The 288,358-nt window shown below is 37.9% G+C and overlaps 1 protein-coding gene across 6 annotated transcripts; it reads left to right on the plus strand.

Annotated features, from left to right (window-relative positions):
• The first annotated feature begins 49,508 nt into the window (after positions 1-49,508).
• Positions 49,509-220,753, plus strand: LOC131064629 (uncharacterized). 6 transcript variants are annotated; one of them, XM_057998825.2, is made up of 9 exons: positions 49,509-49,742; positions 49,827-49,935; positions 50,505-50,630; positions 57,318-57,521; positions 115,185-115,303; positions 153,540-153,731; positions 153,899-153,989; positions 181,115-181,232; positions 220,478-220,753. In XM_057998825.2, exons 1-8 carry the CDS (start codon positions 49,666-49,668, stop codon positions 181,196-181,198), a joined length of 1,002 nt encoding a protein of 333 aa, XP_057854808.1. In that variant the 5' UTR covers positions 49,509-49,665; the 3' UTR covers positions 181,199-181,232; positions 220,478-220,753. The 6 variants fall into 6 exon arrangements, with proteins under 6 accessions (XP_057854808.1, XP_057854817.1, XP_057854836.1 ...); XM_057998834.2 differs by having other exon boundaries at positions 181,115-181,201; XM_057998853.2 differs by having other exon boundaries at positions 57,318-57,476.
• The last annotated feature ends 67,605 nt before the right edge of the window (positions 220,754-288,358 follow it).

Genomic DNA, 288,358 nt, shown 5'->3' on the forward strand with positions numbered 1-288,358 from the left:
TTAGCATATTTATAAAAAAAATTAAAATTATGTAATATAGAGATATCAAATTTTAAACTATATAATATTCATAATATAAAATAAATTAAGAAGAGTTATTAAATATATATGTAAAAATTACTTATCATAAAAATAATTTAAATCTAAATTGAAAAATAACTTTTAAAATTTGAAATTCATTACAAAGATTAATTATTTTTTTCTCTATTTTCATAATGATTATCTTCTTATTAAATATATATGTAAAAATTACTTATCATAAAAAAAATTTAAATCTAAATTGAAAAATAACTTTTAAAATTTGAAATTAATTACAAAGATTAATTATTTTTTTCTCTATTTTCATAATGATTAAAAATAATACATTTTTTGTGATAGTTTAAAGCTTTTCTTACTAAATTGATTGATAAATTCATAGTCTTACGAGCAATTAAAGCAAATGACAATCATACCATATGGTCTTGGGAAAACATATATTTACTTCTTTTTAGAGTAACGTTTATAGTTGTAAAGGCAACTTGATATATTAATGAAAAACATTATTTTTTGATTGAGATAAATGGGTTTTACAGGGACCCGAAACCCAAATTCAACAAAAAAGGAACCAGTAGCATACCAGAGTCTAAACAACTACTAAACAATAACAAAAACAGGGGAAACGCCCCACCGAACCAAACAAAAAGAAACTAGCCTACAACAAAAAAAGACATAAACCACTAACTAAGAGCTTTCATGGGCTCTGCATTTTTCTGAATCATACTATTGTTAATCTTTTCGAGTTCCTCTATAATAAATCTAGAATGACCTTTATCCTATTTTTCACTTCTGGTCCTAGTAGAGGGCCTCGTGGAGGTCTGCATTGCATTGTGTTTCTTGTCCAAAGAAAAGCATTAGTTATTAAGAAAAAATGTAAGAATTTTGGGAAACAAAAAAAATCAAGCTTTTAAAGAGAGAAAACTAGAGTTTTCATTTTTCAATCTATATTTTCAAGCATATTTACTTGAAGGTCTATGAGAGTGAGGAGTGAGCAAAAGGAACAACTTTATCAGCTTTGATTATCATCAAAAGAAAATTGCAAATCTCCTAAAAAAATTCTATTTTCGAATTTGCAATGAAAAAAAATGTATTTGTAGGTTTATGAGTTCAGTTTTGCAAGGGATTTTAGCAAATGTGTTATATGTAAGAACTAAATCATAAACATTGAAATGTGCTATAACATAATTAAACCAATTGATAAACCAACAAGATTTTGGCATTAACTTTTAGGCATAAATTGCAAAGTAATGCTTAGAAATTACAAAGAATTTATAGCAGATGCAATTTATAAATAACCTTACATAGTGCAGTTCAAGAATAATAATTCAAACACATACTTTTGATGTTTTTTTGGAATATCATTGGTGGCTAGGATGTACCAAGTTTGAACACTCCATTAATAATAAAAGTGAAGGCGTTAAGGATGCCTAAATCACGGGGGCTTCACTGGCTAGGCAATATTATACCACGTGCATTCATATTGGGGGGTTTGATATCTCAAAAAATAAGCTCAATATATTGCCTATTTGGTGAAAATAGGGGGTTTTTTAATTTGGGCTATGAAAAATGCAATATATGGTCAAAATAGGGGGTTTTTTAATTTGGGTTGTGTATTGGGAGGGGGTGACAAAGAAGGATTTTAGGGCAATATTTTTTTTTAAATAGATGGATTATTTAGTATGTCATGAATGCACATGCTATAACTCAGGTTCACCAAGTGAAGCCCCATGGCCTAAATCAAGGATATTAAACGCTCATTGACCCCATTTGTCTTTGAATTTCTTCTACCCTGAAACCTCCAATATGTATGTTAAAAAAATGGAATATTTATCTTTAGAATCACCTAGAATTCCTTGTCAATAATGAACCAAAACCTAGGCACCCAAATCAACACTTATCAACCTGAAGATCAACTCAAATTAATCTGCCATTTGATCCAGGTCTCATGGCAGAGGGAGTCATATCCGACAGCCAACAATTAGGAAAACCCTGCGATTAAAATCATCCCAAACTACATGCAATTTTCTTTTTGAAACCCTCATCCACCACATGGAAATTCAATTTAATTCAATGTAATTCAATTTAAGGCAACCATTTGCAGTTATAGAAGAGATATAATGGTAGTGATTGGAAATGATATAATGGAAGTGTTTAGAAACTAGCTGACTTTCAAAATTATAATGCAAAACTTGTATTAATAAAACTAAAAAATTAAAAGGAAAAATAATATTAATTATAAATAGGCATCAATTTTAATCCAGGGAGTTTTTATTGACAAACATTCTTCAATCCATTATGTGAGTATAATATGCCACTCGACATAAACAATATGTTGATAAACAAACTGCAATACCATGGCAAGTCACTTACCTCAATATTTTGTATAACTTTATATCATCCTGTGAGTGTAATATCAAGAATGTTTTAGCTGCCTAAATGATAACAATGATAAAACAAATATGTCAAAGAAATAAAATATTACATGATAATAACAAACATATAGAACTAATGAACATCTCCAAAGTTTGAAATGAGTTGGGCAGGAGAGACTGCGGGAGCGAGGGTGGGAGCAACGAATGCAGGGGAGGCCGAACGAGGTGGAGACAATACAGATTAGGACGATGACTATGGTGCTACTTCTCCCTGCCAATGCATGTGTTGTGTATGGTGCGTTTGGCCAAAGGGAGTGTTGAGTTCGAGGCTTCTTGGGTGGCTTGTTGCCTATGTTGGGTGCTTTCTCTCTTGTTCTCGGCATGAGCAGTGTGTTTGGGAGGTGTGCAGGGTTTATCTTGCTTGCTTTGGATTTGGTGTGGGAGGTGTTGGTGTCCCAGATGGGTTGTGGCCCATGGTCGTGATTGATTATTTGGGACCCTGTCTTTAGGATAGGGTTTGGTGCTCTATGTGACTTCTGGGTTTGCTTCTTTCCATGGAGATGGAGGCTATGTTTTTGTCGTTCGGCCTTCCCTTGGTGATGTTCTTGTTTCTTTTTGAAGTAGTGACTAGTCAGTTGGAGTTGTTGTGCCTTGGTGTGTTGGGTTTGCCAATGCTCTCTAGGTTTGTGGTTCCCTCTTTCTTATCTCAGAGGCCACTCTTGTGGGGGCTTTTTTGGAGATTGGCATTCTTGGTTTTGTTTCCACTGATTTTGTTCTGTTCAAGTAGGATGTAGTATGTTCTTGTATCGTGGTCATCTTCACTGCTCCTTGCAGATGGCTCTATTTGAGGGGATGGTTGACTAGTTTGTGTTGGCATATGCACACTCCAATGAGACATTGTAGGTGATTGAAGGTTTTGTCATTGATGGAAACCTTACAATCCTATGACACTAGCAAGGCATTCCATCAACACTAGCAAGATCAAACTCTACACCGACACTCAGATCACCGGCACCGACAGTGAAAGGAAGCATACTGGCACAGAGGCGAACAGGATTTTTGTTGTAATATATTTTATTTATTATTGTAAAATCATTGTAATTCAACTTGGCAAGTTGTAAAATGACTTATATAAGAGAGATCATTGTAGAACATTTTGTGTAAGTAAGAGGAAGGTAATTAGGCGAAATAAGGAAGACCTATTATGCGAATTATAGGTTAAGGGTTTATGTAAGAAGCAGAGCAGAAACCGGTACTGGATCTGGCATTATAGATGCTACTTTGAAGCAGTACAAGACACTAGATTTATATAATCCATTTTGTAAGTCAGTGAGACTTCCTATTTTGTATTTGAGCAGTGAGCTCTAGGCTCTTGGCCTTCCTGCATGTGCAAGCCCCTCTTGTAGTAGTAATATTCTCTTATTGGCCAGTAAGTGAATATTGTGGGTCACAAATCCCACCAAGGTTTTTCCCACACTGGGTTTTCTTGTTAAATCCTTGTGTTATGGTGTGTTTTTCATGTGGTTGTTTTTATCTCTTTTTATTGCATTACTTCTTTCTTACCGGTACACAGTATTAATATGCTCTACATGTTTTAAGTTAAGAAAATCATTTTACCAGTTAGATACTGATTCACCCCCCCTCTTAGTATCTGTGGGAATCCTAACAATTGGTATCAGAGCTTGGTCCTCCATTTTCAAAAGCCTAATAGCTTGAGGAAGATCTTGACACCGGTAGAGATGGAAAACTTGATGAAGCAACTTGAAGGAGCTCTCTTAGACTATGATGCAGAAAAATTGAAAAATATCAAACTTGAAGATGATCTAAAGGTTGCTCAGGATATTATTCAAGGACTTCAAGAAAATCTTACTATTTCAAGAAAAAAGAGAAGAGAACTTTGTGAAAAGATGCAAAATGAGAATGATGAAAAAGAAACTCTTGATGATATGATAAACAAGCTGAAACAAGAGAACATGACAACAAAGAATGAGATGTTGCAAATGAAAACACAAGACTCAATTATGAAAATGATTTGTTGAAGACAGATCTGATGCACACTCAGAATGACTCAAATGAACTGATGAGATAGAAAGAAGTCTTAGAAAGAGAACTAGATACTGCAAATCAACATAAAGAGAAATTCAAGAAAAGCTCAGAAGAACTTGGTAACTTACTGAAAAATCAAAAACCTAAAGGTGACACTTGTGGAATTGGCTTTGAAGTTGGTGAAAGCTCCGGTACTGCAAACACACAGGATCATAGCAAACTGGTAAGACAACCCACTGCTTATAAATTCAGTGGCAAATGCTTTAACTGTAACAAGTATGGTCATAGAGCAAATCAATGTAGATCTAGAAATTATCAGAATACCAATGCACCCACCGGTCAATGTTCAAAATGCAACAAAGTTGGTCATAATTCTGAGAATTGCAGAATGAATGTAAGATGTTATGTTTGTGGAAGATTTGGACACTTATCTAATCAATGCAAAACAGAAACCAGCATAGGTTATGGAAAGGCTATTCAGAAAAATAATGTGACTTGTTATGCTTGTAACAAGATTGGACATATTGCAAAATTCTGCAGAAGTAAGGCACCACCGGTAGACAACAAAGGTTCTAGTTTGAAAGGTAAAGAAAAAGTTGAAGAGGTTAAGCAAGAATTTTCAAAACAATGGATCAGGAAATCAGAACTGAATGTGGATAGGAATACTCCTCCACCAGTAGAACCAAGCAACACTCCACCGACTGGAGTCTCTTCATCAAATTGAAGAAATTTCCTTGAGGGTTTGGCAATCAATGAGACATATGAGCTATTATTCCCTCGGTTGATGGTAAGAAGTTGAATTTACTTCCATACCGGTAGATATGTTAAGTGATTACTTAACCGGCATGCATTAAATGTGGTAGTTGACGGTTTGACATTATAAATTAATGTTTTTGGCTCCATTTCACTTCACCGAGCATTCAAGCATTCGAAGAGCATGAAATTTCCAGAGCTAAGGCATTTCGAGCAAAGAGGCAAAGCATTTCAACAATCAATCTTTCCAAAGGCAGAAAAAGGTATTTATAATCATGGCATCCTCTTCTGTACCTGAATTCATAGCAAACCCTACTGTAGTCGAGGTAATCAAACGCCCTAGGCCCGTATTTCAGCTAGTTCCCAAGATAGCCAAGAAGGATGATAATGTAGGTGCATTTTCCCAAATCCCAAAAGGAGTTGTTTTTGCAGAAGACCCTATAATTTATATCCATTGCCATATAGAAGAATTAGGAGATGAAGAAATCAAAAACATGTACAAGACTGTCATATGTGATGACTTCGAAAATGTAAAACTTGAACACAAAATTATTGAAACCCTAGGATTCACTGAGATCCTCTGCATTCCAGACTTTCCTAAGGAAGTTATTAGGATAGTATTGAGCAGGGTACATGGTGCATTCTTTTGGTTAGATTCAATTCATAAAATTACTAAGGAAGTTGTGAAAGTTGTAACAAGGTTACCTTCCACTGGTAACAAACCAGACAAAACAAAGAAGGTCTCAAATAACCTGGTAATGAACCTAACAGGTGCAACATTCGACAAATTAAGGGTTAATGATGTAACCGACATAAATGTAAAATTCATTAGCATGATTCTAGGTTACAAAGCAACACATGCAAACCGACTTAACTCAGTTTCCAGTTTATTTATTAAAAGTGCACATGCTATGGTAAAAGAGAATGTGAAAATTGATGTATGTGAATGGTTAAAGGATGAATTGATTGATGATTTAGGGAAGATCAAGAAGGATAAGAAAGGAACATTTAGATTTGGCAACTTACTTGTATGCTTAATGCTACATATAACCAAATAGGTGCTCGGTATAGGTATCAAGAACCTTGGATTTGACATACCGGTAGGGAAACAGTTATCAAACTTGTTCAACAACATCGGTGAAAGCAAACAAAAGAATATTGATGAGTATTTTCAAGCACTAAAGGCCAGAATGAACAAAAGAGTCAGACTGTCACAGGAAATTGTTAACAAATACAAAGATGATATATGTTTTGTGATTAAAAAGGATGAGATTTGGATGGAAGTAGTTATCCCAAGAACAATTTGGGTTACTAAGATGGGTTATGAGACCAATGATTACATCATTGAAACATATGCAAAAGCCCTTCTGGAAGCACCCAATGAACCTAAGGAAGAGGTATTTGGTAGTGCTGAGACCATTGAAAGTCAAATTCAATCTAAGAAGAGAGTAAAGAAAGTTGAAGCAACTGTGAGAAGAGGTTCAAGGCAGGCTAAGGCTATAAAAGAAGATGTACTAAAACAAACCAGTATCACTGAAGATGAGTTACAGGCACAACAACCAGAAACTCACCTGTCACCGGTAGCAACTTCTTCAGAGAGTGACATGCCAGATGAATTTAAAAGAGTTGTAAGGAAAAGACAACCTTCACCAGTATCCATACCTTCACCTAGAAGAACCAGGCAAAAACAATAGGCAATGAGGCCCCCGGTCAAGAAGTCTACTCCTAAGAAGAAAAAGTTGACACCAAAGAAAAGGACTCAACAAAATATTTCTGCGATTGACAAACTGTTGGATGAAATCACAGAAGAAGGAAAACTTAAAAACATCAACAAACTATATGACTCACTATCAGTTGATGATAAAGAAAAGGTTGAAAATAGCGTTATTTTACAATTGGATATCTACAAGAAGTTCTTGATGCAAGTTGTAGATGAACTACCAGATGAACTATTCAAGAGACTGGAAGCAAGAAGACAATCTGTTGTAGAACTTGACAAGAAAATAAAAATTGAAAAATTTCTTGTTGTTTACCCAGTTAACTCTCCAAAGGAAATAGATGATCTAATTGCAAAAGCCAACCGGTTAGTATTCTCTACTGTACACCGGCATATTGCACTAATGGTTGGAAGAGTAAATGAGGTTGCAGAAGAAACTGAAAATGCATGGGATATATTCCTTGTTGAGAAGGAAAAACAGGAAGAGTATAGAAACCCTAAACCAATCAAGGTATATCAGAAAGACAAGGATAAGGGTAAAGGAAAGGTTGGTGGTCCTCCAAGCATCAAAATAAGAGATAACTTATCCCCACCACCTCTGATTACTCCATTGGTAACAACAACTGAAAATCAACCGGCTAATGAGAGTATGGATGTATCACAAGAGGATACAAATCCTAATCCTGAGGTCTTATACACAGTTGATGTTGATACTCAAAAGGTCAACATTATGATAGACAAGGACACAACCGGTAAGACAGATATGGCTAGTGAGCCACCGGTAGCTGACAACATTGATAACACCGAAGGAAAAGAGGCAAATGATAGCACAGATCAACAAACAGAGAGACAAGAAGAGCAACAGGCTTCGGAATTACAACAGGTTCATGTGGAAACAGTGCCACCAAGAAAACAACAAAATCCTTTGCTTAAGGAAATGGAAACACAGACTGACCTACCAGAGGTCACTACAAGCAAGGATATTGCTCCCATCGGCGGAATTCAGAGAGTTGACTCTTCAACTGTAGGATCTAAGTCAACAAATGTAATTGAAGTTCTTTTAGATTCTTTAAAGAAAATAACTGATTGTAGTTCACAGGCATATAAAGCTATAGATGATACAATTCCAATTTTGAGGATGATAGCTCCAAAATGCAATATAGATAATAAGGATTCTTTGAGTCAACTTGACACTTTGTCTAAGTATATTACTGACAACACAGTGACAGTTGAACAAATAAAGGAAGAGGCATTCAAAGACAGGTTGGAAATTGAAAAACAAAAATTCTTTGAGGATCAAATAAAGAAGTGTACTAGGGAATTTGACACACTTCTACCAGAACTATGTAACACATTGAAGGAATTTAAAACTTTGTACAAAGATATTTGCAAGACAAACTTTTTAACAGTTGACATAGATAAGAAAATGAGCAAGGCACAAGAAGAAATAAATAAACTTGCTGACAATTTTGTTAATTCACCTGATACATTATCAATTTTTGAGCAAAAGATAACTAGTTTTGAGGAAGAATTACTGAATCTAGAGAGAGAAAAGGAGAGAATAATAAACAAGGCTAAGAATCTGAGATTAAGACTAAGTCCAAGACTGGACTATCTAACATCCCTGAGGAAGGAAATATTTGAGGCACTAGTACAAGGACAGAAAACACCGGCAAAGTATATGCAACACCTCACCGGTACAGTTCAAAGAACCAAGGTAGCAATAAAAGACTGTAAGAAGTTTTTGGAAAGCATAAATTTGGTTTTGGCGGATCTTTTTCAAATTGTAACCATCCAGTTACAAGGTTGAGACAGAAAACTACAACTCTATTGACACTTTGACAACCTTTGTCATTGATGCCAAAGGGGGAGTAGTAGTATGAGAAAATAATCAAAAAAAAGACTTATCTGCTTAGGGGGAGCTCACATATTTTTGGTACACATTTTTTTTTGGATTACAAGTTCTGGATACACTTTTTGAATTTTCTCATGAGTGTTGCCATCAATGCCAAAGGGGGAGATTGTTGGCATATGCACACTCCAATGAGACATTGTAGGTGATTGAAGGTTTTGTCATTAATGGCAACCTTACAATCCTATGACATCGACAAGGCATTCCACTAGCACTAGCAAGATCAGACTCTACACCAGCACTCAGATCACCGGCACCGGCAGTGAAAGGAAGCATACCGACATAGAGGCCGACAGAATTTTTGTTGTAATATATTTTGTTTATTATTGTAAAATCATTGTAAGCCGACTTGGCAAGTTATAAAATGACTCTTATATAAGAGAGATCATTGTAGAACATTTTGTGTAAGTAAGAGGAAGGTAATTAGGCGAAATAAGGCAGACCTATTATGCGAATTATAGGTTAAGGGTTTATGTAAGAAGCAAAGCAGAAACTGGTACTCGATCTGGCATTATAGATGCTACTTTGAAGCAGTACAAGACACTGGATTTATATAATCCATTTTGTAAGTCAGTGAGACTTCCTATTTTGTATTTGAGCAATGAGCTCTAGGCACTTGGCCTTCCTGCGTGTGCAGGCCCCTCTTGTATCAGTAATATTCTCTTATTGGCCAGTAAGTGAATATTGTGGGTCACAAATCCCACCGAGGTTTTTCCCACACCGGGTTTCCTCGTTAAATCCTTGTTTTATGGTGTGTTTTTCATGTGGTTGTTTTTATCTCTATTTATTGCATTACTTCTTGTTTACTGGTACATAGTATTAATATGCTCTGCATGTTTTAAGTTAAGAAAATCATGTTTTATCGGTTAGATACTGATTCACCCCCCCCCCTCTTAGTATCTATGGGAATCCTAACAGTTTGGCCCCCCTGTTGTGGCTGGATGATCTTTCTCTATGGGTTGTTTTGTATGTTCCTATCTTCTTTGGCCCATTGGTTGGCTTCTTGTTTATTTTTTGGCCTCCTCCTTAGCATATTTGATTTGCTCTAGCTTTTCATGTAGAGGTGGCTCTATCTTCTTTAGAGGTGAAGATGGACGGTGCTGGAAATGACCTATCTTGTATTGAGGTGAAGATGTTTGCTACGGTTGATGCTGGGAAATGTTGTTGGGGAGCAGATGGTGTGTCATCTCTTGGCTATTTAGGGGTCTTTCTATGGTTTTTTCTCCTTTCTCTTCCATTGAGGTGGAGAGAGTGGAGGTTATGTTTTTCTCAATGCTACTCAAAGAAGTTGATGGTACCTTGTTTCTTGGTTATATGGGAACAAAGTTTTGTCTTTTATCTAGTGTCTTCCATTTATCTCCTATAGAGGAGGAGATTCTAGAGGCTATTTATGCTTTGCTCTGTTCTGTTTCAAGTTCAAGGTTATGGGAGCCTTTCAAAAACCCATTGTTTCTGGTTGTGGGAGCCTTGTAAAACCCATTCTCAAGGTTAAGGGAGCCCGAAAAAACCCTATGTTTCTTGCTTCTCTTAGGGATAGGTTGGATGCTAGTAGTTTCAAGGGACCAGTCTGGCTAGTGTTTGTTTTTGGTTAGGGTTTGACTTTGGGGCCTTTTGTGGTCCGAAGATTCTCTTATAGGTTATGGGAGCTTGGGAAAATCCTTCTTATTGGCTGAGGGTGCCTGAAAATTCTCAAGGACTTTTGTCTGTTGACTTTTGCCTATTTTGTAATGCCTCTCACCTGATTTATCGCTGGATTCTGGTTGGTGGTGGCTACTTGGATTTAGTGTTTAAAATTTGTGCAGTGTTTAGTTTTTGGGCTCTGGATGCCCATAAGTCCAGAAGGTTTCAGGTCCTTTCTAAAACCTGTGGTTTGCTGCCAGGTAGTCTATTTTATTTTATGATGGCAACTCTTTAGTTGTAAGGGTTTCAGGGCCCCTTCAAAAACTGTTTTATCCTAATAAAAACATACTACATTAATTTCATGAATTTAATAAATATGGATTCATAACTCACCGACCAAGAGAAAAATATTCACCACACAAACCATGCACAAGAAAATACAATTTTCAATATGCAGTTGAAGATCCTGCATGACTATTTACTAAAACCGAGCTCAATATTGTTCACCTTGTAAGCAGTGTATATATAAAAAATAATAAAAAGACTTTGTTGTTCTAAATAAAGCATAAACAAATTGTTCTAAACATACAATGAATTTATGCATTCAAATGCATGGAGAAGTCTTATTATAACTACAAGCTTACTAAAATTATTTTTAAATATATTGGACTTTGTGCCCATATGCTTCAATAATAGTGACCTATATCAAGCATGCATAGTTTGCATCCAATTCTCTTCAAAATTGTTTTTAAATATATTGAAGTTTGTACCGATACGCTTCAATAACAGTGACCTATATCAAGCATGTATAGTTTGCATCCAATTCTCTTCATCTTGGTGTTGCATTTCAATGCAATTGCTATTTTGTTTCATATTTATCTTTGCATTTCTCTCCCATCAACCATATGGGGTGGGAAGCAATAATTTAAATTTTTTTTTTGAAACTTTAGTCCAACTCATACAACTGGCCCATAAAATTGCACCATCAAAAATAAAAGTACTACATCAAGGCCCTTACACAAGTAGTTTAAATAGTAAATAAGTTGCAAACTACTAATGTATGGTGAGGAAATTGAGAAATAAAATGAAATTTTTTTATATTAAAAATATTTTATTTATTTAATTTTGACTATTTAATTTAATTCATTTAAGTTATTAATTTACTTTAAAATTTAAGCTATTTAATTTAATTTTTTAATTTTTAAATTTTATTAGCTTAATTTAATTTGTTTTAAGTTATTTAATTTAATTTAATTTAATTTAATTGACACTCAAGTAACATAATATAATTAAAAATAATTAATTTCATTTAATTTAATTTATTTAATTGAATTGAATTTTTTAATTCTTAATCGATTCCTAATTTTATTTTTTGGTCTGTAAATATTTAGTATTATTATTATTAAATAAAAATTTGCATCATACATTCATGTTCAACATAATGTCTCAAATGGAAACGGACAAAACCCTACCCTTCCATTCCTAATTTCCTCCATACGGGCATTCAAAAATTCCCAGGAATTCTACCCCAAAATGTGCCCCATTACAAAAATTCTCAGATTTACTACACAAAACATAGTATTTCAAAAGCAACGATTATTCAATCAAAAAAGAGAAATTCTCCCAAACCATCACCCCTGTGCTTCCCCTTACCTATCATCATCTACCTGCGCCACCTTGCCTCGCCTTCAGTTCCTCCTGGAACTTGGACTAATAAAAAGCAAAATCATTAAAAAATGTGGATCTTTGAACAAATCAATCCATGAATAATAACAAACCCAATTCACAATCATTCAAACCACTCAATGAAGCTTAAAGTAAATGCATGAATCTATAAATCAATCCAATATCTTCACACAATCACCTTTCCTAGCTCCATTTCTCTTCAATTGCATAGGTTGAAAAACGTTAGTATACTTGCTCTAAACATTTAGCACAAAGCACTTATGATTGCAATAGTTACATTTAAGCATAAAATATTTCTTGAGATTGAATGAGATGGATGAATGTTGTATTTATAGATGGTGCCTGATATCCATCAACATTTGAGATTGATTAGAAGAATTAATGGATAAGAATTGTCGAGAGGAGTGAATGACTTTATTTAGAGAATTGACTGGTTGCATGATTAATTGAACTAGTTGAGAAGATAAGTGAAGTGGAATTCATTGATCAAAGAAGTGAGAGTGACTATGAGTAGATTAATTATATTGGAGAGAAGATTAATTTGATTAAAGAGTGGACTAGATGTGAATGGGAGTTAAGTGATGAGGTGAAAAATGCATAAGAAATTAATAAAAGAATAAAATATTTAATTCATTTGTACATATTTTATTTATTTTTATCTAAGAAATATATCTAAAAAAGTGGAATTAAATAAATAACAATAATTTATTTAGTTCTCAAGGAATAATTAACTAATTAAATAATTTGAAATAATTATTTAATTGTTGTGAACTGGAAGAAATTAATGAAATTGAATTAATTAAATAATTAAAAAATATTGAATCAATATACAAGGGAAGAATTATAGGAAACAACTCACCATAAAAAAGGATGGAAGGATGTTTTTGATAAAGATAAACGGGTTTTACAAGGACCCGAAACCTAAAGTTTTACAACAGTTGACCAACAGCCAAACTGACAAGAAACAACAACAAAACAAGGGAGCAACCCCGAGCAGTAACAAAATCAAAGAAAACACAAACAAACAAGCCAAAACAAAAAAAGCTCTCAGTTAAGCGAGAGCACCAGATCCTTGTTCTTTTTGATGGAAATCCTGTTGATTTCCTCAAGCTCCTCCATGATAAATCTAGAGGTACCCTTGTTCCTGCTTCTGCTCCTGGTTTTGGAACTAGGTCCAGTGGTTTTGTTGTCTCTAGTAGCCATATCATCTCCTCCAAGATCTTTCACCAAATCACTGTGATAGCATCTATAATCAACAAACATGGCATTAATCTTTTCAAGCCCCTGAATGTTGTTGTTCATGGATTCTTTACTAATGTCGACCAGGTTCTTGAGATTTTTCTTAATCTCAGTCATGGATTGCTCCACCTTATCAATCCTTTGTTCGTGATTGCATTTCACCACCTCAACATTCTGGGAGAGTTTTTGTGTCATAATCATGAGTTTCTCCGGTTTGTTGCGCTCAGGGGAAGTAGTGAAAATATCAGTTATTTCCTTAACCCCCATTTTGACGGTGTCAATTCCGCGCTCAACCCACTTCCAATAGCTCTCCTGGCTTCTGGTAGCTTCTATGACCAGATTCATCAGACTACTAGCCTTCTGATTTCTACAACTCTCTTCATTGGCTATGGTCCCCTTTTTTTCTTTCTAAACATTGATAGGGATGTCCAGTTTAATCCCTTGGTCCGTAATCTTCGGGTTGTGATCCATAGCTGCTAGCTTTTTCTTTTTGGTGAGGGGTTCGGCCTTGGAGATCAGTTTGTTGTTGGTTTTGTATTTGCTAGCCGCCCATCTGGGGGGATTCTTGCTGCCGAGCATCCCAGGAGTGACCATCATCTCCCCTTCATCCACAAGTTCGTATTTAGGGTCATCAACAGGAACCCCACTTTCATCCAGGTCCATTTCCAAGTCAGAGACATCTTGGACCCCGTCTACAAGCCAATCTTAGAAAGCGGGGGCACAATTTCAAGGGATTTAGTGTGCTCCATGATAAGGACAATAAGTCCATCATGGAGAACAGGGTTGTTAGGGCTCTCCAGATGCTTTTCCAGGCTATTCTCAAGGGAGGAGGCTACATAGTAGGGAACAGAGATAATTTTACCGTGCCGAAAATGATTTAAGGTAGTGAAATGGTAGGAAAAGATGCTTGCATACCTGCCATCAAGGGTGATATACCTCATTATAAACTCAGCCATGTCAGCCCATGGGGCCATGAGGTCATTCCTATTATAGCCGCCATCAACCATCTTGGTGACTCTTGAGCATTCCTTGTCTTTGTCAAAGAAACTCGACAAGTCCTCCTCCCTTGTTTTTCTATCCCTGTAAAATCTTCTTCCAGTCTTAGTCAAACCAGTGACCATCGCCACCACAGTTTCATCAATCTAGTAATCAGCACCATAAGCCCTGAGACTCCCTTTTTTCCATCCATTAACAAAGGCCTCCATAATCAAAGGAGAGGGGCCGTGAAGTCGGTCCAAGTAGGGGACGAGACCACCATCAACGACTTCCTGCCAGACATCTTTATTCCTCTTCCAATGCTTGCAAATAGAGGGCTCTTGTTTGTTCTTATCCCCTCCCATTATGCTCCTAGTCACCAAATAGTAGGAGAAGGGGCTCACAAACACCAACCAGTCGCAAAAAATGGGCGACACCCAAAGGATATCCAAATAGTAGCAGAAAAACCACACAATGAGATAGGAAATCTAGTCGCTGAGGAGGTTTCTAGATTTTTTATTAGGGAAAACCAAAAAGAGTCGTTTCCCCATCAACTCAGTCATGTCATGATGAGGGGTCATTGATTAACGCAGTAATCATTACGTGCCAGATCGCACAGATTTTCGGGGAAAGCATCCCTGCTACTCCACCAGTTGGTTGCCACATATCCCATGGCCAGATTGGCCAGTAGATCTGCTGCCTTATTGCCTTCCCGATATATGTGCGAGATTTTGAAATCTGTCAACTCATTAATTATATTTCGGCAGTCCTTGATCAGGCTGGAAATCGTCCAGCTAGGATATGTGCGTCCACTTAGGCAGTTGATAGTGCTTAGCGAGTTGGACTCCAACCACACTTTAGTAAACCCTCTCTTTTAGCCATGTGTAACCCAATGTGGGCAGCACTGGCTTCCACTTAGTGGTTATAGAAGGATGTTGACATTGTCGATCCCTAGGGTTTGTGCACAAATTCACAAAAATTGGTAGATAGTTTTGAAAATCATTTGGGAGTTTTTGGGTGTTATTTAGGATACTTTTGGATGGCAAAGTTTGGTCTGGTCAATTGGCACATGACCATAGAAATGGTTATAGCGACAACAACAGTAATAATTAAAGGATTGAAAAATATGGTTGGGAAAGAAAGAAAGGGTGTTGGATGCATAAGAGGCAGATGAAAAATAGGTTGGGAGCAAGGCAACTTGCAAGGGATGATAGGATCACTAATACATTTGGCCTAAAATTCGGACGGAGAAGGTATATTGTGAACAAATTTGATTTTTTTTTGAAAAATTGCCTGCATTCATCAGAATTCCGACTATAATTCAATATCTGTTTTCGACAGAGAAGGAATTGGCAATTAAATTTGTGTTTTTTTACAAAAAGTGCCTGTGTTCGTCGAAATTCCGACGACCGCGGGCAATACTTAAAAAAAAAAGAAAAAAGACCAAGACATTTCAAATCATTTTCGTGGCCCCTTCCCATTCTCACGTTGCCTCCCCAGTAGCGTACTCCCGCCTAGAGTAAGCGTACTCTAGGTTTTGGATGAGGCACGTGAACCGTTTTGACCGATTAATGCCAGCTCCAAGCATTGTCGGCTCATGGAATAGGGTTTGCGAAAATGGGAGCAATGTCGGCTCATGGAATAGGGCATGCTCCCAGGGGCTAAAGACCAATAGGCTTCATTCCCCTTCTTTCATTCATTAGTATCGGTCACCCATCTATTTTGCACCTGCAGATAGTGATGTTTTTGATTCTCCGTTGGCCTGGGCATAGGTGTAAAGCTCTGTCAACATCCCCCAGCCTGTGCGAAAATGGGAGCTTTGAAATGGCATGTCGACTATTTGATAGACTACCTCACAGAAATTGGAAGTTTTGGAACAAGGTATGAACATCTGTCATAGGATATATAATAGAGGAATTTTGTCACATGTTGTAGTTGCAATTGCCAGGGTACATGTTTTAAAGATGTTTTATATCATAGAATCAACATTCTAATGTCTATTTATTTTTTAAAATTTGGATATTGTATTCCCAACTAATGTCTATTTTCATGTAACTATTCCTTTAGGCAAGCAAAAAAAGCCTGAAAAAACTACACAAGGCTTAAACCATTATTCATAGCCCTTAGAAAATCTCTTCATTACCAAAAAAACCTATTCATACTTGGAAAAATTATTCACACCTAAGACATTGTCCATTCCTAAGACATTAATCACAACATCAAATAATATTCATAGTGTAAATAAACACTATTCATGTTTAAACTATTGTTCATAGATTCATTTAACTGCAAAAATTACTCTAGAAGCTCTTGAGTCCAAATTTGTTGTTCTCTATACGAATTATGGGGTTTTAAATCTATTTAGAATGATTGTGTAATATCCCTTGTCCAATGATGACTGAAAAACAAGGAATATTCGTTGTCAAATCTGTGTGTTATGTTGTTCGCTACGGTTGCGTGTTATGCGGACTACTGTCTGAGAAGTTTTCAGTTTGGTATAGAGGTGAACCATCACATATTTCTCATAAATGTACAACTACAATTGAATGCAAATGAAAGAATGATAGCCAAGAATGCATATACAATCAAATTATGATGATCTAACACCAAATTAGACTGAAAATCAGAATGTTTAGCTTGCTGACATTATGTCAAAAAATTGGCAAGAGTCCTCAGAAAATGGGTGTATGATGATGCAACCTCAAATTCCTCTTATTTAATATCTAAATTAAAAAAATGCCTCATTGACAGTCATAAATACATGTTATAGGCAGCTAATGTAAAATTACATGGATTGTCACAATAATGTATCAAAATTAGACTTCACTAGATTATTGACATTTTGTCAAACATGTCATGCAACCTCTGAAAACATATTACAGCTACAAGCCCATTCAAATATTACTATAAACCAGTTCCAATGCAATCATAGGATCTTTACATAGGCTGACTACCAAGAGATATGCTACTGATTTTCTGAAGACACTAGATAGTCACTAACTGAAGCATATATCTCAAAATTACAATGAAACAAGAGGTCTGAAGAACCTGATTAAGCTATGCCCAGGTCTAGCAATGTAAACACCAACATTACTCATCTAAAATAAATCCATGTTAGAGTTATGATCTTCAATACTTTCTCTTAGACAAGAGATAAAATTAAAAAACCACATGATTACTACAATAAATTTATTTTCTTATTAAAAATATAAATAATTACATTAGATATATATTCCACATAAAGAAAAGAAATGATGAAAATCATTTGTGTCTTAAATAATGAGATCAACAACTAAAAATAGGAAAATAATATCCTAATTACGACTCCCTAATTAGTATAAGATACTATTTCCAATATTATACTAAAGATAAATATTCAAAAAGTATAATAATTACACTAATACATATATCACTCCCATGCCTTCCTTAATTTGATATAAGGTCCCTCTATCCAAATATGAAGTCTCAAGGGAGTTGTATGTGTCAATTATTCAAGCTTCTTCTAAATCTATTCCAACCTCTTCTTCCAACACATGTCTTGATGATGGTTGAGGATCTTTAAACTTTGAAAATATGAATGAACACACTCCTCTAGACATGATTTAAATACCACATATAATTATACACATCGATGCAATGGACATGATTTAGGATGTGTGAAATGAAGTGTGGGGGTTCATGAGAAATATACATTACATTTTTCTGAAGAAGATTTAGGTTTCTATCCTCCTCCTTTGTTGACATCCCCTCCTCCATTGTCTAATATATCTATGACTTTTCCAGCAACTTTTAATCACAACAAGAGATAATTTTGTATGAGTTTCTTAAAGCCAACTTTATTACTCCCCCCTTGAAAAATTGAAGAAAAAACCATAAACAAAATTAGGAAAATCCTTTTTTCAAGTGTCATCAACTATTCCACTAATGAATGTCATGATTTGGAGATTAAAATTCAACAACTTATTGTAGTTCTAGTAACATTTAAATAATAGGTGACAATGAGTTATACACTCATCATATCCCTTCTAAATGACATTTATAACCTATTATGTTTTTATCTTGCTATATGACATCGGTAGCTTAATTACCTATTAGGGGCTCATTGTCATTCATGGTACTATGATTTCATGTGCAATCATACTTGGGAGGAAACGCAATAGCCTAGTTCTTCTTGTCTCTACATTGTGGAGCAAGAATAATAGTTGTCAAGTGTTCCTCTTTTTTAAGGATCCACTTTACCTTTGTTGATTTTTATCTTTTATAACTTGATATCCTTTCTTGCATAGAATTGTCCTCAATCCAAATTCTCTCCTTTCTTGGACGTGTGTGTTCCTTGATTAGGACCTCTTTCTTTCTTGAAACGGTATGTACTTTATGAACTATCTCTCCTTAGTGATATAAAGTGTGCAATCCTTCATCAAGGATACCATTTCCTAGCAATATGGAAGGTTTGTATTCTTAATCTCCTGCCCATTTCTTAATTTAAAAGATGATATCTTTATTAAATATCTCCTCTATTTTTGGAGGTAGACATCTTTAGGAAAATATCTCTTCCTCCCTCTTTAAAATGATCCCTTTACACTTGTTGAAAAATATCTCTTTTACAACTATCTCTTCCTTTCTTATAGCAATGAGGCATGTACAAGGATCTTTCTTCCTAGCTTGGAATGCATGTATGTTTATTAAGGGTATCTTCTTGGTGTTGAAGGTGCTTATCCTTGATCGCTATCTACCTTAAGATATCAACCTAGAGGTGTATTGACATCTTAAGGGGAGGCATATGAGCTCTCCTTTTTTCTCGTGTTAATTCATTTATGTTATATCCTCAAACTAGAAGTGTTGTGTTACATAGCGCCCCATAGGGCATGGTTATTATTTTTTTGAGATTCGTTACTTGGAATAGCATGGATTAATGCTAGTGTGATCATTGTTGTTGTTTACAACTTTGCAAGTGCTGGTTATTATTGTTGTTTGTGTTTTGTGTCACTACAACAACCATTATGTAGTAGAGTTTTTCGATTGCCTTGTGAACAAATGGTTTTTGTTTGTTAATCTTCTCTATCATGGATCACCTAGCATAACACAACTTGCTAGCCAATGAAATCCATCATGTAGCATGAATCACCCAACATTACACAACTTGTTAGCTAGTAGTATTCACGTTTCTTCTCTTTTCTCTTATCATATGACTAATAGTAAGCATCTCCTTAGTAGACCTAGAAGTCATATCTCTTCTCCTGTGACAGAGTGTTCAACTAGAATTGTTGGGACTAGGAGGTGCAGATCGGCCAGATCCTCCACCTGTCGGATGTAGACAAAATGAATGCTTTTTGGATTAAGATGGTACACAGAATCTACTATCAAAAGGTTGTCAAAAATTCTTGGGACTAGGAGGTGTGAACTGGCCTACTCTTCTTCTTTTCATGCCATCAAAATTTGAGTTTGATTGTCATCATTTACTTTGCCAAACTCTTCACACGTAACTCCTGAATCAATTTCCTACACACAAAATGATGAAAATAGGTTTGTTGATGGGGGCTTTCCTAGGTCAAACCTCGGGTTGTGAATTAACCTTGAAGTATAATGTTTTGAGGGAAAGGATAGATCTAATCTAAAAATGCTTAAAATTGAACATGATACCTTGATGAATCTTTCTTGAATCCTCGCACAAGGTTTTAGGATGTCATGCAAACTGTTGATCATGAATGCTTTGCTTTAACTTGAATTCTCCTTCAATGCTTGATGAATGCTTGATTTCTTATTCGCTTGGAATTGAATTGATTTTATAATTAAGAGATCACTTGAATTGTAGGTAGACCCCTTCAAATGACAAGGTAGGCTTCCTTTTATACCTAATCATACAAATGTGTTTGAATTTTTGGAGTCGACTGACATGAAGCTAATTTTTTTTTCTCACACATGAGGCAAGAAATGAGGGGTCATATTTTGGGTCCCAATCACAAGTACCAGGGCACCTAAGGCATCCTAGTCTTGTCAATGAGGACTTAAAATTGAACAGAGGTTGAGGAAGGAGTTGAAAATGCAGATTTCAAGACGATGTGAGTAGAATCAAAGTGGGCACGAAGCAAAACATGCCTAGGGGATATTTAGGATGGGACATGCTAAAGTGGGCATCAATGTCTCAATATTAGATGGACCTTAAGTGATTGTCTCCCTTGCATATGATTTTTTTGGATGATATACTTCACCATTCTACTCACAAGAATTTTATTGTCTCAAATATAGGACAACAAAATTAAGAAATGGTTTGATCATCTGAGAAATGTTGTAGACTTGCAACTCACCAGCATGGTGAGACTGTTTGAAGACTCTTAGAAGCTTGATTTGGTGGTGAAGGTTTCGGATAACTGTAGGGAGGCAGAGGATATTCTTTTGAATATTTAAAGTCAATACAATATTTTGGCCTATACGTAAGAAGATTGGAAGACCTCTTGGTATCAACTCACGTTCATTCACAAGGGCATCATGCCCCCTGCCATGCAAGCTACTTAGTTTTTGCGGGTAAGAATTTTTTTTTGTTTTGGTTATGGTTGTGATGTTTGTAGGGAGACATTTACAAATTTATATCTATTTTCACTATTTAATGGTTTATGGGTTTGTAATGGTAATTTAATGTTCTTTCATATTTTTGTATAGATACTTTATAATAGCCTGTTATGGTGATTTGTTCTATTATGGATAATGCTATGGGTCAAATGACTTGGCTATCGGTGCATGACACCATTAATTGAGTTCTACTTTTAAAAAATACATGAAACATTTTTAATTTATTTGATTCAGTGTTATTTGAAAAAAAAATTATCAATGATGTTTCCTTTCTCCAAGAATTGGATCTAGGATCTTTCCGTCAGATAATATGTAACATCCAATGACTAAATATTTTCTTTACAAATGCTTATTTTATTTAACTATCATCTAAGCATGAATTATAATTTATATATGTGTGGAAGCAGAAGATACAAGCTAAAGACTCGTGTGCAAGTAAATTTCGTAAAAGAAAGCAAGCAAGCATTATCTTTAATGACATGGAAACAAGCTCATCAACTGCCTAGAAGAGAGCAATTGGACAAAAGAAGAGGAAAGTGTTAAAGGGTGATAAATACATAGAGAGTATGCAATACAAACAGACAACGTCTGGAGTGTGTGATGTGACGTCTCTAATTTATGTCCGGAGGGACTAACTGGTTTTGGAATTCTTGGGAAACCTATTGGGCCATGCTTGGAGGAAATCAATGTGTTCATGCAAGTGCCACCTTTTTTCTATTATGAGAATGATGCTTTTGCACCGAAGGATATTTGGAAGACAATATCCAAAAATTTGTATAGTGTGGAACCAGAGTTGGTGGATTCAAAGTACTTTTCGGCTTCCAGAAGACCAAGAGGTTATGTACACAATCTCCCTATAGAAGGGTGATTTCAAGCATTACCTCTCCCCCCCCCCCCCATGACTATTGAGGAAGCACTTCCTCAGACAAAGGATGGCCTCCATGGGATCAAAGAAAAAAAATGAATTGCATAGACTCTAGACGATGTGGTGGTGTCCTTCGTGAAGAACTCTGCACTATAATTGAAAATTCATGAGGGAAATTGCAAGATAGTGAACATAAATACATTCTTGAAAAGTGCGAAGAATGGAACTTGGTTTGGTTGGGGCCAGGTCAGGTGGCTCCTCTAGAGGTTGACGAGATAGAAATTATATTAGGATTTGAAAAAGATCACACTCGTGGAACTTTGTGTGCGACTGATTGATTGTGTTGTTTGGGTAATGCATTCCAAATAGATACAGTTGCATGCCATTTATATGTCTTGAAAGCATTTTATCCTTATGGCATTAAATTAAAGTAATTTCTCTATTATCTGGTATTGGTGGAGTAGAGATTGCATTGCATCGACCTAGGATACATATTTCCGCAGATACAACACAAGTTAAATGTATCCCAGGTCGATGAAAAGCAACCTCTGCTCCAGAGATCACCAGAAAATAGAGAAAGAACTTTAATTTAATGCCATCGGGATAAAAGGCTTTCAAGATAGATAAATGGTATGCAACTATATCTATTTGGAATGCATTAGCCAAACAACACAATCGGTCAGTCGCATAGGAAGTTCCACGAGTGTGATATTTTTCAATTCCTAATATGATTTCTATCTCGTCAACCTCTAGAGGAGCCACCTGACTTGGCCCCACCCAAACCAAGTTCCATTCTTCACACTTTTCAAGAATGTATTTATGTTCACTATCTTGCAGTTTTGCTCATGAATTTTCAATTATAGTGTAGAGTTCTTCACGAAGGACACCAACACATCGTCTAGAGTCTATGCTTCAATTTTTTTCTTTGATCCCATGGAGGCCAATAGTCCTTTGTCTGAGAAAGTGCTTCCTGAATAGTCATGGGGGGGAGAGGTAATGCTTGAAATCGCCCTTCTATTGGGAGATTGTGTACATAACCTCTTGGTCTTCTGGAAGCTGAAAAGTACTTCGAGTCCACCAACTCTGGTTCCACACTATAGAAATTTTTGGATATTTCCTTCCAAATATCCTTCGGTGCAAAACCATCATTCTCATAATAGAAAAAAGGTGGTCCTTGCATGAACACATTGATTTCCTCCAAGCCTGGCCCAATAGGTTTCCCAGGAACTCCAAAACTAGTTAGTCCCTCCAGACATAAATTAGAGACGTCACATCACACACTCCAGACATTGTCTGTTTGTATTGCATACTCTCTATGTATTTATCACCCTTTAACACTTTCCTCTTCTTTTCTCCAATTGCTCTCTTCTAGGCAGCCGATGAGCTTTTTTCCATGTCATTCAAGATAATGCTTGCTTGCTTTCTCTTACGAAATTTACTAGCACACAAGTCTTCAGCTTGTATCTTCTGCTTCCGCACAGATATAAATTATAATTCACACTCTGATGATAATTAAATAAAATAAGCATTTGTGAAGAAAAGATTGAAAGATCCCTGATGGATCTTTTAAGCTGACAGGCTGTAATTTTTAATTATTTGTTTTAAAATAAATTCTTCCTATTTATTAAATGATCTTTCTGAGAGAGACAGAAGTTGCAGAAAGGTTGTGTCTTTTGTTTTTTTTTGTATTTTTCTAGATATAGGTAAACAATGAATAACAACAGCAGCAAATATGAAATAGGCTGGAAAATAATGTGCAATAATATAATATTCAGCCAATCCATAATAGTTACAAATCGTACCAGGCAAAATACATAAATGATATGCTAGCAAAGTATCTACCAACCAAAACAATGTTGTCGGCTGCAAGAAAGACCATCCACGCACAATGAAAAGAGATGGTTGATGAATACCAATCAGCAACCCACGTGCCAGCTGGAAGGATGTTGTACGGCTGCTGCAGTCACGTCCAAGCAGCCAAGGAACTCCCACATGCCAAGCAATATACCCAACGTCCAAAGCCAAAGCTCTTCCAATGCTGAACTTGCACTCCAATCAAAGTCTGAAACCAAATGAAGCTACTGAAACCTTCTATTGAGATTTGCGTCCCAATATCCAAGCCCTGGGGTTTGCGTCCCAGTTCTCCAGAAATCAATCCTCAGAGAAAATTCACAAATTCCAAGTTTGAAGATGTAAAAAGATAATAAAATAATGAGCCAACATCTCCTTTTATCTCCCTCTCAAAGCTACTCGAACCCTAAAGGGAGAATATGCTTTTACCTTTATTAAATAATGGCATATTCTTAATTAAAAGGCCTTTATGTATAGGAAAAACACCCCTTTCATCAAATAACAAAACTCAAGGTGCCAGAAGGTCTCCAGATGATGAAAATAAGTTATAATAATTCAAGACCTTTCCAACGAGCTATAACACATATGTCTACCTGACCAGAAGAAGCCAAAATCCCCTTATTACTCCAATTAGCTATATAAATAGCTTTATTTAATTAATAAGACGCTAACTTAGGAAATATTAAAAATATATCCCAAATAGCCGTATAATGCTCATCTGACTCCACAAGTATGAAACGGAGCCTGCCACCTATCTGTGACTGTTGTCGGAAATCATGGATCCTTGAGCAATCTTGTCCCTGAAATCTAGGGATGCTCCTAGAAGCTAGAAAAAATACCCAAATCTCCTGAAACTGAACCCAAGGAATAGTCTCATGGTAACCCAACCCTGGGTACTGTCAAATCCTCCTAAATAGTAGGAATAGCCTCCACAAAAGAAGGAAATGCCTCCTAAAATTAAGGAATTGCTCCAAACTGGTCCACTACTGCCAGAATACCAAATCCCAAACACTGAATATCCTCTCTGAGTCTCTATCCACCACTGTCAGCCTACAAGACCCCAAAATAAGTTGACTCACATGTCTCTGCTAGACAGAGCTAAAGAGGGGACATGACAGTCCTCCCCTCTCGGAGATGCTTGCCCACAAGCAACTGCAAAGCTGGATGCTGCAAAATAGACTCACCCTCCCAAGTGGCATCCTCTATGGGAAGACCTCTCCAGCGTACCAAATACTCCTGAATTGCCCTGTTTCTTAGCCGTCGTTCCCTCACCTCAAGAATCTCCTCAGGAACCAAAGTCAATTTACCTTCCTCATCCATGGGAGGCAAATCGGGTGATGCTGTAATATGTTGTCCCAGGGCCTTCTTCAGGCATGACACGTGAAACACATTATGAATTTTACTCCCAGGTGGTAACTCAACCTCATAAGCAACCACTCCAACTCACCTGAATACTCTATATGGTCTGTAAAAATGAGGTTTGAGCTTCTCAGCTCCCCATAAGCTATTGTTATAACTTAGACTAGCATCATGAATGAGGTTGTAAATGTTATTATAACAATGCCAACCAAGGATATCGATCCCGATCTTAATGTCCATCAAGTAGTCATATCTCTTCACACTCCCATGCAACTCAAGAGCTGATGTAGACCATGATAAATCTGCAAGTGCATGGGAAATCGCAGTAGGATAGCCACTAACTACCGGAGAGTCAAGGAAGATTGAATCACCAACCAACAAACACATAGCTGCCATATCACATGAAATTTGTGACACATCCAAAGAAGAATTGTAGATGCCCTTATCACCAAACAAAATTGTTTCTTGGGTGGTTGTTCCACTACGAATGATATCCATAAAGTCACTATGCTCATCCATGATTGCATATCCTTCAAATTTGTGATCATCATGAAAATCCAATGATGCAATATGTGACTCCTCTAAAATTGGTTTGCAATCAAAATACTTACTTTGCTTATGCTCAATCTCTAAGTCTTCTTCTCTTGGAAGAAAGTGTGATCGAAGATATGCAACTCTTTGTTGTCTTGCCTGATTTAAACGTTTGTGGCACTCCTTGATTTGTTGTAAGTGTTGCCTTGTCTGGACAAAAAACAACTTAACATGTCGTGCTCTTTCTGGACCCCCTTCATTCAACCTTCCAGACTGTTCTATCTGAGCTGCTCCAAAGCACATAAAATCAGTCCCATGGTGAGATGCATCATCAAGCTTATCGCACAACATGATTGCACCTTATGTAACACCCATGGTAGAATCTCTAGAACTCATCTCTTCATGCTTAGAATTTGCATTAACTTGAAAAAGAAAAGGTATTTTACTGCTGTTATAAAAATCAGAATGACTATCATGCATTTGTGTCATGTCATCAACTCTTACAAGTACCTCTTTATTGAAAATAACACAAGCATTTTGAGTGCTATCACTTATAGAATATCCTTCATTTGTTATTCCATGTATCATGGTGGCAAACTCTCGAGAATGAGAATGTACACAACTGTTGTCTCCAATCAGAATTTTGGGCTCCTCCTTTATACTTTCTTTCGAATCATCAAACATCACCAACTCTTGACTTGTCCCATGTCTATCTTCCCAAAATTGAATGCAAACATTAGATGACTCGATAACATTGTCTTCTACATGAGTATGGGCTGCTAGCTCACTGTTATTACCTTTCATTGTGTTTCCTTTGAAGTCTTCAACACTGAATTGTACCTACACACTCTTGGCTGCCACATCTTCAACAATAACCATTAGCTTCCTTGGCTCTTTGTTCACTGCTGATATGCCTATTGTCGGTGTGTTATTGATTTTTCTTGTCTCAGCTGAAGTATTGCTGTCAACATCAACTACAAACTCAACATAAGATAAGTCTTGCTCCTCATTATGTATGGAGTAGTGTACATCACAAACTTCTTCAGACTGATTTAATACTGTTGTTTTGATATAAACAAATCCAGTCCTCTTGGAAGAGACATCATCAAAATAACCATGCTTAACCAATGTATCATGTATACCAACATTTGCAAATTCAATTTCACTACTTGCTACATGAATAGGAGCTGCAAATTCATGTAATTGAAAGAGGATGATGCTGTTGTCCTTGATCATAGACTTAGGAATGATTGTAGCCTTTCTTCCATTACCTTGGAAAACTTCAATGCAAGAGTACACTTGCATACACTTGGCAACCCAATCAAGTAACATATCAAGACTTGAGACTAGGACATCCTTACACTCAAGCAAAGTGTCAACATCATAAAGGTGAGACATCAACATACAAATTGATTTGTGTTCTTCTCTAACTGCTATTATAAAATCAGATTGTGGGCAAATAGAAGTTCCCACCACAATCTCATGCTTATTTATCTTTCATAGATGTCAACCATGCCATAGTTGTCTTCACTATCCTTCTTGGATTTGTGCCCATATGATATCAAAATATTTATGTCCCAATTTAAAAAATAAGAATTATGTTCAAACCTTCCCAAGGTGTCTTCATTGCCATTCCTTGTATTGTTCTTGAGGGTAGGGTCTCCTTTCATGAATATTGACCTATGAAGTGTACCCTGCTACAAGTAACATGGATTTATAGCTTCCATAGCTGCCTTTAATCTAATCCATACCTTCACCTCCATGATTTCTATGCTTTTCCTTACCAATTGTCTCCAAGGTGTAGTATGCAAAACAAACCAAACATTATCAAAATGCAAGATCTTCTTAGTAGACAATCTCTTGGACTCCATAATAAGCTCTTTAAGATAAAATGCCTCATGTGACCTTAACAACTATCCTTTCATTGTAGATGATGCATGATTAGCCTATTTGAAATGAAATATGTTCCATTCCACACAAATGGATATGTCACTTGTGGCTAGTCCATCAAGTGTGTAAATATCAGCATTAATGTTTTGAGTCTTCAAGGGGCTCTCTAAAAGAGGGAAGTCATAGACTTCATAAGGCAAACTAGACCAAACTGAATTTCTTGAATCACACCTCCTTTCTTCTTCACACAATCTAACATGCTCTTCTTGTGGGCTTACCTCAAGAAGATTTTCCCTTGTAAGCTCTTCATCTACACATTCTTCCCTTGGAAGAAATAACTATCTAATGTATGACTCTCTTTGTCTTCTTGCATTATCAAGTTGATTGCATCTTTCCTTGAACTCTTGCAAGTGATGTCTTACTTGGGTAGCAAGCATCTTTGCTTGCATAGCTCTATCTAACCAATCTCCATTCAACCTTTGGCAATGCTCTATATCTGCTGCCCCAAAGTACACAAAATTTGATTTATGATGGGTTGTTTCATTCATGCTAACCTCTGATTTTTCTTCATGTATGGAATTGGTCTCAACAATAGAGTCAACTAATTCACTATAGAATGCATCTGTTTCGTGTAACTCAACATTCATTCCTTCAGAGCTATTTCTATTGTCATACTCTCCAATGGAATCCACCTGTAAGACACCTTGCAAGGTTGTAGAAGTCTCATATGAATTATTCCCTAATGCTGAGATTTTTTTTTCACCAATCAAATCTGCCTGGCTATCAAAGTCATCAACTAATTTTCTGCCAATCCCATTTGTAGACATCATTTCCTTTGCTCCTCCACTGCTTCCCTGGTTCTCAAATGACTCATGTTGCCTCCTTGGTCGATGACGTGGACTCGAAAGCATCAAATCATCTTCATCGGGTATTCCCATGAATTGTGTGAAGGAAAAATAGTCACGTATCTTTTTTCGGAAGGGAACAATACTTGTCATAGTTGTTCATAATTGTATCATTCAATGTCTTTGCAAGAGACCTCCTCTTTGTACTAGCTGATGAAGTCGTACCCTTAGAGTGTCTGGAACTGCCTGAAGGTGTTTGTTCAAAATTTTTCCCTGTTTGTTTATTCTTAGACAACCCTGTCATGATGACCAATTTGGTTTGCAACCAAGCTTCAATATAAAATCAAACTACTGATATTCACCCAACAGGCTGGCAAGATCAAGGCTCTGATACCACTGAAAGATCCGTGATGGATCTTTTAAGCTGACAGGCTGTAATTTTTAATTATTTGTTTTAAAATAAATTCTTCTTGTTTATTAAATGATCTTTCAGAGAGAGAAAGAAGTTACAGAAAGGTTGTGTCTTTTGTTTTTGTTTGTATTTTTCTAGATATAGGTAAACAATGAATAACAACAGCAGCAAATATGAAATAGGCTGGAAAATAATGTGCAATAATATAATATTCAACCAATCCAGAATAGCTACAAATCATACCAGGCAAAATACATAAATGATATGCCAGCAAAGTATCTACCAACCAAAACAATGTTGTCGACTACAAGAAAGACCATCCACACACAATGAAAAGAGATGGCTGATGAATACCAATTAGCAACCCACGTGCCAGCTGGAAGGAGGCCGTATGGCTATTGCAGTCACATCTAGGCAACCAAGGAACTCCCACGTGCCAAGCAATATACCCAATGTCCAAAGCCAAAGCTCTTCCAATGCTGAACTTGCACTCCAATCAAAGTTTGAAACCAAATGAAGTTGTTGAAACCTTCTATTGGGGTTTGCGTCCCAATATCCAAGCCCTGGGGTTTGCATCCCAGTTCTCCAGAAATCACTCCTCGGAGAAAATTCACAAATGCCAAGTTTGAAGATGTAAAAAGATAATAAAATAATGAGCCAACATCTCCTTTTATCTCCCTCTCAAAGCTACTCGAACCCTAAAGGGATAATATGCTTTTACCTTTATTAAATAATGGCATATTCTTAATTAAAAGGCCTTTATGTATAGGAAAAACACCCCTTTTGTCAAATAACAAAACTCAAGGTGCCAGAAGGTCTCCGGATGATGAAAATAAGTTATTATAATTCAAGACCTTTCCAACGAGCTATAACACATATGCCTACCTGACCAGAAGAAGCCAAAATCCCCTTATTACTCCAATTAGCTATATAAATAGCTTTATTTAATTAATAAGACGTTAACTTAGGAAATATTAAAAATATATCCCAAATAGTCGTATAATGCTCATCTGACTCCACAAGTTTGAAACGGAGCCTGCCACCTGTCTGTGACTGTTGTCGGAAATCATGGATCCTCGAGCAATCTTGTCCCTAAAATCTAGGGATGCTCCTAGAAGCTAGGAAACATACCCAAATCTCCTGAAATTGAACCCAGGGAATAGTCTCATGGTAACCCAACCCTGGGTACTGTCAAATCCTCCTAATTAGTAGGAATAGCCTCCACAAAAGAAGGAAATGCCTCCTAAAATTAAGGAACTACTCCAAACTGGTCAACTACTGCCATAATACCAAATCCCAAACACTTAATATCCTCTCTGAGTCTCTATCCACCACTGTCAGCCTACAAGACCCCAAAATAAGTTGTCTCGCATGTCTCTACTAGACAGAGCTAAAGAGGGGACATGACAAAGATTTAGTCATTGGATGTTACATATTATCTGACGGAAAGATCCTAGACAATTCTTGGAGAAAGGAAACATCATTGATAGTCTTTTTTTGCAAATAACATTCAATCAAATAAATTAAAAATGTTTTGTGCAATTTTAAAAGTAGAACTCATTCAATGCTTTCATGCACCGACGGCAAAGCCGTTTGACCCACATCATCTGTCGTCGTCGGAATTCTGAAGACAACTAAAGAAACATCCGACAAGGATGCTATATATCTGACGTCACTTCCTTGTCAAACAGTCGTCGAGGAGCAAACATAGCAGCCGTCGGAATTCTGATCGTAATCCATCAACATTTTTGGCCGAAGGAGCAAATATAGCAGTCATCGAAAGAGTTCATAACATCGTCGGACTGCCGACACAAATGGCATCGTCGGGAAGACCGACGATGAGTTTTCGACGATTACATTTGTCGGAAGTCCGACGTGGTGTCGTCGGACTTCCAACAATCAGCCGTTGGAAATTAGGCCCAAATGTACTAGTGGACTGAGAGGAACAATAAAGTAGTGGCTACAAACTGAGCTATTACAAGGAATACAATTTGCTTGGATGAGGGTATAACAAATGAAGTATGAAAAATGAGAAAAAAATTTTGTTGACGGGGGTTTGATTGACAAATTCAAAGGTTATTAGTCATGTCTAGGTGATTTGTGCAAATGGATAACAAATTTTTGGAATACCATTCTAGAACAAGGGATGTGCAGATTTATCCTAGTGCCCAATGGTTTTTCATGGTAGTGTTTGAAATTGTTTAGGACAATAATTTTTTTTTGTGAATATCAATGGAATTGGGAGGAGAAGCACCTACTATTTTTGAAACCGTAGTATCTAGCTTTCAACCTTACCACTAAATCTTTTGACAAGATTCCAGTATGGGTAAGGCTTCCAAATCTTCTGCTTCATTTGGTTTGAATATTGCTTTGAAGCTATTGGAAATTCTTTGGGTAAATTCTTAGATGTAGATGAGGGTTCCTTATATTTTCAACATACTACCTATGCTTGGATTCTAGTTGAGATGGATGTGGCTAAGGTGCTTCCTGCAGAACTAGATTTAATATCTACTAGTGGGAGCTAGTTGCAACTAGTGGATTATGAGGGTGTCTTGTTTAGATGTAGAAGATACTTTCAAATGAGACACATTGCAGCCAAATGTGATAAGCAAAAATCAAGCAAAATGACAAAATGGTGGAGGGAGGTTTCCCCCCATCACTATACAATGAATAAAGATAACATTGACACCCTTAAGGGCTAACATGATTAGGGAAATGCTGAGGAGATGCTAGTGAGCCCTGCTCATTCACACAAAGAGGAGGATGGGGTGAGTAGGTCCACTGGTTCATCCCTGAAAGTATTGCAGGTAGTTGCAAAGTAAGAGAAGGGTAGGAACAATGTGAAGGGAAAGAGTTCATAGAGTTCAGATGAGGGGGTGCGGCATTCCTATGGTGACACTATTGCAGATATGAAATATGCTAGTGAGCAAGAGGATGGATGACAAAAAGTGAAAGGAAAGAAAGATAAATGATCAAAGAAGGAAGGACCCTACAATATGCTTCTTTAATCTCATACAAAAGATAATGAAAATACGAAGATGTAATGAGTCGAGATGATAATGGGTCTTTGCATTTTGTTTCTTTGTGTTTTTTGGGAGGTAGCTCCCTATTTGTAGCCCCACCTAGTTCAGGCCAAGCTAAAAAACTCGATCTATTAATAAAAACCCCATTACCGATCAAAACAAATATACAAGTGAAGTATTTAAAAGATTTAATTAACATGGGGAACATGATAAGTTAGTGAATTAATTAAATAATAAAATATTATTTAACGCATAAGTGCACAAAGATGTGACATAATTAAGATGCCAATTTTTGTTTTTGTCCCAAAATAAGAATTATTTAATGTGTAAGTGTACAAAGATGTGACATATTTAAGATACCATTTTTTGTTTTTGTCTCAAAATGAGCATTAAATGGCAAGGGCTAAATGCTTTGCATTGGAAAATTATCTCTCTCTCCCACTTTGATTAAATATTTTGAACCCAATTCAAACCCAATTTCGCAACAAAAATATATACATGATTTATATAACTTAAAGTATAAATTACATTTCAATATACATGCAAGGCTCAAATTTTATAATTAGTCCTACTTATTAAGCAATTATTTTGTGATGATTATCTATTCAAAATTACCTTCAAAGAGTAAAACATAACAATGATATGGATAAAGATGTCCTTCCAAAAAATATAAAATTTTCTTTAAAATAATAAATTGTAATTCAATAGATAAGGATATCCGTGCAATTTAAATTGATGTTTGTCTAATTTTTTTAATATAAATAATTTTAATCATCCATTTCTTTAAAATTAAACTTCTAATTTTTAAATTGTAAATATTTTTTCAATATTAAAAAATTATGTTATATTTTTATCAATATTATGAAACTATGTTATTCCAAAAAGAAAATAGAATTAAATCTTTAAAATGTTAAATAATGTACATCCATTTTTTGTTGCTAGTGCCCCTCAATGTAATTAAAGTAAGTTTCTAAATTCATATTTAAAAACATATTTATGAGAATTTTCTCAAAATATCTAAAAAATGAAAAAAATATTTATTTCTATCTTTCATCCTTTTTTGTTGTCTTTTGTTAGACTTGCACATTTTTTTGCTTTATTTCTTATAATGCATTGATTTATGATATTAAAGTGCCTTTGAGACATGCACTTAACGCTTGCCAATGTGAAAATTTTCTTTAGTGAGGCCTTGAGCATGTTTTGCTATGAATGACTATGGTTGTGGTCCATTTAAGACACATATGGTTGGGTGATTTCATTGATATGACAAGGCATGATATTGAAAGCCTATTGTATAATCCCATATTCTTGATATACACGTTAAGGCAAGGTAGACAATTCTTAAATCAAAGGCTTTCATACAAGATAACTACTTTAATTCTCTTTTGTTGAGACATTTCTACAATATTTTGCATATATATATGGTAGATTGCTTGTAGCAATGACAAAGCCCCCTTTCAGAAAACCCTCTCTACAAATCTTGAATTATTATATCTTGAACTTATTATTCGTAAATTTCATGGCTCCTGAGAATTTAAAGAGGTCAACGAATTAGATATAACTTATTATTTAAGCTTTATCCTGATCAACTTGCATGGTTGTGCCATTTTTACTCTATGGTTTCAAATTGTTTAAAAATCCTTTGAACACCCATACTAAAAAAATGAGTATACTTTTTATGTGGTTTGTTAACCATGTTTTTTAGTTGAATGGTTGTTAGTTTTGATATCCTTCTATAAAATTAGTAATGAATATATAGATATATTTGTAAGATAAGATTTGTAAATATATCTTTTCTGACCTAGAGATCAAACTACTAAAATGATATTTGTAAGCAAGAACGTGACCTCATGGGGAGTTTCATGTGGTTGCTTGAGTTTTAAACTTCATGTATGTAAGTTTACATTTTATTTTTATTTTTAAATTTCATACGCCCTGTTTTTTGATGCATTATACATTCCCTTTTATATTTTAAGTATACTATCCATCATACAAATAAGAGAAAATGCATGGTTTCCAAAATCATGGATTCCAATATAATCAAGTGAGATTTTTAGTTGTTGTTTCAAATCTTCTACCACTTTGGCTTTTAATGATTATGTTAAAAAGATTTTTTTTATATCAAATAAATGTTGGGAACAAATCTTATTAGCTTGACACATCTCTCAAGCATCTTTTCTTGATATTTAGATCATTTGAGTTTGGAGAGTTTTTCATTTCCATGTGTAAGATACAATCTACCAGAAGTAAGTTTTAATAGCTAACCCTCCCTATCAGGTAGACTTCTCATGACAGTTTATCTTCTTAGCATTGTTCTTCAAATAGTGCATGGTAAATAAAGGAAATTAAACATTCATTTAATTATTATTATGTTTGCTTTGATTTTTTTATTATCTGCCCAAACTTTCACATTTGTACCATGAGATATTGAATTGTTTCCTTGTATATTACAATAAAAAAAGGTGCAAATATAACTATATGGTCATCAAATTGAGTCTTTGTCAGGAGCTCATAAGTTAAAGTCAACATTACAATGTTGTAAATTTTCTGGTGGAAGACACTGTGTAGATTTGTATCATGAAGATTGATTGATTTTTGATGAATTTGAATAGACATAACATTTTGATTCTTCTTTGTTAGTTTTTATTGAACAATGCACATCCTCAATATACTTTTATGTATAAATTTATGCATATTTCTTTTGATATATTTCTTAAGATTTAAAATGGATTAACGTGAATAGTGAATTATTGCTTATTTTTTAGACTTTCAGTAACCATTAATCATTTAGAATCGAAGATGAAATGCATACACAAAGCTTTTAGAGAGAAAAAAAAATGTTTTTTATTAGCCATTCAATTGGAGGTCTGAATGTAAAATTCTTTGTCGTTTTACAATGATGTACGATTGTATATGACATTTGTTATTTGCTTCTCTTCCCAATTGTATTGGAAAAAGATCGTACAAAAAGAATGCATGTATGCAATTTGTTGCAACATGAATCTATTTTAACAATTCTATAGATCATATGAAAGGATTGTATGCATGTTATTTGTTGCATCATGAATTTATTTTACAAATTCTATATATTTGGTAACACAAAAATGACTGCCAAAGAACACTAATACTAATTTAATATGAATATCTCTTGACATTATTTACATTATTTTTTTGAATTTATAAAAAAATAAAATATAAATTAAGTATATATGTAAAAATAATACAAAATAATATTCTAAATGAGTATAGCAGGCCGAAAGATTTTTGAAAGACGGGGTTAGGGTTTTGGGCAGAATTGAGTGTAAGGCGGCAGGAAAAGGGGAGGAGCAGATGCGAGCATCTGGGGATGCAGATCTGTGAGTATGACATAGAGACTCAAGCTTCAAACATAGTCTTCCATGCAGCGCGCAGAAGAAGCAGATCGAGACTATAAAAAACTCTGTGGCCGACTGAGCGAAGACTTTGAAGAGATTCAGGCAACCTTCACGGAGATAATTGCTGAAGCGCAATCGTCCGATTCTCGCCTTTGCAAAACTTCATTTCTGGAGATACTGAATTCAACGGAGAAGAGTTTGGAGGGCCTTTGCTCCCGTTACGCCCATCAGTTCTAAACTGTAACAAAACATATCGATATTAGTGCAATAAATAACAGTATTATCTTCATTCCTAAGGTTTTCACCAGCAGATCTGGGTGAATTTGAAAGGCAGACTTGCGGATTAGATTAAGGATTAGAGAGGAGCAAACTATTCATCTCAATCATCAAGCCATTCACAGCGAATCTAGAACAAGCTTACAGAACATAGGAGCAGACCAGCATACCCAAGCAAAGAGAACAAATTAATCAGGCCTTGGAGGAGATAAATCAGGCCTAGAAGCAAAATTCAAAACTCAAGGCAAGTAAAATCAGTCAAAATCTGGAATTAGAAAAACAAAAGGAGGTTTTCAGTTACTCCAGGCTATTCCAAGGAGTTCAACGGAGTGAATATTTGACAGTTAGGGTTTGTTGCAACAATAACAGATTTTTAGGGTTACAAATTTCGGTAAATGAATACAGTCATGGCCGATAGAAGGCATTTGGGTTCATGGGCGGATGTGGGTTGGGAAGACCCACCTCATGTTTTGCAGTGGGTCTACACGAATGGCAGATGGAAGGACATGGCGATACAGGTAAATCGGAGTGGAAATAACAAGGTTTTTCGGCCAGTTTCAAAATACTTTCAAGGCTTCTTTCGGAACAGACGTAGTGTGGCATGGAGGCAGAATAACAATGGAAGGAGATTCACTCGAGGGCGTTTTAATAATGGTGAGAATTAAGGGAATTCTGAGAAGTAATTGAAAGGTTTTTCGGGGAAATGGTCTTTGGATATGGGAAATCAGCGAACGTTTGCTAGGGTCGTTGGCTTGGCAAATAAGGAGACTGCAGCTAGGGTTTTTGTTTCTTCACAACAGGTGGGAAATAAGGTAAATGTGAACCTCAAGGAAGCTAGTCTAGAAAAGGTAAGTAAGATACCTACTGATCCTATTCTGTCGGGGGTTTCTTCATCACAGGTTTGGGCTCCTATCCCTTGTATTGATATTCTGGGTTCCTATGTTGATCAAAAAGCGAATTGCTTGCATTTGAATGCTATTTCTGGGGAAATTTGGGGTGATCAAATTAGTTTGTTAAAGCTTTATCATAAGTTGCAGAAAAGATGGGGGGATATGCATTATTTTCAATTATTGTCTGCGAATGCTTTTATTATTGTCTTTGATTCTCCTTCTTTTAGAGATGAGGTATTAAGAACTTCGCATCATTGGTTTGGAAAACATTTAATTTCAGTTGCGACTTGGAAACCTTTTTTTGTTCCTGCTTGGTCTAGTTCGAAACTTATTCCTTTCTGGTTTGGTTTACCAAAAATTCCTTTTGAATTTATGGATCCGGATGTTCTTGAGAAAATTGGAAATACTATTGGAACTTTTTTAACATCTAAAAAGGACTTTGTGGAGGGGAAGGTTCTGGTAAAAAGTTGTGTTCTTATTAACCCTAACAATGTTTTCCCCCATACTTGTAATATCAAGTCTCGTGATGGTATTTGGTGCCAGTCAATTAAGAAATTAGATACAGAGCTTCTTATGTCTCCTTTACTTTTGGATGCTCCGTTACTTATGGATTTTAAGAAAAACCAGCAGGTTGTTGGCTCTGTCCCTAAATCCCTTAATAAAGATAGTTTGTTGGCGGGACCTTCGGTTGAAGGATGTGGAAATGTCTCTTCGCATAAATTGGTAGAAACAGGTCACATTAATCTTGAAAATAATCCATTGTGTCGTAGTTTTGGGAAACCAAATGATCACACTTCGGGTTCGGTCTCACTTTCGTCTTTTTCTGAAGACATTTTATAATAACGGGGGTATAGTGATGGATGGTAATCCCCTGATAAGTGAAGTAGATCATTCATTGACAATAGATTGCCCTAAGATGCCAAATAATCACATAAAAGGTAAGGATGACAATTTGCCTTCATGCACTCATAAAGAGGTTTTTGATTCTTCAAAGAATGTGAATTTAGATAAAAATGTAGTACTTGATATGGAAACTATTAAACAGGTACCTGCCATAGGTCTTCCTAATGATGCTTCTTTAGTTCAGGAAATTAAGAATTTGGTGTCTAATAATTCCCCTCTGAATGTTGAAATTAATATGGCTAATGAATCTTCCTTAGGGAATAGTAATCCGTCAAAGGTTATCCCAGTTATTATGCCAGATGAGAATCTGGTTTAGCAAGTAAATGATATTTTTAACAATCATGCACATCAGAAGGATGAGGGTATTACTGATAGAGTTGTTTGTTCAATTGAGAATGATTTGGGGGGATAAACTCGACCCTTCCAATTTCGGAATCTGCTAATCCTTTTGCGGTTTTGGCTGCAACAGAATTGGGTTTGAAGATAATCCAATTATCCTGGCTTCTCCAAAGTCATGCAAGAGTTTACCAATTGTCCAAACAACTCTAGTTTTTTCACCATCAGTGGTTTCTCCTGGGAGAGGTAGGCCTCCAAATAATCTTAAGACTCAAATGGAAATTGATGCTGGAATTCAAAAGACTTTGTCCCTTTCTCCTGCTAGTGGACAAGGAAGGCATTCGGTCTCTCTTGGTAGGCCTAAGAAAACATGCATAACTCCTGTAAGTGTAAAAAGAAAGAGGAGTAAAAGATCTATGACTAATCCTCCTGTGACAAGGTTAGGGGTTGTGAAACGTAATTTGCAAGGTTGCTTTGGGGAAAATAAAAATTCTCCAACTAATGGAAAGAGGGGAGCTTCGGCCTCCCCTCGAGGACAATGAGAATTATTTCTTGGAATGTTAGGGGCTTAAATGCCCCTAACAAGAGACGCTTAATTAAGTCCCAGATGGACTTATTTAAGTGTGATATTTTTATGTTGCAAGAAACAAAGTTATCAAAGGAGTCTGCTGATTCGGTTTTTTCATCTTGGAGAAGGTGGAAGTTTCTTTCTTCTCCTTCTTGTGGTGCTTCAGGAGGTTTGGCACTGCTTTTGAATAATTATAATATTGAGGTACAGCTAGTGGCATTTGCTACAAATTGGATGTTGACTTTAGTTATAAGCAAGATTTCGAAGGTTAAATTCTGGCTTTTTAATATTTATGCCCCATCAGGAATTCAAGGGAAGAGTAAGTTATGGGGTGAATTAAAGAGGATTTCTTCTCCCTTAAGACATGGTTCCTTTATTATCTTTGGGGGTGATTTTAATGCTATCACTAATTTAGATGAGAAAAGAGGAGGTGTTTTCCCTAATAAAAATATTATGGATGACTTTGGGATTTCATTTCTGATATGAGCCTTTTTTATTGTAAGTCTCAGAATGGGGTTTTCACATGGACACATATGAGAAGGGATTTTTCTCAGATTGCTGAGAGATTAGATCGGTTTTTCTTATCTGAGAATTGGATTGATTCAGATTTTGAATTCTTTTCCTCTATTCTACTGGTCTCAGGTTCTGATCACTTTCCAATTTCCCTATCAGTTATTGAGGATAGGGCTTCTTTTAAGTCTTCATTTAAATTTGAGCCCATGTGGTTTAGGGATTCTTCCTTTTGCCTCTACTTATGAAATGGTGAAATTCTACTCCTTTCTATTTTGGGTCTCGTATGTTTCAGATTTCTAAGAAGTTAAGCTATTTGAAATTGAATATTAGGGAATGGAATATCTCACATTTTAAGAACATTTTTAAGGAGAAACAAAGGATTCAAGATATGATTGAGTGTCTTAATACTCATGTGCTTCAACATGGTATGGTGCCACAAGTTTTTGATGAATTGAAGTCACTAAACTTGCAGCTTGAGGAGGTGTTAGATAGAGAGGAAATCTATTGGAGGCAAAAATCTAGAGAGTTATGGCTTTCAGATGGTGATAAGAACACAAATTTTTTTCATTCTTCAACTAAGATTAAAAAATGTAAGAATAGGATATCTTGTATTCAGTGTCAGAATGGGAATTTATTGACAGAGCCAGAGGATATTGCTTCAGAGACAATTAGGTTTTTTAAGTCATTATTATCTTCGAAAAATGGAAATCTCAGCAATGATATTATATCTAATATTCCTCCTTTAGTATCTTTGGAAGACAATAAGATGTTGATGTCTCCCTTTTCCTTAGAAGAAGTTAAGAGTGTTGTCTTTGCCATGAATTCGAATAAAGCTCCGGGACCAGATGGTTTTACTCCTTTATTTTTTCAGAAATGTTGGGATTTTGTGGAAAATGATGTTTTATTGGCTCTTGAGGAAGCTAGGAGAAATAGGTCTATTTTAAAAGAACTTAATACTACAATGATTGCAATTATTCCTAAAAAAGAGGATACTAAGACTTTTGCTAACTTCCGCCCCATTGCTTTATGTAACAATTTGTACAAGATATTTACGAAGGCAATTTCCCTTAGGTTGACAAAAATTCTACCTAGGATCATTTCATTGGAGCAAGGTGGTTTTGTTCCTAGAAGGGAGACGACAGAGGGTGCAATTGTAGGACATGAGGTGCTTCATTCTATTTCCACCCAAAGAACACCGGCCATGATACTTAAACTATACATGATGAAGGCTTATGATAGAGTAGAGTGGGGGGCTTTATGTGTTGTTCTTGAGAAGTTAGGTTTTTCCAAAGCCTGGGTCAAATGGATTCGTGCATGTATTTCTTCTACAAGATTCTCAGTTTTAATTAATGGTTCTCCTTGTGGTTTTTTCTCTTCCACCAGGGGTTTGAGACAGGGAGATCCCCTTTCTCCCTTTTTGTTTATTCTCCTAGCTGAAACCTTTAGTTGGGCTATTAGGGCTACTAAAGTGGGGGGGCTTTGGAAAGGTATAAGGATTCATAATATTCCCCAAAGTATTTCTCATTGTCTCTTTGCAAATGATACTCTATTATTTGGACATGCTTCGTTAGTTGAGGCAAAAGTGATTAAAGGAATAATACAAAATTCTGCATCATTTTCTGGTCAGAAAGTGAATGGTGATAAATCAAAGTTTTTCTTCCTTAATACATCACAACTGGTTCAACATAGGTTGCAATCCTTTTGGGGATTTGAGACTGGAAATCTTCCATGTCCTTACCTTGGGATTCCTTTCTTTGTTAAACATGATAAGATTGGTTTTTGGGATAAGATTATTTCGGTCATTTCTAAAAGAATTCTCTCATGGAACCATAGATGGTTAACTTTGGCGGGTAAAATTGTTCTCATCAAGTTTGTTTTGAATGTTGTTCCCATATATCTCATGTCTATTTTGAAGTCTCCAAAAGCAGTTATTGTTAGTTTACAGGATACCCTTAGAGATTTTCTTTGGAACAATAATAAAGATGGCAAGAAAAAATTCCCTTTAGTTGCGTGGGATAAGGTATGTTTGCCTAAGGAACTTGGGGGAATAGAAATTCAGAGTCTAGAGAATCAAAATTTAGCCTTAGGTGCTCAGTTGGTTTGGAATTTATATGACAAGCCTAGCTCCTTATGGGCATAGATTATGTTTGCTAAATATTTAAATAATGGACCGAGAGAGTACTTTTTTTAAAGTCTCAAATTTGCCTTCGGGTTTTGCCATTTGGAATTTCCTTTGTAAATGTAGATCAATTATTTTGCCTCATCTCTCATGAATTGTTCACAATGGTAGAAAGGTCAGATTTTGGGATGAAGTATGGAATGGATACACACCTTTGGTGAATATTAGGGATTGGTCTCCTCTAATCACTATTCTTTCCTCCCTTTGGGGTATTTTTGTAGCAGATTATTTTGAAATTGTGACTAGTGGACCCCTTAAGCTAGCTAGATGGAAGTCGATTGATTTCTTAGATGTTGATCAAAGTATGAAATTAGATTTTGAGAAGATTTTGGGGGATAGAATTGTATTTCTTTCTAATTTTGAGGATGAACTTATTTGGACAAAGAATATTTTTGGCAAGTACACTGTTAAAGATGGTTACAACTCTCTTATGGTTGCTAAAGATTTGTCATCTTGGCCGTATAAGTTGTTTTGGCATTCGGCTTGTCTTCCTAAAGCTGGAGCCTTTGCTTGGTTGGTAGTTCAAGATAGAGTCCTTACAGGTATGCGACTTGATGGGCTTGGTATTACTACTGTTTTCCCTTGTGTCTTTTGTAACAAAAATTTGGAATCTTCTTCACACTTGTTCCTACATTGTGATTATGCTTGTGAATGTTGGCAGTGGTTGTTTGAGAAGTTAAATATATCCTTTGTTATTGGTAAGGATCTCATTTCCCATTTTAGATCTTGGCCCTTTATGTTTGCCTCATCTTTTTATGCACGCCTTTGGACCATATCTCCATCTATTGTGATTTGGAATATTTGGCTAGAGTGAAACAATAGGATATTTAAAAAAACAAGTTCTCATGTGTTTGAGGTTCTATTAAAAATTGAGTCTTCAATCTCTGAGGTTGCTTTGTCATTTATTTATAAGAATTTGGACAATCTTACTTCTTTTTCGCACTGGGATAGTAGTGTTGGTGTAAATAAATATTCATTTTGGATATTATTACACTTTACTTAAGTTAACTCAGGATAATGCATCTCTTCGTAGTTTGGATTTGAGACACTTAGGGAAGTGTGCACATAGGGATAGAGCTTGTAGGAGAAATTCCACCTTTTGTGGTCTTATTTTGCTGTTACACTCCACATTCAGTGGGTCATCCACCTCTTGTCGAATATTATATTATTTCTCCTACCTACCCCTAGTATTTCTTACCTACCCTTGTTTCTCATTGAGCCACATGTCATAATTGTGTGCTCGTACATTCATATGGCCTTGCCTATATAAGCAGGCCTATATTCATTGTATTGGTTAATCCAGTTGATCATTTGCATATTGATGAGAATACAGTTTGTTCTTGTCATTCTATTGTCTCTCTTTTTATGCTTTTCATTGTGCCCTTGATCTTGGCAAAATCCTACATGGTATCAGATCCATTGGGGCTTCATTGATTGGTTTTTGGAGACATCGTGGAAGGCTTCTATTTTCGGATTTGGGGATCTTCATTTTTTGGGGGCGTCATACAACGATTTGGACATCACCGTTGAATCCGGGAGGCCGTTTCCATGAATTTCGACTATAAAGTCGACCTATTTTGGTGAGAATTTTTTTTTTCCATTTTGGCTATTATTGTACGGATTTCAAATTTTTTTTATTTTCTGAAGAAAAATAAATTCGAAAAAAAATAAATAGAAAAAGGGTGATCAAAGGAAAAAAAATAAAAATAAAAATATTTTTTTTGTTATTTTAGGGGGTCCATAGACCCCCAACCCATACCTGCGTGTTGCAGGCGCTGCAGACAGTATTGCAGCCGTGTACCTTCCGTCGCTGCCACAGCCAGAGCCTCCCGCCGCCGCTGGCCGCCCAGACCACTCGCCGGCAGCCCAGACCTCCCGCCGACCGCCTCGCTCCCGCCGCCGGCCCCCCTCGGCTCCCGGCCCGCTGGTATCTCCACTCGTCGGCGACACCTCCCTCCCATCAGCAGGAAAACCAATGGAACCCACGCTCGCCACGTGGCAGGCGGCCACTGGCCCGCCATCATCTGTCCATACGCCCAGTCAGTTGCACAGTCATCGCACCCAGTCATCAGTCTGTACGGTACAGACGCCCAGTCAGCAGGTAGGTGAAGTTTTCGCGATGGTCATATGACCGTCAAATTTAAGCTCGTAAATTGCTGACGTCAGCGCCACATTAGCAACTTTTTGAAATTTTTTGACCCCCTCTCCATTGAGCTTTTCAGTTTTGCAGTCCAACTTTGAAAGGCCATATCTTGCTCATTTTTGCTCCTTTTTTGGTGCAATTTTTTTGAAATGGGCTAAAATTTCATGATCTTCGTAGTGGTGTGGTTATTTTCTGATTTTGGTGCACAGGTTTTTCAGAATTTTCGGATTCTCTCAGCTGTACTTGTCCAATCCTCAATTCTACAACTTCAAAGGCCTCGTTTGAGCTCATACGACTTCCTTTTCAGGTGCCGTTTTTTTTTAAAGTACATGTTTTTTCATCTACTTTCATAATCTATGATCAGATTTCAGAGATTTTGAGTGGAAATTGTACTTTCAAATATTGGTCTTTTGGCCTATTAGGTACTTGTAATGTGCTTGGATCTTAGTTTAGATCTCTTGCATTATCAGTTTGAGTCTCTTTTGGCCTTATTGAGGTAGTTGTAAATTGTAATCAGAAGTCCACTTTGCCATTTTTTGCAAGTGGCCCATTGTATACGCACTAATTATAAAGTGCCAAATCATCACTTTTGGGGGGGTTCTTTGATTGAGTGAATTTGGAGGGGTGTCTTGTTTGATTGTGCCTCTCTTTGTGCTCTTTCCATTTTTGTTGCAATGAGTCCTCATAAATTTCCACCTTTAACTCCACATAATTATGCATCATGGAAAATTAAAGTATGGAGTAAATTAATGGAAAAGGGTCTCACGCGTTACATAGATGGAACAATAATAACACCACCTGATCCTAAGGCTGATCCTAATGCTCAATTAGAATGGCTCACTAAGAATTGCATGGCTCTTGGAACTTTGCGCAAGTATGTATTAGATGATCTCATCTTTCACATTGAGAAGTGTACAACAATCAAAGAGGCTTGGGATATGTTTCATAAATTATATGGTCAAGTTGATGAAATCAAAGGTTATAAGATTGACAATGAGCTCACCAACTTGGATCCCAAGAGTTTTGATACAATCCAAGATTATGTCACCAAAGTAAATGAGCTAAGAGCAAAGCTTAAGGATTGTGGAATTGACAAAAATGATGCTCAGTTGATATTCAACTTGTTGGACAAGCTTGCACCAGAATATGCAGCATTTGTGTCTAGCTTCCAAACTCATCGTTTGACAGTGGGGAGTTCCTATGTTATGCCTTCATTTGATGCTTTCACAGAAATGTTAATATTGGAACAATCCAAGTTGTTGAACATGGGACTTCTCAAGTCTTCAAAGTCCAAGACTTTGGTGGCTAATCAAGGGAATCAAGGAAGTCAAGGCAAAGATTCCAACAAGAAGAAGAAGCACTCTAAGTCTAAGCCACACCAGGAAAAAGGACAATCATCCTCTCCATCACAAGGCAATTTTTCATCCTTTTCCAAGAAGGGGACACCACCTAAGAAGGATAAACCAACTTGTGCATATTGTAAGAAGTATGGTCATGATGAGCATCGATGCCACGCAAAGCAAGTTGATGAGTTAACTAATCTTCTTAAGAAAATCAACATCAACTTGCCATCTGCCTACACAAAGAAGGATTCATCTCCTTCCTCTTCCTCACAGTCTAAGGGAAAAGGGCAAGCATTTGTGGCTACAACAAGTTCTTCACAGCAATGGATACTTGACTCGGGTGCCTCATATCACATGGGTTCTACAAAGGAACAGTTTTCTTCATTGGAGCCATCTACGGTACCTCACATTTACATAGGTGATGATACACAAGTAGAGGTTGAAGGGAAAGGTTCAGTTGACATGGATGATGGAACATTTGAGAATGTTCTCTGTGTTCCTAACTTGTCTACCAACCTTCTCTCTATCTACCAAATCACTCACTATGGGAATGGGAAAAAGGTTGAGTTTACACCAGATTCAGTTGTGGTAAAGGAACTTGATGATGATGCCTTGGTAGTAGTGGGACAAGTCAATGACAACTCAAGGCTTTATTGATTCTCCCACTTCGTGCCAAGTTCACCTTCTAGGGCCTTGCTTACTCATTCAAATTCGGAAAGTAAGCTATGGCATGAGCGGTTTGGTCACCTCAACTACCGGTATCTTTAGCAGCTCAGCACTAAAGACATGGTCATAGGTCTACCTTGAATCAGTTTTTCAGAGGGTGTATGTTCAGGTTGTTCCATGGGCAAGCATCCTGAGGAGAAGTTTGATAAGGGGAAAGCTTGGAGAGCTTTGGAAGTTCTTCAACTTGTTCACAGCGATGTAGCAGGTCCATTTCCAGCACCTTCATTTAGTAAGGCCCGCTATGTCCTCACCTTCATTGATGACTACTCCCGCTTCACTTGGGTCTACTTTCTTATTCATAAGAGTGAAGTATTTGACAGATTTAAGGACTTCAAGACTCGTGTGGAGAAGCAATCAGGGAAAGTGGTCAAGATTCTTCGCACAGATAATGGAAGGGAATATGTGAACAAAAGACTTGAGGATTTTTCTACATTTGAGGGGATTGATCTTCAGCACTCTGTCGCATACACTCCACAGCAGAACGGGGTTACAGAACGCAAGAATATAACTCTCAAAGAAATGGCTAGCTGTATGATACATGCACGTTCTCTTGATCCTGCCTTTTGGGCAGAGGCTATCAGTTGTGCCACACACATCCAGAATCCGGTTCCTCACAAAGCTTTGCAAGGTATTACTCCTTTTGACGCTTGTGCTGGTAGGAAACCGATTGTGAAACATTTCAGAGTCTTTGGGTGTCCAGCATGGGCTCGCATACTTCCGCAGAAACGCAAGGCATTGGAACCTTAGAGTCAGCCTTGCATATTTGTTGGATATCCTGAGGGTGTTAAGGCATATAGATTGATGGATCCTGAGACACATGAGGTGTTCATTGAGAGGAGTGTTCACTTTGAGGAAAGCTCTCCTAGCTTAGCCTCTCTACCTCCTCCACCTTCCTCCATTGTGGATAGTGATGTTAGTGATTCAGATGATGAGACTCCTACAACTCCGACTCGCAGGGTTACACCTCCGCAGGTCCACTTGCAGTTGAGGAGCCTCGTTCTCCACCTCCACCTCGACCTTGTTGGGCTCGACAGACACTTGAGTCCACGAGTTCTCTTGTTGGGGATCCTTCAGATACACAGAGAACTCGATCACAACATCAGGATCTTCCACATGCATTCATTGCTACCGCTTCTGATCCACAGACATTTAGGGACGCATCAGGGGTTCCTGAGTGGGACCAAGCTATGGAGGAAGAGTATAGTTCCTTGATGAGGAACAACACATGAGATTTAGTCCATCTCCCTAAGGGGAGAAAGATGGTTCGATGTAAGTGGATCTATTGGACCAAGTTTGCAGCAGATGGTAGTGTGGATAAGTATAAGGCTCGTCTTGTTGCAAAAGGTTTCTCTCAGGTTGTAGGTGTTGACTATACTGAGACCTTTGCACTCGTAGCCAAGATGAACTCCATTCATTTGACACTTGCTATTGCTGCAGCTCATGGTTGGGTTGTACATTAGATGGATGTGAAGAGTGTTTTTCTTCATGGTGATCTTGATGAGGAGATTTATATGGAGCAGCCACAGGGTTTCATCCAGGATACTTCCATGGTTTGCAGACTAAGGAAATCTCTCTATGGCCTTAAGCAGGCCCCCAGGGCTTGGTACGCCAAGATGGATTCCTTTCTTCTCTCCGCAGGGTTCACCAGGTGTCATTTCGATCCGAATGTCTACATTTTGCAACAGGTTGACTCTCACTTGATACTTGTGCTCTATGTTGATGACTTGATCATTACAGGGAGTACCACATCCATCATTAGCAGGGTCAAATCTGCTTTGCATGACAGATTTGCTATGACTGACTTGGGTCTTTTGCACTACTTTCTCGGGATAGAGATTTCACAGTCACCTTTCGAGATTACACTATCGCAGCCCAAGTATGCTCTTGATCTACTTGCACGCTTTCATATGGTTGATTGTAAGCCTGCCCCGACTCCCTTTCTTTCAAGAGTCAAGCTTGAGGCTCAATGTTCTTCTCCACCAGCTGATGCCACTTTGTATCGTCAGCTTGTGGGTAGTCTCATCTACTTGACCCATACACGCTCTGATATTTCATTTGCAGTTGGCATGGTTTCCCGCTTCATGCAGGACCCACATGAGCTTCATTGGAAAGCCGCCAAATGCATCCTTCATTACATCTAGGGTACACATCACTATGGGATTCACTATGCAGCAGGCACAGGACTTCGCTTGGTTGGTTACACAGACTTCGATTGGGCTGGCGATCTTGATGATCGTAAGTCTACTTCTGGTTACAGTTTTCACCTTGGTTCAGGCCCCATTTGTTGGCAAAGCAAGAAACAACATGCTATTGCTCTCTCTTCGACTGAGGCTGAGTATTGAGGCGCTGTTAACGCAACGACTGAGACCATTTGGCTCCAGCAGATCCTCACAGAGTTTGGATTCACCACTCCATGACCGATAGTTCTACATTGTGACAATCAGAGTGCTATTGTAATCTCGAAGAACCTGGTCTAGCACCAGCGGACCAAACACATCGAGATTCATATGCACTATATCCGAGAGGTCATCCAGGAGCAGGTCATTGATTTGCAGTATTGTCCTACAACAGAACAGGTTGCTGACATATTCACCAAATCTTTCACCGAGAGTAAGTTCCAGCAATTGCGAGCTCTCTTGGGGGTGCGGGATGTGTCATTAGGGGGGGTCAGCTGACTTCTCCTTCCTCTCTTATGGGGGGGGACTTTTTCCTCTTTGAGGTTTTGTCCTTCTTCTTTGAGAGTCTTTTGTACATTCATCTCTCTTTTGGGGGGGAGTTTTTTCCCACTGGGTTTTCTCCCTTTCTCCGTTTGTGAGAGATTGCTTTGCATGGTTTTGACTTGCATTTACATATTGTACATGGGTACCTATCATGGCCTAGTAGCCGGGACCCATCTTGCATTGTTGACTTGAGTCTTTATTCCCCTAAGTTGCACTTAAGGGGCGGTGTCGGTGTAAATAAATATTCATTTTGGATATTATTACACTTTACTTAAGTTAACTTAGGATAATGCATCTCTTCGTAGTTTGGATTTGAGACACTTAGGGAAGTGTGCACATAGGGATAGAGCTTGTAGGATAAATTCCACCTTTTGTGGTCTTATTTTGCGGTTACACTCCACATTCGGTGGGTCATTCACCTCTTGTGGAATATTATATTATTTCTCCTACCTACCCCTAGTATTTCTTACCTACCCTTGTTTCTCATTGAGCCACATGCCATAATTGTGTGTTCGTACATCCATATGGCCTTGCCTATATAAGCAGGCCTATATTCATTATATTGGTTAATCTAGTTGATCATTTGCATATTGATGAGAATACAGTTTGTTCTTGTCATTCTATTGTCTCTCTTTTTATGCTTTTCATTGTGCCCTTGATCTTGGCAAAATCCTACAAGTAGAGTTACTAGAGCTTGGAAGATTTTGTCAGTTTTACCCCCTCATGGTTCAATTTTGAAAAAGAATGATGCAATAGGTAAGAGATGCTCTGCTAGATGGAAACCTCCTCCGAAGGGGCACTTTAAACTGAATTTTGATGGGGCCTCTCGTGGCAACCCTGGGTCGGCTGGGGTAGGCATGGTAATTTATGATCACAATGCAAATTTTATTCGAGCTAAGTGTCATGCTATTGGTTTTAAAACTAACAATTATGCGGAATTTCATGCTTTGTCTTTTGGATTGGATATGACAATCTCTCTGGGAATTAAGGACTTAATAATTGAAGGTGATTCTATGGTGATTATTCAACGTGTTATGAAAAAAAATCAAATTGTTGGAATTTGCGGTATATACTTGATCTAATTTTATAAAAAATAGAATTGTTTGAATCTGTTTTGTTATCTCATTGTTACAGAGAAGTTAATAAGATTGCAGATTATTTGGCAAATTTAGCCATTGATAGCAATGCTAATCAACGACAGGTGGGTTTTGAGGAAATTCCTTCTAGGGTATGGGAAGGCTTGCAGTAATAGTTATGTGATTTTCTTGAGTAATGTTGATGTAAAATTTTATGATGATAATTATTCCCGCTTTCCCCTTACATTTCAAGTATTCATGTTCGTTGTCTGGAGGAGTGTTCGAGCTCATGGTACTTGATACAATAGTGTTTTTCCAAATGTTTTTTAATACTTTCTTTTTTGGCAGGAAGGTTTTTGGCTCATGTGATTTGACACAGGGCTTTGAAAATTTTTGTCTTCTTCCATTGAAAGAAACTGTGGAGTCTACATTTGAAAATTATATGGGCTCTATGTAAAACTGATTGTTGTGACCGCATTTTGTATGTGGTTTTGCACGAGGTGTATAAACTGATCTGCTAGATACTAAGGTTTATTTTATGAGTTGTGACCAGAGGTTTTCTTCCCAGAGTTCTTTCATCTGGTATGCTCTTTGAATCCTGTGTAAAAAAATAAAATAAAAAAATATTAATAAAAAAGTTTAGTGGAATAATCCACTTTTATTGAAAAATAAAATAAAATAACTGTATATTATCTTATGCTTAAATGCAGCCACACAGCCCTAAAATATAAACCCAAAACTTGTGGAAAATCCTTTTACTTTATTCTATTCAAACATAAAAATAAATAAACTGACTTTTTCTGCCGCGTACCTACTTGAAAAGCTCACCCAAAAAGGCGGACGATAAATGTACACGTAAATGCCCGAGACTACACCTACTTTGATCTGTGAATAAGAAGAGCGTGGTTTGGAACGAGCTATGGCTGTTACGTCTACAGTTGCTCGATCCCCTGCGTTTCATGCACCGACTTTCCATACAAACCAATATTCACACAGGTCTCCATTTCCTCAATTTAAATTATCTATTGGCGAATTTATTAAAGTTGTATATAAATTTTGTTTTTGTGTTGACTGTTAAAGATGCAGATGCAGAGGAAGTGTCTCTAGGAGGATGAGGCTTAAGATGAGTGCAGCTGCCAGTGGGGTCACTTCAGTTCAAACAAAACCCCTTACACTTACTTACCTCGAGGTCACCATTCCTTCTCTAATCCCCCATTTAGATTCATGATATTCATTTGCCTTCTAACTAAGATAACAAGCAAAGATAGATTGCCGGGATTTTAATTTCACATCATTCAATCTCCAAACAAGCAGACAAGTTATGTTATGATTTATTAAAATTTAATTGTATAATTTTAAGTTAGTTTTTCATGAATAGTGGCTTATCAAAATCTGCTTAATTTATTGCATCCGATGATGCTCACAGAAATAAAGCAGAAAACTCTTCAAGAAATCATCCATCCCGATGCACAGGAAACAAGTTTTAATGCAATGCTAGCTTTAAGTATGTTGAAATTTGTCAGTTAGTTGAACAGTTGCTCATTTTTCAGTGTTCGAGGCCAACAAAATCTTACCGGAAGAGTTAACTTTTCTTATACTGTACCTGCAAACACTTCATCGCCATTTCCCCCCACAAAAATTAAGCAATGCATCTTTAATAGCATATGGAATCAGATTTATATTTGCTGCAATTTGGGCAACACTACAGTGCAGTACAAAATAATCGAAGGCATTGATTGAATGATAGAAATGGTGCAGGCGAATGGCTGGTTGTGGGAAGTAAATGGAGTAAGGATAATTGTTGATCCCATTTTGGTGGGAAACCTCGACTTCGGTGTGCCGTGGCTGTTTGATGGTGCTAAAAAGACCCTCAAGAATTTCCGGGTAATAATTTCATTTTGTACTTTCTCTACTTTACTTCCAGATGGATGTTCTCCACACTTGAAATAAGGTGCATTCCTTCAAATACAAAAGAAAAACCAAATATACCAAGAGTTTGTTTAGTTTTGTACAATGGTATATTGGAGAACAGTTTAAAGAATTGAATGAGTTAGAAATTAAATAAGTCCTGCTGTGTAAGATGTTCTAATTTCTCTTTTAGCAAATGCACATAAATTGGATGCAATACACATCTAAGAAATATATTTTTTGAGGATCCCTTTAGACGTTTGATACACCCAAGTATGACCATAGAAATAATTCCTTTAGCAAATGCATATAAAATGGATGCAATCTACATTCAAGAAATATATTATTTTTATAAGTATACTATTAGATGTTGGATACACCTGCAATTCATAATGCTTCAGTCTTTTTTTGAACACATAATCTACGGTATAGAGACAATTGATCAGATTTCGTATAACCATGGAAATTCGGTGTAGACATCAGTCCCAACATCCAAAATATGAGCCATCGAAATTCAGCGTAGATATGAGTCCTAACATTCAAAATACGAGCTCTTGTCAAGTGGGCCATGGTTCACTCGAGAAGGTGCTTGCCAATTATATAGTTTTCTAGGGTTGCATATTTGTAAACTCATTGAGGCCCCGACAAGAATTTCCCTAAGGAAATGAGGGATGAGGATGGATGCAACTCCTAGGGGGATTTGGGCAGAAAAGTTAGCCCCAGACCCTGGCAGCTTAGTTGAGGAGACACAGTTATTCACATGTCCGAAAGCTTGAAAGTTGTGTGATTATTTCTCACCTCCAACATAATAAGTATGAACTCTTGAAGCAGTAAGTGACCGATAAATTTTCTAAAGAAAAAGCACAATAAATTCTTGGATTCCAAAGAGGGAACGTCTTGGAGGCACAAATAAGAGAACACAAAAAAATGGAGAGTTGTAAAGTTTGTAAACAATATACTATATTAAGAAAAGCTCTTTCTTTCTCTTTCTTCTCTTTACAAACAAAGTAGACTTCTTCACATGCTAGTTCAACTAGGCATCTAATACAAAATTGTGTTGTAAAGCAATCATTCACATCAATTAAATTCTAGACAATGTAGAAATCTTCAAGGAGGAAATGCATCATGGGGGTCTTCCTAGACCAATCTGGGCTGCCATGGACAGCTGATGTGAATGGAGCTAGGAGAGTGGGTTTCCAAGGAAGGAGTTAAAGGTCACAATATAGTTATAAGATTATCACCCAACTGTCCTACTTAGTTTAATGTCTATTATGCTAAGTTGGCTAAGTTTACATCAATTTGGATAGGTTGCTATGATATCTGAACTAATCCATTTGCAATGGTATGATGAGGACATTATTCACAATCTTTTGCGTCTCACAAAACTATAACTACAGTTCATCTGCTTGAACTTTTTCACATCAAAGTTTTTGATTAGAAATTTAAAATGGGTTTTGAAGGGGCTTCAAAACCTTTACAAACAGCTAAAGATAATCAAAACAACAGTGTAACTACATCAAAACATTTGTATGCAGCAAACCCTAACACAAACAATAAGAGAAAATAGAAAATAGGAAAAAACAACAACAGACATAGAGCACTCTAGCTTACATCTGTTTAATAATTTTAGCCACCTCCATTTCCTGCTGTAGAAACTTTCATGGAGTTTTACAAAGTCTTGCAATTTCTTTTTCTCTTCCTCAAGCATTTTCTTTTTGCTGCTCCTTGTCCTCACACTTGGGCCAGCCCTAATACTCTTGTCAGCACAGATGGTCGTGTCTTCAATACACTGTATCTCAAGGCTTTTAGCCAACTCCATAAGTTTTTCATTTAGGATCTTGATACCAGTGGCACTGTTCTGGACAGACCTTGTTGAGACTATCCTTTATATTTACTAACTCTTTCTCTCTCGAGTGACCAATCTTCAATTGTGATCATCCTTCTTGTCTTTCAGATCCCCATTCATGGTAACAGGTTTATCTTTAATGTCAACTATGTCCTTCTCCAACCTATTAACCTTTTGAATTGCCTCCCAACCTTGCAGCATTCTACTTTCAACCTTCCTCTAAGCTCGAATTTGACCACCCATCCTTTTTTCCATAATGGCCATTTTCACATTTAACCGGTTAATTTTTGTTAAAAACCAATTAGTCACTGCATGTTGAGTGTCCACTACCTCCTGAAACTTCCCCAGCATGTTATATATCTCCTATCTTGAAGAGGAAGGGAGGGGATCTGGAATCCTTGGAGAGGGAACCCCCTTCAAAGTAGGGAGACTAGCATTTCCTTTCCTCACAACCGTGACCTCCTGCAGCAGGGAATTTGCAAGAGTGACTTTCTTGTCATTTTTCTCAGTCGAAGCTTCAACCTCCATAGAGTCCTTAGTGACTGCACAGGAGGGGGCTTAGTCTTGGATTTTTTCAGTACCCTCTTTGTCTTAATCTCCCTAGGGATCTCATACTCCTCCAATTCCTACCATTCCAAATCCTTTGAAGAAGCTAGAGAGCTCTTATTGGGATAAGTGAACCTTGATGTGCTTTTGTCCTAGCATGGAACTTTGAATTCTTTGTGAATGTGATTCCATTACATTTCATTATGATGGATTGTCATGGGAAATCTATGCACCCTCTAGTAACCACCCTATCAAATGACTTGTTTGTGGCCTGTAATGCTCCTATATGTTTTGTTTCAGTTGTTGATATAGAAATAGTTAGTTGTTTCTTGCTTTCCTATGAAACAAAGTCTTTATACGATACAAGTCAATGTCTAGAGGTCATGTGGCCAAGTGTCAAGTGTAACTTCCTAGTGCTCCATGTAGAGGCACTAATTACACTTACACACCTTTTACTAGAGACTATGCTTAGCCAGTCAAAGATTCCTTTCCTAGTCCAATACAAACCCCCCTTGTCAATGACTTCTCACAATTATAATAAGACACATGAAGCGGCGTTGTGTGCCAATTGAGGAATCTTGAGATCCCTCCATGTGTGGCATCTCATTCCATGAAGGTCGAATATTTACAACACATTATATAATTTTATGAGGATTGTAAAGCGTACAACACCTAGTCCTAGCTCATAATATACTTCATATCTACAAGTATCATCTATAGTTAAATTACAATGAATCATTAAAATTTAAAACACTACCAAAGACTTAACGATTCTTCTTTAATGTATTTTGTAAGGACCTTGGACAACCACATGCATATCAGGAATTTATAGCAGGTGAGGGCAATGATTCCAAAATGGGTAGAGTGGTTTACATAGTTTCCTATCTTAAAGTATATAAGGGCTTTTGGTTTCTCTTCTTACCCCTATATTCTTTCGAGGTACCTTAGTTATTAGGTCATCTGATGGAGTATTGTCAATAGTTGCCTAAGGTTCATTTCTTATGGGAGGGAAGACAAGATGTGTTTGCTTTACCATTTAGATTGGTATATACAGGTGCCTTACTATTATCGATACCAAATATATGGGTGTAGAAATTGCTTGATTCAACTCCAATCTTTTCTATGATAAGCTTATCTATGATATTGCAGGCCTCATGGTGGAACGAATAGGAAGTAGATACTATCACATGCCAAAAATAGAAGACTATTGGGCAAATTGTGATGATGAATTTCAAGTTAGGAGACTCTAGCATATTCATATGACTCTACGATAATTGAGTCAAGGTGGCAAGCCAAGGGATAAGTTGTAGGCTTTAAATTCTAATGTAAAGTATGGACTAATATAAACCAATGATTAGGTGAGCATTGTCCAGATCACTATAAATAGAAGCCTTTTCCCTTGAGTCTAGATCTCTTGCTTCTTTTTCTTTTTGGTGCCTAGGAATAGTCTATGGTGTCAATTGGAGTATGTCTTAAGTTGGAAATGTAGGAAGTTGGTGTCGGTTAGTCTTTGTGAAGGGTGACATAAGGGAAGGTCATCTTATAAGAATGAGTTATCTCGAAGTAGCATAGTTTTTGTAGGGCTATTTGTATTTAGGCCTTGGGTCACATTTGCTGACTTTGTTTTTTTTTGACCAGTGGTTTGGTTATGTGTTTCTTGGAGAAGCTGCTTCCAAATGCATATGTAAAATTATTTATTATATATATATATATATATATATATATATAAAGATTACTTTGGATGGTTAAAAGATAATGAATCAATCTGTCTTTATGTGATAACCTCAGTTCTATGAATAAATTATTGTCTAAAATGAAATTAGAGCTTCATTGCCTGGATTTCTGAATAAATTCTAGTTCATTGGTCAAATCTTACATACATTTTTTGCATGCTTTGCTAATTTTGACTTTGATTTTCAATGGGTAAGGCATCAATCATTGGGCAATTGATCATTTTACATTTCTTGGTGTCTATTAGGTTGTAAGGTAATTTGTTTTGTGTTGGTCAACATAAAAGATTGTAAGAGTTTAAAGTTGATTAATTTAATGAGAAATTCATGGAGTATGTGCCCTTTGCCAAGTTTAGTTGTATCAAGTTTTTGTATTCTATGTTTAAGAGATCGTGATTTGCAAAACCCCACAGATGATTGGGTTATTGCCATGCATAGGGTATGGTTTATTTTCTGCAATCAAAATCTTAATTACCTTTAATTGTCCTATTGGATCTTATAGGATCATCCTCCTTGGCCTAGCAGAGCCTAGGGTATAGAAGGTTCACTCACCCTTCTCAAGTTGCCTAGATCCAGTTGTATTATGACCATGAGAAGTAATTTGATTTTAGCTTAAAAACTATCCTTGGGAGCTCTATCTGGTCTATTTCTCTAGAATTATAGGAAGTGAGCCTGGAGCACCAAGACAACCAGTATCTCTTCTTTAAACAACTATTATTCATTGTTTATAAGCTCATGTATAACTATACATTACAAGTATGAAATCAATCATGCCTTCCATACTGAAATGCGTTAAGGTCTATCACATGCAATAATACAATACATCTTCCAAAATGTCTTATAAACAATCAACTACAAGAAGTATACAAGTAACCTCTGTTCTCATCCATATTACAAAAGGGTCTCATGTCATGGTCAACAGATGATCAAAACAAAATATTTGTCTACATGTGTAAAATGTGATGTCCCCAAACAAGACACCATCCAGTATTGTTAATATTAAGAAAGCTCCTTGTATTATCTTTATAGATGATAATATTCAAAGCTAAATCTCTCGATATATGAGAGGAGGTATGCCATTATTGATCAGTGATTCATATACCTTATCAATAATTGTTTAAGTGGCAGACTAGGACTTGTGTTACGATAATGATCCAAACTCAGAAGACCACTGTATCCGGGTTATGGGAAGGTCCAAGTTACCTCGTTCCCATTCACCATGACTCAAGCAGTCAAGGGTATGATATCAAAGAGATGCAGCGACTAAGCGATTGTAAAAGATGGCTGATTTCAATAATTGAGGGACAGTCTATTAAGAAGACAAGCAAGGAATTCCTTACGTAATGTACATCAACCATAGTATGGAGAACAAAAGAAAAGTGCTTTGAATAATATAGTGAATGACAAAGATCAACATTAGTGAGCAAGCGACCAAGTATGAAACAGCGAACTCTTCATGGTCAAGTAACTTATTCATATGTGCAGTGATCCATTATGTAAGCAGTCCATAAATCCATTACACAAGCAGTCCATAAGCAATCTAATTTGAACATGGTACGCTCTGATTAGAAGCAGCGATTTCAATGCTGGCAATGATTAAGAGCCACGTATTATGGTGTGATTTGGTTGTTAATTCTACCACTAACCAATCGTTATTAAAGGCTAAAGAATGCGATCTATGTGTTGATCAACTCATAAAAGAAAACTTAAATGATGTGATTAGTAATTGAAAAGACACATCTCTTCTAAAGTCTACGTCTCTAAGAGATAAAAAGCTACATAAAGGGAATTTATCATTATGGAGTGGAAAAAAAGAATATCAGGTGTGGAAGACAGAGAATCGTGGGAAGGAAATAATATACATGGGGGAGGTATTTGGTGGATAAAATAAAAAATTGAGTGTGCTGAATGTAAAATTATTCAGTCAGCAACATAGCAGTAGAATATAAAGGAAGTGTAGAGTGGGCTGTGTAAAATAAGAAATATTATCAATTATTGATTTCCAGATTTGAATTGCTCTAGTAGAGAAGAAGTTTACCATATGGAAATACATATTTCAATTATATAAATCAGAGAAGGTTTCATGGATGTTGCATATTCATAAGGATTCTAATCAGAGAAAGCAGCCAGATTGAGGACATTTGAATCTACTACATAAAGGCGGATATATACTTAATTATTTTGCATGAATTTTAGAGTCATAAAAGCAGGAACAGCAAACCACCATATAGGCAGATGTTTTAGTTGATATATTTGAGTGTTCCTAAAAGGGGACATTACATAAAACAAAGTGATAGTTTTGATGGTGTCCATTTGATTTCCTGTTAGTCATTATTGAATTATTTACTACCACAAAACGTTATTTGAGTCTTTAAACAGTTTTCTCATCCTTAATAGCATGCTATAGAATATGAGATGGCAAATATAGTGGTCATTATTAAAAAAATGTAGTATTTTTTTAACTTCCGTTGATGTGGGTCAAATTCAGAACCATTTTACTTTATTTTGTAAATGCTCATTTCATTTGTTTTTATTTGGCAGCTGGAGAATCTAGAAGAACTTGACTGCTTACTAATAACACAGAGCCTTGATGATCATTGCCACAAGAAGACATTAGATGCACTATCAAACATATATCAGGACTTGCATGTGGTTTCTACCCCAAATGCAAAGCCAATTTTGGAAACACTTTTCAAAGAAGTATGGTTTTGCCTCTCTGGTGAGATAGGAATTTCAAATTTAATGGTACTTGCTTTTCTGTTTCCTGTTTCAAGTGAGCTTGGGTCGAACATTTGATATTGCCACTTTTACATTTGCTCCAAGCTCATATTTGTGCCTTGCTTCGATCTCCTTTCCTTACATAAAGAAGCACATGGATGTGGTTCGGAGATGGTGTAATTCAATTTTATTTACATATTGTGTTGTATTTTATAAAGCAATTATTGGTAATCTAAACCAAGTATTGCAGTAGAACACTATTGAAAATAAAGAGGTCTACATTTGTCTACGTGAAACTGGGATGATGACTGTCAATGGTCACATTGTGGAGATGGGGTGGCTGAAATGCTTATTTTGTCTCATTTCTACAAATTTAGCAAACAACTTCAAAATTGTTTAGAATTTGAGAATAACGTAAGCTACAAAATGTAGTTTTTTGAGTCAGAAATCAAATAGTAATTTTTTGGTTAGACAGAATAATTTTCTTGCATTTGAAAGTGTTTTTAAAAAGTTGTCGTTTCTCTGGTTAAAACTGTTTATTGAGTGGCATTTTTGGATCAATTTGGTGTCTAAATGATGCATATTTTTTTCTTGTTTATTATTTTAACATGTTCTAAAGATGTTAAAGTTTGCCAAGTATAAAGTTGAAGCCAACTGGACCAAAATCCAATCTTTTATAAATTTTTTGAAAATGAAGCATCAAAATTTAGTTATAAATTTGTTTGCCCAAAAAATATGATTTCACATTGGTTTTTTATTCTTATCATGTTCAAGAAATGATTAGCATGTGAGAAAATAGTTTTACTAATTGTTGTCCTCATTTTTGTTTCCAAAAATGAAGGACCACTATAATAAAATTTTTGTGAAAAAATGAAATTTTTTACTCTATGGCACGCTTCCCGAGGCAGAATTTTGACGAATCCTTGGACTGGCTTAATCATCAGTCTATCTTCGAACTACGTTTTGAATTTCGTCAAATTCTGGGTTCGTTTGCTATGCCTTTCCTTCAAAATCGGGTTTTAAAACCCCGACTGCAGGTGGAGAATTTTCTTCAAATTGCAAGTTTTAATGATATTCATTGTTTTGGTTATTGTAGGGGAATTTTTAGCTTATTGCATGTGCATCTTTATTAAAAGATGTTACTTGCAATTTGTTTTAAATTTCCCTTTCTTGTTTTTGTCTTTTTTATTGTTTTTTGGTCTTTTTTAGTTAAAATAGGGATTTTTTGACTCAATTACAAGTAAACTTGCAGTTTGGTCAAAAAACCCCTACTTTAATGGTTTTTTGCATGTAATAGGGATTTTAAATCCCCATTACATATGTGCAAGTATTTCTAACTTGTTGTAGGGATTTTATTTCCCTTTTACAAGTAATTAAAACTTGCAGTTTGCTCCAAAAAACCCGATTTTGCCTTGCAAGTGCATTTTTGACAATTTTAAACTTGTCATTTTTCCAAAAAAACCCGATTTTGGCTTGGCAAGTGAAAAAGTAAAAAATAAAACTTGTCATTTGTCTAAAAAATCCCGATTTTGCCTTGTAAGTGGAAAAAGTGAATTTCGAACTTGTTATTTCCTCCCCAAAACCCGATTTTCATTGTTTCATGGCAATTCGAACTTCTTGTTTGTCTCCCAAAACCCGATTTGCAAGAAAAACGGATTTGTTGAAGATGTCAAAGCGATTTTTTTGTGGAGATTTGTTGGAGATGCAAGGCGTTTAGGATTCTATCCTATTCTCATGCATTTACAAACACATTTTTAGCCATTTAGGGTTTATTGTTACTGGTTTTTTGAGCTAAATCAGCTAACACGTGGTTCCTTCAATCCACATTTTGGGCATTTTTTACTCCACAAATCTGCATTCTCCTAAATCGTTTTCCCTTCTCTCACCTAGGCGTGGAGTTTGGGATAAGATTTAAACTATTTAATGATCCATCAATGATGCATTGAGTACCACGTTTTTGCAAAAACGTGATTCCTTTGGCTGTAAATTGGAAGGGTTTAATGCCACGAATCTTTGACAAGATGAATCGTTTTTGCTTTCCATTCTAAGGCGTTGGGATTTGAGGAAGATTTGACCTCTTCTTGTGCCTCCAAGTTTGCATTTTGCTACCACGTTTTTCATATAAGACATTCTTGCAAAAACGTGTAAAGGGTTTGGCATTACGGTTTGGGTTTATTGATTGATTTTGCTTCTTCATTCCAAGGATTGTTGCATTATTGGAGAAGCATTTGCATTTTCAAGAAAGTTATGTTCTCTTTCCTTTCTTTCCTTCATTTTATTATTTTCTTGTTTTCTTTATTTTCGTTCTTAGTTGCATTTTTGGCATGTGTTGTTCTTCCCCCAAAAAATCGGTTTTTGTGAGAGAAATTTTCCCCTTGGTATGCAATTTTTGAATTGCATTGTTCTTCCCAAAATTCCCTCTTTACTTGTATTCGGGATTTTTAATCTCGATTACAAGTTCGCTGGAAATTCAAGTTCGCTGGAAATTCTTGTTCTTCCCCTACGTTTAAGGAATTTAACCATTTTTTGGTTAAAATTCCAATTTAAAAAGTGTGAAATACCCCTCCCTTGCAAATTCGGGTTTTGAAAACCGGATTACATGTCGAAGAGTTCTTCCCATTTTCATGAAAATGACTTTCCCGGATTTTCCCATTTCTATCCATTCATGTTCCCCATATTTGTACTTTCCATTTCCATCATTTCCCGCAAGTCAAAATCTCATTTGTCGTCCATTTCTCCATTTTCGAATTTACAAGTGTACTTGTATTCGGGTTTTAAAACCCCGATTGCATGTATGTCCTTTCCAACTTGTATACTTGCGAAAATTCTCCCAAGATCCGAAATTGGTCAAAGTCAAGATTTTCCCATTTCTACATATTTCCCCTCTTCCTCTCACAAAATCGTGAAATTCAAGAATCAAAGTTTTACCCATTTGAAGAAGGAAGAATGATATTTGCAGCTAACTATGATGTTGCCTTAATTCTTTTAAGTCTTCATCACAGCATTCCAGGTTCACAATCAATGTCAGATTTGCCGGCATCTTCAACTCCAAAGAAAATGAAATACAAATATGACAAATATCAGAATGAGGTTGCACCTTCCCAGGTTTCTTCTCCTTTGGATCGCATCAGGGACACAGAGATAGGGCAGAATTCATCAACAGGGTAGAAGATCCACAGGATAACAACTTGTAGCGGCTGTTGGACAGCCATATCCATCATGCATCTTTCTTCCCAGTGGCTGCCCTAGAACCTGAGTTCGTTCTTGCATGCGCCCATCATTTTGACAAGGAATCAAGAGTCATAAAAAATGATGATGGTGAAGCTATAATTTGTCTTGATGCGGATACAATCGAGAAGGTCTTCAGAATACCTCTTGCACCTGTTTATATGGAAATCACCAAAGAAAGTGTAGCAGAGTATTATGTGAAAAGGGAAAAAGATTGCAAGCGACACATCAATAGGTGGATCCAAGAGCCACGACCTTCCTTCTCAAGGTGGGCAAAGTTGTACCGTTGTGATTTCAAATGGGAGATAGGAGACACCATCACTCTTCTCAGCAGGATGATGGGCCTTGAGCATTCCAATGTCTTTGAGCCATGGATGTATCAGTTCATTATGTTCATACGGCAGTCACATCACATTTCATGGGGGGAAGTCATCAACGATGCCTTGTGCGAACAACTTGCAGCAGTTCCTACCACCATGACCTTCTTCATGAATTCTTATTTGGTATATTTAGCAGCATCACTTAGACACTTTCCAGGTCTTTCTACCAAGGGTGATCGCTCGCTTATACCAGTTTGGGAATATTATGACCAGTTGTCGTTGAAACCCAGCAGACTGCATTTTAGAAGGGTCCAAGATGCATTCTTCGGATATTTCATGTGTCAGTTTGACATGGATCTCAGGAACAAAAGAGTATCAGATGAGGCATGGGTCAAGGTGTCTGAGTATGGGTGTTTGTTTCTGCAATTTCCCACCTTCACCTATATGAGGATAGGATGCTATGATGGTCAGCCATACATGCTTCCAAGATACCCAACCGATAAGATAATTCTTATGGAGTTAGGTAGACAGATCATGGCTGTTCACACTTTTCAGTCTGCCAAGCACAAGGTTGGAATGGGGATCTCTACCACAAACCCATTGAAAATTGGTCGATACTCCCTTGTCACATCTGTGAAGGCTAAGGCCATGGAGGCTGAATTGTAGGAAATCAAGCTTAAAAGGTTCAAACCTAGAGCTGATTTTGATTATAGAGGTATGAAGGAGAAGATCAAGAAATCCTTTGTGCATGTTCATCGCATTGAAGACATCTGGGTAGATCTCCGCACAGAAGCTGAAGTCCTCAAGATGGATTACTGCAGGCTCACTGTTGAGCAAATTGTTGACTTGAACTTGGCGGATATCCCACAAGGGATGATTGATGACGGGCATATACTTGATCCTGAATACACTTCACGGAGGGTTGAGGAAGCTCCACTTCCTTTGGTCCAATGGTCACACAAGAAGTGCATATCCATCCTCGACAGATTTCAGCCTATTTTGGCCAACACCAATGCATGGCTGAAAAGTAATGCTGTTAGACTTATCAAAATCAAGGTTGGTAAAGAAGATGATTCTACGAGGCCTCTTGGACGGAAATCTGAGATTCAGATTGACAACAAGGAGGGTGCTTCATCTTCGGGCACAAGGATCAAGTTACGAGTCAGTCGTGCAGGAGTGCTCCCTCCTGAGGAGACGACTATTTGTGGGAAGGAAAAATCACGATTCCATGTTCAGGTGATCGATCTGGATAATCCAGAAGAGGGGCAGCAATCTGATGACGCTCCTAAGTCTCCAGTTTCAGACCCGCCTCATGAGGCCATTCCTCCAATTTCCATTGAGACGCCTCTTTCTCCTCTTGATTTGCTCGTGGATGAGTCTCCTCAGAATGCAATCTTCATTTCAGCATACGAGCCATCTCCTGATCATCAACAAGAAAGTGTGTTGAAAGTTCCTGAAGATATTCCTACTTGCATTCAGTTATCAGAAATTGATACTTCCACTTCTGGTTTTGAAGAATTCATGAGGCAATCTTCATGCCCATTGGTAACTGAGCAAACCGTGGTCGCTGTCCCAACTGATATTCCTCCCAGGGTGACCACGGTAATTCAAATAGAAACTGCTTCTCCTTTGCCTACGGCTGCTACTAGAAGTGAGTTGATGACTTTGCCTCCATGGCTTAGTTCTTTCACCCCGAAAAGGAAGAAGCAAGAGATCTCACCTGATGCCTTTGACTACCAGCAACTCAAACAGTCCAGATCCAAAGTTGCTAAGAAGGCCAAGACTATCTCTAGGGTAACTGTTGATAGCAACAAGATGAAAGTAGCTGAAATTGTGGAACCTATTGTAGATAAGCCACTTGATGAAATGTCAGCTGCTGATTATAAGGTTACAAGGATAGAGTTGGGCAAGCAAATGCATGAGGTCATTAAACATGATGCTCAGTTTTCTATTGCGTCATTGGTGTAAAGGTGTGATGATCTTCTAGCGAAGAAAGACAAGCTAGAAGAGGAAAACCGACAGCTTATGGCAGCCATTCATAAAATCACAAAACCTGCTACTGAAGGGAGTAACTCCATAGGTTCTTCTGGTTCCCAAGAATCAATTCGTGGAGTGGAAAGGGCTGCTCAGAAAGTACAAGCATTGGATTCCTGGGTTGATCAGCTTCATGATCAATGTGTACAAGTAATGAAAGACATTTTTCAAATAATGTCTAAGTTGGAAACCATTGAGGAGAAATTGGATCAAACTTCTAACACTTTCAAAAAGAATCTGGAAAGTGTTGAGAAAAGTCTGACAATCTGGCGTACCATGCCCCAACAACAGCTGAGTATTTTGCAGGAGCATGCCATCATCTCTTCCAGGGTCATGTACTTGGAATTTGAAGAACTCATGGAAAACAAGACCCTTGTTCTTAAATCCCTCATTGAGGAGGTCGGTGGTGGAAGGAGATTCCGGGGTGAAGTTTACCGAGATATTGTCTCACATTGTGAAAGGGCCTCTTGCAACATAGTAAGTCAGGATGGAGAGCTGATTCCAAAAGAAGAAGTTCTTGCTGATTTACAGATGAGGATTCATAATGAATGGAGCAGCGAACAATTCTCGGCAGCTTCGATTCAAGCATTGATGAAACACCAAGCCTTTCTGCATGAAATCCAGTCTATCCTGGATAAAAACAATTTTGCGCTCCTCCTCTGTCACGACACTATTGTGAAGACTATGGTTGTTGCCAAGAACACCCATGAACCGAATCCTGAGGAACTACAAGCGAGCATCCGGAAATTTCAAGGATTTGTGTCTTCACAAAATGCAACTTAAGTGTTTTTCAACACTTAGTTGAATTTTCCCTTTTTTGTAATTTTTAGTTGTAATTTAGTTTTGACAAGTTGCATGTAAAAGTATTTTTTGTAAAAAGCAAGTTACACATTACTTGCACTTTTGTAATTACATGTAAGGCAACTGCAAGTTGTGTCCGATTAGGACTGTAATTGGAATAAGTCTTAGTTAGTTGGAGTAACTCTTAGTTAGTTAATGAAGTCTCAGTTATTTATTGAATGAGTCTTGGTGGTTGAGAGAATCTCTCAAGTTAGTTAGGATCCTCCCACCTTTTTCTCAAGGCTCCTCTTCTATAAATACTTGAGGAGTCCATTGTAATTATCATCTTTTGGAAAGCAAGCAAAAACTCTGCCAAATTTACAGCAAGAAGTCTTTGAGCTTATGTATGTGGATTGAAAGTTTTCAAAGAATAATAAAGAAGGATTACTCAAGTTTTGAGTCTTTGAGCTACATGGTTGAGTTTGAATCTTTTATTTCTTCTATGCCAAGTGTTTCTAAAAGAGCTTAGTCCAATTTGATTTGAAGTCTTTGAGCTGCAAGTAGAGAAGATTAATTAAAATAGGAAACTCTCTTGAAGGAGCAACAAGTCTTTGAGCTTGCGTCTATTCTTGAGGAAAAATTACTGTTTGATAAGAAATAGCAACAAGTTTTTGAGCTTGCATTAGTTCTTGTCTTTGTGTTGAAAGAATAGATTATTCTAGTCTTTGAGCTGTTATCTTTTATTCGTTGTAAAATTTAGTATAGCAAAGGGTAGATAGGACCTCCAATAGTCAAGTCTTTGAGCTTGGTATTGCTGTCCCGTCCCGAAGGAAGTGACGGAAGTCTTTGCGCTTTCAGGAAACTTCATTTCCTTTCTCTTATTTCACTTAAAAGTGGTTACTGTTGTTATTCAATCGCTATCCTTTTCTGTGAAGAGAAAAGGATATTGTCTTTCTTGAAAAAATAAGAAAGATTGCTGTCCCATCCCATTTTATTTTCCAAGTTATAGTTAGATAGGGGGAGCCTTCCCTTAATTAGGAGAGTTTTTACTCGTGTGCTGTGGTTGAAACCACAATTTTGTATATTTCCCCAAGTGTACAAAATTTTCAACCAACACTAATTTTGGATCAAACTGAATTTTATATGATTTTTTGAAGATGAATATTAATTCTGTTAAATTTTAAAATATCTATGTCTATATCAATTACAAAATTATATCAAAGCAACATAAAAAAAAAAGATTATAAGATTCTTTTGATTTTTTTCTATCACCCTCCAACATTTTATTGAAATAGATAATGAATTTATGACTGACTCCTTTGCATGCCATTTGAATTTGAATTTTTTGCAGAACTATTGCTAAGGTGTTTCAATTACATTTTGTATGGTGGTCAATGAATGGTGCAATATCTGTGCCTGAACTTCTGCTTGCAGGAAATTTGTAGGAAAATATTGTTTTATTATCACCATGGTTCTTTTGGCCCCTTCAATTGATGAAGCAGATTGTCAATGTGTTGCAGAGGGTAGTGGTTCTTGATAGTAGCTTTATTGAGCATTCTATTATCAATGCACAATTGTGATAAGTGATCCTCCTCCATGAAGAGCACAGGAGAATCCTAGCCAGATACATTGGGTCATATTAGGCCTTAGTCTAACAATTCTTGTAGTTGGACCTTCAATTTCAATAAATCCATAGTAGTCATTTGATAAGGAGCCTTGGAATGTGGTCCCATGTCCAATGGGAGGTCTTTTGCAAAATTAAACCTCCTGTTTGGTGGGTAATTGGAGTAATCTTGGAATACATCCCAATAGCTATTTAAGAGAGATTGTTTGATGGTGGGAACCTTCTCCTTGTTGGCTTCTTTTTAATGAATTGCACCATGAGTGCACCCCTTTCTTTGTGCCTTTTTTTCTCTTTGTAATAAGATTTTTTATTTGTTCGAAAAAGAAAGTACATCACAGTTTGATTTTAACTACCAAACATCCTCAAAAAAGCCATCCAAAAAACACCTTAAAACATAAACATCTGTTCGAACCTACCCATCACCCCCAAAAAAGCCCTTGTTCAAACCCTGTACATCCGTAACAAGCTCAAAATTTGCTCGCACACCAATAAATATTTACAAGTATCCGGAAATTAAAAAAACCCGTTTTCACTGTTCAAACTTAACTGATAAATCTAAACTAAATACGACTAACCAAAAGGAAGAACACTGTTCGTTAAAAAACTTAAACATTTTTGCAAAGCAAGAAAGTAATTTCATGCACCATTCAAGCTCTTCGGGTCCGCAACATCCCTCGGCGCACTCACCCACTTCTTCTTCCTTGGTCTCTGCACTCTACCCTCCGAGGGTTCAGCTTCTTCCTTAGCCTGTTGAATCATGGCATCCAGTTCCTTAATCTGTACAAACACCTTTAGTGCTTCCTAGCCATGCTTAGCTTCGACTCTGCATTGTGTTGTTCTGCTACATCCCTCCGGCCAACGAACAAAGGGAAAAGGTCTCTCAAAGTGTTCGTGGTGTGCAAATGCAATTCCTTCATGGACATCAAACCCCACTCTCGGAATTGCCCATTCAAGAATTGACTCCAAGCTATCCTAATAATCACTACTCACAATTGTTTCCATCACCATTTTTATCGATTCCACCGACTTGCCCACTTCCAGTCCCCATGCCAAGATTAGAGAGTAAACGTCCATGTTCGTTCTATATCTATGCCTCAAGTTGCCAAAAATTGTTCCCAGAATTATCTTCACACATTTGATCAATCGTTCGTCTTGCAATAGAAACATTCCACTCAATCTTTTGTCTGTAACATCTCCAAAAAAAGACATAACTGCTTGCATGCCTTTAGCGTAAAATTTGCCTCCATGATTAATTGCAACTCCAACGCCGTCACCTGCTTACTCCTTACCCGACTCCACACCTGCTCATTGGCTTCCTCAACACAAAAGTGACTGTCTATACATCAAAAAATGTATGTACATAAACACAAGTAATAACTGTCACTCCACGCCGCCATAAATGCATTGTCCTCCACATACCGCCACCCTTTCTCACAAAGCCTCTTCTAACAATGCAACAATAAAAGCTCGTCAGGAACGTACCATTAATGGATTTAAATTTTTCTTCCAATCATTCATCGAGCTGTTCTAGGGATAACTGTCTAAAATCTTCGGTTCCTAAATCACCAACCTCTTCAAAGGATAAAGCCCACTTCGAAACAATATCCGATTCCATGTTCCATGATCTCTTGACATGAGAAATACAAAAATCTTCAAAAAAGGTTAACTCTTCCATTATTTTGGTAAACGGTTTTTGTAGATGCCAAGCTTCAATACCCCCCTTCATAATTGCCTGAATGATAATGAATGAATCACCTTCTAAATGTATTTTTAACGCTCCCGATTTCTTACCAAATCTAATAGCCATTAATGTTGCTAAGGCTTCAACAACATTATTGGTACAATTATCCAATTTCTTTGCTCCCAAAGCTAACACATCTCCTCTCCAATCACAAATAATGAAACCTGCTCTTGATGGCCTAGGATTCCCTTTCAACGCCCTATCAAAATTGATTTTCCACCATCCCTCCTTAGGTTTTTCCCAAGCTACCTCAACTGGCCTTTCTGAAACTGAATTAACCCAGTTAGGCCCCTTAACGGGCCTAAAACATATGCCCGACTATTGAGCCTGTATTTGCTTATCCTCCAAAGTGAACAAAACCCTCAAATAAAAAAATTTAGAAGTTACCGATCCCACCACTTTCTATATAGCATGATTAATTCCCTTATCTAAAAAGATCCGCGCGTTCCTCTCTTTCCAGATTTCCCATACTACTATAGAAGGACAAACTTTCCATATATAAGAAAAGGTAGTTTTTTTCTTCTCTAGAGGCCATCCTTCAAAAACTTTCTTAAGAGTGTCCAGGAGCAAGCCTTGCCACCTGTTGTGACCATTTCACACATCACCCCATTTAAATGGGGACCCCCTTTTTTTTGCTCGTTGTTGCTCGCCTTTCGCTCTGCTTTTTAGGGTTTTGGTAGTTTGTCAGTTGTCTGGATTTAGGGTCAAGCCTTAGGGTTGCCGTTTTGTCGTTTTCAGGCCAGAGTCCAGTCAGTCTTGAGAGCTTTTTTTGAGCTTCCTCTCGCAGGATGCAATTTTGAATAAAGTGAATTCGCCAGAGGCTAAGTGAGTTGGTCTATTTTCAATTGGAATTTTGAATGAAGAGTCTAAATTTGTCTAAGTATGAATGATGAAATTGTGAATTTTGTCCAAATGAGTAATTTTGACCAAATTTTGAGTTTTTTGATATTTGATCCCGGGCATTGGAAATGACTTGTTTTTACCTTGTGAAGTGATCAAAATCCCGAAATCATGATATTTTGGCCTGTAGGAGCAAAATCGCTCCTGTCCCTCAGTGAAGGACCGGAGCTCGTTTTCTAAAGTCTTACTGTCCCTGCAGGATCAAGATGATTTTTCAAGTGGAAGTAGTAAAGGGAGGCATGATCTTTCCATTGAATATAATTTGAAGAATTTCATGAGCACAGAAATGCCCCAGGAGTGAAAATCGCTCCTGTCCCTCAGTGAAGGACCGGAGCTCAAAATCAAACATTGCCTTGTCCTTGCAGGATTTAAGCAACTTGACGATTTGAAGAGATCAAAGGAGATATGTTTTATCAATTGAATATAATTTGAAGTACCTTCGTGAAGGGAAATGGACCAAAATGCCAAAATCGCTCCTGTCCCTCAATCAGGGACCAGGGCGAAGTTCAGTGTAGCTCCCGTCCCTCTCCCAGGGACCAGAGCGAAATTCCTCATGAGGCATGTTTCGGGCAAAAAGCAAGCAAGTTTTGGGTTTGAGACAAGGAAGGAAGGTGAAATGAACCCGTTGAATACATATTGAAGATTGCAGGACACCTAATGAACTCCAAATTGGCCTAGGCGCTCCTGTCCCTCAGCCAGGGACCAGAGCGATTTTTGCCTTAGGTCAATTTCCTGCCAAGTTTGAATGAATTCCAGGCCATGAATGAATGGAAGGATGCATTACAAGACCGTTGAAGATAAAATTGGAAGTTGGCAAAGTGTGATGGAGCCTACAAGTCTAAATTCGCTCCTGTCCCTCAGCCAGGGACAAGGGCGATATGTTAGTTATGATGCCTTTCCTCCAAGTTCAAACCACTCCAAGTCAAGGTGAAGGGTGGCAAGGACGTTTTGAAGCGTCTCAATGAAGAACGAAGTATCAAAAGTCGCCAATATTGAAAGAATTACACCAAATGTCCCAGTTCGCTCCTGTCCCTCAGTCAAGGACCAGAGCGAAAGTGTTCAAATAAGGCCAAATTTGGGTTGCTATTCACATTTTGAATGTTTGAAAGGGAGTAAAGGACATCGTTTTGCACTTTGAAGACAATTACAAGTTAAGATGATGGGAAATTTTCATTATATACCCAAGTTCGCTCCTGTCCCTCAGTCAAGGACCAGAGCGAAATTTTCATGGAGGCCTAAATTTCAAAGGTTTATCAAGTATCAAGTGGCCAAGAGGGATCAAGGGACTTCATTTTACACGATGAAAGCAATGGCAAGTTGATGAAAGCAAGCATGAGCCCAGGACATTGAAGTTCGCTCCTATCCCTCAGTCAGGGACCAGGGCGATATTTACTATATTTGCTAATTCATTCAAAATTCATGCCAAGTCAAGGTTGTACAAGGTTGCACAGGGTCTAAAGCGTTTTAAGAAGATGGTATGCAAAGGTTTTTAACGTCAAAGGGTCATTAATTGAGCCAAGGAACCTATATCGCTCCTGTCCTTGAGCCAAGGACCAGGGCGATTTGCACAAGATCACTTATTTTCCTTCAAAATCAAGACAAGGCAAGGATACACAAGATCAAGGACATCATTTAGGAAGCGATGAACAAAGAACAAAGGTTGAAAGATAGCAAATTTTGGCTAGAACTTCAGGATCGCTCCTGTCCCTCACCAAGGGACCAGGGCGATAATCTATTTAAGCATTAAAGTGCCTTGTAAAAGCCAAGTGAAGTAAAAGTGGAATGAAGAAACGACATCATTGCTTCCCTCGTGATGAAGATTGAGGCTCGATAATGCAAAGATCAAGGAGAAAGCATCAGGATCGCTCCTGTCCCTCACCAAAGGACCAGGGCGATATTAGCTAAATCACTCATTATCCTTCGAAGATCATGTCAAAGCAAAGTTGCAAAAGGTTTAAAACGTCATTTGGAAGGCGACACAAAAGAAGTGAACGTCAAAATATTACGAATTTGAGCTAGAAATGGAAGTTCGCTCCTGTCCCTCAGTCAGGGACCAGGGCGATAATGGTTTGTGTCCTTACCTTTTCAATTTTGGCGCTAAAACAAATTTTTAAATTTTATTAAATGCTAAAAAAAAAAATCGATAAATTAATTGATAGCATTTAAAAATTGCGCTTGGACATTAATTAATTAATTTTTGCCTTTTAGAAATCGAATTTATTAATTAAAAAATGATGGCATTTAATTAATTAATTATTATTTTAAATAATAAAATGGGGCGCTTGGAATTTAAATTCTTTTATTTACAAAAGTCGGCCTCCCTTTATTTAATTTTTGTTATTATTTGCTTTATTTCCAAGTCGGCCTAGAGGCAATTAAGGAGGTAAGCGCTTATATAAAGGGGGTGTGATATGGCATTTTAAAACATCATTCAATCATCCCTTTGCATGCGATTTGGAGAAGACAATTACAAAGTGCGAAATTCCATTCAAAGGAGAAGTGCGAATTGTGTTTAGAGAGTGCGAATTTAGCAAAGGAAGGCGCGAGCATCATCAAAGGAGTGCGAACCTTAGTTTCCATATTGAGCGAACTTGCCAAGGACATTGAAGATCACGTCAAAGACATCCCCAAGGGTGGCGAATTGATAAAGAGGACGTTCATTTGAAGGAGATCACGTTGAAGCCATCTAATTTCAAATTTTGCCTAGGCGATTTTCTTCATTTTGCATTTTAGTGTTAGCTCTCAAGAAAGGTATGGCGATATTGATTTATTATTTTGATTTTGAACGTTGATCGTCATAGCTTAAATTTTTGAATTTTGAAATTTTGAATTTCAATAGCTTAATCGTTATTTAGGAAATGATAACTCAAAGACTTATCATGAAGTTTCCTAAAATTAATCTAATCTATGTTATGCATTGCAATATCTAGTTACTTATTATGAAATGTTGTGTAGGTATGCTGACCCCGAAGGCGAGAGCATCCACCAGTCGTCCAGCTCTCATGAAGGAAGATCAAAAGACCGAAGAAGTGGAGACCAAGATCGTGTCGAAGTGGAGCAACATTGGAGATACTAACTTGGGCAACTTCAGCACGAAGAAGTTTCGAGAGGTCCCTTACATTGGCAAGCCATCACCTGTCGCCTGGAGGATAATTGAAAGTGGCATCATTAAGGCGGCCGGCTTCCCTCCAGCAGTACAGTGTCATGAGTTGATGATCGAGTGTGCTCGTCATTATGATCCTCAATCCAGAACGATCGTGTCCAAGGAAGGAAACACTTTGGCGTATCTTTCAGAGGAAGCTATAAGTGAGGCTTTCCATCTTCCAGAGCACAGAGATATGATTTACAAGAGCATAGAAGGAGCCAGGTCCATGTACGAAGATGATCCAGATGCTTGCCTAAGCATCATTAACAAGAACTGGTTACTCAAGAGTCGTCCTCGCCTGAGCAAGGTACCGAACACACCACACAGGATTGATTTCCAGGAGGAGTACAGAGATTTGATTACAATGCTCAACCGAGTCACAGGAGCCCCTCAGGCCTTCTATTTTGAGAAATGGATGTTCTACTTCATCCAGGTGATAGTTCAGGGTAAAGGAACAATTCATTGGGCTAGAATGATTAGCCATTGCTTGGACGTACAGTTGAGGAGACTCAAAGCTACCAAGTCCTTCCACATGAGTTCATACGTCATCTATGCCTTGATCAGGAGCTTCGAGTACGCAGGACTACCTCACAGAGGAGTGATTGGAAGAGGACCCGGCGAGGTCAGAGTTTGTGATTCCTATGTTCACTTGCATCATCCGCCAGGAAACAACTACAAGTTAGTTAATGATACCTTCACGATGAACATCACAAGGACGTTGCAAGGTGGGATTCACAACAGATTATCTCAGGATGCACAGGAACTAGTAAAGAGGTACGGTGCTTGGTTTATCCAATTTCCGAAGTTTACTTATATCAGAGTTCATGGATGTCCTTCACCTCCATACATGTTGCCGAGATATCCGACAGACAGGATAGTGTTACTTGAGGTAACGAGACAGTTGGCAGCTTATGCGAAGGCATTCAGACACAGACATGGAAATGGAGTTCCGGTACCTATCATATTGGGCAATTCAGTTGAGGTATGTCCTAATGCTTTAGCCATGGATGACGCAGAGAAGGAGTTAGCTTTGTATTCTTTTTCATTCTTTGCTTTGAGGGAAAGCTTTGATCCACATGGATATATAGAGGAGACAGTCGGTAGGAAGTTTAAGCATGAGTTTCAGATTGAAGATTTTATGATGAATCTCTTAGACGATCTTGAAGTGAAAAGAAAGATGCATTCTAGATTGCCTTTGGATTTCATCAGGAAATGCAAGATTTACAGAGTGGCCGACCAAGCTTAGGACAGTGGCAGACATCTCCAGTCATCCTATGATCGAGAAAGCAAATCAATAAGGCTAGATTGGAATGAGCCCGAGGTCGTGGATCTAGATGCTTTGATGGCTCCGATCTTGTCTTGTACTCGCAGATGGGTTGATGTGCAACATCAGAAGTTGAGAGAGCAAGGCATAGCTATGACTTTCACTTTGGAAGAGAAACCAGCCGAAGGTGGAGCTAGTGTAAGCGAAGGTAATCCTAATCCCAGAAATGCAAATGAAGGCAACCTTCGAAGTGCAAGTGAAGGCGATCTCCATCCAAGAGGCTCGAAGAGGAAAGAGAGACCTGGAAAGAGAGAATCTTCCAAGAAGAAACAAGAGGCCAGCCGAGATCGTTCATCCGGTACATCTTCTCGACAAGAGAAAAGGACACTCGAAGTGGAAGAGTCTATGGAGTCGATGGTTCAGAATGATAAAGAAGGACAGGTACCTCAAGGGTCACCAAGTGGATCTCTCCAAGATTATGAGTTGCATGAAGACAAGAATAATGACGAAGTAACATCTCCTCACAGAGAAGAAGAAATATTGCATAAGGAAATACAAGTCAAAGAGAGAAGATCAGCCATCCCAGATTGGTTGAAGGAAAGATTAACAAAGGTGATTGTGATCGAGGACGAAGACAGTGTGATTGATTTAGAGAGCCTTGTTGGACATTCCCAGGAAGTGACAGAGAAGAGAAAGGCTACCAAGATGTCCAAGATGATTAGAGATGAGACTGGATCCAGAAAATTACAGATAGCTACACCGGCAGTAGACAAGTACGAAGGTGAGATCCTAGCAGAGGAATATGATGTAGAGACATCTGAGCTGGGTCCATCCACAGCTGAGCAGACACTAGATGATGCCACAGATTCCTTTGAGGCATTGAAAGACAAGCTTAGAGAAGAAATGGAGAAGAGTAGAAAGCTTGAGAGGGAGGTCGGTGCATGGAGAACATATTTCAGCCATCTCAATCAGCTTTTAGGGCGTCAGGATCCAGCAAGATCACCCATACAGGCACTTCCCCTTCAATCAATTGGTGAGGCAGAGAGATTCAGGAGTATGGTCCAGCGTATGAGTACTTGGATGGATAAATCTCATACAGTTGCCGTAGAATTTGCAACAAGGATGATGAAGACTATTCATAGGGCTATTCAGGTTCTTGAGATCATCCACAATTTGATGATAACGGTAGCCGCTTTTGCTCATACCAAGGACGTTATCATTCCTGTCTTGAAAGTAATTAGACAAACATCGAGGAAGGTCTTAGCGCAGGAAAAGATTATGGATGGAGGACCTCACAGTTTACTTCAGTGGTCAACCTTACTCCAGATGAAGGAAGTTCTCTTTGAGGACATCAGTACTAGATGCAGTCATGTTGAGGAGGTGATCAACTCGATCCAGGACAGAGTATTTGAGGTACTACGTACCATTCTTGGCAGGAGGATCGAAGTTGAGACAGATGTGGATTTGCAAGAATTGGAAGATAGAATCAAGGTCATCTTTTGCAAGGACGTCAATATCACAGATGAGCAACAGGACCAGATGTTTGCTACCATGCTCCTGATTGAAAAGACTAAGGAACTTGAACTTACATGGGACGCAGCTCTTCTAGATGCATTTGATCAGGTCATCCACTTGGAAGAAAGAATGAAGAATCTTCCTGAGATTCCAATTGCTGAGATCGAGGGAATCGTATCAAGATTCATTGCATATGCTAAAAAGGAGCATTGGAAAGGGAATAAGATTCTAGATGAGAGGTTGTTATAGATGACATGGCACCTTAATTGTCATTGGTCTGTCTCCTAGATTTTCGTGCCAAATTTATAATTGGCTATGCATTTAATGTTGTGCAATAAAAAGGGGGACTTTTGTAATAAAACCCTAATTAGGGTTTAGGTGTCATGATCTTGACCATTGATCTACTTTTGATCTGGACCATTCATTGTAATTGAGGATGCTATTTATACCCTCATTTCATTTCATTTTCATAAGTTGGATGTGAGAAGAAGATTAGATTATTGATGTATTAGAGAGATTAGAATTTAGAAGCAATTTACTTTTGTAGCAAGATTGAGTTTTGAGGAAAGAATTCAAACAATTGTTGTATATGATGACTTTGGAATCAATGAAATATTGAAGCTATGGTGTTTTGTTGCAATTCTCTTGGTTATCTTCATGGTGGTTCAATTTTCTTGAATCATTCCTCGATCAAAGTAGTGTGTTAATTCGAAGGACAAAGTGTTGGACCTGATCTTTGGTGGGATTCGCTTTCCAAACCACTAGCTTCTTGCTGATTGTAGGAACGCCTTGCGTGGTCGACTGGAGAATACTCGAATCACTTAACCTTCAATCGTTATTGTATCTTGGATATGTACCTTCGTGGTAGTATCTTTGATCTTTGATGTATTGAAAAATCATTTGTTACCTTAGAAGATCGCATCAATTTCAATTGAGTTGTTATTTTATGGCAAAATTGAAGTTGGTTGAATCTTGCCAAGTCTTGTCTACATGAAGTCATTCTTAGGGTTAGACTAGATTAGACCTCTTGCAACCCTATCCTTTTGTTATTTTTTAAAAAAGCTTCTTTAGTTTAGCAAAAACTTCGGCAACGTAAGGCCCCTTGAGGACACAACAAATCACAACGACCACTGGTGCTTATCCACACGTAGAGACCCTACCAAAAAGAACATTGGAGTCATCCTAACTGATCCTTTTTGCGAATCTTCAGCAGTTAGTGACTTTATTCAAGAGAGGATAAGATGCCTTTGGGTATTTTATTCTGTGTATGATTGTGTATAAAATACACGTCAACACCACCCTAGTGACTTCGACAACATTTCCCAACAACTCGACGCTACCCTACAATGAAGAAGGAGATGATCAACAGTGTCCTCTGCTTCAACACACATGACACATTTGGTTGGGCCACAAAAGCCCAATCTTTTTCTCTTTTTTGCTGTCAAAATACGACCCCTGATTGCCAACCACGCAAAGGTTCTTGCTTTGGGTAAACATTCCTTTCCCCAACATAGACTGGTCGGCCCCCCTGCTCCTGCACTCAAAAGTTGATAACTAAGTTTGACTAAGTACTTCCCATCCACAGCTCCACACCATACCACTTTATCTTCCTTGTTTGTTGTCAAAATCTTTCTTGAAGATAGGATCTCTTGCATTAAAGCTCTCTGTTGATTTGAGATATCGGCATTTTGAAGAGATTTCCAAATCCATTCTCCACCTAATGCATCTCCCTGGTAGACCAAGTAATCACTTACTTTCTCAACCCGGTGCTGCAGAAACCATAGTCTAAGATTGTGCATATCACCATTCTCTTTTAAAGCTGGGAGTCCTGTTGACGTGTTTTTTATGACAGCGTCGAACACAGAATAAAGTTGCCTAATGGTCACTTCACTCTCTCTTGATCAAAGTACAATTGCATGCTAAGATTGCAGAAAGTTCAAATAATCGACTCCAAGGTTCCTTTATGCAGACGTGACTTAGTTGGCTGATGTGTTTGCTGGTAATCCAAGGGGCCTTACATTTGCATCATTCTTTCACTTCTTTGTTGTGGCTGGAACTCCATCATCAGATATGGCAATTCTGCAATGCTTCTGCTTTGAATGGACTAAAATGAACTAAAAGTAAAGGGGAAAAGGGTTTAGAAGGATCTAAATCTACTCCTAAGGGCAGTGATAAAAATGAATAGTGCTCTGGTGGACAAATTCCAAACAAACCAAGCTCTGCTTCGCCAAGATAAACTATGTTAGGGGTAAATAACGTATGTTAGTAAGAATAATATTTATAAGTGTGTTTATGTTGTGTTTATGGTTATGTTTTGTCGCCGAGAGGTTCCCGTCGGGTAGTTGGGAGTTGGTGACGGTTGGCAACTTGGCCAACCGTTGGGTCTATATATTGTTTAGATGGAACCTCGGCAAGGGAGATTATGTATGGAGATATTCAGATCAATCAATAAAGATATAACTCTTCTGGTCTAGTTGTTTATTGTTATTACTTATGTTGTGACATATGAATGTACTGGTACATGAATAATTGGTACGTGTGGAAAACACTGTATTATTGGTGAGTTTGACCAACCTTACATTAAGGACTAAACATTTTGGCGCCGTTGCATGAACAAACCTGGAGATAACTATGGCGACAGGCGGAAGGAATTAATGGGCCAGCCATTCAACCAACAATTAATTGTCGTGGACAGCGACACACATGAAGAGAGTACCGCGGAAGAGGCACGAGAGGATCAGTTGACGACATACTTGGTAGAGTTGTGGGGCGTGTCGGTCACGTAGTACGTGCAGAGAGAGGCTCGGGAGAGAGCCGTCTTGGAAGGCACGGTACGTGGTGAACTCATCGTCAGCACTCCCGTCTTTGACCTGCTCGGAAGTATTCCAAGGTTACTCGCTAGAAATCTGATTGCACTTCAAGACCGAAGGGAGGAAACTGTGCAAGAACTCCGTCGGCAACAAGTACTCCGAAGGTACGAGGAGCGGAGCCGTAGGGAGGAAGAGGAGAGGGAGGCTAGTCGACGCCGTACCTCTGGCACTTGATGCCCCTACGGCCAAACAAGGACAAACGTACCATTGCCACCGAAGGAGTAGACGAGGGAAGCGTACGGAGATCCCTCCGCATAAAAGAACAAGCCGACCGGAGACGACGACTGAGGGAGGTTGCTGACTCGAAGAGCCCGAAGAAATGCAGCAAGAGTCAGAGTCGTAGTCGGGAGAGACAAAGGCCATGTAGGTGGAAGGAGTTGGCCGAGGTCGCTAGGAACCTGACACTTCCAGACGTAGCGGAGGAAGATCTCGCCGACTAGGCCCCACACTCGACGTCAAGTGAAGAGGACTCCAGAGTCGAGTCGCAAAGCAACCTGTCAGAATATTCTGAACAAGGAGAGGAGGCGGTACGAGACCTGCACGAAGAGATCGCCACTATTTTTGAAGCAACATTATCTGGCATTAGGAATTTGTCCTTGTCAGAGGGTATCAAAATAGGAGGGCGAGATCCAGAAACCTCGGGAAGGAGGGACTATAGGAGCGAGGGTGGCCAAAGCCCTGCGGACAGGGGCCCAACTAGACCAAGAGCGTACGGTATCTCCCAGACACATAATACCTTTCCGGCATATAGTCATTTCCAAGCGCTACATAAAAGCATCCAGGCAAGAACAATGGTACACACCCCGGAGAAACAAAAGCTTCCAAAATTCATGGGCGACAGGTCTGAGGACCCTGTACGACATTGTAAGACATGCGTGGCCCGACTCATGTTTAGTAAGTGGCTGTGTTGAGCATTTCTATTTTTAGCAGTCTCGGATAGGGTCCCGACTCAGCACAATTCAGTGGTCTTCATCGCACAACTTCATCCTTGATTTTGGTATTAATTAGTATTGGAGTTATAAGTTATTTAATTAAATATTAATTCCTTATCCTAAGGTTTGATATTTAATTATTTTTATTACTGATTAATTGTGTTATGGGGCAACTTGGGAAAAATATCTATCTGCCAGCAATATTGTTATTTTCCTAAGTCAGTGGCATTAAAAAGGCGGCATTGAGAAAGATGAAATATTTCATGTTTATATTATTTTATATCGCAAAGTTGTCACCTAGGAAAAAGTTCGAACTTTGCCTAGGGAGTTTGGGAAAATTAACGCCATGTCTAGGGGAGGCTATGACATGAAATGAAATTGAATTTGAATGGTTTTGGGCGCCATTTGCATTTGAATTTCATAGGGAAAAATCTATAAATACAGGTGCTTGGCCTCTCATATGATATAAAATGAATTTGCATCGTTATGCTGCCGAATTGGCGATTGAAAAATTTGAGCTTCGAAGTGTGGCTTCTTAGCTAAGTCTCAGTTTCGTACTTGCAAGATAGTACCTAGCTGTGTTCATGTATTCCCAGTGCTGTTGGTAAGTGAGTTGCATATTGTGGAGTGTTTTGATTGAGATTGGAGTGTTTTCTGGTTGCTGGTCGTGGGACTGCTGAAAGTGTATTTTGCTCACACCTCTTGGCGAGGGGATTCCATCATTTTGGGTACCAGCTCATCCTTCCTACCACTGGCGATGCATATTGTAAGTTTTTAGCACCTTATTCTGAGTGTGGATTTTTATATTGAAAATCGAACTTCCCAGGTTAGGCGTGGGGTTTAGTTAATGCATTGGGAAGTGTGCAAAATAAATATGGGTGTTTGGATGGCTTTCCTTGGGTTTGTTCTCATTGTGGCGGGTATAGCAATTGTTTAGAACAAATTTTGGGTGAATTGGGTTAGTAATGAGAGAGTTATGAACGTTTTAGTGAATCCACAGGCTGCTGGTTTTGCAATTCCAGCCTGTAGATTTTTGATGTTTGCAGAAATTTTATGTTCTTATTTGGATGTTCAGCATTACTCTCTTCTCACATTATCTTGATTATTAAAAGGTTAAGTAGTAGTACTACTAACCAATTCTGCCTTGTAACTCTCACCCCGCTGAAAAGTGGAAGAGGCTGGCTTGCCGCCTATTTTCAAGTAAATTGTAATTCAGTCCTCCCACTGCATAAGTGGTCGAGTGATGTCTGATTGTAATGGTCCTCCCGCTGCATAAGCGGTTGAGGTGAGTTTGTTTTGTAATTTCAGTCCTCCCGCTGAAATATTGCGGTTGAGTGATTTGTGCCTTTGTGTGTTTCTCTTGGCTGGTTCACCGCCAAGTTTCTTGCATTCCCGCTAGATATGCGGAAGGGGCTGGCTTGCCGCCCAGTATTGTATTTCATTTCATCTTTCAGCAGTTTGAGATCTAACGATCCCCTATTCACCGTATGCTCTCACCTTCCCACTTTGGGCACTTGGTGATTAGAAAGTGGAAGGGTTGCAATCTTCAACATGTTTTTAGTTTGTGCTTTCTAACCTTAACGGGTTATTTGTTGTGGATGATTATTATTGGCCTAAAAAACAAAAAAAAAATAATCGGGATATTACGAAATTGCTTGTCCTCAAGCAACTGTAAGGCTGGATGCAGTAAAATCTCCTCATTTTCCCATGTAGCATCCTCTGCTGGCAAATTTTTCCACTTGATCAAGTATTCCTTGATCACCCTTCTCATCAAAGAACGTTTGCTGAAATCAAGGATAGCTTCAGGTACCAAAACTAGCTCTCCCTCCTCATCAAGCGAAGGTAACTGAGCTGAAGCAACAACATTATGTCTCGGAGCCTTCTTAAGGCGAGATACACGAAATACATTATGAATCCTGCTGCTTGCCGGTAATTCCAACTCATACGCCACTTCTCCAATCCTCCTGTTGACTCTGAAAGACCCATAGAATCGTGGCTTCAATTTCTCAACTCCACTCTTCTTGAGAGTAGACTGTCTGGAGGGTTGGAGCCTCAAATAAACCATGTCACCCACCTCAAAGGTGCGCTCAATTCGCTGTTGATCAACATACAACTTCTGCTGATTCTGTGCATGCTGGAGATTGTCCTTCAGAATCCTCAAAATATCTTGACTCTGTTGCATCATATCCTTTGCCTGAGGGGTTCTGCTATCACCAAATACCAAGTCAGCGAAGCTAGGAGCTTCATAACCATATAGTGCCATGAATGGTGACATCCGGATGGACATGTGATAGGAGGAGTTGTAGCAATACTCTCCTAGGTGAAGCCATCTCACCCATGTATTCTGCTGCTCCGAGACATAGTTTTTAAGATTTCCTTCCAACAACTTATTCACTATCTCGGTCTGCCCATTAGTTTGTGGGTGATAACTTGTGCTTGGTGTGAGCACAGTACCACATAATCTGAAAATCTCTTGCCAAAAAGCACTTAGGAACTTGCTGTCCCTATCAGTTACAATGTTCTTCGGTAACCCATGTAACCTGAACACTTCCCGAAAGAACACTTCAGCAATTTGAGCTGTTGTAAAAGAGCTGGTGATGGCGAAAAAGTGAGCAAACTTAGTTAGTCTATCCACCACCACATAAATGCTATCCTTCCCTTGAGCCCATGGCAACCCAGTGATGAAGTCCATGGATATACTTTCTCATTTTTGATTAGGAATGGGCGAGGGCTGTAACAAACCAGCTGGCAGAGTGTGCTCATCTTTGTTTTTCTGGCATGTATGACACTCCTTGATGTACCTCAAGACATCGTTTTTAAGTCCCTTCCACGAGAACCTGTCTCGGATCTGCCTGTATGTTTTGAAGTAACCTTGGTGACCTGCAAGGGGAATGTCATAGAAAGTCTTCAAAATCTTCTCCTTCAACTTAGACTCAGCCACAATGAAGACCCTTCCTTTGTATAGAATCAACCCCTCAACCGATTTGTACTTTTCATCATGAAAAGTACCCTCTATAATGCTGGTTGCAAACTGATTTTTGGCATAATCAGCAAGCAACAACTCCCTCCAATCAGCAGTAAGCTCGCACAGTGAGCTCAAATGGGGCCTTCTGGACAAGGCATCAACGACAATGTTATTCTTCCCTTTGACATACTTAATATCGAAGTTGTAAGCCTGTAGCTTACTCACCCACTTCTCCTGCCTTTCATTCAAGTCTTTCTGATGCATGAAGTGTTTAAGACTATTATGATCAGTCTTAACAATGAACTTACTCCCCACAAGGTACTGCCTGAACTTTGCAATGGCATGCATTATGGCAAGCATTTCCTTGTCATATATCGAATACAACCTTTCAGGCCCTCTCAACTTCCTACTCTCGAAGACTATAGGATGCTTATCTTGCATGAGGATTGCACCAACACCTTCTGCATATGCATCACACTGCAGTTCAAAAGGTTTGGTTAAATCAGGTAAAGCCAAAACAGGGCAGGAACTCATGATCCCCTGAAACTGATCAAAAACTGTCTGTGCCTTTTTGGACCATTGAAAAACTCATTTCCTTGTAAGATCTATGAGGGGGGCAGCCAATTGAGAGTATCCCTTCACAAACCTCCGATAAAAACCACAAAGACCCAAGAATCCCTTCAAGTGTGTTATTTTCTCAGGAGGAGGCCAATCAATGATGGCTCTAATCTTTTCAAGGTCTACCTTCACACCACCTGCGCTGATAATGTGACCAAAGTAGAGCAGTTCTTCCATTCCAAATTCACATTTGGATTCCTTTGCAAACAGGGACTCGGATTCCAGTATGCTTAACACTTCATCCAAGTGTTGTAAGTGCTGCTTCCAAGATTTGCTGAATATGAGTATGTCATCAAAGAATATGAGTGCGAACTTCTTCATTTGTTTCTGGAAGATTTTGTTCGTGCATGACTGAAATGTGGCAGGTGCATTCGTCAAGCCAAAGGGCATGACTAGGAACTCGAAATGCCCAAAGTGGCATCTGAAAGCAGTCTTCTCCGAATCTGAAGCTCTCATCCTAATCTGATGATACCCTGACTTGAGGTCAATCTTAGAGAAGAACACTGCACCATGTAGCTTATCAATGAGCTCATCAATTCTCGGAATAGGATATCGATTCTTAATAGTTTTCTGAATGAGGGCCCGGTAATCCACGCACATGCGCATGGTTCCATCCTTCTTTTTCACCAAAACAATAGCTGAAGCAAAGGGGCTTTTGCTTGGCCGTATGTAACCCATGTCAAGCAACTCCTGGATTGCTTTCTCAATCTCATCGTTCTGCTTCTTGGGATACCGATAAGGAGTAGTCATAACCAGCTTAGCTCCTTCTTCAAGTTCAATGATGTGTTCTGCACCTCTCTCAAGAGGTCTACCAGGAGGTGGGTTCTCAAACACCTTACTCCTCTTGGTTATCAAGGCTTGAATATCTTCAGGATAGCTCCGATTCTGTTTTAGTGGTTCAGAGGGCATAATCCTGACCTTACTTCTGTCTGTGATCAATGCTTGAATGTCTGTGGAATAGCTGCCCTTGTCTACCAATGGATTTGATGGCATTATCAAACACTCTGCTGCCCACTCCACATGGTTATGGCGGATCAGCCTCTCCATCCTCTTCAAAGATACAACTCTAAGTCCACCATTGGACATTCCTCTCAGTACCACCTTCTTCCCTTCAGACATGAATTTCAGCTCTACGGTTTGCAATTTTAATGTAATCTCACCAAGAGATCTCAACCATTGAATCCCGAGGAGTGCATCATCAGTCCCACCAATGCTAACCACAAAGAAATCATCTCTAATTTCATGATTTCCCAACTTCAGAGACATGTTGGAAATCATCCGGTTGCAAGATGCAGTGGAGCCATCTGCTACCATGACTTTGAAGCCTTCTACTTCCTCTGCCACTAGTTCCCTCTTTGCAACAATCTTCTTATCAATGAAATTATGAGTCGCTCCTGTGTCAATGAGAGCAATGACACGATGCTCTCCAATCACACCTCGAACTCTAAAGGACTCATTCTTGTTAATGCTCGAGAGTTGAGCAACCACTCCTCTATCTTCTGACTCAATTTCAGGCCTTTCAAGAGCCTCTTCACACTCGCTGTCCTGAATTTCAATTTGCTGTTCTGAAATTTCAAAATCTGATCCATCTGCAGAATAGCACTCCATTTGATGCAAATTGCCCTTCCCATGACACTTATGTCTTGGGGCCCAAGGTTCTCTGCAAGAATAACAAAGATTCTTCCTTTGAAGCTCTTGACGGAGCTCATCATCCATTCGCGAAGGAAACCTCTTGGTCTGATTTGTAAATTTCTTCTTATCCTTTCGGAAAGGGAAAGGCTTTGACTAAATTTTGTTCCTTGGGGCAGCCAACTCCATGCTTGGAGATTTCTTAATAGCTTTTGCCAAGGTGGGCGGATCAAATGCTTTAACCCAACCTTTCAAAGGTTCCTCAAGTCCTTCAGTGAAAAGGACCACTAACCGCTTCTCAGAGATACTTCTTACCATAACTGATAGATTTTGGAATTTAGTTACGTAAATGTCCAATGAACCTTGCTGTTTGAGTTGAGCAAGTTCTCTAACTTTCACCTCTGGATCCTTGGTGTCAAACTTCTCAATCAACTTGTTGGTGAAATCAGCATATGTGGTGATCAAGTTATGACCAATCCATGGTACCACCTTTTGTGGGCCACTCCATCCAAGTGCAAAGTAGCGAACTTGATGGCGTCTTCTTTAGGTATAGGCCTCAAGGAGAAGTAATTATCCAACTTCTGCACCCATGCTCTAGCTGTGCTCTTAGTGCTCCCATCAAAATGTGCCAGAGTCACCCTTCCAAGAGCTTGTTGATAATCTCTTGGGGCAGCAAATATTTTGTCCTTCCTCCTTCCATGCTTCATTTTCTGATTCATGAATTGATCCAAAGTAAGGATATCTCGGATCTCTCTAGGGAGAGAAGCATATTCCATATAGCTGTTCCTTATTTCATCAGCTGTAGGTATCGATATCTCCATTTTAGCTTGCTGTGCTTCTCTTGGCAGGAAGACAGGTTGTAGAGGTCTTGGAGCTGAACCTCCACTGTTGCTCCCATTGTTACTCCCATTTCCATTTCCTACAGGAGCATTAGAAGTGCTGACTTCCGGTCCATTGTTGGGTTGGTTAGGGGTCTGTTGTGACGTTTACACACATCGCCCCATTGCAAATGGGGACCCATGTTTTTTTTGCTTTTTAGGGTTTTTTAGGGTTTTGTTCTTATACTTAAATGTTATATTCCATAAAAGTTATCCTGATAGAGAGTTCGAAAAGTCAAATTTCGCTCCCGTCCTTCACTGAGGATCCAGAGCGAATTTCGCTCCTGTCCCTCCCAGAGGGACCAGGGTGAAAATGCTTAGTGGAGTCATTCCTGACCTTGTTTGAGCAAATTGAGACATCAAAAGCATGGTGAAGGACGAAATGAGCATGATAGAGCATCCAGACTTGATCAAAAACAATGAAATGATGAAGTTTTTGCCTAGAAGGTCAAATTCGCTCCTGTCCCTCACTGAAGGACCAGAGCGCTTTTATTCATATGCACATTTTTAGACTTTGTTTGGACTTTAACTTTTATTCATAGCATGAGGCAAGATGATATCTTCCTTAGCCAAGACATTTTTTGATGAAAATTGTAACGATTTGGCCTAGAGAGCAAATTTCGCTCCTGTCCCTCAGTGAAGGACCGAAGCTTAAAATCCAACATTGTCTTGTCCTTGCAGGATTTGAACGATTTGATGGTTTGAGGAGAACCAAGGAAGTACACTTCATCAGTTGAATATAATTTGAAAGCGCAAACATGAGGAAAATGGACCAAAGAAGCAAAATCGCTCCTGTCCCTCAGCCAGGGACCAGGGCGAAGTTCTTTGTAGCTCCCGTCCCTCTCCCAGGGACCAGAGCGAAATCCTTCATAGGGCATGTTCTGGACGAAGATCAAGCAAGTTTTTGGTTTGAAGGCAAGAAAAGATGTGACTTGAGCCCGTTGAAGATAAATTGAAGATTATGAAACGTCAACAAGGGACCTAAATGCCCAAGTTCGCTCCTGTCCCTCAGGCAGGGACCAGAGCGATTTTTGTCTTAGACAAATTTTTTGCCAAGTTTGAAAGATTTCCAAGGCATGGATGAGTGAAAAGGTACATTACGAATCCGTTGAAGATAAGTTTTGAAGGTGATAAATTGAAATGATGCCTACAGGACCAAGATCGCTCCTGTCCCTCTCCAAGGGACCAGGGCGATATAATGATAATATTGCCTCTTCTTCAAATTCAAGATACTCTAAGACGGAGAACAAGGTGGCAAGGATGTTTCGAAGTGTTCCAATCAAGCACAAAGCATCAAGGGTCGTCAACATTGAACGAATTACATCAAGACCCCCAGTTCGCTCCTGTCCCTCAGGAAGGGACCAGAGCGATATTGAATATATTGGCCAATTCATGCAAAAATCACGTTAAGTCAAGACTTTACAAGGTTGTAAAAGGTTCAAGGCGTCCTTTGAAGGTCATATACCAAGGTGTTGAACGTTAAAATGCTACCAATTTGTACAAAAGGCCTATATCGCTCCTGTCCTTTGGACAAGGACCAAAGCGATTTTTACTAAAACACTCATGTCCCGTCAAAACCAAGACAAGGCAAGGATAGGCAATATCAAGGACGCTATTTCGAAGGCAATGAACAAAGAACCAAGATCAAAAGTTTGCAAATTTGAGCCAAGACACATGGATCGCTCCTGTCCCTCTCCAAGGGACAAGGGCGATGATCCTTCCAACGTTTAAATGTCTTGTGGAATTCAAGCGAAATGAGCATGGAATGAAAGAATAGCATTGTTTGTCCTTCACAAAGATGATTGAGGCTCGAATTTACAAAGGTCAAGGAGAAATTATGAGGATCGCTCCTGTCCCTCTCCAAGGGACCAGGGCGATATTTGCCAAAACACCTATTATCCTTCAAAGATCATAACAAAACAAGTTGCAAAGGGGCTAAAACGCCATTTGGAAGGCAATGAACGAAGAGTTAGAATCAAAAACGATGAATTTCAAGCTAGAAGACAAGGATCGCTCCTGTCCCTCTCCAAGGGACCAGGGCGATATCACATTTAAAGACATTCCTTCGCACAAACAAGTCAATCAAACTCGAAGGACCCAGCTAAAATGTCGATTTGAACGTGGAGATGAAGACTTTGGACGTCAAAAATGCAAAGATCAAGACCAAATTGATGGATCGCTCCTGTCCCTCAGTCAGGGACCAGGGCGATGAGGTATGTATATTTCATTTTCAAATTTTGGCGCCCAAAACAAATATTTTTGAATTTATTTTAAATGCTAAAATTCGATATGTTTTGAAAATTCAATTAAATGGCATTTAAATATTGCGCTTGGTATTATTTTATTATTTTGCCTTGTAAAAATCGAAGTCTATTAATTAAAAATAAAGGCATTTAATAATTAATTATTAATCAATAAAAAATTAAAAAGGAGCGTTTGGTTTATGAAAGTCGGCCTACTATTTTATTTAAAAATTGTTTTAAATTGCCTTATTAATTACAAAAGTCGGCCTATATGGTGATGAGAGGTAAGCGCTTATAAAGGGTGGTGCAAATTGTTATTATCATACACATTCAAGAGCGATTTGAGGAAGACAAAGGTAGTGCGAATTGTGTGTTAGAGGTGCGAATTTCATTTCAAGCAAAGGAAGGCGCTAATATCATCAAAGGAGTGCGAACTTAGTTTCCACTTGAGCGAACTTGCCAAGGACATTGAAGATCATGTCAAGGACATATCAAAGGTGGCGAAGTTCCTAATTTGAACAAGAGATCACGTTGAAGCCATCTAATATCAATTTTGCCTAGGTAAATTCCTTGTTTTGCATTCTAGAGTTAGCTCTCAAGTGAGGTATGGCGATATGGATTTATTGTTTTTGATTGTTGATCGTCATAGCCTTCAAATTTTGAATTTTGAATTTTGAATTGTAATAGCTCAATCGTTTTTTAGGAAATAATAACTCAAGGACTTATTATGAAGTTTCCTAAATTTAATCTCTAATCTAGTTATTCATTGCAAAATCATGTTGCTAATTTTGAAATGTTGTGTAGGCATCAAATGGAGATCTCATCAAGGAAAATCAAGCCGGATCAAGGACGGTCTTTGCCGGGACGATCAAGCCAGGATAGGGGCAACCTCTCTCAATCCAGCGTTCCAAGGCGAGGTACATCATCATCCTACACATCAAGGACACAAGGAGTTAGAACAAAGGTTCGTTGAAGAAGCAGATATTTCCAGATGAATTAATTAAAGCAAGCTTCTCAACAACATCAACTTGAATATCTACCAAGTTACAAGTGTCAAATGAGGTGGCGTCCTAGTCATCATTTTTCCAATCAGTGAGGTCCACCTCAGCATGTCTAGATTCAATGTACTTAACTTATGGAAGGTGGCACAAACTCCGATGTACCTACCCCGGCTATCCATTGGTCGATTTTTCTAGAAGGGACATGTGTCCAAGCAATACAATTTTGTCATTGGTCAAGCATTAAATGTTATGTAATGGTTGTAACAAACCCTAATTAGGGTTTTCATTGTTGAATCTTGGCCATTGATCTTGAATTGATCTAAGCCATCAAATTGTATTGTGGGCACTATATAAGCCCAGGCATTTCATTTGTAAAGGCTAATTAGCAATAATTAGAGAGAGTTGTAAATAATAGAAAGCAATTAGTAGATAGAGAGTAGTTAGAAATTGATAGAATAGTAATTAGAGTAGAATAGGAGGACAAGGCAAGAAATTGTTGCCATTGATTGTAAACAAACTCCATTTTCATTGAAGTAATGGTGAAGTGTGTCGTTTCTTGCAATTTGCATGGTTTCTTGTTGAGTCTTCAATCCTAGATGGTAGATGATTAGATGAATGGAGGAAATGCGATTGATTAATGGTGGAATTCGTATATCCATACTACTAGCAGTTTGTTGATTGCAGACTTGCCTTGTGTAGTCAACTGGAATCATTCAGCTTAAGCTCAATTTCAATTTGTCGCTTCTTCATTGATATGCATCAACTTGATGGTGTCTATGCCTGCGGTGATGATTTGAACATCATAAAGCTTCCCTTAGAAGATCGCACTAGCCTTGTGGAGATGGTCCATTGATGTCAAAACAAGACCTAGTTAGAGTTTCATCAAAAATCAAATCATCGCTCCTACATTCTTAGTATTAGGATTAGATCCTCTCTTCGCCCTTATCCTTTTTCCATTTTTTCAAACCTAAGTTAGTCAGAGCCTGTGTTCCAGCAAAGCAGATCGGAAGTTCAATCATCAAATGTAAGTCCCCTTGTGATTCCAGCAAATCACATCACACCACGAAGAGCTTATCCACACGTAGAGACCCTACCAAAAGAACATTGGAGTCATCCTAACTGATCCTTCATGCGAATCTTCAGCAGTTAGAGACTTTATTCAAGAGAGGATAAGATGCCTTTGGGTATTTTATTCTGTGTATGATCGTGTACAAAATACACGTCAACAGGGTCCCAACGACATTCTGGTTAAGTTTGGCCAGCAATTGAGACATTATATCCATCATGGCATTGAATTGTCTCTCAGTCTTCTTATTGGGTGCCTCATTCTGTTCTGTAGCCTTATTTGCCATTGGATCCACTGAAACTACAAAATCCAATTCCTTCCCTCTGTTTCTCAATACCTCTAAAAAAGTATCCTCTTCCTGCACTACAGGAGTCTGCAACTGCTGTCTCTTCTGTTCTCTGTTGTAGTAACGGACATCTCTATTACTCATGGAGAATTCTGACTCCTCTGAAACTCACAAGCTGGCAGGAAAACCAACTTTGATACCACTGTAGTATCCCGGATAATTTTTTTTGGTTTTTAAGTGCAATAAGAATTACAAAGAAACACATAACCCATTAAGGTTAGAAAATATAATCTCAATGCTTGCTGAAATTTCAACCCTTCCACTTTCTGATCACCAAGTGCCCCATGTGGGAAGGTGAGAGCATACGATGATAAGGGGTTCGTTAGCTCACTAATCTATTGGAAATTATAAAGCAAGTACAATAATGCGCGGCAAGCCAGCCCTTTCCGCTTATCCAGCAGGAAAGCAAGGAACTTGGCGGTGAACCAGCCAAGAGAACAATACTGCAAACTCAAATCACTCTACTGCAATATTTCAGCGGGAGGATTGAATTGCAAATTACTCAACTCAACCGCTTATGCAGCGGGAGGATCATTACAACCAATATCACTCAACCGCTTATGCAGCGGGAGGACTGAATTACAAATTATTAGATATAGGCGGCAAGCCAGCTTCTTCCACTTTTCAGTAGGATATGAAGATTACAATCCAGAATGGGTTAGTAGTACTACTACTTAACCTTACAATAAAGAGGAAAATGAGAGTAGAAGTATATTGCTGAACATAAGAGATAATGATCAACAAACTAATTCAACACCAAAAACAACAGGCTGGAAATGCATAACCAACAACCCATAAACTCATTAAATTACTCATATCTCTCTCAAATCTCTCTCAATTCACTCCAAATCACTCCCAAACCAATACTAGACAAGCAACAACTAAGACAATCCAAAAGGGAGCCACCAAAACACTTCAAACTACTCGGCACGCTTCCCAGTGCACTCTCCAAAACCCACGCCTAGCTAGGATATTTCGATTTGCATTATTAATTTTAAAACTCAGAGAAAGGTGCTACAATGTTACAAGATGTATCACCAATAGCAAGAACGAAGATTAAGCCAGTACTCAGAATGATCGGTCGTTGAGGTAGAGAGGTATGATAAAAAACTTGCTTCAGCCACAAGGAAACCAACAACTCCAGAAATCACTCCAAACTCCAAAAACACTGAAAATGTCATAGAATACATCCCACAACTAGTTACTATATCTCACGTACGAAACTGGAAACACTAGGGAGCCGCACTCCGAAGCTTCAAAGTTCATACGCCAATCCGGCAACATAACGATGCAATTTTTCAAGATGACCAAAATGAGAGCCCTGTTGGCATTGATGTCAACCGGTATGGGATGATTACCGGTATGAGAGATGTATGTGCAACACTGTCATGGAGTACAGAATGAGATATCTTTGATATCACCTTGTGTTGCAGAACACCAGTAAGGTAAGGAAGAGACTGTCATTCAGAGTAATGACCACTGGTGTCATCGTCACACAAGTTAGTGCCTGACTTGTGTGGATAGAATGGTAAGGTTACCGGTACCGGTACAGTGTATCACCAGCAAGGAGAGTATGCCAATTGGCAAGTGAAGTGTTGACAATGAGCAGGATACTTGGATGTTGTTTGTGATGAAGAGGCAAAATGTTACCTAAATCACACCAACACCAGAGGAGAAGAATGAATAGGTCACCGGTATGTTGTGAGGTTGCAGATCAGTAGGACGCCCACCGGATGAAGATGCAGTCACCATATGAAGGGATGACTGACAGTAAATGTGCTCACACCTGATCACATGTGCCTGTTTGAAGATGTGCTGCACAAACAGTGAAGTCACATGAGTGTATTGTAGGATGCAGATGACATGTGTCACTCCACCGGTAAGTGGAGCTTATCTCCTATTATGCATAGTGTGCATCATAGTTCTGTGAGATAAGGAAGAAGAGGTAAAGGCAAATGTTTGAAGGCTGACACTGGATCTACCGGTGAATCAAAGGAATGCTTCAAGTGCATGAAATCAGGGGTATGCACTGGACCAACAGAGAAGGCATGTTGAGATGCCGGAACAGATGAAGTGTGACGAGCTTGTCACTTTTTCCGAATCGGTTGAGATATGGTCCGAGCTGATCAGGAAGAAGGCAAGGGTGAGCAGATGCAGACAAAGGAAAATGGCCGGATTGAAGATGGAGTTTGGTGAAGGTTGATGACTTAGTATCATCAAGAATGTTTACTAGTATGTAAGTCCACTGGTAATATGGACAAGGTGTAGATGCAGAAGACTTCCCACTTGATGAGAATGAGCATGTTATGGATAGACATGTCTGGCAACCGGTTAAGGTGTTTCACCGGCAGAGCAGTGAAGTGCAGACATAAAGGTTTCACTGGCATGAAGGAAAGGATATGTTGTCGATCAGGGGAAGATGTGCATGATGCTGCTGCAAAAATGAGCAAAAGTATGATATACCGGCGGGTTTGGTGAACTGGTAGATGTGCATCGGTAGTGCACGATGGTCGGTGATCTTGTCTGAACCGATGTAGATGACTCAGCCGAGGTGGATATCGACAGTGATGCCATTTGGAGGTGAAGTGGCTAAGTTGCGCAGGTCGGTGTAGAGTGATGATGAGGTAGTTGGCAGTTGGTTCGACATTAATGGTGACTGCGAAGCTCGAGGATTCACGACAGAGGTTTGCAGCTCGAGATCCAGGATAGATCGATTGTGCAGGTCGGGTTGGCGAAGGAAATAGCTAAGCCATTTATGGCGTTTAACCAAGGGATGAATTGACAGATTGAATGCAAAATGCCAAACATATAAAGCGTGTTCTGGAAGGCACGAAAATGGCGGTGATGTGCAGATAGTTGTCTGGGCGATCAGATTGGATAAGATCCGATTGGATTTGGTTTGCCTCGAGGCTGATGAGGAAACCCTAACCGCCTGAGATTTGAATTGGATTTTGGCGGGAAAACCTGGTTATAAATAAGAAAGCCAAAGATATTGTTAAGTGCTGCTGGATAGGAGAAGATAGAGCTGTTGTGAAGTAATTGAGTGTTGCATGAAAGAGTTAGATCAGTCAGAGTAAAAATAGCTGAATATAACAGTGGCTGAGGGAGTGAAGGTTAAACAGGTGATAGGGTTTAACAGAGGGTTAACCGGTATGGTTTGAGCAACCGGTGTAACAGCTAGAATGCATCTAAGGAGATAACCGGTAGGTGCTTGTACCGGTGTAATATCCCCACAATTTTTTTCAATTTATTTCCAGTAACAATCACAACAAGAACCTGTTAAGGTTAGTAAATGAAAATACAATAATGTTGAAACTGTAACCCTTCCACTTTCTGATCACCAAGTGCCCAATATGGGAAGGTGAGAGCATACAGTGTTGAGGGGATCGTTAGCTTCAAATAACTGAAAATAATACAATGCTTGAGCGGCAAGCCAACCCCTTCCACTTTTTAGCGGGATATGGAGAATATTAAAAATCACTTGGGGGTAAACCAGCCAAGGATGATGCAAGAACTGAAGAAGAATCACGAAACCACTTATGCAGCGGGAGGACTAGAAATGAAATAGCAATCAACTCCACCGCTTATTCAGCCGGAGGACTGAAAATGAGATTACAATCAACTCCACCTCTTATTCAGCCGGAGGACAGAATTACAATAGATAAGAAGGCGGCAAGCTAGCCTCTTCCACTTATGCAATGGGCCAAAGAAATACAATCCAAGTATATAGCTGTTAGTACTACTAATCAGCTTTACAATGCAAACATGGATTACAAAATTACTAGAATCATTGTCCAAACTTGGCGGTAAGGCCAGCCTCTTCCAGTTATGCAGTGGGACTAAGAGAGTTCAAATAAATTGCTGTTAGTACTACTAACAAGCATTACAATATGATTCATCATGGATATTCAAATGTCAAAACCCAAACTAACAGCTGCAACTTATTACCAAGACTCTTCACACCACACCCATAGACTCACACCCCTGAAAACCAACTTCAACCCCCAAAACCTAAATCTGATATGAATGAACAACAGGCTGGAAATACAAACCAACAACATTAAAATCCTCACAAACACTTCTAAATCACTCCCCACACAATCAAATTATCTCTAAACACACTCCATAGAACCCACACACTTTAAAACCAACTCCACACAAGGAAACACTCCAAACTAACAATTTTTCAGATTTTGATATGCAACCCATGCGCTGGAAACACACAGACCAGCAACTTAGAAACTCACAAAAATGCTCGTAACTCTATTCACACTCAACAAAATTACCCCCAAACGGATGCAAATGAGAGATACAAGATAGGCGATGAGATTAGAACCAACAAACTACACCCAAAACCCCCAAATGAATTTATGCACGCATTCCCAGGTAGCCTAGCATAGTACTGCTAGGAAAGAAGTACGATTTGCATTTATAAATTAAATACTCAACATTAAGCTCTACAAACTTACAAACTTGATCGCCTGTGGCATAGGAAGAGAACGAGTCACTACCCAAAACCCACACAGCAAAAGCAATGGTCCTCATTTGAGCTTGAAAGTATGCATGGTTTCAAAGGTCCTCATTTGAGCTTGGTGGTAAGGGCTCTGCTCTCATCTTGAGTTGACTCGTGGCGCCACTGGACTCGCGAGTCCATGGCGAGTCCATGAGTTTTTAATCTATGGTGCCAACATAACTTGATATTTGTTTGCAATAAAAAAACCAATAGCGCTCAACTGATCTCTCAAATCAGCAATCTTCATAAAGAATGAGATGACAGAATCTTCTTTATCCATTTTTACATGGTGAAGTTGTTGTCTCAAAGCAAGAGCTCTGCTAGTGTTGTTGATCTCATACATGCCTTTTAGAGTATCAAACATTTGTTTAGCTGACTTCAACTTGGAGATGATAGGTACTAGGTGATTCATCACAAAGTCTATCAAGATCTTCCTAGCTTTCGTGGCATTCTTCTTCCACTAGATTTTCTCAGTATCATCGGAAGGCTCAAGCATATCACTGTTAGACACAATGCACCACTGAGAGGGGGAGGGGGTGAATTAGTGGTTCTCAAAACTTTTCTTTTTGGCTTTCCTTTGTGGGTGACATCAATTTGTGAATCAAGCACAAGGTAGACTTACCGGTTAGTACTAAAACTAATTCAAATACACACACACACACAAGGAGACATCACATAACACCAATATATACGAGGAAAACCCAATGTGGGAAAAACCTCGGCGAGCAATGTTGCTGGAGTCTACTGCTCCAATCCAACCTCACAGTAAAACACAGTTACACAGTTTAGGGCACCAACCCAAGGAGCTACAACACCTAATAGATTTATGGGCTACAACCCAAAGGAGCACTAACCCCTAAACCGAGCTACAACTCAGTGTTCCCAATGCAAACTTCAAATACATAAGTTATTATCATGTTACAAGTGAATCTTGCAACCTTATCAAATATCTTACTTTGTCGGTGAAGTACTTCTCTCTTCTACCGACTCACTCTTCTTCCTGCTCTGCACCTGTTGCTACTCTGTTGGATTTGCACCTCACTCTCTGCACGTCACCGGTTTCACACTCTGCTGGTGTAGTCACTACCGGTTCTTCTCTCGAACCGGTTGAAAGCTTCAACCAGGTTCACTCTCCCTCTCTTGCTCGTTGAGCACTCGGCTGTTCTTGTCTTTACTTGCAGAAGTCTACAACTTCGCAATAACACAATATTCTCTCTATTCAACAGCACAAAACAATCTCTTAGGCCATTTTACTTATAGCCCAGATTTCCTGCCAAACACTAATTCAAAACTCAGCCGGTTAGGGTTTCTTCACCATCTTCGAGACATACCAAATCCAATCAGATCTTGCAAGATCTGATCTTTCTGACATCTGAATGCATATCTCTGCCATAGTCGTGTTTCCTCAATCACGCCCTTTAATCTTGGTGATTTGCTTTTTACCTTCTCAGCAAATCCTTCGGTTAGTCACAAGAGATCTGTCGGGCTGTTTCCTTCATTGCCTTGATCTTCTCAATCTCTTAGCTGGCTCGTAGTTGTCTTTCAAACCTGGAGCCTCAAACCCTTGCAATCCTTCTGCAACACGTCCCGTGATTTGAGTGACGTTTCATTAAAGCTGACCAACCCCTGCAACAACCCCATCGTTGTACATTCTATCTTTATCCAACCGCGGGTTTGCCATGTTGACTCCATGTCGACTATCTGCCAGCTCAGCACTACCAGTTAGTCCAAGTAGGATCACCAACCAACCACCTTGCCGATTCCTCACTTCGGTTGGTTTGCTAACCCTTTCGATCTTAAACCATTCTACCGGTTGCCTTGTCATATCTGCTCTCATCTTGAGTTTTAAAAAAAATCCACATTTGACTTTGCTTTTAAAAAAAAATATGAAAATGGTATACACCATGAAAGTATGCATGGTTTCAAAGGTCCTCATTTGAGCTTGGTGGTAAGGGCTCTGCCCCTCTACCCCACTTTGTACCACAACACAGAGCATGCTAGAGGCATTGCCCCCAAACCCCACTAGAGGCACTACTCCGAGAACCCTGTAAGAGGTACCCCTCAACTCAATTGGTGACATTGTCTTCATGTCCTCCACAAAATAATTTAATATATTTTATTCTATTTTCCAGAAATTTATATTTTTCCCAAAAATTTAAGAATTTTTTTAAGTTACCAAGTTTTGGCGATAAGGAAATTTGTGGTTTGCCAACTTAGAATTTTTTAATTTGCTGAGTCCGAAAAAGATAATTCATGCAGTAGCCCGACATCAGGGATTTGGGTGCTTGATCTTGACATTGAGAAGGGTGAAGACAAGACCAATGAGACCATAATGTCCTCCAGGTTAAGCACTCCCGCGACTTGCTGAATAGAAGAAGCACCTTGTGGTCTGGCAACCCACATGATGTATATAATAGTCGAATATAGTTTAAGATCGGTTAGCCAAGTACCCACTTGAGGGTAGCCTACTACACAGTTAGTCAACACATTATTTATTATTCGGGGTTTTTAGAAACCCAAAACCCACACAGCAAAAGCAATGGCAAACAAATTCCAAGCTGTTTAAGCTTTACCCACTCATAATATCACATGACTCCAAAAACTATATTTGACTTCAAATGTGGTGACAAGAAATGTTGGGCAGCATCCCTTTAGACCATAGGAATTCCTCTACTGTTCATGTTCTAAGATCAGTAACTCACAAGTTTTGCATGCAATATACACAAGCATGTTGTTTGATGTTCTCTTAAATTAAGGAAATTAAGAGAACCAACAAACTACATCCAATATCTTTGCAAACAAAATATAATGTAAAGTCATACGATCACTGGCTAGAATAGAGATCAGAAATAAAATATATATATTGTCATCAAAATAGGTAAATCTTACAACCTTCAACAAAATAACATAATTAACTTACCAATCGTAGCCACAAAACTTACAGAAAGATTGGATATACTGAAAACTTCCCAATCACAGATACAGGATGTATAGAAGGATTGGAAATCCACATACCAACAACAGATATGTCTGATATCTTCAGCAAACACCAGCTAGAGTATATCTTTCACCACTGTAGCTAGTCTTCTTCAAGAGGGATTTCTTCCTCAGGAAAGCTGATATGGACCAAGTCCAAATGTCCAGAACCTCACAAGGTTACAACCAAGAAATGAATAAACCCAACATGCTTAAACAAACCTCACAATGCTCTTTTATAACTTTCTAAATGGTCCTTGGCCTTCCATTTCCTTTTGCCTTTTCATTTTCTTTTCTTTTATTTCACTTTTGAGTCACTTAAGTAATTATATAATATTATCCTTATGATGTACTTTTCAAAAGGAATAATATTAAATAATTACATTAATGGCTTATTAAATAATTAAACATGCTTTTAATTATTTAATTATATCTTAAGCCAAAAGGGGACATTACATCCAATGACTTGAATCCTTGAAAATTTACTTTTGCTTTGATTTGGGAGTTCAACCCTAGTATAAACTTTGAAATGTGAAGTCTTGTTACACCCTAAGAGCAGTGTTACAAGTCTCAACTCGCCTCAAACTCGACAAGCTGATTTTTGACTCAGACATGAACTTGACGCCCAGATTCAGCGAATTGAAATAACCATGGAATATAGAGATTATTGAGGATTCAAAGCTTGTTTCATGCACCCTTTAATAAATAAACTTTAGAGCCACAATAAACTAATCAAATAGAAGCTAGTTTGACCATATACACAAGTATGCATTGATCACACGAGTATAAAAATGAATTTGAATTTTTAGTTAAAGGAAACAACATTAGTAGACATAATTTTAAAATTATAAATACTGTCAAATGTATGCAAATCTCATGGATTATGAAATCTATGGCATCTAAACAAATATCAAAACTAAAAATAAAGTCTATGGCTCAGAAAAGCTTGCATTACTCATTGTGACATTACGGCAAGTCATGCATTGGTGTCTAAGATAGATTTTGGATGATAATTTATACTAGGGTATAAACTAGATTTTGGAATAATATTAAATAATTACATTAATGGCTTATTAAATAATTAAACATGCTTTTAATTATTTAATTATATCTTAAGCCAAAAGGGGACATTACATCCAATGACTTGAATCCTTGAAAATTTACTTTTGCTTTGATTTGGGAGTTCAACCCTAGTATAAACTTTGAAATGTGAAGTCTTGTTACACCCTAAGAGCAGTGTTACAAGTCTCAACTCGCCTCAAACTCGACAAGCTGATTTTTGACTCAGACATGAACTTGACGCCCAGATTCAGCGAATTGAAATAACCATGGAATATAGAGATTATTGAGGATTCAAAGCTTGTTTCATGCACCCTTTAATAAATAAACTTTAGAGCCACAATAAACTAATCAAATAGAAGCTAGTTTGACCATATACACAAGTATGCATTGATCACACGAGTATAAAAATGAATTTGAATTTTTAGTTAAAGGAAACAACATTAGTAGACATAATTTTAAAATTATAAATACTGTCAAATGTATGCAAATCTCATGGATTATGAAATCTATGGCATCTAAACAAATATCAAAACTAAAAATAAAGTCTATGGCTCAGAAAAGCTTGCATTACTCATTGTGACATTACGGCAAGTCATGCATTGGCGTCTAAGATAGATTTTGGATGATAATTTAGCCATGATATTTGCTTGCATCTTAGTGATTGGTGTGTATATTCAATGAAGGATTTATTATTAAAGTTTTCTTGAAGTCCTCAAGACTGCATGTTTTGTTGTCAAGCTCATTAACAAAGAGGAACGGTTAAGTAAAAAGATAAATTATTATGTTCTAGTTTTAATTTAGCTAGGATACTAATAGATGGGATTGTTGTATGAGTTGTCTGTGTAGGGCATGATTGATACATTTTTGCTTGTGAAAATGACATTTCTTGCCAATTATGACCTAATTTGTATTCAGTAGCCTAATGACTATAGCATGCCAACTTTGCCTATGGTAGTTCTTGTATACTAAACAAGGTGTCCAGTGTAGGAAACAAGATAGTGCTTGATTGTGGCTTTGACTATGAAGATGCAAAGATTTGCAATTGACAATATGTATTTTGTAGATTCAATGATCATGATTCATCACTGGCCTATTACTTGGTGAGACTTATAGTTTGATGGGGGTTTAGGGACAACACCTCAACAAGGTTGAGGGGCAGCACCCCAGTGGGTTCAAGGGGCTGTGCCCCTTACAGGGGTTTGGGACTGTGCCCTTAGCACATTCCTTATCGCGATACAAGGCGAGGAGCTATCGCAACCAAGCCCAAATGAAAACCTTCAAAACCACATGGAACTTCATGGTTCACACCATTTTCATATTTTTTTTTGTAAATCCTAAATGGGCATGTCATAAACCAAACAAGCATTATATTTTAAAAAAAGTAAGTAGAATGGCCAAGTCTATCTTGGGAGACCCACCTAGAATCAATGAGTTTGGCGAGTACACAATACCCAACTCTCCCAAACTTGCTAAGGGTAACTCACCTTGGGATTTGTTGAGTCTAGGTGAGTCCTTAAATTCTTGTAATACTTCCTAAAATTTTTTCAATGACAAACAAGTGTTTTTATTGTCTAGGGCCAACTTGGTAGTATATGGGTTGTTTAGGGCCAATTTTTTCGATTAGGAGTGAAATCGATATATATTCAAGGTTAGAACTCTGTTATTTCCCCATTCATTGTACAATAGTCTTCCAACACTCTCCTTGGCATGATATAGGGTGGGCTCAAGGGGCAAAGCTCATGCCACAAAATCCAAATTAAGATTTTCAAGACCACAAGAACATGCATGGTGCACACCCATTTTCATAGTTTTGTCAGTATGTTTTCTCCAACATCAAGTCACAACTATTTTTGAACAAATTTCATTTATCAGAGAACTAATGGTGAAGCTAGAAATTCTAACTGGTCTAAATGATGAGAACTAGCTGAAGACATGAATATTGTCACTCTTCAATCTTATTTTAATTTATTTTCTTCTCTTTTTTCTTAGTTGTAGTAGATGAGTTTTTAGATACTCCTTAAAAGAATCAGTAGAAACTCACAAACATTTATGAAAACTTGATAACAATGAACATCAACCACCATCCCACCCTCAAAGCTTCACCATGCATTTGAGTAAACAAAAACAATAACTATTTTATTAGTTTTTTTTCCCATCATGTTGTTTGTTTGTTCAGCGCTTTGACACAAATCAAAATCATTATCATGACAGATAAATTGTGGGGATGTCCAAAAGCTTTCAAGACATTTGAGGGACTTCATGGAGTTTTCATCCTATCCCTAGGAATTTTATACATCTTCTCAATGCCCTTAACAAGGTGGGACATTTTTGAAACATTGCTTTTATAAGGGGAACATCTCAGGCATTTCCCCTGTGGTGGGGGCAGTGTGGGACATCTTGTTCGCATCCCTACGTTGTGAGAATGTCCCCCTCTTAGAAATTCCTTGGGATATCAACTCCTTATTGGGATTTTAGGGACTTAACACTTCATAGTGGATTTTATCTAGAAGCTCATATTTTGTTCTTGTATTTCATATGAGGGTGCTTCCTAACCATCTTTAGCCTGCTTTATTTCACTTCTAGTATTGTCATTTACATCTACATACTTTCTCCCTTTATGCTTTGCCATATCCATAATCTCTTCTCCTTCCGTTGGGATCTAGATGGCTTCTATTTGGTGATCTTGCATTCGTGTATCTTCATTTTTCTTATCCATCTGTCACTTTGCTATACCTTTTCTTGTTGTGCTCTTTGTGGACCTCTTTTCAAGTCCTTCTCATAGCCTTCCTTTTCTTTTCTATCTACTCTACACCTACTAGCGACTTTATTTCCTTGCATTGCTTCCTAAAATTTGAATTTTCTTATTTTTATCTCTTTGTTGGTGAAAATATTGTAAACTGGAAAGGTTTGCAAAATAGTAGTTTCAACTTTCAACCACAGTACGTGAGATTTAATCTCTCCTCACATAGGGGAGGCTACCTTCTTATTGCTTTTTACCACTTAACTCTTGACTAAGAACTAAAACCAAACTAACTATTTGGGCATTACATTATCAATTCCTCTTATTTCAGGATTGATGTTTCTCCTACTTTCTTATTTCAGAATAAGTTATGTTTTTTCAAGACTTACAAATAAGGATGGTAATAAACATAAATAACTGATATCGACAAGATTAAACGAAAGAAGAACCCCGTGTGCACCAATGCAATATATGATTTCAAGAGCTCGCACAACCTCAAAGACTTTTGCAACTCTTTATACAAGATACCAAAGATGCAATATATAGTAGCACAAAGATTTCTAAGTATATTGCAGCTCCAAACTTATGAAGGAAAGACAATTTGCAGCTCAAAGACTTCAAACCTTCTCTAATTAAAATGCTGATCACCATCTCTAAATCCAGTATTATAGCTCAAAGACTGTAAAAATGAGATTTAAAACCACTTTAAACTTAATAGCCACAATACGATACCTGAAAGATCCCTGATTAGAATTCTTATCCAAACTGGTGATTGTTTAAAAATTGAAATTCTTTGACCAGCGAGAAGTGTTTTTGAAAGTTTATTGTATTTTCAATTTTTTGTAGTTTTTTGGATTTTTGACAATACATGAAAAATAATAAATGCAATACAATAAATATAGAACTGATAATAGTTTCCAAACTTCTGATTATTAATTGCAGCAAGTACAAATAAATACTAAAGAGGATTCTTGATAGAAATAAGCCGTTCAAGGCCTACCAAGAGTCCAATGCTGGGGTTTGAAGGTAGGATTTGAGCCTAAACTGAAGCAATGGCTGCTCTAAGCACCTCCAGCTGCTATTAAGGGTTGCAAATGACTTTATTTTAACTCTAGCATAATTACCAAAAACTAATACTGAAGAATTATTCAGACCCAGTTGGAATTCCAAATTCTTGCCAGACAAGATTCCCAAATTATGTTCCTTTTCCTCAATGAATTGCTGCTGCTGCCCAAATCTGATATTTTCTTCACACCAAACCAACTGTGATCACTTATTAATACCCTAACAATGAATTCACACACCAATAGAGGAGCCCAAACCCCTCAGTTTATTTAATTGGCCTCCACAAGCAAGAAGAGTGGTACAACCCTGCTATAGTAGTACGACCTCCATTAAATGTCACCAAGACTGTTGAAAGCAACCTGCAATGCCCAGATCTGCTGTCACAGGCCAGCTAATGCTAAAGGAGTGATTTTGTTGACCCTGACCCTTAATGGTCAAATCTGAACCTTGTATGCTGCTGTGGGAATGTTGGGGGTGAGGGATTTCGTCCACACCTTCAGCAAATGGAGGATTTTCGCCCTCTTAGGCTCCCAAACTTGTGTATTTTGCTGCAACCCGTGCAAACCAAGAAAATATCACAGAAGAATGAAAAATTGAATAATCTCCAAAATGAATTCCTCCTTGCATAAAAGCATCGAACCCTAAAGAGGCATCTCCAAGATGCCAAGGAATCTTCTATTCTCTTTCCAATTGTATGCCCAGCCTTAAGGGTCATTTCATCATGAATTTCTTAACCACCTTTTAAGTTATTCTTGCCTAGGGATGTGGGTCATGTAACTTTTAAAACAAAGTTACTTATTAAATTAAATAGTAACTTACAAGTTAATCTTATTAACCTTTTTCTATTTTTAGAAAAAAGTAACTTTATAACATAAAACTATAAAGTTATATTATTAAAAGTTGACCAAAGCAATTTATGTCTAGATAGATGACCCCTTTGGCTAACCTATCATCCCCTTACATTGTAAACTTGCCTGTGGGGATGGATATCAGGCAAATCCATACATCAATATAGCAACTAGAGAAGTGGGGACATGACAGTCCTCCTTTCTCGGAATTGCTTGTCCTCAAGCAACCGAAGAGCTGGATGCTGCAGAATAGCTTCTCCTTCCCAAGTGGCATCCTCTATGGGCAAATCCTTCCATCTAATAAAAATTTCTTTGATCACCCGGTTCCTCATTGTCCTCTCACGCCTATCCAGGATTTCAACTGGAACCATAACCAACTTCCCTTCCTCATCTAAGGGAGGTAACACTGAAGAAGTCACTGTGTGCTGTCCAATTGCCTTCTTGAGGCAAGACACATGAAAGACGTTATGAATCCTGCTCTCTGGTGGGAGCTCAATCTCATATGCCACTTCCTCAACTCTCCTCAAAACACGGTACAGACCATAGAGTCGGGGCTTGAGCTTCTCTGCCCCATTCATCTTCATAAAACTCTGCCGGTAAGGTTGGAGGCGCAAGAACACCAAGTCTCCAACCTTAAATGATCTCTCAATCCTATGGCGATCAGCATATAACTTCTGCTGATCCTGGGCTCGCTGGATGTTCTCCTTAAGTGCTTTAAGTATGTCTTGGCTCTCTTGAAGCCAATCCTGTGCCAATGGTGCTCTACTATCTCCAAGTGCCAGATCCATGAATGTCATAGCATCGTAACCATATAGTGCATGAAAAGACGACATATCAATAAACATGTGATGTGTCGTGTTGTAGCAAAACTCTCCCAAATATAACCAATGAACCCATGTACGTTGTTGTCCTGACACAGTTGCGTGAATACCCCTCAAGTCACTTGTTCACAATCTCTGTCTGTCCATCAGTTTGAGGGTGATAGTTGGTGCTAGGCATCAACTCGGTGCCAGTAAGTCTAAACAACTCCTGCCAAAAAGAACTCATGAACTGGCTGTCACGGTCACTGACAATGGTCTTTGGAAGACCATGGAGCCTAAATACTTCTCTGAAAAACAAATCAGCAACCTGTGAAGCTGTATATGTTGCTGCTATGGGAAATAAATGAGCATATTTTGTCAACCTGTCCACTACTACATATATGCAATCTTTCCCTTGCACCTTGGGAAGACCCGTGATGAAATCCATTGAAATACCAGTCCATTTTTGCTCCGGAATGGGTAATGGTTGTAGCAGACCAGCAGGGTGTGTATTTTTTGTTTTATTTTGTTGGCAAGTAAAACACTCCCTTACATGCCGTAAAACATCATCTTTGAGGCCTTTCCAAGAGAACCTCTCTCTAATCTGCGTGTAAGTCTTACCATACCCCTGATGTCCTGCTACAGGAGTGTTATGAAAAGCATGTAAAATTTGATTTGTCAGTTTAGATTCCGGAACTAAATAAATTCTCCCCTTGTAGTAAATCACATCATCTACAACTGTGTACCGGTCATCCTGAATGATCCCATCTATAATTTCACATGCATGTTGATTTTTGGAATACTCTACTAAAAGTTGAGATTTCCAATCAGCTGAAATCTCACTCAATGAACAAAGGGCAACAATGGATGGCTTCCTAGATAATGCATCAACACCTACATTATTTTTCCCCTTGACATATTCAATGTCAAAATCATATGCTTGGATCTTACTCACCCATTTTTGTTGCCTCTCGTTAAGATCTTTTTGTCCTAAAAAGTACTTAAGGCTGTTATGATTAGTTCTAACAATGAATTCCTCCCCACTAAGTACTGTTTGAATTTTGTGAGAGCATGCATAATAGCCAACATTTCTTTATCATAGGTAGAGTATAATTTCTCATTGTCTTTCAGTTTTCTACTTTCATACACAATAGGATGATGATTCTGCATAAGTACGACAACCACACCTTCTCCAGAAGCATCACATTCAAGCACGAAAGGTTGTGTTGTCCTCATTTTTGTTTTCAAAAATGAAGGACCATTACATGAAATTTTTGTGAAAAAAAAAATATTTTACTCTATGGCACGCTTCCTGAGGCAGAATTTAGATTAATCGTTGGATTGGCTTAATCCTCTGTCCATCCTCGAACCGCGTTTCAAATTTCATCGCATTCTGGGTTCGTTTGCTATGTCTTTCCTTCAATTTCAGGTTTTTTCTCCTTGACTGCAGGTGGGAAATTTTTGGCTAATTACAAGTGCACTTTATTGAAAAATAAGAACTTGTAATTTGCTTTTTATTTCCCTCTTGATGCTTTTTGTCTTTTTAAGTTAAAATAGGGATTTTTTGGATAAGTTACAAGTAAACTTGTAATTCTTTTCTAAAACCCCTACTTTAATGTCTTTTGCTTGTAATAGGGATTTTAAACCTCTATTACATATGTGCAAGTTATTAAAACTTGTAGGGATTTTATTTTCCCTTTACAAGTAATTTTTAACTTGCACATCTCTCTCCAAAACCCGATTTTGCCTAGAATTGAAATAAAGTGACATTTTAAACTTGCTATTTTTCCCCAAAAACCCGATTTTCTCCATAAAGTGCAAATTGGAGAATTTTAAACTTGTAATTGCATTTTTAAAACCCGATTTTGCCTTGTTGATGGAAAAAGTGAAATTTTAAAGTTGCAATTGGATTTTTAAAACCCAATTTTGCCTTGTTGAGAGAAAAGTAACATTTTAAACTTGTTGTTTGCTCTCAAAAACCCGATTTTCCTTATTGCATGCAATTTTAAACTTGTTGTTCTTTTCTAAAAACCCGACCAACAATATTGGAGGATTTTGTTGAAGATTTCCAACGATTTTTGTGGAGAAATTCGAGGATGAGGAAGGCATTTTGGATTCCTTGCTATTGTCATGCATTTTCCAACTCTCTTCATGCCATTTGGAAGACATTATCGCTGGTTTTATGGGGTTTTAACAGCAAAAACGTTTTTTGCTGAAACCACGATTTTCTTTCCCAAGTTGTCACGTTTTCATCTCTCCTTTAGGCGTTTTTGCTTATTATGCTAAGGCATTGGGGTTTGATGGAGGATTGATCACTTCTCGTGCCATTAAGTTTGCATTTGGTGCCACGTTTTACTGCCCAAGGCGTTTTGTTAAAACGTGGCTAGGGTTTTGGAATGCGGTTAATTTTTTTTTATGAGTTCTGCTTCCTTCTTTGAAAGATTGATCATCTTTTTGAAGAGGCATTTTCAGTTTTAAGCAAGGTTTGATTTCTTTTCTTTCTTTGTTTCATTTTCTTGTTTTCTTGTTTTCTTGTTTTTCCTTTCTGGTTGTAAATTTGTATTAGATTATTTTGCCCCAAAAATTGGTTTTGTGAGAGAGATTTTCCCCTTGCAAGGCAATTTGTGGATTGCATTGTTCTTCCCCATTTTCCCTCTTTACTTGTATTCGGGATTTTAAATCCTGATTGCCAGTTGGATGAAAATAATTGTTCTTCCCTTACGTTTAAAAGAATTTAACCATCATTGGTTTAAATTCCAAGTTGCAAAGATGAAAAATACCCATTCTTTCAAAATCGGGTTTTTAGAACCGGATTACATGTTGAAAGTTCTTCCCATTTTCTTGAAGACGATCTTCCCAAAATCTTTTCATTTTCACTCATATTCATTTCCATCCTCCGTACATACCATTTCATCCACTCATTTCACACCTTCATTCATTTTCCCCATTTAAAGTCTACCTGCGGTCAGCCATCAGGAACTCGAAATTGGTCCATAATGCACTCAAAAAACACTTGAAAATGAGTTCTAAACGTCCAATTACAAGTGCAAACTTGTAGCTACCCATTACACATATGGAGTTGCATGTTTGTTCTCCACAATTTCAAGTTAATGCTCTTGTTTTTCCCACACATGTAATGCAACTTCCAAAACCCGAAATTCACTTGTGAGCCCATTTTTGCATCAATTTATCCCTTCCCTTGTCAGTTCGGTTTGCAGACACGATCTACCAAATCAATGGATTAAGGCATTGGCTTTATTTTGCAAGAAGATTTCAAGAATGAAGGATGATACAAAGAAGAGATACAACAACAATTCATGGTTGAGAGCATAGAATGCTTTCAAGACAAAGATGGTCATGACATGAAAAGAGGAAGGCAACCCTTTCCATCCTAAAAAAGATAGTACTACCCCAAGCAAGAAGACAAGGATGCAAGTTCTCGTTCTGGTTCAAGATGTCTTTACCAATTCAGAATACTTCAAGTTCTAGCATCTTGAAGCGACATGAAGATCATCACAGACAAAGGATGATGCAGTTAGAGTCGCATCTTTGGACACATGGAATAGTTTTAGTAATGCATTTCTAATTTTGTTTTGACAAGTTACATGTAAAAAATAACTTTGTAATTGCGAGTTAAATCATTAGTTGCATTTTTGTAATTACATGTAAAGCAACTACAAGTTGTGTTCAATTGGGACTGTAGTTGGAATAAGTCATAGTTAGTTATTGAATAAGTCTTGGTGGTTGAGAGAATCTCTCAAGTTAGTTAGGATCCTCCCACCTTTTTCTCAAGGCTCCTCTTCTATAAATACTTCAGGGGGTCTATTGTAATTTTTATCTTTTGGAAAGCAAGGAAAAACTCTGCCAAATTTACAGCAAAGAAGTTTTTGAGCTTTCATGTGTAAATCCAAGAATTGAAAGGAATAGAAGGAAATTGCTCAAGCTTTGAGTCTTTGTGCTACACACTTGAGTTTGTGTTCTATATTATCTTTCTTGCAAGTGTTTCTTAAAGAGCTTAAGCACATTTGATTTGCAGTCTTTGTGCTGCAAGTATTTGAGGTTAATATAGATTAAAATAAATATTTTGTTGAGAGAAGCTGTAAGCCTTTGTGCTTTTACTTGTTCTTAAGAGAATTTAGGAGCAGATTTTGTGAGAAATAGCTGTGAGTCTTTGAGCTTATACTGCTTCCCATTGTTTTATGTAAAAAAGAATAAGATATTGCAGTCTTTGAGCTGTTATAATTTGTTCTTGATAGCATTAATATAGAAAAGGGTAGATAGAACTTCACATAATCAAGTCTTTGAGCTTGATATTGCTGTCCCGTTCCGAAGGAAGTGACGGAAGTCTTTGAGCTTTCAGGAAACTTCATTTCCTTTCTTTTATTTCATTTCGAAAGTTGTTACTGCTATTTTATATCAAATTGCTATCACTTTTCTGTGAAGAGAAAAGGATATTGTCTTTCTTGAAAGAAGAAGAAAGATTGCTGTCCCATCCTATTTTATTTTCAAAGTTGTAGTTAGATAGGGGGATCCTTCCCTTAATTAGGAGAGTTTTACTCACACGTTGTGGTTGAAACCACAATTTTGTATATTTCCCCGAGTGTACAAAATTTTCAACCAACAGGTTGGGTGAAATCAGGGAGTGCCAACACAGGACAGGTGCTCATCACTTGCTTAAGCCTATCAAATACCTCCCGTGCTTCTTGAGTCCATTTGAAAGCCCCTTTCCGGGTGAGATCTGTCAAAGGTGCTGCAAGCTGAGAATAACCCCTTACAAACCTCTTGTAATAAGCACATAAACCAAGGAAACCACGCAACTTTGAAATATTTGTGGGAGGTGGCCAATCAATAATAGCTTGGATCTTTTCTTGATGGACTTTGACTCCATCAACCCCTATCACATAACCCAAGTATAAAATCTCAGTGAGCCCAAATTCGTATTTGGTCAGTGAGCCCAAATTCGTATTTGGACATCTTAGCATAAAAGGACTAAAATTCCATAATGCTCAACACTTCATCTAAGTGCCTCAGATGTTTCTCCCATGATCTGCTGTAAATCAATATATCATCAAAGAATACCAATACAAACTTACGCAGATGCTTATTAAAAATGTGGTTCATACATGATTGAAATGTAGCAAGGGCGTTAGTGATACCGAAAGGCATCACTAAGAACTCATAATGACCATAATGGCATCTGAAGGTTGTTTTGTGAATATCAGACTCCCACACCTTAATCTGGTGATACCCTGATCGAAGATCAATCTTCGAAAAATAAACTGAGCCATGAAGCTCATCCGACAACTCATCTATGCGTGGAATGGGGTACCAATTCTTAATGGTTTTCTTATTAAGTGCACGGTAGTCAATACACATGCGTAGGGTCCCATCCTTCTTCTTCACCAACACAACCGAAGAAGCAAAGGGGCTAGAGCTCGGTCTAATGAATCCCATGTCCAAAAGTTCCTTGATGGTCTTCTCAATCTCATCTCTGTAGGCCTTAGGATGGCGGTAAGAAGTGGTGATGACTGGTTTTGCTCCATCCTCTAATTCAATCACATGCTCAAAGCCTCTATCAGGCGGTACTCTAGGTGGTATATCATCAAACACCACCCCATGCTTATCTAAAATCTGCTGTATATCAATGTGATATGATTTGCCATCCTGAGATGAAGGTGCTTTAGATGAAATAAAGCATTGTGTAGCCCAAAGGATATCTCTGTGCTTGGTAATAGCCTCCATCCTGCAGGAGGAAACCTCCTTGGGGCCTCCATCCGATAATGCCCTCAGTATTCTCTTCTTACCATCAGCTAAGAACTCCAACTGCATTCTGCGGTGATCAATGACATATCTGCCAATTCCCTGTAACCACTGCATACCTATAACTGTATCATAGTCCTCTAAGGGTAAAACATAGAAGTCATCTATCAAAGTGTAGTCCCCCATTTGGATACTGAGCTGAGGAATCGTCCTGGTACATCCCAACACTGCACGATCTGCAACCTTCACACCAAATCCTAAAAATTCCTATGTCTATAACCCACGTCTCTTTACCATATGCTGATCAATAAAGTTATGGGTCGCACTAGTATCTACTAAACACACTACACGCTGCCCCTGAATAGTTCCCTTCAATCTGAAAGCGTGGAACTTAGGATAACTAGAAAGAGTGGCCATGGTAGCATTGGCCGTAGCCTGTGCATCAGTAAAGTCAAGCTCAATCTGGGGAGACTCAATATGCTCTCCCTCATCATCAGTGTCCTGTATGTGCTCATCCCCCACATCTGAGCTCACTTCAATGAGATGAGCTTTGCCTTTGCCAAGGCATATGTGACCCGGTTCCCAAGGTTCCATACAAGTAAAACACAATTTTTTTCTCCTTAATTCATTTCTAGTCTCCTGATCAATCCTAGGAGATGTGTTACCCTTCTGTGGATTGAAAGGCTTCTGGAAGGGTTTGGAGTTCCTGGGAAAGTTTTTGTTTTGTTGAAAAGTGGATGATGAAGGAGTGGTGTCCAAGTCTAACGTGAGCTGAATAGCCTCCTGCAAAGTCTTAGGCTTCAAAGCCTTGACTAAACCACGGTATCTCTCATGAAGTCCCTCTATGAAGAGCATAACTACCCTCCTATCAGGCATCTCTGGTACCGTCACTGCTATACGCTGAAATTCATTAATATATGTATCCACATGACCCGATTGTTTCAGGAGAGATAAAGCCCTGTAATAAAGTTCCACATCTTTCCCGTCAAATCTGGAAATCAGCCTCTCTATGAAACCTGCGTATGAATGAATGAGAGCGTGATTCTGTGTGACCAATCCATGGTGCCACTAGTCATATGCGACACCCTCCAAATGCAGGTCAACAATCTGAATGGCCTCGTTTTCAGCCATGGGTTTCAAGGAGAGGTATATATCTAGCTTGTGAACCCACGCTCGTGCACTAGTGGAACTGCTGCCATCAAAAGTGGATAAAATCAGCTTATCTGTAGCCTTCTTCAGATCATTACTCCACTGCTGTCTGGGTCCCCTGTCATTCTGTCCCCTCATGGAATCACGACGCTGCATACAATATTGATGCAACGGGGATGCATCTCTAACATGTGCTGTTAGACGTGCCCACTTATCACTGGCAGCCATAACTGTGTCCTGGAAGGTGATTCCATTCTGAGGCTCAGCCAATGGTGGTACATCTCTAGGAGTGAACTGTGGGAGCATAGGCCTATTCGTTGTCCTAGTATGGGTCCTGTCCCTCCGAGGTGAGATGGATGCATTGCTCAGGGAAGATGGAATTCTACTGCTGCCCTTACTTCCTGCAACTGATACTATCCTGCTACGGCTCCTGTGCCTTCCCCTATTATTTCCCAAATCCATTTTGTCAAGTGTGTCCTGTAAGCTGTTGATTGCTTCAACAATTCTTGGCCGTGCTTCAGCCAAGCTCTTCATAATCTCATCAGGATTGAGTGGAATCTGTCTCTCCTGCCTGGGTGGGCTCCTCTGTCCTTCAGGTATATCACCCATATTAGTCTCAAAGGGTTGTTGTGTGACAAAATTAAAATCCACTCTAGGTCTCTTGCATGTGTAATATCTGTAGGTACCAAATTTGCCCCGCTGCATAGAATTACTCTGATGACCCCCAGGCTGGCAGGATCATAGCTCTGATATCACTGAAAGATCCCTGACTAGAATTCTTATCCAAAATGTTGATTGTTTACAAATTCAAATTCTTTGACCAGCGAAAAGTGTTTTTGGAAGTTTATTGTATTTTCAATTTTTTTGTAGTTTTTTGGATTTTTGACAATACATGAAAAATAATAAATGGAATACAATAAATATAGAATTGATAAAAGTTTCCAGACTTCTGATTATTAATTGCAGCAAGTACAAATAAATAATAAAGAGGATTCTTGATAGAAATAAGTCGTTCAAGGCCTACCAAGAGTCCAACGCTGGGGTTTGAAGGTAGGATTTGAGCCTCAACTGAAGCAATGGCTTCTCTAAGCACCTCCAGCTGCTATTAAGGGTTGCAAATGACTTTATTTAACTCTAGCATAATTACCAAAAACTAATACTGAAGAATTATTCAGACCCAGTTGGAATTGCAAATTCTTGCCAGGCAAGATTCCCAAATTATGTCCCTTTTCCTCAATGAATTGCTGCTGCTGCCCAAATCTGATATTTTCTTCACACCAAACCAACTGTGATCACTTATTAATACCCCAACAATGAATTCACACACCAATAGAGGAGCCCAAACCCCTTAGTTTATTTAATTGACCTCTACAAGCAAGAAGAGTGGTACGACCCTGCTATAGTAGTACGACCTGTATTAAATGTCACCAAGATTGTTGAAAGCAACCTGCAAACTGCCCAGATCTGCTGTCACAGGCCAGCCAATGCTAATGGAGGAGTGATTTTGTTGATCTTGACCCTTAATGGTCAAATCTGAACCTTGTATGCTGCCGTGGGAATGCTGGGGGTGAGGGATTTCGTCCACACCTTCAGCAAATGGAGGATTTTCGCCCTCTCAGGCTCCCAAACCAGTGTATCCTGCTGCAACCCGTGCAAACCAAGAAAATATCACGAAAGAATGAAAAATTGAATAATCTCCAAAATGAATTCCTCCTTGCATAAAAGCATCAAACCCTAAAGAGGCATCTCCAAGATGCCAAGGAATCTTCTATTCTCTTTCCAATTGTACGCCCAGCCTTAAGGGTCATTTCATCATGAATTTCTTAACCACCTTTTAAGTTATTCTTGCCTAGGGATGTGGATCATGTAACTTTTAAAACAAAGTTACTTATAAAATTAAATTAAATAGTAACTTATAAGTTACTTTTATTAACCTTTTTCTATTTTTAGAAAAAAGTAACTTTACAACATAAAATTATAAAGTTATATTATTAAAAGTTGACCAAAGCAATTTATGTCTAGATAGATGACCCCTTTGGCTAACCTCTCATCCCCTTACATTGTAAACTTGCCTGTGGGGATGGATATCAGGCAAATCCGTACATCAATATAGCAACTAGAGAAGTGGGGACATGATAATACCTCAAGCTAATTCAAGGTTATTTGATCACAATGACATAAGAACACTGTAATCTCATAAGAAAATGCTCCAACTGAAAGATTGAATGCACAATTGCTCCTTTCTATTCACTTGAAATCGATTTGCAAAATAAAATCAAAGTCTTAAATCGCTACACAAACTGACAGAATTTTGTTGCTATGCATAAAGATCATATTTACAAAGAAGCCCCTCATATTTATAGAGGAGAGCTTATGAGAAAAAAGAGGGAAAGTTGCGACTAACTATGACTTATTCAACAACAGAGTTCTATTTGACTTTGACTTGTGTTGTTGTTACATGTAATTACAATTTTACAATTTACATATAAAATGTGATAAACAAATTACATAATGCATAATTGACAACATGAAAATAAAGTAAGAGTTCAGAGACACACCTTCAACATCAACATCCTTTGTCAAGTAGTCCTTTTATTGTTGCAAGGTAGCCTGTGCTTCTAAGTCATTTGGTCCCAGTGTGTGGAATTTGACATCTGGAATGGAGTTGTAATATTGAATTGAAGAATCCCTAGAGCTAGAAAAATTCTGACATAGTAGATCAAAAATTGCAAATCAAGGTTTAAAACCTGATTTGCAACAAGAATGGATCAAAACATGCAAATTGGGTTTCAAAACCCGATTTGCACAAAACGTTGGCAATACATGCAAATCGGGTTTCAAGACTTGATTTACACTTGGGTTGGATAAATGTGCATTTTGGGTTTCAAAACTTGAAATGCATGTTAGTGGGCAAAGATGTGCATTTTGGGTTTTAAAACTCGAAATGCAAGTGACAATGCATAAACATGTTATTCGGGGTTTGAAACCTGTTTGACATGTAAGTTGCAGTGAAGGTTGCATATCGGGTTTTAAAACCTGATGTGCATGTGATGCAAAAGGTGCGTTTGGGTTTTAAAACTTGATGTGCAAGCGACAACGATGGTGCAAGATGTAAATCAGGGTTTAAAACCTGATTTGCATGTGATAATGCATAAGATTTATTTTGGGTTTAAAACCCGATTTACATGAAATCAGAAAAAGTAACTCTTGAAAAACTAACAAGCAAATTTTTCAAAAGGCAAATTAAGGGGACCCAAATGAGACAATTTCTCGAGGAACCTGACTATGCATGAGAGGGTTTGACAAGCACTTCGACATGTGTGCTTAGAGGGTGTGGGGAATGAAATGGACAAATTTCGTAAGGGTTATTCCAAAATTGGAGCGAGCTAAAATCAAGGATAAGATAGTTTTTGTAGGTCCTTTGTATTCATGCATTCTCAGAATTTGTGACATTTGAGAGCTCCCTTCTCCAATCATCTCTAGTCATCCTACTCTGGAATGCCCATCTTCATGGTTCTATATGCCCCACCTGCTTGAGCTAACTACTCCATTTTGTGGGCAATTTGCACACCAACCTTCTCAATTGCTATCATTTATATCAACAATGGGAATTCTGGTTGCAGCCTGATAATTGACAACTCTCATCTAATCCTTTTCTAATTTTTGCATAGTCTTGATCTTCTTCTTAGTCCAATTCACTGGTTCATCTTTATGAGGCTTAAAACAACAGTGCTCCAATGGTGCAAGCTATTCTACAAGTTTTCAAGAAAACCAAAATATTTCATAGATGTCTCTGCACATGTGGTTATACAAAACGTTTCTGATGCAACTCCTATCTGTCACTTTGTATTCTGCAAATTCTGTCAACCTTCATATCTATTTGTCAACTTCTGTTTAGCTGGCCAGCCATCTTAACATATATTAGATGCAGGTTGGAATTTTAACCAGTAAGGGATCCATTTTTAGCTTATTTATTTGTAGACTGTTCAAGGGCATACTAATATTGCAATCTAGGATAACTTTTAGATCTTTACAGATATTAATTTCAACAGAATCAAGTGCAAGTAAATGAAGTCCATAAAACAGTAATCTCTCATCCACTACAATGCTGTAAATAGAAATTATACTAAAGAAAACATAACCTGAAATAAAAATGATATAAACTCTCAATCACATAGATGGTATGAATGAGATTCAGAGCTTCATTGATTCATAATTTGAAGTGATGTGACAAAATGTTGACAAAAGTTTGCAGAATACTTTATACTAAGTGGCTTTTGAGCTCTTATCTATTTTTTCCTATGCCTATGCAGAATCATATATTTTTCATAGCCAATGTAAGTTATCTTGATTCATTTTTGTTTTGCCTTTCTATCCTCCTAATGTCGTAACTTTAAGCTGACATATACGTTTATCCTTAAATGGAAATATACAATTTACACAATACATTGAAGGTAAATAAAAAAATTGTTTTACAAAAGATGATTACTTATTTTCTCCTCACACAATATAAGAACACTCCAATTATGCTCTTCGTATTTGATCAAATTGAAAGAAGGGTAGTAATCAGTAGACACTTTCAACCTGGTTTCTCCCACCCCAAGGTCTATAATGTAAACTCTCTGTGTTAAGAGTGTCATTTGCATTCTGTTTTACAGTTCATATTTAACAATCATTTCACATTAGTCTCACTATAAAAACTCTCAAGCACTATCATTTGAATTTCATTTCAAGTAGGAACAATAATTTATCTACATATGATTACCAACATTAGAAACTTGGGAAACACTGATCAGGATCAAATAGATTTACAAGAGCATCCTTCTTTTAGCTGGACAAGGTCAAATATGATGCAGATTTCTTGAGAATCGGGCATGATATGCACTGTAGTCTTACACATGCAGCTGGAAATGCTCAACTGAACTGAATTCTCTGTACAATCAGATATTCACAAGGAGCTGAGATAACTCTGACAAGTGTGTCACATTATCATCAATAGTAAAAAGTAATTCGTTGCACTCTTTAATGTGGAAACTAGACATTAATGCAGAAACTATGAGAGAGATTGTAATTCCTGGAAGCATCCGATTCTGGCACAATGGGTAGTCAACAAGTCTTTTGTGACAAAGAACTTGGTGAGATAACAGAGTTTGTGCCTAAGTATTTACCAAAATATAAGCCCAGAGCAGTAGGTGTTAATGATGATTTTTGCAAGGAATCTTAACACCAGAGTTCAGAATGGTAAGAAGAGTCAGTGACAGTGACAAGATTTGACCTTTGCCGAATTTCTGAAAATGGCAAGCATCTCTTTGTCTCTAATCATCCTGCGTCTCCTACAGTTATATTCTTGTATTTCATAAGAGTGTATCCTTTATTTTATCTTTATACAGGCATTTGGTTTCAACGTTATGATTTCCATACCATGGGTTTGATACAATTTTAAGGAAAGAGTTTTTGGTGAAGTGATCATTAATAAGGCTTTAGGATCACTGTTTCCAAAACTAGCCTCAATGGTACACTGTGATGTCTTCATTTGTTTTTATTCCTTAAAAGGCTTATAGTGACAAATGAATTCACAGTTCTGCTTTTATAGTGTCTTTTGGTTATGATTTTGATTTATCGATTTTAAAGTTCAATATGAATGTTGGTTGTGAAACATGTTATATTGTACAATGCAGGTAACCTATATAGAACCTGGTCAAACCACACAATTGAAGGGAAGAAATAGTTCAGAGATAATTATTCGAGCATCAGCAGGGCCTGTTCTTGGCCCTCCTTGGCAACGTCCTGAGAATGGGTTAGGCCTACCTCAATATGTTTAAAATAGTGTATAAACTTGAAGTTCAGTGTCAGTTTTGTTGGTTGTTTGTCCTTACTATTAAGTGAGATGTTTGCTTCAAATTTCATATAAGTTAAGTTATCACATAAGTGGCACAACCATCACCAAGATCTTGAGTTTGTATTATGATAGACTGACATAATTGGTGGTTTCAGTTGCGTATTATAGTATATAATTGCTACTGAACTCATGTAAGTTTTCATGCTCACTATTTCGACATAACTTATATAGCATTTGTCTTTTGATGACTTTTCAATCTTTCTGTTCAGAGGTTTTGGCTAAAGATGTTTCCAACTATCAACAATGTAACTGGAGTAGAAAATTTCCTATCCGTAATGGTTTATTCTTTCTTCAAAGAAATCTTCCTTTTTTAATGTTTGATAAGTTCAAAATTTTATATTAAATCACAAAAATACCAAAAAGATAAACAAAAAGCTAGATTACATATCTACCTTTTGGGTAAATTCTTCTTTCTTCACTTGGTCTCAAAAAAGAATATATGGATTTTGTGATTTCTTTCCATAATGAAGCATGATGTTTTGACTTTAGAGGATTACTTGGGCTATCTGTGAGTAAGTTTAGTGAATGATAGAATTCTTTAATGCACTTTAGATTAGGTCGGTCCATTTTACCTATTATAGAAATAATTAAATGGCATTTAAGATATTGCTTCTATGTTTTAGGATCTTGTAGTATACCTATTATGTATACAATAAGTATAGAATGAGAGTAAGAAATAAATGGTCACTAGAATTTGTTTCCATTTCTTCATACACAAAAAGACAATGATTGTGTTTATTTTAAATGCTAGAATATGCATTCCATGCTTATTATTTTCTCTATGAAGTGGTACAACAAATATTATAGAATTTGTAGGCATCCACAAATTCTATTTGCTTTCGACTAAAAGTAGTCTAGTCAAAATTATCGTAATCATTTGTTATTTTCAATGTTTTGCAATTTAGTCAACAATCTTTTTGTCTTATCATGTGTCAACATAATAGAGTACTTGACTACATTTTGGTTAATAAAGTTAGTACACATATAGTAGTGGTCTAAGTTCTAACTGACACACATTTTTGGTTGATCAATCCAAAGGTAGTATGATGAAGGTCAAAGAAGGGACCTCTTATATTGTCATACTCTCCCTCTATCATGGCTATTTGTACACTATTTGGGAAGAGATAACTTACATTGTCATATTCTCCTTATACCATGACTATTTGTAAACTCTCATATCAAAAAGTCGCATTTATTAATTTCGTTTTCGTGTGCAATCTCTTGTATGCTTGTTCATCTATAGTACTTTTTTATAATGTTCTTTTTGTTGGAGTAGCATTTCTTAGGACACCATCTATGCAAGGTCAAGATGGGTAGAACATATGACCAACAATAATCATTGAAAAAACACTAAGATGGAGTTATAATTGGAAGTGAATGGACCAGTTAGATAAACAACCAAAAGAAACCTATTGGGAACTAGAAGATATTAAAAGGAAAGCATAAGTATGTCTAATAATACAACAAAAGACAGAATTTTTGTGAAAATTAGAGATATAATCAATTGATAAAATAAAGAAAAGGTGGTTCATTCGGTCTTGACACCCTTGCTTTCAGGGAGGATGAAGGTGGTCCCACCTTCATACGAGGAAGCATGAAATTGATCAATTGAAATTAAAAGTGAGAGCAAGATCTCCATGTAGTTTACAATGTGGAGTGACAAATTTGATGAGATGGCATTAGTAGAGGCTCCTAGAAAATATATGTTTAGAGTGATGAGATAATTGAACGAGGACATCAAGGAGTACAAAAAAGGATAATGGTGCTCTAACCACAAAAAAGGACAAAGAGCCAACTACTCAAAAGATGTTTGGTAATATTTATCAAGTAGTGGTAATTTTATGAAATAATGGTTGTACAAGTCAAAGAATAATAATGTATAGGAATTATTTACATAGGTAAAACCCCCTAGAAGGTGACTGATAATGACTTGATCTTAATAATGAGACTTGCACAAAAGCTTGTTGTCGTGCACATTTATTTCTTAGGATGACACTTACCAATACCATTCTAGATAGGGGCTCAATTGTGAATGTTTCCCCTAAGGAGACATGAGGAAGTCTTCGAATCCAACCATTTGGCCATTGACCATCCAACTTGTTAGAGCAAGATGATACAATATCAAAATGATACGTGTAGTAATGGCCTAGAAAGTGTTCGTTGGATCCAATCCAATTGTATTAAACTTGGTGGACTTCCCCCTATGGAATATCTATAAAACATTGCTGGGTTGCAAATGGTTGATAGGTTGAAACGTACATCATAAATGGAATAATTTTCTCTCCATAGAGGAAAGGGAAAGAAGGTACACAATTAACCCCAAAAGGGAGTCAATGAGTGAACATCTAGTGGCATTGACTCTTTACAATTAGATTCAAAAGAAGAAAAGACTAGACATGGGTGCAATGAAGCCAAACAATGAAGGTGAGTTCGAGTTGCAACAATGCTCCAAAGATGACACAAATTAACTTGATTTCTTTGTTTGGAAGATGGAAGATTACAAGGTCTTTCAACCTTACTGCAAATACAGAGTTTGTGGAGATAAACTTAGAGCGTGGTTCGAAACAATTAGAAGTCAGCAATGCCAAATGTTTCAAAATCTTCCACATGACACACAACTCAAAATACACATAATTTATGAATATAGACAATATGAAGTAGAGGGAACCAACTATTTTGGGAGTGAACTTGGGGTTTGATGACAAGCCATGTATGATCATATTAAGTGACAAATGAGACGTAGTACTTAATGCAACGACAAATTGTAATTATGGACTTAAAAAATGTGTCCTTGTATGTATGCACAAAGACTTGAAGTGGGTATTGATGAAGCTTTGGATTGATATAATCCCAATTGTAACCAGAGCAAAAGTATTATCGGAAAAAACATATAGGATGAATGGTGACCATTCTACGAAGGTCCAAGAAATGATTTGTCATGTTCCATTCTCAAAAATAAAAAGAACCAATTGAAGGCCCTTAGTCTATTTTATTTCCCATAGTCTAAGGGAGTAAAAAAAAAAAAATATAATAGTTTAAGTTGGTCCAATCACTTTATTTTCAGAAGGGGCAACAAAAATATTATTATTTTCAGAAGGGGCAACAAAAATATAAAAGTGTTTTTAAATACTTGGAGGAAAAATGTAAATAAAATAAAATAAAATAAAATAAAGGTCCCAAAGTGAGCGTCTATAAAGGAGAGGTTAAGGCAAACATCAAAGCATCCATTTTGTTTCATTTTTCATGTTTCCTTCCAAATTGGAGTTTTTAAGCATTGAAGGATGAAAACCTTTGGTGTTGGAGATCTTGAGGGTGGAAACCCTCTTGGTTTTTATATTTGGATTCTAGGACAAAAACCGTCTTTATTCATTGAAGGTGATTTCATTTGGAAATCACAATTGTTTGAATTTTTGAAGTTTGATTGAGGATTTGAAGTCATTTTCAATTGCTATGTGGCGCTATTGTTGAAAAGGTTAGATTTGTTAATATTGAAGGAGTTTCAGATTATTATTGCTGTTTGTGGGATATTTCAGTTAGTGGATCAGCTGTTATTCATGTTGACCAGTCGTCATTTTGTGGGAGGTTGGATGTTGTTGTTGACCTATTTGGATTTGTTGTTTTGTTGAGGTTTCCAGCCATCAATCAATGTTTCTAGACCTAACAGGTGTTGCGCCTAGGGTTTTAGATTAATTGCTGCTATTGTCAGACCTTTCGGACCTTAGATTTGCTGTCATACATGTTTTCAAATTGCTGTACCTTTGAATAATTGCCGATTTTCAGGGTTTGGCTGATAGACCAATTACTGTCATCAATTTGCTTCCATTGAAGAAGGTCTTCTATTCGTGTATGTCCCAGTTCTCGCTGTATGATTTCAATTCCATTATTGGATGTTTGGCACCTATTTCAAGGGGTTGGTACCCTTATGTATAGCTGTACAAACTACTGTAAATGAAATTGTTGGTAAAGTAAATATTGTTGTTTGCCTAGTGTAATGTGCTGGACCAAATTTTTAAACCAAAATATTGCAAATTTTACTAGTTTTGGTGTATAGGCTTTTCATCAAATAGTTTGTATATCCATTGTTTGCAATGTCTCCTTCCCAAATTGCACTAACTTTTACCCAAAAACATAAATTACACAAATTAGGGTTAGGGTTTGAACTTACCAATCAACAACTTTGTAAACAAAATGAACTCTTGTATGTAGATCCTGCATATAAAGCATAAGAACAAATACAAAAACATATTCATCTTATTGTTAGGGTTAGATCAAACACTAAAATAAAACATAAGAGTTGGAGAGAAAGAGACATGAAGGTTTGCTTGGAGCCATTTCTACACCAAGCCCAAGAGAGGCTGCCTTCTACAACCTTCGTGCTTCACTTGGTGGCTCGCACTCGCTTTCCTATCAGGTCCGCTTCTCTCATGTTATCATGTCCTGTAGGTAGTAGAGAATGTAACCGGGTTCCTTGACTCCTCTGTGTAAGGGCCATCCAAGTTCTAGATGCCACTTTGGTCATCCTAGAATGGCCTACTTACAAGCCCCTTGTCACCCCTTCATTACATCTCATACCCTTCCTTACCAGATGAACTTATTAAACATAATTTCTATCATATCTCTTAGAGCATTTAATGTTCTAGTAATGCTAATAAATAATACTTATGATGCTACCAAATAATGCTGCAATAAAGTAATGATACTTTAATAATAAGAACATTTCTAAAATGGTTGGTCTAGAATAATGTCAGGTGCTATTACCCTATGAACTACCGTTTAGGTTAATTATATGCTGGCCCTAATACTGGAATGGTATGAATACTGAAATGGTATATTACAGTTGAGACCATCATAATTGTAATGTCCCCAACTTTGGCCTGGAATTGTTTGTGTTAGATTTTTGGAGAAATAAGGGGGAATAATTTAATTTAATATTATATAAGTTGTCTCATTATATTTATTTAAAAACATACGTGAGATGACTTTATATTTTATTAAATTAATAAAGTGACTTAAGTATAAAATAAAAATAATTAAAAAGTCACTTAAGAAATAATAAAGTGTACCTACCCGAATCTTCTAGAAGGAATCTTATGATGGGTTATGAAAAGAATAAATAGAAGAGGGTAATTCATGGATGATCATCAGTTGTTTGTTATCTCTCTTGTATTGTGGTTGTGGAGCCAAGGCCTGTCTGCAGATTTGGTCTTAGGGAACGAAACCTCCCTTTGATCTGCATAACTGAGGGGGTGAGAGATCCTTCGAAGGGTTGCCTTGAGAGTGAGGGACACTTAGTCCTTCACATTGAGCATATTGAGTTGATATCAGATTTTCATGAAGTACGATTTTTTGTGGAAGACTTCAGCTTTGTGGTGGATAAATTGTTGAATCTTCAGTTTGGCAAAAACTAGTATTCATTGTATATTGATTTTAAAAGGGAAGGACAAATCGATCTCTTGAAGAAGCATTTGGAAATTATTAAGTTCGCTGTTCCTATACCTGGTCTGCAACAAAATTGAGCTCACAACTCCATTTTACCGATTTTGTTCATAATTCCACATTTGAGCATTGAAGGGGCATTTTGAAAGGGTAGACATCTTTGGAAGCTTTAGGCGATTCTTTGTGAAGAAGATCGAAGGGGTTGAAATCAGTGTTGGGCATCCATTTTCAAGTCTGCAGAAATTTGTATCAGACTAGTCTAGACCCAAGATTTTGCATATCACACATTGTTTGAGCATCGAACTTCATCTTGATGGATAGCGCTTCACTCTAGGGTTAAGGTGATTTGTCTTTGACAACATTTGGAGGCTAGCAACAGAGATATTGTTTATCACCAGACCCTCCATTATCAGCTGCAAGGGCGACTTGAGAAAGAAGTCGAATTAGCACCTTGGAGTCTTCTTTGACCATGATTTTTCTCGCTTCTTCTAGGCGCTTTATCCCAAGTTCAATTGCCAATCAAATTTATTTGTAATTCTTAGTTTGAATGCATGAGTTTATGACTGTTACTTGTCCTCAGAAGTTTGAGAATTAGTAATTGTTATCAGTCCATGTGTTTGATCTTTGTAATGACATTTCAAGCTATCAGATGAATAAAGGTTGAAGGAGTTTATGGCTGCATCTTATACGATTAAATTATGAGGTTGTATGACAACTATTTGACTTAATTTAATTGCTCCGTTTGCCCTGACCTCGCGCACCTTGAAGGGACCTAGCCATCGTACTTTAAATTTACCGGGTTTGATTTCGTTCCGCCCATTGAATTTCAACACTAATTGCCCCAGAGTAAATCTCATTTGCCTAAGATGCTTGTCGTGCCAAACCTTTCGTCTTTGCTGGGCCGCCTTTGTGGCCCATTGTGCCATCATTCGCCGTTCATCCAACTTGTTGAAAGCGTACAGCCTCTCCCTTAGGCTTTCCATGTCACCCAGCCGATTCTCGATGGCAATCCGAAGACTCGGCACCATGAACTCCACCGGCACCACGGCCTCTTGTCTGTACATCAACTGAAAAGGGGTCTCGCCGGTGGTCACTTTATACGTTGTTCAGTAGGCCCAGAGTACCGATGGTAGTCGTTCCTCCCAATCATCTTTTTCGACCCCGCACGACTTATAAATGACAGACACTATTATTTTATTGGTTGCCTCGGCTTGCTCGTTCACTCGAGGGTAATAGGGGCTTGACAAGGAGTGGAAAATTTTAAACTCTGTGGTTAGCAGCCGGATGATGTGGTTTACGAAGTGGCCCCCCCGATCGTTCGTCAGCTGTATAGGAATTCCATAACGGGTGATGATCTGTTCATAGATAAACTTTGCCATGCTGATTGCTGAGTCGTTTGGGAGAGCCCGTGCCTCGACCCACTTTGTTTAGTACTCCGTCGCCGCCACGATGTACCTGCATCGGCGTCCTCTACTTGGCTTCAGGGGTCCGATGAAATCTAGCCCCCATCATTCGAATAGCTCTTGTGCGTGCGATGGGTTGAGCGGCATGAAATCCCTCTTAAGTGGCCTTCCGGCCCGTTGGCACGTATCACAACTAATCACCCATTCTTGGGCATCGTTATAGAGTGTCGGCCACCAAAGTCCTGCCAACAACACTTTCCTGACAATTGTATCCGGCGCCATATGTCCACCTGCCGGCCCTTCGTCTGCTTCCCTCAAGACGCCCTGAACCTCTTCTTCTACAACACAACATCGTAGGACTTGGTCAGGTCCCATTTTATACAAGAGGCCATTGATTAATTGAAACGTCCTGCTGCGGAGAACCAACTTCCTTCTTTCTCCTGGCGGCATCTCCTTTGGAAACTGTGACGTTGAAAGGTACTCCCCCACGCTGGTGTACCAAGTTGGCAAGACAACAATTCGAAATAGATGAGCATTCGGAAAGTCTTCGTTGATTCCCTCGCTCGGCTTGCCAGACCTGATCCTTGACAATTGATCAGCGATCACATGGCTTTTCCTGGGTCGGACAATGATATTGAATGTAAACTCTTGCAGGAGGAGTAACCACTGGCTGATCCGTCCTTGGATGATCGACTTGTTGACCAAGTACATCAACGCCTGGTGGTCCACATAATTTGTAAATGGCGTTGCCAAAAGATAGTGCCAGAATTTCTGGATGGAATACACCATCCCCAGGGCTTCTCTTTCCGTGGTGCTGTAGTTCTTTTTGGCCTTTGACAACAACCGACTTGCAAAGTAAACCGGGTGGTCCAATTCGTGCTCCCCAACTTGTGCCAGTGTGGCTTCGATTGCAAAGTTGGATGCGTCCACGTGGACATGGAACTCCTTGTCCCAGTTCGAGTACGTAAGAATTAGCGCACCCACCAGCCGCGTCTTTAGTTCTTGAAATGCTTCTTCCTGCGCTGTTCCCCATGCGTACGGTTTTCTTCTCCGTATCAGTTTGTCCAGTGGGTACGACACTCGAGCGAAGTTCTTGATGAATCTCCTATAGTACTCGATGTGTCCGAGAAAGGACTTCACTCCAGTGACGTCCGGTGGTGCATCCATTTCCACGATCACCCGAACCTTGTTCGGGTCGGTTTTCAGTCCAGCCTTGCATACGATGTGTCCCAGTAACTTCCCTTGGGGGACCATGAATCTGCACTTTTTGGGATTTAGTGCTAGTCGCGCCCTCCTGCATCTTTCCATGCATTCCCAGAGAGCCGCTAAATGTGCATCCTGTGTGCTGTAAATTGACCAATCGTCTAAGAAAGCCTTGAAGTTGCCCACCAACATTTTGTCAAAGATGTGGAGGATTATTCTTTGAAAGGTTGCTGGCACATTACATAGGCTGAAGGGCATTCTGTTATATGCATAGACGCCATCTTCCACGACGAAATTTGTCTTCAACTTATTCTCCTCTGGGATGGATATTTGGTTAGAACCAGAAAGTCCGTCCATAAATGAGTATATTTCGTGCCCGGTGACTTCCTCCAGAAAGGTGTCGGTGAATGGTATAGGGAATGGGTCCTTGATAGTGACTGCATTGAGGCACCTGAAGTCCACACAGATTCTGATCTGGTTGGCCTCTTTCTTCAGGGATATCACTATCGGGGATACCCATTCGTTGGTTTGCACCTTAAAAATGATCCCCGCTTCGAGCATACGCTCAATCTCGTCATTTACCCTTGCCGCATAATTCTTGTTCATCCTGTATGGCCTTTTCTGTACAGGTACGACTCCCGGTACCAAAGGAATCCGGTGTACACATTGTTCTGGTGGTACGACCTTCAAGTCTTTATAGGTCCATGCAAACACGTCCTTATATTCCATGAAAATTTTAAATGTGGCAGCTTTTAATATAGGGTTCCAATCATCACCTACCAGAATATTCTTAGGTGCAGCTTCTTCACCGAGGTTCGTGGCTTTTACGAAAGGCTCCTCGTATCGAACGGGTTTCGCCATGTCAAACTTGTGTGTCGGTGCTTCATTTAAGGGTGCGTCCGCTTCGGTGTACTCTCCGTATGCTGGTGGGAACCTATCCTCCTCTAGCTCCTCTATCTGGAGCATGTTACATTGGAGCAACTCATAATCCTCCATCTGCCAATGGAAGAGTCCATTCAATGAGTATATGTCGTCCTCTGAGCAATCATCCAGTTCAAACACTCCTTCGTTATTTGGTTCCATGTTGTCTCTACCTTCATAGGAATCCCATTCCCATCTGTTTAAGTCTTCTGAATCAGAGTCCGATGCGAGCTCCTCGGTGACGGCCTAGTGCATGAGGTCAATGACTTACTTTCGTCCATCTTTCTCCATGGAGAGGGTGTTCTTCTTCCAATTGTGATTTACCTTTGCTTTGACCAGCCACCCTCTCCCTAAGATGGTGTTGTAGCCCTTCTTCTTAAGTGGGATCACCACAAAATCCAGGACAAATGGTTGTGTTCCGATCATCACTTGTTGTGCCATAAGCATTCCCAGGGGTTTTATCCCATGTTGGTCCGCGCCAAGCAAGTTAAAAGTTGGTGGCCATAGTGGTAGTTTGCCAAGCTTCTTCTAGGTTTCTTTAGGAAGGACATTTACCCCAGACCTGCCATCTACAATGGTGTCCGTTAGGATGGTCCCGAGTATGCCCATTTCCACGACTGCTGGATGCCAACCGTTGTTCAATGTCAGGATCAAGGGGTTTGTTGCCGACCCGCCAGAGACATCCGTACCCTGGGTTATTCGACTCTGCGCAGTTATTTGTACTGAACGCAAGAGTGCCGTACGTAGTTGAGGCATTGTTTCCAGAAGGTCCTTCACTTTTACGGGTACTTCTATCTGCAACATTTACTTTAGAATATTTTCCTTTGCCTCTGAGCGGGAGGTACTTGCCACCTCGTAGGTGTCCCTCTGTTGTGCCATCATCTCTTCTCCACTTGGGCTTTCGCCTCCAGTGTTCGTTGTTTCTCCATACGTGGGTCAGGGTATGTGGCTTTCTTTGTCTTCGACCTTGTGAGAGCCAACAACGGCTCCTCCATCCCCGTTCCCTCGATGTTTAGTAGGTTGAACCCGGATTTTGGGCAGTTTCCATTGTCATGATCTCCTGGTCCACACCACTTACACAACTTTTGCGGGGTTTCTTCCATTGTGCAGTCTCTAGCGGGGTGCCCCCACGGGTTGCAGGCCCTACACTGGATCATTGGTCGCCCTTTTGCGTCGTACTGGATCCGGCTCCGGTTGTTATTGTTATTATTGTTATTGCTTTTTCCTCCCCGTCGGTTGTTCTGGTACCCGCCAGATGATGCATTGTTATTGGTGGGCTGGGACGTGCCCGCTACTGCGGACGCTGACGGCTGCTCTTGTGTAAAGAGGATTTGTTGATTCCTCGTCTTCATATTATAAGGGCATTCCTTCTTCGAATGTCCCATTATTTGGCAAATGTCACATAAGGCCTTCTTCAGGCAAGAACCTTTCGTGTGCCCGTCAGTTTTGCATTCAGTACACCATAAATTGCCTTCCTTGGTTTTGCTTGTGCTCTCCTTCATTGTTTTAAACTCTTTCATCATTCGGTCCATGTCTTTTTGGAGCGCTTGGACCTTCTTGCTGGATTCCCCGCCACTGCTGCTTTCTTCCGAGGAGTCATCTTTGTCGGACGAGGATTTGTCCTTCTTTTTAGATGTTTTATGTTCATTGTCCAGGTCCATCGCCCTGTTGTACGCCTCGCTGTATGATGTGGGCGGTACAATCTTCATTTTTTCCGAAGGGAAGGCCTCAATCCTTCCACAAACCATCTCTTCTTCAGCCCGTCTGCTGGTTGACTATCCATCTTCCCCAACAACTCTTTCAGCCTCCTCCATACGTACGGACCATCTCCTTTTTGCCTTGTTTTGTACTGTAGATTTTGGCCACAATTTCATTATCGTCTCGTAGTAGCCGAAACTCTGCTTGAAATTCTTTTTGTAAGTTAGCCCATGTAGTCACCTTTTGTTTATCTATGTCGAAGTACCAATCAATGGCTACTCCCCTTAGTGTGGCCGAAAATTGCAGCACCCACTTAGCCTGGTCCACCACCCCATTGGCGGACCAGATGGTCTCACATGTACAACAATGCCGTACGAGGTCTTCCTTTCCGTCCCCCGCGAACTTTGGCAATTTTTGTTTGTTTGCCATCACATTTCTTGGTTGCGCTATGCCTGTGCCTCCTGAACCCGACCCTCCAGAGGTTGGTCCTCTAGAAACTGGTGTGTTGGTTCCTACTACGTGACTCTAACTTTTAGGATAGGATGCCGCCGAGACAAATAGATTGCTTCTCGTACCGTGCCCTTGTGTTCCTCTGACACCTTCGGCTGCACCGATATCCCTGACCTCTCTGTTCTCGGTTTCGGTCCCCTTCTCCCTTCTCGTCTTGTTTCCCCTAAAGGGTGTGTACGGATCGATCGCGCTCCTGTCACCGATCTCCTCCAACGTGAGGGACAAATCCCCCAACCGTTTCCTAGTGGTTTCGATTAGCACCGCATCTTGGCCCTCACCAGAGCCATTGCTGCCATTTCTGTTGCTTCCTTCCTCATCAATCCTCTTGAATCTTCTTCTTCGTTTTGCTTGTTGCTCGAGAATTAATGCTCGTTGGGCGGCTCAGAGTCCCCTACGTATTCATTTTTGTTTTTGTCCTTATTTAGCAGATTGGGCATTAATTCTAAATTCTCCTTATGAAATAGAACAAGACATCATATTAAAAAGAACACTTTATTAATTCATCCCTCATATACAATGTATGTCACTGACATACCCATTACAATGGGGGTGTTCTTGTTTATTCTCCTTCGCCCGTACACAGTTCAGGGATTATTTACCCCTCGCTCGGTTTCATCGTGCTCCTCTTCTTGGCGCTCGTAAAACTCCCGTAGGATTTGCTGTTGTCGGTTCTCCTGATAGGTGTCTTCCCTGCGGTTTTGAAGAGCCAAAAATGCCCGAGCCAGAAGTTTGGGCAAGTTTCTCATCAAACGATTTACCGCCGGGCTTACACCAAGCACACTCCAGACAACATCCTCTGGAACATCCTCGGTGGTGGCTTCTCTTTGTATGTGTGTTTCGATCGCCGCTTGGAGGATGCAGGAGAAATCTTTCGTAAGTGCTTGTTCTCCCTCGAACAGTTCTTCAGGCTCTTCGTTAGGGTTACTGCCCGTCCCTTCGGGTAATGGTTGTCCCATTATCCACGTGCCATGTAGTATATTCTCATGCTCCAGATTAATTCCGGCAATGATGGCAGATGTTTTCCCTACGTGTGAGTGTGTGTTTAGTGCATTGCAGATAACCAGAATATGACAATCTACATAGATGCAAACAAATAGATGAGCTCAATACTGCATTCTCATTGATAACATGTGCTAGTACATCAGATAACATCAAGCCTGTACTATCGTACCTCAAACTGGAAACAAGGACGACTATATAGGTGTCAGCACGGTTACCCGGTGCCAACTGCTGGCAACCGTCGGTTAACTGCCGACCTTTAACACACAAATTATCACATACGTAATTACCCGACAACACATTTGTCTTGCAACACATCTAGGTTGCTGTCTAGGCATTTCATTATTATCATACTTTCATTTCAAGTTATTGGTGAATGTTCTTTCATGAAGAATCAGTGTTTGATGTCCCTTATATCAAACTGAATTTATGATGTGTCATACTTTCCCAATCACTGCGCCATGCAAAGAAATTTCCCTTGTGAGTGAGTTCGAAATTAGAAGTTTCATTAAATGCACTAAGCCATGTGTCATACTTGGAAGATTCTCTTCGCCAACTTATTAACTTCCACTCTTTCAAATTTCGAAGGGAAATTGAAGGATTTTTCAAGATTTGCTTGATTTCATTCTAACTTGTTGCCTTCTGCTTCTGAAGGAATTTTCACGCCCTTTTCAACATCCCCTATTTTTTAGGTATCCCCCTAAAATTTAGGAGCTAGATTCATTGGATAGAGAAACTCACCACGATTCCGAATCTATAAAATTTTCCACATTCTGATAAGATTCGGTGTCTAAAATTAGAAAATTCAAACATTTGCCCGAGGGGATTTTTACTTTTGATTCCTCCTTGACCCTTTGACTTTCATGCCTTGGACAAATTTTCAATTTTCAAGCTTAAGCATGGAATTCACCATGTCTTGGAATTTGATCATTTTCCGTGCCTCCAAGCACCCCTCAATTTGGCGCTTTTCATTCATCTTGGGCGCTATTTTGCACTGCAGGAGGAATTTTATCAAATTGTGAATCCTCCATGAGACCTCCATTTTGGTGCCCAGCGGAGGATTTGGGCTGAATTTAGCTGTGGAGGAGGAATTCTTTAAATTGTGAATCCTCCATGACCCCTCCATTTTGGCGCCTTGTTGAGGATTTGGGCGGAATTTCTCACTGGTGGGGGATTCATGCATTTTTCATCTTTCCTTGATCACCTTCCTTTAGCGCCCTCCTTTCTCCTAGGGCGCAATCTCACCTAAGGCAAGGATTTCAACATTTTTCATGAATTCCATGGTAGGGTGGTTTTGGCATTGATGGGATGGGGTTTGGGATAGACTAGCCTAGTCTATGCTCTTGGATCCTTTCCTTGGATCACCTGGTGTTCTCCACACACCCTAGGGTCTCTAGGACTTCCTTTGCTTGAGGAGTCCCTTGACCTTGCCCAATCCACCCACCAATGAGTTGCAATGCTTCTGCTATGGTCTCACCTATTCATGAGACTCAAAACCCCTTACTATGGCTAATAAGGGCAAGGCTTGTTCTACACCTTCCAAGGTCTTAGCAAGGTTATTTCAGGTCTAATTCATGGTCTTTCCACCCATTCATGTGCCCGCAAGAAGTTTCAAGACTCCAACCCCTTACCGATTTCACTATTTTGTGTTTTTGCTTACAAAATAGGGCTACAAGGATTTTGACCAGTTAGGCCTCCTACCTGGTCCTTTAGGGCTCCCTCTCACAAACGATGCACAAACAACCCAAACTCCCAAAATGAACTACCATTCATTTGGCAAGGGCTCGAGGATTTTCTAGGTTTTAGGCCTCCAAGTGGCCATATAGTGCCCTAGGTAGATTTTAAGGGTTTTTAGGACCTGCCAGGGACACAGTGCAGGTTTGCTGTTCTTGCCACCTTGTCTGGATTGGTGGAAGCTTCTCCTTCACACCAATGGTACTTCACTCACCCCTCTCCAACTCCTCCAAAGGGTGCTCTCTTCTCTGATCAACCTTGCTCTCCAAGACCTCTGCAACTTAACCCTTCCTAGCCGGGCACTATTCAGTCTCGCCTAGGATTGGGTCTCTTGATGGCCTTCCTGCATTTTCAAGGGCCCTGCTTGCTTTGCAGTATGGTACAAGGTCTGCACTCTCATTCCCCATGGTTTCATGGTGGTTCCACAATGGGGAATGGAGCTTTGCAGCCATTTACACAATCCTGTCCAAAACTGGACAGTAAGAAGACAGCTTTCAAAATATTTACAAACACACAACCTGCAAATAAAAACCTAATCTAATTGCTCACAATGAAATCATTTACACCATAGAAGACAATCCACACAGTTTTACACCCAAATCAATCCTTTGACCAGTTCGGTTGCTTCATTCAAACTGACTGGTAAACAAAATACAGTCACAGTCAGGACACTTTGCTCAGGCCGTACAATCTCTGACATCCAACCCATTAAATTAGGGTTTGGAAATACTTATACTACCCATACCTCGGTCTGTGTGCCAAAATTAGGGCTGTCCACACCAACCTAAGGAATTTGACATCACGGTGGAAAAGTTGCTTGACAACTTTTAAAAGTTGTCATGCAACTTTTGCAACTTTTGAGCAACTTTCCCAATGTTGCTTTTCATGACTCCTAGACCCACATTGGGGCAACCTAAGGACACCACCATGCTATAAAGGACCCCTAAACACCTCCAAAGCACACATACCCTCAATTTTCAAGAAATCCTCAATCTTGACTTATAACCCTTAAGACCTCACTTAGGACCCTAACTAGGACCTATGAGCACATGGCTCATTGTTTTATATACAAAGGCTTCAAAAGAAGCATAACACCAACAAAACAAGGAGGGAGAGCTTGGAAGGGTGCTCCTGCACCAGGCATCATGGTACCTTCTACGGCAAAATTATTGCTTGCGGAGGAATTTCACTGAATGTTGAATCCTCTATGACCTCTCCATTTCGGCGCCTGTCCTTGGCTTGGGGCAGATTTTTGCCTTAGAGGAGGAATTTTGTCTTTTCATGCTTCTTCTAGACTTGGATGGATTTTGAGCCCCTTTCGGATTAGGCCACCATATAAGAATTTGGGATGACTTTCCAAACTTAGACAAATTTCTCGAGCTTTCCATTTTAGGAATGGGCTTCCAGCACTCAACCATTTTCTAGCTCTCTTTGTTTGCTTTCTGACTTTCCGGAATTAGAAGTAGTCGCAAATGCCTGACCTTTGTCACCTTGCCTGAATGGTCCTGTCAGAACAAACCTTCCAAAAATAGAAACCTTTAAAGTGTCAGCGTTAGATCCCTAGACAGGACACAAGAATGACTTACTATAAATAGAAACTTACTAAAAATAGTAAGTTTGATTTTTGGCAAAATGACGACATTCCGAGAGACTGTAAAATTCTAAAAAATAGGAACTTTCTAAAGATAGAAAGTCGCTCCGTTTTGGCTCAAATTTTACAGGGAGGTTCCTTGAAGGGTCTTGATTCCAGTCGTATGTTTAGTTTCTTCAAAACCCTAACAGAAACCCCTAAAATCTAGAACAAAAGGCAAAAACCCTAAAAAGGACAAAACAGGCCCTAGACTTCACCAAACTTGCTCAAACGAAAAGCAGATTAAATCAAAATGACCCTCGAACTCCTGCAAAGCGGAGAGACTGACGAGACTGCCACCAAAACCCACAAAAAACCAAGACCAAACGACCAAAAGGGCCTAAAAGTTAGGGGGTCCCTATCTGGGATGGGGTGATGTGTGATTAGGTCACAACAGGACTAACATGCATTCATGCTAAAACCATGACATCTCGCTTAATTTGTCTATCAAATCATTCACTGTTATGCCCATATGGATTTGCCTCCCAAATCTCCTACTTCAGTTCAGGTTTGTTTCATTTCTTGTAGCCATTGACAATTCATTGGGTTGTTTCTTGACATCAGATATAAACACTTCTGATTTCACTCAAATCCTAGTTGATTTAGACATTACAAAAGATTTTCCTGTAGACATTATTTTAAAAGTTACAAAGCGAAGCTAGTCTCAACCCCTAGATTATGAGGGGCTGTGTTTTTTATGTCACAAGTGTTTTGATATTGGCCACATTGTTGTAGACTGCCCTAACATCAAACACAAATTGGATTGTTAGCGATCGTGAAGGTCTGGTGGGGGAATATTGTGCCATCTAAGAGTGCAGATAACTCCTAGGAGGCTCCACTAAAGCAAAGGAAATGCCTATCTGGTTAAACAAAAGTTCATTTTTCCCTCTAAGATGTCATCAAAATAATTTTTATAGCTAATGAGTCTCAACCTTAGAAACTTCAGATGTAGGCAGTGCCAATGTAACAACAATAGATGTTTTTGTGCCAACTAAGGAGTTCCAGCCTTCCTTGTAAAGACCCATGCCAAACTCTACACCAAAAATTTGCACTTTTCCTTCCAATGTTTAATAGATGAGAATTTTGTCAAACAGTCCCCATATAGTTTTCTGATGTGTAGGTTTATGATACTTGGTTGGTTTGTGTTGTGCGTTATGCACACCCCACCCTTGGTTCACAAGGGACCCCCGTAGTTGCAGTCTACTTGAGTGATAGAGAGAAGTAGAATCGACCAAGCACAATGAAAATCGCACTATTTTGCTTCTAATCCTGACTTCACTTGCAAAAAGGGCGAATATACCCTAGAGTCGCACACTTCTAACTAAATCGCCGAAGTAGAAGGGCGTTTTAAGGCAAAATTTGGCCATTTGTCCCGTGTTGCAAGAAATTGAACCAAAATCGGCGATTTAAATCAGTTTGCAAGAAATGAAAGAGGGGCAAGTAAAGATCTACAAAATCGCGCATAAACACCTGTGAGCCCAAAGTTTGGAATGGGCATAGGGGAATCATAAACCAAAATCGCACCTTTCTGGCCAAATTTCAATCACGTCAAAAATGCAAGGGGTAACTAAATTCAGAGGTTTTAGTCATTTCATAAGAAGAATGCCCGAGTTTAGCCAGCCTAAAATCGCGAATTTTCCAAATGATATATAGTTGCACAAAATCTCCAATAAACCCAAAAATGTGAGAGTGAGGGTGAGTTGGCAAAAGTTCGGCATTTTGATAAACTCTAAGCCGAAAATATTCAAAACGAAAGTCGCGCAAAGGATGGCAAGCCAAAGTCACATTTTTTTTGAGGAGCTCGATTCAAACAATATCGCACATCGCCTTCCAGATGGCCGAAGTTCGGCATTTTCTTCCCAAAGTTTGACTTTTTTTTGACAAGAAATAAAATCGCGAATTTCATATAAAAAAGTGGGGGCGTTCAAAAATCGTAAGTAAAACAAGAAAGGTCAAGCCCAATATCGCACTATTTGTCTAGAATGCCCGAGTTTCAAGAGAGCGGACGTTCAAAACAAACAAAAGTAATAAAGAAACTCGGCCTTTATTTGCATTTGGGAAAAAGAATGAAGTTCTCGAATTTTATTTGAAACAGCCGAATTTTATCATAAGACAAAGGGCGGTCAAAACGCATTTTGGCCTTTGATTATTTTTTTGAGAGAAAAGATGAATAAGTCGTGCAATGTTGTCCCAAATGGCCGAATTTAGTTTAAATCACACATTTTGAAGAAAGGGTCGAAAATTTTAAATCAACGGCAAAAGTTAGGCGATTTTTGCAAACCAAGAGTCGCGCATTCTATGCAAGATTGTTGAGTTCATTAAGGCAGGGGAACGTTTAAGACTAAGAGCAAAATCGCACATTTTAAATCTTGAAAGCCTAATTTTGCAAAGGGGGTTTTATGCTATTTTAGAGCGAACGTCTTTCGTCTTTGCCAAACCAAAGCCCGATATTGCCTAAAAAGATTTTAATATTTGTTAAATTAATTTATCTAATTTTCCAAAAGTGATTGATTCAGGATCAAAATTGATTGTTTGCAGATCAACGACATCGAGGAAGGCTAAAGTGACAACCTGAAGCACAGATTGAAAACCTAATTGCAATCAAATCTGGAAGCGAAGATAAAGAACGCACTGCGAAGCGCAAGGTCGGAGCGATGAAATACGGAGAAGCGCACCACCGCCAGACGACAAGTTGAAGTCCACCCTCAAGACCGAGGACAAAGAACACTCAGAATGCTATAAAATATGCATTCTCACAAAGATACATAGCTGGAATTTATTCCAGAAAATCAGTTGCAAAACTGAATTGTTTAATGTAGATGACTACCTGTGGACCTCATCTAATGAATTCAAAATGAGGGGACACAAGTCAGTTATTTCCAACTACCAGATTGAGCTGAATTGATGCCAAATAGTGGCAGGTAGTTGAGAAAGTGGTTGGGGGGATAACTAAGGATTAACTAGGGATGGGTTAAAGTTGCCAAGTTCTAGAAGGCAAGTCAGGGCCCTTGGATGCAGTCAATCTTGGCCTGTAGCTCAATTTGTAAAATCTATAAAAGGTAGGATGCCTCTCATTGTAAAGGGTTAGAGTTTTTGTAGAAGGTTAGATTTTAGTATTTAGATTATTAGGAGTAGCATAGAACAACTGCAAAAATTGTTGTAATAGCAGCTAAAATCAATATATGAACATTGATTCGGTTTTATTCTGTTTGCATGGTTTTCTTCCAGCTTGTTAGAAGTAGAGTTCAATGGTTTTAATGGCGAATTGTGGGGGGTATTTGATGCATTTCAGGTTCATACCATTGGGGACCTATTGATTGTAGGTCACCGTGCATGGTTAGTCTGAACCTTACTTGTGCTTAGTTCAATCGTATGTATTCGTTTTAGGCTGCGCTAGAGTTGGGTGCCTAGATGAGTATCTCGATTCTGAAAATCCATTTATCCTTTGGAGCTTGCACCGTTCTTGCTAAGTTGTGAGGGTGTCTTTGGCAAAACAAGAACTGGTTTTTTTTTCGAAATCTGTCTACCCGCAACACTAGTCATTCCTATCATTGCACTTAGGATCCCTAAACCCTTCTCTTTTGCTTTTATTTTTCCCAGTTTGAGAATTGTAGTATCATTGGATGCAGACCAACTTGTTGTGAACGTAAGGCCCCTTGTGTTACCAGCAAAACACATCAAACCATTGAGTTATCCCGCAGTCACGACCTGACATTTGGAACCTTGAGGTTGTCCCCTTTGATCATCTAGAAGAGAATTAGGGATTCCTTATACAAGAGAGGATATGATACTCAACAAGAACATTCTATTATGTGTTGACTGGATAGAGTTGTAGCAATACGTTTTTAGCCACGTCAACAGTTTGGTTTATATTGCAATGTTTTTCACATAACCATTTGGCATTCATTAACAAATAGAAAATGCATACACTAACTGATAACAATGACACTTTCATTCCATAAAATGTTGAAATACGGACATATTTTAGAGAAATTATGTATAAAAGGTTTTGACCTCAAGAATAGTAATGCTTAATCTCTTTGAAAGAGCTACACACTCATTTAATATCAATGTTTCACCAAGGAATAAACATCAAATGAATTCTAGTCTACAACAGGGGTATTTTAGCCCCAAAATCCACACGCCAAGGAGTATTAAGGTTTGTCAAACCCTCCATGCCACTTAATGATCAGTTTGCACCACCTATATGCACCAAACGCCCAACCAAATGAGCCTTGTGACCTTGCAACTCTCGTGACTTCTATTAGGAAGGTGGCTAACAAAAAATGCTTTCCAAACATCACAAATAGCTGACCCCAGCCTATCGACTTGCTCCCACAAACTCTCACAGTATCATGCCGGACCACAAGTTATTCTTCATGCCACTAATAACATGATTCACTCCAAGGTTTTGCCCATCAATCTTGATAGCACCCAACAATAAGGTCCCACGTCCCACAAATTCTGTCAAATACTGACACCTCAATAAGGCAATGATATTGCCCAACATCACAATGAGATATGGAACTGTTTACTAGAAACTCCTGTCAAATATTCATAGAAATTGTCTTGCCTACAAGACTTCACAATTTATAAATATTCACTCATTCTATCCAAGTGTGAAACCTGTGTAGTTCCACACGCACGCAACCAGTTAGGGTAGATCTCTCAGGAGTGGAATCGATTTCCCTTAGGAGTTTTTGTTTTAGGGTTTTCTCAAGCATAAGATAAAGCTCCACAATAGAAGAAAAATACCAAGCATACCAAATGATCTCGTAAATCCTCTTTTTATAATTCCCTTAAAAAATTCCCAAAGGGCTTTTCAATATTCAGCTATAAATTATTCATCAAAGCACATTGATAAAGTGACTTTTAATATTTCCTTTTTAATTTCACTTAAGTCAAATAAAGTTTCCATAAAATTAACCTTATTAGATGAAGTTCGGCGATTGGGCGTGGTTTGCCAACTTCAGACCTTTCGCTTACTTTGCAAACTTCGGACCTTTCAAACGTTCTGCCAATTTCGGCGATTTTGGGGCTCTTTCTAATTTTCAAACTTTACTTTCTTTGTGCTTTTCCTCCAAATTGCGATTTTCGGGGATATGGAGGCTTTTTGAAAATTTCGGTACTTTAAGTGCTTTTGCAAACTTCGGCCCTTTCGCACCTATTGTCAATTTCGGACCTTTTTGGTCATTTGCTAATTTTCAAACTTTACTTTCTAACATTTTGGCCTAAAGGTCCGAATTTCGCCCCTTTTGGGCATTTTGCAAACTTTCACATTTTTTGACATTTTGGCCTAAAGGTTCGAATTTCGCCCCTTTTGGGCATTTTGCAAACTTTCACATTTTCTGACATTTTGGCCTAAAGGTCCGAATTTCGGCCCTTTTGGGCATTTTGCAAACTTTCTTTTTTAACTAACACTTTGGCTCGAAGGTCCGAAATTCGGTCCTTCTGGGCATTTTGCCAACTTTGGCACCTTGAGGCACTTTCAAGATTTCGCCCTTATTTTACCTTTCAGCTGGCGAAAATCACCATTCATACAAATCCCGTAAACCTCTAAAAACATCGTGTAATCTCTCTCATTTAGTGCAAAAAAATCGGCGTCTTTGGGTCCTCATGCGACCTTCAGACGCATTATCCTTTACTTGATGGATTTCGCTAGTCTGTAACATCCCACGCCTATTTAAGACAATTTTACAAGCTTAGACAATCTCTTGGAATTTGTGCCTGAGGGCTCAACTGACTTCATGGAATCACAGGCTCCTTCGCTCAACATCATCATCTTACGGACTTATCGCAGGCTCGCTCGAAAGGACGCGAGACACTCTGCGTGGAACTCAACAGGGCGAAGACGGAAAAGGCCCAAAAAGGAAAGGGGACCCTATCGGCGACAGGGAGCGTGTGCAACGCACAACACACCGTACGACCACCTTCTCCTTGCCACGTACATCACCTCAGAACCGTACGTCCAACTGTACGGCATAATTGTGGAATAATCGTACGAACTTCACGACGGTCATTGCTTTGTATTGTATGACTTTCAGCTCATTTCGTACGGCATGGCAAGTTCATTCATCTCATACGGTATCAAAGGTGCATTCCTTCCGTACGACACATTTCGAAGTTCCAAGGAGTTATTGCCGTATGCCAATTCCGTCACGTATGGACAGATCATATTGCCCACACCGTATGGAGGATACTTCATCTCATACGGACAAAGCCTATTGTCGACACCATATGGCCAAAGCATCTCTTTTGCATCGTACGATAGTGGTTGCATCCTGTATGGGAACACCAATCAGCCGTACATCATCAACCTTAGCTTGTGTGTGGAGTTCTCATCGTGTCATATATGGTACAATCCTCTCAATGCCATCGTTCCGTACAACAAAGTGGTGTTGTGACGTTTTCACACATCGCCCCATTGCAAATGGGGACCCCCTTCTTTTTAGGCCCTCCCGGTTTTTTGGCTTGTGTTTTTGTGGTCTTTTCGCAGCAGTCTTGTCAATCTCTCTGCTTTGCAAGTGTTTGGGGGTCATATTGATTAAATCTGCTTTTTGTTTGAGCGAATTCGGCTAAGTCTAGGACTCGTTTTGTGAATTTTAGGGTTTTTGCCTTCTATCCTAGATTTTAGGGGTTTCTGTTAGGGTTTTGGAAAAACTGAACATACAAATGGAATTAGGACCCTTCAAGGGACCTCCTAGTAAAATTTGAGCCCAAACGGAGCAACTTTCTATTTTTAGAAAGTCCCTATTTTTTAGGGATTTTTCCGAGTCCCGGAATGTCGCCATTTTGCCAAGAATCAGACTTACTATTTTTAGTAAGTTTCTATTTATAGTAAGTCATTCCTGCGTCCTGTTTTAGGCTCTAACTCTGACATTTTGGAAAGTTTCTATTTCGGGAAAGTCTATTTGTGGTAGGATCAGGCTAGCAGACAGCGAAGAATCAACATGCACAATCACTTCTAAATCTGGAAAGTTGAAAGCAGATAGGCAGGGGTCTAAAATGGCTAAGTATGAGAATCATCCCTGAAGTGGAAGGCACAAAATTGTTCTAAGTCTGGAAAATCCACCTTCAAAATCCCAAAGTGGCATCTCAGCACAGACAGTGGTCAAAATTTGGCTAAGTTTGGCTCTCCTATTCCAGAAGAGGAAAGCAAGCATGATCATCCAAGTCCAGAAATTCACATCAATCCACCAATGTCATCCTGATCCGAAAATGGCCTGAAATTTGACTAAGTCTGGAAATTTGGAAGATCTCCCAAAATCCAGAATTTGCATTATGATTCCTATGGACTTGAAACCACTCTCAAACATCCTGACAATATATATGAAATATAACTTAAAGTATAAGTCTTATACTTAAATGTTATATTTCATATATATATCCTGACGAAGAGCTTGAAATGATGGAAAAATCCATGAATCCATGAACGTGGTGAAAATGCGCCCAAGACTGGGCTGGGGCGCTGAATTGAAGATGCCATTCACAAGTGCAATAATCCACCTCTCCATGGATAGAGCCAAAATACGCCCAAGTCAGGGTTGGGGCGCTAAAACCAAGAATGAATTCACAAGTGCAATAATCCACCTCTCCATGGATAGAGCCAAAATGCGCCCAAGTCAGGGCTGGGGTGCTAAAACCAAGAATGAATTCACAAGTGCAATAATCCACCTCAACATTGACAGAGCCAAAATGCGCCCAGGTCTGGGCTGGGGTGCTGAATCCAAGAAGTCATTCACAGAGAGAAAATTCATGAATCCTTGGTGTGGTAAAAAAAAATTCGTCCAAGCAAAGAATTTAAAATTTTGCCAAAGGCACGAAATCCAAGGAGTCGAGGAATAAAAAGAAGAATTCCCTTCGGGCGAATTTTCAGTTATGCTATTTTTAGACATCAGATCTCGGCCAAATATGGAAATTTTTATAGATTCAGAATCGGGGTGAAATTCTTCATCCAATGAACCTGGCTCCTAAATTTTAGGAGGATCCCTAAAAATAGGGATGTTGAAAAGGAGACATGTGAAAATTTGGCTAAGTGATGGAAATTCCTTCCTTCAGGACATAATTCCAGGAAAGGTGAAAAATTGACTAAGTGTTGGAAATTCTTTCCTTCATGACAGAGTTCCTGAAAAAGGTGAAAATTTGGCTAAGTATTGGAAATTCCTTCCTTCGGGGCAAAATTCCAAGCAAGGAAGAAATACACCCAAGGATGAATTGAACATAAAAATTTGTAAGGCAAGGAAGGAATCAGGGATGAACTGAACAAGAAATTTCCCCCCAGGGAAAAATTTGAAAAAATCTATTCTCCGGCATCAAATCACATCCAAATTTCAAAAGTTTTACAGATTTGGATTCGTAGGAGAATTTTCTCTCTCCTGGACCGCGGAACCCTAATTTGGAAATTTTCCTAAAAAATAGGAAATGTGCAGAATTGATGAAAAAACCTTCTTTGAGCAAGGAAAGTTGAAGAGACTTCAGGAAAACTCTTCCTGAATCGAATTTTCCCTCTCCAACAATTCCAGATGTGCAGGAGCGGATATACGACGACGGGGTCCACTTGCATTCCACTTGCATGGTGAGGATCTATTGAACACGTGGCAGTAGAGTGGTGCATTCATTACTGGAATATTTGACCAAATGGCAACTTGGTCATTGCATGTTGAATTTATGGCAGATTCCTTTTGCATGCAGCTGCCGCATGTGGAAATGATGGAGCATTTATGACATAATGGGGTGATTTTTGCATGGATGAATATTCAATGCATGTTGGGCGAATTTGAAGGAGGTGGTGCATTTAATGCACAATGGATGCTATTTTGTGTACTTTTGAATTAATTGTATATGGGCATGATGGGTTATTAATTGGAGATTCCCACCTTGTTGCATCTTGAGTGGAGAATCTTTTAGGGAAAACCCTAATTAGGGTTTTGCATGTAGCCAGGGCTTGAAGCCTATATAAGGGGTGACCCCCCTCATTTGTAAAGGAGGGAACTTTGTATGAAATTGTTGCGATAAGTTTTTAAGAAAATAATAGTGAAACATTGTTCTCTGATGGTGTCCACTTGAGTTATTTTTCAAAACTTGCATGGTTTCACCTTCCTCACTTAGATTAGAATTAGTTTAGTGCTTTGATTCCAATGGAGAATGTAATGGTGTTTGATGAATTTCCATGGTTCATACTTTTTGCATCTTGCTGATTGTAAGTTGTAGTGTAAAGTTAGCCTGAACCCCTAAATTTGTGCTAAGTTCGATTGTAGATGGTCGTTTGGATTGCGCCATTTTTGGGTATTCAAATGTACTTTCTCAATTTGAAAATCCTCTAACATCCCCAAAAGATTGCACCGGTTCTTGCAGAGTTGTAGTTGATCTTGGCGAAGCAGGGCTTGGTTTATTTGGAATTTGTCCACCAGAGCACTATTCATTGTTATCACTGCCTTTAGGAGTAGATTTAGATCCTTTTGAACCCTTTCCCGTTTCCTTTCAGTTCATTTTAGTCCGTTCGAAGTAGCAGCATCGCAGAATTGTCATATCCGATGATGGAGTTCCAGCCACAACAAAGAAGTGAAAGAATGATGCAAACGTAAGGCCCCTTGGATTACCAACAAACACATCAGCCAACTGAGTCACGTCCGTAGCATAAAGGAACCTTGGAGTGGATTGTTTGAACTTCTCACAATCTTAGCATGCAATCGTACTTTGATCAAGAGAGAGTGAAGTGACCGTTAGGCAACTTTATTCTGTGTTCGACGATGTCATAAAAAACACGTCAACAAGTGGTTTCTTCACGACATGTTACACTACAAGCTGGGGTTGTCCAGTCGAAGTCACTGTCTATCGTTAGTCTTCCCGAATATTACTTGATGTTTGCTTGTCGTCTGGAAGACACCTTTTTCTTATGGGGGGGATGATGTTGTCAGCATAAATTGCCTATTGTTATGTTTGATAATATTTGTTATCCGACAAGGTATTAATTAATTGTATTCAGTGGGTTGTTAGTCTTGGGTAGTTATGTATCTGTTGGTTGACGGTTGTGTACCTCTCAGCAATCGTCGGGTCCCTAAAATATGTCGTGTACAGTCGAGGAAGTGGTATGGTATTGTCAGATCTATTGTAATCCTTGGCCGACCATCTTTGGTCTCTTCTCTGTAATAATTGAATGTGCGAATAAAGATATATTTTACTACCGTGTCTGGTATGCATTGTCATGTACATTATTATTTCTTGTATTTAATTTACCAGTTGTAGCAGTAAACACCCTGCAACCATATCCTCAATGAGCCACCCATCGTCCAGAATCCACAGTTCTCTGGTCCAATTCTCCAGTCATTCCCCTCTTCTTCTACCCCATTTTCGTCCACACCAATATCCATGCGACCTTGAAGTCCCTCTGCCCTCACATACCTCCCCAAATCATATGTTTCAGGCCTCGCCAAGTTGCTGGTCACATAGAGTAAGAACGCCAAATTTCGGTTCCTTTCAGGACGACTGCGATTGAAATTCTCCAAATCCTTAGTCTGCACCACAGGGAATGATTTGACCTCCCTGCCTCTATTCAAGAACATGTAATATTGATGCGCTAGAGGGATGTGCTTCTGCTCGTCAATGTTGTCCAAAACCGCATCTATCTCACTTAGAAAGGAGTGACAAAAAATCATTTGGCAGACCTTCTTTGTCCTTGGTTTGCAAGCTCCCATTTGAATGCAAAGCAGCATGAGCATTGCCGGGATATTCGAATTCACCCTGTACTTGTGGGTCATCTGTAGGTATTCGACCCCCAGAACCTTCTTTACAACATGGAGAATCAAAGGGTGACCCGACTCCAAAACCATGAGTAATCTCCTCTTCGAGATTTCACCCAGAAAGGCCATTTGCTGCTTTGTTGCTTCTAGTAGGATTGGGGTGTCCATCTCCGACCGCTACCAGCTCTCGTAATACTAAATTGGAAGGAAGTGTCCCTTCACCCAAATTTCCCCGAATAAATAGCCATGAACCGAAAAGGCTGTGGGCTGTACTGAGTTAATGCCATAATGACAGCTATTCCCCAAATCGTACTTCTTATAAGCCTAGTAGTTGGCAAAACTTTTCATAATCACCTTCTAATAACATGGAGGCCCATGACTAAGCCACCTTGTGATTGTACTGCTCGTATCCTGGACGTGCCTTTCTTATGATTTATGCTGCATAATTCTCCTGACATTCGTCTTAAGTGACATGTGTGGATCCTCAAAGGTTGCGACCTCACTTGTCGCATCAATATTTGTCGAGCCGTTTGTGAGGATTGTACCTACAGACCTGCCATCGTCATTGTGATCTGTCCAAGTACACCAATATCTAGCCTTCAGTACTCAAACATTGATGTGATGTAGCTCATTACATTCCTTTTTCCCTGCGGCCAGCTTTGCCAGCGCTTCCGCCACCACATTTCCCTCCTAATAGATATGACTTAGTTTGAATTCAGTGTATCCATTTAGAGCCTCCATAATAGGATTAAGCCACCTTTCAAGTTGCCAATTTACCGTCCATTTATTCTTGATAGCGTTCACTACTAGCGTTCACTACTAGGAGTGAATCTCTGTCCAGATGAATTCGCTCTACCCCCAGTTTTTTCCCCATTTTGAGACCCTTTAAGGCAGCCCTGAATTCGACTACATTATTCGTTGTTTCTCCAATATATTCGGCCGATTTTCCTATGATTATTCCATGTTCATTTCGAGGCACGCAAGCGATTCTCGCATGCCCTGGATTTCCCAAAGAGGCCTCGTCAAAGTTTATCTTGGTCCATCCTTTTTCGGAAGCTTGCCAAACTGTAGCTTTCCACAATTTCAACCGTTTTATATTTTTGAGCAAGGTCGTGACCCTTGGAACAGCTAGACCAGGGAATTTTTTCATTAGCTTGCTATCCTTGTTTGTGAAAACATTGTTCTTCTTAGATTTTCTCTTGGTCGTTTCGTTAACAAGGTTTACAATTGAGGCTTCTATTTTTGACACTAACACCTCCGTTGCCATTGCTATATCCTACGATTCCTCTCCATCCAGAGTTCCCAAACTATTGTTGATGGGAGCACTTGCCATATGCAATTAAACATCCCTTTGTACAGACCTCCAGGCAAGAAATGAAACACTCCTTCAGGCTCAAGGGTTCCACATGCTGGAATCCTGTTTCCTTAGAATTGCTTTCCAACAAAAATCTGCATACGGGCAAGAGTATAACAAATAATCAACTTTTTCCAAGTTGTTCTTGCAAAGAATGCATCTATTGGGCCCTCTAAATCCAATTTTCGCCAATCTTGTCCTGAGTCAAAATTTTGTTTTGAATGGCCAACCAAGAGAAAACTCCAGCTTTGGGTAGCAAATCTTCCCCCCCCCCCAAAGGAGCTTGACAGGCCATTGATTGATGCTCTCCCCTACTTACCTAATTTTGTATCCGAGCTTCACTTTGTACTCCCCATCCCTTGAAGCACACCACCCGATCTTATCTCTCTCATGTGAGACCGGTATGGGTCTATCTTTTAGAATATTTACAAGTATTTCTTTTTGTGCTTGGGGGGCATTAATATCCTCTAGTGATTTCCAGCGCCATCTCTCAATTCCATTAGTCGTTATAACTTCTCCATAATTGCATACCTCTTTCCCCCATACCCTAGCCGTTTCTTCCCTAATCTCTTGCAGATTTGGGTTGGTGCATAGTTTTGGATGCCCGTCCTAGTAATCATCCCAGAAAGAGGCCAGGCGGCCATTGCAAACTTTTCAAGTAGTGTGTTTGGTTATAATCTCTCTGCTGTCACAGATAAAGTTCTAAATGGCAAACCCTCTTGGAGGATTACTGACCTTTAAAATACTGATGGGGATCCTTTGAATCCAAGTATTTCCTTCTAAGAATCCTGACCCGTTTTAGATTGCTCTTGGTCATCATCCATGCGAGTTTTGCTCCTAATGCCAAGTTCATGATACAAATTTGCTTGATCCTTGCTACTGCAGCATCTTGTAGCCTACAAACCTTCTCCCAAGCAATTAATGAGTGTTTCTAGGACTCATGAGGCCTACTCCAAAAGAATTTGTGCATGATTTGATTGAGACTATCTTCGATTGAGGCTGGCAATTTCAAAGATGCCATTGAGTAGATAGGGATTGCAAAAAGAACAACTTTGACGATCAAAAGCCTTCTTGCTGAAGTGAGCCATTTACCTTTCCAGATCTCCATTTTTTTCTTGTAGTTTTCTAACAGTTTGTCCCAGTAACACCTTTTGTTGATTCCCCCAAATAAAGGCAATCCCATGAATATCCCTGGGAAGTTTGCCACAAAATTTGAGCAATATCTCTGTGAAGACCCGGTTGCACATTGAGGAAAAAGGCCTTTGATTTCCTCCTATTTATGGCTTGCCTTGAGGCCTTGCTATAGTTGTCTAGCACAGATCTGATACCCCTAGCTTCTCCCCTTGATAGCTCTCCAAATAAGATAGTGTCATCAACAAATTGCTGATGAGTGACTGGTTCTACTCCCGGGGTGATCTCTATTCTTGTCCATTTCCCATCCAATCTAGCTTGTGTAATGCTTCTACCTAGAGCCTCTGCCATGATAATGAACAAAAATGGAGAGAGGGGGTCACCTTGCCTTAGCCCTCTAGTTGTACTGAAAAAACCATTAGCCACCCCATTGACTAAGATTAAAAAATTTGGTGTCTCAATACATCCTCTAACCCACTCAACCCAAGATCTATCAAAACCAAACCTGATTAGAACATCCAATAGGAAGCTTCTGTCCACCAAGTTATAAGCCTCTAGGATGTCTAGCTTAATTACCATGCTGGGCTTCGTTAGTTTCCTAGCTGTGTGAACTGCTTCATGGGCTACAATGATTCCTTCTTCTACAGACCTTCCTGGGGCAAACGCACTCTGTTCTTTTGAAATGATCTTCCCAATCACCTTCTTAAGCCTGTTTGCTATGATTTTGGTGATGATCTTATAATAGGTGTTACACAGAACAATTGGACGATAGTCATTCATACAGGTGGCATCTTTCTTCTTATTAGGTATGAGGGCTATAAAACTGTGATTGACAGCCCCAAGAATAGTGACTTTCTTCCTTGATTTCTCTGTTGCCTTTAATAAGTCCTCCTTGAGAATTTCCCAATATGATTGATAGAGGCAAGTTGGGAAGCCATCCGGCCCAGGGGCTTTATTCGGTGCCAGCTGAAAGGTGGCCTTCCCGAGTTCTTGCAAATCAATGGGTCTTTTTAGCTCCTTGTTTTCTTCTTCCTTAATGAGGCTAGGAATCTGATTGAGGAAATCATTCCTATCTATTCCCTGATTCTGATTATTCTGGTTCAAAAGGGTTTGAAAATACTTGACTGCTTCTTGGCTAATCTCCTCTTTAGATTGAGCCAAAGATCCATCCTCTCTAACCAGTTCAACAATTTTGTTTCTATTGTTGAATGGTGAAAAACTTGGTGTTTCTATCCCTTTCCTTAAGCCATACCTCTCTAGATTTCTACCTCCAGAACTGCTCTTCTCTAGCTAGAATTTCGGCTTGTTCAGCTTTGAGGGCCTAGTCCTACTTGGACTCTTCTTCTCTCATATGATTAGAAATGATTGATTCATTTAGATCCCTCAATTCACCTTCCACTCGTGCACTTTCTTCAAATATGTTCTCAAAGTGAGCTTTGTTCCATTCCTTTAATTTGGATTTTACGTATGATAGTTTTGTGTGAGATAAGAACATCTTAGAGTGGTTTCCAACCCAGCATTCCTTGCACCATTGAGTCAATCGATCATATAGTGATGAATATCTAATCTACATCTTCTCAAATCTGAAAGGGGACCACCTAGAGTAACTATCCACAACAAATAATAGTTGTACTAGAAAATGGTCCAACCCACTATAGGGCAGAATTGAAGCCTCTACTGACATTGTATCCTCAGTCCAATCCCCATATAGGAAAAATCTATCCAATTTTTCTGCAATGCAAGTGAAGCCTTGCCTTCTATTAGTCCATGTGAATTTCCCATTTTTTGGCACTAATTCTCTCAGCTTTTTAGTGTCCACAAACTTCTGAAAAATCTTGTTGTATTCTGGTCAGGGTGTTAACACCTTGCTTCTTTGTATTGTTAAGTGTGGCATTGAAATCTCCTCCTAATATGACTTTTTCATCCCTATGTAGACTAAGCTCCCGAGTGATTTCCATCCATACCTCCCTCTTGCGTATTGTGGATATGGGTCCATAAGCATTGATCACCTTCTACATTTTATTGCCTTGATAATTTTGATAATTTATCATCATCCAATTATTATGAGATGACTCTAGAGCACACCTCACCTTAGCTGGGTTCCAGAGTACTCCAATGCCTCCTGAGGCCCCAATCGACTCTACAAATAGACCTTCCCATTGTCTCCAATATCTCATCCTACCGACTTGTTCCTCCTTAGTCCATTTAGTTTCCTGAATCAAAATTAAATCAGCCTTGCTAGTATCAATCTAGCGCTTGAAAAGGCACCATTTGCTAGGGGCATTTAAGCCCCCAACATTCCAACTTATGATCTTCTTGGCTCCTCGAGAAGAGGTAACTCCTCGTTTCTAAGAATTGTTTGGAAAAGCTTGGTTTGCCCTTTAGCGCAACTGGCCATTGCCAATTTGGCTTTGTTAGTTTGACGCCCCCTTTGCTTAGTTGATTTGATTTTAGGGGCCTTCGGAAGTGATTGGATTTTCTCAAGGCCTCTTTCCTCCATGATACCCACTTGAAATTCCTCAAAACTATCCTCCAAATCAGAATCTGAATTGATACTCTCTTCTTCCTCAGTGGTTTTCTCTTTGTAGTCTTCTGTATCTTGAATGACCTCAGTATCCACGGATTCCTTATCAGCATTGTCATTACCCTTTCCCCATCATTGTGTAAAGGGGCTATCACCTTTATTGGGTTTCCTTGTCCCAAATTGAACATTTTTAATAAGCTTGAGAATCCTTCAACTTCCTGATCCAGATTTTTGATATCGACCTGGCCCTATTCTTTCCTTGTTTCCTATCTGGCAGCTGCCTTTTGACTTAGAATCCCTATCTTCAATTATCAGATCTTCTTCCCGCACTAGCCCCTTAATCAAATCAATCAATTCCTTTTCCATATTTGATAAAGGGGCTCCAATCGAAATGCTCATCTCCCCATTGCTTGTCTCGGTTTGAACATACCTGTGGAGACCATTCGCTGCAACAGAAGAGAAGCATTTGTCTATATCATGAGCCACTGATTTGCATTTAGGGCACAAATTTAAATTGGCTTCCCTTACAATTGCTTGTATCCAACTGCCCGGTTGAGATATTAATTCAATCTCAGATGGGATCTCTACATTATTTGTGACGCTCACACATTCTGAAATACAATCCCATTTTCTGATCCTCTAGCAGCCTATCCAAAAAGAGAAATTTGCCTAGTTTCATTCCAATATCTCTAATAATCTCATCTCCCTAGTATTCCGATGGTAGATTATAGAGGTGGAACCATGATGAGATTTCGGCAATTGAGACAGCCCAGGGATTGAAATTTGGCTTCCAATCAAAGAGATGCATTTGAACCCCATCCAAGAACAAAGGTGCAGATCCCTGTCCCTTCAATTTGTCCTCATGGGAAGCAAAGGAGACCAGGTAGAATCCAGTTGCTACCAATTTGATCATAGTGTTCTTCCCCCACTAATCATAGCACCATGCCCTAATATCCTCCCAACTTTTCCTACTACCCCCCCTCGGCCCATTTAATGAAAAGCCCTACTTTCTCTTGAAATTCTTGATTTTGCTTTACTACTTCAATGAGTAATGTGAAAGGGGATTTGTGTGGAGTATCGACAATTTGCTCAGATCCTCAAGAAGTTCCCTCACCTTCATCCAACACGCCTTTGCCCTTGATGTCTTGTCCTATTGTATTGTTCTGCTTTGTCTTCGCCTCCATTTGTTTCTTCGATCTCCAATTGTTCGAGGCATCTGCTTCCGAAATTGCCGTTTTCCTGAACCACACATTCTTCCCCTTTGGAAAACCCTTGTCTCTCGGTTCCTTCATGGAAGTCGGCCATCCATTCTTGAGATGCCATCGTGATTGAGATCCTTGATTATTCCTTGGCTTGGACCATGGTGGTTCTTTGTTCCAGGAATTCCTGAACAACTTATTGCCCACCTTTGGTCCTGGAGCCCTACCCTGTCTGTGATATGAAAATTGTTTTTCAGTGTAGGAATGGTAGAGCTTATGAACCCATCAACCCTTCTCAAAGACCCATTGCGATCTATATTTTTCATGCTGATTTGAGGGGGGAAATTGGAGATTTTTGCCACCATACTTTGATCCAGATCCTACACTACCATATGCCTATCATCCATTGTTGATTTTTGCTTTGAAGGCCCTCATTGGGATTTCGTGATCCATTTCCTCACTCCATTTTGGCGCTTGCTTCCATCCACCCCACCCTTCTTGTTCGTTTCCTTGATCACCATGCTGGCCACGCCCTTGGTGATGTCGCTCGCGAGCTCCGATCTGCACCTCGCTCTTGCCTCCGAATCCTGTGCTTGCCATCCCTAATTCTACTAGTAGTCTTTTTTTATTTTAATGAAGCCCCAATATATTAGTGTAGGAGTTGAAATCTTTTTCTACAACTGTGTGTTGAAGATATGGTTCATGCAAGACTAAAAGGTAGCGGGAACATTGGTCAAACTAAAGGGCATAAACAAAAATTCATAGTGCCCATAATGACATTTGAATGCTGTTTTGTGTATGTTCTACTCCCGAACTCTGATTTGATGGTATCCTGAATGAAGATCAATCTTCGAAAAATATACTACACCATGTAGCTCATTCAAAATCTCATCGATCTTGGGAATTAGATAATTGTTTTTAATAGTCTTTTTATTAAGTGCACAATAGTGAATACACATCTGCATAGTCCCATCCTACTTCACCAGGACAACTCAAGAAGCAAAGGGACTTGAGCTAGGTCTAGTGTGACCCATATCCAGTAACTCCTTAATTGTTTTCTCAATATCCTCTTTGAATCACTTTGGTTTCCGATAAGGAGTACGAATAATAGGCTTAGAGCCCTCCTCTAGCTCGATCATATGCTGAAAATCACAATTTTGTGGTCTCCTTGGAGGAATGTCGTTGAAAACCACATTGTACTTGTTTAGAATAGATTAGATATCCACATGATATTGCCCATTACTATTCAAAGAGGTTTAGAAGAAATCAAGCAGTGGGTTGCTCAAGCAACCTCACCATGTCTGAAAATACTCTCCATCCACTTAGCAATCATGATCCTAGGTGCACCACTCGACATACCTCTTAAGACCAATTTTTACATCAACTTTGAATTTCAATTCCATGGTTTGGAAGCTCTAAGAATACTTCCCTAATGAGTGCAAGTGCAACCATTGAAAACCAAAATAGCATTAAGAACTCAATGTGGACTACGTAGAAATCATCTATGACGGTCTAGTTGCCTAATGCAATGCTCAACTAAGGAACTCGCATGGTAAAAGTCACGGTGAAGCCATTTGCTACCACTACATGGAATCCCTCAAAGTCCTCTACCTATAATCCCCTTGTGTCCACCAAGGCTACATCTCTAAAATTGTGAGTTGCCCCATTGTCCACCAAAATGGTAATTTATTGCTCCTGTAAGAGTCCTCGAACCCTAAATGAATTGTACCTAGGTAGAAAGAGTAGCAATAGTTCCTCCTTTTACCTCCTTTGATGAATGCTCATCCATATATGTCGGTTCCCCATTGAATCCTCCAAGATCACTACTAGTAGCTCCTTCATTCTCTTCTTCACCGTCCAAAACCATCTTTATGTAATGAATATTCTTTTTCTTCATACACCTATGACCAGGCTCTCAAGGTTCTTTGCAAGAGAAACACAACTTTTTCCTACGTAGTTCATTTCCAACCTCCTCATCCATGTTGTTCCTCTTTGGCCACTCCTTTTGGAAAGGTTTCTTATCCTTCTTTGGTGGAAATGGTGTGGATTGAATTTTTTTTTAGGAACCAAACTCTCCATATTACAAGCCCGCTTGATGGCATCTTGTAAAGTATTCGGATCAAATGCTTTGAGCCAACTGCGAAGTGGCTCTGACAATCCCTCCATAAATAAAACAATCAGCTTGTGCTCAAAGACATCTATGACCGTGACTAGAATTTTTGGAACTCTGATATATGGGAATCAACTGACCCCACCTGTTTCAACTGAGCCAACTCTTTCAATTGCAACTTAGGGTCCGTTTTTTCAAACCTATCAGTCAACCTCCAACTAAAATCAGGGTATGATGTGATACTAGCATGTCCCAAAGTGACCAACCCATGGTACCACCACTCATGAGCTTCTCCATTTAGATAAAGTTTGGCATATTTGATGGTCTCTGACTCTAGCATGGGTTTAAGCTGAAAGTATGTATTTAAATTTTTGCACCCATGAACGTGCAGTGCATTTACTGAAACCATCATAGCTACGAATGGTCAACTTGCCTACCATATGCTGCAAATCCTAATTGAACTTATGCCCCCTATCTCCTCTTGGTCTGTTTCTGTACTTGACCTGATGAAAATCAGCTAAGGACATAGCTACATGAAATTCATCCACCAAGGTTTGATAGTCCCTTAAATAATCTGCCCAATCTTGACCATCTTCTTGCTGTCCTACTTGTTCTCTTGGCAGTGCTTCCAAGAATTTAGGCAGTAAAGGTCTAGGGGTAGTTTTGCTGGCTGTGCTGGAGTTGTTTACTGAAATATTAGTGTTACTCCCCCCTCCATGGTTGTCATTACTCCCAATATTGTAATTATTCCCATTATTTCCATTATTATCATTGTTGGCATTATTCCCATGATCACCTTGATTTTTGTTATTCATTGTTTGCATCATTTGAGTCATAAGTTGAACCAAGTGCTGCTGACTTGTAGCCAAATCATTTAAAATCTCCATGGTACTAGGATTCTGCTATTCATGTCTATCACCCATACTTCTTCTTTGGAATCTGAACTAAGAAAATGTTCTCTTCTCCTACTCTAAGTGATAAATTTTGTATCCTTAGGATTCATGAATTAGTTTTAGACATTAACTTGCCACTTAACCCTCCAGGCTGGCAATATCACTTGCTTTGATACCGTTGTGAAGACTCGTGCCAGATTCTACACCAAAAATTTACACTTTTCCTTCCAATGTTTATTATATGAGCATTCTGTCAAAGAGTCCCCATATAGTTTTCTAATAGTAGGTTTATGATACTTGGTTGATTTGTTTTATATTGCAATGTTTTCCCATAACCATTTGGCATTCATTAACAAACAGAAAATAGATGCACTAATTGATAACATCAATATTTTCATCCCATAAAATACTGAAACATGGACAGATTATAGAGAAATTATATATACAAGGTTCTGACCTCAAGAACAACAATACTCAACCTCTTGAAAGAGCTACCCACTCATTTAATATCAACATTTCACCAAGGAATAAACAACAAATGAATTTTGTTTTGTGCCAGGGGTATTTCATCCCCAAAATCCACGCGCCAAGGAGTATTAGGGTTTGTCAAACCCTCCACGCCAGCCTTTTATCAGTTTGCACCACCTTTATCCACCTAATGCCTAGTCAAATGAGCCTGTGACCCTGCAACAACCATGACTTATGCTAGGAAGGGAAGCTAATAAAAAAAACTTTCGAAACATTACAATTGGCTGACCCAAGCCTATCGACCTGCTTCCACGGTCTCATGCCACACCACAAGCAATCCCTCATGCCATTAATAACATGATTCACACCCAGCCAATGAGGTTTTATCCATCAGTATTGATAGCGCCTAACAATAAGAAGGTCCCACGTCCCACATCCTGCAAACTCTGTCAAATATCCACACCTCAATAGGCCATCGATATTGCCCAGCATCACAATGAGATGTGCATCATTTACTCAAAACTCCTGTCGAATACTCATAGAAATTGTCTTGCTTGCAAGACAACAATTTATGAATCTTTGCTCACTCTATCCAAATGTGAAACCTATGTAGTTCCACCTACAATCAGTGAGGGTAGACCTTTCACTAGTAAAACCAATTTGCCTTAGGGTTTCCGTCCTAGGGTTTTCTCATGCGTAAGCTCAAAGATCTACAATAGAAAAAAAATAATAAGCATACCAAATGAGCTCTCAAATCCTCTTTTTATATTTCCCTTAGCACATTCCTGAAGGGCTTTTCAAATTCCTGCTTAAAATAATTCATTAAAGCACATTAATAAAGTGACTTTTAATATTTCCTCTTTAATTTCACTTAAATCACTTTATCAAATCAATTAAAGTTATCCATAAATTTAACTTTATTGGACAACTTCAATTAATTAATTTTAATTTATTCCCTAATATCTTGAAATTAACCTATGGGAATTAAATTGGCTAAATGGATCTTTTCGACTACTCTTGGGAAGGGGACATTACATCCCTGAACTACTCTTGTTGATGAAAGTACAAACAAATGATGGACAATTGTGCAAAAATAAAATAAAGATTCAACCAAAAAGGATTTAGTTTCACATAGTGTGCATCTTTAATCTCATGTCAAATTAGTCAAAATGTCTTAAAATTGGGTCTGGCAGAAACATCATGGGCTTTTTTCTTTTGATTTTTTAGTAGCTTTTTTACTTGTAGTGCATTCCTGTTTGTAGATCTGATGCACTGCTATTCTTTTTAATCTTCCTTTTTAGGTTAAAGGGAGCGGTTCCCCAGACCGTAATTCACCGACCAAAAAATAATAATTAGAATTCTAACCAATAGAACTACCAATTGTACTTATTCAATTTTTAGCATTGATACATTCTTCCATCATTTTATATAGTAATGATGGTATTTGGTTATAACTATAAGTGAGATGATAAGGTTTTTAGTTGAATCCTTCAAAGTTCATCAAAACTCAAAGGTTAAATCCCTTTTTGTGTTCTCCATGAGCATCAATGTGGTATCAGTAAATGTTTGGACAATTTTGTTGTAGAAAACCCTAGAACGATTAACTCTTGTGAAATACCGTGCATCTTTTACATTGTTTCCTTTTGGCAACTAATGATATTGCAAGCTTTATGATTAAGCCGTATAAGGAAGAATTTTTTTAGTAGCATGAGAATATCTTAAAGCAATGTTGTTTTTAAAATAATTCCCTTAAAATCATATTCTCATGCTACTAAATAAATACTAGAATGATGAATTCCTTATTTGATACAGGCTTCATTTTGTCCACACAAATTTTGACCAGCTAGGCATTTTTACCTTTTAATAAATTCTGATAAGACTTGTGGTTGAGAATGGTTTTTCTGTAACATCAATGTAAAAAACCATCATTGATCTCCTAAAAAAAGCCATTGTCAAAATGGAATTATAACATGTTTTACATATTCCATTGCATTTACTTAGTTGCATTACAAGGGAATGAATAATGGCTTTGTAAATAAGAGTGATCGGAATTCTTTTACCTTTGGATTTCTTTAATAATAGTGACTTTCATGGAATCATTGTTATTTCTCTGTGATAAATATATATGTACAGCTTTCTGAGTCATGTTTAGCATAATGGCGTGTTATGCTTTATCTTGCAGGTACTTTATACAGGCACAAGATCCAAAGTTCACATTATATTATGAGCCTCATTGTGTTTATAACAAGTTTTTACTAGAAGAAGAATATGCAGATGTTGTTATAACTCCAGTAATCAAACAATTACTCCCTGCCTTTACTCTTGTTTCTGGGCAAGAAGACGCAGTTGAATTGGCACGATTATTGAAAGCAAGGTATGCATATTTTATACCCTTGAATTCAAAGCATTGAATTCAAATTGTAATAGCATAACATTTTAAAAAATAAAAATTGAAGTGGCAGAATTCACATGCATTGGCCTTGGTTCACTTTGTGAAATGATATTTAAGCATTCTTGTTAATGAGTTTTATTTTTGCATAGGTATGTAGTACCAATGAATAATGGAGAACTTGAAACCAAAGGGTTGCTTTCTAGCATTTTGTATGCAGATGGAACAATCGATTCTTTCAAGGTTAGTGCCTTCCACTTTGTCGGAATAAACGAAATTGAACATTCAAAAAAGACTTCCATTCACTCTGTAGTTCTAGCATTGTAAACCCAGCTTGCAGTGTTTTGAAGGGATGAAATATTAAATAGTAAAGAATGAATAATGATTTTGAATCAAATTGATAGGTGGATGCTTTATATCTACTTTCAATCTAAACCTCCAAGAATGAAGAAAGAAATAAAAAGAGAAAGTGACTAAAATAGGTCAATGTGACTTGTTGGAAATACAACTAGAGACAATAGTAAGAGGGAGCAAAACAGAAGCTGATTTATATGCTCTAGAATTTATATACTTTGATGCAGTGCCCATTATTATGGAGAGAAATTGTCGTTTATCCAGTTAAATAAACTTCCATTACTCTAATGCATTTCTCTTTCCTACCACAGTTTGAGCCACTTTATGTTTTTGATCAATGGATATCAATTCAAATTGAAAGAAGACTTCCATATCTCTGGTTTTTCTTTTCTTACATTTGGAGTGTTAACCTTCAAATTATTAACATATTTTTGGCGTTTTAGAGGTGTCAATTAGTGAGACTGGTAGAGATTCGATTGCTTGCTAGGGTTGTGAATACTCATATTGCTTCTCATAATTGTAATGTTATGATATGTTCATTAGAAACAAGAGCTTGTCTAGTTCTCGTTGCGAATTTACAATTGTTTCTTTGAGAGGTGTAGTAATGTTAAGTCATTACATAAGTTGTTATCATATACTACCATTCCTAGGACAATTCAGTGATAAAGGAAATGATACAAAGTCCTTTATGTGATTAATTCAGTCTTCAATTATGTAAGTGTTGGTTAAAAATTTTGTACACCTGGGGAATGTGCAAAATTGTGGTTTCAACCACAGTGTGTGAGTATGATACTCTCCTAATTTAGGGAAGGGTCCCCCTATCTACAAACTAAACTAATCTAATATGGGTGAGACAACAGTCTTTCTTCTTTCAAGAAATACTATACTCTTTTCTCTTCACAGAAAAGCAATAGCAATTGGAAATAAATAACAACAAATACAGAAATGAGACTTTTTGTAGAATTTTTGGAACATAAAGGGAAGGAAAGTTTCCATGAAGGCACAAAGACCTCCATCACTTCCTGTTGTGCGTTGCACATGCTCCCTGCCGCCGACAGGGTCCCCTTTCCTTTTTTGGGCCTTTCTGTCTTCGCCCTGTTGAGTTCCGCGTAGAGTATCTCGCGTCCTTTTGAGCGGGCCCGTGATCAGCCCGTAAGATGATGATGTTCAATAGAGGACCCTGTGAATCCATGAGGTCAGTTGAGCCTTCAGGCGTGAAAATTCCAGGAGATTGTCTAAGCTTGTAAAATCGCCTTAGATAGGCGTGGGATGATAGAGACTGGCGAAATTCGCCAAGTAAAGGATAAAGCGTCTGAAGGTCGCATGAGGACCCAAAGACGCCGATTCTCGCATAAGGACATAAGAGAGATAAGAGGGTGCAGAGGTGTAAATTTTCAAAAAACCTCCTCCGTATCCTAAAGTTCGCACTAAAAGGGAGAGATTACATGATGTTTTAGAAGTTTGTAGGATTTGTGAGAATAGCGATTTTTGCTAGCTGAAAGGTAAAAGGGGGCGAAAGCCTTAAAGTGCCCCAAAGTGCCAAAATTGACAAAACTCACCCAAGTGCCGAAACTCGCACTTTTTAGTGAAAACACAATAGATTTTAAAAGTTTGCAAAATGAGCAGAAACCCCGAAATTCGCCATATGGGGGTAAATTGTTAAAATGATAAAGTTTTCAAAATGACCAAAAGGTCCGAAATTTGACAAAATGCACAAAAGGTCCGAAGTTTTCAAAATGACCAAAAGGTCCGAAGTTTTCAAAATGACCAAAAGGGTCCGAAATTGACAAAATGACCAAAAGGTCCGAAGTTGGCAAAGCACTTGAAAACTCCGAAGTTGACAAAGTGTCATCAAACGCTGAAAATCGAGATCCAAGTGATAGGTAAAGATTTCGAAAGGTTTAAAAAATACTTCAAAGTGCCGAAAAGCGCTATTTGGAGGAGAAATGATAGAAAGGTATTAAGGTTCAAACTTGCAAACTCCTTCAAAAGTCCGAAATTCGCCATACAAGGAAAAGTGCGTGAAAGAAGAAACTCGCAAAACTCTCCAAGTTTACCGAAGTTTGCGTGAGGGCAATTGTGAAATCGCGAAATGTAAAACCTTGCGGGAATGCCCCTCGGACTTTTAAGTGAAAATGTGAAAAGGTAAAAGTTGGCAAAATGCCTCAAAAGTCTGAAAATCGCATTATGGAGGAAGACTGAAAGAAATAAAAAGTTTGAAATAGCAATCCAAATGCCGAAATTCGCACAATAAGGGTAAAAGTGCGAAAAGAATAAAGTTTGCAAAGCACCCTAAAAATGCCGAAAAGGGTGAATACTGCGAAATGTTTTTAACTTGACAAACTCCTCCCAAAAAGCTGAAATTCGCATGTTAAAGGGTAAAAGCTAGAAGTTGAAAGTTTAAAACTTTGAAAAATACACCTAAATGCCGAAATCGCATTATGAGGTAAAAGTGCGAAAGAGTTTAAAAAGTTTCCAAGAGCCTTCAAACCCCGAAATCGCGCCATACAGGTGAAGTCGCAAGGTTACGTAGCTTGCAGAAAGCCCCCAATCCCCGAAGTTCGGCATCCATAGGAAGATCGCGGAGTTTTAAAAGACCTTGCAATCACTTTCAATTCGCCGAAGTTTGCGTGAAGCGAAAATTGCGAAATGTAAAACCTTGCGGAAATGCCATAGACCCCATTTTTAACGCCATTGCGAAAAACGTAGAGATAGAGTTCTGAAAAAACATCGCAAAAACCCCCACTTTCAACACAGGAGGTAAATCAGCAGTTCCTGCCCAGGTAAAAATCGCTAAGTTCTAAATTTCTAAAACCGCACTTCTCTCTCCAAATTTTAGGCACAAAAATCTAGAATAGGGAGTTAACCGTAAAAAATTCAAAATTGCAGAATTCTCCCATTCAAATTTGCAAGTTGTGCGGATTTGCGCCATTCATTTTCGCCAAGTAAGTGTGCTTCACCTCTCTCAATCATTCGAAATATTTGCAAAATCGGATAGATGTATGTGCAAAATGAATTATACCCGTTAAATCCGAAACCGCATCTTTTTCCGTTTATAGGGCGTCATTCAAAGCAATTAGATCAGCCTGTTCCTAGGAATCAGCTAGAAAACGCATTTTCAGACTTTGGAAATTTCTCAAGCTTTGTCCATTTTGAAATTAATGCTTAAGTATAAATTCGCAATCGAAAAGCTTCATAAATATTCATGTTTAAATCAATCAAGCTTTTAGCTAAAGATGTCATGCTGTTCTTTCAATTTGGTTTTTCAAATTAATCCTTGTATGCTGGCATATCCTTTATCTAACCCGCTGTACTTCCTTTATAAATCGCATCGTAATCCGCATCCGGCTGTGTAGGATAAATGCCTAAATCGGCGGTAGAATCATCAAAGACGCCTGCTGCAGCCGAGACATCACGAGCATCCAAGTCAGATATCCCTCGCAGAGTCAAAAGGATGAAGTATCAGTATCAGAGAGGGGGAATGAGGGAGTCAAAAGTTCAGAGTGTCTGGGACAATGTCGGTGATATTGACCTGGGCCATATTGATATCCAAGTATTCAGAAATTGAGTCTTCTCTTCGAACGCTTATGGAAGGCCTAGGCAGATGATGGAAAGTGGCATCGCCCAAGCGGCAGGATTTCCCCCGACAGTGCAAAACTATGAGTTAGTAGTAGAGGCTGCCTGACATTACCAGCCAGGTTCCAGATTGGTGCTCCTCGAGGACATGGTCCTCACTAGCTTCACCCCTAAAGCCATTGGCGACACATTTGACATTCCCTTCCCGAACAATCCCACAACCACGACTATAGATGAAGCGCAGGGGGCATATGATATGAATCCCGCCAGATGCAGAACACTGATAAATGAAAAGTGGTACAAGGAGAGAAGACCTCCAAGCGTCAGGATTGGGAAAAAGACCCCTAGAAGCGACTTCCACAACGAGCATGGGGACATGGTCACATTGCTCAGCAGGATTGTGGGACTTCCCTAATCCAATTACTTCAAAGAATGGATGTTTTACTTCACAGAGCAAGTCTTCACTGGGAAGTCCAAGTTTGACTGGGCTCAGATCATAAGCGACAACATCCACACTCAGCTGATCAAACTTGAGACAAAGAAATACTTCACTATGACTTCCTATTTGGTCTACATGTTCTCCAGGAACCAGCCGCTGCAGGGTTTGATCATGAAAGGTGAAATTGGGAATGGGCCTGATCAGGTGAAGGCATATGATTGTTACCCACAACTACACTATCAGGACATAGCTCAAAGAGAAAAGAACAACCCTGCCTATGCAATTGGTCAGTATGAGCGCGTCAATGACGCCTTCACAATGCGCCTGGTCAGGCTAATGCAGGGAGGATTACACATAAGGCTCTCAGAGCAAGCTACTATTCTAATACAGAGATATGGGGCCTGGTTCATCCAATTCCCAAGGTTCTCCTACATCCGGATAGCTGGCTTTGAGGGTGCCCCTCTCCAACTTCCACGGTACCCAACCGACAAGATAGTTCTTCTAGAGGTCGCAAGGCAGTCACGTCCGGCAGGCAGCTTACTCAGGGACAAGAAGCAGGCTGGATTCGCATTCCCCATGATTATAGGCAACCAGGATGTCCATCTAAAGAACCCATCCCAGGCAGAGGAATCCTTTGCAGAGCTGGCCTCCTATGGCCTATAGGAGCATTTTCCAAGGAAATGCTTTGATCACGACAATCTGGCAAAGAGGGCCTATGGCAGCCGATACAAAGCAAAAGAATCAGTTGAAGATTATTGGAAGAACTGCTCTGACAACTATGAGGTCCGAAGGCGCGAATATTCAAGGCTGAGTGTGCAGCAAATGCGACTCTTTGAATAGCGCCGGGTCCTAGATCAACTCACAGATTCAGGAAATTGCCTGCAAGTCCAGGAATTTGAGGCAGTAAGGCATCTTTTGCCAGGCATCGATTGGTCGCAAGACTCGATCACTGATTTTGAGACGGTTATGGCAGCCCCAGGAAGATATATTGACCAATGGTTGCACCAGCAGATTGAGCGACTAATACATGAGGGAGTCCAGCTCACTTACCACTTGATGGGTAACCTTGATTCTCAGTCCTCTGAAGATGAGGGAACTTCCAGTGCACCTAAGGAAGAGATTGAAAAGCCTGAGAAAAGGAAGAAGGCTAAGGCCAGTAGAGGAACCTGGACATCCAAAAGAACAAGAAGGGAAAAGATCCCCATTAGGAGACCAGAGGTCACTTCATCGTCAAAGGGCCCTAGTTCATCCGATGACATAGTTGAACTAGATTATATATCTGCTCCGCCTTCCTAGAGTGATATTGATGCATTTGGAGTTGACGATCCTCCTGCACCCGACATGTTGGACGTCGAGTTAAGAGCCATTGGATCAGCCGAACCAGATAATCAAATTGAGGAAGGAGAGATTCTATCCACTCAAGGGGTCGACGTGCATGAACCCACCCAACAGAGCCGCCATGAATTGCTGCTCCATAATACTACCAAGGATGACTCCACTGTTGAAGGAGAGCAAAAGACAGATGATACCAGCGGGCCTAAAAAGACTGAAGAACAACCATCACACGAAGGCACCAGACAATTGTTCAGTGAAGTGGGAGAAAATTCGGCTGCGAGCAAGGAACTTGACACTTCCTCTACTCCTCTTGTAACGGAACAACTGCAAATTTGTGATGACATGGCTGAGAACATCAAAGAACAGAGTGCAAATTTAACCATAGCATCAGCCCAGACTGTACCTCAAGAATGGTTAATTGCCTGAGCTCAGTGCAAGGCCGCCACCAAGCCACCCATCGATTTGGAGGACATCTTCTCACGCATAGACCAAGCTAAAGCCAAGGGGAAGAAAAAGCCCAAGGCATATTCCAGAATAACCAAAGATGAGCAAAGGAACCGTATTCTTCACATCGCCACCCCGCCTGTAGACAAGCCAGCAGATCAGATTACACTGGCTGATTATAGCATCACGACTGTTCCCATCAAACGAGCCACTAAGGAACAAGAAAAGGAGGAATTCAGGGATTCAGTACAGAACATACTTAGGCAACTTGAAGAGATAACAGCTGAAAAGAGCATGTATCAAGCTCGTGCTGAGCAAGCCGAGGGGTACATTGACCAACTCCTGAGACCATTGCATAATGCCCCTGAGTCCCATATTCTCCCGACAGCATTGGCACAGAGGACCACGACGGAATTTGAAGGAGTACGGGATACTGCAAAGGCCGTCAGGGAATGGATACAAGGCATCAAAGGAAGGGGAGAACGAATCCTTGAAGAAGTAAAAAAAATGGCCCACCATTGAGAGACCACTCTGGTTAGGCTATTAGAGGTAAAAAGGGAATCCCTCAGAATTCATGAAGTGGCTGCCACAACTCTTCCCCTCGTAAGAGCTCTCTTTTGGACCCAAGCACAGATCCCTACACTCTCCGACATCTTGCACCTCCATGATATCGGCGTTTTCAAAGAGTGGTACTGGACTATCACCATGAAGAATGACACAAGAGAAATCATTGATAAAGAACACGATGCATGCGAGGCAATTCTGAAAGGCATGCAATAACTCGGCAAGAGGATCCTCCGATCAATGGTTTGAGGGTGGCGAAATGACCTGTCCGATGATGTGATACAGCCGGACTGGGAGGAAAGACTGGAGACGGATAGGATCACCTATTCCGCTAAGGAGCTAAGTTTTGCTGGTCAATTCTATTCAGACATGTTGTGCTTCGAGCATAATCGTTCCAGCTGGAAAGATGGTTTGAAGCACGTAGACCAATACCTTGAAGGCATGCAGTATAAAATTCGTCATCCTCCTATGCCTCCATTCAGTTTGCTATTCCAATTGTGCATCAGGTTCCAGGAATATGTTTGTAAGGAACGTGCAGCAGGTCGAGACCTGTGGCAAGAATATTTGCATGGAGAGGATCAATTTTTGGTAAAGGGATATGAAACTGGAAAAGAGAAAGTGCTTTCCTAAAGTGCTTTTTTCTTTTGAATTTTGAAAAGTGTACTTTTTGGCCAAAGGGTCATATTTGACTTCCAAGTCAACTGTAAATGTAAACTTTATTTGTGTGCACCTTTTTGAATTATTTTGGATAAGTTTTAATTACCTTTTTGGGTAGTTATTGCTCCCTTTGGGGTAGTTGCTGATATTTACCCTCCATTTATGGGTATGGGTACTCTTTTGTATGGATGAATCTGGGCCACTTGTTTAGATTAGATCTTGGCCATTCATCTATTTTTGAAGCCTATTTAAGGGGATTGGTTTTCCCTCATTTTGTAAGAAGTTCATGGATTGTTGCTGAAGCTCTGGCGAAATTTACAGGATTTAATGTAAAGTTAAGACTGTTTCAAGTTTCCTTGTAAGTGCATGGTCTCCTTCTTCATTAATTTAGAATTTTCAGTTATGTTTCTTTGATTTCTCTATAGCATTTTCTAGATAAACATCTGATAGAATCCTCGCTGTTCATACCATTAGGGGATGACTGATTGTCTTTCCTTCTGCATGGTTAATCTGAACCTTTCATATGCTTAGTTCGGTTATTGAATACTCACTGAATGAATGTTAAAGTTCTGATGTTGTATTTGATAGCATGAAAACTCAATTTTCCCTTGAAGATCGCACTAGATTCATACAAGTACTGTGCTTAAATGACTGGTAATGTTTAATCTAGTTATTTGGAGGTGTCTGTCTGTTTTTTGAATATGCTATCCTAGTTAAATAATTTAGACTTTCTGTACCTCTCTTTCCCTATCCCTCTTTTTCCTTTTTTTTACTAAGAAGAATCTGCAGTCCTGCCGAAAACAGTATCATGCAACTGAAACCCAATCGATAACGAGACCGTTAAAGTTTTAGGGAACTCATCTAGCAATTGCCTATTTTACCGTAAGTCCCCTTGTGTTTCTAGCACGAACACATCAAACCATTGAGTAATTCCGCAGTCAAGACCTGACAATCGAAACTTTGAGGTTGTCCCCTTTGATCAAACGAAAAACAGCATTAGGGATTTCCTTATCTCAAGAGAGGATAGGGTACTCAGCGAGTACATTCTATTTTGCGTTGGCCGGATGGAGTTTGCAGCAATGCGACTTTAGCCACGTCAACACTTTTTGGGACGGTAAAACAGAAAGAAAGCTCAAAGTCTTCAACTATCTATTCTCCTATCAACCGTTTTAGATGATTTTTTGATAACCAAGCACAATATGTGGCAGCTCAAAGTCTAACTAGATGATGCACTACACCTTACATGCACAAGTCTTAAATATAGAAGGAACACAAAGTGTACAAGCTATCTTCCCACTTGAGCTTTCCACACTAGCTTTAAATATGATAAACAACTCAAAGTCTACAAGACCAAATTTGAAAACCAAACATATAACTCTAAATACAATTAGCAGCTCAAAGTCTGCAAGATTGAATTTAAATCCCTCTTGAACAATAGAACAAAAATCACAATCAATTTTAGAAAATGTCGTTACAAACGACATAATAACTTGAATTGGCACAAAGTCTCAACACAACTTGCCTCTTTTATTGAAAGCAATCTGATTTACATCTAAGCTCAAAGTCTTAGAGTGCACATACAAACTGGCAGAATTTTGTTGCATTGCCAAAAGATATAAATTACAATAGATCCCCTCAAGTATTTATAGGAGAGGAGGCTTGAGAAAAAGGTGGGAGGATCCCAACTAACTTGAGAAATTCTTTCAACCACCATGACTTATTCCAACTACAGTCGTAATTCAACTCAACTTGTAGTTGCTTTACATGTAATTACATTTTACAAAATGCAAGTAAAAGTGACACTTGCAATTACAATTTTGACATTACATCTAACTTGTCAAAACAAATTACAAATGCATAATTAATCTAAGTGTCCAAAGACACGACTCCAACTGCATCATCCTTTGTCTGTGATAATCTTCATGCCGCTTTAGGATGCTAGAACTTGAAGTATTCTGGATTGGTGAAGACATCTTGAATCGGAACGGGAATTTGCATCCTTCATGAGCTTTGTGTCCTTGGCCAACGAACTTAAATTTTATCTTCTTGCTTGGGGTAGCACTGGCTTTTCAGGAGGGAAGTTCTTTGCAAGGCTGAAGTAAGAAACCTATCTCTGTATTGAAAGCATTCTATGCTCTCAACCATGAATTGTTGTTGTATCTCTTCTTTGTATCATCCTCCAATCTTGAAATCTGCTTGCAAAATAAGGCCGATGCCTTAATCCATTGATTTGGTAGATCGTGTGTGCAAACAAGACTGACAAGGGAAGGGATAAATTGATGCAAAAATGGGCTCACAAGTGAATTTCGGGTTCTGGAAGTTGCATTACATGTGCGGAAAAACAAGAGCATCAACTTGCAATTGTGGAGAACAAACATGCAACTTCATATGTGTAATGGGTAACTGCACTTGTAATTGGACCTTTAAAACTCATTTTCAAGTGTTTTATGAGTGCATTTTGACCAATTTTGGGTGGTGGATGGCTAACTGAAAGTGAATACAGAACAGCAATCGTGTAATATTGCCACTATTTTTTTTAATTTTTCAAAGCAATATCACAATCACACCAATCACCCGTTAGGGTTAGAATAATGAAATCCAAACAACTGGAAGGAACCCTACACTTTCTGATCACTGAGAGCCCAGATTGGGAGGGTGAGAGCATACGGTAACAGGGGATTGTTAGAGATAAACTGCTGAACTGCTGAAATACAATAACGGGCGGCAAGCCAGCCCCTTCCGCTTATCCAGTGGGAAAGCAAGGAACTTGGCGGTAAACCAACCAAGAGAACAATATTTCAAACACAAATCACTCTACCGCAATATTTCAGCGGGAGGACTGAATTACAAAACAACTCAACTCCACCGCTTATGCAACAGGAGGATCATTACAACCAATATCACTCAACCGCTTATGCAGCGGGAGGACTGAATTACAAAATATCAGATATAGGTTGCGAGCCAGCCTCTTCCACTTTTCAGCGGGATATGAAGAGTACAATCCGGAAACGGTTAGTAGTACTACTACTTAACCTTACAATAGAGAGGAAAGATAGAGTAGAAGTATAATGCTGAACACATGAGATAATTATCATCAAACTAACTCGACACCTAAAAATAGCACGCTGGAAATGCATAACCAACAACACATAAATTCACTAAATTGCTCATAACTCACTCAAATCTCCTTCAATTCACCCCAAATCATTCCCAAACTAACACTAGACAAGCAGCAACTAAGAACAAACCAAGAAGAGCTACCAAACACCCCAGAACACCCTACACGCATCCCAATGCACTCACCAAAACCCACGCCTTGCTAGATAATTTCGATTTGCATTATAAAATCTAAAACTCCAAATGAGGTGCCGCAAACTGACAAGATATATCGCCAATAGCATAAAGAAGGTTTGAGCCAATACCCAGAATGACCAGTCGCTCAGGTAGGGAGGTATGATCGAAAACTTGCTTCAGCCACAGGAAACCAGCAACTCTAGAAAACACACCACACTCCAAAATACTGAAAACATGCATTGAAAATGTCACAAGAATACACCACTCAGCTAGGTACTATGTCTCAAGTACGAAACTGGTAATACTAGGGATCCACACTCCGAATCTTCAAGTTCATACGCCAATCCGACAGCATAACGATGCAATTTTTCAAGATACCAAAATGAGAGCCCAAGGCTCATATTTATAACTTCATGCTCCCCCAAATTCAAATGCAAATGGTGCCCAAACTCAACTCAAAATCCTTTCATTTCATTTCTAGTCTCCACCCAACATGGCACCCACTTCCCTTCTTCCTAGGCAAAGTTCAAACTTTACCTTTGGTGACGTTTTTGCAACATAAAAATATAAAACATGAGATGTTTCATCATTCCAAATTGCCACAAAAAATTACGCCATTGACTTAGGAAAATAACACATCATTATAAGATAATTATTTTTCCTTAAGTCATCCTCAATAGATTTAATCAGTAAATACAAATATTTAAATATTAAACTTTAGAATAAGGAAAAAATATTTAATTAAATCACTTATGACTCCCATACTGGTCATCAACAAAACCAGGATGAAGCGGAGTAAAGAAGACCATAGAACTACTGCAGGATTAGGACCCTGTCCATTGCCAAAAATAGAAATACTCTATATTGCCACTTACTAAAAATAGTAAGTCATGAATTACTCCTCCGAAAAGCATGATCTTTGCACCCAGAGACAGAGCTTGGAAAGCTCAGTAAGACAGCATTATCCAAACAGCCAAACCCTAACTTACTAAAAATAGTAAGATTTCACTTCACCAACATTTGAAACCCTAATTCTCCATCCCACATAGCCTACGGGTCTCCAGAATAGGCCAATGGACCACTGAAAGCACATCATTGAGAAGTAGACATTACAAATCGGGTTTTAAAATTTTGATTGCAAGTAGACTTTAAGTGAGAAAAATGAATGGAGGTGAAAATGGAAAGAGTGAAATGGGGAGAAAGGGATTTTGACATGAAGGTGAAGATGGCAAATTTGGATGACCATGTACATGTATGGGAAGGGATATTTTCAGCTTGACAACTTGGAAAAAGGGAAAAAGTTCAACTTGTAATCAGATTTGTAAAACCCGAAATCAAATGAATGGGAAAAATCTGAAAGAGGGGAAAATCATGCAAAATTTACGAATTGCATTCAAAGAACTTATCCATTGGGAAGAACAAGTAAAAACCAGAATTTAAACATTATTAATGCAACCTCTTTCACATCCAGAATCCAAGGCTCAACAACCGGTATGAATGTAGGGCACATTTAGCAGAAAACGTTTGAAGAAAACGTGTTCTTCTTGAATGCAAACACTAAGTATTAAGTGCCAAACACTACGATTTGAATGTAATGCAAAATGTGGCCAAAACGTGAGCCAAAAACGGATTCAAAAACGTCTTCAACATCTTCAAAAATGCCTTCACAAATGCAAAATGTGTTTGCCAAAACTGTTTTTGGTGAAAAATGTGGCAACCTTCATTGATTCCCAACGATTTTGCATGAATGTTGGACGACTTTTGCGGAAGAAAGCCACAAAAAACGGATTTGTGGGAGCAAATGTGCAGGTCGGGTTCTTCATTTGCAAATACAAGTAGCAAATGCCTTCAAAAAAGATGCAATCGGGTTTTAGAAACCCCATTGCAATTTTTAATTACTTCACTTTTCTCTTCCTTTGGCAAATTCGGGTTTTAGGGAAGAAAGAACAAAAAGACATGTCCAAATAACTTGTAATAGGGAAATAAAATCCCCTTTACAAGTTTAAACTGACTTTGACAATAAGACTTGTAATAGGGAGATAAAATCCCTTTCACATCTAAAATTCACTTAAGTAGGAACTTTTAAAAGAAATTACAAGTTCTTATGATTTTAAATTCATTTGTAATTTGTCCAAAAAGTTCCTACAATGACTTAAAGACATAAAAAGCAAGGGGGAAATAAAAAGTAAGATACAAGTGACAAGTTTTAAATAAAGTGCACTTGTAATTGTTTTAAAATTTCGGTACAACACTAAAACAAGAGAAAATTAAAACTTGCAATCAAAGGAAAATTTCCCATCTGCAGTCAGGAAGAAAAAACCCGAAATTGAAGAAAAAACATAGCAAACGAACTCAAAACGCGATGAAACTTGAAACGTGACTCGAGGATGGACCGAAGATCAGTTCAGTTCACCAAGGAGCAAAATTTTTGCCTCGGGAAGCATGCCTTAAGAGTAAAATCTTCAACCTGCAGTGACTGCTCTGAAACCCGAAATTGCACAAAAAGCTAGGAAAATGAAGACCAAAACTCACCTAAACTTGGACAATGATGAAAAATACACCCCCCAATGATTTGACACTAACAAATGTGAGTTTCGTACCTCGTAAAATGTGCCTTGGAAACAAAAACAACACATTTTAAGCAAAAATTTGTAGGGGTTGTCACATTTTTGAATTTTCAAAAATGAGGACAACAGTAAGGACCTCCATAATTTAAAAATAACACAATTCACAAAATTACACAAACAAGCATATATCAATGCCATGTGTCCCAATATACAAGATTAGAATTCAAAAATTATATTTTAACATAAAGTTAGAGTACATAAGGTAAGATCAAGGCAAAACACAAGGAACATATTCATTTGCATTGGACCACAAGGTTAATTACAAAGAATACATAGGGGTCAAGTTATGAAGACCACCTTGATAGGAACTTTGACATCTGCCTCCCTTGACCACCTTATGGGTGAGAACATTGTTGGAGTGCGTATCCGCCCTACCACGAAGTAGTTACACTTCCCTAGAATCTTTCATGACATGAAAAATTCCCGACCCAGCACGAGGGAGACTAACCATGCAAATCTGGTAGGAGTAAGGGAATTGTGCAATATGGTATATCTTCATTCTAAAACTAGTATAATGATTGCATGGGCACACAGATGCATATAAAACGCATACTAAGACAAAAGCAACAATTTTGCTTATCCATCTAAAATCATTTCAATATCCCAATTCCATCTCAATCACATTTATTCCAATAGGTAAGCATAACAAGAATTATCTCAACATGGAGAAAACACTTTTAGCATCCATGCATCTATTCTTGAAGCCATACTTTATTCTATAGATAAGAATTGCGTACATGAGATTCTTAAGGAGAGCACATCATATCTAGTAATTCCAAAAAGGCTTTTTCCACATAGAATCTCACCAGACTACACATATGCATATGATAACTTCATCCCTAATACAAACTAAAATTAAATAATCAAAAACACAGAAGTGCATACAAATGCATCGGTCCATGCTTATACACAAGTCTAGTTAAATAGTCATGTCATTAAGATATGTAAGTAGTTGAATTCACAAAATAATAATAATCCTTAATAGGCATTGATAATGAGCGGTCAACATCCTTTCAAGACCTATTAAGAGCTCAAGCTTTGTTAATCATATTCATACTACATATTGCTAACCTTCAAATAACCAAATTAAGCAAGAAATAGCCATAATTCACCAACATTTGTCACTAATATAATATATAAATTATTGGTTATGAGTACCTTTGGACATTAATATAAGGGACCGAACCAATCAATTTCTTTATATTATAGTTCCTATCCCTAGATTCTTAATATCTAAGGAATCTATCTATTAACAAGAATCTTTTCTTAATTTGACCCTAAGCATACCATTTCATATTTGAATCAAGCCATGTGACTTATGGTCTTTATCGACACAAGGATTTAACTACTCTCAATTGCAAAGAAATAGAAGTATTTGAATATAATAATTTCTTATTTATTCAAGCTACTTAACCCTTAGCAGTAAATTGAATATCACATACTATCATGCCAACCTACTTAAAAAAAGGAAAGATGATCCAAAATTATTTAATCTAGAAGCATATAATAGATAATCTCTTAACCGCTACAAGAGAATTCTATATAATGCCCTTCCTGGTGTGCATGGTAGTTTTCATTTATTAAAGATATCCTTATATCCTATCACATAATTCATTAAATTAAGATAATAATTTAAATATTATCTCAATATATATAAATAATTTATCTTTTCAGCCAACTAGAGATAGACTTCATACTATGCATACTTATTCATGCCAAGGTGGAAGTTTTAGTTCATAGATCTTATTGACAAGGGCGACATAGAAGTTGATGGTCACACTTCCAATGAGGAACATGCGATGTTTTAAGGAACCATTCCCAAAGCATGATAAGGGAAAAGCCAAATCAAATAACAATGCCAATTATACTACCACGTCCTATGATTATACAGTTAATCACATTTCAATGGACAATTATGTCTCTACCATCTTATCAAGGAGCATAAATCTTTAGCTCTAGTATAAAATAAAGTATTTGTAATACCTAGATTTTGCCATAGTTTGTCTGTGGAATGGAGTCAAATAGAAGATATTTGTTTATGCTCTTGCTGAACTCTATTGTTATATACTTTGCATCTCTATACTCACATCCATAGGGAAACTTTGACCCCAAACATAGATGAATGAACTGTGAATACATGATTTGGAAATGATAACTCAAGGATTCAAGCAACACAACAGAGATAAGATCAAACTGACAATTAATTTCATACCTCACTTTCGCATAGGCAATAACTTTGCTTTCCTTCAATGACAAAACTATTATTTTCTCTTTTCCAAAACAAAATACTGATGTTCAATATCTTCTCCAGAATATAATTATCGCTGCACACAAGAATGAATGATAACAACCTCCAAATGAAAACCAATTCGCTGTTTATATAGACAACTTAGGAGAGGATTAGATTGTTTTATTACATGTCATATTATCTTATCCAAGAAGATATTTTTTATCCTTAAAAAATGTCTATCTTTACTTATCCTTATCCTTTTATGTGGAAAACTTTATCTTCTCATATTTATTTCCTAAATTTAAAATCAAAAACCTTTTTACTTAAAACTTTAAAACAATTTATTTTATTAAATAAAACTAAGTTGAAAAAATTAATATCTTTATAATCATGAAAACTTTTCATAGATTATCTTTTTTTTTTTAGTTCTTTTATGAAAAAGAAACTTCTTATCTACCTTATATGGAAAAGCATATTGCTTTGTTTTCTACTTCCTTATTCTTACTTTTCTTAAATCTATCTTACCCATGGGAAAAAACACGATCTTTTAATCATCAATTTAAAATATTCTAAATCTAAAATTTAAAATCTTCTTCATGAAGTTTCCTTATTTTAAAATTTTCTTTCCTCTTTAAAAAAAATACGATAGCTTTCTTAATAAATCTTCTCTTTATTAAACAAAAATATGAATTAAGTATAACTTAAATCTAGAATTAGTACTTTTGATGATCTATTAATTAATTTTTTTTAAATTTTTGTAATTAATAAAATAATAATAATATTTAATTGTTGATATAATTTCCTATTTTATTACATTTAGAATTTAAGGAAAATATAGAGATTGAAAATCATTTTTTAATTATCGTTAAAGTATGATATTTAATAATGAATATATTTTAATTATAATTAGATGTTTATAGGTAACATATTCATTAATAAATATTGATAAGTAATAATTAATGAAATTATTAAATAAGGGGTTGTCCCCGTATTGCAGCGGTTGTAGGCTGTGCACCTCCGGGTGGAGGTCTCGGGGTTGAAACCCCCTAGCTTCACGTCGTGTTGTCCAAGCTGGGCGGTACGGTGAGGTGGAGGTTTATCCCGCTCCCCACTGACTGTGACTATCCGTAGATCCCCCATCCCGAAAAAACATTTGCTCCGCCCCGCTAGTGCCGACAGACCAATCTAGTAGTGTGTACCGTGAGGAAGGCCTAGCATAGATGTAGGGTAAAATTTAATGTTGACTCTCACTGTCAGCGGCTTGATCGATGGTTTGTCTCTGTTTGTTGGCCAATGGAAATGACGATTGGTGCTCTCAAGCTGTACAGGTGCTTCATCGAGGATGCCTTGGCTCACGACATGGAGATGAGGTCCTCCCATGTGATCTCACTGGTTCATAGCTCTAGTCAAAAGCGCTTGCCCTTCCAAAAAAAAAAGAAATTATTAAATAAGTAGTAAAATAGGATTGTGACAAATTATGATAATCGGTCAAGTACATGTGCATTAGATTGTTATGGCCAACCATCATACCTATTCCTTTTCTTTATACATGATATTTATTGATAAGATCTGAGTTCTCCACCATGAATATATTATCTATCGTGAAGTCAGTTTTGTGTTCTCGAGGCAATATAAATTATTGCTAGATTGATCGACAAAGAGATCCCTATTTTTTTTTCTTGTTATTCCTTCACTATAGCAAACCTTGATTTGAACAAGCATATGGAAAAGTTGATAACTCATCTACCAAGATTTCTTGTAGATATTTGAAAACCGCATGAACAAGAAGTTGAACCTGTTAAAAAAAATCTACACTAAGATGGTCCCTAATAATATCAACTTCTAAGTAGGGAAACGGTAAAAAGCATCATTTAATGGGAGACACACCAACAACCATCTAAGTGGGCACATACAAAAGCAATCTTTATAGGTTATGAAAACGTACAATGTATTTGACAAAAAGACTGAAGGGCAATGAAATCAACTGTGATTAAACCAGGGGCTAAATAGAAGACAATAAGATAAGAGCTAAATGTATACAATATGTGAATAAATTGAATAGCAAAGTAACAAACATACAACAAGAAATCTGATGTGTATAATAAAATAGGTCAGTTTAGAGATACTTGGGGTTGACTTATATACACATTCCTTCCCTTTTGGCTTAAGCAATTGCAATGTGTAATGTCCCCAAATTGGTTTTAGGTTGTTTGTGCACAAAAATAACAATTCCAACAGTATAATTTATCCTTCAACAATTAATCATTAATAATTCAAGAGATAATGAACAAATACATAGATTAGTGAACATGTATATTAGGATATGCATTATGACTAGCTAACTATCTTATAACCAATCATAACTTCATTTGGTAGGAATCTCAAAAGGGTGCTAGTAAACTACCCAACTTAACTAAGCCCGAGAGCACGCCACATCCAAATGATGGCAACTCACCTTTTATCACACAAGCAGCAGGAATGTCCAACTATGACCAATTCCAGCCCTTGGGGTAATTTATTCTGGTAATAGTTGGATGTTCTTGCCGCTTGGCGAATATAATTTATTTATTTAGAGGAATATAATTCAAGAACGTCTAATAAGAATGTTTCTTCAATTATATTTCTCCAAATAAATTGATAATATGTATTTATACATGTATGATCGCCCCATAACCAATCAGATGTGAGTTGGAGGGAATAAGATAGGGAGATGTAGTTTACCAGCTCCATCAAACTAAGTAGACCACCCCAAGGAATGGAACTGGTCATAGTTGGACGTTCCTGCCACTTGTGGGCCAAGAGGCAAATAGATTACCCCAAGGGATGGAACTGGTCGTAGTTGGATGTTCATGTTGCTTGGTGAATAGATGACCCCAAGGGATGGAACTGGTCATAGTTGGACGTTCATGCCGCTTGTAGGATAAAAGGAAGGTTGCCATGATTTGGATGTGGCATGTTCTCGGGCTTAGTTGGGTTGGGCGGTTTACTAGCACCCTTTTGAGATTCCTACCAAAGAAAGTTATGATTGGTTATAAGATAGTTAGCTAGTCATAATGCTTATCCTAATATACGTGTTCACTAATCTATGTTTTCGTTCATTATCTCTTGAATTATTAATGATTAATTGTTAAAGGATAAATTATATTGTTGGAATTCTTATGAGGTTAAAACCAATTTGGGACATTACACAAAGAGGTGTTTGTAATTGCAAGGTGTATAGGAGAAACCATAGGAGACAACAACTAGAGACACTAGAGACTTAGCATACATCAAAGGTAGATCCCCCATCTTTGAATCTTTGAAGGTCCTTGTGAACAATTTGTCTTCTTTTGATGGTGTATCCCTAGAACTACTTTTTTTTTATATGGTTGACCAAGTTCCCAAGATTCTAGAAAGTTATATTGTAATTTAGACATTTAAGTAGAACTTGTTTTATCCTTAGATTTTGCAAATTCCTTCAGACTTTAAATCCCTTAAAATTTAATTTTGAAAACCCCAAAATTCAGAAATAAACTGAACCCTTCTTTTAAAAAAGAATATGAAGTATAAACTTCTGTTATCAAAATGCCCAATTGCAACTACAATATAACTGCCCTGAGACTCTTCAATAATTGTAATTTCTGCTCTAGTGTCTATCTATCTTTGCCCACAATTTGGTTTCTCGTCCCTTTTGATTCTTTTCCTACACTATTTGATATCTTGCATTTTGATGCCCTAAAAAGCCTATTTTCTTCCCATGTGACTAATAAAAATTGTGTGCTGTTACTTGGTGAAAATTGTAACTACAAATTGTCTTGTTTGTTTTACCTCGGATCCATGACCCTTCTGCTTGGGCTTGTAGAATTCCCATCTAGTATGTACTCTCATGCACTCTTTGCGATTCTTGCAAATGTTTAATTTGCTTGGCTTTATCTTTATTTGCAATACATAACTTCTATAGATTGTGTAAACCCTTCATATGGGCATTGCAAATTGTGTCGCAAAATTAACTACTAGTGTGATGATTGTTGACCTTTCACAATCCTTGCCTAAAAAAAAAATTGTTATTCTTCTTCACAAATTTGTGATTCCTCTCCACAATTTGCCCATAGGTTTAGCTCAACCTTTGCCAATTCAGCAATTTATTTTTTAATTTGAGCCTTGCACCTTATAACTTCCTCTCTTCCTAAACTTATTCAAACTTTGTATGATTGGTGTTGTATGTATAACCATTCTTCCTCCACATGGTTCAGCTCTGATATCAATGTTGGTAAAAATTTAAGAAATGAGATTGAGAGGAATTTACATTCATCTAATGGAGAGAGTGTCACGTTATATAGATTCAAGAAACTTCTAGGTACATCCAATTCATTAAGGAGCTACAACGACCTTGTGACAACCTTATTAATCACCTACAATAACTAATCCATTATTTATTACATGTGTAACCATACAATCTATTATATCATTCTATAGTAGTTCAAAAGTTTTTCAAAGATGGTGTTGTCTTTTAGCTTTCTCAAAGGCTTCTTTTATGGTTCTAAGAGAGAAGGAACACACTTGGTATTGGAGATTGGACTTTTGGGGCAGAAGAAAAAGTTTAAATAAGCTATGGTCATTCCAAGTTGTGGTTGTCTTTGTTTGTTAGGTATTTCCAATGTTCGATGTAATCGTGGTTTTTTATGTTTAGATTCTTAAAGTTTCCTTGGTTGTTTTTAGATAAGGTGCTAGATTGAAACTCTTGGAGGAATTTGTTAACTGGTTGCCTGAGCTTTGGATGGAATGAGTTGGAAGTTGATTATGCCATCTATAACATATTTGATAAAGGTTTTCGCAAGAGTTTGGTTGCAGCATAGTAGTTGTTATTGACCAAATCTTTGTAATGATTGTGAAATGCTTCAAGATAAAGAATGGGTTCCCTATAGTTAATGATGGGGGAGTTGGAGCCAATTGATGGTGATTGAGGGAGAGGCCTTCCACTAGAATTGGTAATAGGTGGCGGGAGGGGAATTTGATTAGTATTCTGCCAGATGATTTGTTGATGAGATTGCTATCTAGGAGATATGCTGTTGTAACTAAAGCATATGGGTTTTGGCTAAGGGCAAAGTGATCCATGAATTGTATAAGGGCTTAAGTGATACCTAAATAGGTTGGTCAATCTTGGAAACTCTCACGAAACATAGGAGTTTCTTGAGCCTAGCCAACTTCTATTGAAGGTTTGTCCTTGGAGTTTCTCACATTTTATGGACTTTGATCCAAACAACAAAAGGGAGGGCCAAAGCAAAGTCATATGGATAGAGGTGCAACAATGACCATTTGCACAATTAGAGTAGAGGGTATATTTTGTACTTGTTCTTGTTTTTCTCAATTTCCAAGTCTTTTGAGATCAATACAATGCTTTAAAGTATGCACTCTTATCAATTCTCATTCAACACGGCCATCCAATTGCTTACGATGGTGAAACCTTTTTTGACATAGTGTAGGCATATAATATACAAGAAGGAAATTTACACTATGTCCAAGCTTCTAAGTAATGGAAGCATTATATACAAAGAAAGGAAACCATCATCTACACAAATCACAAGCCTCTATGGCTCATGCATACTCAAGGAAAGCTATAGATGATTGACATCAAAAGTGGTCGAGATATCTCTAATAGTTCTACCTGAAATTATGGCCTGAGAAAGGAAGTACCATTAGTGTTGTTGATTTTCTTGAGTGACCTAAAAGTGTAGCTCTAACAAGGCTCTCTACTCCCATGGGCATGACACACTTATGTGGATCCAACTATATCTTAGAGATCTTAACTTTTTATGACATGTACCAGAAACTCACAATTGGTCAACAGGTTCTTGAATACCATTATAAGAATAGACTCCTATGCCCCATGGGGTACATACTTGTCCCTATTCAGGAGTGTTAGAACATGATCTAGTCAGTGCAATTCGGTGGTAGATCATTTTGGAATAGAGAAGACAATGGTAGCTATGCAGAAGTAGTACTACTGGCCAAAATTATGTCATGGTGACATCAGCTCTTGCAGAGTCTGCCATTTTGGAACCAATCATTAAAAAATAGAGCATGTGCCAATTGTTGATCAGCCTTGGCAATTTGTTTCTTTATATGGATTTCAAGTTGGGTCTCCCTATGAGTACACAAGGTCATGATTGTGTATATGTTGTGGTTGATAGGTTCGTGAAGATGTTTATTCTAATGACCTGCAAAAAAGAGTTCTCTATAGAAGACATTGCCAAGATGTTCATGGAAAACATATGGATAAATTTTGGCCTACCATAAACAATTGTGTCAATTGGACAATATGTTCTTAAGTAAATTTTTGTCTTTGTTGTGGTCCATGTTGGACAAAAATTTGACAAGATCCTCAGTGTTCCTTCTATATACAGATAGGTAGCAGTTTTGTTAACCACATCATTGCACCCTCACGAAACTTAACTTTGTTCCCTTTGTCAAGATTTGTTTCTTGTTGATTATCTTTGGTTTTTAATTTCATTGCATTTGTGTTTCTTCCTAGTCAATTTGTAGAAGGTTGGTTCTTTCCTAGACTTTTCTTCAAAACTTTTGCAGGGTTAAATGGTAAATGGAAACCTGATAAATAATAAATAGTGAGGATGTTCAAATGCAGTTTTGAGAAGAAAGAATAGATCAGCGGCACGTAGGAAAAGCAAATAGGGCAGAAAAGAGTATTCTAGTCATCATTCAAGAGAACGTAAAATTAAAAAAATGGTATTTTTGTGAGGTAGAAATCAATTGTAAAGCATTAGGTGTGCTTCTAAGGTGGCTTTGCAATTCTAAAATTCCCTCATGCAACAGAAAACAGGATTAAGGCCTTGATGAATTCTGCCTAGTAGCAGGAGTGCACTTTGTCATGACTACAATCAACAATTTTTCTGCCCTAGATCATAAAATATGGCAAATACATTATTAAAGTGAAACTGACAAAGAAGGAATGAAGTGGTTAAGTTGCTGGGTGCACAATTGGATGGCTAAAACCTTATAATGTTCTGCTCAAACATATTTAGGGTGCACAAATCAGGTGGAAATGCCACAAGGAAACCACCCGAAAGTGGAAAATTGATTATTGAAAGGCACCTTGGGAGTTTTTAATGTCAATTCAAGTTAAGCATACTTTTTTAGTGGCAAGGCCCCACCCAAAATCTCCACCAAGTTTTCATCAAAAGTGGCAATTAGATAAGTGAAGTGTGCCTGGGTTTTAGGAGGTTGCAAAGGAGATGTAAGAGTGTTCCATTAAATGAAGAGGAAATAAGGCAAAGATAGGGCACACTTTTTACCAGTAGAATCCCATCAATCTTCTGCCATTCAATCAATAAGGGGCTAATGCATTAATGAAGGGAGCCATGAATAAAAGAGATTACACAAGGCAATAATGCACACTTATAGAGTGGCTTCGCCACATGAAAGCTTGGCTGCAGTTTGAAAGATGGCAAAGACTTGGTTAATCTAGACCTACTGGAGGAAGAGACATTTGTGAGACCTAGACACACTTTTTCAGTGTTAAAACCATCATATTTCCTCTCCCAATTCACACATTTGAAGTGGCTGATACACAAGTGAAGCGTGCCAAAATCAGACAGTTAAAAAGTGACAGGGTGTTAAGGGATTTCCAACATAAATAGAAAAGAAACCAGCAGTTTTAAGGCATGTAATCTCAGTGCTTATATGACGCAGTTACAATGCTTTAGTCTTCAGGCGCATATCAGTAATTCTTAGTTGATAGTACAGTGAAAGTTGCAGCAGGTTCTCAGTAGTTTCCATAGGGAAGCTGTCTTTCACCTCATATGTCTGCATGCATGATCGATGGTTGATTCTCTCAAACTCTAGGCCATAGTGTTATTGGAAAGATCTTGTTGGGGTTTAGTTGTCTGTATATGGAATTCATGGTGGCTATCGTTTTATTATCTGTGAAAGGCAGTCATTAGTTTGATTTCCATGGATAGGTTTTAACAATTTTCTTAGGTTCTACAAAAAGTTCATCATATTTCAAAGTCTTAATAAGATTTGGAAAAGGTTGCAAGTTAAATTTAATTTAGATTTTTGAAAAATGCTTAAGTGACAGATATGGCTATGTAAGATATTGCCCTAGTTGTGTTGCACCTATTTCTTTTTGCACTTCCTCTCAAAGTTAATTTCGTTAAATAGTTGGCCGACTACTGAGAGGAATACTTTGTTTGCAGTTTAATGTGTTAAAGTTTGCATTGATTTCATTCAATAATGGTATTGCATAGTATATTTTGAAATGAACTACCACAGTATATGCATTCAATAAATTATACAAGAAACTAAACTGCTGTTGATTCAGAGAACAGAAGTATGAATCCAAACAAATCTGACCTTACACATTGATCACTGGTAATGCTGCCATACAGAGATTATGCCTTTCATTTCAAAATTTCTTTACAAAGAAAACACTGCCCCTTCAATAGCTGGAAATGGACACCAACAGGAGGCTGATATGGTAAACTGGAAATATGCACCAAACTCAACCATACAGCAGATATAATTTCTGAACAATTCCTTAGTGATCAGCAGCATAGGAGCGACCCTCCTAGTTACTCAGAAGATATATGAAATGATGGGGTGACTCTTTGAGGATGCAGTCACTAACTTTCTACCCTTTGTTGACCCTGTTGACCTTCCAAACTGCTGTGCTGGACTGCTGGGGTGGTGTTGAAATTTCCTAAAGCTTAAAGCCTTTTAAAAGCTTCGGACTTCTTTTAAAAAATGTTTATGGTAGCACACTTGGTAGCCAACCCCTTTTTTATGGTTTGGCAGCTAAAATCCTTTCGCTGGCTTCTTTTCTAGCGGGGAGAACCCATTAGTTGAGCACCCTAACTTCGCGCAATCCTATGTTGAAATTTAAAATCACTCCCAACATTTTACAGTAGCTTACTTGACAAGTCCCTTGCTTATAACTAAAGTTTCAGGGCCACATCAGCATGCTTTTTGCCAAGGTGTCCAAAAAGGCCCCAAGAAAAGTGAGACCGATACTTGCACTAAGTCATGTTTTATTGGTATGATGATGTGGCATCACATGATTTGTTGCTTTTTAGATTTAAGGAACACTTTTCATTCAATTATGGGTGGTCATCATCGACACTAACAACTTTAAAGTCACAACTATTGGTGTAATATTAAAATTATTGGGCATTAAATCAACAAGTGCTATAACAACTATTGTAATGCGCTCAACTGCTGGGTCCTCTCACCTAATATGCGCCAGCCTTATCATGGGTTGCGTCGACTACCAAACAAGGCTTTAAGCCTTAAAAATTTCTTGTGCAAGCACCTTTATTAAAATCTGAAACCTCCTTTGTCCATTCTGGAAGCAAGGTTTGATGCCACACTAGAGTTTCATGAAAATTTATAACTCTTCCTATATGCCTTGATTTTCACCTCAAATTGTTCACTATGTGGTTCGATTTCTAAAAGAAAGGGGCTGGCAACATCTTTTGATTGTTATGTTGGCACAAGGGACCCATCATGGTAGCACAAGGACTTAAAAAAATTCCAATCTCTTCTTCGACCCCTTAGAACTTAATCTGAGATATAGTGCGGCCTTCATAAGAAACACAAAATTGAACAGCTAGGTTTATTTGCTCAAAGAAATAAGAAGTTATGAAATTTCAACTCATTATTTCATAAGCGCACACTTCACTTAATATTTTCTGCTCTTCACCTGCATACATAACAACAAATTATTTATTTAGTTTTTGGTCTGTATATGGCATAATTTAAAAAAACTTGTAAGCTTGACAACTTGAAAAACTGGGACATGATAAATCGATTTCTCTAAATCCTGTGAACTTCATAAACTATACCTGTAATCTCTTTTTTGTGCAACCTACCGCAACTCTGAATGAGCTACATTGCATTGACCAGGGTGGATATTTCACCAACATAGTCAATCTTCCCTGAGAGGGTTTTCGTCCTCCAGAGAGCTGAAACAAACAAGTTCAATCCTTAAAACCCCAAGGGTTTCACTAGAGAAAAAAACAATAATCTGCTATTGCCAAGTGAGTCCCTGACAATGAGCCCCCGAAAAGCCTTTTATACTTTTTCCTGCCAAACTTTCAAGAAAACACAATTCAAAATTCACCATTTTAATTAAAACTCCATTTTAGCTCTGAAAATAACTTTTTATTAAAATAATGATAATTTTGATATGCAATGTCCCAGCTTTATGTTTCCATACTTTAAAACTTTTCATCTCAGTTCCAACGAGCTATCATACTAAGGTGCATTTAAAAAATTTTACTAAAATTTAAGCAACCTTAGTAAAATAATAAGTCAATAATGCACCCATTTTGTGGGATTTGCCACAAAGAATCGGAATTGAAATCTGACTATACTAGAGTTGATCCTGATGATGAAAAATGAGAAACGAAGCGAATCAGGTGACTTACTATAAATAGACACCCTCTTCAAGATTATTGGAGAACACACTTGAAGCCATAATTTACTTCAGAAAGTGGCATAAGTGTCTTCAAGACTATTTGAACTCACTCGCAACATCAAATAACCCCTCGGATAAGACAAACACCCACCGAGAAGGTTAAAGTCAATTGCAATGCTAGAGAACCCTAAAATGGAGATATTATAGTCCTCCCTCCCCAAAGATTGCTTGTCCTCAAACAATGCCTACACAACATCAGAATCACTAGACTGATTCAAATTGCAACCACATGTGATCCTAAGCTCCCGTATCAATCTCAGAAAGAACCCAGTGTGCTGACACAGTGTCACTCTGATTTTAAATGTAAATCCATCAAAATATATCTGCACTCCCTCTCGTATAACGCCAAAATGTATCTGACATGATCTACTCCTATTTGAAACCAATTGTTTTGCATCTTTTTCACCATTGACAATTTGTCAAATAGTTTGTACTTTGTATGATTGCTCAGAAGAAGGTTTCTGTTTTTTTTTTTTGTGTGTTGCTGATTTGAATGTTTTTTGATATATAAGGTTTGTAATAAATTGCACCCCAACATTTCAAGTGTACAGCTTTGAGGGCTACGATTTTGACAAATGGGATCCATTTTTTATGCTCCTTTGCCCTTTTGCATTTCTGTAAGTGTGCGAATTTGTAAAAACTTGTTCTTGTTCTTGCATTTTGCTTGCATGTGCCTCATATTGGTCATGTTTTTTATTAAATTTTTTTTTTTGTGCTCCAGACTTCTAGACGCGATCTCATAGGCATGAGTTAAAAATTTCAGTTTTCTTGTTCTGCCTCAGCAAGGCACAATTTTGACATTCTTAGTTATCCCTAAAAATTGCATGACTCTACATTGTATAGAATTGTTTTAAAAAATAGCTACAAAGCTTGATCCCTACTAATGGTTTGCTCACCAAATAAAGGAAGACAATTTGAAAGAATTCAAACTATCACATTGAATACAAAGTTCGAGTATGCATTTGGAGGGATATTTTATTACCACTGTTGCTTTTTTAAACAGACATGCCCTATAATAATATTATTATAACAATTCTCTTATACATGGCTAATACTGATTTTTTAATTCTATCACAAAATTGTGACCGACTTATACATTGTAGAAGAGAAAATGACCCATCGCTTATAAGAAATGTTATTTGTATCTTTATTTCTTAAACAGTTTATTGCGAGAATGTGTTAATCAAAAAATAAATGTTTCTCTTCAGTAAGAAAGATGTATCTGCCATATTGCAAATATAGATCATTGATTTCTATCACTTGATTTGTAAGTTTATATCATTATTGTAAATAAAGCTTTGGATTATTATCATTGTCAGAATTTGTTGTAGATATTTTGGATTCTTTTTGTTTGATACATAACCTTTTCATGAACAGGCTTTGTTATCAAATGCCTTGCCACATGTGCAAATATTAGAGCCTTCTCCAGGGTCACCTTTGGATATTCCCATACCACTATAATTGGTGATTCTTCTCTTCTATTCGATCTGTATAAGTAAGTCAAATTTTTATCTGATGTGTAAGTGAAATGACCGTAATGATGCTTCATTTTCTACTTCCACTTAAGTCCTTTCTTACCTTTTTCTTTCGATCCAAGCATGATGTTTACGGTTTTCTTACTTGTGTAAACATATTCATTGTAGATTTTATTATCAAAGTTTTGTTGTACTTATATTATCTGATGGATAAGTGGATTAGCTTCCAGGCAAATTATTATTTATTTGTTTGGAACTACAAGTTTTGTGGCTTTAGGTTCATTAGATGCAGCTACAAATGGATTAGCTTCCAGGCAAATTATCATTTATTTGTTTAGAACGACAAATTTTGTGGCTTTAGGTTCATTAGATGCAGCTACCACGGTGGTACTTTATGCCAACATGGATTTCAAATTTAGAAAAGAACCTAAAAATTAAGTTGCCAATTGAATACTGTATGCTCTAGTATTATATCAGGTGAAAGCACTTTCTTTGTGTTTTATGTAATGGACACCCTAGAATGCCCAAAAACTAAACCAACTGTTGATAGGAATTTAGTCAAATAGTTTGCATCGAACTCCTTATTTCTTCGTTTAATGTTTAAACCCCCTCATGGCTTCGGAAATGAAATGTTTGTTTGTTTTTAAGTCTTTGCATAGATTTGAAATCACATAACATGAACTAGAAGGAAATTACAATAATATGCAACATGAAGATTGAACTACTGCTGATATGATATTATTTCCAGAATTAATAAAATCAAATACATAGCAGATTTTTTCAACTCACTAAATACTCCAGCATTTTTGACATAATGTTCCAACAATGACTTCCCATCTTGCTGCTACAGTAACATGAATAGTGCCGTGCTACAGCAACATGAATAGTGTCGCACTACAGTGGCGTGAATAGTGTTGTGCTACAGTACGTGAATAGTGCTGTGCTACAGTGTTGCTACAGTATTAATGAGTCTTCAATCAGTCCAATATCTTCATAAAATCATCCCTTCAGAATGGCATAAGCATTGGACAAGAAGTGAAGAAGGTATGAGCAAAAGCACCAAATCTGCCTGTAGCTGGAGATGCACCCAATTTGCTTACTAATGAAGCTGATAGCAATGGATTCCAAAGGCCAAACCCCAAAGGAATGACGTCTAGAATGTCACAAGAGAGGATAGATGTCCCTTAATGCCAAGAATGGATCTGCAACTCACACATCAATTTCTTCTCATATTCAACATGCCGAGTGAAGCCACAAAAGCTTCCTTTTATTCTTTCTCCAAGGGTCGACCCAACTCACTTGAGCAATGTGGGATAAAAGATGTGCAATATAAAACATATTAAAATATTCACTTATGTCTCCCTTGGGTGCCCCTTTGATTTGCACACATCCCCATAAAATAAATATTAAAGTAACACTTCAATATTTTACAATTAAATTAAATGTTACTTTAATAAAACTTCAGGCATTAAAATATATTAGCAATCAGACTCCGAATAGTGCGAGTGATAGCTCGTCGGAAAGCTCTCGCCGAGGAGTATCGAATCCAATCACCAAAGCTAGCCTCCGTTGTGTCCTGCTGACTTACTAAAAATAGTAAGTATGCTTGAAACTAAGTAAATCAACTCCGTTTTAGCCCAAACTGGAAATGACTAGGCCAAAACACTCTAGGATCCCCTTAAACCCTTCGTTAACCCTCGGGACCATGTAGAGCTAGGCTAACGCACATACACTTGGTCAACTGCTAAAGTGGGGACATTACATTTTAGTAGATTCTTCCGTTTGGACACCTACAGGAAGTTATGTTGTTTCTATTGTTGTTTGTAGGCCATAGCTAGATCGCAATCATCATCTTATAGAGTAGAAAAAAATGATAAATAGATCCTCCAAAGAAAATCAATGATGCATATAAAGGATAAAGCAAGGTGATGAGATGGAATAGTGGGAGCAAAACATTAACTCATGCAAGGAAATTTTATCCTAACAAATAGAAAGATTAAGGACCTTTTAATGATATACGTGGAGAAGATGATTCCATAAGGAGCAGCTCTCTTGCTGATTTCCGCTTCATGTAACTAAAGAGTATCTTCTTTTTTCAGCAACCTAAGTTTAATTTAAAGACAAAATGCTAACTTGTGAGCCAAAACAAGCAAAGTTAATATAACCCATACATCACAGATGAGCAGGCCTACAATAAGAATATTTCTAAATTACTGAACCTCTTTGCCAAATTTCTGCCAAGCATGTTTTCATATCAAGTGTAGTGTCTTCGAAGAGTGGGTGTTGAAACTCTGAGATTAAATCATTTTTCAAGTGAGACTACACTTCTTCCTTTGGATGCAGTATCTTTAGGATTTAAAATTGTTAGCTATAGTGAACTAGTGAGTACTAAAGGTGTATAGAGTTAGCTTTCTAACTGTTCGAAACACCATGTTAATAAATGAGTAAAAGTCCACTATATGTATGTAAGGTTGCATTCAATTGAATGCATGTTCTCACTTACTCACCATTCATTTATGGTCCTATACGGCTTGAGTAATATTAGAGAGAGATTGGGGTCAACAATGTCCAACAATGAACTAATTACCTTGAAACTAAGTTGCCGGTTCAGAATCGGGTTCAGATTTGGCTTCAAGGACCCAATTCGCTGATTCGGCAAATTTTGGAAATGGATTTTGGCTTTGTGTGTAATGTTCCTTGTCAGCTCTAGACTGTTAGATGGATCTTTAGCCTATTCTGGAAACTCGTAGGCTAATCAAAGACTAAATTAGGGTTTCCATCTTCCATGTGGATTTCAGAGGGGTGTTTGCAAGAGTTTGGAATTTTGCCTCTTGGGTTTTTCTGGGTTTCTCAAGAGCTTTAGAGTGGTATGACATGCATTTCCATCAGAGGATATTTCTTTCCAGGTGGATTTTAGAGGGGTGTTTGCAAGAGTTTGGAAGTTTGCCTTCTAGGTTTTTGTGGGTTTCTCGAGAGCTTCAAAGTGGTATGACATGCATCTCCATCAGAGGAGATTTTTGAACTTACTATTTTTAGTAAATTTTGACGACTACTCGAATTATGCTTAAAAGGTGTTTGGAGCCACTTACTATTTTTAGCAGTATGTTATTTTTAGTAAGTACTATTTTTAGCAGTACAATACAACACTTGGTTTCTATTTTTGGCAGTCTAGTTTGAGGGGTGGCTCATTTGGTTCTCTTGGAGTCCATTTTTGGAAGGTAATATTTGAAGTGATTTTATAATTCCAAGTTGCTTTTTGACTCCCATGCCTAGGCTCAATGAATTTAAGTTGTTTTTAAAAGATGTTCTCATGTGGTCCTCCTAGTTGGGAATTATTAATATTTTTGTTAAGTTATTGGTTCACATGAAAAGGGAAATAAAATAAAGTTAAAACTTTTAATCCCACATGGCCTGGAGAAGAGGGTCGATTCCTTGAGAAAAGCTATAAAAGCAAGTTTGAGAGGCTCATTTGGTATGTTGAATATCGAGATAATGAAATGTTGCTGAAATGTTTTCAAAGTTTTAGCTTCAAAGTTGCGTGCCTTCCTAGCTTCTTTGAGTTTCGAGTTTGAAAGATAACTCTTAGCTAAGTGTGGTGCACCTTCATCCAGAGGTTGCCAGAGTATTCCAATGGAGATTTTTGTTTTGAGTGGATTTGATGTTTTCTAGTTGGTGTGTGAGTGGTGTTTGTTTTTGGAGTGTAAAAACCCTAGTTGCTGATTCAAGTTTATACTCGTACTGCTTGGAGGTTTGGTCCGATTTTTGTGAGTACTGGCTCATTCTTTTCTAGAGATTTGGACGCTCCTATGCCCAAGGTTTCATATTTTTTTATGAGCACATTGATTTTTGCTGCTGGTCCTAACTTTTAGTTGACCGTACCATCTTGCTTGGGTTGCATTGGGATTTGTGCAATCTCCTTAGTTTCTGGTTGGAACTTGGGATTGAATGGAGGTTGGACGCCTAGCCTTTATGGTGTCTTTGCTTTCAGTTTGATCTATTTCGGAGAAGAATTGAGGGAGATACGATCATTTGAAGCTTTCTTGGGTTGCTAGTCAAAAAAATCAGTCTGCAGCTGTTGCATATCAGATTGGGTATTGCTGTTCTAACTCTTGTTTTTCATTATAATTTATCAGCATTGCGTTTGGTTTGGTTTCTCTAGCTCTTGATTCATAGTAGCAGTGTTTTCTCATGATGCTTCAATGTTAGCCGTATTGTAATTCGCTGATTTAGTAGTACTAAACAGTGCTTCTTAATTTTCAGATTTTGAAGCTAATCTTATTACCCACTGAACAAGTGGAAGTGGTTGGTTCACCGCCAATTTCTTATTTCATTACTTTCCAGCATTTGATATTAGCACTCCCGTTGAATAAGTGGTCGAGTTTAGTCTTTTGTATTGCCCGCTGAAAAGTGGAAGTGGCTGGTTACACTAGCAAGTTGTATTCCCTTTCATTTTCGGTACGTTTTTTCAAGTTGCTATCTAATACTCCTGTTAGACAAGTGGTTGAGTTTGTTGGATTTTCTTATGCTAACATTAACGGGTGCAAATCCTTGTGTTTTAAAACTAAATAAAAATGTAAGTGCTATTTCAGTGGTATCAAAGCACAGATATTCCTGCCATCTTGTGCTTTCAGCAGAAATTCAAAATTTAATAATGGGTTCATATGAGCTGAAGATTAGAGAAGAAATTCTTGGCATGTTTGAGGAATATGATACACTTCCTCAACCTATTAAGGAAGAATTACCTTTCAATAGTTTCAATAACCACCATCTGAGATTATGCTACAAGATTGAGTTTGCAAAGAGAAAGTATCACATGATAGCTTTTAAACTATTTGCTCAAGAAGAAGGTAGAAAACCTACAAGTGGGGAGTTTGAGAATGTTGATGATGATTCCTATGACATGCATGCACCTACCATTGATGAGTTTGTCATTTGAGAAGAAGAAAAATCAGTTTTTTAGGTTGTGCATGATGAGTTCCTTAATGTTTCTGATGGAGCTAGTGATGGTGTTGAATGCACTCATATGCTTCTAGAGGAAGAGCAGATGAAGATTGAAGAAGATATTGTCATCGAGATTATAGAACCAGCTATGATAGATCAGACACAAGGAGGTATGAATTCACTTGGTTCTCCTCTAATTGAGTCTAGCATTGATTCATCACCTTCACCTCATCTTGGCAAGGAATCAAACCATAGTTTGGGATTTGTTGAGTTAGATGATGTTCATACACATGATGGAAACTCAAAAAATCTGGAATGTAGTGAACAAAAAGGCTTAGATCACACATCCCTTGAGCAGAGTAATCAGCAATATTGCATTTGGAATCCGGGTGTGATGGATCCTACATATGACATAGATCTCTCTTGTAATGGACCTATTTATGACTGTACTGCAGTCCCAAGTTCTTCTTACCAATTGGACATGAAGAATGGTACTAATAACAATGCTGATGTAGAAATTATCTTTTAGATTTTTGCAACATCAGCTCCAAATTTGTGCTTCGTCATGAGGAAGCATCCTTTTCAAATGAAAATAATAATGTGGTTGAGTCTTCCAAGATTGGTACTCAAATTGAGGATGTTAAACATGACGAAAAAGATAGAAATTCAGATTGCTTTGGGGATGATTTTGCAACAGCAATTGAAGAGGAGCGAGAGGTTACAAAATTTGAAGAAGATGACCTAACTAAAGAAGGGAGTATGTTTGAGTGCCACGGTGTCTCCAATGAAGTGCATGTAACTTCATATGATGAAGAAATGGATACATTTAAGGATGCCTACATGGTAAATTTAGAAATGGAAAAGGTTAATGATGCAGAGCATCCAACACTAAACTCCAATTTGGGATTTCTTTCTCCCAACTCACCTATTTCAATAGGTAACAAACTTTCAAACTCTCACAAGACCACTAGTTTCTCAAAACCCTCCAATACCCCCAAGACACATTCTTGATTCATTGACTCTCAACCAAGCATTGGTATATACTCAAATAGAACAAAACAGCATAACTAGACCCCATTGACAACTTTTCCACACTCATACACCATCAACACCCTTTGTAGCCTCTTGCTTAACACCAATCCCACAATAAGACTCCAATCTCCACTTTCATCATGAAATGGATATTTACAACACAAGTAATCCTGGACATCCCTTCAAAGACTTCACAACATGCCTACACATGACTCTCTACCCCCCCCAACCACCCAAAATGACATAACAATGATTATTGAGGATTCATTGTTTTTACGACAGTCAAAACATGCTTTAGGACAGTCATAATAACCCGAGCCAAAACCTCTCTCCAGGGCTTCCTAACACTTCGAAGGGTTACTAAGGACTCCCACATACCTTCCCCAATTGTCCTCCACTCATCAAACTCACTCATTACATCATAATCTCAAAATCTCAGTCCACTAGTTCCATAGGACAGCAACATACCCAGTTTTGGGACAGTCATAAAATGGTGAGTATTTTGGTCAATCAAGGGCCACAAACACTTCATTAGGATCTGCAATAACCCCTCACACCTCTCCAAGCCTTCAACCAACCTTTGGGAGCCCAATTTGCACTTCAACACCTCCAAAACACCAACAATACATTGCTATCCACAGTCTGAGACACAAAATCAGACTTTGTGTCCTTCAACAACACGTGGAAAATGCTTCATGGATCCCTGCAAGACATAGGAAATAGAAAACATATATGTACAAAGATTTTCCACCCATTGGAGTGGTTTTACATTGTATAGAAATAAAGTTTTACATTTTTTATGCTTGCTGCCAGCCCTAGGTAGGGTTTGGACAGTTTTTACTAAAAATGTGATATTTTCCTCAAAAATGAATGAAATGACACAAGACCAAAAGCAAATGAAAGAGGATTCATCCCAGCATCACGTCCAATCAGTTTTCCAAGCAAATGAAAAGGTTACTGTATGGAAAACTTCAGGTTTTCAGACTGTTATGTAGAGAAAACTCAGAAAAGTGCAGCAATCTTCCAAATTTTATTGAGTTTCTCACCATACAACGATCAACAACCTCTCCCACGAGGTTGGAAGGATATTTATATACCCACATAACCACACCAACCACCAAGAACCGAATTCTAACTCTCTATTATCATTAGAGACACAAAAACACTTTTTTATGTGTTATTGAAACATGACAACATTATGACAACTTTTGCAAAATTGACAACTTTCAATCCTAAACCATTCCATGACCTAAAATGGATCCAAATAGGTCCAAATACATCAAAAATACCCTTTTACATCATAAATCCCTTTACATGGATCATTTTCACATATTTGTACCATATTGGCAACTTTTGACAATTTTGTCCATATTACAACTTTAGAACTCAAAACCTCAATAAATGGACTCATTGACACATATTACATCACAAATGGTCATTACTGTCCTTATTACATCATAAATGGTCCCAAAAGACCTTATTTACATCTTTGACACTTCAAAACACAAAACTTTCATACTTAGTCTCATAGAGGCTTGAGGGCAAATTAGGTGCTCCTGCACCATACACCCCCCCTAGAAGAAAACCCATGTCCCATGGGGAAATTCCAACTCCATACTTTTGTTGTACAACTGAAACACCTGCAAAAAAAGGATAAATAGTAGAATACAATGCCATATCAGACCAACAAGGATTACAAAGCATTATCATGCTTGGTTTACACCAAAAATTGCCATGAGGTGCTTGCTCTTGCATCCTTTCCAACACATCTTCAGTCTTTTCTTTCTGAACCAAACCTTCTACACCTGCTATATTTGTTTCATCACTGATTTTGCCCTTCACAAGTGGACACATGATTGACCCAATCATCACCCCTTCAAACAATCTGGGTGCCGCAGTTTTCTCAAGCCTTGGAAAGGCTTCAACCTCCCTATTCCTTAGAGGTTCCTTCTTACCAAACATCACCATCTTTGTCTGATCTTTCACCTTCTCATTTTCCTACAAACAAGTCAGTTTGAATGTTCTTCCATCCTTTCTAATAAGATAGGCGTTTTCACAACCATCATATAGTGCCTTCTTGTCAAATTGCCAAGGTCTTCCCAAAAAACATATGACAACAATCCATAGGTAAAATATCACACAAAATTCTATTTGTATATTCACCAATCTGAAAGTCCACATAAGCTTGTTCATTCACTAAGAGAGTTTGACTATCATTCACCCAAGAAACATGATAAGGTTCCCTATGCGGTATCCTATCCAAGTTTTGTTAATTTTTAGTGATTAGATTAACAAAACTCAGAAACAAGTCAAATGCAAACACACGAGACACAAAATACCAGAATACCCTGGGAAAACCTCCCTCTCAGAGGAAAAACCCAACATCAAAGATCCAGATCAAAATCCTTATCATGAGCAAATTATAAGTAAAATGAAGATCAGATTACTTATCTGATTAATCACCAATCTAGGGCAGAACTTTGCCTAATTCAAGTCACTGTGATATGCTGATGTATAAACCTGATTTGTCGTCTAAGATTTTGGCACTAGGAGAGAGAGATTGCAGTCAAGACAAACTACAAATTCGCCCAGTAGATTCAGATTAGATTGCCCAACAGATTAACTAAATTAGCACATCAACTAGGCACAATATGTTGCTTGAACTCGCCCAGAAATGGCACACAAATCGCAGGTCTGAGTGGCAGATTTGGATGCTCAGAATATGCAATAATTTTGCTCAATCTCCAAGCCAGTTCGCATGACTAGATTCGCACCAGTTAGATTGTTAAAGCAGATTGAATAATAGCCGTGAAAATGTATGTGTGTATTCACAATGAAGTTCATATTGCCTTTATAGGAGACTCTAACCATTTGTTTCTCCATGTCGGCTAGGATTCAAGATACAAGTTGGCACCAAAATACAATAACCTTAAGCACGTTACATTTACAAGTTTCATGAAATAGGTCTCGACCTATCATGCGAATTACAAGTTATCCCCTCATAGCACGTTACATATAGCTTATAGGACCATGCTTTAATATATTACAATATGCTTTAAATTTTAATTGTCATTTAAAATTTAAATTAACTAATCTGATCTGGCTATTAATTTCAACACTCCCTCTTAGCTAGGGAGGATTATAGCAAGTGACCATACCATATTGTAATAACACATCATGAAACTTTCCATGAAATCCATCTTGCATTGCCCGCAGAGGATGGATCCACCTTGCGTTGCCCACAGAGGGTGGAGGAGGTCTTTCACCTCAACCTTCTCCCTGAGAAGGATTCAATGTCACCTTGCATTGCCCGCTGAGGGTGGTAGATGCAACTTAGTGCATCACTGAGACTAAGACTCCCTCTCAACAAGAGCTATGTTCTCAACAACTCCAAGTCTCTCTTTGAAGTATTCAAACTTCACACGAGCTAGAGGCTTGGTGAGAACATCTACAATCTGCTCATCAGTGTTGACATATTTCAGCTGAATGCCACCTCTCTGTACCATATCATGAACATAGTGATAATGAGTTTCCACATGTTTTGACTTGTCATGAAACACTGGATTAGCAGTCATTTTAATACAACTTTGATTGTCACAATGAACGACTGTGGGTTCCCAAGGTTGTCCAAACAACCCAACAAGAAGCTTGTGAAGCCACACTGCTTCTCTTGACGCTACACTTGATGCAATGTACCCAGGTTCTGCAGTGCTCAATGCAACTGAGGATTGTTTCCTGCTGGCCCAGGAGATCACGACAGAACCCAAACTGAAACATATTCCTGAAGTGCTCTTTCTATTAGTTACACTTCCTGCCCAATCAGAATCAGAGTAGCCCTCCAAGGTGATGATAGTGTTGATTGGATACTTCAACCCATAGCCAAATGTGCCTCACAAATATCTCAGTATATGCTTTGCTGCAACAAGATGAACATGCTTCGGTTTGTTCATGAACTAGCTGAGGGCACTCACTGCATAACAAATATCTGGTCTAGTGTTAACTAGATACATCAAGGATCCAATCAACTGCCTGTACTCCGATGGATCTGCAAAATTAGAGTTAGCTGCACATAAACTCAATTTCTTCAAGTTAGTTTCCATAGGAGTAAGCATAGGTTTACAATCCAGCATACCAAATCTTTTCAATATATCAATGGTGTGTTTTCCTTGACTAAGGATAATTTCATTAGATCTTTGCCATACTTCTAACCCTAGAAAGTAATGCATTAAACCTAGATCTTTCATTGTAAATTCAGTGGCTAATTCTTTCTTACATCTAATGATGAGACTATCTTCACCAGTTAGAAATAAATCATCCACATATAAAACTAGAATTAACATTTCACCATTAAATACTTTAAAGTAAAGGTTAGGATCAACATCATTCTTACAAAACCCTAAACTAGCCAAATACTTATCAATTCTTTTATACCAAGTTCGAGGAGCTTGCTTGAGGCCGTAAAGAGCTTTCTTCAATCTGCATACATGAGATTCTCTATTATGAATCTTATATCCTTCTGGTTGCTCAATATAGACTTCTTCCTCAATGACACCATTTAGGAAAACAGTCTTTACATCCATCTGATGTAGCTTTCAACCCTTAGTTGCAACAATAGCTATAATAGTTTTAATAGAAGTATATCTAGCAACATGAGCAAATGTTTCTTCATAATCTATGCCTTCCTTTTGAGAAAAACCACGAGCTACAAATCTAGCTTTATATTTCTCAATATTACCATCAGCAGCATGTTTAATTTTAAACAACCATTTAGAAGAAACAACAAACTTACCTTTAGGTCTAGGCACAATATCCCAGACATCATTCTTGATGATGGATTGATACTCTTCATCCATAGCTAGTTTCCATGCTTGCTGGTTCATACCTTCTTCTATGCTTGATGGTTCAGTCTCAATTATATTGCACATCATTGCAACATAGTTTGAGAATTTCTGAGGTCTTCAGCTTTCTCTAAATGTTCCTTGGGGAGTTGCAAAATTTTCTGCTTCTTGAATTGTGCTCCTAACCCAAAGTGGTCTTTTCTTGCTAACTGCAATATCTCTAGGTCCATCAATTGGATCTAGAGGCTCAGGAGGATCACCATGCTCAATAGGTTGGGGAGGCTCAATAGAATCCCTCTGAATCTCAGGGTTAGTATCAATATCCATATCTTGATTATCATTGACTTCTTTATCATTATTGACAAGGGAACCTTTAGATTTCTTAAAAGCAATATTTTCTTCAAACGTAACATCCCTACTTACCTCAATGTACCTTTCTCCTGGAATGTAGACATGAAATGCTTTGGAGGACTCACTGTATCCAACAAGGATACCTTTCTTCCCGGATGGCTCTAGCTTAGATCTCTTTTCTTTTGGCACATGAACATAGACAGGACTTCCAAAAATCCTTAGGTGACTGATATCAAGTTTGACTCCAGTGAAGGCTTCTTCGGGAGTCATGTTCTTCAGGACACGATGAGGGCATCTGTTCTGAATATACACTGCAGTGTTAGATGCTTCGGCCCATAGGAAATTCTGCAGGTCCTGATCATGAATCATAGCTTTAGCTGCTTCAACAATGACTCTATTCTTCCTTTCAGCCATACCATTTTGTTGAGGATTGTATGGGACGTAGAACTCCTTAATTCCTGTCTCTACACAAAAGTCATGAAAACTACTTGAGGTGTTTTCACCTCCATTATCAGATCTTAACACCTTAATCCTTTTACCGGATATATTTTCAACTAGAGCCTTAAATTCTTTGAACCTAATTAGTACTTCATCAGATTCTTTAGATCTTAGAAAGTAAATCCAAGTCTTTCTAGAAAAATCATCTATACATGTAACATAGTATAGAAATCCACTGGGAGAAGAAATTGACATAGGTCCACATAAGTCAGAATGAACAAGTGCTAATTTTTCCTTGGCTCTACTTTCACTTTTATGAAATGGACTTTGTGTTCTTACCTAATGCACAACCTTTGCAAGTGAGGGAAGTGCCTAGAAGTGAAGGTGACCAAGCCTTCTGTGTAATAGCTTGCTAGATTTGAGAGCCTCATGAATGAGTGCTTGAACAGGGTGAACTGAAAGCTTATACAAACTATCATATCTATTTCCAATAACACGAGCAGATTTAAAACTAGATTTCTTAGGCGATGCAAGTACTCTACCCTCAAAAAATGCTGCTTGATAACCTTTATCTTCTAGGGTAGAAATGGAGATTAAATTTCTTTTAATTCCAGGAACAAATAAAATATCACTAAGATGCAAGGAGATATCAGATTCTGAATTTAAAGAAGTATTGCCAAAACCTCTTACCAAATACCGAGCATCATCACCAATTACCACATGAAGGTTGGACTCTTTCTCCATTAAGTCCGAGAGGTGCTCTCGGTATCCCGTGATATGCTTGGATGCACCACTGTCTATCAACCAAGTGTTGCTGTCAGTTGGCACATTGCTGGATAAGGCAGAAATGAAGAGGAAGTCTTCGTTATCCTTCGAATCTGCAACTTCATTCAGGTTCACTTCTCCTTGCTTGGGCAGATTCTGACATTCTTTAGCATAGTGTCCAAACTTATCACATCTGAAGCAATGGATACATGAAAGATCCCTTGGCTTCTTCCTTGAATGGTGAACAATAGGAGGTCTGGAATCTCTATTTCTTTTGAAGTTCTTCTTCTTCCAATGACCACCCTTCCTTTTGACACATTGAGATGCAAGCATGTGATGGTCACCTCCACGAGTGCCCTTGAGCATTCCTCTTGTAGCTAAACGTGATTATTCTTGAATGGAATCAAACCAGAGGCGATCAAATGTGGGAAATTCAGATCTTCCGCTTATGCTTTGAATCAATGGATCCCAAGAATCAGGAAGTCCATTTAGTGCAATCATGACAATGTCCTTGTCCACAACTTCATTTCCAATGGAGCTGAGTTGATCCTTCAATTCATGAAGAAAGACATTACTGAATCTCCCTTACCCATCTTGACTTGAAGTAGTTGCTGCCTTAGGGTAAGTGCCTAGCTGATGTTGTTGATCTCCTACATTCCCTCTAAGTGTTTGAACATCTCCTTGGTTGAAGGTAGCTTGGAGATGATTGGGATAAGATGATCCTTTACAGAATCAATTAGGAACTTCTTGGGCCTTAAGAGCATTCTTCTCAAACTGCTTTAACTTTTCTGGATCTGAGGGCTCAGACAGATCCTTATCTTCTACAAACTGCAGCAGATCAATCTCCTCAAGGGCAAGGACAACACGAACCTTCCAAGAGGTAAAATTAAGAGCCCCATCAAGTCTGTCCTCTACTTTCACACCTGTCACCATCTTGAAAATAAAACAACAAACTAAAGGTGAAAGCTTACTGTTAATCTAATTACTTAGAATGAACCTAAAGCTCTGATACAATGTTAATTTTTAGTGAGCAAATTAACAAAACTTAGAAACAAGTCAAATGCAAACACACGAGACACAAAACACCAGAATACCCTGGGAAAACCTCCCTCTCGGAGGAAAAACCCAGCATCAAAGATCCAGATCAAAATCCTTATCATGAGCAAATTATAAGTACAATGAAGATCAAATTACTTATTTGATTAATCACCAATCTAGGGCAGAACTTTGCCTAATTCAAGTCACTGTGATATGCTGATGTATAAACCTGATTTGTCGTCTGAGATTTTGGCGCCACTAGGAGAGAGAGATCGCAGTCAAGACAAACTACAAATTTGCCCAGTAGATTCAGATAAGATTGCCTAGTAGATTAACTAAATTAGCACATCAACTAGGCACAATATGTTGCCTGAACTCACCTAGAAATGGCACACAAATCGCAGGTCTAAATGGCAGATTTGGATGCTCAGAATACGCAATAATTTCGCTCAATCTCCAAGCCAGTTCGCATGACTAGATTCGCACCAGTTAAATTGCTAAAGCAGATTGAATAATAGCTGTGAAATTGAATGTGTGTATTCACAATGAAGTTCATATTGCCTTTATAGGAGACTCTAACCATTTGTTTCTCCATGTCGGCTAGGAGTCAAGATACAAGTGGGCACCAAAATACAATAACCTTAAGCACGTTACATTTACAAGTTTCATGAAATAGGTCTTGACCTATCATGTGAATTACAAGTTATATTTTCCCCCCTCATAGCACGTTACATATAGCTTATAGGACCATGCTTTAAGATATTACAATATGCTTTAAATTTTAATTGTCATTTAAAATTTAAATTAACTAATCCGATCTGGCTATTAATTTCAACAAGTTTAACTTAGTCACCATCTCATTAGACACCGCATTATCCTGAGAACCTGAATCAATGACAATCTTACAAATTTTACCTTTGCACTTGCATGAAGTTCTGAATAAACTCTTCTGGTGGCTGATGTCTTTCTCTTTGGGCATCTTCAACAAATTTTTTCTCACCATCAAGGATTCCCCTACTTCAGGATCAACATATCTAGTTGGAGAGTTGACACTCTCACCGTCCTCTTCTTGCACATAATGGACTCTCTTTTCATTCCTTCTTTCACCACCACTTGACGTGGATCCTTGCCTTTCCGGACACTTGAATGCTGGGTGACCAACCTCTTGGCAATTGTAACATCTACCTGTAAAAACATTTGAGTATCTTCCTCCTCCAAATCCGCCTCTTGAACCTCTAAATCCACCTCTTGTATCAACACCTTGTTCCTTACCTTTACTTGATTCTTCTTGATCCTCATGATACTGTTTGCTTGTAGAGAAAGTTCCTTTTCCTCTTGCATTTCTGCCTTTTCCTTTGTTAGACTTCTCTTGTCTTCTCTTTATCTTCTCCTCCACCCTGATAGCCAATTGGAAACATTCTTCCACAGTTCTTGGGTTAGCAATAACCAATTCATCTTGAATATTGAATCTAAGACCACCAAGGTACCTAGCCACCTTTTCAACTTCATCTTCATCTCTTCCTACTCTTATACTCAACTTATAAAACTCATCAGTGTATGCCTTCACATCTAAATCCCTTTGTTTTAAACTTTGCAATTTCTTAAACAACTGAACTTCATAGTCTCTAGGAAGATATTTACCTTCACATCTAAATCCCTTTGTTTTAAACTTTGCAATTTCTTAAACAACTGAACTTCACAGTCTCTAGGAAGATATTTATCTTAAGTTTTACAATCATCCTGTCCCAAGATATGATCTTGGCTTTGTCTTTCTTTCTTCTCTCTGCTTGCTCATAGTCCGACCATAGAAGTGCATGTCCCTTCAACTTGGTCTTTGCTACATTGACCTTGTGATCATCAGGTACATCTTTACTCTCAAAATAAGTGTCCATGGCTGCAACCCAATCAAGTAACTCTTCTTCATTCAGATTCCCACCATACGTAGGTAGGTCAACTCTTGCCTTTTATTGATCACCTTTTACTACCTTTAACAATCTGAGTGTCCGCTGCTCTTCAAGATCTATCTGCTCTTCCTCTTGTGCTTCTTGGAACTTCTCTTCTTCTTCTTCTTCATCACTCACATCTCCTATATCAACATTCCTTCTTTGTTTGGACTCTAAGGCTTCAAGCCTTGCCATCGTAGCATTATAGGATTCCTGCAACTCTCTAGCAATACCCACACTCTTAGGAGTCATCTTGTCTTCAACCTCTTACTTACTCTTCTCTCAAATCCCAACTATCTTCTTCAGGGACCTACTTCCTTGCTCTGATACCAATATGATGCAGAGCATCCAACACTAAACTCCAATTTGGGATTTCTTTCTCCCAACTCACCTATTTCAATAGGTTACAAACTTTCAAACTCTCACAAGACCACTAGTTTCTCAAAACCCTCCAATACCCCCAAGACACTCTTGATTCTTTGACTCTCAACCAAGCATTGGTATATACTCAAATAGAACAAAACAGCATAACTAGACCCCATTGACAACTTTTCCACACTCATATGCCATCAACACCCTTTGGAGCCTCTTGGTTAACACCAATCCCACAATAAGACATTAATCTCCACTTTCATCATGAAATGGATATTCACAACACAAGTACTCTTGGACATCCCTTCAAAGACTTCACAACATGCCTACACATGGCTCTCTACCCCCCTAACCACCCAAAATGACATAACAATGATTATTGAGTATTCACTGTTTTTGGGACAGTCAAAACATGTTTTAGGACTGTCATAATAACCAGATCCAAAACCTCTCTCCAGGGCTTCCTAACACTTCGAAGGGTTACTAAGGACTCCCACACACCTTCCCCAATTGTCCTCCACTCATCAAACTCACTCATTACATCATAATCTCAAAATCTCAGTCCACTAGTTCCTTAGGACACCAACATACCCAGTTTTGGGACAGTCATAAAATGGTGAGTATTTTGGTCAATCAAGGGCCACAAACACTTGATTAGGGTCTGCAATAACCCCTCACACCTTTCCAAGCCTTCAACCAACCTCTGGGAGCCCAATTTGCACTTCAACACCTCCAAAACACCAACAATACATTGCTGTCCACAGTCTGAGACACAAAATCAGAGTTTGTGTCCTTCAGCAACACGTGGAAAATGCTTCATGGATCCCTGCAAGACATAGGAAATAGAAAACATATATGTACAAAGATTTTCCACCCATTGGAGTGGTTTTACATTGTATAGAAATAAAGTTTTGCATTTTTTATGCTTGCTGCCAGCCCTAGGTAGGGTTTGGACAGTCTTTACTAAAAATGTGATATCTTCCTAAAAAGTGAATGAAATGACACGAGATCAAAAGCAAATGAAATAAGATTCACCCCAGCATCACGTCCAATCAGTTTTCCAAGCAAATGAAAAAGTTATGGTACGGAAAACTTCAGGTTCTCAGACTGTTATGTAGAGAAAACTCAGAAAAGTGCAGTAATCTTCCAAATTTTATTGATTTTCTCACCATACAATGATCAACAACCTCTCCCACGAGGTTGGAAGGATATTTATATACGCACATAACCACACCAACCACCAAAAACCGAATTCTAACTCCCTATTATCATTAGAGACACAAAAACACTTTTTTATGTGTTATTGACACATGACAACATTATGACAACTTTTGCAAAATTGACAACTTTCAATCCTAAACCCTTCCATGACCTAAAATGGATCCAAATAGGTCCGAATACATCAAAAATACCCTTATATCATAAATCCCTTTACATGGATCATTTTCACATATTTGTACCATATTGGCAACTTTTGACAATTTTGTCCATATTACAACTTTAAGACTCAAAACCTCAACAAATGGACTCATTGACACTTATTACATCACAAATGGTCATTATTGACCTTATCACATCACAAATGGTCCCAAAAGACCTTATTTACATCTTTGACACTTCAAAACACAAAACTTTCATACTTAGTCTCATAGAGGCTTGAGGGCAAATTTGATGCTCCGGTACCAGTTAACAAGTTGTTGAATGGAGATTCGTGTTATGAATCTGAAAATATTGTAGCTAATGGTGAAGTTCCTAATGACCAAGAGGCTGTCCTATTTTGTGAGTCTAGAATATACCAAGATGATGACACTCAAGGGGCATTGTTAGAGGACCAATTAGAAAGTAAAAACATCATAGGTTGCCATGAGGATTTGGGTTCTTTCGAGAACACTTGAGACTTTATGAAATATCCTTACTAGTTTCTTCACAAATGCATTTGCCCTCTTGAAAGTCTTATTTATCCAATTCTCCATCAGATGAGCTGAAGTCCTCATCTTCTCTAAATTGTCAACTAAGTCTGGAGGAAGTAGCGGTGGAGACGTGCTTGAAGGATCATGTTGCCTTATCGGTTCTTTGAACTGTTGTAAGTAGCTTCTCAGTGCACTCACTTCTCTCTCTAGTTTCTTATTTGTTTCTACCTCGAGCTTTAACATATCATGGACTGTTTTCATGGTATCATTTAAGTCTTAAATTGCTTGCTCAGTAGTGGGAGGACCTAATCCAATAGTCTCCAAATCATACTCTTCTTCTGTGATCTCATCTTTAGGCTTGTCTACCCTTGGAGTGGCAATTTGTATCATTTGAGATCCTGTAGTATCCTTTGTTATCTTTGACATCTTAGTAGCCTTCTTTTTTTCAATTGCATCTTGAGCTTTGTTTAGGAGGCTGCCTAAATCATCCACAAGCTCTTCTTCTACCACTATGACTTCCTTTGCTAATCTCTCCTTAAGCCATGCTGGGATAGTGGATCTTTCTTCTCCCACTTGTACGTCTTTCATCTATTGATCTTCGCGGGGTGGAGAGGTCACTTCTTCATCTTCATTCTCTATATCCACATATTCATCTTCACCTACTTTGCTATTAGCTTTCTCATGTGGAACTGAATTGTCTTGCACTTGGCGTTGTTTCCGTTTGTCCGTCTTTTCACATGTATTATTCTGGATTCTAGACTCCATGGATTCATTCATTCCATGATCTATATTTCCCTTGGGTGGCTGACTTTCCTTATCGTCTACCTAATTTATTTCTACATCATGTATGGAAGAAGTACTAGTGGAAGGGTGGTCTGAATTTGATTTATGCTTCTTATGTGATGACCCTTCCTTATGACTTTCTTTCCTCTTTGAACCTTTGGATTGAACTAACTGGGTGGCACTTCCACTCACTCTCATGCTTTCTGTCTCTTGATCAGATGAGTCTAACTCTCTCATCAAATGAAATGTTAGTTGTGCATTCTGGCTCTTCAACTTCTGAGTTTTGATGTCTACCCATCGTCGTGTGTATGCTAAGACTGGCTTCATCAAGTCTTTCAGATCGGTGATCTCCACATCAACCCAATTGACCTCGACCCTCTTGTCTTTCTCTCATTCATATATAGGTTGGAGGCATTTTCCACTAGCTCATGTTTGATCTGGAATGTCAAAAACTTTACACATCTTGACAATGTCAATCGGTAGCCTTGAGCACATTTTTCTTCTTATCTCTAAATCATCTTGGGCATTCATCCAATAGTCTTCCAAATGTAGCTTATGCTTATGCCTTCTTCCGTTAGCTCTTCTCATGTTTTCGTAAGGATCTAAGTTTTCTCTAGAGAAGTATGGGATAAGAGAGTAGGATCTCAATTCTTCTTCTGATTTCTCAGCTGCCTACAAGGACAGACACTTCTATTGATTGCCCAACCGAGATGGGAAAAGCAATTGTCTATTCTTTTGCACTTTATCATATGTGATCAACTATCTCACAAACTTCGGTAATATCATCTTGTCAGTAGGGTAGCGTGGTAGCATGTATGGTGGACAAGAGCATCCTTGAATTCTTTTGTAGGTGAACTTGGGAAATTGGATATACCAAGCACCAAATATAATGTCCCCTTTCTAACCTATTGGGAGCAGTGTTGTCGTTAGCCTATTTTGCTATGGTCTCTTAGGCTAACAATGATATTTCTAGGACTTTGATGATATTTGCCCTAGCCATTTTTAGTTGCATCTATTTTTGAGCAATTTTGAGTGGATTTTTGGATACTTAATATTTTTAGAAAGTCAACTATGGGCACCAACAGAGTCATCTGGTGGGTTAACAATATTGAGGATGGTCGATGGATTTAGTTTTGATGATCAATTCAGTTTTTCATTGAGCTCTATGGGTTTAAATAAAATAACGATAATGTTATAATCTAATAAAGTTAACTTAAAAGATTTAACTTTATTGTTATTTAATATTAAAGGGCCATTAATAAAGTAAAGATCATTTTATTTTAAAAGTGAATGGTGCTTTATGTACTTTACATTGGGAATCTAAAAGTGACTTATTTATCCCACATTGACTTATGAAAAGAGTGAAGCACCTTGAAAAGGTTATAAAAGACTTTTGAGAGTTCGCTTCCAGGCATGCATGGTTGATTTGATAATTTGTGAATTTATCGGAGAGTTCATCTTCAAAGGTTTGTGAGGACAAAATCCCTCATGAATGACATTCTTCTCGTTGTTGCAAGATACAATGAGGAGATTTAATGGTGTTTTCATTCAAGAAACACATTGGGCTTACAAATCTTAGATTTTCAAATAGAAAAGGGCAGAATTGGAGAATATAGTTAGAGCTGATTTGAGGGCAATAGTGGCAGCAAAAAATTAAAGGGAAAAGAAAAGATTTAAGAGTTTGCTATAGTGACGTGCTACAGTACCGTTGCTATAGTGATTTGCTACAGTAACTTGCTACATTGACTGTTATTGTGAAAGTATTAATACCAGCCGTACCTATGCTGGAATATTGTGGCTACGACTAGGGGTTTCAACACATTATTTGTTGTTAAATGAACTGAGAAACCAGCAATCTAAATCTGAAATAATTTTGGAAGTGTTCTAACACATTGCGCTGCTGTATGGACTGAGAAATCAGCAAATAGACTAAAATAAATTCTATAAGTGAATTAGTATGTTGTTTCCCAGGAAGTTATGGTATGATGTTTCTACAAGTTTATGACTTTAATTTAGATTAAGAGTTGAAATCAGCCATTGTTGTTTCATGTTTTTAATCCTTCAAACACAAGCATTTCATGAACTATAAACCCCAAACACAAAACACAAAAAAATCAGAACTACAGGGCTTCTTATTACAGTGAGGAAGGCAAACTGTTTGACAAAATTACAGTGGGTGAAGGAAAAAAATAGAGGCTAGCAAGGGGGCATATTACACCAAATTTCTGTACTAACTCTTTTGCCTACGAGGATAGTCTTTGATGGATGCCACCTTGCAACATTCTTGTCAAGTGCATGGTGAAAGCATCGTTCACTCTCTTGTAATGGGCTTTGCCAGGGTAGTGTAGTTGTGTGTAGGATTCACATGCTCTTATCTCTCCAGCTCCCATTCCAACTGGACCTCTATACATTAGTCCTGCATATTCATGAGCTCTAGCTAGTGAATATATGAGGTAGGAACTAATGTAAAATGTCTTAGTGCACTGAAGCCTCTTTAATTTTATGTCAAGGTTGTTGCTTACGATTCTTGCCCAGTTGATCCTTTCTCTTCCAATTGACACTGTTTCCATGAAGTAGAACATCCAATCCTCAAATTGAAATGCTTGAGGACTTTCTGTAACGTGGTTGAGTAGAGTGATCAAATCATCAAACTCTTCCTTGAAATCAATTTTGTGCAACCTGCTAGGTACCTTTGATTTGCCGTGTCTTCTTTCAATACCCAGTACTTGTTAATGATGTCTGGGCATCTGTCGGTATCATCATCATAGATTGATTGTGCTCCTTCTTTTCTCTTATAGACTATGCTTTTGTGATCCAGAATGTGGAAGGCTTCATTGATGGCTATCTTAGATAGGTAGGCAAGTACTCTACCGTTAGGTGCTACTATTGTTCTTGTGTCAGCAACATAGTGTCTAACACACTCAACTATCAGTTCATTGCATTGGATGGTCGGAAGGAAACCTGCTGCATTTACTATCCCACTCTCAATCATCTTCTTTGAAAATCTGAATGGCCTGCTTGTGTATAAGGGACCTTGGAACTTCTTCATATTAATTTGGCCAAGATTGGTGTCTCCTATATTGCTCCAAAATGATGTGATCTTCAATTCAGGCATCACTCCTCTTGAGTCCTTGATAAGGATTTGCCTTGAGATTGCTCCTTTCTTCGGGGCTGCCATGTGGTACCTGAAAGAGGTGTCTAAGTTAGGGTTTTGATATGAGCTTAATGCATGTGAGATTGAATTTTTTTTAACTAGGGTAGTAATTCCTCAAAAGCTCACAAAATCATTAAAATCTTGATGAATTATTAAAACCCTAGATATAGCTAACCCAAGACTATCAAAATCTGAAAATAATCATCTAATCATAATGGATTTTGCATCAAAGCATGTTAAATGATCAATTCAAGGGTACCAAAGCATGATGCAAGAAGTATTTTATGACTGAATCCTCTTAAAATCCTAAACCTGAAGCTGCACCAGCATTATTCTAAGGTCTGATTTCAACAAAAATGATCAAAATAACCTGATTCCGACCTGCAAATAAGTTCTAAACTGACTGGTAACTTCAAATTCGCCTTCAATTTGGCAAAATTGCCCGTCTCAATGTGCTATCATTGTGATTAGTGCTGGTAATTACTGATTTTGATCGCCTCCTTTGATAATGCAAGATCATTGTTACTGGTGGATTGCTGTTTGCAATGGTGAAGATCATTGTCTCGAGGGTGAATTCGCTTTGTATGAGTTTGTTGATCCTTTGAATGGGATTGCTGCCTCTTGATCAAGAATCGCTGCACATGGAGAGTAATATTGTTGATTGATCGAATGGAATGATCAATCCTATCTTTATAGAGATCATGGGGTTGCATCTTTTCACTCCAAGGCCGACTTGTGGCCTTTCATTTAATGTTTTTACAATTTTGATTTTCGATGTTTAGGCCAACTTGTTCTTACCTTTGAAATTTGAAATAAAACATTTATCATAGGCGGGCCCCTCTTTCAACATTAGCGCTTAAATACATCTTCCTCCCCTTTGATCGTGGATTTTGATGATCACAAGAAGTGATCGGGTTTTTAGACATACATGGGAAGTTCAGACTTTTGAATGAGCATCGACTGTGGCACAAGGAGATTGGACTTTTGAGAGGGCATCAACTAAAAGTGGTCGGGGTTACGGAGGCATCGAATGGAAATGGTCTGACTTCTAAGGGGGCATCAATCAAAAGTGGTTGGACTCTTGCATGGTCACTGACAAGAAGAGGTCGGGTTTTTGGGTAGGCATTGACAATGCCTTCAAACTTCCTTAATGATCCATCTCGATCTCTCCTTCATCATATTTGACACAATAAACTCATCCTTCTTTCATCACTAACATAGTCATTTCCTTAGACACCTTCTTCTAACCTTGGGCGGAGATTTTAGCATGCACTGATAGTCACTCAAGGAGGTCGCAGTTTTGAGGATGTGCTAACTGGAAGTGGTTGGGGTTTTGACCCCTCACTGACAGTGAGACAAATTGTGTTAACTTCACTTGCTCAGCCACCTCAGTCTCTTCAAACATCAAGCACTTACCCTTAGAGATGTTTATCATACTATGTAAAGGGGCTTCCTCATCTAGATCAAACTTTCAGGGGATCACTATTAGTGCAAATGCGTTGATCGGACTTTTGAGACCCCACTGACTGAAAGTGGTCGGACTTTTCAGGGGCACTGATTGTGAGCTAAGGTAAGGCGGGGTTTTGGGGGATGACTGATAGTGACTCAACTTTGCTTAATTTCGTGAGTAGCAGCACTCACCTCACCACCTCAAAAGGTACCTCATCACCATCAAAGCCTTTTCATGTTGTTCAAGCCTTCATCTTGCATCAATCATCTCAATTCTCATGATTGATCTTCATACTTGCATTCATTGTCTCCATCTCTGATTATGATGATCAAATGAAATTATCATCATATATCATTCGTAGCCAAGGTGTTGAGAACTAAATCAACTCAACCTCATCTAATCTAAAGGATCTAACTGCTGCCAAACCTATCTAAAATGTAAAACTGAAAGCAAAAGAGGGGGTCCCCATTTGTGGTGGGGTGATGTGTGAAATGGTCACAACAAATCCTTTGGGTGTATGTGTGAGGAAAACTTCAGTATGGTGTTTTTGCATGATATGGTAGTTTCATGTGGAAGTCTCATGCTTTCTGAACCATGTTTTTGAAGGTATGGTGTGAAGGCTAAAAAAGTTCAGCAATGTGTATGAGATGAACTGAAAATTTGAAAGGCTTTGTGTGCACACGCTAATGCCAGCTATTGAACAAAGTATTTATTTTATGGAAGAGGTGAAGTAGAGGAGAACTTTAATTCTACAAAACGGAGATTCAAGGAATGCAAATCCTCTATAATATGTATTGAACTCAAATTCATTTAGAGGTTGCAATTATTTTTTGGTATATGATATGTATTTAACTCAAAATTTGATTTATATATGATGGAAATTAGTAACATGTTCTACAAATTAAGTGTATATGTATGTTTTGCAAGAATATTTTATGAATTATATATTTTCAAATGTTCAATAAATTTGCCAAGTTTTTGTTGATTTTTTCCCCTTTTTTTTGCCGAGTCTCAAGTTTTCAAAAATTTGGGCCAAAAGAGTTATTGTCAAGTAAGCTTTTTTTCATCTTCAACTTAAATTATTAAGCTCAAGAAGACAATACATTCACAAAGACAATAAAAAAGGTAAGACTGACCAACTAAAGACTGAAAAGGCAAGACAACCACCTAGATGGCCAAGGTGGCGAACCACTTAAAAAACAACTTAACCTATGGCTCAAGGTTTGATGGCAAGTTGGTCTCTTCTGAAGTCTGCAATCCTCTCCTTGATGATACTCTCCCTCTTTCTTGAGGGGGTGGCTTATCTTGCAGCCACTTGGTCATATGAAAATTAGTTAGACCAATCTTATCTTCTCGTCGATGATACTCTCCCTCTTTCTTGAGGGTGTGGCTTATCTTGCAGCCACTTGGTCATATGAAAATTAGTTAGACCAATCTTATCTTCTCGTCGATGATACTCTCCCTCTTTCTTGAGGGTGTGGCTTATCTTGCAACCACTTGGTCATATGAAAATTAGTTAGACCAATCTTATCTTCTCGTCGATTATATAGAGAGAGAGCGAGAGATCGAGATCTTTGTGTGTGCGTGTCTGTAGATCGAGTTTTTCAATTTCTATAATGTCGTGAAATCATCAGAGAGAGAGAGAGAGAGAGAGAGAGAGAGAGAGAGAGAGAGAGAGAGAGAGAGAGAGAGAGAGAGGAGTTAAAACTAATGTTCGGAAGAGGGATGTAACATAACCAGGCTAGTTGCTGAGCATTTTGAGCTTTCTTCGAAGCAAGCATACTAACCTCCAAGTTCATCAAGTAATTCTAATTGTTTGTCAATATATTGAGCAATTTGCTTAGGGATTTTTGTATTTCATCATTGTTGTCCTCATTTTTGTTTCCAAAAATGAAGGACCACTACGATGAAATTTTTATGAAAAAATAAAAATTATTACTCTATGGCACGCTTCTCGAGGCAGAATTTTGACTAATCCTTGGACTGGCTTAACCCTCAGTCCATTCTCGAACTACGTTTCAAATTTCGTCCAATTCTGGGTTCGTTTGCTATGCCTTTCCTTCAATTTCGGGTTTTAAAACCCAGACTGCAAGTGGAGAATTTTCTTCAAACTGCAAGTTTTAATGATATTCATTGTTGTGGTCTTTGTAGGGGAATTTTTGATCACTTACATGTGCATTTTTTATTTCAAATATGTCACTTGTAATTTATTTTAAGTTTCCCATTTAATGTTTTTATCTTTTTGTTGTTTTTTGGTCATTTTTAGTTAAAATAGGGGTTTTTTGGCTCAACTGCAAGTAAACTTGCAGTTTGTCCAAAAAACCCCTACTTTAATGGGTTTTACATGTAATAGGGATTTTAAATCCCCATTACATATGTGCAAGTGTTTTTTACTTGTTGTAGGGATTTTATTTCCCCCTTACAAGTATTTTTAAACTTGCAGTTTGTCTTTTAAAACCCGATTTTGACATAAAAGTGCATTTTTGACAATTTTAAACTTGTCATTTGTCTTTTAAAACCCGATTTTGGCTTAATGAGTGAAAAAGTGAAATTTTAAACTTGTTGTTTTATATCTAAAACCCGATTTTGAGCATGAAAAGGAAAAAGGTGCAAATCGAACTTGTCATTTTGTGTCTAAAACCCGATTTGCTTCCTTTTGAAGAAATCGAACTTGTCATTCATTTTTCAAAACCCGAAATGCAAGAGGGAAGCGATTTTGAACTTTTTCAAGGCGAAATTCGTGGATGAATCGTTGGATGAAGGAGGCGTTTTGGGTTTGCATCCTATCTTCTTGCATTTTTGGACATCTATCATGCCATTTCAAGGACAAATTCGCTGGTTTTTACCCTAAAAAACAGTAACTACGTTTTTTTTCTAACGTGCATCATTAATGCCACGATTTGAGGGGTTGAATCTTCAACGTTACACACACTCCTAAATCGTTTTTGCCTTTCTTCCTAAGGCGTGGAGGGTAAGAGAGGTTTCACACCATTTAATGGTGCATTGAATGTGTAATGTGTGATGAATGCCCCGTTTTTCACAAAAACGTGACTCTCTTGGCTGCGTGTTAAATCCTTTGGCATTAATATCTCTTCAAACACCTTTGGTGTTATCTTTCCAGCAAATACCTTGATCGTTTTGCTTCAACAAACTTGAAATTAACACTTTCATTGGCATTTTACTCTTGCAAGTTTAAGATTGCTGCCATTTTTGGGGGCATTTTCACAAAAACGTGATAAGGGTTTAATAGTTCAGTTTTGCTTCTTCATCTCAAAGAAGTATTGCATTGTTGGAGAAGCATTTTGATTTTCCAATCAAGGTATGTTCTTCCTTTCTTCTCTTATTTTTATTATTTTCTTGTTTTCTTTATTTTTCGTTATTTAATTACATTCTTCACATGTGTTGTTCTTCCCCTAAAAATTGGTTTTCATGAAACAAATCTTCCCTTTGAAATGCAATTGTTAAATTGCATTATTCTTCTCAAAATTCCATCTTAGCTTGTATTCGAGATTTTTAATCTCGATTACAAGTTCGCTGGAAATTCTTGTTCTTCCCCTACGGTTGAGGAATTTAATCATTTTTGGTTAAATTTCCAAGCTTGAAAAATGTGAAATACCTCTCTCTTGCAAATTCGTGTTTTGAAAACCGGATTACATGTTGAAAAGATCTTCCCATTTTCATGAAAATGACTATCCCGGATATTCCCATTTCTATCCATTCACGTTCCCCATATCCGCACTTTCCATTTCCATCATTTCCCGCAAGTCAAAATCCCGTTTTTCATCCGTTTCTCCATTTTCGAATTTACAAGTATACTTGTATTCGGGTTTTAAAATCCCGATTGCATGTATGTACTTTCCAACTTGTATACTTGCGAAAATTCCCCCAAGATCCGAAATTGGTCAAAGTCAAGATTTTCCCATTTCTACATGTCTTCTCTCTTCTTCTCACAAAACCGTGAAATTCAGAGATCAAAGTTTTACCCATTTGAAAAAAGAAAGAATGATATTTGCAGCTGATTATGATGTGGCCTTAACCCTTTTAAGTCTTCATCACAGCATTCCAGGTTCGCAATCAATGTCAGATTTGCCGGCATCGCCAACTCCAAAGAAAATGAAATACAAATATGATAAATACCAGAATGAGGTTACACCTTCCCAGGTCTCCTCGCCATTGGATCGCATCAGGGACACAGAAATAGGGCATGTTGATATGGCAGAATTCATTCACAGGGTAGAAGATCCACATGATAACAACTTGCAGTAGCTGTTGGACAGCCATATCCATCATGCGTCTTCTTTCCCAGTGGCTGCCCTAGAACTTGAATTTGTTCTTGCATGCGCCCATCATTTTGACAAAGAGTCAAGAGTCATAAAAAATGATGATGGTGAAGCCATAATTCGTCTTGATGCGGATACAATCGAGAAGGTCTTCAAAATACCTCCTGCACCTGTTTACATGGAAATCACCAAAGAAAGTGCCGCAGAGTATTATGTGAAAAGAGAAAAAGATTGCAAGCGCCACATCAATAGGTGGATTCATGAGCCACGTCCTTCCTTCTCAAGATGGGCAAAGTTGTACCGTTGTGATTTCAAGTGGGAGATAGGAGACACCATCACTCTTCTCAGCAGAATGTTAGGCCTTGAGCACTCTAATGTCTTTGAGCCATGGATGTATCAATTCATCATGTTCATACGGCAGTCGCATCACATTTCATGGGGTGAAATCATCAGCGATGCTTTGTGCGAACAACTTGCAGCGGTTCCTACCACTATGACCTTCTTTATGAATTCTTATTTGGTATATTTAGTAGCATCACTTAGACACTTTCCAGGTCTTTCTACCAAGGGTGATCGCTCTCTCATACCAGTTTGGGAATATTATGACCAGCTGCCTTTGAAACCTAGCAGACTACATTTCAGAAGAGTCCAAGACGCATTCTTTGGATATTTTATGTGTCAGTTTGACATGGATCTCAGAAATAAGCGAGTATCAGATGAGGCATGGGTCAAGGTATCTGAGTATGGGTGCTTATTCCTGCAATTTCCCACCTTCACCTACATGAGGATTGGGTGCTATGATGGACAACCATACATGCTACCAAGATACCCGACCGATAGGATAATTCTTATGGAGTTGGGTAGACAGATTATGGCTGTTCATACTCTTCAGTCTGCTAGACACAAGGTTGGAATGGGGATCTCCAGCACAAATCCGTTGAAAATTGGTCGATACTCCCTTGTCACATCTGTGAAGGCTAAGGCCATGGAGGTTGAATTGCAGGAAATCAAGCTTAAGAGGTTCAAACCTAGAGCTGATTTTGATTATAGAGGTATGAAGGAAAAGATCAAAAAATCCTTTGTACATGTTCATCGCATTGAAGACATCTGGGCAGATCTCCGCACAGAAGCTGAAGTCCTGAAGATGGATTACTGCAGGCTCACTGTTGAGCAAATTGTTGACTTGAACTTGGCAGATATCCCACAAGGGATGATTGATGATGGGCGTATACTTGATCCTGAATACACTTCACGGAGGGTTGAGGAAGCTCCACTTCCTTTGATCCAATGGTCACATAAAGAGTGCGTCTCCATTCTTGACAGATTTCAGCCTATCTTGGCCAACACTAACGCATGGTTGAAAAGCAATGCTGTTAGACTTATCAAAATCAAGGTTGGTAAAGAAGATGATTCTACAGGGCCTCTTGGACGAAAGTCTGAGATTCAGATTGATAATAAGGAGGGTGCTTCATCTTCAAGCACAAGGATCAAGTTACGAGTTAGTCGTGCAGTAGTGCTTCCTCCTGAGGAGACAACTACTCGTGGGAAGGAGAAATCACGGTTCCATGTTCGGGTGATCGATCTGGATAATCCAGAAGAGGGGCAGCAATCTGATGATGCGCCTAAGTTTCCAGTTTCAGACACGCCTCATGAGGTCATTCCTCCAATTTCTATTGAGACGCCTCTTTCTCCTCCTGATTTGCTCATTGATGAGTCTCCTCAGAACGCAGTTCCCATTTCAACATACGGGCCTTCTCCTGAGCAACAACGAGAAAGTGTGTTGGAAGTTCCTGAAGATAATCCCACTTGCATTCAGTTATCAGAAATTGATACTTCCACTTCTGGTTTTGAAGAATTCATGAGGCAATCTTCATGTCCGTTGGTAACTGAGCAAAACATAGTCGCTATTCAAACAGATATTCCTCCCAGGGTGACCACAGTGATTCAAACAGAAACTGCTTCTCCTTTGCCTACAGCTGTTACAGGAAGTGAGTTGATGACTTTGCCTCTATGGCTTAGTTCTTTCACCCCGAAAAGAAAGAAGCAAGAGATCTCACCTGATGCCTTTGACTACCAGCAACTCAAACAGTCCAGATCCAAAGTTGCTAAGAAGGCGAAGACTATTTCCAGGGTAACTGTTGATAGCAACAAGATGAAAGTAGCTGAAATTGTGGAACCTATTGCTGATAAACCACTTGATGAAATGTCAGCTGCTGATTATAAGGTTACAAGGGTAGAATTGGGCAAGCAAACACATGAAGTCATTAAACATGATGCTCAGTTTTCTGTTGCTTCACTAGTGCAAAGGTGTGACGATCTTCTTGCAAAGAAAGACAAGCTAGAAGAAGAAAACCGACAGCTCATTGCAGCCATCAATAAAATCACAAAACCTGCTGCTGAAGGGAGTAACTCCATAGGTTCTTCCGGTTCCCAAAAATCGATTCGTGGAGTGGAAAGGGCTGCTCAAAAAGTACAAGCACTAGATTCCTGGATTGATCAGCTTCATGATCAATGCGTGCAAGTGATAAAAGACATTTTTCAAATAATGTCTAAGCTGGAAACCATTGAGGAGAAATTGGATCAGACTTCTAACACTTTCAAAAAGAATCTGGAAAGTGTTGAGAAAAGTCTGGCAATCTGGCGTACCATGCCCCAACAACAGCTGAGTATTTTGCAGGAGCACGCCATCATCTCTTCCAGGGTCATGTACTTGGAATTTGAGGAACTCATGGAAAACAAAACCCTTGTTCTTAAGTCCCTCATCGAAGAGATCAGTGATGCAAGGAGATTCCGGAATGAAGTTTATCAAGGTATTGTCTCACATTGTGAAAGGGCCTCTTGCAATATAGTAAGTCAGGATGGAGAGCTAATTCCAGAAGAAGAAGTTCTTGCGAACTTACAGATGAGGATTCATGGTGAATGGAGGAGTGAACAATTCTCGGCAGTTTCAATTCAAGCATTGATGAAACATCAAGCCTTTTTGCATGAGATCCAGTCCATCCTGGATAGAGACAATTCCGCGCTCCTCCGCTGTCACGACACTATTGTGAAGACTATGGTAGTTGCTAAGAACACTCATGAACCGAATCCCGAGGAACTACAAGCGAGCATCCGGAAATTTCAAGGATTCATGTCTTCACAAAAGGCAACCTAAGTGTTTTTCAACACTTAGTTGAATTTTCTCTCTTTTGTAATCTTTAATTGTAATTTCGTTTTGACAAGTTACATGTAAAAGTAATTTTTGTAAAATACAAGTTACACATTACTTGTACTTTTGTAATTACATGTAAGGCAACTACAAGTTATGTCCGATTAGGACTGTTGTTGGAATAAGTCTTAGTTAGTTAGAGTAACTCTTAGTTAATTAATGAAGTCTCAGTTATTTATTGAAGGAGTCTTGGTGGTTGAGAGAATCTCTCAAGTTAGTTAGGATCCTCCCACCTTTTTCTCAAGGCTCCTCTTCTATAAATACTTGAGAGGTCCATTGTAAATATATCTTTTGGGAAAGCAAGCAAAAACTCTGCCAAATTTACAGCAAGAAGTCTTTGAGCTTATTTATGTGGATTGAAAGTTTTTGAAGAATAATAAAGAAGGATTACTCAAGTTTTGAGTCTTTGAGCTACATGTTTGAGTTTGAATCTTTTTATTTCTTCTATGCAAAGTGTTTCTAAAGGAGCTTAGTCCAATCTGATTTGAAGTCTTTGAGCTGCAAGTAGAGAAGATTAATTAAAATAGGAAACTCTCTTGAAGGAGCAGCAAGTCTTTGAGCTTGCGTCCATTCTTGAGGAAAATTATTGTTTGATAAGAAATAGCAGCAAGTCTTTGAGCTCGCATTATTTCTTGTCTTTATGTTGAAAGAATAGATTATTCCTGTCTTTGAGCTGTTATCTTTTATTCGTTGTAAATTTTAGTATAGCAAAGGGTAGATAGGACTTCCAATAGTCAAGTCTTTGAGCTTGATATTGCTGTCCCGTCCCGAAGGAAGTGACGGAAGTCTTTGCGCTTTCAGGAAACTTCATTTCCTTTCTCTCATTTCACTTGAAAGTAATTACTGCTGTTCATATTCAATCGCTATCCTTTTCTATGAAGAGAAAAGGATATTGTCTTTCTTGAAGAAAGAAGGAAGACTGCTGTCCCATCCTATTTTTATTTCAGTTTTAGTTAGATAGGGGGAGCCTTCCCTTAATTAGGAGAGTTTTTACTCGTGTGCTGTGGTTGAAACCACAATTTTGTATATTTCCCCCAAGTGTACAAAATTTTCAACCAACAATCATGTTGTCATAACCTTGTGCACGACAAGACTCTCCATTAGATTGAATTTCGTACAAATAGTCAAGTTGTTCCTTAAATATACATGCACACTGCATGTTGCAACCTAATTCCATTGAGTTTTGATGTTAATAAATGTTTGGAGTGTTGCCTATACCCTAAGGACTCAATTCCCACTTTGGTCTCTATAAATGGTGTGGGCACTAGTTGATCCTCATTAAACCCTCAACTACCTTCTCTTCCAGCGACAACACAACCCATTGGATTGGACTCACCTCTATAAAAACCCATCTTATCACCATAATGTCCCAACTATCATTACTAAAATTCTTACCAACAAGGCATTCAAGGCCTGTTTCTTTCTCAATTGTTTTTCATGGCATGATCAAATTCTTCAACCATTGGCTCAACTTGCTTTTGCATTGTTTTGGTGAGCCAAACCCCATCAAATTTTATCACAAGCCAGTGGTGTCAGCTTTCTGCTGCTCAAATCAATGGCTGCAAGCATTTGTGAGCTCAAGAAATTCTCACAAATCACCTCACATTTAATTGGATAATGTCATGTGTCCTTTACTTTCTCCTCTGACCTATTTTCTTCAAATCCTAATGGTAAAAACTTAGTAATCCATGTACTCGCTCTTCTTCAAATATGGTCCAGACACACCAAGCCAAGTGTCCATTAAGAGCTGATTACTTACCTTTTGGATCTGCTCTCAATTCCTTAAAAGGCACATAGGTTTGACGACTTGCATTGATTGTTGTATGATTTTATTCTAGGGGTAAAAATGAGCCACTACCTTTTGTCGTTTTTCCAATGTGAATAGAAATTGGACAAGTAGTGATCAGAAGAAAATTTGAAATAGTTGAAAAAATATTTTCATATTTTTAAAAAGTTTTTGTAGACATTAGTAAATGGCATTTTTGAAGGCCTTCAGGGCATTTTTAACCCTTGAAAGTGGCGAAAGCATGTCCTTTCGGTTTTTCACCTACAAATCTTGGAGACCTTTCCAACGAGTTAAACGACTCGTAATTTCGAGTGTTGTGCAGAAAGTTATGCCTAGTTAAAGTTAGTACAAATTTTATATAGTTTTTTTGAAAAATTGCATAGTTTTAGATTTTATTATGTAAATAAACCTGATATGACTATTGGTTTTTCGATTCTCAAGGAGTTGTTGGTGAGCCTTGGAATCCCTTGGACTACTATATGTTGGATTTTCGAATTGAATACAATACTTTTTTTGGCTTGCTTCAATTCTAAGCTCTCCTGTTTATGTAACAAAATTTACAATACCACAGGTTCTCACCCAGGTGTTGTCATCCAAATCCATAATTCGGATCAGTGGTATCAGAGCAAGTTCGCTCCTGTATGTCATATCACACGCGATCAACATATCAAAGATTGGGGTTGGAAACAAGGAATCCTTCAGACTACCTTCCTTTGAGATGCACACGATCGCAAATGGCTAAGTTGCAAACTGATGAAGACATTAAAGCATTGGTTGCAGATGCACTAACAAAACAACGTGAAGAAATGATGGAGCAGTTCAAGCAAATGCTGGAAAGTCATGGGTCACAAGTAAACCCATCATTCACAGGGTATACGCCATTCAAGGTGCAAGTGAATTTTGATATACCCACATTTCAAGGAAAGATCGACGCAGATGTTGTTGATGATTGGGTTTCAAAACTGGAAAGGTATTTCTCTGTCAATCAGTTCTCAGATGAAGAGAAGATAACTTTCGCTCTCCTCAAAGCTGAAAATCATATGAAAGATTCGTGGGAAGCGAAGTTAGCATCCAAGGCAGTAGAAAATGGCAGTACTTTTATCTTTGATAAAAAATCCACATTGGGAGAATTCATGGAGCACATAAAGGAAGAATATTTTCCTATTGATACAAATGAACATAAATATATGCAGTGGCAATTGCTTCGACAGAAAAAAGGACCAAACTGTTCAGGAATATACTAATATGTTTCATGCCTTAGCAGTAAAGCTTGGCATCAAAGGTTGTGAGAAGCACCGAGTTTTGAAATATTAGAGTGGACTCCACAGGTATATCCAAACCGAAATGGAATTCCAGAACATAGAGGCTTTACCTAGTGCATATAAATTTGCTACCAAAATTGAGGAGAAATTGAAACAGAAAGGAAGGAGGGATAACTTCGCAAACAACAGATGGAAGGGTGAAAGTGGCAAAACTACATGGAAACAAACCTCAAAGGAACCCTCTCCCAATTCACCAACAAAAAAGACGTGGAGTATGAAGAAGACACAAGAGATCGATATGTGGTGTGAATTCCATAAGAGTCCCTCTCATAATACAAAAGATTGCAGAACCATGAAAAGCTTAATGATGGAGATGCATGAGGACAAGGCAGAATCTAAGGTGGCAGAAACTTGTACAAAAGAAAACCCTGAACAGGTCATTGAGGCTGACCCATATGCAACGGTAGCTACTACAAAGATATTGCCCCGGGAGGATGAGGAGAGATTGTTCCATTCACAGATGTGGGTCGGAGGAAAAGCCCTGCACTTTATCGTTGATAGCGGAAGTCAAAAGAACCTAATATCAGCAGAAACTGTGAAGAGACTGAATCTAAAAACAACTACCCACCCGCAACCCTATTCAATGGGATGGGTAAGTCAAGGGAGAGATATCCAGGTGCACTAGCAGTGTCGCCTTTCATACTCCATAAAGCCTTTCAAAGATGAGGTAATCTGTGACGTGGCTCCTTTAGATGTTTGTGATGTTCTGTTGGGACAACCATATATGGACCAGCGACATGGTGTTTATGAGTCCAGGCTTCGCAGCGTGACGATCAGATTAGGTGAGCAGAAATACCGAATACCAGAGGTAAGCCCTGCATACACTACGTCTTTGATTAATGCCAAGCAATGTAAGAGGTTGGTTGCCAAAACGGGAACATTCATATTATTGATGATTCGTTCTGAAGAAGAAAGGAAATCAGTTTATAATTCCCATGCCATCACAAACACCACAACACTGCAGCAAAGATCAATGGATCAAATTTTGAGGAAATATGAAAATCTGTTTAAGTTACCAACTGGGGTACCTACACACTGCCAAGTGAGACGCACTATTGATTTGATACCGGGAACTCCATACCGATTGAACCATTCTACTGTAGGTCAGTATTAGAGAATAATGAGATTAAGAGGCCTCTAAATCAGTCCTTGCGGGGGGGGACACAAGCCAAGTTTAAATGGACAAATGCTCAACAAGAAGCATTCGAGAGGCTAAAACGAAGGTTATGTTCTGCACCAGTTTTATCTCTTCTTGACCTGCAACAATCATTTGAAATACAAACAGATGCATCAGAATATGCTCTAGGGACAGTCCTCATGCAACATGGTCATCCAGTTGCATATCACAGTCATACTTTTTTTGATACAGTGTGTCGGTATGCCACTTACGACAAGGAACTGTATGCTATTGTTCAAGCCTGTAAGAAGTGGAAACATTACATTTTGGGTAAGGAGACCGTCATCCACACAGATCACAAACCTCTTCAATTTTTGCAAACACAAGGGAAGTTGCGGAATGATCGATATCAACGATGGTCAGCTTATCTTCAACAATTTCACCTCAACTTTCACCACAAGAAGGGAAGCACTAACAGAGTAGCAGACTGCTTGAGCAGACCCCCAATTGCAGCCATAAGTATGGTTTTGAACTCATGTGGTCATCAAACTGAAGCCTGGGCTGTCTTGTATGAGAACGATGTTCAATTTGCAGATGTTTATAATCAATTGGTGAAGGGAAATCAAGTGAATGACTTCTATTTTCAAGATGGAATGCTTTGTCACCTTGGCCAAATCTGTGTGCCCAATGCAGAACGCAAAAAGTTGATATGGGAAGCTCAGTACAGTAAGGTTGTTGGTCATTTTGGTATAGGTAAGACTACTACTATACTTCAGAGGTATTTCTATTGGCCAAAGTTGTGAAATGATGTTTTGTCATGTATTCAAGCTTGTACCGCATGTGCTATTGCTAAGCCTGCCAATCATAAACTTGGGTTGTATTCACCACTTCCTATTCCTGAAAAACCTTGGCATTCAGTTTCTATGGACTTTATATCTGGTCTTCCCACCATAAAAAGAGGTCATGATTGTGTGTATGTTGTTGTATATAGGTTCTCAAAAATGGCAGTAATAGTGGCATGCAAAAAAATAATTTCTGCAGAGGACACTGCAAAGCTCTTCTTTGAATACATCTGGGTTCATTTTGGTCTGCTGAATACCATTATCTCGGATAGGGACATGAGGTTTCTTAGTAAGTTCTGGTCTACACTATGGGAAAAGATGGACACAAATTAACAAAGTCTACTGCTTTCCACCCTCAAATAGATGGCCAAACAGAGGTAGTAAATCGGATGATCATACACATCCTACGAATGTACCACTCAAAACATCCCCGCACATGGGATGAAAGTCTTCCATAAGTTCAACATAGCTATAACAGGGCAATTCACAGTTCAACTGGTCACAACCCATTTGAGGTTTGTCTTGGTTATCAGCCACTTGCACCCATCGATGTTGTCATACCACTTATTCAACCTGATTTGGTTCCACGTGTTGGTAAGGCAGCTCGGTTCATTGATATAATTCATCATCTGCAACAACAATTTCATGAAATCTTGGAACACACCAATAATAAATATAAGGACAGACATGATGAGCATCGCAGTCCTCATAATTTTCAAGACGAGGACAAGGTATGGTTGCATATCCAGAAGGAATGATTGCAGGGTGCCAATAGGAAGCTTCATCCTCTGCGTTACGGGTCATACACAATCATCAAGCAAGTTGGTGATAATGCTTTCGAGCTTAATTTTCCTCCATTTCTGGGTCTTCATCCAGTCTTCAATGTGGAACTCTTGAAGCCATATTTTCCTCCACTATTAGATGTTGCAGATGTGGCAGAAACAATCTCCACTACAGAATTGAATCCAAATGCAGCTACCTCATTCCAATACAATCAGATTGTGGACACCATGGTGAAAACACTCAAACAACAACAGATTTACTTGTACAAAGTGGTTCGAGCAGGGCAGATTGCTCAACAAGGAAAGTGGTTTACTAGAGAGCAGCTTCAAGAACGTTTTCCTCATCTCATTCAGAGTGTTGATGCAATGGGGCCCATTGCTTTCCAAGGGAGAAGTAATGATCAGAAGAAAATTTGAAATAGTTGAAAAAATATTTTCATATTTTTAAAAGTTTTTTTAGACATTAGTAAATGGCATTTTTGAAGGCCTTCGGGGCATTTTTAGCCCTTAAATGAGTTAAACGGCTTGTAATTTCGAGTCATGTGCAGAAAGTTATGCCTAGTTAAAGTTAGTACAAATTTTATATAGTTTTTTGAAAAAAATACATAGTTTTAGATTTTATTATGTAAATAAACCTGATATGGCTGTTGGTTTTTCGATTCTCAAGGAGTTGTTGGTGACCCTTGGAATCCCTTGGACTACTATATGTTAGATTTTCGAATTGAATACAATACTTTTTTGGCTTGCTTCAATTCTAAGCTCTCCTGTTCATGTAACAAAATTTACAATACCGCAGGTTCTCACCCAAGTGTTGTCATCCGAATCCATAATTCGGATCAAGTAGTTAATTCCTACGATGAAGATTTTCCCTGTACATTCTTTGAGTATACATAGGGGCCCCACCTTACTCGAGTCATTGGAACACTTTACCAACAATTGCTTGTTCTTCATGACACTGTGTCACCCATGGGCATCCATTTACCTACATAATGACCATTAAGATTAAGAGACAAACCATTAAGCTCTTTACTAACCTCGCGAACTTGCCACTTCATTTGTCAAGCAACAACAAAATTCAATGGTGCATATTGATCGACGCATGATCAACACTTTGGGGAAAAATAATAAGACTTGAAATGTATGTCATTGCCTTTGATTGTTTTGTTGAAGTAAATAGGATTTTGACTAATTGGAGATTGACAGTTATTGAGCTTGGGAGACTATCTTTGCATTTGCTCAATCTTAACTCGTATGCTTACGAGATGTGGCATTACTTTGATCCATGATTACCCTCATTACTTTCCACTTGTTTTAGCAAGACCAACTACAATTTACCACTTGTCCTATCTTCTATTGAAATGCTTCAAGCTATATGCCAAATGTACTAATGATGCAGACGCCTTAGTGGATCCTGAAGATGTGGACAACTCAGTGGATATGAACAGGGGCACATCCCACTATTCTTAGTCAATATTCACACTCTAGTAATTGGTTACCAAGAAAACACGAAACACTTGAGTGATTTGTGTTTGTTTATAACAAGTTAAGGAACAAGTAAATTGAAAGGAGTTAAGGATTTTAGAACGAGGTCACCATGGATGCAAACTAGGAGCTCAACAAAGAAGAAATCATGAGGCAAAGAATAAAATATAGGGACACATGTCTTGAAGCTTGACAAAAGCTCAAAATGAAAACCCATTTAAAGTATCTCGAATTAGTTATTGACAGGAAGGGGAACAAAACAATACAGTAAGCTACGAAAAGGGTTTCTCAGGTTGGGTGTCCACACCCCCAAAGTGTAGTAGATTAACCATAGTAGATGTATCAAGATTCTAGGCAAGCATGGTGTTTCATGTGCCAAAATTTGGACACTAATTGTGAAGCTAAAGGAGGGTGCTAGCAATTTAATGGTAGGTTCCAAAGACTAGGTAAGGAGGTGCCCAAATTCATTTAAGGAGAATGGATAGGTGAAAATTTGAAGATGGTGTAGTTGAAAATTTCATTTCAATCTCCTGTTCATGAAAATCCAATATTTATTATTTTGTTGCAATAAATAAATTACAAACTATTTGGAATTTAAGATTGATATGAACTGGTTAAATATAATGTTTTTTTATTATAAAAGCAACAAAACAAGGGTGCCGACCCAATACAATCACAGGTCAATAGGTCATTTACAACAGGTCATGAACAGATTACGAACAACAAAACATTGGCCATAATAGACCTCTTACTGATAGTACAGCTAGTGACCCACATCAAGGGTGGTTAACTATAATGTTCTGCGTTAGGAATTAAATAATATTATTTATTAGAAGATGGAAAGTTATGTTTATTTTCTGGTGTTTTTTCCTTTAAATAGTAATTTCTGAAGTTAAAATTGTAGGGATCTTGAATTTTTTTAAATCAATTTAGTGTAATGTAATATGTTTTTGTTTGTTAGTATTTATGTGTTCAAAAGGTGTTCAAGATTTACTAAGATTCAAGTTTAAAGTCTGTAAGACAAAAAAAATCAATTTTATATAACTTGTGAAAGTTAACACCAAAATTCAGGTATCGATGTTCTTTTGGATCATAGTATTGCCTACATAAGAATGATTTCACTTTTTATATTTTTAAAATATTCTAGATATGTATAAGTGTGTTGAGGATTCTTTCCCCCTAATTATGTATTGATCAAGTTTGTATGCTTTTTCAATATGAATGTTGATTTGGTTAATTTTATTAGAATTATGCAAAAATATTAATGTTAATTATAAATTACATCAAAATGACATAAAAATTAGATTTTGAGTTTCTAACTTTTTTTCTTTATCAACTAAAAACTCATTTTTGAAAATATTATTATTTTACACCTTTGAATTTGTGAATTTTTTTCAAGCTACTAAAAATATTTTGAATTGTATTTTGCAGAGTAACATATACATGTTATAGACCTTGTACATAAACCTTCACTCAAAAATGCCTTTATTCTCAAATGTTGTTAACATAAAAATGTTGTATTTCATGTGTGCCAAGGACCATAGAGGAGGAAATTTAGGTTGAAGGTCTTTGGTATGCATACCCAACTAAAATGTTGACTTTTAACTTATACACTAAGAAAAAAATAGTAGTTGGTGACACAATCAACCACATCTTTGTAATTTCACTAACTTCATTTGATTAATTAAAACCAAGTAATTGGCTTTTCCCACTTCTCAAAGGTTTCTCAAATGTAATTTACTTACATGATGCTATTTAATTAAGCGTAGGTTATTTTCATAGTATGATTGAATGCTTATTTAAAAATAAATAAATAAAATTTTAATTTATTTTATATTATTCCTCCAATCACTTTAAAAAGGATTTTAAAAGTATCCCTCTCTTTATTAAATTGTGTTTATTTATACAACTAGATACGTTACAAGGTTCAAATATTAATCAAAGGTCTAGCTTCAATGAGTTTTAAGGCTTTCTTAACAATTGACTATATGATTTTAAAACAATCTTTCTTTTACTAAAATTAATCATGACTTTTTTGAAACATATATTACAGTCAAAATTATGATGAAAGATAAATGAATTATTTACATTTGTATTAATTGACAATTTGAGAAAGACTAAATGATATGAATTATCCTACCAAGTGTGTACCTATCTATAGATAAATGCCATTAATAGAATCAATGATATAAAATAAAATGTCATAAAAGAAAAAGAAAAAAGCTTAGAAAACAAAAGACACAAAGTGTCAAGTTCTTGCCAATAGTGTGGTTAGTTTAGAGTAGAAAATATAAAAGAAGGAAGAAAAAATATGGAGAGATAGAGATAGAGAGACATTAAGAGATATAGATATAAAGATCTATGAAGGAAGAGTGGGAGAGAGAAGTGGGAGACATGTCTAGAGACAAAGGAGAGGGAGGAAAATAGAGAGGTATAGAGGAAGAGGAAGAGGAAGAGATATAAAGAGATATAGATGGTAAGATAGAGTAATAGAGAGATAGAAATATAAGAAGATATGAGAGAGAGAGAGAGAGAGAGAGAGAGAGAGAGAGAGCTATGCCAATTTTTGTTAGGGTTATTATCCTCTCACTAAATATAGCAAACTACATTCTTGTACTTTGTGAAAAATTATCATATTGTAATTATTAATTGTTAGTTTCTATTTGCAATAAATTTATTTGTTTAGTACAATGAGCTTTAAATAATCACCTTGTGAAGCAGGTATTAGCTTAATTATTTGCAATAATAAATGACACTCATTCTCCTCCTAAGGACAATTGAAATGATAAAGTAATCGGAGGTCTAAGGCTATTCCATATAATGTATAATAATAAAAAAACTTAACTATATATTTTTAATAAACTGTATATACATATTTTTTTATATTGCATATAAGGAGTTAACCGTTACAAAAAAACTGACATTACTATTATCTTATTGACTCCGACTAAGTGTACATATGGATCGCTGATCCAGAAAAAACTATAGAAGTCTATAAACAAAACTATACAAGACTATGCATATATTTGTAATGCGTAATATCCAGAGCACATGGGTGAGGTAAAGGATTGGAGAAGCCAGATCAAATCTGCTCATGGTCCTGATAGGCCTCCATCTAGGTCATCCACCCCAGAGGGTCTTCCATCCACATAGCCTGCTTACCCTCAAGTAGTTGGCTAAGCATCTGAATGTGTTCCTTCATCGGGTCTCTGATTTTCCCAATCTCCAACCCAAGGCTCTCAATTGCTAGATCAATAGACTGGTGTTCTCCTGCGACTTGTCTCCACTTGTACCCATTCTCCAACTCATGTAAGAACATCTTGGCTTGTCCGTCTTTCGGGAATCTAAGGAATTTGTTCTTCTCAATGTTCATTGTAACAACAACCTGCAAAAAAATGCGATGAAGAGTGAGTCCACGAAATGACTTAGTAAGGCCCCTAACTTTACCTTGGTACTTATCTTCATTTCTAATTTTCCATATATACCATAAAATTTCAGTGGATAGAATATGCCAAAGTAAGTTAGTATCCTTTTTCAAGCCCTTAATATACCCAATGAGAACATCTAGAATAGGAATCTGATTAGGAATAGAGATATCAAACAACAACCAAATTTCCCTAGCAATATTACACTAAAAGAAAATGTGCCTAAGAGACTTGGGTAATTTACACACATTACATATATCACTATTACTATGATCTTTTCTGAATGGCATTTTGTTAATAATCATCAACCATTTAAAACATTTTTTCTTGGGTGTAATAGGTCTGCTCTATAGCCGCGAGAATATCTTCTGCCATTGTTTCACAGAGAGGTCTGCATACCACAGAGTGTTAGCATACAATATAATAGATTCATCGTATGTTAAAGTATTATAAACATTAATAGCTTTGATATTGGACACATAAATATTATTATTCCACATAAGATTAGAACATCTTTCATTAATTATCTTGCAGTTCTTAGGCAGATGCAGTTCAGAACAGGCATGTTCTATCATATTGTAGGTTCTCTTTTGGGACTTCTGCAGATCATATCCTAAGGGTATCCCAGCTAATAAGCCTATCGTTCTCAATAATGTCTTTAAAGAAACAAATGCCTTTACCAGCCCAGGATTTAGCAGAGCACCCTAGAGTATGTGCAAGAGGTTTAGAAGAATGGAGAAGGTTCCACCAAATAGACCTTTCCCCATGGACATGGTCATTTTTGCTGGCCCTACTATTGGTGATGAAGGGTCTAATACTTTCCCAGGCTTTCCAAATAAACTTAAAGACACTCGAACCTTGCACTGAGTTTGCAAAGCCTCCAGCCACTAGGTCACAAAAGGGTAGAGATTTCTAAGATTTAGCCTTCTTGGGGACTACTCTCATGATGTTGCTTCTCACCATAATTTTCCATGGTTCACTACCATCAAACGCTTGGAAGATCCATTTTGCAGCAAGAGCTACTCCTTGTATTCTCAGGTCTTTTAACCCGAGCCCCCACAGACTCCTCTATGTGGCACCACCCCATTTAACAGAGTGTAACTTTTTATTTCCTTTCCCATCAGACAATAGGAAGTTCCTAATAGCTTTTTGTATTTCTAGGATTTGATAGTTGGAGAACATCCAAACAAAGGAATAGTAAATGATGTATGAGGATATAATTTTTTGACAGACTTGCACTCTACCACCAAGCGAAAGATACCTATTATTCCATTTATTGAGCTTCTTGTTAGTTTTACCTCTAACCCAAATCCACATCTCCTTGAGAGGGGGAGATGGCGAAGGGTATCCCCAAGTATCTGACAATCTTATTAGCCACACCCCCCCCCCCCCGCATTGGAATCCAAAATGGTGTAACCAATCCGAAGGCTCCTCTTTCCACCCAAGAAGGGTAGATTTAGCCTGAGAGTTTTTTTGCCCCTGAATTCTCACCTAAGAACTTAATTTTGCACTCCAAGACTTCCATGTTTTGCTTGGCGAGTTCTACAAAAAGTGCAGTGTCATCAACAAATTGGGTATTAATCAGTTCAGACCCATCAGGAAGCTTAACACCTCCTATTTTGGGGGATATGGTGTAATCTCTTAAAATATAGTACAGGACATCAGAGGCTATAACAAATAGCGCAGGGGCAAGAGGGCAACCCTATCTAATAGATCTGCTGAGCTTAATAACCTAAGTGAGAAACCCATTAATCTCTACCTGTGCAGGCGCATCTTTAAGGAGAATCTTCACCCATTTACATAATTCCACAGGAAATCCAAAGGCTTCTAACATCATCAAAATAATCTCCCATTCAACCCTGTCATAGGCCTTCTCAAAATCTAAAAGAAACATGGCCACATTCTGTCCTGATTCATTTGCCTAGTCCATCACCTCCCAACTGGTAATTAGATTTTCCAGTATGAATCTTCCCTTTATGAACCCTGTTTGAGTGGGACAAATGAATTTGGGCAGCACATTCTCTAACCTGAGTGCAAGAGTCTTGGCCAAAATTTTATATGACACATTGAGGAGAGTTATGGGTCTCCAATTTTTTTAGTGGCTTGTCCCCTTCTTTGGGTAATAGCTTAATAGTCCCTTTATTGATCAATTCTCCTAGAGAACCACTCTCATAAGCCTTTGCATATAGTTCCTGGAGGTCTTGGCAAATTCACTCCTCATTAGCTTTATAAAACTCAATAGGAAGTCTGTCCGGGCTCGAAGCCTTGTCATTGTTTAGGTTTCTAATGGCATTTTTTAGCTCACCCACAGAGATAGTTTCCTTCAATGCTTGTCAGTCCTCCACATTAATCCTACTGGGAATAACTGCTGTGCATTTCTCTCTGGCTTCCTGTGACTTAGGGGAGTCTTCAGAGGAGAAGAGTCCTCTGTAGAACAGGCAAAACGCTTCTTTAATTTCTTCTAATTCCACTACCTCTTTGTTGTCTACCCATATCCTATCAATCTTTTCTCTAGATTGTTTCTCCTTCAACATATTGAAAAAGAATTTAGACCCTTTGTCACCGAATTGCATCCATTGACTTCGGGCCCTGATCATTGCACCTCTAATCTTAACCAGTTGATGTTTCCTCAGAGCATCCCTCGCCTGAGCAACTTTGTCTGATAATTCCACTTTTCTTGGGTTGTTCTGGACATCAACCTCACATCGATACATTTCATCAGTAAGAGTTTTCTCCTGCGATCTGTAATCTTTAGCTTTTTTCTGCCCAATAGGCTACAGTAGAGTCTGCCAACTCTTAACATTTTGGTTCCACCTGTTTACATGAGATTTCAATTCCTTATTTCCTTTGTTGAATAATCTAATAATTTTTATGGCGACCAACACATCCGGATCCTTAAGGAGATGAGTGTTGAGGATGAATTTATCTCCTTCTATCCCTTGCTTTGCTGGAGTATCTCTAAACCTAATTAGGGAAATCACTAGGTGATGGTCCAAGAGTGAAGCCGACCATACTGTCACAACATTACCTTGATTATCCGGTATAAAGGAGAATTGTTCTCTATCAACATAAAACCTATCCAGTCTACAATATATTCTATGTTTTCCTCTCTGGTAATTGCACCATGTGAACCAAATTCCTTTCGCATCCTTCTTGTTACCGAGTAGCGGGTCAAAGAGTTTCCTACAATTCTTCATTCTTTCCCAATGCAGTTTCTCCGCTCCCTTCATTCCATAGCTACACCACCACATTTATCCTCATTACTTTCAACCATGTTGAAGTCTCCTCCAATAACCCACGGAATATCAGGGAGGGTGGCAATCCAGTCCCATAATTCAGTCCTTTCCCTATAGTCATTGGTAGCATATATTGAGCACAGGCCAATAACAGTTTTGTTAATGTCCAATGAGGCCCACACTTCTCTGTTACACGGTGAACACCCTTGGTTAATAATGTGATCTTTCCACTTAGAATTGATGAGAAGCCCAACTCCCCCTCTTCCTTTATCATGGTTTGAACAAATCTTTATAGAGTCTTTCCAGATGAATTCTAGATTGACCTCCAAGGTAAATTTGATCGCTTTTAGTTCTTGTAACATGACCACATCCGCATCCTTGTGCTGGTTAACAAACTTCCTAACTATTTGCTTCCTGTCTGGTGACTCCAGACCTCTAATATTCCAAGAGATGCACTTTATCATAACTAAATGAGAGTTTTAATTCTTTAGTAGTCTTGAAACTGTTAAAACACTTGGGGAGATCTTTTTTTTTCTTCAATTTTCCTTCTATAGGATGAACCCTTATTCTTGGAGCCTAGTGGTCTGCCCCTTCTTCTTCTGGGTATAGCCTCAATGTTCTCACTATCAGTCATCCACTCCCCTTCTTCATCGGTGTATTCATCATTTTGAGATTCATCCTCGAAGTCAGGATCCTTATTGTGATCAAGCTGACTGGGGGCCTCTCCACTCTCAGAACAAGGTCTGAGTGCCTTCAAACTATTTCAATTGCCTAGGATTTCATCCTCAAGAGCTAAAGGCTTACCAAGCCTAGCATCACCATTATTAGGGTCAGCACCAATGACCTCAATCAAACAGTTATCCTCAATTTCAACAAACTTCTTGGGGGAAAGGGAGATGACCATTTTAGGATTGGGTTCTGTAGGAGAGGGGGCTCTTGTTGTGTTATCAGGGACATAGGTTAAGGCAAACTCATAGGACACATCCATATCTGCAGAGTTCCTATGAGTAGCCTTTAAACTCAATGTCCCACTAGGGCTCCCTCCCTTACCAAAATCACTATTGACACCGTCCCTCTCTTCGAAATTCTTAGCTACGGATCTAACATGGGCAGAGGTTGCATTTGAGTTCGAGAATCTCCTTTCTGGGGGGATCTCTCGCACGTCATCTTCCATAGGTGAGGCCAGATTGTTCACCACAGATGTTTTAGCCTCTCTATGCTTAAAGTTATTAGGGTTAGCTGCTCTAATTTTCTCCATAGCCAATTGTTGGGCGTTTTTCCTTCTCCTTTTCCTAGGGTTTTTCCCAATCATCTGAAAACCATCCTACTGCTCTTCACCCATCTGTTTCAGGGCTTCCAAAATTGCAGAATGGGAGGCGGGGACATCATTGGAGTTCCCACTATTAGCATTTTTGTCAGGATCAGGGGATACATTACCCTCTCCATTAATAGCTCTATTGATCTTTTTACTAAGGGAGTCAAGTTTATCCATGATCAGAGCATGGTTTCTGTGGATTGGAGGAGGTTCGTTAGCACCATTACGGGCCTTCTCCATTCCTTTATTCCTATTAACAATGGGGCAATTCTTCCGAATATGTCCCTCTTTTCTGCAGAGGAAGCATGCATTAATTCCTCTAAGAATTTCAATGGGGCAAGACACAGTTTCATTCCCTAAATCAATGTTTAACGAATTGGGAAGGTCACGGCCAGGGTTGATCGAAACCAGAACCCTAGCATCCAAGTGAGGTATAAGGGTGGCCGAATTATCCAACCGGATAGTCTTGCCAATAGGTTCAAGCATTTGTGGTATGAATCACCATAGCAGCGGAGGAACATTCTTAACCAGAAGCCACCTAGGGCACGAAAGTGCCAAAATTTCTTCATTGACCGCTTCAGGAGACCACCCTAGGGCACGTAAGGTACATTTACCCACCGTCCAGTATTGTTTTCTAATGACTTCCAATTGAGCCTTGTAATCCTTGAAAAACACTACGAATAAGCCTTTTTGAATTAATCTACAAAATGAGACATGGTAACCTAATTTAATATTCCAAACATTTCGAAACCAGTCATCAAGAAATTTTTGGGCCGGACATTTATCAACATCAACAGCAACAAAGAAAATCGGAGTATCTTTTAATCTATTCTTTTCCAAAGCAATTTCATTACACATTAATTCATTAGGAGCAATGCAAATGGTGCCCTAGATAGAGTTAGGGTCCTTACCTTCTCCACGGGGGCCGCCATTATCTAGAGACACAAACCTAGCACCCTCCGCAATAGCGATGAAAGGTTGATGGATGGCTTCTTTGAAGGTTTTCTTCCTCACATCTTCGGTTCCCAGTTTGTCGTTTGCTTTGGAGACGCTTCCAGACGAGCCCTTCATAAATGCACATTAACCCACACACGCAGAGAGGAGTGCAGGTGATGGCGAGGAAGGACAAGTGCAATAAAAGTAGACTTTAAAAAAGAAGAAAAATGGACACCCAAGAATACGACCCCTGCAGCCTCGTGCCAAACCCAAAGGGTGTGACGTAGATGCAGGCATGGTTGCCTATATATATTTAAAAAATGAATATAAATAAATACTAAACAAATAATATATTTAATGTTTTAATTAATATTATATGTAAAACTTGTATTGTATTTAATAATGTGCATTCAATTTCAAATAATATCTAATAATAAATATAATTTATATATATTTAAATAATGAATATAAATAAATAGTAAACATATTAAATATTTGAAATAATTATTATATACATTAATCATATATATATATCACAAATAAACATTAAACCTATAATATATCTAACATAAATAAGACATAATATTAAATGAAAAATTTATTTAATGCTTAATATTATATTAAATATAATATATTTCTTAAAAAAATTTAGAAATATTTATGTACATTAAAAAAATCAAGATCATTGTCTACTAACTATGTTACCCTCCTATAAAAAGATTGAGATTTTCTTTTATCAACAAATCTCCTTGTGAAGTAAAATGAAGTGAATGTGTATTTACATGTTTTGAAAATGAATTTTTCATGTCATTGTGATTTATGACACTTTAATTTTAATATTAGTAAATAAATTAATGGTCAAATATTTTACAATAGTTAAGAAAAAAGTTCTTTAAAATGTAATTTATTTTTAATCTATTGTGTTAGGTAAATTTTCATATGACATTCTTATTTTAAAATTAGTAAATCAATTAATTGTCAAATACTTTACAATAGTTAAAAAAAATAAAATTCTTTAAAATGCAATTTATTTTAATGTTATTTTGTTATGACACTTATTTTAAAATTAGTAAATAAATTAATTGTCAAATATTTTACAATAGTTTTTATTTTTATTTTTGTATATTGATTATAGTAAATAAACGAGAGTACATAGCTTGTGTGTAAAACTGATTGTTATATCAAAAAAGTCATATCAAAAAACAGACTTTCTGGATGTTGTTCATACTATCAACCTATCAGAGTATAGCTGTCTAGTTACATGTATATAGATGACTGACTAGTTACATGCATATATATGACCGGTAACATAACTATGTACAAAGTAAACATAATGCCTCAAAAATATGTTAGGCCAAATTTACATCCATGCAACCCAACCTAGTGGGCCTTCCATCCATACTATTCTCTGGTCATCCCTCAATATGGCAGAATATATCATCTGCCGGCGTACCAAGTCACCATTGCCCCTGATTTCTTCCATGAGAGCGTCCAAGGCATTGAAAAACGAAGTTCTTTCAATGTTCACTCTTCCCCAAGTGCAATCGTGAGAAAGCTCATAGATGAAGATCTTGGTGTGGCCATCAGTCAAGAACCTTCAGAATTTCTCCTTGTTCAGTATGATCACCATAGTCACCTACAAGGAGATAGGGTAATGTGTGAATCTACGAAAAGACTTGGTAAGGATCCTCACTCTACCTTGAAACCTTTCTTCAATCCCGATTTTCCATATATACCATAGAATTTCACAGGATAACAGGTTCCAAAAAGAATTACTCTTTTTTAATACCTTTAATATAACCAGTAACAATATCAAAAGCGCTAATATGTAGTGGAAATGATAAACCATATATTAGCCAGATTTCCTTGGCAATGATACAATCAAAGAAAATATGTCTAGTGGTTACTTTAACTTTGCATATATTACAAGTAACATCTCTATTATGATCAGGTCTGATAGGAAGTTTATCTAGCATTAGTAACCATTTGAATGTCTTCTTTTTGGGAGCCAGCGGATTGCTCCAAAGAGTTTTAAACAACTTACCCCATTGCGTGAATGTTAACACAGAATACCAGCATGAATTAATATGTTTTAGAATACTATCATCATGCATCAAAGATTTATAGACAAAGATTGATTTCAACTTACAAAGCATTGTACCATCAGACCAAGAAAAGGATACAAACCTGTCTTCAATAGTATCACATCTTTTGGGAAGCTGCAAGGCAACACAAGCATTATACATAATATTATAAGTCCTCCTATTAGAGGTAGGGAGTTGATACTTACCTGAAAGATCATCCCATGAGATGAGATCACCATTAGAAATTATATCTTTAAAGCAGTAGATGCCTTTGCTGGCCCATCTTTCAGTCGAGCAACCTTGAGTAAGAGCAAGGGGTTTGCCATTGTAGAACAAGTTCCATCAAATTGACCTTTCCCCACATTTGAGATCATCCCTACTGGTCATGTAGTTAGCTATACTATCCCTAACACTCTCCCACGCCCTCCATATTGATTTGAACATTGATGAGCCCGCGGTAGAGAGAGGGAAATTTCCAACTAAAAGGTCACTAAGTGGAAGGGATATCCAGGATTTAGTAGACTTAGGAACTCCCAACTTGATGTTGTTCCTGACTAATATCTTCCATGGCTCATTACCATCCAATGCATGGAATATCCACTTTGCAGCAAGTGCAAATCCTTGAACTTTAAGGTCTTTCAGTCCCAAACCTCTAATCTCCTTATCCATACAACACCATTGCCAATTAACCGAGTGTGCCTTTCTATTCCCTTTTCCATCAGACGATAGGAAATTTCTGATGGTCTTTTGTAGCACATTGATTTGGTAATTACTGAACATCCACACCGAGGCGTAGTAGATACTGTACAAAGAGAGAATTTTTTGACAAACTTGTAGTCTCCTTGCTAGTGAGAGGTAGTGGTTGTTTCACTTGGTGAGTTTTCCCTCAATCTTATTTTTGATCCAATTCCACATATCTTTGAGACAGGGAGAGACTGAGAAGGGAATCCCTAGATATTTGACAATCTTGCTAGGTCCTCCCCACTGATACCCATATGGAGAAAGCCAGTCCGGGGGGTGCTCAGACCAACTAAGAAAAGTGGACTTAGTCTGAGAGATTCTTGCCCCAGATGCATCACAAAACATCTTGAGTTTGGAGGATAAGAGTCCATGTTACTCTCAAAGAGTTCAAGAAATAGTGCAGTATCATCTGCAAACTGTATGTTAAGCAGATCTGACTTATCAGGTAGAGTAATCCCTTTAACCTTAGGAGAGAGGATGTCATCTCTTAGAAAGTAGTAAAGTGCATCTGAGGCAATAACAAAGAGGGCAACCTTGCTTAATAGACCTACTCAACTGAAAGGCTTGTGAGATGGATCCATTGATTTCAATATGAGCATGGGCATCCCTGAGGACCTGGACAGATTGGCAAAATGCCTCGGGAAATCCAAATGCTTCAAGCATCATGGTGATGAAGTTCCATTCAACCCTGTCATAGGCTTTTTTAAAGTCTAAAAGAAACATGGCTATCTTTTGATCTGAGATTTTGGCCCAATCCATAGCCTCCCAACTGGTGATAAGGTTTTCAAGTATGTATCTGCCTTTAATGAAACCTGTCTGAGTAGAACAAATGAATCTAGGAAGAATATTTTCCAATCTGATAGAAAGCATCTTTGCTAGAATTTTATAAGATACATTGAGGAGGGTGATTGGACACTAGTTTTTAATCGGAGCTCGGTCCCCCTATTTAGGAAGAAGCTTTATAAGGCCTATGTTGATGTCAGCCCCAAGTGAACCTTGTTCGTAGGCTTCCATGTAGAATTCCAACAAGTTATCTGCTATCTATTTGATGTTTGCCTTATAGAATTCAATGGTGAGCCTATCAAGGCCAGGGGCCTTATCATTATGCAGTGAGTTGATGGCTATCTTATTCTCCACCGTAAAAGGCAGACTAAGGTGTTAGCCTTCTTCGGGAGAAAGGAGCTTGGGAATGAGAGAACGACATTTCTCTCTAGCTAAAAGGGAGGCAAGCGAGTCTTCAGATGTAAAAAGTTCCTTGTAGTAGATTAGGAATTTAGACATGATATCTTCCCCACATGAGACCTCTTTGCCTTCCACCCACAATTTATCAATTCTTTCTTTGATTTGTTTATGCTTCAACATCCTAAAGAAGAACTTTGATCCTTTATCTCTCTATTGCAACCATTGCATCTTGGCCCTAGCCCTTGCTCCTATTGCTTTGTCATGTTGCAACTTCCTAAGCTTATCTCTAGCTACTGTCACTGAATGGGTGAGGTTAACATTACTCGGGTATTTTTGGATCAGATCTTTTGCCTTGTGCAGATTGGTACTGAGGATAAATTGCATCTGTCTCACATCTTTAGCTTTCTTCTTGCCCACAGGCTTAAGGATGTTTTGCCAGCTGGTCACTGAGGTGTTCCATCTTACAATATTGGAGTTAGATTGAGAATTCCATCCGTTGAAGAGCTTGATGATGTGGATAGAAGCAAGGGCATCTTGATCTTCTAACAATTTTATATTGAGAATGAATTTGTTATTACTCTTAATTTGCTCTTTAATGCAAATCTCTGATAGATATATGGGCAAGAATGGGGTGGTGATATGATAGGGATGATGGCCTGACCCCCACCAGACAGTCTTGCTAGTCAAGCGCAAAGGAGAAGAAGTCTTTATTGGCATAGAATCGGTCAAGTCTAGAGTAGATTCTACTATGCCCTTTTTGGTAGTTACACCAAGTAAACCAAATTCCTTTATGGGTAGATCTCATGCCTTCTAAGGGATCAAACAGTCTCTTCATTCCTTTCATCCCGTCCCAATGAATCTTTTGTCCACTTTTCCACTCCATATTAGTGCCTCCCATCTTGTCATCCTGGTGTTCTATCTTGTTAAAATCACCTCCCACAATCCATGGAATGTCTGGTAAGGAAGAGATCCATTGCCATAGATCTGCTCTTTCTCTATAATCATTTGGAGCATAGATTGTACATCTACCAAAGGTGGAATCACCATCTTTAATGGATACCTAGACTGCTCTATTACAAGGAGATATACCGGAGCAGAGGATTGAAGCTTTCCATTTGGGGTTTATGAGGATCACTGCACCCCCTATCATGTTAAAATCACCTCCCACAATCCATGGGATGTCTGGTAAGGAAGAGATCCATTGCCATAGATCTGCTCTTTCTCTATAATCATTTGGAGCATAGACTGTACATCTACCAAAGGTGGAATCACCATCTTTAATGGATACCTAGACTGCTCTATTACAAGGAGATATACCGGAGTAGAGGATTGAAGCTTTCCATTTGGGGTTTATGAGGATCACTGCACCCCCTTATCATGTTTGGTGCACATCCTCAGAGCATCTTTCCATACAAAATTGAGGTTGGCATCCAATGAGAAGCTATTAGATTTGACCTCTTCGAGCATGACAAAGTCCAGGTCTTTATGTTGGTTCAACATTCTTCTAACAATGTATTACTTATCGGGGGACTCCAAGCCCCAGATATTCCATGAAATGCACTTCATGGTCAACTAGCTTTTAGTTGTTTTCCTTGGCAGCTTTGAAGCTGCTAAAACACTTAGGCATGTTGGACTTTCTATTGGATTTCTTATGCAGAGGAGAGTTTTTATTCTTGGAGCCTAGAGGTCTTCCTCTTTTACTCCTAATATGTGCTTCTGCATCTGAAATCTGCTCATCCAAATCTCCTCTATCCCGTACCCCTTCTCCACTAGTGATAGAGTAGATGGAATTTAACTCTGTCTCTACTTGAGTTTCATGAATGTCAAGTGAGGTATCATCCTCCAGAGTAACTTCCTCGGCTATGCCAAGATCAGCGAGAGTAGGGAGGTCATTAGGGTTAGGTTTACCAACTGTTGGATCAACAAGGATGATATCATAATAAACACTGTCAGAATCAACAAACTTTTTAGAGTTAGGAAGGGTAGATATCGTGGTATCAATGGCTTGAGAAAGGGGGGGCAATCCCCCTCCCCTCGGGAATCCATAGAAGCAATCAATTCCTTGGTCAGATCAGGTTGGTTAGCAAGAACTTGAAATTGATTGGATTCAAAGAAAGCGGGATTGTTGGGGGGAGGGAAGGTTATCTCCATCCTTCCCAAGTCAGTGGTATCTCGCTCCAACCCTTCAAAATTACTAATTATGGATTTAACGAGAGAATGTTTTTTGTTATTAACAACAAATTTAACCTCGAGCAGAGCTTCAAGAGCATCGTTTTCCATGTGGGTCATGGAGGAGCAAGTTTTATCTTGCCCACACTCTAATTTTTTCCAATGCAAGTTGTTGAGCATTTTTCCTCTTAGACCTCTTGTTTTTCCTAGTTACCACATAGAAGCCTTTGTCCTTCATTTCCTCCAACTGTGAAATGGCCCGTGAGAGCCGAATGAGGAGGAGGGTCGGCATTGAAGGGACCAAAAGCAACAGAGTTACCAATAGTAGGGGGTTTAACGGGCTTCTCTTTCTGGAAGCCAGCAATGACCTCGTTGATGGCTTCTCTGAGAGAGTCAAGTTTGTTCAAGAGGGGGATTATTGCCAAGGTTGGAAACTGAAGTGGAGGGGTTATCTCCACTATTATCAGGTTTAGAAATATGCTCTGTAGGGTTTTTAGAAGTCTTATTCCTGGAGTTGAGAATAGAGCATAGTCTTCTAATGTGCCCTTCTCTCCTACACAAAAAGCAGGCATTTAAACCGCCTAGGGTTTCAATAAGACAGGTGAATAAATCACCACCAAGATTAATTTCGATGAATCTGGGAATGTCTATGCCAGGGTTGACCAAAACTAGGACTCTGGCATCCAAGTGAGGAACCCGGTTCAACGAGTGGTCAATCCTTATCACTCTACCGATGGGTTCCAAAATTTGAGGAATAAACTCCAGAGAACAGGAGGCAAGTTTTTAACTTGAATCCAATGCAGACATGAGAGCGCCAAAATTTCCTCATTTATCGCATCAAAAGACCATTTGAGAGCCCTAAAAGTGTTTTTCCCCACGACCCAAAATTGCTTCTTGAGGACTTTTGCCTGAGACTTATTATCATTAAAGAAAATAATAAAAAGACCTTTCTGGATCATTCTGCAAAAAGAAAATTTAAACCCTAATTTATTTATCCAAACATTTTTCATGCAATCATCCAAAAAATTTCTAGCCAGACATTTATATATGTCAGTAGCTGCAAAAAAAATAGCAATATCATGCAGTCTATCTTTTTTCCAAATCGATAGCCTGGCCATCGATTCGTTAGGTGAAATGGACAAGGTTGGCAAAGGAGAGGGAGGGTCCTTACCTCGTCTTCTTCCTCCGCCATCACCAACAGACTCGACCGCACTTACCGGAATGAATCTCGCCTCTTGCGGAACCTGCACAGTCGAGTCGATAATGGCATCACGAAAGGATTTGCCATAAAATCTCTCAACTACGACTTTCGAATTTGCCGGTTGGGTCAAATTAATGCCCGGACCACTCAATTCATCACCCATAGGGCCACATGAATGGAGCCTCAACTAGCAAATATGCCAAAACTAGGCGAAGCAAAGCGTAATAAATGTTGAAAAGAAAGGCTAGCGGGGAGAGAAAGAAGCCCTTACCACTGTGGAGGAGGCCTTACCACCTCCTCCACACACAAGGGGTAAACCCCGTCGTCGAGCTTAAACTTGCGGTCCACGTCAGAAACCCTAGGTTGCAGAGCGCCCCCAATATTTTACAATAGTTAAAAAAATAGTTCTTTGAAATATAACTTTTTTTTAATCCTTTTGTGTTAGGTAATTTTTCATATGATACTCTTATTTTAAAATTAGTAAATAAACTAACTGTCAAATATTTTACAATAGTAAAACTAATTCCCATTAGTAGTATTCAAAGGATTTGCACTATTCCAAGCAAAACAATGAAAGACTCTTTTGTCATGATCCTATAGATTGCCTCTCATAATTTAGAGAATTCTTAATTTGTTAATTTTGTTTTGTGAATATAATGAAATTCATTGCTATGAAAGAATCTAATTAAAAGTACTATCTAATATTACTCTAAATACACTCAAAATGCACCTTAAATATCAGAACATTTTATTTTTTCTTTTATTATTATTACTATTTTATTTTATTTGCAATAAAAATTATAATTTAAATCTTCAACTCTGAAATAAAATATTCCTTAATCTATATATTAGTTATAATTTCAAATTTTTAATCCACGAGGACTCCAACTTACTCCTACTCTTTCTAATTTATGTCCCTTATAAAATAATGTAATTGTAATACTTGAACTCCAAATTAACATATTTGTTTTAAAATTCCAATGGTAAAATAGAACAACAAAACTCCACAAAACTTTCTTCCATATAAACACTCTTAGTAATAGTAATTAGCCGATAGGCTATCTCCTGTGGGGGCACCCCGCGTCTGAAAATTGTCTCACGCCGTCAAATAGTGTTTTTCCGTCGCCAATAGTGTTTTTCTGTCGTTTTTCGTTTAGAATTTTTCAATGCTGCATTGTTGAGAACGACTTTGACAGATTTGAATGTTCAAGAACACCTCATAGGGTTTTAGTCAAATATAAGACCGCAGCATAGACGAACATCTGTGTTCGCCATCTACTAAAATGTAAGCGCTAGGGTTTAAGGAACTAAAGGCATTTACATCAGGGTTTTAGAGGATGTGTACACAAGAAGGAGATACAATGTTGTTATCAGCATTATTCAAATTATCTATAACAATACTCAAGCCAATACTGGTCTCCAGCCTCTTCCTTTCGAATAAAGTAATTCGTTAGCAAACACTGGAGAACCGAGAAGGGAGAACGAGGAGACACTATTTTATCTGGACTCTTAAACTGAACATTAGAGCTTCCCTTGGCATTCAAAAGCCCATCTTTGGGGACTCCATGATAATGAGAAGGAACTTTGACTGCAGAGGGTTTTTTCATGAGGCAACCATTTCAATCACCTGAGAAGTGCTTGTGCTACTTTGCAGACCACGAGGCCTCTTCCCAAGCATGCCTATCACCCTCTCCTCCTCCTCCTCCCGATCTATGATTGTTCTTACTAATCACCCTTTATGCTTTCTCTCACACTTCAAGACCTCATTTCCACGACTCTAAAACTCTGAGATTTCGTATTCAAGGACCATTACACACCTAAGCAATAAAATATCCCAGAATTGGTCCTTGATGTGCTAGAGATATTTTTGCAAGGAACAAAGATCAAGACTTTAGCTAAGAAATCTTTAAAATGAAACTTAAGGACAAGTACTTGGAAATTCGGGCTTTTGAGGAGTTGATTCCATGGACGAATATCTTGAGCCCATGGGTCCAATTTTATGTTGTTGCGCACTGGCACTAGATCCATCCCCTAATTTGAGATGTGGGCCAAATGATGACGATAGAAAGTGATGTCCATTTTTAAACCTAGCCCATCATTTACAGCACCATTACCCCAAATCTCACTGTTCATCGATGCAACGGGAGACTGTTTAATAATGTATAATAGACTACAATTCAAATACTTGCCCAATCCTCATATTAATTTTATGCACTTAACCCTTTCCTTTATTTATAAATTATTATTAATATTTACTTCTTTTTAATTTATTTATTTCTCATTTAGTAAGACATTACTAATATTATATGTATTGTTTTTTATTTGGGGAAAAACGGGTTTTGAAGGGACCCGAAACCCTTTACAACTAGAAAAAGGTAGGAACTGGAATCCTCAACCAGAAAGTTGTCTGAATAAAAGGAATAGGAAAGCATCAGACAACCATGGGTAAAAAGGACACCCATAACCAAAAACAACAAAGTTGCAGATAGAACAACCTGCAGCCAACCAAAAACCATCCCCTACCCAAGAACCATCAAGGTTTACATTTAGAATTGCTCTTATGGGATCGGAGAGTCATATCGAAAGAAGGCTTAAAGGACTTAGCTTATTTGCCTTTAACAGAAATCCATCCCTCTTCCACTTGCGTTGCCTTAATATGCCAATCTAGCACACCAAAATCCCAAGAGTGAGAGCTAGCAGTTGTTGTCTCAGCCTCACCAGAACCAATGGACAACAAAGGCAAAACCCCAGCATCAGCAAGCAAGTTAGCAGATTTGGTAAAAACAAGAGTACTAGCCAAATCATTATCACCAGAAGAAGCCTCCTGAATCTCCTTCACACAGGAGACATCAGGAGACACATGCACAGTTTCAGCAGCCCCACCAAGAGAGACAACCGGAGGGGATGCCTCAGGATCCTATGGTTCCAAAGCAACCACCTCAGAAAAACTCCTAGGTTGATCGGGTAACTTCGACACCATATAATGTTGTACCGATGTGCCTTTCCACCATGTAGCCTTAGTTGCCTCATTCTCAAATCCACAATGCTCAACGACATTGCCCAGTTTTAAAACATCTTCTGCACCGAAAGGGGATCCCTTCATAGTCCAAAGATTGGACCCAAGAACCCCTTGAAGAATTAAGTAAAATTTCAGCAAGCAGCCCATTTGAGATATCTAGGTCAAGAAGTATGCGGGCAAATGTGGAGTGGAAAATATCAGAGGATTTAGCATCCACCATTAGAAAATCACCAAGGGCATCTCCCACTTCCTCTAAAAGAGAATCATTCCATAAATGAAGTGGGAGATTAGGAAGCCGAACCTAGGTCAGAATCTTATTAAACATTTCAGTAGAAGGGTTAAAATCATAGTGACATGGCTTAATCATCAACAAAAATTTATCCTCCCAACTAAAAAAGTGATCACATAAAAAAATTTCTCTGTCTTGGGTATTATCAAACTTTGCAACACAAACCCCCTTAGCCATAGGGAAAATATGAACTTTACCCGTGATAAGAGGCTCCCAGTGTTCAGATGTCCAAGCATGTAGCTGAGGAAGAGAAGGCCAAAACCCCCTAAAGCGGCAGATCACACCATGTAAAGGGAGGATAGTAGCATTATAAGTAATTTCAACTCTGTTGTATCATCTTTCAGATTGACAGATATGGCCTTTGTAACCGGAATGAGCCCACCAAACAGTCTAGGTTGTGGCTTCCGACTCACACCAGGCCGACCGCACACCAACAACACTGGGACGGGAGGACGACGGGGAGGAGCCCATCGCACCCAAAACCCCAACAGGAGCATCCATGGGCCGAGAGGCATCAGACTCCTCCTAAACATGAGGATCCACACCAGGCGTCGTCTGGGCATCACCTTGCACAACCAACGCAACAGTAGAGGAGACGCGAGCAGAGGAGGAAGAGTTTGAAATTTTTTGGGCGGGAGACATTGCAGACCCTAATATTATATGTATTGTTACATCATCAATGAAGTTACATTATAATTTATTATGTTCATTATTAAATTTTAATGATTTAACATGTACATTGCTATCTATTGGCATTGAAGTTGTCATTGATGTCAACATGTGTGTGTGCAGGGCTGAGAAGTTGTAGCAGATGATGTGTGCCCCAAATGGAGATCAGAATGAATGAGATGATGTTGTTTCATTTTGACTGAAGTGGTGTTGCTAAGATGTTGATGAAGACAAGATTAGTTCATGTTGGCAGAGTTGATGCAAGATGATGAGGTTTCAAAGAAATGTCAACCAGACTGCAGATGTAGTAGGAGGGTTCACAGTGATCAAGTTGATTGGATCAAGCTGATGGATCAGGTTGATGAATTGTTGCAGATTCCCACAATGCCATATGATGTGTTTATGAAGTTCATGTTGGATGTCCTGGTGCTAAGATTGTGAAAAACAAGAAATCATGTATATCGACAAGAATCCACTGTCTTATACCAATCTCATTATGATCGGACAAATAAGTATCACAAGCCTTATCGAGATAGCTATACCGATCAGGTGTTGTGCAGGTGAAGTAATCATATTTGAATAGCTTGGCCGACACTGAGTCACATGGATGAATTTTCTATCGGCATAAGTCATGTCAATGTTGGGACGTGAGGAGTCTCTCTGGTATTGTGACGGATCGGGATAGCAATGTCGAAAACTAGGGCAAAGTTACACATCGGAATAGCGGACAAAGGAAGAGTAGCAATTTTGTGTTATAGTGTTAACTACTCTGACAATCACTATGGCGGAATAGCTATACCGACCAGCTGATCGAGGATGCCTATCGGAGTAACTATTGAAAGTGGAATAGTGAATTACCACTATGCTGACAATGTTAACTATTCTGATGGGTATGCATTTCGGAATATCTATGCCGATAAAGGGAGGCAAACAATATGTCATTGGAATAACTTGTTTGATCGATCTAGCATGATTTTCTATGCCGATTGTTATGGTTAACCCGATGAGTGATCGTTTGGCTTGAACTTTTTCAGCTCGAGATAACCAATGCCGATAAGGTTGGTCAACATGGGGATTGTGTGTCGAGATAGCCTATGGCTATAAGAGAAATCGAAGGTGAATTCTTCATCAGAGTAACTCATGCTGATAGAAGAAACCAAAGGCATCAAGTAGTCATCGGAATAGGTTATAAAGGTGGAGTAAGTGCAAGATGTTAACCCGATAGTTAAAACTATTCTGATAGAAGGTGAGCAATATGATCTCGAGAGAACTATGGCGATAAACATGTGGAAAGGAAAATCCAGTTGACAGTCCTGATCTGGATAGGTGCTTGTTGTCAATTTGATAGGTGTGATATGTCTTCATAACACGAAGGTTATTCACAGCATGGAGTTCGATCAATCTAGGCAGCCTGATTGTCCACATGGATTTTGACCAACTGTGACCATCTGACTTGGACGAAGAAAGTTAAGACATGAGGCTTCCAGAGGACGAAGGGTAAATCAGATATGTTGAGGTCGATGAAAATGGAGATTATTGTCGATTTCTTCAGGGTAGGTCGACAAAGGATTGAGGTGCATTAATGGCGGACCTATTATAGGTGATTGCAGGGCTCGAGGCGATTGAAAATGGCAGAATCAAATCTTTTGGACAGATTGAGCTTACTAAAATTAGCAACCCAATACAGAGGCAAAAAGAAAAATCAGAGCACAGACATTTATTGCAGATGGTCGATCCAAAGAGGACTATATGGACAAGTAGCAGAGCCGACAAAGAATGACTCATTGTCTAGGCTGAGGTGTATAGTGATGTGGCACGTGGAACCGTCACAATGATGGCTAAGATCAAGGATTCCTAGTCGAATCCATCTAATCAACGACTCAGATTCAATGGTTGTGAAAGATATAGGTTGGCGGGTCTTGAAATTTGAATTGCCAATTGGACCAACTGAATGAACGATCTGCAAGCCACATTGGAAATTGTACAGATCAGGTGGCATGACAACGATGCAAAATACGATTGTCCTGCATGTGATGAGTTAAGACCAAACCAACCTTGTGCAAATGTTGATGATGAATGCAACTGTGAAGAGAAGAGAAAAGCAGTGAATGTGATTTGAGAGGAGTAGTTGACTCACTGTGATGTGTTGCTGTGAAGAGAGTGCAGAATGTGTTGTGAGCAGTTGTAGAACTAGAGACAGAGTAGTAGCAGGAGAGAGTAGAGTGTGGAGCCATTGTGGTTGCAGGGTGAAAACACAGAGAGGTTGGGTAGAGAAAACAGAAAGAAGAGATCAGAGAGCACCATAATAAAGAGTTGAGAGTAGAGATGACAGAGAGCAAGAGAAGAAACAGATAGAGAGCAGTAAGCTGAGATTGAAGCCTAGGGACAATGAGCATAAACGAGTGAGTTCAATCTCAAGAGAAGAATACTTGTGAGTTGCAAAACCTCATTTGCAATAAGGTGTTTAAACTGTATTCATTATATACTCATTGTAATCTCTGAGTGGGTGCTCAGAGTTAGGGGTTGGTGCTCCTTTGGGTTGCAGCCCATAAAACTATAGAGGTTGGTGCCCTAAATGTTGTAAAAAAAATTTCCCTGTGAGGTTGGATTGGAGCAGTAGACTCTAGCAACATTTCTCACCGAGGTTTTTCCCCATCGTGGGTTTTCCTCGTACATCTGGTGCTATGTGATGTGCCTCATGTGTGTGTGCTAGTATATCTGCTCATAGTCTTGGTTTGAAGTTATTAATGCTTAGATCTTTTAGGAGTAAAAGTTTTTATTGATCACCATTGATTCACCCCCCTCTTAGTGGTCCATTGTGTTCCAACACTATCAAATTTAAGTTAACGATTTTTTTTACATAATCATAAAATGACACTTGATGCTACCATTGTGAAATCTTAAAAATTTAATTTCATTTTTTTTTATAATGTCTTAGTTGCATTTTATTATCCTTGTACATGATCATAAAATGATGATATATGTTTTGTTTTCATTATCCATTGCCTCTCAATGTGATTAACAATATTAAATTTTTTATATGTTTGCACAAAAAAAAATTCTTGGTCTAATTAACAATACATCTTATTATAATGATTGTCTAAAATACCACAAAATTCTTATGGAAACCAGTTTGATTCTTTATGGAATAAGTAAATTGTTTGTGATGATAATTTTCTTTGAATATAGATATGTATTATAGCAATATTGTGAAGGTAATTTTTTGTTTTCTATATTTCTATATATATTAAATTTATTTTATGTTGCTTTAAATATACTATTTAGAATAATAGTATATTCTAAATAATATATTTAAAATGTTTTTTTTTTTTTTCATTTTTTTAAATATTAGGACTAAGTTGGAGTGGAAAAAGCAATTATTGGAAGTTTTTGCAAATTATGAAGGCTATTTTGCCTTGCCTCTATGGACTTATCATCTTCGCTGTGTTAATTTAAAAGTATAAAATCTACCCTAGAAGGTTAGAAGAAAGAAAGAAATAATCAAATATTATTCGCGATCTATATGAACCATTAAAATCCCCATACCTTATTTAACCAATGGTGAGGAAAAATATAAATAAATATTAACATAAGTAATGAAGATTAGAAAAATATTGAGTTCTAATAAATTATAATTATACAAAAAATACAATAATTATAATGACAACAAATTTAAGCATCTAAAAGATAAAATTAATAATGGGTACAAAAAGCTTGTGCTAAATTTCAGAGGGTAATTGGGATAAGTAAATAAAAATTGAAAATACATATTCATTATGCAATAAGATTAGAAATAAAAGATTGATTATAATATAAAGAGTATGATGGCTAAGGATAAACAACAAGAAAAAGAACCCTAATGAAATTAATGAAATTTCATAAGATGCCAATTGAAAAATAATAGTACATGGACAAGAAAGAATGGAGATAGATGTATTGAAAGCTAATGCAAAAGAAATTAGTAAGTTTATAATTATAAATATGTTAGAATGTTTATAATTGAATGTATAAATATTTATCAAAATTAGGTTATACTTGACATTCTAAGTATAAACACTTTATCAATTTTTTCTACATAGAAGGAATATGATTAGAAGAAACATTATCATTGAAATTTTACATATCCCCAAACTTAAGATGACTTATGTATTAAAAATAAACCTAAAAGATATAAAAGATAAAAAGAACGGATATGAGAGATTTGTTGTTTTTTGTTTCTCCTATTTGCTCATTGCAAAAGAACATCTTAACTATATACTATAACACAAAGAATGAATATGCTAAACAAACTTTAAAACCTTAATAACAAACTTAGCTTGTATTTCCTTAGTAGATAAACATATAATAGAGAAACCAAAAATATTGGTGACTAGAGAACATGGAGGTGAATTCGCACGTCATTGTCAAGGAATACTATACAATATTATTTAATTTTCTCCACACTAATGGAATACCAAAGGGAAAACCAATTTCATCTAGCATATTAGAATACCTCCTCACAAGCAATAGAATACCAGAGGGAAAATCAACTTCATCCAGTGTACTAGAATACCTCCTCACAAAGAACTGTTAGTTCCACATTTTTATTGTTTCATTCCAAAACTCTTATATTAGAAATATTTTCTTCCTTTTACCTCACCATTGGTTAAATAAGGTATGGGGATTTTAATGGTTCATATAGATCGTGAAGAATATTTGATTATTTAGTTTCTTCTTCTAACTTTCCAGGGTAGATTTTCTACTTTTATATTAACACAGAGAAGATCATAAGTTCATATGAGGCAGGGCAAAATAGCCTTCATAATTTGCAAATACTTCTAACAATTGTTTTTTCCACTTCGACTTAGTATTACTAATATTCAAAACTCTCATCTTCTAGTTGTTCAAGTATTTCTAACCATGCCTTTTCCAATATAATTTTTATTTGTATTTTTCTTCTTTTTACTCACACCAATATCTCTCTTTATTAAAAAAAGGTACGTATCTTCAACTCTAATCACTTACACCGATACATGAATTCCCTTAGTCTTAACTTTGAATGCATTTCTATTTTGCAAGAAAGGCTCATCAAGATTAGCTCCCCAAATTATTTTCAAGGGACCAACATCAGACGCTAGAGAAAACACAAAGACACCCTGCATCAATTTATTACATCTCTGACAAAAAATGTTGACATGGTTTGAATTTGTATAATTTTATTTTGTGTTTATAATCATATAAATTGCTATCAGCATTATCCATTGCACCTCATCTAGGTGGAAGCACCAGTAGTAACTAAAACTATACATAAACGTGCGTATCTTAGGGCATCCGTGTGTGACAAATAAATAATATATAATATGGACATACAAATGGGAATTATATACAATGAAAAATTGTGTATACTATTTATTAGTTTCTTTGTCACTAGTTTCTGTGCACAGTGCTTATCCATGGCATTAAATGAAATGACAGATGTCAATTATTAGATATATAATATATATAAAATAAATAATAATTTCATTTTTACACTAACTATTTCAGAAATGGACCAATAGAAAGAGAGATAAATGATATTTTTTAAATTATGAAATAAAGAATTCAATTACAAACTATAGAATTGTGTGTGTAAATTTTTAATTCTATGCTTTGATTGGTTAAACTAATATAAAATTTGCATCGCATGAATGCATTAGTGTCCTGCCTTGGCAGGAAGTAATAATATTTCATGTGCATTTATTTCCTTGTACTTAATTACTATATTGAGTTCTTGGATTTGGTGACAATATAACAATAAAGATATTGCATTAAAATAAAAAATATACTAGCTATTGTTCTTGTTTTGATGAGTAATATTGAACACACTTAATATTGTTTTAATACAAAAACATTATTGCCTAGTGTTTACAAAATATAGGTTAGACCTCAATTTTGTCTTAAATTAAGTTTATTATATGAGAATGTACACCTAATAAAAAAAGAAATTCATAAAATAGACGAAAATGAACAAAATCATCAAAAGCATAGTTGACACTCTTGCAAACTAGAATATAAATTATTTTTTATAGCTGAAATGTGAAACACAAAATTTAAATAAGAATAGTAACTTTATTACACACCTACTATTGATGAGGAATGAATACAAATGTGAAATGATAATAAATACACACAAGTATAGGAATCAAACCTAATATGGTTAATGATACTCTTGAATGGTATTTGTCTTGATTAGACTAATTTGTAGGAAAACAACCTACTTATGCAGGAATAGTTCAATTGGTTTAAACAATTTAAATGAAGATAAACATCAATAAGAAGTTGCTATAGAGTTTTTGAAAATAATATACACAATGAGTTAAATTAAATGTTTTAAATATAATCTCTAGACTAGTTAACATCATCCTTTAACTATTTCATTATTGAGATACTAGGTGATATATTATTGTGATAATAACACAAAACATATCACTTGAGGCGTAGAACAAAATAATAACTCTATAACAACTCCATACCAATGATTTGTATGTTTTGGATTTGGAAAACACAAGTTTATATGGGGATATGTTGTCAAGATTTTATTTGATTATTGAAATGGAAAATTGAGTATATTTTTGTCATGTTGGGTTGATGTGAACCATGGGTTTTCTCATTTTTTTTATTTATGAACTTTGAGATTTTGAGCTTTTTGGAGGTCCATTGATGGTGGATGGCCTCTTGGACTGGTTTTTGGTCCAAAATGGGATTTATTGAAAAGTGCATTTTGATTATTTAAAAAAGATATGTAATCGTGGAATGATGACTTTACATATGCAAATTTTGATATGGGATAAATTTGGATCCGTTCTCTTGGTTTAATGACCAATTGAGTATGCCTTGTCTATGTTTGAAAATGTCACTTTGTAATTGAGACACTTTGGTTTTTTGATCTAAGTTGCATCGAGTTGGCATGGGCTTAGAATGTGGGTATTAGAGTCGGAATTGGGGAGTGGCTTTCAATGGGGACAAGGCCTAAAGTGGTTGTCAAGATAACCTATTGGAGAGTTGAGTAAACAAGTGAAAACATAACTAAAACAATGGGGTAATACATTAATAAGATAATTTAGTATGCCCCTTATATGTCTTGAGTGCTTTTTTAGACTAAGGATGTGTTGGGAAGGGTTGGTCATATGTGGGGCATTGACCTGGCATGATCCAGTCTCCTCATCTTCATGAGAGGACTATTAGGTTCTACATGAGCCATCCCCTCAAGCTATGTGATGACACTCCTACTACATGGTCTTTAATATCCAATCATTGTGTAGAATTGAGTAGTGACTCATAATGGATGCATGACTTGGTGTCATCTCTATCACTGACATTGCATTGGATTGCATTCTTGTATGCCTTGATGTGCCATGTATACTCTGGTATGGCATGTGTGTGAGCCTATTGTACCCCTTGCTTTCTTTGTATGACTATTTGGGCCTTGTGAATATCTCCACGAGCACGATGAGGTGGACCTAAGGGTTCCACATGGACGGGTGGCATTTCAAACCACCATTGGGGACCGATGGACTTGGTTCAAGACTGGCATTGAGGAGCTCATCCATCGTCCTCCACACATGATCTTCTTACTCTTTCATTCTTGCATGATGTAAATCAAATGTATATGATATAAGCCTTGTAAACATTGATTAATTGTATATTGAAACACTCCAAGTGGAGAATGATGCAACTAAAACATAATTGATATGGATTAGTTTAGATTTACGTGGGCTATTGTTGGAATCGACCACAAAGTATGGTATTGTATGCTCTCAATTCTTGATGTATTATGTGGTTATTATAGGAACACTTCATTTGGCACTCTAAAATGAGCATAGTTGTGCTTTTTATAGTGTTAGGAGATCGATTGAGTCATTTCCCATTGTGGGCATGAGTTCTTGATTGAGTTAAAGTGGTTTTAAGCGTGTTGGAGTCATTTTGGGTTCAATCAGGGTAACTTGATTGATTTCCTATGGAGTCCTATTGTGGTTTCTAGATGCTTTGGACTTTTTTTCAGAGAATGTAGTGGTTTAGAGTGTTTTGGGTGGAGTGGTTGCATTTGGAGTCCATCTGGACCTCGTCTAACCTCGTAGGTGTCATATGGTGACTCAATGTCACTCTTCTTGTCCTAATTCTACACCTTTTTGTCAAATTCACTCAATACAAGTGTCATAGAGATATCTTGACTTCACCTAGGGGTTTAGGGTGTCCAAGACATCAAACTATCCAGCCGGGAAGCACATTGGTCTGGGCATATGCATGTCTTAGAGGACAATAACACAAATTCACTAGTCCTATGGACACTAGTGCATCCTAGGGACATTAGAATGAGTCAAGTAGCTAGTGTCCCAAAAATGTGCATTTGTCCTTCTAGGTGGCCTAAGTCAAGTTTGGGAGCCCATCTTCATTTGTTTAGTTTGGAGAGGTTTCTAGGAGTTTGGGGTGTTCATTTGACCCATTTTGTGATGCATCGTGAAGGTAGACACGCCAAAGAACTCTTTGAGGGGACTTGGTAGGTTTTGAGTGGGGTTACATAGTGTTGGGGGCATCCGATTGTGATTAGGGTTTTACTAGAGCTCATTTGTGACATTGAGGGCTCAGTAATTGGTCTTGTTTGTGTAGCATCATAAATTGTACACCCTTAATTGGGTGGTACAATTTCACGCTTAGGTTAGAACCCACCTTAGTGTGTTGCATTTTGCATTTTTTAAAATCCCCTTTAATCATTTAATCATTTAATTAATTAATCTAATTAAATCTAAAGTCCTCTTTTATCACTACACACATCATAAAATTGGGCCATTAACCCTAAGTGTGTCCCTTTTTATTGTATCCTTTTAATCAATTCATTAAAACCCTGATTGAGTCCTATTTTGACCTTCAAGGCCTGATTTTGCATATCTAAACACCTTCAATTATCGCATTGAGCTAAGATTGACTTTGGAATCATGATACCATGCATCCCTAAAAAATTGGAACAAAGTCGGCTAGAGCAAAGCACGACATTGTGGTCGCAACTTTTTCTCCCTGAATTTTGAGATCATGTTTTGGCAGTATTATAATGTTTAAATCCAGCTTCATTCGAAAATATATCAATTTTAGGCCGGTCTTTGATCAAAAATAAAGTTAGGGTTTCATATATATAACCTTTCATTTCCTCATTTGAAGGATCCACTCTCTAGCAAATTGAGGGAGCCTGTTATGAAATAAAAGTATGGGTTATGTGAAGTCTTCAATCAGAAAATCAAGCATTCATCAAGTCTACATAAATCATTTCCATCATCAATTATAGCTATGAAGATATTGAAGAATAGTAAGAGATCATCGACTATTGATTGGCTTGTACCTCTCCCTCAGGGTTTGGTAAGGTTTCATGTTATTTTCATATCTTTATATGAGTTCCACAACATTCATTTTCAGATCTACATTATTGCTTTACATCCATTATTGTATTTGTGATTTGAAGCACTCTTTGACATTATGTTCATTTAAGGTTCGTACTCATAGCATAGGGTAGAACTCTAATTCTTGCATTCTAGCTCATTTAGGATCTCATAAACACATAAGATTCTAGCACACACACATTTTAATACATTATTGGCTATTTGTCGAGGTGGAAATCACCAAAATGAGGGGTTTGACTAAGGCAAAACCCTATATAGCCACCCAAACACCATTTTTCAAGTTACAGGTGCAGGTACAGGAATTTGATGAAGCTACAATCTTCAAGAAAGCCAACGCTTGTAAGTACAGGTCCAGATCCAAAAGGATGTCTCAGATCCCTAGGACTGGAGTTCCCAGCACCCTAGTCCCCTACCTTTTTGTGCTTTATGTGGTAGTTCCACATCTCAAAACTTTAATTTGCAGGTTCCAAAAGACCGACTCAATGCAGTAACAGAGACCAGAGTGCCCAACGCCCTAGTCTGGCTCAATTCAGCTCAATTTCTGGTTATAGGTTCACATCTAAGTCGCATTCCCTACTCTGTAGTCTGTGTCTCAGTTTCAAATCTATGTTTTCTGATATTTCAATTTATGTTATCAATATTGTTCACCTCCTTAGCATAGTTTGTCATTTTCTTGTATTTAATCCATCTCTTCGTCATAGCAACAAAGGAATAGAAACCCTAAAGATATTCCTGGACTCTCTTTCATAAGAAGTCAAAGTGAAGCATCTCCTTAGGAGCTTTCGTATTCCAATGTGTGAATGAGAGTGGGATTAGGTCCTAATTCACTTGATTCCATTTTCATCCTGCATAGTTTGTCAATTCAAGCTTTGAAACTTTAGGGGTTGTCAATTCAATTCGAGGTTTGAGCATTGTTCTTGTATATGTCATGTATGTTCACACTTAATTACTTAAAAAAAATTCATTTATTATTTGTGTATTTCTCTCATATCCTCTAGGGTTCCTTGATAGGGTGTTACATCTACATCCTCTACTTCTTTGACTTAGGTGATCACAACATCCCTAATTTATATAGTTTGTTGAAGGACTTGAATGTACAACAAGATTGTTTCTTTCATAATTGTCGACCGTTTGTTTTGAACTACTATAATCTAGTTTTGGGTCAACCTCTAGATGATTCGTTAATTGTACGAACAATTCCCATCCCCTTTAATGTTGATTTTGCAATGCCTCCTAGTGCAATGGGATTTTTTTCATAAAATGTAGATCATGGATACTTTAGTTCCTCCATAATTACTGACTTGATTAGTTTGTAATAATCCAAGAGCCTTGGATACCCCTTTTCAACTTTCATTATAGTATTTTGTAACAAGTTTATTAAAAAGTATGAAATGTTGATATGATGCCCATCATGTAAATGGGAAAGTATCTTTAAATGGAAACCATACAAATTTGTATCCTACCTTCATAGGCCATGCATTTTTCCATTAATAATGGCTATTTGGGCCATAACTACAAAAGGCTTGTACTGGTAAATTCATTGGTAAAATTTAGAGTTTTTAACCTTTAGGAAGTATGAATTTGATGTTGGATATATTTTGACCTTTAATTTATACCATCTTTCCCATGGGTGGGCCATCATGTGGCTCTTAAAAGTTAATTCTTGCATGAGTTACTCAAAGGACCCTCATAGTTGTTATGCCCCTCAATATACTTAAAAATATGAGGGAAATGTTAGTTTTTAAGCTATTGTATTTCATGAATAATAACATCCAACCTACATTTTTATAATTAATTACAACTATTGGGTTGTTGCACAACCCCTCATGAGTAGTGGGTTCCTTTCTAGTTTTTTTTTACTCACATTTTTGTTGCTTCTTACTATTCTCTCAATATCTATTTTTCCCTATTGGTATTATGGTTGCTCTATTTTTTATCTATTTATAATGGTGGCCCACTCAAGCTTTATGCATGGCTCTTTCATATAATTAATAAACTATCCACCTCTCTTCAGCATATTATCATCACCCTTCATTATGCTACACATTGTGTGACTTGATTGATGATGGATCTTGAATTTTTTTCTTGACTTGGTAATAATATCTTGATGTCACTTGATGATTGATTTGAAAAAATAATCTTACTCAATGTCATGTAACTTTATTTGACAATGTGTTCCCTTCAATTTAAGTGTGATGCTCATCCTTTCATATCAAGGAGATTTTTTTTGTTATAAATAGGCTAATATTGACTTAAAATGGATCATTTGTTGGGAAGGGTTGAAAGGACAAAGAGTGATTAAAGTTAATATTACACCATTATAAAATAAAATAATGATATTTTAAAGAGAATCATAAAATTTATCTAATTTACCTTTGGATATCTAAAATTATGTTGGAAAATGGGTCATCTTCATATTTGGATATGCAAAACAAGGTCAATCTAAATATATTTAAAAATCAAAACCTTTTAAATGTGTGAAGGGATGTGCTTTTGCAATGACTTAAGCAACTGATTAGTAACATGGGCCATTGTTTCATGATTATATGATCATTCATATATATATATATATATATATATATATATATATATATAGAAAGAGAGAGAGAGAGAGAGAGAGAGAGAGAGAGAGAGAGAGAGAGAGAGAGAGAGAGAGAGAGAGAGAGATCTTTGTGTGTGTGTGTATACTTGTATTCAAGAGAGTCATTTCAAGCCCTACCTTTATGGGGGGATCAATTATCATTAGCATAAAGAGTTAAGAAATATTTTGTGTAGGTTAGAAAAGGCCTTGAGGTGATTTAAAGCATCTCAAGGGTATTAGGGGATATGTGTGCAATGAAGAGAACGAAGTATATTTATGAAATAATAAGTTTTTCAATTTCTATAATGTGGTGAAATCATCATGTTACTATGGTGAGAATGATTTGACCCCTAGCAAAAAAATGTGAGAATATCTCAACTACAAATTCTATTGTTTTACCAAGTGGTGCAAGTAATTAAAACATCACAAGAACAAGCAATTTTAAGGGAATTGGATATTTTTTCCATCTTCCAAGCATGGGACATTCCTTTCAAGGTGTTATTGAATATTTTATGAGACTATATATCACTTTTCCACATCTTGTGGAAGGGTTAACTTTTATGTAATCCTAATTTTATGTGTATATTACAAGTTTGCAACTATGGAATAGGGTTTAGGGTATTTTTCTTAGCATAATAGTCATGATGAAGAGCTTATACTCACATAATGTACTTTACTACAATGTATAATAATTGGATATGGTGGATTGAGGAGCTTAGTATATCCTTGTATTTTTTTCCCCTATTCAAGGTCTCTCTAACATGTATCAAACGGGTATCATTATTGTCTTAAATTTTCTTTGTTGTTGTTTTACATGTTTTTTCTTGTTCTCTAATATTGTAAATGGGTTATGATTAATTTTGTAGTGGATAATTTCACTTTTCATTCAATTCAATGTGTTCAAGAAAAGATAATTGAAACAAATCTATTGTTAAGTTATTGATAAATATTTACTTCAATTCATGGATGAAGTTGTATCAAGAGTATATTAGAATTACATGATTTTTGTTGGTAGATTAGAATTAAAACTTATGCCCATCACTAATTCAAGTGAGAGTGGAGAATTGGATTTTGTTTTATTTAAAAATAATAATTGGAATAGTGGAGTAAGAAGGATGATGAGTGATGTGGATGATGGAGAAGAAAGATTAATGAGGCTGTAACATAATGTTTCATAAATTTGTAGGTCTATGGGAAAACAAACTTGGTATAACAAGTGATTTTCAATCCATAACTCACATGTTGTTGAAAGTATGCATTGATGTGTTGTTGTGGTTGTCATTGATGTCAAACTTGTTATTTTGGATTGGTCTAGAATGTCTATGGTTCGAAATGTCTGTGGTGCAGAGTTATCATGATGTGTTGTTGATGTTGCAGTTATTCTATTGATAGGGCTAGAAGTGTTGATGACTGGAAGAGTACTAGTAGTGGTGCATTCTTCTTAGGGGACAAATTGGTCTCTTGGCTTGGTAAGAAACAAGATTCAGTTTCTCTATCTATTGTTGGAGCAAAGTATATTGCAGTGGCATCTCATTGTACTTAGGTAATATGGATGAGATAGACTCTTAAGGATATCAAGGTAACATGTGATGAAGCAATTCCGATTATGTGTGATAATACTAGTTCAATAAACAATTCAAAGAATCCAGTTATGCATTCAAGAACAAAGCATATTTCAATCAAATGTCATTATTTAAGGGAGAAAGTTGTTGAGAAGGAAGTTCGATTGGAATACATTTCTACAAAGAGTAGGTTGTAGATATTTTCACTAAGGCATTGGTGAAGAATACATTTGAGTTTCTTTGGGAGAAGCTTGAGATTATTGCCCCTCCTTCTTGCTAGGTGCATTATGGGGATGCATCTTTCCAAGGGGAGCTTTCATGCCTATTTATTTTAATAAATTGATGTCGTGGCTACTCTCAGGGGGAGTAGTGGTATGTGCAGTGTTGTTGTGACCTTTGTCCTTGATGGAAAAGAGGGAGAGATTAAGTTCTGGCAAAGGGAAAGATTGAGCAGGTTTGATACGTTGGAGAGATTGAGAGATAGTGCAAAAATGTGATGTATATTTTTAGAGAGATATTCAATTATTATTATTCTTTGAGGTGTAGGTGTCATCAAGTGTTGCTATCAATGACAAAGGGGGATATTGTTGAAAGTATGCATTGATGTGTTATTTGTTGGGATCCAAGAACACTGAGAGGGGGGGCTGAATCAGTGTTCTACTAGAATGGAGAAATTTAACCTTATTAATACAACAACCTCACAACCAGTAAATATAAAAGCATATAACAATAAGCAACAATGCAACCACAAATATGAACACCATAACACCATAGATTTATACGTGGAAAACCTCAAAGAGGAAAAACCATGGTGGGATTGGAGACCCACAATATCTATCCACTGATCGGATGAATAAATATTACAATAAGGGGTCTGCACATGCAGGAAGGCCAATAGCCTAGAGCACATTTTTCATCACAAAAGGAGTCTCACTGACTACATAAAACATCGGACAACAATCCAAAATGAAGATTGAACTGCAAGTATAGTATCTCCCATGCTTGAGTACAGTTCTGGTTAAGCTCAATACTGGAGGCCTTAAACCTCTTCCACAAACCCAATTCAATCACCTATGATCGACCAAAACCTCTGCATATGATTACAACATTATTCACATATAGATAATCCCATAACCCATACCATACATGATCTACAAAAAGATCTTACATCATATTTATACCAACCCGGGACCTAAATAATTAGGTCGGCCACCTAAAAGATAATACAATAGATTCATAACTTAAACCCACAATCTAATGATCAACCAAGTTGGCCTAAGACTGAAACAACATAATCCAATCAATGAATCCAACTGGTAACGCATAGGGAGCATCAACCCACAAATTACATAAATTAGGCCATGACCTAGTAGAATAACACCAAACCCGAAATAGGTCGCCATAAGCCAAATGAAACACCACGAACAATAGGAACACAAACATGATAACCATCAGCATCTCGATAAGCTTCTAGAAGCCGCACCAACACCACTTATCGGATTCATCAAAAGATCTTCAACAAAGCTCTGTCAGTGAAACCCTCACCGAATCTATAAACCAGGATTACTAGCATATAAGATAGCATCTGATCACCAAATCAATACCAACTAACTAAACATATATTTGAATAGCATGAATAGCATATCTAAGCCAATTCCATAATCCAAAGCATACCAGAGTATATTGGATCAACATGATCTTACCAACCAGAAACCAATCATCCTACCGGGACCAACCAGATACCGGTAAACAACCAAAGCAACTAGTGTTGACATCAATGACAAAACATCAATGTAACACATAATCAATTCCTCCAAATTGCCAACAATATCCCCCTTTGGCATTGATGGCAACACTAGATGTGAAAAACATCCAAGTGCCAAGAAATGCCAAACAAGTCTCCCCCAATGAAAGACAACCAACAATCTCCCCAAGATGATATGACAATGAGGTTCTAAACCAAATATCTCTGTACCAATTAATCATCCATAGAACTGAACCAAACTCCCCCAATGGGATAAACCAATCTAAAATTTTGTTCCTCCTCCTTGTGCCAATAATCTCCCCCTTAGTTTGATATCTCTGTTAAGCTTTGTTTTCACATAAATATCTCTCCCCCTAAAGTATATAACTCCTTAATTTTTTCACATGAATATCTCTCCCCCTTTGACATCAATGCCAAAAATATGACATAAACATCAAAGAAAAATCATAAATCCTCTGAACCATATGGTTGACTACTCCCTCTGAGTAGTAGCACCAACACATCAATCCAGAATGAATGATAGCTCTGATAATGCATACCGGACTGATGCCAATCAGCATCACTCAGGTCTCTACCAGAGGGGCAGAAAACCTCAACCTGTCTCTCAAATGCTCAAATGATTCCTCAAACCAATCTGACTTCATTTGCTTCCACCTACTCCTTTAGAAAATTATACTAGATAGAAATATGGGATTCTTTGATATGTCAATAGCAACATAATTATTACAATGAATAACTATAGGTACATTACAATCCAGCTTTATATCCTTCAACATATGCTTCATCCATAGAACTTGTATATAGTTAGTAGCAACAACAACATACTTAGCTTCAACACTAGATAAAGAAGTACATGATTGCTTCTTGTTGATCCATGAAATAATATTATTTCCAAGAAAGAAAGCTTCACCGGATGAGCCTATCCAGTTACCTATATCTCTAGCCCAATCTACATTTGAACATGCTCAAAGTGTAAAGTCATCATAAAACAAAAACCATATCATAAAATCCTTGAAAATATCTAAAAATACTAGCTACCGGAGCAAGGATTCAATATAATCAATTCCTTCCTTCTGAGAATATCCATTGCAAACCAATCGAGCCTAGTTCCAATAACATCCAAGTCCATGTGTTGTCATTTTCTAACTGATCCAATTCCTCTTCCATAGATTTCATCCAACATTCATCCTTACAAGCTTCTGTTACTGATACCAATACAATTAAAGAAATTAAGCATACTTCATCAACTACCAACCTTCTTCTTGTCCAATTATCTGATCTTTTGAATGATTCAACCTTACATACCTAGGAGTCTTCTGACTCTTTGTTCCTCTTCCTTGGTCTTCAGTTACTGTTGATTTTTCTGATACTGCTGGAGTAACTGGTTCAACATTATGTGTCCTGATAAAGGTGCTACCAATTCAGTTATGATCATTTCCATTGTTGGTTTTTGCTCATAAGTTCTGATTTGACTTCTCTATATGCTTTTCTTTCATTAGAATAACCAAGAAATATTCCTTCATCACATGTAGGATCACTCTTCCAATTCACTACTAGAGATTCTGAAATACTTAACTGTAGATGTATGACCAAACCATAACTCATAAAGTGACTTACCGGTAAACCATACTAGATCCAAGATCCAATAAATATTTGTCGATTAACCTTCAAACTGACTTCCAAATATCTAAAACAGGCTTTCATACGACTACCACAGGAAATGTAAGATTTGTCATCAATTTGTCTCCCCCTAAGGCGAATGCCTTAGTTACCAGATGAGTTTCCTATTGGTGCAGGAACATTCTACTCTGTCGGTTGAGTAACCGAGGTATATCCTCCAGCCAAATGAACATCTGGGGCAATTTATTATGTCGGTTGAGCCTCATACTTCATAACCCACTTCTTATCATGCTCCTTCCGAATGTCATCAACCTTCTGCTTTCCCTTCTCATTAGATTTATCACTTCTTGTCGGTAGGTTCTTGCTTCTGAAAAATTTAGCAATTTGTCCTACTTTGTCTCATGCATAGCAAGAGACATTATTCTTCTTAATTGCCTTACTATAACCTTGACCATTCCTTGACCTGCATCGATTAGCCATATGTCCAAACTTTCCAGATGCATTACATTTCACATTCATTCTACAATCTTTTGTCCTATGACCATACTTCTTACAATTTGAACAATGATCGGGAACTACATTAATATTATGATTTTCTCTATTTATACAATGTCTTGCCATATGACCAAATTGATTGCAAACAAAGCATCTACCATTAAATTTATGTGCATTGGATTGCCTTACCGGTGACCTCTAATTTCGGTTGACCTTCTGACCGGATGTGTTATCCTGATTTGCAGTACCAGAGCTTTCTCCATGCTCAAATCCAAGACCTCTAGTGTGTCCAGTGTCCCTTTGATCCTTCAATAATTCATCAAGCTTAGCAGAACTAACCTTGAACTTATCTTTGTATGCATTTGCAACATCCAGATCTACTCTTAGGACTATTACCATTCTTTCCAATTCTTTCTCATTTTCATGTGATTGCACCAATTCAGTTCTCAACACATCATTCTCATGCACCAACCTAATGCATTCCTCAGATATATCTTTCAGAGATATAGCAAGGTTTCCTTCATTCTTCTTTCGGTCTTCAATCTCCTTCGACATCATCATAGTTAGGACTTGCATTTCATTCTTCATGACAATATTCTCCTAACGCGGCTTCTGACATTGTTCCTTAAGGGCATCCTTCTCTTCATCATCCTGATTTTGTAAAAGTTCCTTCCTTTTAGCTTGGGTAGATGACAACCTATCCTGCAGAGTAAAAATGAATTCCTACGAAGATCTCAACTAATCTTGCAACTTCATGTTCCTCAATCTTTCAACATCATAGTCTTCAAGTGCTACTTGAAGTTCATTCCTTAAACTTATTTCCATAGATTCCAAATACAGGATCTTCCTCAAGCTGTTAGACTTACTTTGAGGAACCAGACTCTGATACCAATTGTTGGGATCCAAGAACACTTAGAAGGGGGGGGGGGGTGAATCAGTGTTCTACAGAAATAGAGAAATTTAGCCTTATTAATACAACAACTCAGCAACCGGTAAACATAAAAGCTTATAACAATAAGAAACAATGCAACCACATAGATGAACACCATAACACCACAAATTTATACATGGAAAACCTCAAAGAGGAAAAACCATGGTGGGATTGGAGACCCACAATATCTATCCACAAATCAGATGAATAAATATTACAATAAGGGGCCTGTACATGCAGGAAGGCCAACAACCTAGAGCACATTGTTCATTAAAAAAGGAGTCTCACTGACTACAGAAAACATCAGACAACAATCCGGAATGAAGATTGAAATGCAAGTATAGCATATCTCATGCCTGAGTATAGTTACGATTAAGCTCAATACCGGAGGCCTTAAACCTCTTCCACAAACCCAATTTTATCACCTATGATCGACCAAAACCTCTACATATGATTACAACATTGTTCCCATATAGATAATCTCATAACCCATACCATACATGATCTACAAAGAGATCTTACATCATATTTATACCAACCCGAGACCTAAACAATTAGGTTGGCCACCTAAAAGATAATACAATAAATTCATAACTTAAACATGCAATCTAATGATCAACCAAGTTGGCCTAAGACCGAAACATCATAATCCAATCAATGAATCCAACCGGTAACACATCGGGAGCATCAACCCACACGTTACATAAATCGGCCCATAACCTAGCAGAATAACACCAGACCCAAAATAGGTCGCCATAAGCCAAATGAAACACAACTAACAATTGGAACATGAACATGATAACCATCAGCATCCTGATAACCATCAGCATCCTGATAACCATCAGCATCCTGATAACCATCAGCATCCTGATAACCTTCTAGAAGCTGCACCAACACCATTTATCGAATTCATCAAAAGATCTTCAACAAAGCTCTGTCAGTGAAACTCTCACTGGATCAATAAACCAGGCTTACCAGCATATAAGATAACATTCGATCACCAAATCAATACCAATTGACTGAACATATATCTTAATAGCATGAATAGAAGATCTAAGCCAATTCCATAAGCCAAAGAATACCAGAGTATACCGAATCAACATGATCTTACCAACCAGAAACCAATCATCCTACCGGGACCAACTGGATATCGATAAACAACCAAAGCAACTAGTGTTGACATCAATGACAAAACATCAATGCAATACATAATCAATTCCTCCAAATTGCCAACATTATTGTGATTGTCATTGATGTCAAACTTGTTGTTCTAGATTGGTCCAAAATGTTTATGGTTCGTAATGTCTATGGTGCAGAGTTATCATGTTGTGTTGTTGATGTTGCAGTTATTCTATTGGTTGTTCTGGAAGTGCTTGGGTACAGAATTTTTTGTTGGTTATGAGTGTTGTTGTTATCTTCATTGGATATAGTCTCGATATCATGGATATGATGGTTTTGTGGTCCGAAAACATCTTTGTGTTCTCTGGGTGTTGTGGCATTAATCGTTGCTATTTGTGACATTCTATGTTTGACCTATCCTTAGGTCCAAATATGATTTGTGGAAGTGTGTTTGGTATGTTATGGGTCTCACCATATCATGTGGAGATCCGGATTTGAGTTATTTGCATTGGAGAGTATGTTGTTGACTGTTAATTGATTATATGAATGTGTAGCGTGTGCATATGTTTTTTGTTATTATCTGGTGATTGTGGATCAGTGAATTGATCTTTGGAAGATGTGTTTTGGCCCCCTCTTTCTCCTAGAGTGGATCAATGTGTGTATTTTTGGTTCAGAAAGTGTATCTTGATTAAGGCCGACTTGGTTTATGATTTGATGATCTATTTTGTAGATAAGTATGTGTATAATTGAGTTGTGCAAGAGTAGAAGCGTGAACAGAGGCAAGGAAAGAAAGCATGATGAATATTGACGTGAAGATAATCAGTGAGGTTCAATCAAGATAAGAGTAAGAGTTGTGTTCGAATGATATGCAAGTTGTATTGAGATTGTGACAAACATTTGAGATAGAGTGTTGGTTGTTGAGATCAGAGTTGTGTGTGTTGATGTTGGTTTCTTGATGCAGAGTTCAAGAACAACTTCATGATTAGGAGATCCTTCTTTTCATATCATTTTGTATCTTGCCCTAAGTGCAGTTAGCTTTAGGTTTTGCAAGCCATCTTTTGTATCTTTCCTCATGCACATTTATCCTTGGTGTGCAAGTCCGGAGTAGTTATCTCTTTTCTGTGTAATTTGATATGCATAGTGGATATATTTTTGTGGGCAGGTGCTCATTGTGTTTTTTTCCTATTTGGGTTTTCCACATATAAATATTGGTGTGTTAGATGTGTGTTGAAGTTTAATTGTTTATGTGTTGTATTTACTTTTTGTTTTGGACTTAGTCACCCCCCCTCTCAGTCATGCCTTGGGTTTAATACATGTTGCGTATACGATTTGGAAAGAACGTGCGAAGAAACTTAAGAAGATTGAACAAGAACAAGGAGAGTTCTTCTTAGTAGGGAACAACATTATCTTCAAGGTTGAGGGTAAAATTGACAACTAAGGTCTTTGGATGGTGTTGTAAATGTAGATAAATTATACCAATGGATAGCCCAAATGAAGGTTGATTTCAATTTGTACAAGGTGAATTCACATCAATAAATTGTTTTTTGCAAATTTGAAATTATCTAGGCATTCTCTTACTTAATACATAGACCCTACCATTTATTTGCAATTGAGAAGAGTTGCACCAACCTTCAAATGAATTTTTTTATAAATTTGTTGAATAAATAGTTTCACTCTTATGATATGAGGTAGAGTGATCCATTCGACAAAAAATATACCATTGAAATTAAGGCAAAAGTGTTCAAAAATATATGTTTCATGAGGTCGTGCAACATGGAAGAAATATGATGGATAAGGGTTGTTTAGTCACTTGAGAAGATTTCTTTTGATATGAAAACCTCAAAGTATTTATGAGGCATGAGTATAAGCCTACATCTAGACATTGATAAGTTAAAACAACTCTTCATATCAATATTAAAAAATAGAGAAAGAAACAATAACAATGTGGATAATCAAGCGAAGGAAAGGGCAAGTGGAATTCAAGAAAATGCCAACACCACCACAAATACCAAGGATAAAGAAAAGTGCTTTTGCAAGCATTTTGGTGAGTAAAGCTCAACAAAGAGGTATTTGGGAATCTCATCTATAGTTTCATTGATTTAAGAAGCATAAGAAGAACAAAACTAAATCTTGTATCACAAAAGTGAAGTAGATATGACGCACCTCAAATGTAGATGAGTGATCATCATATGCCAACATGAGAAAAAACACATATGTTGGTAACAATAATGCTCAAGAAGGGGAGTTGTCCACACTATTCTATATAAATACTTATCTTAAATGTCAATGCTTGATTTTATATACACTTTCAAGCATATCTAATTTTATAAAAAAATAGTGAATAAGTTTTGCAAAAAATGAGACATGCAAGTCTATATTCATTATATTGGTTGAAACAAAGTACTAAAATATTACTCAATATGCAATGTAGAAATAAGTTTTGACTCGCCTTATACTTGAAGGATGTGTTTTTTATATTATTTTGTTGGATGCTTGTCGAGTGGTGCTTGGGAGCCTTTATCTCTATGTGAGATTCCATATTTTATATCAATGAAAATAAGAATAAGATAGTCAAAGATGGTCAAGCATACATCATTACATCATATGACGTAAAATCTAGGATTTATATGGTTAGTGTCAAGCAAGATAGATAATTAGTGGATATTAGGGGAATTTTTTCTTTTCTATTATTTCTACAAAAGTGAGAAGACTAAGTGGTTGAGTTTAAGTCAATTAGGGGACTACATACTGATAAGGAGAAAATTTTTGTGGATAATATCATAATTTATTTTAGTGAATTGTTTGAGGAGCCTATGGGTTGTGCCACAGATAAATTTAGAACTATTTTAATTATTATTTGATTATTTACTATGTAACATAGGAATTTAGTACAAAAGTCTATTAGAGGCCATTGATACCAAGAATTAGTTTAAGGATTTTTTAAAGCATCGATTGATTATGCCTAGGACCTCCCCATGTGGTTATCATTGCAAACACATGTTCCTTTCTGATTCCCATTTCCATATTTGTGCTCAGAGTTTGCATTTATGATTTTTAGCTTATTGTTTATGTTGATTACTCTCAATTTTACATCATTAGACCTAGCTCTTGCATTTCATCATTCTATCTTATCTAATTACATCTATTTAAAAAAAGGAAGTAACCAATCATTGTACCCAACTCTCCAATAGGTCTTAAGTTGGGCCTGTTAGTCATTACCTTAATGTGAGTTGTGTGAATGGTCTTGATTCCTAGTTTGTATGTTTAGACTAGTGAAACTCATTTGCATCATCTACATTTTGGTGAACCTGACACTTCATACATCTTGCATAGTTCTTATTGGGTGTTTTCTATCTGATTTTCCACTATGGAATTTACAAAATATAATTGGTTTGCACTATCACATGTGATTACATTGTTTATTATATATGCTTATCAAAATCATGTTTTGAATGGTGGCTTCTTTCACTTCACTTTGATCCATTGCATTCTAATATATCCTATAATAAGTGTTCCAAGTATGTTTTCTACATTTACTACATCTCTAAAATATTTCTTATGTGTTTCATGTTGTTGTATGATGGTAATTTTAAAGATGTTCATGGAATCTTTGGATTTCATTAAATCTTTAGTGGATATTTCACGTAGCAATTTTGATAATCCTCATAGGGGTGATGTTGAGATGAATCATATTTTTAGCTCTCCTGGATTATCTCTCATTCATGAGGAAAAATTTAATATTATCAATGATCTCTCCAAAGGTTATTTTGGTGCAAGAGGGACAAGCTAAACACGTTGAAAATCAAAATCTTAACACTTCTATCACCTTAGATCCTCCCCATTCTCCAAGAGCTTATCTTAGCCATCAACATGTTCTGAGAAAAGATGATGTTATGTGTTTCCTTAATGATATGTCACCTAATATAACATTAAGTAAAGATGGTGAGAACACTCCTTCCCAAACTAACCAAGTGGGCATGAATAATGATGCTCTTCTCCCTACAAAGATTCATCCCCAAGCTTCATGTAATCATCCCTTTGGCCCTTCAAAGGATACCAAAAAAAAATTAATGAGGTCTATGAAAAGAGCTCTTCTCCTTTACATTTACAAACACATTATGAGGTTAGTTATGCCACATTTTTTAAACAAGGATATAGTGGACCAGGTATTGGAAATATGGAACAAGGAATCAAAGTCCCTAGAGAATCTCCATCGTGATGCACTAGAGAAGGTGCAAGGTTCCCTCCCCCTTCCTTACCTGTGCTTCTACCAAATCCCAATCCTCCTATCGCACAAGAGAGAAGGCATACATGTTAGACAACTCAGATAATCGGAGGACAACTGAGAGGAGGGGGGGGTAAATCAGTTGTCAATAGATTATAGAACTTTAAGCATTAAAACCTTATTACCAGAATATAAGATATAACAGTTAAGCACAAATATAAACCATAGAACATTTACCAATCATCCGCAAAAGATAACACCAATATTTGTAGGTGAAAAACTCGGTAAAGGGAAAAACCACGGCGGGAAGCCTACCCACAGTCAGATAATACTTCTACAGTAAGTATGTGATTATAATAAGAGGGGCTTGCACATGTAGGAAGACCAATAGCCTAGAGCGCACTACCCATCACAAAAGGAGCCTCATTGACTACAAAATAAATCCAGACTACAATCCGGAAGAAGAATGAACTACAAAAATAACATCTCCTATGCCTGAGGATAGTTTCAGTTAAGCTCAGTATCGGAGGTCTTAAACCTCTTTCACCAACCCAATTCGATCACCTATGATCGACCAAAAACCTTTGCATATTATTACAACTTTATTCACACACAAATAATCCCATAACCTATGACCACATTAATCCCCATGATCTAAAAAGAGATCTTACATCATATTTATACCAACCCGAGACCTAAACAATTAGGTCGGCCACCTAAAAGATAATGCAATAAATTCATAACTTAAACCCGCAATCTAATGATCAACCAAGTCATCCTGAGACCGAATCAACATAATCCAATCAATAAACCCAACCAGTAACACATTAGGATCATCCACCAACACGTTACATAAACTAGTCTATAACCTAGCTGAATAAGATAGCATTAGGTCTGGACCCAAATCCAAAACCACCGATCAACAGGAACATGAACAAGATAACCAACAACATCCCGAAAGCCATATAGAAGTTGCACCAACACCACTTATCACATGCATCAAAAGGTCTTCAACAAAGATCTACCGACATAACCCTTACCAGTGACCAAAAGGCTTACTAGAACAAGTTGTAGCTCCTAAGTCATCAAATCCCGAACCAACTGATCGTGATACCCATCTGAATAACATGAATGACAGATCTAAACCAAATCCATAAGCCAAAGCATACTAGAGCATACCAAATCAATATTATAAACTAACCACTCTACTAGAGCCTACCGGAAGCCGGTAAACAACCAAAACAGTCAATGTTGCCATCAATGCAACACATAATCAATTCCTCCAATTGCAAACAATCTCCCCCTTTGGCATTGATGGCAACACTAGATGTGAAAAACATTCAAGTGCCAATAAATTCCAAACAAGTCTCCCCCAAAGGAAGACAGTCAATAATCTCCCAAAAGATGATATAGCAATGAAGTAACAAAATCCCCCTATGAATGATATCTCTTTTAATCTTTGATCTCTCCTCTTCACTGATATTTTGTTAAGCTCTATTTTTCACATATATCTCTCCCTCTTTGACATCAATGTTAGTAATCTCAAATGAAAATAAAATAAAAATCATAAATCCATTGAACCACATAGCTGACTACTCCCCTTGAGTAGTAGCACCAACACATCAATCCGGAATTAATAGTAGCTCTGTAAATGCATGTCGGATTGATGCCAATCAACATCATTCAGGTCTCTACCGGAAGGGCAGAAACCCCCAACTTGTCTCTGAAGTACTCAAATGATTCCTTAGGCAAAGGTTTAGTGAAGATATCTGCAATCTTCTCTTTAGTGTTCACATAAACCAGTCTAACTTCATTTGCTTCCACCTTCTCCTTCAAAAAGTTATACTTGATAGATATGTGCTTTGTCTTAGAATGAAATACCAGATTCTTTGATATATCAATAGTAGCAGAGTTATTACAGTGAATAACTACCAGTTCATTACAATCCACCCTTATATCCTTCAACATTTGCTTCATCCATAGAACTTGTGTGCAATTAATAGTAGCAACAACATACTCAGCTTCAGCAGTAGAAAAATATGTGCATGACTGCTTCTTGCTGATCCAGGAAACAAGTTTCTTTCCAAGAAAGAAAGATCCACCGGATGTGCTCTTTTGGTCATCAATATCTCCAGCCCAATCAACGTCTATATATGCACATAGAATAAAGTCATCTTTTTTAGGATACCACAAACCAAATTCAGTTGTTCCTTGCAAATACCTGGAAATCCTTTTCACTGCACTCTCATGATTCTCTCTAGGATCACTCTGATATCTTGATACAATACAAACTGCATTCATTATATCTAGTCTAGTCTGAGTCAGATATAACAAACCTCCAATCATAGACTTGTACCTTGTAGGATTTACTGGTGTTAATGCATCTTTCTTAGTCAACTTCTCACTTGTAACCATAGGTATACCAACCGGTTTAGAATCGTCCATACCAAATTTCTTCAACAACTCTCTAGCATACTTAGTTTGATAGATGAAAATACCTTTATCAATCTGAGTAATCCACAAACCTAAGAAAAATTTCATCTCCCCATTCATAGACATCTCAAATTCATTCTTCATATTTTCAAAGAATTCCATACATAACTTATTCTCACCTCCAAAAGTGATATCATCAACAAAGACTTCAACAATCAATATGTCATCATCAGTGATCTTATAGTATAAATTACTGTCAGTGTTACCTTTAGTGAAACAAAGATTCAAAATATATTTATCCAATCTTGCATACCAAGCTCTGGGGGCTTTTTTTAATCCATATAAAGCTTTCCTTTACTTGCAAACCATGTTTTTGTCATCTGAAAGAGAAAATCCATTAGGTTTCTCAATGTAAAATTCCTCTTCAAGATATCCATTCAGAAATGCACACTTAACATCCATCTGATAAACCTTGTAGTTCTTATGGGCAGCATAAGCAAGAAATAATCTCACAACTTCAATCCTAGCTACCGGAGCAAAAGTTTCATCATAATCAATTCCTTCCTTCTGAGAATATCCTTTACAAACCAATATAGCTTTATTCCTCACAACTTGTCTATCTTCATTTAATTTATTCCTAAAAACCCATTTAGTTCCAATAACATTCTTATTTTTAGGTTGGGGAACTGAAGTCCATGTGTTATTTTTTCTATCTGATTTAATTCCTCTTCCATAGCTTTCATCCAACTTTCATCTTTAAATGCTTCAATTAATGATGTCAATTCAATTTGAGAAATTAAACATACCTCATTAGCTGCCAACCTTCTTCTTGTCATCACTCCTTTGTTCTTGTCTCCAATGATCTGATCTTCTGAATGATTTAACCTTACATACAGAGGAGTCTTCTGACTTTCTGTTCTTCTGCTCTAATCTTCAGTTACTGTTGAATTTTTTGATACTACCAGAGTAACTAGTTCAACATTTTGTTCCGGTGGAGGTGCTACCAGTTCAGTTATGATCATCTCCACTGCTGGTTCTCTCTCATAAGTTTTGATTTGATTTATGTTTTTCTCATCTACCTTGATATTAGTGCTCTCCACAATTCTCTGCAATATTTTGTTATAACATCTATATGCTTTACTTTCATTAGAATAACCAAGAAATATCTCTTCATCACATCTAGGATCAAATAGGATCAAACTTTCCTATGGAATCATCTCTTTTGGTATAGCATTTACTACCAAAGATTTTGAAATACTTAACTGTAGGTGTATGACCAAACCATAATACATAAAGTGTCTTACTGGTGTCTCCTTTGATATGAGCTTTGTTGAATGTGTATATCGTCGTGCTCATAGATTTTCTCCAGTAGATTGAGGAATATTAGCTTCCATCATCATAATTCTATCCGCACCGAAGATAGTTTTGTTCTTCCTTTTCACAACTCCAATCTACTGAGGTGTCTAAGGTGCATATAATTGTCTCCTTATCTCATTCTTTTCACAATAACTGTTAAATTCACCGGATGTGAATTCTCCACCCTAATGTGACCTTATTAAGAATTTAATCTTCAATCATGTCTTTGTCTCAACTTTAGCTTTAAATATTTTAAACTTTTCAAATGCTTCAAATTTCTCCCTTAGAAAAGTAACCCACATCATTCTAGAATAGTCATCAATGATTAGCATAAAATATCTATCACCCTGGAAACTTTTGATTCTAGCAGGACCACACAAATCAATATGAATAAGATCAAGAACATCATTAGATTTGTCTTGTATACTCTTAAAAGAAGTTCTGACTTGCTTTCCCATTTGACATTCCTTACATACCGGATTATAGGGCTTCACAATCTTAGGTATATCTCTAACTGCCTTAGTAGAATTGATCTTTACGATGTAATAAAAATTCACATGACACAACCTCTTATGCCATAATCAACTTTCATCAATTTGTGCAATCAAACATGTCTTCTCACTGGAGTTCAAATCAAATATGTTACCTTTAGTCTAAGTACCGGTTGCAAACTCCAATCCAGATCTGTTGATAATCTTGCATTTTCCATCCTTGAACTGTAACTGAAATCCCTTATCCACCAATTGTCCTACACTCAAAATATTATGTTGTAATCCTTCAACATAATAAACATTATCAATATCATGCTTACCATCCAATGATATAGTTCATCTTCCCTTGATCATGCATGCTTTGTCATCTCCAAATCTAACCAGACCACCATCAAATTTTTGCAAAGATAGAAATTTCATTTTATCTCCAGTCATATGATGTGAACATCCACTGTCTATCACCCATTCATCCTTGTCTTCAATTTTAGCAGCAATGGCCTTTTCTTCAGGTACTGGATCATCTTCCTTGATAGCCAAAAATACCCATTCCTTTCCATTACCGGATCTACTAGTTGAATCTTGTGTCGGTTCATCATCAGAATCAGTCACACCTTCCTCATCAGCATAGTAACATGATTTTTATTTGTTTCTTTTGTACTTATGCTTGTTCTGATAATCATGGTTAAGTCTAAAAGATCTTCTAACTCTTTCCTCAAATCTTGAATTCCTTTCAGGCGTCTAGATGCAAAATGACCTATCTTATTACATGCAAAACATTTAAAAGGTGATTTTCCTTCATACTTACTTCCTGCAGGACCTTTAGGTACTTTTCTTCCAAATAGGGCTTCAAGTTGCTCAAACTCTTCATCCTCTTTCTTCATTTCCTCTAGTTCCTTAGCATATAAGGCTTTCCAATCACTCTTGCCGATAGATGATGTAGATGCATGAAAAGTAGGTTCAAATTTTGCAACTCCAGAAGGACCGAATTCCTCAAGCTCAAAAGCAGATAACTTCCCAACCAAGGTATCCTTATTAACAGAGGTGTTTGCCATAGTTCTCAACTCATTAATTGTAGTAGCCTTCATCTTATAAGCCAGTGGAAAAGCTCTCAATACTTTAGAAACTATTTCATCTTCACTCAGAGATCCACCACAACACTGAATTCCCATGACAATCTCATTAACTCTCTCCATAAAAGCAGTAATCCTTTCATATTCTTCCATCTTCAGGTTCTCATATCTCACCCAGTAACCATCAATTTTAGCAATGTTCATAGTAGGTTCACCTTCATTCAGAGTCTCCATTTTATTCCATATAACCTTCACAGTTGATTTGTCAGATAGTCGCATAATTTGTTGATCAGAAAGTGCACACAAAAGGGCTTCTCTAGCTCAACAATCATTTTCAATGTCCTTATCCAAGCTTGTCGGATGAGGATTGATAGATGTCGGATTATGAGGTGTATAGCCATTCTCAGTGATATCCCAAATCTCCTTGCCAAGACATCTCAAATGAGTCTCCATCTAAATCTTCCATACTCTGTAATTTGTTCCATCAAACCTAGGAATTTCTCTCCGGAAAACAGCAGCAGATGAACTTGATGAGCTTGCACTATTAGATGCCATAGGATCTTCCTCAAGCGATTAAGCTTTTGCAAAGAGGACCAGGCTCCGATACCAATTGTTAGACAGCTCAGATAACCAGAGGACAACTGAGAGGGGGGTTGAATTAGTTGTCAACAGATTATAGAACTTTAAGCATTAAAACCTTATTACCGAAATATCAGATATAACAATTAAGCACATAAACCATAGAGCATTTACCAACCATCCACAAAAGATAACACCAAGATTTGTACGTGGAAAACCCGGTAAAGGGAAAAACAACGGTGAGAATCCTACCCACAGTTAGATAATACTTCTGCAGTAAGTATGTGATTACAATAAGAGGGGCCTGCACATGCAGGAAGGCCAACAGCCTAGAACACATTGCTCATCACAAAAGGAGCCTCACTGACTACAAAATAAATGCAGACTACAATTTGGAAGAAGAATGAACTGCAATAATAGCATCTCCTATGCCTGAGTACAGTTCTGGTTAAGCTCAGTACTAGAGGTCTTAAACCTCTTTCACCAACCCAATTCGATCACCTATGATTGACCAAAAACCTCTACATATGATTAAAACTTTATTCGCACATAGATAATCCCATAACCTATAACCACATTAATCCCCATGAATCCCCATGATCTACAAAGAGATCTTACATCATATTTATACCAACCTAGGACCTAAACAATTAGGTCGGCCACCTAAAAGATAATACAATAAATTCATAACAAACCCACAATCTAATGATCAACCAAGTCGGTCTGAGACTGAAACAACATAATCCAATCAACAAACCCAACCGATAACGCATCGGTATCATCTATCAACACATTACATAAACCGACCCATAACCTAGCTGAATAAGATTGCATTAGGTGTGAACCCAAATCCAACACCACCGATAAAAAAGAGCACAAACACGATAACCAACAACATCCCAAAATCCATCTAGAAGTTGTGCTAACACCACTTATCACGTGCATCAAAAGGTCTTCAACAAAGCTCTATTAGAAGAACCTTTACCGGTGACAAAAAGGATTACTAGAACAAGTGATAGCTCCCGAGTCATCAAATCCTAAACCAACTAATCATGATACCCTTCTGAATAGCATGGATGACATATCTAAACCAAATCCATAAGCCAAAGCGTACTGGAGCATATTGGATCAATATCATAAACCAACCACTCTACCGGAGCCTACCAGAAGTTGGTAAACAACCAAAACAGTCGGTGTTGCCATCAATACAACACATAATAAATTCCTCCAATTTCCAACACTACCAATGTGAACACTCATTTGAATCTAGTAGAAAGAATCTTTTGGAGACTTAAATATGATAGAAGTATTATGTTTCCTTTCATGAGACATAGGAGTAAATCAAGAAATACTAATAGTTTTTATCTCTTTCATCATATGTATACTACTCAATCTTTGGATAATTTTAGATCATTTAAAGGATTTGTTCAAGATTTATATGATAGAGTTTGTATTATTACACTTAATCTTGATGATTTTTTCAATCCAAATATGCAAGTAGTGCCTTAGCACTCCTTATCCCTATTATGTTGCTCCTCACTATGTGAAATTAATAGCTTACTTTTTGAGGGCATGTTTGTCATTTATGGTGGTACAATTTCATGTGCAATCATACTTGGTTAGCAACATACTAGCCTAGTTATTCTTGTCTCCACGCTTGGGGGTAAAGAATACTTTTTAATCTTTTGTCTTTCTTTCTAAGGATTCCCTTTTCCTTTGATAAGTTGTGTCTTTTCTAAGGATATAAATTTTTACATAGAATTGTTTGTCCTTCTTGGAGGGTGTATCTTTATTGGGACCTCTTCCTTTCTTGAAAGTGTATATCTTTACAAATGATCCCTCCTTGGTGTCAAAATTATGCAATTCTTCGTCAAGAATCCCATTTCCTAGCAATTGGGAAGGTGTGCATCCTTGATCTCCTTCCCCCTCCTTGGTTGAAAATGTCATCTTTGTTAAAGATATCTTCTTGGAGGTGGATATTTTTTGGAAAAGATTTATTTATCCTTTGTTGATTCGTGTACTCTTGAAAAGGATCGTGTTACACATGTTGCAAGACATTTCATTTAAACAATCTCTTCCTTTCTTAAAGAGTTGTATCCTCTTTTTATCTTGGGAATGATTGATTTTTGTTAAGGATATCTATTTGGTGGTGAAGGTTTGTATCCTTAGTGTCATTATCTTTCTACCTTAAGATATCAACATGTAACTATGTTGACATCTTAAGGGGGCATATGTGTGGCCTCCTTGTTGTTGTATTTGGTGCACATTGCAGCGCTCATTTTATAGTAGAGTTTTTGGATTTCCGTGCAAGAAAAGGGTTTTGTTTGGTAATACTTACGTTGGTACACATTGGAGCACCCATTTTGTAGTAGATTATTTAGATTGCCTTGCAAACTGGGGGTTTTGTTTGGTAATCTTTGTGTGTGCAAGCTGCAACACCCATTTTCACTATAGAATATATTTTGGAGTATTTAGTAAACAAAATGTGTTGCTTTGGAATCTTTCATAAGATGAGTCAACTATCATAAGACACTTTGCTAGCCTGATTTGACTCACTTTTCTTTTCAAACACATCACACAACATAACACACTTTTTTTTCTAGTGGAAATTGTGCTTCTCTTTTTTTTTTCATGTATTAAAAGTAACATAACAAAACTTGCCAGCTAGTGGAATCCATGTTCCTTTCTCTCTTTCCCATGAACCCATAGGATAATATACCTTGTTATTTATTGAATCATGGTTTCTTGTCTCATCAATTCGATGTATGCATTTTCTCTTTCCATAGGACCTCTTGTGCTCTTGAAATAACGTTTTGAGAATGATTTAGCAGTTAAGACATTTTGGTAATCAAGGTCTCTTCAACTAGTTGACTTAGAGCCTTTATTTTTAGTACTAACCCCCATTTGTGTGTCATATTGTTGCCTTTCTTTTCATTTTTGTCCTTTTTTTTTGGTTTTCCTTTGTTGTGTGTCTTTCCCCATATGTGCTTGTGTGAGTTAAGATCCTAAGCTTGTTGGCTTCTTCTTTCAAACTTAGTGACACCTTCTCTCTCTCTCTCTCTCTCACACACTCACTCACTCACTAAGAGTATGAGCATAAGTTCATACTCCTGCTAAAGTGGGGGCTAAATGTAGTGTCATAAATTATAGTCCCTTACAATTTTACACTCCTTTTTGGGCCACTTCCTTGGTGTATCTCTTCCTAGCTCTTTTCCAAGCCTATTTCTAGCTTTGCATTTAAAAACTAATTTCATAGGATAATTGGTGATCTAAGTCTCTATTGTGAGCTTGTGTACACTAGAACCACCATTTTTCAACCCTCTTTTGAGTGGACTAGGGCACTAGGCGCTATAGTCACCCCAAATTGGGCCCAGTTTTGAATATGTCATTGTATCGGTTCCCGCCAGCTAATTCCCGACTAATATTTTAATATGACTATTGGAGGTCAAGCTAATCTATAAAATACCCTAGGAACCATATATAAGAGCATATTTTCTAATTCATTTTCAACCCACAACATCATTATAGCATTCCAATCAACTCCTAGAACAAGTATTATGAGTGAATTTGTACAAATCTAAGTATTATGGATCAACAAGTTGCAACAATATTCATGCAAGTGGTGTTGCATAATTGATCTTGTCTTGTCTTGCTGGGTTATATTATTGCATCAACATTTGTAGGTATTATTCAAAGAGCATTACATCATCATCAACAATATGAAGCTTGAGGTATAATAGTTTGGATCCAACATTTTACTTTAAAGCTTTCCTTTCTATCTATTTTCATTATAGGGTTTATTCCAACCTAAGGTTTGACTAAGACAAACCTCTATCAGCCCAACACCATTTTTCATCTCTTGTGTGTGCAGGTTACAGGTTTAGCCAATAAGGTAAATTGATTCAAAAAGTGCAAACTAAGATGAAAAAACCATATTTTAAATAAGCAAAAAACCCTGGACACTGTGGCTTCACATAGTTCGACACTTTGTCGACAATATTTTAGGGAGATATTCTAAGTAACATCCTAATCTTGAATCTATTTTTGATTTCCACATTAGACACCTATAGGACTAGGTCACCTAGCCACATGGTCGAACACTTTCGGGCTCGAATTGTAGACATAGGTTCCTTTATGATTTCAATTACCATATCCATACTTAGAGTCTACATATCTAATATGTAGCTTATTGTTTATGCTGATTACTCTCAATTTTGTATCATTAGCCCTAGATCTTGCATTTAATCATTATATCTTATCCAACTACATTTATTCAACAAAAGGAAGTAGCCAATAAGTGTGCCCAACTCTCCCATAGGTTTGAAGTTGGGCCGATTGGTCATTTCCTTAATGTGGATTGATGTGAATGGGTTTGATTCCTAGTTTGCATGTTTAGACTTGCGATCCCCATTTGCCTCATCTATAATACCCTTCACTAGTCCATTAGAGAATTGAATGAAGACTCTTCCATAGCCAACAATCCGCAAATGAGAATCATCACCTAAGTATAGCTTCCTACTATAAAAGTCTTCATACTTTGTAAACCAAACCCTATGTGAGATCATGTGAAAAGATGCACCCAAATCTATCAACCACATATCCTCATATACATGAATTTCCAAGGCTACAAGAAATGCATCACCATCATTTTGAGAGGATTTTTATGAATCTGAGTTGGAGAGATTCTTTTTTTTTCTCCTTACATTCTTTATGAAAATGATTGGTTTTGTCATATTTCCAACATTTCTCCTTGAAATTTCTAGGAGACTTAGATCTCCCATGGGATTTAGATGTATTTTTTATTGCTTCTTTTCCTTCTTGCATTTATATTTTAATCTATCATGAAGTACAAGAGCCTCCTTAGGTGTGTCAGAGATTTTTCTTTGCATATTTTTACAAAGTAATGATGCAACCACCTAATCCATCTTGAACTTGGTGGTGGTACTCCCAATGGCCATCACAAGGTGATCCAATGAGTATAGAAAAGACCAAATCAATATCATGCAACAATCCTCCTTCATTTTTACTCCAAAAAAAATGAGTTGGGAAACTAACATATTAAATGCTTTTAAATGATCAACTACAAATCCTCCATCTTCGATTCTCTAATAATACAACTTCTTCCTTAGGAATAACTTGTTCACCAAAGATTTAGCATGATAAATGTCTCCACACTTCTCATAGGATTTGGCAATATTTTCTTCATGAACATTTAATAACACGGAGTCTTCCAAACAAATTCTAATGAGGCCCTTGGCTTTTTGATCCATTAGATTCCAATCTTCTTGAGCCATGTGGGTAGGTTTGGTATCAAGTATTGAAGCCAATAGGTCTCAGACTGCAAGCATATCTTCCATCATAATTTTCAACAACTCAAACTTGTTATTGTTAAATGTCTCCACTTATATTCTTCTAGATGCACCAACCATCTCCTTCTAGTAACAAGATCACAAAATACTCTACAACAAGCTCCCACTCAAATGGAGATTAGTTCTAAAAATCCTCTATCTAAAAATGGGACCAAAAGTGATCAATTATTTATACCATCTGAAAGGAAGCAAGGTATGCATAAACATTTCTTACACCAATATAAGAAGAGCAGATAGTGGAAATTTTTAAATCTTTAATAGTTACAAAGAGAAGATACATAACATATGAACATAAATAAATTATACCATAGCATCGATATGCATGAACAAAATCCTTCCGATAGAAAAACCCCACACTCCAAAGCACAAACCGATGTATTAATATATAAACAGTAAAGGTCAAATATACTTGTGAAATTATACTCTTTCAAGAGTTCACCACTTGGAGCACAATAGTACCTGCACGTCAATCTATTGAAGATCACTCCTCAACAACCTTATTTATAGAGAATACAAACTTTTGGGAAGCTTCTAGAATAAGTAACAAGGAATGGGCATCCAACACACATGTCACATTGATTGCAAAGAAGATGATGATGTGGGTGTGGGTTGCGGAGGTAAGAAGAAAAAATAAACATGGATATCTTCGTTAGTTTGGATACTAGTTCTTACAATAGCTGTTATTTACACAAGTATCATCCGAGTAGAGGCTTGCCCTTGCTTCCAAATTGTCAATTTCCATTTGAATTTTCTGCATTCCACATTAGCTGCTTTCACAGACCATATAGCATATTGCAGTGATTGTCATTTACCCGTCAATTTCACGGTGGGGTATATTATTATTTTTATAAAGTTCATGCTCACAATCTTTTTATTTATTAATGAGTCAAATATTATGTACATGAAAGTTATTTTGTAATTTATTTTATAAATTTTATAAAACTTTCAAACGGAAGAAGAAGACAATTTTAATGTCTACGAGGGTAAGGATAGCCTATGGAAAAGAGTCAGTTTTGAGAATTAAAAAGTCTCTCGTAATTATTTATTGTAAAAAACTTTAAAGAAAATATTTAAATTTTGGGGGGTTAAGTACTATAAAAAAAATTGGAGGAAAGGGACCGAGTTTTTCATTTGTGCATAAGGAAGTTTGTGAACTTTTTCAATTTTGAAAAAATAAATGTAGAATAATATTGAAAAAATAAATGAAGAATAATATTTCTAGTATGTGAGACTAGGTATATTTCTTTATGTTGTCAATTTTTCACATGTTCAATTCATAATCATTTCTCTAAATATTTGGCATGCATTAAATTTTTGTTTTTCCCTTCATTTTAATTAATACTTTGTGTGCACCTAAAGGAAGAATCTTTGCATCGTTCTCTCTTTTGCATAGATATCTCTTATTTTCATCTTTATTTTTTTCCTTACCTCGTTAAAATCATACATATTTAAATACTAACTTCATAGCAGTGTTGTTGTAGCAATATCATCTTCAATGACTTTGATAGAGGTATAAGCCAAATTAGTAAATTTGACACTATATTTGTTGTTTTATTTGTCTATTATTCAAAAAAAAAATGAATGATATTCATTTGCATTTTAATTTCTATCTTGATGCTTGATATAGGGCTTTGCAGCTCTAGATCATAAATGTGCCCCTATTATAGATGAGGAGTTGCAAAAATCAATTGAGAGAGATTATCAGTATATGGCAAGTGATTTATTTATTTATTTATTTTGGAAAAGGCATAGACCTATATTATATTAATAAGATAAAAGATTACATATAATATTTTTTAAAACAAGACAAATAAGGGGATCAAAGCCCCCTTTGTTTCAAAATGTCTTGTTTTGACACAACTACGCTATTATCTCATACAAAGTATGATGCCTAAATTATCATAAATATGTTCTTTAAAACTGAAATGATACCACAAAATACTACCCACATTAATATTAACATGGATACAAAAGATTGAAAGGACATACCAAAAAACAACTTTTGTCATTGGTGCCATTCTTCTTCATCTCTGCTTGATACTGTAGTGTCGTAAATTGTACACCCTTGCTAGGGTGGTATAATTCCACGCTTGGTTTAGCACCCGCCTTAGTGTGTTTTGCATCTCACATTTCCAATCTCTTTTAATTATTTAATGATGCTCTGCAAAAAGGATTAGAAAATCTGTTTGATGGCAACACACACAAGAGCACAAGAAACAAACGTTAGTGTTAGCAACAAAAAATTATCCTAAACAGGCATATCAAGAGAGATATTAAGCATGAAATAGAAAGCATATAAACATAGAATAAAATAGCTAATCAAGATGCTCATAGTTGCTCCTCCCTTGTTCCTCTCCTCTCCAAGTCCCAAATGAGTGTAGCTCTCAGCTTTTAGCACTAGCCATGGATGCCATATGGAGATTCAAGATAGTTGAATATGATAAGCAAATGCTATGCAAGTGTAGATAGTGATGCTATGAGAAAGCTCTATGCTAATGCCAGTATAACAACAATACTCTAATGCTTCTCTTTCTTTTGCTTGAGGAGAAGGGTTCTATTTATAGAAGAAATGGGGAAATGAAGGGTTAAGATTGAATGGTTTAATCAAGGGCCAAGTTTGAAAGTTGGGAATCCATGTGCACAATTGGCACCAATAAAATGGTGACAAGTGTCAACATAGGATTGGGTTGAGAGAAGAGGTTGGAGGCATTAAAGGCCTGAGAAGACCTCATGGTTATCTAGAGGCTAAGGGTCAAGTCCAAATTAAGATTACCCACTGGATTAAGAGTTAATCCAAGGATAAACCTTTGTGCAAATGTTTAAGAGATAATCATGGTCAAAGCATTAATGGCCTGATGAGACCTTTGGGTTGGGTAGAGGTTGAGTCAAAACAAATGTTTTAACCATGTGGGAGGGTTTGAGGTAACCATTAATGGTTATTGGAGACTTTGGGGATTAAGTGGTTGAAGGTTGAAAGCCTTCAATGGTTATCAAAGACTTTGAGCCATTTAGTGGTTGAAGGTTGAAAGCCTTTAATGGTTATCAAAGACTTTGAGGGTTTGAGAAGTGACTTCCCTTTTGCTTAGGAATGTGACAAAGTTTAGAGAAGGGGTTAGGTTATTTAGAAGTGATTAGAAAATTCTAGAAGGGGTTTAGGCATGCAAGTGGATCTTGTAGGAAAATGCAAGTGGGAGAAATTTTGGTATTTTCAATTAAAATAAAATCATTTATTTCAATTAAATGGTGTAATTTGCATTTGGATAAATATTCAAATAAATATTAATTTTTTTAAATGAGAAAAATGAAGATAAAGCATTAAAATGCTTGAAGACTTTGAGGGAAACCATTAAAGGCTTGAAGACTTTAAGGAAAACCATTAAAGTCTTAAGAAGACTATAGAAGGAAGCCATCAAGTTTGAAGACTTTAAAGCCATCAAGTTTGAATACAAGGGAAACCATTAAAGGTTTCAAGTGGGTGAGGATAAATAGGATTTTAAATAAATAATTTATTTAAAATAGTTGTGCAACTTGCTTTTGTAGGAAAATACAAGTGGGTGGAGGATAAAGGTGATTTAAATAAATTATTTATTTAAAATAATTGTGCAACTTGCTTTTGTAGGAAAATATTTAAATAAATAATTTATTTAAAATAGTTGTGCAACTTGCATTTGTAGGAAAATGCAAGTGGGTAGAGGATAAAGGTGATTTAAATAAATGTTAATTTATTTAAATGTGAGAGGTGGGATTTTGGGGGATTTAAATAAATATTAATTTATTTAAATGTGAGAGAAGATTTAATTAAACAAATATGATTTATTTATTTAATTAATGGTTTGAATTTGGTTAAGTGAATTAAATCAAATAAATTGAATAATTTATTTAATTAATAGGAGAAGAGGGTTAAGATGAATTAATTAAATATTAATTTAATTAATTCATTAATTGATGGTTAAATAATCAAATAAATACTAAGTATTCATTTAATTAAGTGGACAGATTTATGTGACTACATTTGCCCCTCTTTGAGACGGTGCAGTTTATCGCGTCGTTTCAAAGAAAGAAAAATAGGTGTGAAGAAATGCCCCATAAAATGGAAATTTAATGGGTGGTATGCCCCCTCGAGAGATGGGCCGAATTTTTTTTTTTGAAAAATCGGGCGATCTCTCGAAAAAAAATGAAAAGTGGAGGGGAGGTAGAATAGAAGAAATTAGAACTAATGATGAAAGAATGGGAGAAAATGGAGTGAATATGAAGAAACAACAAGCCAGCGAGTACCCTGAGGTCATGCAAGAGATACATAGTAGATGTAGTGTGGAGTTTGGATTGATGCTATACAATTGATCAAAATTGGTTAGACAATCTGGTGCAATCGGTTTAATTGCCCCGGTCAAGTCAAAGCGTGACAGTTGATGTCAGTTGGTCGCTTGGACATGATAAAGTCTGAGTAAGTGAATCAAAGTGACCTGATGTGACTTAGACAATTGATGTAATTGCCCGATGAAGTCAAGGTATATGAAGCAAAATACTCGTTGAGACTTAGACAATTGATGTAATTGTCCATTGGATTGTGTTTGATTGGTTGATCAATTGATAGTGTGTGTGTGTGATGGATGGTTGTGGGGAATCATGGCAACCCCGTTGAGACTAGGTCATTATGATAAATGTCTGTTGTAGTCTAAGATTACCATAATCGATTACCTGTTGAGACCCGAAGATACTTGATCAGAGTATCTGTTGATAGTCTAGGTGTGCATGAGTTGATGTACCTATGCAGATAGAGTAACTTTCTTGACTTATTGGATGACTTAGGATAGGAAACACAATCCCTCCTATTTAGAGATGGATGGTGATGAACGTGGCTTGATTAGGTTGATTGGGACACGATGTAGGGTATGTGATGGTGATTATCGAGATGGGGAGGGTGGGGGGGTTCAATGTTAGATAGAAGAAATGGAGGACCTATTACATTCCTATGGAAGAAGAGGAAAATAGAGTATCCATTGTCATTACTATGTATGAATGATATGCAGCTATTTATGAATGTATGGATGGATGGAATGCAACGGAATGCAATATATACAAATGAGATGGAATGATGATCCATGGTGCTTTATTTTTCATCATTGAGCTTTAAAATGTTGTAAGAAAATACAAGCAACTTGACATAAAGATTCAAGATGACCAGAGTATTTCTTACATGGATTTTGATATAGCAAGTTAATACAAGCAACTTGATATAATGGATCAAGTTGACCTGAGTATTGCTTGCAGAACAGACAAGGATTATCACCGTTCATGCATGACTTGGATCGTCCTCCTTGATCTTAGGCTGATCATATCCTGAGACAAGTGCATACCGTAATAAGAGATAAAACCTTTATCCAATTTGGATGAGGTAGGAGGAACCAAAGAAAGAGCATTGTACCTGCAAACAAACAGTATATACATAAAGAATAAAGAATATGGATCCTTGGTAATGGTTCATGCTCATATGGTCAAGGTATACGCTGTAGTCAGCAAGCCGTAGTGATCTATGACTGTATTTTTGCCTATGATCACATAGCTTAGTGAACTTCCCACGTAGACACCATTAGTACATGCCCCAGAACTTCATCGGAAATAATGCGCAAATGATACAAAACAATGTTGCAAGATCCTGATACAGATAAACGAACGATTGTACTCACAAATCAACCAAGTATTTGATAGCTTAACATAATTTTCTTGCCAAAGAAAATGTCACTTTTGTCTTTGTTTTGGTAAGGAAGGATGCATCCTTGTTGAAGACAGTTTGATTGTTGATGTTGATTGTGTGGTTGATTGGTAAATGGTCATTGTGTGAGTAGTTTGTCAATGTTTATTTTGGTATCTGCATGGATGGGTATGTACAAGGTGTTGTCATGTTTTTGTGTGATTTTTCAATGGTTTTGTTGATGTTTTTGGATTTTGAATTGTTTTGAATGTTTTTGGTATTTTTGCGAGATATTTTTGAATGTTTTTGGATTTTTGATGATTGTTTGAATGAAGAACTTAATGAATCATAAGACAATGTAGAATCCACTTCCATCAATAGGTTAAAGGCATTGCCCCCAGTTTTAGACATGACTATGAAAAAGCGGGATGCAAGATGTATGGAGTACTATCATAATTGCAGAGGAATAACAAGCCATGTTTTTTGGATGGATGGATGTATGTATGAAGTAGATGTGATCGCAACAAGTCTGAAAGACAATGGAGCCATAGCCTTTACGAGTGGCGCCTGTTTACCAGGTTTTCACCACCGTACTTACCCAAGGTGCCACCGGAGTGGTTGTTCACCGTTTGGATGCATGATTTTTCTTTACTTTTTTTTTGAATGTTTTTGTATTTTCTTCAGGACATTTTTCTGAATGTTTTTGGTATTTTCTGGTATGTAGGGGAGCCTGATGCTCTATACAGCTTAGGTATAAAACCGTTTGAGGTGCATGCTGTTGATTGGATCTGCAAGCGGTTCTCCTTCTGATGTAGCCAATTGATATGCCCTGGACCCGAACACAGCAGTGACAACATATGGGCCCAGCCAGTTTGATTCAAACTTGCCCTGATGTTCTCTGTTTGGTTGGTTGCGAGGATTCTCTCGAAGAACAAGATCACCTACCTCAAATGTACGAGGTCTAACTCGGTGATTGTAGCTTCTGCTCATGCGCTACTGATAGGCTTTGAGATGATTGTATGCAGCTTGTCGCTTCTCATCTAGTAACTCTAAGTCCTGAAGACGGGATACTCTGTAGGCTTCGTCATCGATGAGATTGTGCAAGGAAACCCGTAATGATGGTATCTCGACCTCAATAGGCAAGATAGCTTCTGCACCATAGACCAATGAATAAGGAGTTGCACCTGTAGGGGTTCGAATGCTAGTTCGATATGCCCATAGTGCCGGATTTAGTTGAACATGCCAGTCACGACCGACATCATTGACTGTCTTCTTTAGGATCCTCAATATGTTTTTATTGGATGCTTCGGCCTGACCATTGCCTTGTGGGTAATAGGGAGTGGAAAAGCGGTGTTGGATATGAAATTTCTCACAAAGTTCGCGGACATCTTGATTTTTCAAAGGAAGACCGTTATCTGTGATGATGGAAATGGGTACACCATACTGGCAGATGATGTAGTTGAGGATGAATGAGGCGATCTACTTGCCGGTGACTTGGGTAAGTGGAACGGCTTCGATCCACTTTGTGAAATATTCGGTGGTGGTAATAATGAATTTATGGCCATTGGATGAAGATGGATGGATCTTACCCACAAGGTCAAGGCCCCATTGACAGAAAGGCCATGGTGTTGTGATTGGTTGCAGTTCCTGGGCTGGTGCATGTATCAGGTCGCCATGAACTTGACATTTCTTGCATTTTCTGACAAAGTAGTAGGAATCCTTTTCCATAGATGGCCAATAGTATCCATTGCGCAGGAGTTTCTTGGCTAGTGACGGACCACTTGAGTGAGTCCCACAAATTCCTTCATGGACCTCTTCCAAAGCCTTTGTTATCTCACCTTGTTCCAAACATCGAAGGAGAGTACCATCAAGACCGCGTCGGTATAGGGTTTCGGCAATAATGGTATATCAAGCAGTTTGGCGAATGAAGGTTTTACGTTGGTTATTTGATTGGTTGGGAGGAAGGGTGTGATCGCGGAGATAGGTGTAGAACTCACCGTACCATGGGGATTCAAAACTGACAAGGCGACATATCATCTCGGATTCATGGATATCATAAGCGAGGATCCAAAGCTGTTCTACCAAGAACTCGTAGCGTGTTGAATTTTGTGGAAGATCTAGGAGAGATGCGATGGTAGCCATAGCGTCAGCAGGTCGATTTTGATCTCTTGGTATCTGCTCAAAAGTGATAGTAGTAAATGATACCTTTAGATTGTCCACCATTTGCTTATATGGCATGAGTTTATCATCCTTGGTCTGATATTCATCTGTTGCTTGTCGAATGACCAGTTGTGAGTCGCCATATACTTGCAGTTCTTGTAACTTCCATTGTACGACTAGCCTGAGTCTTGTGATCAAGGCCTCATACTCTGCTATGTTGTTTGTGCATGGAAATGTGAGCCTGTAAGACTTCGGGATGCTATCACCCTGAGGTGTGATAAACAGAATGCCTGCCCCCGAGCCGTGCCTAGTGTATGAACCATCAAAATATAGTTTCCATGGTTGTGCTGCTGTGATCATGAATATCTCCTCATCTGGAAAATTGGAAATAAGAGGATGATCGCCTATGAGTGGTGCATTGGCCAACTGATCTGCAATGACCTGCCCTTTGATAGCTTTACGGTTTACATCCTCAATGTCAAATTCACTTAGAATCATCACCCATTTGGCCAAGCGACCTGTCAATGCTGCTTTGTTAAGTAAATACTTGAGTGGATCAATCTTTGCAATGAGTTGTACCTTGTGTGTTAACAGATAGTGTCTCAATTTTGTGGTTGCTAAGATTACTGCTAGGCAAGCTCGCTCAATAGGGGTGTAATTGAGTTCATAGCCTACCAGTGTGCGAGAGATGTAGTAAACAGCACACTCTTTTCCTTCTGCATTATGTTGTGCCAGTAATACACCTAATGTTGTACTTGTTGCCGAGATATAGAGTAACAACGGTCTACTTGGATCTGGTGGCATCAACAATGGTGGATTCATGAGATAGTCTTTAAGCGTCTGAAATGCTTGCTGGCATCGGGCATCCCACTGAAAGCGGATGTTCTTGTGTAGCAGATGTGTAAATGGGTGACATTTATCAGCCAATTGTGCAATGAATCTTCGGATGGAGTGAAGTCGTCCTTGTAATGTCCTTAGCTAACTGATATTCTTTGGAGGTGGCATGTCCATGATTGCCTTAACCTTTGCTGGATCGACCTCAATACCTTTGCTTGAGACAATGTATCCTAGAAGTTTCCCGGAGGTTACTCCAAAGACACATTTCTTTGGGTTGAGTTGAACATGGTATTGTTCCAGTCTATCAAAGATTTTATCTAAGATGTGGAGATGCCCTTCTCTGGTGAGTGATTTTGCTAGTAAGTCATCCACATAATCTTCCATCATAGTATGCATCATGTCATGGAAGATGGTGGTCATTGCTCTTTGATAGGTTGCTCCTGCATTTTTGAGACCGAAGGGCATTACATTCCAGCAATATGTGCCCCATGGACATGTGAAGGGTGTCTTATGTTGGTCCTCTGGTGCGATCTTTATTTGATTGTATCCTAAAAAGCCATCCATGAGTGAAAGCATGGCATGTCCTGCTGTCAGATCCACTATGATGTCGATATTTGGAAGGGGGAAGTCATCCTTAGGACAGGCCTTATTTAGATCTCTGAAGTCAGTACAAATGCGGATGCCCCCTTTTGGTTTGCCAACTGGCACAATATTGGAGATCCATTCTGCATAATCAATTGGTCTAATGAAACCAACATCTAGGAGTTTCTTGAGTTCTGTTTTGACTAGCATTGTAATCTGGGGATGCATCTTATGAAGCTTCTGCTTGACAGGTTTGGCTCCTTCTGCGATGGTGAGGTGATGCATGACTAAATCAGGATCAAGCCCAGGCATGTCTGCATATGACCATGCAAAGTTGATCTGACGCTGTTGAAAGAACTCTATAAATTTAGGTTGTTCTTCTGGAGTGAGAAGAGATGCCAGATGTATGATATGAGGATTTTCAGGAGTCCCCACATTGTACTCTTTGGTTTCCTCGACGAGAATTGTTGATCGTTCCTGTTGTGTATTATCAGGGAGAATGTCAAACCCTTCATCCTCAGGCACCTCAGAGAGGTTTTCACTGTTGGATACGCTCTTTCTTTTTACTTTTGTCGGATAAAACAGTGCCACAGTGTGGTTTTCACTGGAAGATCCATGTTTTAGTGTTATATTTTTGCAGCTAAAAGGTTTGGCATCCACCCCGAAGTATGCTGCGCTATTAAGTTCAATGGCGAATCTAGCTTTGTGATCCCCGCTTGGTAGGTTATCCCTTAATTCCAAAAAGTCAATGATAGCCTCATCGTTTTGGAAGAAGTCAAGACATGGGGGATTTGGTTGGTTCCATTCGATGAGTTCAGGGTGGATAATGGGCATTACTTCATCAATTAGGTTAAGTGTGTTAGATGTATCAGTGAGGGTTAAGACATTATGGTCAAGGTCGTTAATGGTACTCTCCCTGTCAGAATCAGGCGTAGGATGAAACGTAGGGTCTGTGGAAGACGTTTCCAGCTCAGGAACCCAAGTGGTCTTTATCTGTGCTTCTCCGTAAACAGGGATATCTTTGCGTGGTGGAGGTGGTGATGTGTCTTCCTCATCTGAAGTGTTAAGCTGTACAGAATCAAATTCCCACTCATGTGAGTCAGTCTCTGAATCACTTTCCAGCATCCGATTACTATACCATACTGGGATGTCCTTTGAGTTAAATACCGCAGGTGTGATTGGTTGATGTACCTTTGTAATGATCGGTGCTGCAGGGCGATTGAGGGGGATCAAGGAATCTGTTATAGGGAGTATTGGTAATATTGATTTCATTTCTTCTGTTGGGACTGCTGGTGTTATAGATGCTGCTGCGGGTGCTGATACAGTTACTGCTGCTAATGGTGCGACTGATGAGATGACGAGTTCGTTTGATGGGATGAGTGGCATTGGTGATGGATGTGTTGGGATTCTGAGCCTCGATGGGGCAGTTGGGATGGTGCTTGATGGTGCCTTGATTATAAAAGGTGTCCTCTTTGTAGTAGGTGGACAAAATGGTTTGTTGGGTTTTCCTTTGAATCTGAGCTTAGGAAAGATCTCTTTTTCAAAGCCTAGGCCTGTGTTACCTTTGGGCTTTAATTCCGGCAGCAGAGGTTCATGTCATCCTTGTTTGCAATATCCTAAAGCACTCTGACCATCATACCCCATTCTTTGCATAATGAGGAGGCCTTTGCCATACTGATCCGTAGGAAGTTTAACTTGTGGTAGATCAGTGGTGATGGGATCTTTATAGATCCATTCCGCCAAGTCCTCATCTTGGGTTTCTTCTTCTTCACTCTTTCCAAGGATGAAAGGCATCAAAGCACATGCTAGCGTGACTATGGGTTGCTGGAGTAACTGTTGTGGTTTACCATGTGTTCGAGGAGAAGTGGGCATTTGTCCCACACAAAAGAGTTGACTCAAGTTGTATTCCCCAGGACCTTCCTCTGCTACTTTCATTTTAAGCTTTTCTTGCTTCGGTATAGTGGTGTTTGAACTGGCAAGAGAGGCTGGACTTATATATGATGTGGAGGAAATGGCTTCTCTATTATTAGGAATGGTAATCTCTGGTTGATGGTTGATATTATGGCAATATGCAAAGGGATTTGCGTCACCCAGAATTATGATCTCTACACCGTTATGTGGGAACTTGATACATTGATGGTAGGTAGATGGAACGGCTTGCATGGCATGTATCCAAGGTCTTCCTAACAATAGATTATATGGCAGAGGAAGGTCCAGAACCTGACAAATGATGTGCTTTACCACGGGGCCTACTCGGATTGGTAGTACCACAGCTCCTTTGGATGAACGCTCCACATCGTCATAGGCTTTGATTGTGATCTTCTGACGAGGATCCACTGATTCTACCGCATATCCCAATGCTGTGACCAACTGTAGTGTACAAATATTTAGGCCTGCTCCATTATCTATCAAGACTCGCTTGATCCTATGCTGGTTAATAAATCCTTCGATGTGGAGTGAGGCATTATGAGGTTGTTGGAAGGAAGAGTTGTCACTTTCGAAAAAAGTGAGACAAGGTGAGGACTTTAGATTTCCAACCATGGCTTGAAATTGGTCCGTATTCAGATTTGCAAGGAATGACGCTTCTTGGAGTGCTTGATCCAAGATAGTTTTATGAGAGGGTGATAGGCGCAAAAGCTCTAAAATGGATATAAGTGCAGGGGTTTTGTCTAATTGTTCCACAAGATTATACTGCTTTGGGATGGAGGTAGTGCCTTGTGGAGCTGCCTTTATGGTAACTTTGCCGCGACGCGTAACAACATTGCAATTTGAGTTGGGATTTTTGAAGGTTATAGTTGCAACTTGTTCATTGGCATCATACAGATGATTTACAGTGTAATTATACGCAGCCTGTGTATAATCAGTGGTATCAGTGCCTCACCTAGAAGTGGAAGGACCCCTTTGATCTTGTGATGGAAGTGGATTTTTGAACATCAGATGATCATTATTTGTTGTTTTTGGGTCATGCCCTTCAATTTCAATTTCTCCTCGATAATAAGATCCTGAATGAGATCTTTCAATCGGTGACAATTACTTATCTTGTGTCCTCTCCCTTGATGGAATTCACAGTGTTCAGTATCTCTCCACCATGCCGGTTTGACCTGAGGCTCATAGTTTGATAGCTTAGGCAGAGTGACCAAATTTTGAGAAATGAGTTGTCGCAATACTGTTTCAATGGGTTCCCCTAAGGGAGTGTATGTGTGTTTTTGTTTTTGTTGACGAGGTCTTGGTTCATCGTGAGATGTGATGCGACCTTGATTTGTAGGACCATTTGTGTTGTTCTGAGGTGGAGGATTTTGTCCTGCAAACCGAACCACAAGTTGTGCATTTTGGATAGTTCGGGCATCCACAACCCCATCATTGACGATATTCTTGTTTTTATTCCAGAAGCTTGGTTTATCACTATTGAAGCGCGGGCGAGGACCATCTTTTGGTTCATTAAAGATTTTGATGAGTCCTTTCTTGACGAGTGCCCGTTCACATTTTAAACCCTTGGTGATCATATCATTAAAAGAGTCTGTGTCTTTGACATCTAGGTGAAATTCCATTTCTTCATTTAAGTTGGAAATGAATATTTCCACTAGTTCTCGTTCAGGTAACTGAAGAGAACATCTGCTAGACATTTGGCGCCATCGTTGCAGGAATACTGAGAATAGTTCACCTGGTTTTTGTTTAGTGTTGCACAGATCAGCCATGGTGATGTCGCGTTCAATGTTATGAGAGTAATGAGCTAGAAACTTCTGGATGAGTTCCTCAAATGTTCTAATGCCACCTGGTAGTTGGGAAAACCATGATGTGGTTGTTCCTCCCAAGCTTTGGGGAAAAAGGCGCATTAGGTATGTGTCTTCATATGCTACTTCGAGACAAGCGGAATGAAATTCTCGGACATGATCGCAGGGATCCCCCTTTCCTCTATATTTTTCAAATTTGGGTGTTTCGAATCCTCGTGGAAATGGTGGCATGTAAAGATTCCTATCAAAAGGATAGGGACAGATGTCATTGAGTGGGAATTGGTTAGTCTTGACACCACTATGAAGCTGTTGGGCGAGATTCTCGACTTGTTGCCGCAACATCTCCATTTCATTTGGAGGAGGAGGTGGTGGGTTACCTCGAGGAATGTTATATCTGATGGGATCTCTACCTCTTTCCTCTTCATGGTGACTTTGTCTTTCTGATGTTTGTCTTAATTGGGCAAGATCAAAGTCAGAGGGGAGTTTTGCTCCTTCTTGAGCGAGTCTTAAGAAGTGAGCATCCGCATTGCTCCTGAGTATTTCGTCAAAAATTCTGTTAAAGAGAGGGTTATGCTGAGCCCTTTCTATTGTTGCAGGAGTGGGAGTACTTGAGTTTTCGTCATCTGCATTTCCTCCAAGTGCTTCTTGAAATTCATTGAGATTTTCCTCTTCTTCTTCTGCCCTTTCTATTTCTCATTGCCTGGACTATGATCGGGTTTGGGCCATTTTGTTTATAAGCTTTTTGTTGAAGTTGTGTGAAAATGATGATGAGTTTTTGTTGAAATGAGAGATTGGTGGTTGGTGAATTGTGTTGCACGTGGATCTCTAGCACCTTTAAGGTGGATGTAACCGAAATTCCTTCTTTGAATTGCTTGTTTGTTTGATAAGTTTTGATGTGATAAGGTGTAGAGAAATCTGAGATGTGTTACAGATTTAACTACCTAGTAATGAGAGGATTCACTCATGAACTAGTTTTAACCTGCGTAGATGTGTCTCTTAGGATGAGCTTGTCCTAGATGTAGAAACAATCTAAAAAGTGAT

The sequence above is a fragment of the Cryptomeria japonica genome, chromosome 1 (assembly GCF_030272615.1).
Source record: "Cryptomeria japonica chromosome 1, Sugi_1.0, whole genome shotgun sequence".
Classification (NCBI taxonomy): Eukaryota; Viridiplantae; Streptophyta; class Pinopsida; order Cupressales; family Cupressaceae; genus Cryptomeria; species Cryptomeria japonica.

Bases quoted from the DNA above. Each gene is read 5' to 3' on its own strand.
- LOC131064629 (XM_057998825.2), top strand. From the start codon at position 49,666: ATGGCTGTTACGTCTACAGTTGCTCGATCCCCTGCGTTTCATGCACCG. The intron at 57,522-115,184 runs GTACTTGCTTTT...TGTACAATGCAG, and splicing joins TAGGAATTTCAAATTTAATG to GTAACCTATATAGAACCTGG. The intron at 153,732-153,898 runs GTATGCATATTT...ATTTTTGCATAG, and splicing joins GCACGATTATTGAAAGCAAG to GTATGTAGTACCAATGAATA.